The following is a 288,358-nucleotide window of genomic DNA, read 5'->3' on the forward strand; positions in this document are numbered from 1 at the left end:
AATTTTCTCCAGCATCCTCATTCATCTTCAACAGATGGACAAAACCCTTGGATGGTGATGTGCCAACTCCTCCTTTTGCCAAAATTGTTGGTCACAAAATTCCTGGCCCAGTCTTCTGCCCACTTTGCCACCAAAGAATAGTTTACCTGAATCTGAATGTGCATTTACGAATTGAACGTAGTAAATGGTATGATGATAAGACCTTACACACATTGTATCAGACACTATTGTTTAGTTTGAGAATGGCTATCTCCAATATAGGATGCTCTGTGTTTAGGTGATAGTACTCACAAATTCTAAAAGAACATATAGGACAAGAAGCCTAATACTGGAATCACCTTTTTGTCTCTTCTCTTCATAGCCTTCAGCAATTTTTGAGTAGGTACTATGGGATTTTTTTTTAATGTTGATCTGGATGACACCCTACTATGGTAGAGTAGTCTCTTACTAACGTTTTGAAGAGTTTACATGACTGTCTGCAGTTGAATAACAGCCATTGGACATGGAGAAATGTTGCAAACATCTTTGCTCCACCCTGGTAAGATTTCAAATCAGAATACCTCATTCCGTAGTGACCTGCCAAAACACCAGCGATGCTCTCCTTGCCCTGCTCAGGTTACAGCAGGTGAGAACATCCTACCCGGAACACACAAATGATTAGTCATATTGAGGAAGTTTCCAGTGAACACCCTGTTTAGTTTTGGCTTCCTGCTGCAAGGTCTTCTCTGCCCTTTTCTTCACCCTTACCCACTCGAAACCACCCTTACACACTCGAAACCACCCTTACCCACTCGAAACTACCCTTACACACTCGAAACCACCCTTACCCACTCAAAACCACCCTTACCCACTCAAAATCACCCTTACCCAAAGGACACAAATATAAAGAAAGACATGTATGGATTGTAATGTAATTCAATTTGGGAAGAGTACAATTAAAGCAAAATAATTATTTTTAATTATTTTAAATGACTAAATAAACAATTGCAATTGAAGATACTACAATTGTCCTGGTCGACATCGCTAGTACAGCATCTTTTCCCAAGTTATTCTGCCTTTCCAGCAATGAAAAGGTGATGTTTCAACACGTGTAGAGGAGCTGCATCCATTATACCTCGGATGTGACTGATCTGGAACTCTGCAAGTTGATACACTACCACAAGAGGGCAGAATAACTTTGGCGATAGGAACGCTGAATTTCCATGTCATGATATCATGTTCTTTCGTATACTACAGGAACATATTTCACCAGAAGTACAATCACTGTGTAAGCATCATCTGGCGCTGCACTTAGGTCAAAATTGCATCTTACAAGGCAATTTTGTACATTTTCAAATAGTCTTTGCATTATAACTCTAAATAGTTTTTGTTAAATTAGACTCTGCTATATTTGTTGCATTAAACTAGTTGGCCATCCACACCTCCGAAGCCCCAGGGCCTGGCTGTCAACGTGATTTCCAGGTAAAACAACAGGTCAGAACCAAGCCACTGCTAAACCTGTGCCTGTTTAATTACCTCATAAAAGGGCCGAGATGGCCTGTTTCCGTGCTGTAATTGTTATATGGTTATATGGTTATATGGTTATATAAAAATGGAAAGATGCGTTAACATCAAGATCTACCAAGGAATCCACTTTTCTCTTATCTAGAATGCAATAAATCCAACTGTTTTAAGCATCAGTCCCACCTGTTTGTATCTCTGAACAATGAACGCATTGAAAGAGGCCCTTCAGTCCAACTTGCCCACACCGGCGAACATGCCACATCTACACTAGTCCTACCTGCTACATTTGGCCCATATCCCTCTAAACCTATCCTATGCATGTACCTGTCCAAATGTTTTTCTAAGGACAAAGACATTTTCTTCAGATGATAGTGGATAATTGCACAAATGTATTTAATTATTAATAACTTCACAACACCTGTCTTCTCCCTGCAAGGAGCTGCACCTAGACACACTTCCCACAGGTGTAGTCACCAAGGATACCAGCGCTTTCCCTGTCTACCTACATCCTGTAGGAGGAGCATCCCACCATTCTATCTGCCATCTCTACTACATAAACCGGGGATCATGACAGAAGTCTCCTCGTGGCGATCCCTAAAAACGGCGACAAGATGCACTCTGCGACGCATTGGGCGACCAATTCGGTCAACATGTTGGACGACGACGGAAGCCAACAGCGAGCTATGCGTCATCTGACACGCGAGCGAATGAACTACAAAAACCAAAGGGAAAAATAAAGCACAACAATCACACGCAAGAAATTGAAGAATGGACCTTTACCTCCTGTCACCTTCTGTTCAGCCTCCTTGCTGAAGGCTCTTGAGCCAAAGCCTCACACTTACTCTCAACACAGAACTTGCACCTCAACACGGCCTCTCTGCCTACACAGACCAATCTGCTACACCTTTTCTTCTTTTTATTGGCAGCATTATTATACAATTTATTAGCCACCTCAATCGATAAATCTAATGGCTACGTTTTGAAATCTCCCGCTGCTGCTCCGATATTGAAATACATTCAGTTTGCCAATCTAACGGCTACCTTTTGCATAGTAAGGACTATAAAGATTGTGGCTTATAGTTATTTGGCTATGGTAAAGGAGCAATGCATAGCATAGTTGATGAGTTATACAATTGAAAAATATCTATTTCTGAAGAATGATCAGTTACACTAGAAACTTAGGAAAGTCCAAGGGCAATATTAAGATTTATGGTCTCAGTAATGAGTTTGTATATTGTATATTGTACATATTAATCACAAAACATAGAAAGCTACTGAGTATAGTGCACAACTGAGGTAATTATGGAAAACATTAGGCAAAACACAGTACTTCCATTGTTACTCCGCCCACACAGAAATTAAAAGGAGAAACTAAATATTCAAAGAATACCTCAAGGCATACTTCATTCTTTATAATTAACTAGATAAAGCAGGACCTGCCCCCCCAACGCAACCCATTCTCCAACGCAAGGGGAGGGTGTGGGGAAGGGTGTGTGTGGGGGAAGGGGGTTGGGGGGGGGGGTTGTGGGGGAGATGGTGGTGTGGGGGGGGTGGTGGTGTGGGGGAGGGGGTAGTGTGGGGGAGGGGATAGTGTGGGGGAGGGGGGTGGGGTATGGGGGAGGGGAAGGAGAGGTATGGGGGAGAGTGGGGTTGGGGAGAAGTGGGGGATGTGGGTGGGTGGTGTGTGGGCTCAGCGGCTCCGGCTCCGACCGCACTCACTGGCTGCTGGTCCCGGCTCCAGACTCAATCATCGGCTCCAAGACCTGTCGCACTCGGTGGCTCCCAGCCCCAGCTGCACTCATCGGCACCTGGCTCCTCGTAGTGGTCACCGCCCCCGCCCGCGAACACAGCAGCCCACGAACACAGCAGCCCCCGCCCGCGAACACAGCAGCCCCCGCCCGCGAACACAGCAGCCCACGAACACAGCAGCCCCCGCCCACGAACATAGCAGCCCCCGCCCGCGAACACAGCAGCCCACGAACACAGTAGCCCCCGCCCACGAACATAGCAGCCCCCGCCCGCGAACACAGCAGCCCGCGAACACAGCAGCCCACGAACACAGCAGCCCCCTCCGGAGAAAATAGCAGCCCGCTAACACAGGGGAGGGTATGGGAAGGGGGGGGGGTGTTGGTCGCAGCAGACACAGCTCACCCCGCACCTTCAGCTTTCGGCCTCACGCACAGCTCCCGGTCCCACTCCAACTTCACTCAGAGGCTTCTGGTTCAACCTGCTCTCTGCCCGCATGCAACTCACAGACTCAGTCCCGCCTCCGAGACTTTATTCTCCGCGGGTGCCGGAAGGGGCGTTACCTTCATGGTGACTGACAGGTGAGAAGACCAATCTGCTGATCTCACGATTTTTTAAACATTCATAACTTTTTTATTATTTCACCGATCAGAAAAAACCTTAGGGCAATTGGAGGAGAGGAGGACAGTGATTATGATGGCGGGGGGGAAATAGCGATTTAGGGTAGCGTTTTTTCTAAAATTTATTTACAACATAGACAGGAAGTGGTCAAGGTGAGACTTTTAGTAATAGTATAGATAGATATTCTTTTCTCTGCTTTCATTTTCTTGAGGTTCTCCCAGATAAACGTAAAGATTGAAACAATTCCTTCTGCACCAGCACATGTTTTGTTTCCTCATGGTCCTATGAACAAGCTAGCGCAGCATGGTGGTGTATCGGTCGAGCTACTGCCTACAGTGTCAGAGACCTGGGTTTGATCCTGACTACGGGTGCTTATCTGTACAGAGTTTGTACGTTCTCCCTGTGAACTGTGTGTGCGTTCCCCAAGTTTTTCAGTTCCCTCCCACGCACCAAAGAAGTACAGGTTTGTAGGTTAATTGCTTTGTTATAATTGTAAATTTTCCCTGCCTCAACTACCTGCTCTGGCAGCTTGTTCCATATATTCACCATCCTTTGTGTGAAAAAGATACCCCTCAGATTCCTGTTAAATCTTTTCCCCTTCACCTTAAACTTATATCCTCTGGTTCTCGATTCACCTACTCTGGGCAAGAGACTTTGTACATCTACCTGATCTATTCCTCTCATGGTCTTATACACCTGTATAAGATCACTCCTCATCCTCCTGCGCTCCAAGAGCTTGAGTCCCAGCCTATTCAACCTATGCCCATAGCTCAGACCCTCTAGTACTGGCAACATCCTCGTAAATCATCTCCGTACCATTTCCAGCTTGACAACATCATTCCCAACACCCAGAACTGAACACAATACTCCAAATGCAGTCTCACCAATATCTTATGCAACTGCAACATAACCTCCCAACTTCAATACGCCATACTCTGGCAGAAGGCCAATGTGCCAAAAACCTTTTTGACCACCCGATCTTATTGACCACTATGACTCCACCTTCAGGAAACCTGCACTTCTAGATCCCTCTGCTTTACAAGCCCTACCATTCACTGTGTATGTTCTGCCCATGTTAGACTTCCCAAAATGCAGCACATCACATTTTTTCTGCAATAAATTCCATCAACTGTTCCTCAGCCCACTTGACCAATCAATCAAGATCCTGCTGCAATTTTTCACAATCATCTTCACTATCTGCAAAATCACCCACTTTTGTATCATTTGCAAACCTGCTAATCTTGCCGTGCATGTTCTCATCCGAATCATTAATATAGATGGCAAACAGTAACGGGCCCAGTACCCAACCTTGAGGCACACCACTAGTCACAGGCCTCCAGTCTGAGAAGCAACCTTCCACCATCATCCTCTGCTTCCTTCCATGAAGCCAAAGTCACACACTTAACTTTTTTTTCTCATTTATTATATTGTTTACAGTATACTATGTTTACATATTCTATTGTGCTGCTGCAAGTAAGGATTTCATTGTTCTATCTGGGACAATATGACAATAAAACGTTCTTGACTCTCTCTTGACTTGTCTCTTTCTGCTAGCTGCCTCCTCTCTACTCGTTTTGAGGAAGGGTTCCAACCCAATGCATCGTCTGTCCATTTCTCTCCACAGATGCTGCCTGACCTGCTGAATACTTCCAGCAGTTTATTTTTTGCTCAAGAACACAGCATAAGCGGGCGGTCTCTCGTGTCTCTAAATAAGCAGAGATTTAGATAAAAGAATTGTGCGTAACTGATATATAAACCTTAATCTGGGGGTGTTTCTGTTAAATGTGATAAGGACTTTTGGTTTTGTAATTATCTGAGGAAATGCTGCAGAACTGAGAAAATATGCAAGTACCTTGTGTTAAAATTCTGTGCCTTCTGTGCAGTAACTGTTCATGCAATTAATTGCCTCTTTGTTGGCAAGCCAGACCAAACCTGTATGGTCATTCTTTTGGCAGAGATCAAGAGTCACGATGTCAGAAGTAAGCAGGAAAGACTGGTTCTGAATATAAGAATTAAAAAAAGTAAACATACTAATTTGGAATAAGAGCAGGCCACTCAACCCTTAAAGCTGCACAACCATTTAATAAAATCATAGCTGCTTGTGACTGGAAACCTTGTACCTTGTACCTTCCGAAGAGTCTACCAAGGACTATACTGGAAGTTGGACAGTTTTTACATTTATCAAGCCAATTAACCTAAAAACCTGTATGACTGGAATGTGGGAGGAAACCGAAGATCTTGGAGAAAACCCATGCAGGTCACGGGGAGAACGTACAAACTCCGTACAGACAGTGCCCGTAGTCTGGATCAAACCCGGGTCACTGGTGCTGCAGTTCTACTGCTGTGTCACTGTGACTGATTGAACAGAGACAGGGACTAATAAACTAAAGTAATTGTGATCTACACAAAATGCTGGAGTAACACAGCGGGACAGGCAGCATCTCTGGAGAGAAGGAATGGATGACGTTTTGGGTCGAGACCCTTCTTCAGACTAGTCAGGGGAAAAGGAAACAAGAGATATAGAACAAATGAATGAAAGATATGCAAAAAGTAATTCACAAAGTAATTGTGAATTGAAATTGAAATTTGAGGCATTTCTGAACACATTTAAGAAAATTGATTCTTCTTCTTATCGATCCACACACAAACTTAGAAGTTGTTCAGCCAGATCTGAACACACTTCTCGGCATCTGCATACAATGGTGTCTGTCTTGTCGCTTCTTGTGCTTCTTGTGCCTGGTGGTGGAAAGATTGGTGGAAACAGGGCTACGACGTGAACGCTCTTTCCTTGACCCCAGGATAATTGATAACAGACATGAAAGGCCGCAAGATCAGATGGAAGCTTTGTTCTCAAGAAGATCAGGAGCAGTGATTCCCTTGCCAAACTTAATTGATTACATTGTGCATTTGTTAAGTATTTTCTTTGTACTTGAAGAACATAATAAAGCTCACCTTAATGTGAAACTTGAGTCTGTAACTTTAAGACAACAAGAACCCACATGTTCACAGATATCCCTGAGATATTAGAAGTGATCCACATTTTCGTGCCTTCTTATTGTTGTAAGGAATGGCAGAGGGCATTTGGCTTGTAGATGAAATGGAATGCTTTATTGTCACATGTGAAAAGGCACAGTGAAATTCTTTGCTTGCATACCCAATGTATACAAGTAGCGGCAACCTATGGCGCTGACAAAGTTACAAAGCACGCCATCCTCTCCATTTGTTCTTCCCCCACCCCAGCGGTTTCCCCACGTCAGATCCCCATTGTCCTTTGTTCTCTCCCCTCCCCGTTGTTCTTTCCCCCCCCCCCCCCTCACAGAGGTCCCCCCATGCTGGGTCCTCCATTGTTCTTCCCCTCCCCCTCCTCACGGCGGTCCTCTACGCTCTCATCGACTGTCGACCATGGGTCGACCCGCAAGGCATCGCTTCCGCAGCGAGGATCATTCTGATCTGTGTGTATACAAATTCAAGTATCATTGCATTGCATGTTGCCACAACTGCAGAGATGTGGCTAATCTTGACTCTGGTATGTAGACAAAAATGCTGGAGAAACTCAGCGGGTGTGGCAGCATCTGTGGAGCGAAGGAAATAGGCAACATTTCGGGTCGAGACTTCTTCTTCAGGTCTCACCACTCTGCTCACCCCGCACCTTCAGCTATCGGCCTCACGCAGCAGATCCCGGTCCCACTCCGGCTTCACTCAGAAGCTTCCGGCTCAACTCAGCAGCTGGTTGTGCTGGTCTCCGCAGAAGCAGCCCGCAGGCTGCACACTCTCCGCGAGCTGCTCAACACACTCTGCTCCTTCAGCTTTTCATTCTCCTCGCCGCGTAATTGACAGCGGGTTCCAGAAGGGGCGTTTTTTTCCGATTTTTAAACCTTCATAACTTTTGTACTATTTCATCGATCGGAACAAAACTTATTTGACGCAGCAGAGGAGAATGGTGAGTAAGGTGGCGAAAAATCGTAGCGCTATGGGGGATAGTTTTTGCGCAAATTTAAAAACAACGCAGTGGTCAAGATGAGAATTTTAGTAATAGTATAGATGTCCCAGATAGAACAATGAAATTCTTACTTGCAGCAGCACAACAGAATATGTAAATATAGTACACTGTGAACAACATTATAAATGAGAAAGAAAAGTTCAGTATGTGTATATATACACATACTGTGTATATGTGTGTATATATACACATACTCACGAACGTACACATACATACACACAAAAATAAGTTCAAAACTTATTTGAGGTTGTATGTTTAATAGCCGAATGGCTGTAGGGGAGAAGCTGTTACTGAACCTGGACGTTAGTTTTCAGGCTCCTGTGCCTTAAGCATGATCAACATGAACATGATCTCTAAAGAAAGAGCAGTCCAGGCACAAAACAATGGCTGAATGGATTTCCCATAGAATGCGTTACATATCTCAATTAAGACAATTTTGGAGAAACTGAACTGTGAATAGATTATATTGTTCATGGAGAAGCCCAGGTAGGATGCAGTAAGACTGTTGGAGGAGATCTTTGCTGACAGGAACATCTGTGCCTCGTGGTCAAGAACCCTAACTCACGCTGACTGGTCAGCCATGACCAAACAATGCCTCTGTTAACAGAATGCCACCAGCAGCAATATCACTGAAACCCCATTCAATACGTATTTCAGAACAAAAAACTGCTTTTATTCAGCATATATCCTGAGCTTTGGAAAGTGTTTGAGTGAACTGCTGTAATTTCTAAAGATCCCCAATCAGATTTCCCAATGCCAGTGGAATGTCCCTTTAAATGACATGAAAAAAATAGGACAATGTGTTTTTTGTTCCACCGGGATTGTTCTACAAGAGGTCACAGTAGGAATGTTCTGCTCAAATCTACACTGTAATGGGGAGAAATGTACATTACTTGAATAATGATGCCATTTGGTGCCTGGAACACATCAGGCCTGGGAACATGATTGCCATGAACAAGTGCCCAGCCCAATTTTGTTTCTGCAAATGATCTCCAGTACAATCTACTCTGGTAAAGTTGAAGCAGGGTTTTGTAATGCTCAAAAACAAAGCAGGAACTATGCAATCACATTTTTGGGGTTATATTTCTTGCTTAATCTGCCATAGAATCGCACAGCATAGAAGCAGGCTTTTCATCTCATCATGTCTATGCCCAGCACCATGCCTCTCTGTATGAATCCCAGTTGCTTCCATCTTCCTCTATGCTCTTTTTGAAATCTGGTCTTAAATGTTAGGTATGCACCATTAGTGCTATCCACATTGATGACTAAATTAGAACTAATAGATCTACGAGTAAGATATGTGGACTACAAAACTTCACGAGTTGCACTTAAATAGATCATGCAGGTAAATATTTCAGACATTCCCAGCTAATGATAATTTGTGCCAAGACACCATATGATAGAAAGTGAGCTTCAATTACACACTGTCCTCCATAATCTTTGGGACAAAGACCCATTAATTTATTTGCCTCTGTACTCCACAATTTGAGATATGTAATAGAAAAAAAATCACATGTGGGTAAAGTGCACATTGTCAGATTTTATAAAAGGCCATTTTTATATATTTTGGTTTCACCATGTAGAAATTACAGCTGTATTTCTACATAGTCCCCACATTTCAGGGCACCATAATGTTTGGGACACATGGCTTCACGGGCGTTTGTAATTGCTCCGTTGTGTTTAATTGCCTCCTTAATGTAGGTACAGGAGAGATCTCAGCACCTAGTCTTTCCTCCAGTCTCTCCATCACATTTGGAAACTTTTATTGCTGTTTATCAACGTGAGGACCAAAGTTGTGACAATAAAAGTCAAAGAAGCCATTATGAGACTGAGAAACAAGAATAAAACTGTTAGAGACCAGTCAACCATTAGGCTTACCAAAATCAACTTTTTGGAACATCATTAAGAAGAAAGAGAGCACTGTTGAGCTTACTAATCTCAAAGGGACTGGCAAGCCAAGGAAGACCTCCACAGCTGATTACAGAAGAATTATCTCTATAATAAAGAAAAACACTTGTCCGACAGATCAGGAACACTCTTCAGGTGTGGATTTGTCAATTGCCACTGTCCGCTGAAGACTTAATGAACAGAACAGAGGCTACACTGCAAGATGCAAACCACTGGTTAGCTGCAAAAATAGGATGGCCAGGTTATAGTTTGCCAAGAAGTACTTAAAAGAGCAACCACAATTCTGGAAAAAAAGGTCTTGTGGACAGATGAGACGAAGGTTAACTTATATCAGAGTGATGGGAAGAGCAAAGTATGGAGAAAAGAAGGACCTGCCCAAGATCCAAAGCATATCACCTCATCTGTGAAACACGGTGGTGGGGGTGTTATGGCCTGGGTATGTATGGCTGCTGAAGGTACTGGCTCACATATCTTCATTGATGATACAACTGCTGATGGTAATAGCATAAATAATTCTGAAGTGTATAGACACATCCTATCTGCTCAAGTTCAAACAAATGCCTCAAAACGCATTGGCCAATGATTCATTCTACAGCAAGACAATGATCCCAAACATACTGCTAAAGCAACAGAGGAGTTTTTCAAAGCTAACAAATGGTCAATTCTTGAGTGGCCAAGTCAATCATCTGATCTGAACCCAATTGAGCATGCCTTTTATATGTTGAAGAGAAAACTGAAGGGGACTAGACCCCAAAACAAGTATACGCTAAAGATGGCTGCAATACAGGCCTGGCAGAGCATCACCAGAGAAGACACCCAGCAACTGGTGATGTCCATGAATCGCAGACTACAAGCAGTCATTGCATGCAAAGGATATGCAACAAAATACCAAACATGACTACTTTCATTTACATGACATTGTTGTGTCCCAAACATATTGGTGCCCTGAAATGGGTGGACTATGTATAAACACAGCTGTAATTTCTACATGGTGAAACCAAAATGTGTAAAAATGGTCTTTATTAAAATCTGACAATGTGCACTTTAACCACATGTGCTTTTTTTTCTATTACATATCTCAAATTGTGGAGTACAGAAGCAAATAAATAAATGATGGGTGTTCGTCCCAAACATTATGGAGGGCACTGCAGATTGCATGTTACACATAACTTTCTATATGGGTGGCATTACGTTTTACTGCTGGTGCTGTCCGTTTCAACATTATTAATGACGTAGTTGAACTGTGCATGCATACCTAATCCATACCATGAATTGATTAGTAACACAGGGAGTTAGTGTCTTGGGAAATTAAGCCTTGGTATGTGGCACACAGCCATATTTATTCTCAGTAGGGGAGAATTCATATTCTATCTAAATTGACTTCAGATCACAGTAGTAGCACAGTTAATTCAGTTTTAATTGATTTCATTCCTTGTTGAGTTATTGATATTCTTGCTGTTTATTTATTGTCTTAAGTATGTGCGGACCTTTTGCATAAGACCATGGGAATATTACTTACGATCTTACTAAAACTTCAAAATGATTTAGATGTATTTGAACTGCAGTAGCATAGATAACGCATCCACCTCACAACCCCTTCAAATCAAAGAATCTGAATTTTAAAAAGAAGTTTAAAGAACAAAAACCACAAAAATGCATGGGTGTAGACATTAAAGATCTTGCAAATTTACATTCACTTTGTGTTGTCTGTTTTATGATCACATTTATGGCATCATATTTAAGCTACTTGGGCTAAAGTGTAGAACAGAAAATAAGAACAGAAGTAAAGAATCAAAAACAAGTTCAACAGCTAAAAAAACCTGCAGATAGGGACATGAGGGAAAACAATCCAAATCATCAGTCCGAAGCTGCAAACTGAAAATATTTTTAAAAAATGAGAGAAATTTATCTGGTACATTTCTGTCTGATATTTTTTTAAAGAATAATTAAAAGTCCATTGTCCATAATAAGATTTTAAATAAAATAAATGAAGACATTATGAGAGAATGAGATGGATAGCCAGACACAATTTACCCATTTAATTGTTCTGTCTTCTATATTTTAACACATTAATGAGAACAATGGGCCTGGCTGTCCCATTTCAGGGCACCATAATGTTTGGGATACAACAATGTCATGTAAATTATAGTAGTCATGTTTAAACTTTTTTAGGTGACTGCAGGAGACTGCAGTCGCCACACGGTCGCCACATGTTCGCGGGTGCTTGCAGGGGAGTCGCCTTCATGGTCGTGAGGAGTTCCCGCATTCTGGGAACTAGTCGCGGCCTCATTATGGTCGCCGTGAATTTTTCAACATGTTGAAAAATTAGCAGCGACTAGAATGAAGCCGCCATGGAGAGTAGCGAGAATTCTCGAGCCGTAGGTGGGTCGCCAGGAGGTCCTAATGGGTTGCCAGGAGGTCGAAGGTTCTCGGAGGTTCTCGTAGGTTGTAGCCGGTGCTGACCAACGAATTTCATTGGCTTATGGCAGAAAAAAAAGGTAAGCAGTAGTTTTCAGAACCAAGGATAACCGACCGGAAATGTTAAATGTCCGCTGTACATCTCTGCCTTCTTAAAAGTTGTCTCCCCTCCTTCTCCCCCCTCTTTTAAAGTACACTGTGCTTTAGCCATCTTTTTCCAGCGCCAACCTTCCTGTTCATCGTTGGCTTTCCACCGTGTGAAATTTTTAGACAGCGCTCCCCCCCGCTTGCCCTGTCCCCGCCTGCATAATGGGTTAGTGAAGGAAGCGATGAGCGTGTGTTCCACTCTGACACTCGTCGTTCCAGTTGCCGTTTTTTCAGGCGACTGCCGGCAACTTGACAGTCGCCTGCAGTCCGCTGAAAAATTGCATAAGTGGGACAGGCCCGTAAAACTCTCCTTTAAAAGCCTATGCTTACATTTTTTATATTTCTGCTTTGAGCTGCAACTTGGTCACCAAAATGCACTCTGAACAAACATATGGAGTGTGTTTAAGTTCTCAAGATGCAGGCAAACCATGCAGCTATCTCAAGTAACGGAATGCTGCCACTTTGCTAGCACAAATATATACGTGAATGGTTTTTCAGTAACACTTCAAAGCATTTATTTAGATAAAGGTTATCTGAAGCACTATTCAAAAAATAAATAGATGAAGGGGTCAGTGTTTACTTTGGATGTCAGCATTCCCCCATCTCCCCCTCCCTGCAAACCAAAGTGATATTGTATTACATATCAAGCCCAAAGCATCACATGCAATTGCATCAGCCTTACACACTCTTGGGGGAACAGATCTATTGGAAAATGATTAGTGTTTCTATCAGTTGTTGGTTTTACAGGTCACACATGCACAGAAACACGTGTGAGTCATGTCAAAACAGTGTTGAATTTCACTTGGCATCACTCTACTCATTTTGCTGCAGAAAGTATATTAACATGAGAGTGGCCACCATTTCCTACTTTAACCTGTGACCATTATAATTTGTAATGAATAGAGGAAAGAATAAGCACCTGTATAGAATCCAATCACAAAATATAGAATTTGTTCTTTATCACTAAAGTTTCCAAACTAGCGCTATAGAAACATAGAAAATAGGTGCAGGAGTAGGCCATTCGGCCCTTCGAGCCTGCACCGCCATTCAATATGATCATGGCTGATCATCTAACTCAGTATCCTGTACCTGCCTTCTCTCCATACCCCCTGATCCCTTTAGCCACAAGGGCCACATCTATCTCCCTCTTAAATATAAATGACACCCAAGAATCGATTTAATGTAGGTGGACACAAAATTCTGGAGTAACAACAGGCAGCATCTCTGGAGAGAAGGGATGGGTGACGTTTCGGGTTGAGACCCTTCTTCAGACTTAATTGATTTAATGTGCTTGTCTCTAAAGCTTACCACATTTTTTGTTAATTTGTTTAGTGCTGTGCTTCAATCTGTCTAACTTTCACTGTGCCAAAACAGTAATTCATTATTTTTTGACGAACAAAGCAATCTTCCCTTTGTCTTCTTTGATGGAATATATTTACCACAGGTTTGTGGGGTGTAGCTTTTTTAAATTTGCTCACAGGAGATGGACATCACCCACAAGACTTTCATTTGTTCTTTCCCCATGAATTCCAAACTGATGCGATCGATCGGCTCGTTAGATCATTTGTGAGGGCAGGTACACATTAACCCATTGGTAGGTCTGAAGCGACAGCCAAATTTAGAACATAAAACAATGCAGAGCAAGAACACATCCTTCGACCCTCGACGTCCATGCTGAACATGATGCCAAGTTAAATTAATCTTCTCTGCCTGTACATGATCCATATCCCTCTATTCCTGCATGTCCACGTGCCTATCCAAAAACCCCGTATCATATCAGCCTTCACTACTACCAGTAGCAGCGTGCTGAAGAAACCCACTACTCCTTGTGCAAAAAATAACTTGCCCCGCACATCTCCTTTAAACTTTGTCCTCTCACATTCTTCTATCAGAACTCCCTCAACCACCGAAGCTCCAGAGAAACAAACCCATGTTTGGCCAGACTCATCTCAAAGCTTAAACCCTCTAACCAGGCAGTGTTCTGGTAAAGCTCCTCTGCACCCACTTCAAAGCCTCCACATCCTTCCTGTAATGAGACAACCAAAACTGCACAAATGCAGTGGCCTAAAGTCCTATAATTGGGACGACAGATGGCACAATGGGCTAAGTGTTCGGCTGGCAACCGGAAGGTAGCCGGTTCGAATCCCGCTTGGAGTGCATACTGTCGTTGTGTCCTTGGGCAAGACACTTCACCCACCTTTGCCTGTGTGTGAATGTGTGTGAATGTGTGTGAATGTGTGTGAGTGATTGGTGGTGGTCGGAGGGGCCGTAGGCGCAGATTGGCAGCCATGCTTCCGTCAGTCTGCCCCAGGGCAGCTGTGGCTACAGAAGTAGCTTACCACCACCGAGTGTGACTGAGGAGTGAATGAATAATGCGATGTAAAGCGCCTTGAGTATTAGAAAGGCGCTATATAAATCCCATCCATTATTATTATTATTATTATAAAGCTGCAACATGACTTCCTGACTTATTCTCAATGCACTGACCAATGAAGATAACCATACACCTTCTTTACCATTCTACCTACTTGCATCACCATTTTCAGAGACCTATGGACTCGGACGCTAAGATCCCACTGAACATCAAATCTGTTAAGTGTCGGCATTAACTGTGTACTTTCTCCTTACATGCAACCTACAAAATGCAATGTCTCAAACACCATCTGCCGCTTTTCCACCTACTTCTACAGCTGATCTATATCTGGCTGTATACTTTGAAAGCTTTCCTCACTGCCCACAATACCACCCATTTTGGTGTTGTCTGCAAACTGTGGCAATGGGGCCGATGCTGGGTTCAGCAGTGACCACACCAACACTCACAGTAGGGTGAAGTCACATGATTTATTATATTTACAGTAGTGAGAAAATCCAGGACTGCCCGGGGGGTGCTGACCATCGCTGTTGCATTCTCCCTGATTAGTAACTCAACACCTCCACCTCTTTCACCTCTGTCTCTATCAAGTCTGAAACATTGAAACCCAGCAACATTGAGCTGCCTGGCCTGTCTCTCTCTCAACCAAGTCTCTGTGATGGCCACAACATCATTGTTTCAAGTTTTGATCCAGGCTTTATCTGCTTTACTTATAATAGAAACATAGAAACATGGAAAATAGGTGCAGGAGTAGGCCATTCGGCCCTTCATGCCAGCTCCGCCATCAATATGATCATGGCTGATCATCCAAAATCAGTACTCCGTTCCTGCTTTTGCCCCATATCCCTTGATTTCGTTAGCTCTAAGAGCTATGTCTAATTCTCTCTTGAATACAGCAGTGAATCGGACTCCAGTGTCTTCTGTGGCAAAGAATTCCATAGATTCACAACTCTCGGAATAGAAACATGTTTCCTCATCTCAGTCTTAAATTACCTACCCTTTATTATTAAACTGTGACCCCTGGTTCCGGACTCCCCCAACATCCGGAACATTTTTCCTGCATCTAGCCTGTCCAATCCCTTAAGAATTTTATATGTTTCCATAAGATCCTCCTTGCATTGAAATAAACGCACTTCAGCCTGACAGTTCACTGCATTTGTTAACCTCATCCTGTCGGAAATTACTGATCAGTCAATCCATTTGCTGACTTTCTACCCTGTTTCCCACCCACCTGCCACTCTAGTTTAAACCTCCCTGCAAGGGTATTGGATCCCCCTCCAGTTCACGTGCAACCCGTCCCTTTGTACATATCACCTCTGCTCAGGAGTGGTCCAAAAATCTGAATCCCTGTTCCTTACACCAATACTTCAGCCACTCATTCATCATTCCTTTTCCTACCCCCACTTGCATGTGACACTGGGGGTGATCGGGAGATTACTCCACTCAAGATCCTGCATGTTAACCTGTTGCTAAACCCCTATATTCACTCTAGAAGATAACTGGAACTAACTAGATAAATATGGCAGTATTCCTTCCTTGGAGGATATGTTAAATTTATGAAGATTTATGCTAATTTGGACATCACGGTTACCAATGCTACCTTTTTATTCCAGATTAAAATTTGTTAGAAATTCTCTGGTGGTCACTTGACAAACTCAATATGCTGGGGGTCTATATGCTAATCAACTAATTCCACTAACAGGTGGAGCTAGATCCAAATTCTGATATTTCTCATCCCAGTAAAGTAGTTCTCAACCATTTGGCACTCTGGGCAAGTTCCCATGAAGGGCCCAGACCTCTTTGTAGATGCTGCCTGATCTGCGTATTTCAACACTTTGATTTGATTTTGGATTTCTACCAATTGCCTTTTATTTCTTGAATGCAGTCATTCTATCTTGCTCTTGATAATGTTTTGACAAATTTATTGTTTTATTCCCATATTTTGGTGAAAATGTCGCTAAATCTGCAGTCATCTTTATGAGGAAATCGATTGTAATGACCCTGAAATTGACTGGAAATTTTCTTCTTATAAGTAGGCATCTTATTGGATTCAACAGGGGAAGAAGACCTTTATACCATAGGAACTACTCGCTCCCTAGGTACCTTCCCCTGCAACTGCAGAAGTTGCAACACGTGTAGCTATACCTCCTCCCTCGACTCTGTCCAGGGAACCTGACAGTCCTTTCAGGTTAGGCAGAGGTTCACTTGCACCTCCTCCAACCTCATCTACTATATCCATAATTCAAGATGTGGACTCTTATACATCGGTGAGACCAAACGCAGATTGGGCGATCGTTTCGCGGAACACCTTCGCTCAGCCCGCCTGAACCAACCTGATCTCCCGGTTGCTGGACACTTTAATTCTCCTTCCCATTCCTACACAGACCTTTTTGTCCTCAGTCTCCTCCATTGTTAGAGTGAGGCTAAACACATATTGGAGGAACAGCATCTCGTATTTCACTTGGGCAGCTTTCAGCCCAGTGGTATGAATATTCATTTATCTCACTTAAGGGTGCCCTGGCATTCCCTCTCTCACTATCCCTCCCCCACCCAAGTCACACTAGCTTCTCATTTTCACCCTACAAACCAAAGATCTTAGGATCCTCTGCTATAGGATCTTTGCTACAAACAGCTTACAATAGCCTGTTTCCTTTATCATCATAGGTACACAATCCTTTATCATCGTCTTTCATTCATTGTTCTTTATCTCTCCACATAACCGTCTATATCTCTCGTTTCCCTTATCCCTAACCAGTCTGAAGAAGGGTCTCAACCCGAAACGTCACCCATTCCTTCTCTCCAGCAATGCTGCCTGTCCCGTTGAGTTACTCCAGCTTTTTGTGACTATCTATAGTTGTCTCTTTTGCTCAAATGAATGATTAAGAAATGGTGCCTTACCAGTGTAATCCAAGCCCAAATAAATTGTTAAACAACATTCCTTTATGGGTTGTGGGTGTCAGTGAATTGTTAGAATATGCTACCCATCCTCAGTTGCCCTTGAGGAAGAGGTGGGGAGCTTCCTTCAGCACCTTGTGACCAAGGTCCATTCCAGGTTCTTGACCCAGTTACGATGAATGAACATCAATGCATTCCCAAATAAGATGATGAATCATTGTGGGGGGAGGGTGGGAAAATTGTTGTTCCCATGAAAATGTGCAGGACAGAGCTATCTGCTAAGGAAAAGCAGATTTCCTTTTCAACCCAATAAACTTGAATGATTACCACATTAAAAAAGTCCTTATTAAGTTTAATGCGTTATGAAACTCGATGGTGACTGATGCTCTCTGGGTTTATTTTTAACCTGCCAACATTTTCTTATTCAGAGTAAAACAAGTGATAGAATGGAAAGTTCTGGTTATTCCAGAAAAATAACTATGCACACTGAGCAACAATGTGCTTGAGCTTTTGCCTACATTATGATGAGATCATACGAAAAGTATTTAGGAAAGGGAATACTGCCAGGGGAATAGGAGGCAGGAAATGTTACTCCCACATTCAAAAAAGGAGAGAGAATAATCCCAGAGAGCCACAAACCAGTTATCAATATAACTGACAATAGAATCCTCACCAAAAGATGGGATTAGATATTTGGAATTTGCAGATAAAAAGTAGTCGAACAGGGATGCCATAAGGTCATGCACGACCAAACTGTGGATTTTAATTATGCCGCAAATTGAATATTTTCAAAATGTTTCACCTATTTCATCCCTTTCATGCAGCAGGAGCTCTCCCAAAATGCTCACAAGGTGATATTGAACAAACAAAATTACACGATGACTGATTTGAAGAGATTAATGTAGAATAACCAAAATCTGCTCAGCCTTTATTTTGACAAATTACTTACTACAGTTGCCCTTCCTTCTCCCCCCCACCCCCCCCATCAGTCTGAAGAAGGGTTTCGGCCCGAAACGTCGCCTATTTCCTTCGCTCCATAGATGCTGCTGCACCCGCTGAGTTTCTCCAGCAATTTTGTGTACCTTCGATCTTCCAGCATCTGCAGTTCCTTCTTGAACACTTACTACAGGCACTCAGTTGATTTTCGAGTAATATCTCGAGGCAGGATGGACTGTGGGTTAAACCAAAGATTATAGAGCTCCGTTCTATGATCTTTGGGTTAAACTAGGTTTTAAAATGAAGATGTGTCATAGCTAAGTTAGTTATTCGCAAAAGATAATAAGTGTTGTTCTGAAGACTGCTCATTATTTATGTTACCACTTTAGACAACTCAGTTTCGGAACGAACATATTAAGCACTGAAAATATCTGCGATAAATTGGACAATTATTAACACATTTCTATCATTCACCAATGACAAACGAGGAGATAAAATCCCTGGCATCAATGGATGTCACAACTGGGATCCCTGGGGGGTTCTGGATGCCTCTCTCGCCTGTAATTAATTACCTCTTGAACCTTCACTACATCCTTTCGCTCGCTAGTCTTTCTTCTCACCCTTTAATCTCTGTGCGGCTTTTACTCGCTTCCTTCTTCTGCCAATTGCGAATACATAAAACAGAGCCTCAAAAGTCGGAGTTATTTTTGTTTTGAATTAAAGTAGTTTACTTCAGTATGGGACGTTTCCCACGGCTAGAAGTGCCCCCTTGCATGGGGAACACGGTGAGCGAGGCGGGAGGGAGGTGGTCTGGGGAGGGAGGGAGGGAGGGGCGGGTGTATGTCTGCGGGCGGGGTCTGCCTTCCCCTGGAGTCGGAGCGGCGTCGAGAGAGTAGAGGACAGCCGCGTCAACGCGTCCCGCGAATGAAGTGCGCTTCTTGCCATCGTTTATTACCTGAAGATTTATTCTAAAGTTTATCAGTTGCCGAGTGGGCAGTAATATGGCAATGTTGACCTTCGGGAGTTTAAGTGTTCTGGGTAAGTTTAATTTTTAGAGAATAAAAAATATTTCCTCTCCCCCAACAAATTTAACTGTTAATTTAAAGAGACATGGTCGAATTTTTTTTTTAAATAACACGGCAATTGCATGTTAATACATGCGAAATAAGTTTTTATTTAAAAAGCTAAACTGGAACAAATTTACAACTCTTTTATTCGTAGAAAACGCCCTCACAATTGATCTTAATTGAAAAGATTCCATGGTCCTGAACACTGATTCCCCCCCTCTCCCCCCTTCGCAGCACTAATGCTTTGTTGGAGATCCGTTAGTAATTACCTAGATTGCGGTTCGAACCCTTGACCTGACTTCACAAACTTGTCCGTAATGAAGGAGTTCGCTCCGGTTCTTGGAGTCTTGTTCAGAATCGCAGCAGTGTAATTCTAGCAAAACCAGCTGTAACATTCTGCTCTTCAAAGGGGTTCTCAACCCCAGTGCTGTTCTCAACCCCTAATTGCTCGCACACCTCAACATATTTACCTCACAGTCCGTAGGGTTAATTCAATAAGACGTTTATTAAACTGAAAGGGGTACACTTTAAATGTTGATTTATCACTTTTCTTTTTTTGGGGGGGAATCCGAATTTAAACAAAGCTGTGTGTTTGGCACTTTACAAGTTTACCAACTCAGCTTAAAACTTGCTTCATTGTTAATACCAGTATTTTAGTTTGTCTAAAATGCCCATAAGTGCATCAAGTCACGTTTGTCCTTCGGCACTGGAGGCAGATTGGTAATCTGATTCCCAGCTGAGTGAAAGGTTGCTTTACACAGAGTGGGCCTCGCACTCTACATGCCAACAGCAGCATGAATCAAAGCAAACTTCCCTTATTCCAGCCAAACAAATACAATTGGCAATGTTACCGCATTTCAAAGCTTGAAAGAATGCATGTGTACACGCATCTTGTCGGGTTAGAATAGTTTGGAAGAAGCCATCAATGAGTTTTGATAACCGTGAAATAAAGCATGAATCCTGTTTCCTGAATTTAATTTACTCTGACTCTTAACTTTTGATCTGTGTATAGATTCTAGTGTATTTTTATTAACAGATCTTCAGCAGAATCTTCCTGTGAGTGTTGAGCAAAATACTTCCTTGACAAATATCTTCTTTACATTTTATGCTTAAGAAAGGCACAAGATATTGCACTTGCTGGCTGGCATCTTGAGTAAAACAAAAAGTGTTGGGAGGAAATCAGCGAGTCAGGCTGCATCTAGGAAGGGAAAGGACAAGCGCTGTTTTGGGTGGGGATCACTCTTCAGACCATCCATCCATTCTATTCTATAGATATTATATTAGTTAAACTTTCATCTTGTTTGTACATTTGTTTCCATGTTTGTCGGTTTGTAGGTTGTACCTATATTTGTGCAAAAACGCTACCGGATAGCACTACAATTTTTGTCCCACCTTACTCACCATTGTCATGTGATGTAAATGAAACGCGTTCCGTTCAGATTGATGTTATATTTTACAAGTTATTGATATTTATCTTTACAAAAATCATTTTACAAAACCACTTTTCCACTTGTCCTGCCCCGTCATCCGCATTCAACGTCACAATGGGATCCCGAATTTCATTAACATAAAAAATCGCGATTTTTGTTATTCTATAAAAAAAAACTCAGTTAAAAGAAAATTGTTATTTTCACTGTGGGGGGGGTTCTTTTTTTTTTAACATCGCGATTTTCATTGTGGTGGGCTGAGATGGGGGGAGGTGGTCATTTTAAAAAAAACACAATTTTCATTGTGGGGGGTGGGAGAGGGGAGGTTTCATTAAAAAAAATACATCACAATTTTCATTGTGGGTGCGGGATAGGTGGAGGCTTCATTTTTTTTTAAAACATTGCAATTTTCATTATGTGGGGGCGGGATAGGGGGGAGATGAGGAGTGAGGGGAGCAGGTGAATAGAGGGGGAGAGAGGGAGGGGGCTAGAGGGGGAGGGGGGAATGGGGGAAATAGAGGGCAGCAGTGAAAAGGGGGATATAGGGAGGGGGGTAGGGAGTGGGGGTAGGGAGTGGGGGATGGAGAGGAGGGCAGTGGGGGAGGTGAGGAAGGAGAGTGGGGGTGGAATATGGTGGAGATGAGGAGTGGGGGAGCAAGCGGATAGAGGAAGAGGTGGGGGCTAAGGAGGGAGCGAGTGACTGAGGGGAGGGGAAAGAAGAGGGGGAATGGAGGAGCATAGGGGTAGGAATAGGGATGGCAAAGTAATGAGGGAGGAGGGGAGGGAGCGGGTGAGGGGAGGAAGCAGAGGAGGGTTGGTGGAGGGTGGGAGAGGGAGGATAATGGAGGAGGAGAATAAGGGACTGAAGAGTTATTGCCACATCAGCCGTGCCTGTGCAGTTGGGGGCTATGGGTGAGTGGTAGAATATTGTGTTGGGGAACGGGCCCAACAGGTCTGCACTTGGTCTAGTCTTATTTTAAATTAGATTTGTTTTTGAAAGAGAAAACAGCTTTACTTTGGGTAGGAAAAGCAAGGGAGTGGGTCTCACTGGATACTTTGAAACTGGTGGCAGGATGGGCAGAATGGTGTCTCGTGTTTCTTTGAAGCTGCTGTGTACTCTCATCTATGCTTTGTCTTCCAGTCACCCTTTGGCACAGTGCCCTCTCTCAAGAGCCAGAGTTCAGTTATGGTTGCGCTGAGGGGAGCTGTTATCCTGCCACAGGAGATCTATTGATTGGGCGAGCAGATAAGATTTCTGCCACTTCCACTTGTGGTTTGAACAAACCTGAGCCCTTCTGTATCGTCAGCCACCTCCAGGTATGATGCATGCTTCATTGAATGTGTGTGAAAAATGGAACCATACTTGAATGATCAATTCTGCAGTAAAGCCTGCCTTATTATTTGCTTTTGTGTCTAGATTAACTACCTGCTTCATTCACATAAACTGCTTAGTCCTTAGCTGCCTACTATGATGTCCTTTATGAGGGCGTGGCCTGAGTACCTCTACAAGATAGTTCAAGTATATCTTGATGGGAACTATTTAACTGTATCATGCAATTACAGTTAAAAAGCTCCCACTGTCACTAATCAGCAGAATAAACGCTATAAAAATGATAGCGCTACCACAAATAATATATTTATTCCAATCTACACCGATATATATACCAAAACACTTAAAAAAAAAATTAGACTCGAATATTTTTAATTTTATTTGGGATTATAAAGCACATAGAATTAAAATAAATCACTTGTGCAAACCCAAAGAGGTGGGATTTGCATTACCTAATTTTCTATACTATTATTGGGCAGTACATATTAAAAATATAATTTATTGGTTGGACAGTTCTGCTCAACAGTTGGAATGGATAAGAATGGAGAAAGAGGATTGCGCCCCCTACGATCTAGGAGCGATCATTTTTTCCCCAATAAAGCTGAATAATAAGAAGAATCCAATTATACAAAATACAATACGAATCTGGAAACAAATAAAATTAACTTTAAAATTAAGAAATTTATCAGTGTTAACACCAATAGTGAATAACCCAGTATTTAAACCATCTGGTATGGATAAAACATATAAACAATGGGAAAAAGTGGGAATTAAAAAGGTAGGTGATTTGTATGAATTGGGAAATTTATTATCATTTCAACATCTAAAATCAAAATTTAAATTGAATAACAATCAATATTTTAAATACCTACAGGTATGTGACTTTATGAAGAAATATATACCAAGATTCCAAAGTATAATTTTAGACCCACTGGAAGAAGTAATGAATATCAATGCGGAGTCAACAAAATTAATATCATACTTGTATAACAGTATTTTAAATATAGAATTACCATCAACAGAGGCAATTAGAGTAGACTGGGAAAAAGAATTAATGATAAAAATCTCAAAAGAAACATGGGAAAAATATTTGATACATATACATAAATGTTTGATCAATGCTAGACATAACTTAATTCAATTTAAAATATTACATAGATTATATTATTCCAAAACTAGGTTGAATAAATTTTATCCAAATATTTCTCCCATTTGTGATAAATGTCTTTCTCAAAATGCCAATATTACGCACTCATTTGTCTCTTGTTCAAAACTTTATAAATTTTGGTGTGATATAACCATATAATATAACCATATAACAATTACAGCACGGAAACAGGCCATCTCGACCCCTCTAGTCCGTGCCGAACACATAATCTCCCCTAGTCCCATATACCTGCGCTCAGACCATAACCCTCCATTCCTTTCCCGTCCATATAACTATCCAATTTATTTTTAAATGATAAAAACGAACCTGCCTCCACCACTTTCACTGGAAGCTCATTCCACACAGCTACCACTCGCTGAGTAAAGAAGTTCCCCCTCATGTTACCCCTAAACTTCAGTCCCTTAATTCTCAAGTCATGTCCCCTTGTTTGAATCTTCCCTACTCTCAGTGGGAAAAGCTTTTCCACGTCAACTCTGTCTATCCCTCTCATCATTTTAAAAACATCTATCAAGTCCCCCCTTAACCTTCTGCGCTCCAAAGAATAAAGCCCTAACTTGTTCAACCTTTCTCTGTAACTTAGTTGCTGAAACCCAGGCAACATTCTAGTAAATCTCCTCTGTACTCTCTCTATTTTGTTGACATCCTTCCTATAATTAGGCGACCAAAATTGTACACCATACTCCAGAATTGGCCTCACCAATGCCTTGTACAATTTTAACATTACATCCCAACTTCTATACTCAAATATATTTGATATATTCTCAAAGCTATTTAAGACAAAAATGGAACCTAACACTGAAATTATTATATTTGGAGTAAGTGGAGATGGGAACAAATTAAATACACACCAAAGCTCATTTTTCAATTATGGGTTAATAACAGCAAAAAAACTTATACTTAAATTTTGGAAAAATGCTAATATACCAACATTTAAAATGTGGATCAGTAATATGCTGGACACAGCACATTTGGAAGAAATGAGACTCCTCCTAATAGACAAACAAGACCTATTCTTAAGGAGTTGGTCCCCATTTATTGATTTATTGGATTCATGTGGTGACATAGTATCATGAAAACCAACAGTTTCAGGTATGGGTGAAAGATGATTTAGAATATTTAAAAAAAAAATCTCACAGTGGCGATTGAACAATCTCCCTCCTGCTTTCCTTCTTCACTTATTCCTTCTCTTTCACTTTTTCTTTATTGGTTTTTCACCCACGCTCACTAATCTATTCTTCACTTTTCACAACCTCTTTTTCTTCTCTCCTTTCTCACTTCTCTCTTTAAAAAAAAAGGGAAGTTGTACTGAGAATGTAATATGTTAACATCGTTTTTGTACCAATGCATTGTACTCACTTCTAATAAATAAAATATATTTTTTTAAAAAGCAGTTTTGCAAGATTCCCCAAGGCACCCAATGATGGTAACTGTTCCAATTCTACTGTGGGGCAAATTGCATTCATTAAAAAAGAAGTGTGCAGGCGTATACTTGCTCAAATTGAGTTTTTACGGTGGTGTTAAGTTGTACATATCATGTTAATGCCTGGCATTGTTGCAGTGCACATCTTCAGTTTAATTTGAAACACCAACACAACTTTTTAACATGTGATCAGAAGATTTATTTTTGTGTTTCTTTGTTTGTAATTGGGGAGGTTTGTCAAGACGAAGCCAAAAGGTTCCTTGGCTGAGTTGTTTGGAAGAGACGAATATTAGTGTCATGGCATTATTGATGATTTGTATATTGAGGTATTCATCATTGAAGGTACTTGTCCCAAGACAGATAATTGTTTTTTTCAAGCAACTCGTGAAATTACTGCATTACTATTCTGGGGTTAGTCAAACTTTCGATAGCAACACTTGGGTGTTCATAAGTCTGTTAGAGATCAATAACTCTTTGATTTATTTAAAGCATTTGCATCAACTGCAATCAAATTTGTATCACCCATGAAATTACAGCAAAAGAATCTTAATTTCTTCATGTTAATATGATTTTGGCCATATTATTACATTGTTGAGTAGAGGGCACAGGTATATTTGGATGATGTACTAAGCGTTGTGCAGGAGAGGAATACATGTAGTTGAATGATAGGGAAGCCAAGAGGGAAATTATGAGATATTAAACCATGATTTCATTGGGGAGTCAGAGTAGAGTCAGAGTTGAACAACATTTTGGAGATCAAAAGTGCTGCTGATGATAATAACAAATTTGATTTGATGAAGGGAGAACACAGCAGGTTTCAGAAGCTTTGAAGCCCAAGGATTCTACTATCACTGTTTGTTCTTAACTTTGTAGTTGCAATTTATAGGGCATTTGTTTCTGAGATTTACTACATCAAATGCCTTTGCATCATGAAAATGTAGCCAGTGGCAACATACATTCTCCCTGTCATTTGCACTGCTTTACATATATAGCCTGACTACCTGGATCTGATTGCAGAATAATTTCACAAAAATGTAAGCATGCACATTTTCCGACTGGTTAAAGTGACTGGTTCCTGCAAATCAAGGTGTTGAGTACCACAATCTAATTACAAAACGGTATGTGTGTTACTTCGTGCAGTGCAACTTGCAATTGGCAGTATGGTAAAGGGGAGAACAATAGATGGAAATTACACTCCCCTGACAGAAGCCAAAAATTGTAGTGTTTCATTCAGTCCAGATGCAGTTTGCTAGCTTATTTTGGCTCGGATGAAAATAGATAATTGATGAGATCAGCAAGTGGTTTTAACTTCGTCATGATACCTTGCAAAGGTGCCTCAGTAACTGAACCAGTAACAGTACCCATTATCAGCCAACACTCGGAAGTAAATCATTGTTCAAAGGTGGGGACTTAGAAATTAAAAAAAAAACTATTTGGTGTATTGTGTGCAGTTTTGGTTGCCCCATTACAGAAGGATGTGGAGGCTTTTGAAAGGGTGCAGAGGTTTACCACAATGATGCCTGGATTAGGTGGTATTAACTACAGGAAACAGTTGGATAGACTTGGATTGTTTTATCTGGAAAGCCAGAGTTTGCGGGGGATACCTGATAGAAGTATATAAAATTATGAGAGGCATTGATAGGATAAGCAGTCAGAACCTTTTTCCCATGATGAAAAAACAAATGCTTCAGGGCATAGATTTAATGTGAGAAAGGCACAGTTTAAAGGAAATGTGCAGAGCAAGTTTTTTTTTAATTAGATGGTGGTGAAATGTGCTGCTGTGTGTTATGGTTGAAGCAGATGTGTTGGTGGCATTTAAGAGACATGGATATGCAAGGAATGGAGGGATATGAGTTGCGTGCAGACAGATGAGATGGCCTTGGATCAAATAGAACAAGTGGTCCTACAACTTTAGGCTGTGCACGCCATACGCAAGAAGAAGATGCTGGTCTTGGCATCTTGTTCAGCACTGATATTGTGGGCCGAAGGGCTTGTTCTTGTGCTACACTGTTCTATGCTGTTGATTTTTAGCTATACTGATCAACAGTGTGACAGCTAAAGCTCAATCATCCAGTACATAATCTTTCTTTGCATGTGTCTAGTTGAGTTGAACAGTTTTTACCTATATTCTGCTTTTTTTGGTTCCAACAAAGTGAAAAAGATTGGAATATTTTCCCAATCCTAGCTCAAGTATGGATCAGCGGCAGCTAATTTGAGTGTTTTACATAAGGATTATGTTCAGTCTGCAATTTTACATTCGAAATGCTGAAATCGCTCATCAAAGTATTTTCATAATTTGAGGTTTTGTTTTGTTTTCTCAGGCAAGGTAATACTAAAAGAAGTATAATTAATATTTTAAAGTGAATAGCTGTCTGGAATAAATAAGTTACTTTAGCAGTTTTTTTTCACAGTCGCCTAGTAGAGCCATCCTTTAAATAGGCCTAATCAATTGGAGTCTGACAGCTGCTTTGTGAGATAATTGCCTGCAATCAGAAGTCCTGTTTTGTCTTCATTTTGCAAGCCATCCAACATTTTGGTTTGAGTGGTGCCACTACTTATCTAAACCATTTATTCAAGAATTTCTGCAAATACTGATACCTTGAAAGAATCAGGATAGTGTGACCTTCTCGGTAATTGATTGCATTTTGATGCTCCCTGTGAGCAAAATACCTCATCAGTAACTAATCCTTGCTATGCCATCTCTTATCTGTCACTGCAAATGAAGCCTTAAACTTCAGTTATAGATTATTGCTATACATTTTCTTTAGAAAATTATATATATTTCCAAATACAGGCCAACTGTTTGAAGTTACTGAGGATGGTATTTGTAAACATTTGAAAAGTATGATACTCCCTAATGTACAAAAGCTGTTTCCACTTTGGACTTTTTGCCAATAGTTATCAAATTTCATGGCCAACTGCTGTTAAATTGCTTTTTAAGGGTAGAAATTTTGTGTGAAGCTTCAAAATCCTTGGAAAATAAATGTGTGTAGAAGACAGCTTGCTGGGCACCCAGCTATAGGAAGGATGGTGTTAAGCTGTGAAGAGTGCAGAGAAGATTTAAGAGAATGTTGCCAGAACCTGAGGGCCTTGGCTATAGGGATAGGTTGGGCAGGGTAGAAATGTATTACTTGGAGTGCCAGAGGATGGGAGTGCTGTTATAATGCTGTATAAGATAATGACGGGAATAGATAGGGTAAATGTACAGCCTTGTACCAAGAATAGAAGAACAAGGAGAAGCTTAAAGTGAGAGGGGAAAGATTTAATAGGATCCTGGGGGCAACTTTTACATACAGAGGTTGATGGGTAAATGGCATGAGTTGTCAGTGGAGGTAGTTGAGGCAGGTACAATAACATTTTAAAGTAATTTGAAGAGGTACATAGATGGGAAAGGTTTGGAGGGATAATAGAAAAATGAAGGCATGTGAGACTAGTGTAGATGGTGAATCTTGGTCGGCATATTTCTGTGCTGTACGGCTCTTATGACAGCTGACACTGAACCTGTGCTGTAAGAGATACAGCGTGGAAACGGGCCCTTCACCAAATCCATACCGATCTTCGATCACCCATAGACTAGTTGTATGCAATCCCACTTTCGCATCCTTCACAGAAGTGGCAATTTACAGAGGTCAATTAACCATACAAACCTGCACGTCTTTGGAATTTGGGAGGAAACTGAAGCATCCGGAGAAAACCCAAGCCACCGTGCAGGGAGAACATGCAAGTTTTGCAGACAGCACCTCTGCTACCTAATTTATTAGGAAGCCCATGATGTAGTACTGAAAGTCATATTAGTTTGCCTGTTTTTGATAGTTTGGATGTTATTGCAAGTACAGGTGCACAACCTTTTATCCGAAAGCCTTGGGACCAGACACTTCTCGGATTTCGGAATTTTTCGGATTTCCGAACGCAAGATTTTTAGCGTAGATTAGGTAGGTAGCGCGTGCGGCTTGAAAAGTCTGTAGCGGCTGCCTCCTCCCCGGAGACCGGGGAATCATTGTAAATCATTGCTTAAATGTTAGTTTGGAGGGATTTTATGTGGTGGGGGGGGGGGGGGTGAAGGGGGAAACTTTAATTCTTAGTCCCCTACCTGGTCGGAGAGGCGGGGAGCGGGCAATGCCTTACCGGGTCGCCGTGCGGTAAGCTCCGGAGCGCTGTGGCCGCCGACTCCCAACATCGCGGAGCTGGGGCTGCGGGCGTCCGGCCGCGGGCGGCGCTGGATTTGGAGCGCCGCGCAGCCAGGGGCAGAGTTGCCGGGGTCGGAGCTACAACCGGCGCCGCCCGCGGCCGGACGCCCGCAGCCCCAGCTCCGCGATGTTGGGAGTCGGCGGCCACAGCGCTCCGGAGCTTATTGCACGGCAACCCGGTAAGGCATTGCCCGCTCCCCGCCTCTCCGACCAGGTAGGGGACTAAGAATTAAAGTTTCCCCCTTCACCCCCCCCCCCCCTTCACATAAAAGCCCTCCAAACTAACTGACTAACATTTAAGCAATGATTTACAGATGTTTAAGTGTCTCCCTGGTCTCCGGGGAGGAGGCAGCCGCTACAGTAGTACAGACCTGGGTTAACTGCGGGTCGTTTCGGGTCAAGTTTGGCGCCAAACGCGAGCTTTGGTGTGCAGACGACATCCTGGAAAAAATGTCCGGTTTTCGGAGCTTTTCGGTTTCCGGAACTCCGGATAAAAGGTTGTGCACCTGTAATAACAATCAAACTCACGAGCCAGTTACTTATAGCAGTAATCTATGATTTTCAAAAGTCCTTCATTTTATTTTGTAAAAGTGGTTGGAGAGGTTTTGTGGAAATGAGTAAGATGCAAGATTATCAGTCACTAAACATCTCATCATCACTGATCCAGATTACACTCAGAATTAGAAAAATAGAAAATATATAACATTTTACATTTGATCTTTCAGGAAGAAAAGAAATGCTTTTCATGCGAATCTCAGACTCCTTTTGCTGAAAATCCAAACAGTCACCGAATTGATAATGTGGTCACAACTTTTGCGCTCAACCGACTGAATACCTGGTGGCAGTCTGAAAATGGTATGTGTAGTTTCTGTGTGAATTGAATTCATCCATCGATCATTAAGAGATGATTGTACATGTATTCAGGAGATGGGAGACAGCAGATGCTAGAACCTTGAGCCAGAGACACAATGCTGGAAGAACGCGACAGGTCAGGCAGCATTTGTGGAGAGAAATGGTTGGATGACGTTTTGGGTCAGGTTCCTTCTTCAGACTGGAATGGAAGAAGAGGCACAACTCAAAATGAAGTCTGCCCATTCCCACCAGAGTTGTTAAGAAGGGTCTCAACCCGAAACATCACCCATTCCTTCTCTCCAGAGATGCTGCCTGTCCTGCTGAGTTACTCCAGCATTTTGTGTCTACCCTCCAGAGGTGTTGCCTGATTTGCTAAGTGCCTCCAGCAGGGTGCTTTTTGTATGGATATTTAAAATCTGATAGACTAACAAGCTTTCACTTCAAAGTGATCTCAAAAGCTCAACAAGGTTACATTAACTTAAGCCTATCAATGTAATGACTTGTTGATTTAAATGATACCTCATGGGCTTCTAAGACATGATAACCAGAATACTGATTTATATACAGTTCTGTTCATGGTTTATTCCCAGATGGTCCTTTTGTGTATTAATCAGCTTCGGCAGTTCTTTGTTTCTACAAGTTGTGCAATGATACCCTATTACTTAGTAATAATCCCTTATCTGTGGAATTCTCTGCCACAGAAAGTAGTTGAGGACAGTTCATTGGCTATATTTAAGAGGGAGTTAGATGTGGCCCTTGTGGCTAAAGGGATCAGGGGGTATGGAGAGAAGGCAGGTACAGGATACTGAGTTGGATGATCAGCCATGATCATATTGAATGGCGGTGCAGGCTCGAAGGGCCGAATGGCCTACTCCTGCACCTATTTTCTATGTTTCTATGTTTACTCGCTTATAGTGGACAAGCGGTAATAACGGACACCATTCTTTCTGCCCCATGGTCTGTTATAACGAGGGTTTACTGTACTAATTAAAGTGTGATGCATTGTCTGCTCAGTACAGAATCACAAGTTCCACACATTAGGCATCTTGCAAGAATTTCTGGTGATATAGATTGTTAAAGTCAGTATCTGCAAAAAAGTATGGGAAATTGCACATTCACAAATGGTGTTCCTTCTAGACTCTGCCCTTCGTTACAATACTTTGCTTCCCTTCTAGCACTACAAATTATGCACAATTGCTTTTTTTTTAGAATAATAATAATAATAATAATAATGGATGGGATTTATATAGCGCCTTTCTAATACTCAAGGCGCTTAACAACAAATGTAACAACAAATGTCGTGAGGTTGTTTGGGGTCCAGATATAGCAGGGATATGTTGTCTATATATGTTATTTTCATGTTTTGTCCATATAATCTATTGCCTATTATGTCTCTTATGCAAGTTTCATGCATTGAATCTGTTTAAACTATTCTATTTTTTTAAATCCATTTTATCTAATTTAACATTTTTCTTTCACTTTTTTAGGCATTGAAAATGTTTCTCTCCAGTTGGATCTGGAGGCTGAATTCCATTTTACCCACCTCATCATGACCTTCAAGGTAAAAAAATTACACACTGTTTTGAAGTCTCAATCTTGATGTAATTGAAGGGATACTTTGTAATGACCTTTCATTAATTATTTTTTTATTACAGGAAGTGAGGCTTGCTATGTAACTGACCTTTGAAAATGTGAGCTTCCAAATATTATTATCACCTGTGAATTCTTTATGTGCAGGTTATTGTCCCTTTTTCGGGTCACGGAGAAGTTTAAACATATGTATATAGGGCTTGTGAGTTTATTGTGGGTTTATCAGACTCTAGAACTTGCTTTCAGTCACATTTCCTGAGGACACTTTAGTTGCCATCAAAGGTTGAAAAGTTTTTTTAGCTTTAATAAAACTAGCACATTTACGAATATGATGTGCAAACGTTGTCGTACATCCTGCCCATCTGTAAAGGCCTTCCTGTATTTGAAAGACCTCTGCCAATGAAGTCTGTTTTATGAAGAGCCACTGTAAAGAACCTTGGATGTTTTTATGAGTTCAGATGTAATTTGTGTGATACATACTAAAATGAAGTGTTTCCTTGAGAGTAGAGTGTTAGTGGTTTTGGACAAAGTTGCAGCTTCATGGCCCCATATTTTCACATTTTTACATAATAATATTCCCATTCTCAAGCTACTTTGTAGGAGGGTGATCTCTTGGTCATGAGCAGAGTAACATTGTAAGCTGGCTCTACTACACCTTGTGAAGCTGTGGAGCATTGTGACGTATACACTTTGAACGTCTGACAGTAGTCAGCCAGTCGGGTTTTTTTGCTGAAGCTATAAAGGCCTGTCCCACTTGAGCGTCATTTGCACGTAATTTACGCGTCACGACGCACGCGTTGTGCCGCACATATGATGCATATGCGTGGTGACGTAGGCAGTGACGCGCGATTGCGCACGACGCCCCAGGATTTTGGTATGTACAAAATCTTTGCGCGCCATCTGCGTGACGCGTAAATGACGCCCAAGTGGGACAGGCCCTATATACACAAAAAATAAAACACATGCTGGTGAAATGGTTGCTTTCAATCTTTTTTTGATTTGTTTTGGTCTTGTTTGAATGGAGTCTGTTTTTACGCATATGACTAACGAAACGTTGTGAAGACTTACTTGTTCACCACTAAGTCAAAGATTCTTTCTTTTGTGCTCAGACATTTCGTCCAGCTGCTATGATGATTGAACGATCTTCAGATTCTGGAAAGACCTGGCAGGTGTATCGATATTACGCTTATGACTGTGAATCATCCTTTCCTGGCGTTTCAACAGGATCATTGAAAAAAGTGGATGACATCAGCTGCGATTCTCGATATTCTGATATTGAACCTTCGACAGAAGGAGAGGTTTGTGACAAATGCCTAATTTCTGCTTTGCTCAAAACTTGGTGCAAATCTAAGAACTCATAAATTTAAGGAACTTGTCAGAAGTCGAGTGTTTTCTTTTGTCACATACACCAGAATGGAATTGCTTGCTGCAGCTTTCCATTAGATGCAACAACTACAAAAATAAATATCAATAAATTATCAGTTATTCTAAGTAAGCAGGATCATAATAGTGCAAAAACCAAAGAACCATAGTGGCGCAAAGAGTGAAGTGGTTCAGTCAAGCTGAGGAAATAGAGACATTTGGTGAGCTTTCTTCTTGGATTGCCCCAATATGCTGGGCCCAGGACATCCATGGATGTTACTTGTGAATTAAGAAAACTTATATGACTTGCACATGTTGTCTTTTATGTAAAAAAATAACTTCCTCTTTGCCTTTAGGTTATCTATCGTGTGTTGGACCCAGCGTTTAAAATCGAAGATCCATACAGCCGAAGAATACAAAGTAATTGTTATATTTGGGCTTGTAATTTGGGCTATTTGCTGGCAGTACTAGCCTGGAACACTTAATACGTTGTCATTGTTTTTCTGATTCTTTCTTGTATTGACACTGTAGCAATTACTCAAATGGATTTGAGATAGACCTAGTTTCCCATGTGGCCTGCATACTTCCTGTTGACTAAAACTTGTTTGCTGTTAATAAGTGTAGAGTGTTCCTTTTTTCAGGATGTATTTTTTGGCAGAGAATTGGAAAATGTAGACATTTTTAAATAGATCTTAACTTCCAGCCTTTGTTCAATTTTGCCTGTTAATGTTACGTTCCTGATGAAATAAGTCACATTCTGTTTGGTTGAAGGGAAATGGGGAATAAGGAAGAGGGAGAGGGGCAGAATTTTCCTTTGCCACTAAAACATCTTTCTATTAACTGATATTAATAACATTTGAGGTTGTTATATGTTTTAAAAACAATGGGCAAAGGTACGATCCAGATTTGCATTTAAATTTACGCTGACAATTTCCAATGAACAAGAGATCAAGGGACAGTAACACTTGGGGTCATTAGGAAACTGGCATAAAAGATCTACATCTGCCTCCAAGGAGTTATTTTTTTTATTATGGCACCAGTTTCCCCATCTTCTTTATCTGCATGTTAAATCTCTTCAGTTTATTTCTGTTGGCTCGTGTCATTGCAGTGGAGCTACATTAAAGTTCCTCTTTCGGGAAAAATGAACTCTTGCAGATGAAACACATCTAGAAATGTTGATTATTTGTAAAATGGATGTAGAGCTAAACTTTGGTAATTTTGTATTCTCAATTTACTCTAAGGACAGTGAAGTATTTTGACTCTAATCTTATTTCAAGAAATGTTGCAACTTTAATAGGAGTATCTTTGCAAAAAAAAATCCTCCATTTGTAATAGTCATTTAATTCTATGAGCAGCTATTTTTATTAACTTCTCTCAACTCTTTTGGGAAACATTTTAGCTGAAAAAAAATGAAGCTGAATGTTTTTACTACTTTAGTGGAATTGACAATTAATATTAATGGAAACTACATTTGAGGAAAAACATCCTAATTTTCTGAATTACTATAACAAATTCTAATTCACTTGTGTATTTTGTTTTGAAGATATGCTGAAGATCACAAACCTGAGGATAAGGTTTACTAAACTCCATACTCTGGGTGACAATTTACTGGACTCGCGAGTAGAAATCAAAGAAAAATATTACTATGCCATCTATGACATGGTGGTTCGGGGCAATTGTTTCTGCTATGGACATGCTAGTGAGTGTGCTCCTGTTCATGAATCTAACAATCAGAATGTAGAAGGGAAGGTAAGTGGTATATTAAAAAAAATGTTTTGCCTCGAATAATGTTCAATGTCTTTCATTGCCTTTGTCCCATGTTAACCATGAAAGCAAAAAGTACTTCTGCAGTATTGGACTTAATCTGGCTACAAACTATGTGGTCACAAAGTTTGTTTTCTCTCCAGTCGTGAGTTGAAATGTGGCTGACTCACAATGAAGTTTGCTTTGGAGCTTAATTGAACCCAGACAAAACTTTCCCTGACCTGGCTTTGCCATTTCCTGTTTTAGGTCTTAAAACAAAACTTGACTTCACAAATTCCCAGCGACTGTTGTAGACTTTCAGCTTCCTGTTGCAGTGGTCAGACTGCAGTCTGAAAATACTTGATTCTCAAGCAGTTATTTTCTTAACACTTTTTAAATTCTACCTTTTCTGTTTGCTGGGTTGCACCCCAGCTGTAAGATAAGAATGGCAATTGTGTTGTGTTGTATTAATATTCTGAACTATCTGAAAGATGCACGAAAGAATGACTGAGGCAATAATTCCTTGTTTCCCTCTTGGTGCCTCTGATTCCAGATTCCCAGCTGTTTTGTGCCTGTGGTCAATAATTAATTTGTTTTAACTGAAAGTGGGAATCTTGTGATCCTATGCTGATGTATTACTTTAATAGTTGCGTCTATCTTTATTCTTTTGAGAATCATTTCAAAATGAAAGGCAACACTGGAGAAATTGGAGGAATACTTGTGAAAGCTTAATCTTAAATCTTCAATTTGAGAAATTGTATTTTCCTTCCTGTCCACCCCTCATCATTTTTTTGTTTAGCACTTACCCTTTCGTTACAGTAGAAAACAAATTGTATTCAATAAAAAGAGAACATTTCTAGATAAAGCAGCATCTGTGGAAGGAGAAATTGTGTTAATGTTGCAGGTTGGAGACCCTTTGTCAGAACTGATGTTATACACTCTAGTGTTTAAGAAGGAACTGCAGATGCTGGAAAATCGAAGGTACACGAAAATGCTAGAGAAACTCAGCGGGTGCAGCAGCATCTATGGAGCGAAGGAAATAGGCAATGTTTCAGGCCGAAACCCTTCAAGGGTTTCGGCCCGAAACATTGCCTATTTCCTTCGCTCCATAGATGCTGCTGCACCCGCTGAGTTTCTCCAGCATTTTTATACACTCTAGTAATTGGTGCAGGGATAAAAATGTCAAAATTGCAACCTCATCTGTAAGATCTCCTGCGAATCAACTTCATTATTGATTATATACACATTCTTATCTATTTCTGTTTGTATTTTGTGTTAATTGAGAAAGTAATTTTGTACCAGGAAGAATGAAGCCTAAGTGCATGCGCAGGAATTCAGAAATTTTGATTTTTGGTGTAATTGGAGTAAGTAGTTTAGTACTTACAATCTTGGATAGTTGCTAGAAAATTCAAGTCTGTCACCACTCCAATTATTCTTGTGCCTATTTAATTTGGAAAAATACTAAATGATAATGAATGTTGAAATCAAGGCTAAACAGACCAATATTGACCAGTTTTCTTGGGTGTAGAGAACTTGCAGATGTAGTCCTTCGGGCAATGAAATGATTTTGACGCATTGTTTTCCAGGTACACGGTCGATGTGTGTGCCGGCACAACACGAAAGGTCTAAACTGTGAGCTGTGTCAAGAGTTCCACCAGGATGTGCCTTGGAAACCAGCTGAAGGACGCAACAGCAATGCTTGCAAAAGTGGGTTTTGGGTTAAAACATTTTGCTCTTGATAATGAATATCTTCATTTCAGGTTGTATCTGTATGCAGGCAATATAAATAGCTTTAAAACACAAAACAAGCAGGATTCCAGGCTGACATTCATCCCTGGACCATTGACAAAAGCAACCTTTTGTGTTCCAACCTGTGCTCAGTTATTTGTTCTCAGTTGAAGTAATAGTAAGAATGATTGTAAATTCCAATTCCAAATCGAAGGAAGAATCAAACCATTTTCAATGTCTTCCATTTTAACAGGAAACATTGGATTGTTTCATAACTTAATTGCTTGCATAGTAATAAAACAATTGCTATTTTGTTACTGATTTTTTTTTTTAATCAATAAATTATAGTCTGCTTGAACTTTGTGAAATGTTCGAACCTATGGCCTCTTGTGATGTTTTGACTGATACTTCAATGAATACTTTTGCATAAACTTGTAGAATGAAAAATAGCGAAATCATAGCGATATTTGTCCACGCAAGTAGACTTTACCCCAAATAAAGCAATACTCTGCTAAATCAGAAGCTAGCAGATAAGTTTTTGCTTTTATTATGTTTCTTTTAAAATGAGAGATTTTGTAGCAGAATGGTGCAATGTATTATATTTAATTCCTGCTCCCTTTTCTTAACCAATGCACCATTGGTGAAAATACATTTGTAAAAACGCCAGTGCCATGTCTCCTTTGCTGCTATATATCTTGCTGGCATGTTTTGTTGTGGATGAACATGGATGGATACTAAATGCTTGGGTAATGTGCCAGCGTAAAGTAGTGCCTTAGTACCTAACTAAGAAAATGCTAATAAAAGCCACTATGAACAATATTTTGTGGGATGCAAGAATATTTATTTATTTTTATATTGGTGAAGTTTGCAAATAGATTTAATAATGATTCATTCAATCCTTTTTGATTCCACCCTTAGTCTTCCCTTTGCATCATTTATCTGATTAAATATATTGTACTAAATCTTGGTATGGTGCTACATTTAGAGACTTCTTATAATTATCCAAGGAATTTCAAAGAAAGTTCTTTCAGATAAAACTAAGATCTCCTAAACTTACAGATGCTAGAAGGTGAGGTATAACTGCTATGTAAGGTTCTTCTCTGTAGGGCCAAAAGCCAACACTGGGTGGATGAGACCATTTATCATTTGTGTCCGTTGAATGTTTTGTATTTCAATGTTAAAATCCTAATGTGTATTTTGAACTTCTCATATATATAACTATATAAAATTAGGCTTTCTCTGCTTTAAATTTCAGGGTGTAACTGCAATGGACATGCTCATAAATGTCACTTTGACATGGCTGTGTATTTAGCCTCTGGTAATGTCAGTGGTGGTGTGTGTGATGGCTGTCAGAATAATACAATGGGGCAGCACTGTGAACAATGCAAACCTTTCTACTACCAGCATCCAGAACGAGGTATTCGTGCCACTGACATCTGTGAGCGTAAGTACTGCCATTTGATACACCATGACCAAGAAGTAAATGACACTGATCCACTTGAATTATTTTTGTTGGTGGGTTGCGTCAAGAGTTTTAAAGAGAATGTTTGCCTTAAGGTATCCGGATACCTTTTTTTATGCACACTGATTATCCAGTGTTTTAAAAGTTATTCAGAAATGTTAAACTACATATTTAATTTTTGAAGATGAAGTTTTGATATGTGGGATATGTTCTGATTTCTTAACTGTAAGCCTAAAGGGTTTGTTATTTCACAATTTGAACTGCAAAACTGGTGTATTACATTTTGTGAAAGCGGCTTAAAAAAGTTGGAGCTAAATTTAGATGAATAATCCAACGCAATTTGTTACAATGCTTGTGTAATATTGCTCTAATCTTTTTATTGCAGCTTGTAACTGTGACCCGGCTGGATCATTGAATGGTGGGATTTGTGATAGTTACACCGATTTGACAGCTAATCTCATAGCGGGGCAATGCCGTTGTAAGATGAATGTTGAGGGTGAGCGCTGCGATCTGTGCAAAGAGGGTTTCTTTGGACTAAGTGAAAATGATCCACTAGGTTGCCAACGTAAGTATTTGCTTGTTCTTGAAAATTATGCAAAGTTCATTTTTCATATTTTAATTTTGCATCGTACCTTTTGATTCCAGAATTTCAGAAGACTATAGTTAAACATGGTCATGTTCAGGATTGTACTCATTTGAAAATCTACAATTCTACAAATTTTTCAAAAATTGGCATAATCAGGTCTAATTAAACTTTTCTACTGGCATATTTCAAACTTGGTTTCAGTAGGCACTGGACTGCTTTAGAGGGATGTTCCTTTTGTGCAGATGTGAGTAAAAGTGAGAGTTCTGTTGTAAATCTTGTAACTGTCATAAAAAAGGTTTTTAGGAGCTCCAATTCTACAATGCTGAATCTTGTGGGAGGAAATATTAGCTCCACTTAGCATCTCTAAGTCATTGATATGCCCAAAATTATACATTTTAGTTAATTTGAAGGAAATAAATCTGAATTTGTGTCCAATATGTAATTATTCCACATCAAAAAGAACTGCAAAATGAATATTTTTTGATTACACATGAAGTAAACTATCATCTTTTCTGTATTGTGTTAATAACTTCTTCCAGATCCACTGATTCGGAACGTCCTCACATTTTTCAGATACTGGTTTCCTTTCCTTGGTACATTGCTTTAATTTGGTGTGATGGCTGCTTGGTAAAACATAGAATTATGAATGCAGTTAAAAAGAGCAAAACAGAACAAATTATAATGGAGAATGATTCAGTGACATTTATTTTTTTTTAATTTGTAAAATAAGTTTCTTTAAAATTAGGTTGATGTGTCTGCTGTTGCTGGCCAAGCCTATTATTTGCAAATACTTGAACTGCATGAGCTTGATTTGAGTATCAGTGGTGAGCTTAATCATTTGGGAAAAGTTCTGTAACTGCTCACATGTTTGGCCCTTCTGTGTCAATCCAACTGGCAGGTGGTGCAGCAAAGTGGGTGGCCAGAGGCGGTGGTGGGGATGGGTGAGGAGGGGCAACGGAGGGCAGGTGGGTTGGGATGACAGTCAGGAGAAATGGAGGGTGTAAAGAATCTCACTTAATATAATAATAATAATAATAATAATAATTTTGTTTATAGGGACAGTGCATATTAATGAACATTTGCGTGTAAATATGCGAGATTGTAGCCAATCAGTAGCTAATTTCCGTCTCTAGTCTGTGGGTTTACTTCTGGAAAGACCTCTTGTCACTTTAGTGTTGGACTGCTCCACTAGTGTGATGGAGTGTACATCACAATCAGAGGCCTACAATTAGACAGAGTGATAAATGGCATGTTTATTTGAGCCTCCGCTTTGTTTGCATGTGAATAGAAACTGTCCAGAAGTTGAAAAAGGTAAGGAATTGATGTTCGTTGTGTCCAAGATGTTTTCTTTCCTCAGTCATGTATGAGATGAATCCAGCTGGGAGGTGGAATTTTTGCCTCTGCCTCAGTAATCAGTTTACACCTAATTGTAATTGCTGATATTTGTTTGAAAAGTGAGCTTATTGCTTTGTTTGGTCATTTAGCCTGCGCCTGTAACCATTTGGGAACTCATCCAGGAGGATCTCCATGTGATGATGTAACAGGAAACTGCTTCTGTAAACGTCTGGTGGTGGGCAGGAACTGTGATCAGTGTCTGGTAAGTGAATTGTTAAAGCAGCAGTGGAAAACCACTAAACAAAACACGAAAATGTGTTAAATTTCAAAACCCCTCAGAATTGCTGCTGAAAATTTAAAAGGTGGACTCAAAAGTTTTCAGCTTGGTTTAATATTGTAAAATGTTTAGAAAACAGATTTGGGGGTTTCCCCCCTTTTTATGCTGTATATTTTCAGGATGCACCCATTCTTAAATGAGAGCATGGGCATCAAACCGTATATCCAGTTCCCTGAAATGTAGCTCATAATGCCATGATATTTAAAAACTTTCCACATCATGTTAACTTTCACTTTTACCCTTTGTTTTTGCCAGAAAATTTAAGCTGTTCAACAAAGATATGCCATTCACATGGTTTACATTTGGGGGTTATTGTTTTGCAGTCTCAACACTGGGGGCTAAGCAATGATCTAGACGGATGTCGCCCTTGTGATTGTGATCTTGGGGGTGCCTACAATAATGAGTAAGACTGGCTTCTCAACTTCCTACACTAAATTTGTTTTCACAGCTAATTAGTAAATATTGCAGTAGTTTGTACAAGAAGCAGGCATCTCAAACTGCTGAAGTATTATCTCATGTTATTTGCTTTTCATAGTTGAACAGTAACTGCGTAATTCTAATTTGTTTTCTAAATCCAATAATTGTGATATGTGCCACACAGGTTAAAGCTTAATTTAGTTTCACAAACCATTTAAGCAAATAAATAAATTATATCACTCCTAACATTTTTTTGGAAGTGACTTGCTCCTGTTGAAATTTATTGAAGTATCATCTGTGTTTTCCAATCCATAATTGTGCCCCAGTGGAGATAGTATCATAATACTCTGATACAGTGTTCAAATGAGCATTTCATACCTAATTAGGTTAGTTTAGAGAAATAGTGCGGAAGCAGGCCCTTCAGCCCACCAAGTCTACGCCGACCAGCAATCCCTGTACACTAGCACTATCCTACACATTAGGGACAATTTAAAATCTTTACCAAAGCCAATTAACCTACAAATCTGTACACCTTTGGAGTATGTAAGGAAACTGGAGCCCCCAGGGAAAATCCTCGCAGTCATGGAGAGAACGTACAAATTCCGTACAGACAGCACCCATAGCCAGGATCGAACTCAGGTCTCTGATGCTGTAAGGCAGCAACTCTACTGCTGCGCCACCGTGCTGCCCACAATCTTTAAAAGTGAATTGCATTTACTAATTGTTTAATAGCAAATTAAGTGAATGCTTAAGATTTGACAAAATATGTCTGTTTTGGTGTTAATGCTGTTGAAGGAATGTTGAATTTCAGTAAATTCAGTATCAAATACATAGTTCTGCTATAACACGTCTTCCATAATGCAAATTAGATATAATACCATCAATTGATCTGGGAACACCTTTTTTAATTACGCTGGCCTAATTTGTTATATGATTTCAGGTAGGAACTTGGAGAGCCACTTAAAAATTATTTTGGAAATTTGCAAGGAGGAAAAAAGCTGTCTTGCACACGAGGTTTCTTATGGGCCTGTCCCACTTAGGTGACTTTTTAGGTGACTGCAGGAGACTATGCAGTCGCCACATGTTCGCAGGTGGTTGCCGGGTAGCCACCTTCATGGTCGTGAGGAGTTCCCGCATTCTGGGAACTAGTCGCGGCCTCATTATGGTTGCCGCAAATTTTTCAACATGTTGAAAAATTTGTGGCGATCAGAATGAAGCCGCCATGGAGAATAGCGAGAATTCTCGTGCCGTAGGTGGGTCGCCAGGAGATCCTAGTGGGTCACCAGGAGTCGAAGGTGCTGACCGGTGAATTTCATTGGCTCATTGGGGGGAACAAAAACGTAAGCAGTAGTTTTCAGAACCAAGGATAACCGACCTGTAATGTTAATGTCTGCCGAGCTTCACAGCCGTGTATCTCTGGCTTTTTAAAAGTTGTCTCCACTCCTTCTCCCCCCCCCCCCCCTCTTTTAAAGGATTTACGTGACCCTTTCCGTACACTGTGCTATCACCGTCTTAATTACAGCGCCAACCTTCCTGTTCATCGCTGTGTGTGTCTGTATCACATTGGCTTTGCACCATGTGAATTTCACTAAGACAGCGCTCCCCCTGCTTGCACTGTACCCTGCCTGCATAACGGGCTGGTGAAGGAAGTGATGTGTGTGTGTTCCACTCTGACAGTCGCCGTTCCAGTCGCCGGTTTTTCAGGCGACTGCCGGTAACTTAACAGTCGCCTGAAAAATCGCCTGTGGGACAGGCCCATTAGGAGCACAACTATCGTATTATAGCAGAACCACCTGTGCAGACAAACTATTTTACACTTTGCAAAGATCTCTCTGTTACAGCTGGTGGAAACATGCACAGCATTTTATTTGCAAATTAACTTAGTTTAAAAATGAGGTGTTCATGTAGCATGTTAACTAGATGATTTGATCTCTTGCACAAAGATTTGGTTATAAAAAGTAAATAGTATTTGTTTTCTTTCCCCTTTGCAGCTGTTCGGCAGAGACAGGCCAGTGTCAATGCAAAGAGCATATGGTTGCACGTCGCTGCAACGAGGTTGAGTCTGGATTTTACTTTATTGCACTGGACCATTACACACACGAAGCAGAGGAAGCTGACCTGGGTCCTGTAAGTTTGGTTTGGGACGGAGGCAAGATGTTAAATTATGATCATTACTTTAGATTAATGCCATGACTTTCATTCTTTGCAGGGAGTTATGATTATCCAACGACAATATCCACAGGATCGTTCCCCAACCTGGACAGGAATTGGATTTGGACGTGTTCCTCAAGGAGCATATCTAGAATTCCATATAAATGCTATTCCACATTCCATGGAATACAACATATTGATACGGTATGAACCACAGGTCAGTAATCTTCATTTAACAAGATGCATCCTTTAATAGCTTTAAAAAAAAAAAATATGCATGAATTGAATGTGACTCTTTTTGTTCAGCTGCCAAAGAACTGGGAAGTGGCAAAAATAACGGTGTTGCGACCTGGTGAAATTCATACTGGCAGTCGATGTGTGAATACTATTCCTGATGATGATAACCAAGTGTTCTCTCTACCATCAGGATCAAGGTTGGGATAGATAAAATATATTTTCTTGTTCATTGTTTTGATTTCATATATTCTTTGAGTTGAGGTGATAACAACGGATTTGGAAAGTGACTAATTTGATGTGTACATTTATAAGAGAAGATTTGTAATTTATGGGTTGGGCTAACTATATGCATTGGTATTAATGTTCTAGGTATGTGGTTCTACCTCGACCTGTATGCTTTGAAAAAGGACTAAACTACACCATTCGGCTAGAATTAACAAAATACGCCTCTGGTGATGAAATGGAGACTCCTTATATTTTAATTGATTCGGTACGTATAACTAAGATTGCAACATTGGAAACAATCCATTCAATAGAGTGCAAGTCTAATTAATATAATTCTTCAATGTTTGGGTCTCACTATCTTTGGAAGTGAGCCACAAATTACAAACACAATTTTATGTAATTATTGAGTGTTCACTGATGTGGATATTACTGAAATGAATAGATTTTTTATCATTTGTATGCCCATATTCTACTTTTTCATTTTAAACATCATTACATGGAGACTAATGTTACTTTAGCTTCTAACTGCAAAAAGTAGAAGTTTTTTTTTTTTGCTTTGTAGTTTAAAAAAAAACAGATTTTGGGAGCTAAGGTGTGAATTAGGAGAAGGTTACTCAGCCCAAGAACTTGCTGTGCCATTGGTAGGGCACTGGCTGATAGTAACTTTAACTCCACATTTCTGCCTTCACCCACTGTCCTTAAATCTAGAATCTATATTGCATTATAAACTGTTCAAAATACTTTTTTTTCCCACTTTTTTGAAAAAATTGCCTCTGCTTTTTTCAATGTGACCTCATTTTTCAAGGTTTCAAGGTCAGTTTATTGTCACATGTACCAATTAAGGTACAATGAAATTTGAGTTACCATACAGCCATACTAAGTGAAAAGTAACAAGCCACACAGCCACATAAAATAAAATGTAACATAACATAACTAGCGATTCAGTTCTAGATTCTCCTGGTGGAGAAAAAATGTCCTCGCTTCCTCCCAAGTCAAGACCCATGAGAATTTTGTGTTTTAGACTATCCTTTCACTCAAAACCTCCAGCATATGGAAGATTGGGCAGGATAGGCTTCTGTTATAAAACATGCTGCTAATTCCAAGTGTCAGACGAAAAAAACATATGAAATACTTAAATAAGGAGACCAATACAATACATAGTATTCAAGAGGAGGTCTCACAGTTGCCTCATGTAATTGTAGCATAAGTTTTTTCTCATTAAATTATAGATTTTTTTTTAGCTTTTATAATTGCTGCAGATTACTGTTACAATTACTGTTGCCTCTATATCATGCACCAAGGCACGCAGATCTCTGCGTCTCAAGAGTCCTGTACATATTATTTTAGATAATATGCACCTTTGATGCTTCCTGCAAAGGTGGATGAATTCATGTTTTCTCACCAACTGACAATGTTTTTCTCCCCAGCTCGTACTCATGCCCCACTGCAGGTCTTTGGATATATTCTCTACAGGAGAATCGGGCGTGATTATCACAAATAGCATATGGGATACCTTCCAGCGGTACCGCTGCTTGGAGAACAGTCAAAGTGTTACCAAGACTCCAATGACTGATGTCTGCAGAGGCATTCTTTCCAGCATTTCTTCTATAATCCATGAAGGAGCTTTGCGTAAGCCTATTTAAACTTCATGAGGGATCTGGTGGACTGCTCGTATAAAAATATCATCTGAACAGTGTTGGAACATCGCTTACATTTGGGGTGGTGGGGATAGCCATACGAATTATCCAATGTGGTTAAATTGCAGCTAGAGCACTGAATGAAGTTTGGGCAATGCTGTCATAGAAAGGATGCTTGGACGTTGAAAATATATCTCTGATATCTAATTTAACATAGGATGCGTTAATAGTGTAAAATTAACCTGTACAAATCTCTGTGGAGATTAGAGCAGATGTAACTAAGACTTGAAAATTGTTTAAAGGTGAGAAAGAGCAAGTAATGTAAGATTTATTTCAGTTGGTCACTGAATCTGAGGTCAGACGATTAAGTTATGTTGTTGGTACTGGAAATGAAAAGGGGGATCTAGGGTTACAACATTGTGAAATGCATCACTGCAGATTGCTGGTCAGTGCTTGTATAAAGAAGAAAATGGGGTCAATGTTTGAAGATGTTTAAGGTCGGCAGAAAAGGCCACCCCATCCCTTTGTGAAAATTCCATTATTCTGTAAAAGTATTTTACAAATTCTTACCAATGTGTCCAAAGAATTTTGTAGCAGAATTTTATTCTGTGATGATGCAGAATAAACAAATTTTTTCATTGTGTTTATTTTTTTATGTCAGTGCTATTGGGGGGGCATTTTGAATTCTAAAAAGATTTTGTCAGCATGGTTGTTAGTTTTGTGTCATTTCTTAAATTGAAAGTTGTCAATGATTTGTGTAGTTAACAAGAAGTTAAACTTGAGTTGAGGACGTGGCTAGATACCCTGACATCATTAGTGAGGAAATATTCAGATGTTTTAATGGGATGCTTTATCAGTGTTCAATGAAAGAGCACAGTTTAAATGTTATGGGTCATGACTCTTGAGGAATGCTTTGAGGAGGTATGTAAATTTGGTCTGTAAAGGTTTTTGTTTAAATACTTAGCTCTTCAAGTAGCACTTCAAATTCCATGCCTGAGGCCAAGTAAAATTTGATTGAAATAATGGGAAGGGAAAGAGAAAAGTGATACATTTCCTCAGAAGCCCATAAAGTCTCCACTGTTCTGTGCTGCTGTAAAGCTGCCGAGTGCAAGGCTCATCATCTGGGTTCTAAGGGAATCCTTTGTTTCCTTCTGGGTTTTGAATTGGTTTGGAGGTTATTAACTTGGGATCAGGACACAGTGGTATAGATTGGAGCTGCTCCTTTTCAAACAGTGTGTTTAATTGAGGATTTGGATTTGATGTGATAATTTCCTTATGCTATCAGATTCTAATGTTTGTTGTCTCCTCAGCATGCAATTGTGACCCTCAAGGCTCTCTCAGTTCTATCTGTAATTCAAATGGTGGACAATGCCAGTGTCGTTCCAATGTAGTCGGCCGAAACTGTGATCGATGTGCTCCTGCCACTTATGGGTTTGGCCCTAGTGGCTGCAGACGTAAGTAGGGCTTATCAAGGTGGTACATTTGGTATTTAATTCTTCTGCACTTTAATATTTTCTTGTATGTTTGGAAAAATATTACTTTTGGCTTTTATTCACATTTTGCTGCCTTTTTGCTCTTGCTGTGAAGAAAAATGGTACTTTCCAAAATTTCTGGAAACTGTTTTAGTGACCATTCTGGCATTACATGTTGATTCAAATGATTTGATACTTTATTCTTGTCAGTGTCTACAGACCTCCATGCTTTTGGTCCATGGGATGAAGGCAAGGTAGGGCTTGCAGGAGGTCCACCATCAAAAGTTTATTTAAAGCAAAGAATCTCTAAAAATACATTCAAAGAGTTACAAGCAAAACCCATGATCAAAATACAGCAAATATTTCAAAGGTTAGTTGATTACTTCATTAAAAGACAGTGAAGGATAGTTATACATTATAAACCGAGTGAATAAAAGAAGTTCCAGGCATTTGCTGTGCCTTCTTAGTTTAAGGAAGTTGAGGGAGTGTATTTTTGTTATGTTAATTAAGTTTGTTACTGGCTCCCGTGTATTTAATGCATAAATAAGAATAAGCAGAGTATTTTTTAATCAGAGAAATTTTATATTATAGATGTTTCTAGGGATCTAGGTCTGCTTGTACACGTCACAAAAGTCCACAGTGCTGATGCAGTAAGTGGTGAGAAAGTAAATGGTGCTTTAGCCTATGTGGTAACAAGATTTAAATGAGGTAACAAGATTTCTAGTTTAATGAGAGGTTGACTTGATAGGCCTCTTTAGTTGTTTTAAAATGAACATCCGAGATTTCAATTAAACTTTAAAAATCCTGGACACCAGGCTGAGGTGTCTCAGTCACGAATCTGGAGAGACCAATTGGAGATGAGGAAAAAATTCCTCACAGTGTGGAAATCCATGTACCTGTCTAATTGTTTCTTAATCATTGCAATAGTCCCTTTCTCAGCTACCTCATCTGGCAGTTGTTCTATAAACCCACCACACTTTGGGTGAAAAAGTTACCCCTCTGATTCCTATTCCTATTTCTACATCCTCTGGTCAATTAGTTAATTTCAAATAGATTTCTGGATAGAAACATAGAAAAAGAGGTGCAGGAGTAGGCCATTCTTAATCAACTTAATTCTAATCCCTGTAAAAATTAGAAAATGTTAAAATGGAGATCTATATCTAAAATAAACTGCCTGAACATTAATATTTGCACCATTTGCAACTAATTTATGTATGCATAAATGCATAATGGAGAAAGCAATTTGGCAATGAGACCATGTAGAAGTGAATTCACCAATGGAAAGCTGCATATTCTTCCTTGTGCGAATTATTTCAAAGATGAGCTATTTATCTTTTTTCTCAAAATGTTGGAATCAAAGACGTCTTTACAATGTGAGAATTCTGTTCCTGCTGCCAACCAGCATTTTATCTGTTCAGTTTCCAGAAAATTGGAAATCCAGTGTGGATTAAAGTTGGATATTAAAAAAAAAAAACGTTTTTTTTCCTTTTGTTCCACAAGCCAAGCTTTGTATTTGATCCTAGCTTTTTTCTAACGTTAACTTGAAGAATATAATAGAAAAAGGCATTGGCTAAGTCTAATACCATGATTGTTTATGATCACCTATTCACCAATATCAGGTTGATAGTGATTAAACAACTGGGCAAGTAGGCCAGATGTCTGGACTGGAGCATGTTCAGATTCGCCGCTGGTGTATTGCTAATTGAATGCAATTTTGGAAAAAAAACTACTATCAGCAGTGAGGCAATGAAACTGTCAGGTGAATTCTTCTAGTAAATTGTTGCCTTTACAGAAAGATAATTCTGCTCTAGAGCCAGGTATGTGACCCCAGACTCTCGCCAATGTTGTCAATTCTTAATACAAACAATGCTGGAAGTGCTGAGACGTGGAGCAGTGTCAGTCAGCCACACGGAACTGATGTTTTAAAATTGTTTTCTATCTACTGATGCTGCCTGAACTGCTGAACACTTCCAATATGCTTAAGAAGGAACTGCAGATGCTGGAAAATTGAAGGTAGACAAAAATGCTGGAGAACCTCAGCGGGTGAGGCAGCATCTATGGAGCGAAGGAAATAGGCAAAGTTTTGGGTCGAACCCCTTCTTCATTCTTCCAATATGCTTTGTGTTTTGGATTTCTATCAACTGCTATTTTTTTTTAAATTTCAGCTGCTGATCAATTCTCAACTTTTATGTGTTCTGGCAAGCCATTTAGTTTAAGCAAAATTATTGATGGGTGCCCATGGCAGCAGTGGGCATAAATGCATATTTTATTGAATAAAAACCTATATAATTTTCCCCATTAAGAACATAAAATGTAGAACTGGACAGCACAGGAACGGGCCAGGATAAACTAATTGTAATTGTCTGCCATGTACCTTTCGAAATGCCTCTCAAATGCTGCTATCATATCTGATAGAATATTTGCCATCCAGTGACATATTTCCAAATTGGGTCCTTATTCATCTTTTACTGCTCTCTTGTCTAATTTGCATTACTCTGCCCTACAATGCCTCCAATTCTTATGCTAAAGTTTTGCCTTCCCTTTGAGCTATTTATCTCCCCAAGAAGTTTTCATTGTTCCAACATAGGAACTCATCCCTCCTACTCATCTTTATTGGCAGATGTTCTCTCAGACAGCTTTGTTGTGTAATTCTTCTCTAACTCCCCCTCTCTTTATAAAGTTAGAAACTTGTTCCTTTGACCACTATTTTAGTTACAGCTGCAATGTTCTAATTTGGCAGATAATCAATTTGTTTTATGCTTTGAAGCAAATATAAAGATTCTATTTAAGACCAAATATTTGATTTTTTTTTTCTCTTATTATTTCTGTTATCTTCACAATTTTGCCTTTACCTCCAACATTCCAAGGATTTAACCAGGTCTTTTTGAGACCATCCCCTGGAGAAGTGGATTAATGCCATGTAACAGTGGAAAAATATACTGCAACAGCTCACCCAAGTAGATGTGCCTGAGATTTCATACAGAGATTTCTATTATTACACTTTGCATTTCATTGTAAAATTTAGTTCATTAAAATGCATTTGCTGTTCAGTTCAAATTAACAGTCATCCATTTGTAATTGTACCTTTTTTTATTTTTAGCATGTGACTGTAATCCAGAAGGTTCTGTCAATGAATTTTGCCATCATGCCACTGGCCAGTGTGAGTGTAAGGAAGGAGTCTATGGTCGAAGATGTGACCAGTGTCAGCCTGGGTTTTGGGGATTTCCTATTTGCCACCCATGCCATTGCAATGGGCATGCAGATCATTGTGACTTGGAAACCGGTGAATGTCTGAACTGCAGAGATCATACCAATGGACAGAACTGTGAGAGGTATTGACAGTCTTGATTAGTTTTACTGGCCTTCATCACCTTGGGTAAAATTTCTTGCAGCTCATGTAACTGAACAGCTCTCGGTAAAATGTTGTTGTCTCTTACAGCTGTATGACAGGTTATTATGGGGACCCTGTACTTGGGTCAGGTGACCATTGCCGCCCATGCCCCTGCCCAGATGGACCAGATAGTCAACGGCAGTTTGCCACTGGCTGTTACCAGGATCCTTATGCCCTCAATATTGTTTGCCTTTGTCAAAATGGATACACAGGTATGTTTTTAATTTTTTAAAAGGTGATTGTTAGTTTATGTTGGTCATCCATTCTAATATGGATGTTGTATTAAGTCTAACCCATTGGATCTTAATATTTCAATATCCAAGTTTTTTAAAACATTGATAGCCACAAAAAGCTGGAGTAACTCAGCGGGACAGGCAGCATCTCTGGAGAGAAGGAATGGATGACGTTTAGGGTCGAGACCCTTCTTCAGACTGGTTAGGGATATGGCAAACAAGAGATGTAAACGGTGATGTGGAGAGATAAAGAGCAATGAATGAAAGAAATGCAAAAATGTAATGATGGTAAAGGAAACAGGCCATTGTGAGCTGTTTGTAGGGTGAAAATGAGAAGCTAGTGCGACATGGGTGGGAGAGGTATGTTAAGAGAAAAAGATTAGGAAAGACAAATGTGGGTCCCTTGAAGGCAGAAACAGGTGAACTTATTATGGGAAACAAGGAAATGTTGAACAGGTACTTTGTTTCTGTCTTCACTAAGGAAGACACAAACAATCTCCCAAATGTACTAGAGGACAGAGGGTCTAGGGAGACGGAGTAACTAGGAAATTTGCAGATGACATATAGCTGAATGGCAGTGTGAACTGCAAAGAGGATGCTAGGAGGTTGCAGGGTGACTTGGACAGGTTGAGTGGGTGGACAGATGCAGAATAATGTAGATAAATGTGAGGTTATCCACTTTGGCGGCAAGAACAAGGAGTCAGATTATCATCTCAATGGTATCAGATTAGGAAAAAGGGAAGTGCACCGAGATCTGGGTGTCCTTGTGCACCAGTCACTGAAAGTAAACATGCAGGTACAGCAGGCAGTGAAGAAAGCTAATGGCATGTTGGCCTTCATAATGAGAGGATTTGACTATAGGAGTAAAGAGGTCCTTCTGCAGTTGTACAGGGCCCTGGTGAGATCACATCTGGAGTATTATGTGCAGTTTTGGTCTCCTAATTTGAGGAAGGACATCCTTGCTATTGAGGGAGTGCGGCGTAGGTTCACGAGGTTAATCCCCGGGATTGTGGGACTGTCAGATGAGGAAAGATTGGAAAGACTGGGCTTGTATTCACTGGGGTTTAGGAGGATGAGAGGGATTCTTATAGAAACGTATAAAAGGACTGGACAAGCTAGATGCAGGAAAAATGTTCCCAATTTTGGAGGAGTTCAGAACCAGGGCCCACAGTCTAAGAATAAAGGGGAGGCCATTTAAAACTGAGATGAGAAAAAACTTTATTCACCCAGAGAGTTGTGAATTTGTGGAATTCTGTGCCACAGAAGGCAGGAGTGGCCAATTCACTGGATGAATTTAAAAAAGTTAGATAGAACTCTTGGGGCTAGCAGAATCAAGGCGTATGGGGTGAATGCAGGCACAGGTTACCGATTGTAGATGATCAGCCATGATCACAATGAATGGTGGCGCTGGCTCGAAGGGCCGAATGGCCTCCTGCACCTATTTTCTATGATTCTATGTTTAATACTGACTGCAGCTCCATTTTCTGGCAGGATATGCTAACAGTGTGGATTATATACTAATGCTGCTGGTGATCTTGGGGCATTTGTTAATTACGAGTAGCTCGTTATTGGGTAGGAAGGAACTGCAAATGCTGCTTTAAACTGAAGATTGACACAAAAAGCTGGAGTAACTCAGTGGGACATGCAGCATCTCTGGCAAGAAGGAATGGGTGACGTTTTGGGTTGAGACCCTTCTTCAGACTGGTTTGGGATAAGAGAAATGAGAGATATAGGCGATGATGTAGAGAGATAAAGAACAATGAATGAAAGATATGCAAAAATGTAACGATGGTGACGGAAACAGGCCATTGGTAGCTGTTTGTTAGGTGAAAACAAGAAGCTAGTGCGACTTGGGTGAGGGAGGGATAGAGAGAGAGGGAATGCCGGGGCTACCTGAAGTTAGAGAAATCAATATTCATACCACTGGGCTGTAAACTGCCCAAGCAAAATATGAGATGCTGTTCCTCCAATTTGTGTTTAGCCTCACTCGTACAATGGAGGAGACCTGGGACAGAAAGGTCTGTGTGGGAATGGGAAAGAGAATTAAAGTGTTTAGCAACCAGGAGATCAGGTAGATTCATGCAGATTGAGCGAAGGTGTTCAACGAAACAATCGCCCAGTCTATGTTTGGTCTCACCAATGTATAAGAGTCCACATCTGGAATAATGGATACAGTAGATGTGGTTGGAGGAGGTGCAAGTGATACTAGAACCTCTGCCTAACCTGAATGGACTGTTGGGTCCCTGGATAGAGACGAGGGAGGAGGCATCGGGACAGGTGTTGCATTTTCTGCAGTTGCAGAGGAAGGTACCTGGGGAAGGGGTGGTTTGGGTAGGAGGGGATGAGTTAACCAGGGAGTTGGGGAGGGAAAGGTTTCCGTGGAAGGTGGAAAGGGGTGGAGATGGGAAAATGTATCTACTGGTGGGATCCCATTGGAGGTGGCGGAAATTTCAGAGGATTATGTGCTGTATGCGACGGCTGATGGGGTGAAAGTTAAGGACTAGTGGGGCTCTGTCTCTGTTGCGACTAGGAGTGGGAGCAATGGCAGAGCTCTGGGGTACCGAGGAGACATATCTATGGGGCCTCATCTATGATGGGAGAGGGAAACCCCCGTTCCCTAAAGAATTAGGACATCTTGGATGTCTGGTTATTGTTCCAGGTTCTTGGATAAAGAACACAGATACATGACTAAATGCAAGAGATTTGGTTTAGAGAGCAGGAGTATTCTTTTTTCCCAGATGGTGATTTGAATACAATACAATATACAATACCGTTTATTTGTCATTTGAACCTCACATGAAGTTCAAAGGAAATGTGGTTTCTGCAGTCATACAAGAAAAGAACCAAGACACACACCAACACAATTTACACAAACATCCATCACAGTGAATCTCCTCCTCACTGTGATGGAAGGCAAAGTCTTGTCTCTCCCCTGCACTCCATTCCTCTCCCAAAGTCAAAGTTCCCGGCGGGCGCTAGCACGTCCCACGGCCACTTAGAGCCGCACCGGGCGATGTAAGGACTTGCTCCGGGTCCTGGTGTTGGAGCCCCCGGCGGGCGCTAGCAAGTCCGTGGCCATTTAAAGCCGCTCCGGGTGATGTAAGGCCCCGCTCCAGATCAATCTCAACCCCGCAATTCGAGTGGGAGAAGTCGCCGTTGCCGGTGCCCCGCAAAGCGGTCTCCCACCGGGGACCCGCGAGCTCCCGGTGTCACCATCCACCGGAGTCGGGTCGCAGCACCGCGCCACCGCAGCTCTCCACGCTCCGAAGCCGTCCAGCTCCACGATGGTAGGTCCGCAGCTCCGCAGGCTCCGTGACTTGAGCTGTCGTTCCAGTTGGAGGCCGCTCCACGGTGCTAGGCCCCAACGGTAACGGAGACCCGACAGGGAAAAGGTCGGGTCCCCGTACAGGGTAGAGATCTAAAAGTTTCCCCCACCCGACCCCGCCCCCCACACATACACAGTCAAAAACCCACCACAAACTATACCCTCGACAGGACAATAAAATAAAAAAAAGACAGACGGACTGCAGAGGCCGCTGCAACGTCGGTCGCGCCGCCAACCCACTAGGGTTAATAATGATTGTGGCAAGTATCACATCAAACTTCATGAAATGGTAGCAAAAGATGGGAACAGAATATGCTAAATTACAAATTGTACTGTGGAGGATTAACATCAGCTGTCTGTTTCCATGTAACTACAAGGCGTGTTTTTCCCTTGTTTTTACAATTTAATGCTTTTACCTTGACAGGTGCTAGATGTGATGAATGTGCATCTGGGTTTTATGGTAACCCTAATGAGACCAGAGGGTATTGTCAGGGGTGTCAATGCAACAACAACATCGATGTGACTGACCCCCAGTCCTGTGACAAGCGAACTGGAGAGTGTCTAAAATGTCTGTACCATACCGAGGGTGAACACTGCAACCTCTGCAAGCCTGGCTATTATGGGAATGCAGTGCAACAGAACTGCATAAGTAAGATACACAAAACATTTTGTAAACCACACAAAATTGATAATTATGGAATAGATTTTGCATTTTATCTCTTGTATATTTACACTACTTTTAAAGGCTCCAATATGTTCAAAAATAGAAAATGCTGGAAATGCTAGTCTCCACGGCATCTCTGATAGGAAAGAAGTTAGTTCAGGTTAATAGTTTATCGGTATTTGCAACATCCTTCTGTATTTATTTTGGCTCACAATATCTGTTTGTGGCAGTTCTGATCTTTTGTATGCCTTCTCATCCATTTAGGCATTATTCAACCCTTTATGTTGTGTCACCTGTTGGTATAATGCGTGGTTTCATTTGTGCTCACTTTGGTCTGTTTACACTTTGTGAAAGATTTAACAGCACCTGGAGCATATGTGGCAGATTAACATCAGTGTGGTTGTTTTAAATGTACATGCATGCTCTAATTTTGGATAAGATTAGAGGTTTGCTGCATTGGCAAAAAAAGCAGAAGTCAGTGACAATTTGGCAATCTTAGTATTAAAGGAAAAACAATCTGAAAATAATTGATTATTTCATCACTTGAGTTCAGGTTGTGGTTGGCTCGGAACTAAATAAGGTTTCCAATAATACTTCTCTTTTAGATGTTGATTTTCCTTCACGTTATGCTTCACAGCTATATCGATCTTTTGAAGGTGTTCACATACTCCCGTCCTGAGGCATAAGCACAAAAAAAAGTGCTGTGTTGAGAATGCAGCATTGTGAGATGTCTCGCCTTTCATTTAAGTTGGTAAATAGAGGTTTTCCCATTTACCCTCTGAGATGAAGATAAAATATCCCAAACTTCTCCTTTAGGGAATGTGTGAATTCTTTCAGTTAAACACCACTTAAAATCGAATTTCCATTTGATGATTACATTGCAGTGTTGGTTTGCTTGCTGCCTGCTGCCTTTCCTTGCCTACAATGCATATGAAGCATTCAGAGATTGAGAGAAACTCCTTTTAAATTCTAGTCTTTTTCTTTTGAGTGAAATGTAAGGTAACACCCAGTCTTGTGTTTTTGATATCCTGTCCTTTGTTCTGGATAATCTTCAACACAGCAGGTGTTAGAATAAATGGCATGGGGGGAATCGGCTCTCCTGATAGTTAACATTTAGTAGTTCATGCTGTTAAAATTGACAAGTAATAAGCCCACCCTCATTAATTAAACAAAAACTGTAGACATGGAGATGCTCCAAATATGTACCTCTTGTAGTTTTATCTTCATCTTTTCTTTATAATGGAGTTTTTAATTATCCCTGTTAAATTCATCTGAATTTCCCAATGGAATGAGGATAACTTTTCACCCCCGGGTCAGATTTACAGCATTCCTTTGATTTTTATCACCAGATCAATATGTTTGTTCCCTGTGGTTGCACATTCCTTGGCAAATGTTAACTTGGTTGACAATAAACACGAATGATTTTAAAACCTCAGTACAATGGTAAAATATTTGAAAGCATTCCTGGCCAGTGGCCCTCCTGCTGATCGTTCTGCAGCAATTGATTTGTTTTTGTTTAACTAATCAAAGGCAATTGAGGGATTCCTGGGCTTCCTTTGATTAAAGAACAAAGTAATTAAAATGAAAGCTGGAGTTACTGTTCACCAGCAGCAATTGAGATTTAGTCATTTTTCAGATTAAATTAATTTTAATTTGTGTATCCATTCTCTTTCCTTTAATGGTAAGAATCTGAATGATCTTCACAGAATTGCAATCTGTAATTCATAGCAGAGTGGCTATGTTCATACAGCTCTGTGACCATTGTGGGGAAAGGGCAAAGGGGACACATTGCACCAACTAAAACCCCCAGGATATAAACCAGGGAGTAGAGCGGAAGGTGGTTGTAACATTAGAATGAGATAAAACCACTCAAGCAAATGTTTTTTATGTGTCAATTTATTTAGCCTGCATAACAAATAGGTCGTAATTTGTTTTGGATTTTAAGGTGGATCAGTATTTTGTATTTATTTTTTTTTAAGTATCCGTGGGCTTTATAGCTCTGTATTAACCCTGACTTTCTCCACAGAATAATTAATGATTTCACTCCATTATGGGTCTTTGTTCTTTTCCCCAAATAATATCAGTTTACAAGATAGAATTTCACATTGTGTTAACTACTTTTGAAGTATGGTCGTTGCACAAAGGACTCTTCAGTTGAATAGTGTCACTTTGTTTTTGGTGATTATTGAATGATGGGTATTATTTATGCTCTACTGGAATATTGGGTGGCGCCGTCAGCAATGGCAGCCTCGCCAACTGTCTGTCTTTTTGTCTTTTTGGTTATTTTCAGTGTGTTTTTAAAGTATGTGTTAATGTTCTCTGGTTTGTTTTATGTGGGGGGGGGGGGGTTAGGGGAAACTTTTTAAAATCTCTTACCTTGCTGGAGATGCAATTGCGATTTGTTTTCCGGATCCTACCTCCGGTCGCTCTGCAGCCTAACATCATTGAGCTGGCGGCCTTGCTCGAGACTGACTTTGAGCCCCACCGCAGGGCAGTGGACTTAACATCGAAGCCTGCGATCCCTTGCCTGGGATCGACGCTCCAACCGTGGCCTGCGGATTTCACCATCGAGGAGCTTGCAGTCTCAGGTAGAGACTGATGTCGCAGGAGGTTCGTCCCGGCGCGGGGGAGCTGAGATCCCCCGACCCCCCCCGCCCCCCCGATGCGGGAGCTTGATCGCCCCCACATGGAGGCCCGACCGCCGGCTACGGGAGCCAAGATCGTCCCGTCAACGGAAGGCTCGACGACCCCGAATGCAGGAGGACAAAGAAGGGATGAGGTTTACATTTCTTTCGCCTTCCATCACAGTGAGGAATGTGGAGGAGTCACTGTGGTGGATGTTTATGTTAACATGCATTCTATATGTCTTGTTGCTTTTTATTGGTATGACTGTATGGCAAATCAAACTCCTTGTATGGTGCAGAACATACTTGGCTAATAAAGTATGATTCTGATTAGTACTGCCATTTAATATCTTTTGCGAATCTACGTGGAACATAAGTTTGTATTAGTTTATCAAATCTGGAATAGAACTTCAAAATGCAGATTTCTGTTGCCAAGTTGAATTTACTGCCACATTGTCAAAAACAACTTATCCAAAGTATGCTTTATTTTCATTGAGCTAGATTTATTTTTTATATTTATTCAGAATATTAACTCATTAGCATTGTTGTGTATAGTTTATATGACTTTAAGTAATAAGTGTGTGTCTCTTATTTAAATTTTAGAGTGTGTCTGTAATTACTTGGGCACAATACAGGCCCAGTGCCCATCAGCAGATGAATGCCATTGCAATCAAACCACTGGTCAATGTCCTTGCTTTTCCAATGTGGTTGGTTTAGCATGTGATCACTGCGCACCTAATACCTGGAAGCTGGCAAGTGGAACAGGCTGTGAACTCTGCAATTGCAATGAAGTCCACTCACGTGCAGCATCTTGCAATGAGGTGAGAGCATTTCTTTATTGAAAATTTTTTTTTTAGCTTATTATTGTCACATGTTCTGAGGTACTGAGAAAAGCTTTTGTTTGTGGGCTATCCAGTCAACAAAGACTATATATAATTACAAACAAGCCGCCCACAGTGTACAGATACAGGATAAAGGGTAAAACATTTGGAGTTGTATAAAGTCTGATTGAAGATAATTTAAAAGTCTCCAATTAGGTACATGGGAAGTAAAGATCATGCTCTAGCTGGTGAGATTTTAGTGACCTGATAACAGCTGGGAAGAAACTGGTGTGTGCTTACAAACCTCTGTACTTCTTGCCTGAAGGGAGAGGGAGTGACCAGGGTTAAGACTGGCCCTTGATTATGCTAGTGGCCTTACCAAGGCAGTGTGAAGTGTAGATAGATTCCATGGAAGGGAGGGTGATTTGCATGATGCCTCAGCTACATCCACAACTCTCTGCAATTTCTTGCATTCTTTGATGGAGCTATTCCCAAACCATGCAGTGATGTATCCTGATAAAATGCTTTCTCTGCCGAACTTTCTAACCATTATAATGGGCCACTCGATCACAATCTCCTTTGGGTCCTTAGAAAGCACTTTTTGAAAAAGGTCATTATTTGTCATTATCTTCCTCTTTAGGGGCCACAGAACAAATACACTTAAATGTCATGGATACTATTTTTTAACACAAATAGTAAATATTTGTCATTATCCGGAAGTGGCGGCGCTGGGAACGGCTGCGGCTCGCCTGCAGTCCGTTTGTCTTTTACTTTTTTGTGTTGTTTTTTTCGTTTTGTCTAGTTACGTTTTTGGTTTTTAGGTCGTGTTTATGTGGGGGGGGGGTGGGGGGTGAAACGGGGCTTGCTGTCTCTCCCTTCGGGGGAATACGACCTTTTTGTCGTATCCCCCTTCTCTGCCTCCGTCTACGCTGAGGCCTAATGGCGGAGCTGGCGACCTCGGGACTCTGGAGGCAGCTGACAGGACTCGCCCTGAGCTCCCGTGAGGGTGGCCCAGCCCGGGGCTGGAACTGCGCTCTCGTGAGAGCGGCCTGGCGAGGGGCTGAGAGACTTTCCCGTGAGGGGCTGTGGCCCGTCGGAGTGGCCCAGCCCGAGGGAGAACGGCACTCCCATCGGAGTGGCCCAGCCCGAGGGAGAACGGCACTCCCGTCGGAGTGGCCCAGCCCGAGGGAGAACGGCACTCCCGTCGGAGTGGCCCAGCCCGAGGGAGAACGGCACTCCCGTCGGAGTGGCCCAGCCCGAGGGTGCAACGGCACTCCCGTCGGAGTGGCCCAGCCCGAGGGAGAACGGCACTCCCGTCGGAGTGGCCCAGCCCGAGGGAGAACGGTACTCACGTGAGGGTGATCCGGCTCGGGGCTGGAACGGTGCTCCGGTGGCTGGGACGGCGTTCTGGCGGCGGTGACCTGAGTCCTGGGTTGAGCCGCGGGCCAGCGGCTGCGTGTGCTGGACTGGAGGGCGGCAGCTTCGACCACCCCCGGGCCGCGGTGTTTGAACCGGCCCGTTTGCGGGGTTCGATGAGCCGCGGGACTGTTGTGCCATCGCCCGGTGGGGAATCGCCTCAGCGCAGAGGGAGAAGAGGAGGGAACAGACAGTAACCCTAAGATTTTTGCCTCCACCACAGTGAGGAGGTGCTTGGAGGATACACTGTGGTGGTGTTAATTTGTGTTTATTGTTGTTTATTATTGTATGATTGTATGTATGACTGCAGGCACGAAATTTCGTTCAGACCGTAAGGTCTGAATGACAATAAAGGTATTCAATCAATTCAATTCAATTTAAAGTTAGGCCTTAAAGTATATCTTGCAAATCTTTTACGTGTGTATTTATTGAAAACTGACTTAAATTGGCTCTCGGGCACTTTGTGACATCCTGAAAGGGATGTGCAGGTCCCAAATAAATGCAAGTGTTTTTTTACTCCATGTATCTTGAAGAGGGGAGTTTGGGTCAATCACTGGCCAATCTATTCACATCCATGTGGCAGTTTAGTCGTGTTCCTTTGCATGGGAAACTCAAACCAGCAAGGGATTACTGTGCTAAGTTGTAAAATGTAAAATAAAGTAATTGGTCATTTATGGCACTGCCCAATGATTGGGAACAAGGATTGAAGAGAAGGAAAGCTTAAGAACTGATTGTAAAACTCCGGTTTATTGTAGAAAATTCATTGCTTTAATGGTCGTGGAATGTTTGTGACACAGAAGCACAAGATTCTGGCCATGACGTCCATACTCTCTTGATCCAAAATCAATCCAAGTAGTCACCACGCTTCAACGTTCTCCTCCCCATCGCTGCACATTCTTTGATTTCAGATACTTGATGAAATAGCATTTCAATGCTTCAGTTTAAGCCACCACCCATACCATCCAAGGCTTTAATCACTGTATTTATTTAGAAAGAAGTAATGTTGGTCCTATTGAAGGTAGACACAATACAGAGTAACTCAGCGGGTGAGGCAGCATCTATGGAGCGAAGGAATAGGTGACGTTTCGGGTCGAGACCCTTCTTCAGACTGATGTGGGGGTGGGGGGAGCGGGAAGAAGAAAAGAAGAGGCGGAGACCATGGGCTGTGGGAGAGCTGGGAAGGGGAGGGGAAAGAGGGAGAAAGCAAGGACTACCTGAAATTGGAGGTCAATGTTCATAACGTTGGGGTGTAAACTACCCAAGCAAAATATGAGGTGCTGCTCCTCCAATTTGCAGTGGGACTCACTCTGGCCATGGAGGAGGCCCAGGACAAAAAGGTCGTATTTGGAATGGGAGGGGGTGTTGAAGTGCTGAGCCATTGGGCGATCAGATTGGTTATTGCGAACTGAGCAGAGGTGTTGGGCGATCGCTAAGCCTACGCTTGGTCCTATCGATGTTACTTCCATTCTATGCCCCATTGTTCTTGACCCCTCTGTCAATTGTAACAGTTTCTCTTGGCTCACACCCTGTTTAAATACCTATTTTAGATCCCTTGTATAGCTGTCTCTGTTACAAATAGATAATTTATGTCTCCTCACTTAATCAAGAGGCCGATTTCCTGTTAAGTGTGAAAAATGTATTTCATTAAGTCTATTTAATGCTTCTGCCCCAAAAGCTCCCTCAATTAGAGAATTCCAAAGATTTGGAAGCCAGTCAGAAGAAATTCTTCTTTTCATTATTAAATGGCTGACCCCTTATTTTGTGAATATGTAAGCTAAAGGTCTTGTTTTTTCAGCAAGATTTGCTCCCAGGAATGTGCACACCATTGGAAGTGTATTTTGTTCATCTTAAGTGCTAGACAAAATCAAGGGGTCGTTTGCACAGTTTACATTTTGATCATCTTGTCTTCCAATAATTAAAAATAATGAATATGAATTGAATATAGTATATTTTCCCCAGTTTACAGGGCAGTGTCAATGCCTGGCTGGATTTGGAGGACGAACTTGCAGTGACTGCCAAGAATTCTTCTGGGGAGATCCCGACGTGGAATGTATGAGTAAGTAGCTGTGTATGGAATGTTGGCGGTTATCAATTGTCTCACAAGATTACAACTACAGTTGGTTCAGTATATATTGGTGATTTGAGCATCACAAAGAAAACCCTATTGATCTGAAGAAGGGTCTCGACCCAAAACGTCACCTACTCCTTTTCTCCATAGATGCTGTCTCACCCGCTGAGTTTCTCCAGCATTTTTTGTCTACTTTGGATTTTTCCAGCATCTGCAGTTCCTTTTTAAAGAAAACCTATTGAGCTGTTTTGGGTTTTGTGATGGTGCTAAAATATGGGTTAAATTTCATCGTTCACTTTTTAGAATATGCTAAAAACTTGAGCTTGATGTAATTGAGGTACTTGTAAGAATTTTTTTACATGAAATTTGTTTACATGGCAGCCCAGTGGCGCAGTGATAGAGTTGCTGTCTTACAGCGCCAGAGACCTGGGTTCAATCCAGACTACGGGTGCTTGTCTGTACGGAGTTTGTATGTTCTCTTTGTGACCTGCATGGGTTTTTCGCCAGGATCTCATGTTTCCTCCCACACACCAAAGACTTAAAGGTTTGGTGGTCTTGGTATAATTGTAAATTGTCCCTAGTGTGTGTAAGATAGTGTAAGTGTGTGGGGATCGCTGGTCAGTGCGGACTCGGTGGGACCTGTTTTTATATGCCCCATTCTAGTTAATATGTTCAAGAGAGTTTATTGCCATGTGTCCCAGATAGGACACTGAAATTCTTGCTCTGTTTCAGCACAACAGAATATAGAAGGCATGAATATAGAACAGATCAGTGGGTCTCTATACCATTGTATAAATATATACACACATTAATTAATAAAACAGATAAAGTGCAAATAAACAGATAATGGGCTATTAATGGTCAGAGTTTTGTTTGAGTTGCGTTCAATAGCCTGATGGCTGTGGGGAAGAGCTGTTTCTGAACCTGGACGTTGCAGTCTTCAGGCTCCTGTAACTTCTACCTGAAGGTAGCGGGGAGATGAGTGTGTGGCCAGGTGATGCTGCCAGCCTTTTTGAGACAGCAACTGCGATAGATCCCCTCGATGGTAGGGAGGTCAGAGCCTTGACATACCGACTCTCTGTAATCTTCTCAGGAAGTAGAGGCGCTGATGTGCTTTCTTTATAATAGCATTAGTGTTCTCGGACCAGGAGAGATCTTCAGAGATGTGCACGCCCAGGAATTTGAAGCTCTTGACCCTTTCCACCATGTTATAAACGGGACTGTGGGTCCCCATCCTACCCCTTCCAAAGTCCACAATCAGTTCCTTGGTTTTGCTGGTGTTGAGGGCTCTTATTTCAAGTTTTCAAATATAATCAAGGGAGAAATTAATGCAAAGTACATTTTGATTCTCCAAATGGTATTTCTTGGACATTACTGGAGGTATTTTTATTGAACTCTGACATTTATCGTATTTTGTTACTTTGTACAATATCAATGTAGATCACACACGTACAGTGCTGGTGGAATTCCTAGTTGGGGAATATGTTAGTACAACTTGGGAAATATGTGGAAAGATTCTGGCATAGAAGTATTCAGCAGAATGATGCCCAGGGTCTTAGCCCAAAATGTGGACACATCCCTTTTATCTCCACAGAAGCTGTTTGATCTACTTTCAGCACTTTTAAAAAAACTTACAGTAATGGCTGTTGTCCAGTCCTATAGCATTGCTATATTCATTGATGTTGACCGTTATGCTATGTGGAGTGAATCTGACTGCTTTCTGTGGTGGTCTTTGAAAATTTATGAATGATAATTTAAATAATGGGTTTATTATACCTTTCAAAATACCAAAGGATTAAGAACGTAACTTTAAGTAAATGGACATTTTTACCCTGTAATCCTCTATTTATGAATGTCATGAATCACCATGCTCCAGTAGACATTAACTATCCCTCCTGACCCTACATCAGCATTTATCAGCATTTAGCTATCAACTGTATCAAAACATCTTTTGTTAAGGAAATTTGTTTAATGTTCGTACTGTCATTTCACTGTCATGAGTTTCATGTTCTAATCATTTCAAGCACAAAGAATGCTCTTCGTGTAGCATTAATGCATTTATTTGTGCTTGTCTTATATTTATGTTCTTTCATTCTGGTCTTGAGAGGAGTCTGTCTGTGTGTAGTTTATAGATTCTCCCTGTGACACTGTTGGTTTCCTCCAGGTGCTTTGGTTTCCTTAAATCCCAAAGATTGGTTGGTGGATTAATTGGCCAGTAAATTGCCACAAGTTTGAGTGGTGGAATCTGAAAGGACCTGAAGAGAATGCGGGGAAATTTAAAGAAGCAATAATGTAGGATTACTGTAAAATGGGTGATTGAGGATCAGTGTTAACGATAAGCAAAAGGGATTGTTTAAATACACTAATAAATTAACCCAGAGAGTAAAGGCTTCAGCACAAAACCCATGGAACAAAATGAAATCTTCCTAAACACTTCTGAATCATGGACAACAAGTGCCTCTCAAATCGCAAGTGCCTCTCAAATCGCAAGAGTGATACTTCTACTGCTGTTGTGCACTGGAAGAATAATCAAAACATTGTTTCATACAAGGTACACAAAAATGCTGGAGAAACTCAGCGGGTGCAGCAGCATCTATGGAGCGAAGGAAATGGGCGACGTTTCGGGCCGAAACCCTTCTTCAGACAGTTGGCTCCAGTGAACAGGCCATTTCATTTCCATGCCAGATTCCCAAAACACAGATTACTAGTTGGACAGGATGTTCTCAAAGCCTTGAACAAATATAATATCCTCACTGACGTGATAATCTCTGGCCCTTGGAGGGGGAATGTTTGGGATAACATTGATGTTCATTCATTTGAATCGTGCATCATAAAGGCTGAAGAAGTGGTGCACCACCTTCGATAAACTATCCACTCTATTATAGATAACCTACCTTATTGAAGGCAGTTTCCAGTCCCATGCTGGTCTTATCAATCGCCCGGGAACCCATTGAACTGGAGTGAAACGGACTGTCCTTGATCCTGGAGGACAGTCGAGAGATAATTTGATCACAAATGGTTAAAATATGTGGACGGAAACTGGTAACTGCATCCCATCTGTGCAGGTTCATGGGGGTCATACCATGGAACAAATGATACTGAATATATGCTGTTGCCAAAGTTGAAATCCACTGAGTGGGATGCATAGTTTAACTTGATATGTTTAAGCTTCATAAACATCTGCCTGCATTCCTATTGCTAATCGCTGTTCTGCAATTTCCTGCTGGAAAGTATACGTTGGGACCGTTGGGTTTTATGGTGAACTCCAGCAGAGTCAGCACAGTGGCCAGAGCATTAGCAATATATAATGACTTTGTACTGCAGGGGAGGTCCTTTGGGAAAGGAAACGAGACATTAAGATCCAGATTATGAATTGACTGCACACATAGACACTTCCTGTTTATAATTTGCATTCCTTTTTTTCAAATGTATGAATTTTAAACTATATTAATATGCGGGTTTCCTTTGCCACCACTAAATTAATTAACATTATGTGCTGCATAATAAATTTTGTCACTTTTTTATACCATTAACTAACCATTAGTGTCTTTCTGAATAGTACATTTTATCACGTGCAATCAAACTACATTAATATTTTGATTTTTTTTGTACATGAAGTTGGGATGGTGCATTACAAGTTCATAAAGTTTAATTTAAAAAAATAGCATGAATTGCAACTTGATTTGTAGAGAATTAGTTGTAGAACTCGATGTTCAACTTTAAACTTTTTAATAAGGCTTTAAAATTAACTATTTTTTCAGTCCACTGCTTGGACTAAAGTTGTTGTGGGATTTCCTGTTGAAATTCGCAAAGTGAGATTCTGTTTCAAGACATAAGAAGTATTAAGTCCATGCATAATGTACACACTGTAGAACTAGACCATGATGCTAATTTGGAAAGTTTGTGGAATGTATCGGGGCAATGATGCTGCCTTGTTTAACATAGAATGGAATTTTAAGTCAATGATATTGGAGAAAATGAATTTGCAGTAAATTGATATGTTTTATTTAAATGCAATAATTTTTTGTGAATGAGTTGATATCATTCATATCAGCAAATATACCAAATGGTTAATTCCATCAGTTCATTGGTTGCTACACTGAAGCAGAAATGAAGAGCTTCATAAACAAAACCACAATCTCATTTTCCACATTGGAGGAGGATGATATGCCTGGAGCTCAGTTGCTGGGATCATAATAATTTCCAAGAAGGAAGGCTAGCCTAAGCTGGTAACGACAAAATGAGAACAAGGAAGTGGTGGTCTCTGCTGCCTGCTATTCAACTTCAAATGGTGCCAAGTATAGGTCTTCCACAATTATCTTTTCCCCGTGTAAATATTACGTCCATCCAGTGAAACAGTCGGCATGATCTTCACCACATACCATCTCCAAGGAAAACGAAACAACAACCAGTGCCCATGACCTTTTGTTGCTCACCAATAAAGGTTCTGATAATCTTGGAAATGAAATTTACTGGTAACTCCAAGTGTCAGCCAAGCCTTTGATTACTTAAAGAAAGCTGGATTTGAACATCAAGATCTTGGACCTGGGGCAAAATGTGTGGTGTACCAGTCAGTGGAGATTCCTGCAATATTTTGGTGTGAGAGCTGGGCTACATAGAGTGGGCACCAATGCAGTTTATAAATTTGAGGAATGGACAAGCCAGCATTGTTCTCCTTTCCAATGTCAACAACCACAGCATTGAATATCAAAATGTTGCAGATGCTAGAAATCTAAGACAAAAAAATCAAAATCTGAGATAAGAACAGGCTGGTCTGTATCTGTGGGAAGAGACAGAAATACAATATTACAGGTCATAGAATCCTCGTGAGCTCTGACAAAGGTCTCAAAATCTGAAATGCTTATCCATTTCTCTTCCCATAGCTGCAGCCTGACCACCTAGGTTTTCCCAGCATTCTCATTTTAGATCCCCAGCACAGAAGCTCTCATTACACTTGAGGACTTTGGACAGCTATCTCATTCACATGCCTAGCATGAGAGTCCCAAACCTGATACCATTCTCTGCTTTGGAAATAAATTACCAAGCAGATAGCTGAAAAGATTTAAGGATGTCAAGAATCATATTTAAGTGCTTAAGTACCGGTAATAGAACAATAAAATTCTGACTTGATGCAGCTTTAGAGTTTCATTAATGTGAAAACACAATATTCAAATATCTATAATAAATTAATAATCAGTACTGCTAGGTAATTGGCCCATAATAGTGCAAAATGTAAGTCTGCAATGCAAGCAAAACAAAGTCTATAGTAGATCATAGTTGCTGAGGTAAGATTGTGGTTAGTGTTGTCTATGTTCACGAGCCAGATGTTTGCTGGAAAGAAGCTGTTTTTGAAACTGGAGATTATAGTCTTCAGGCTTCTGTATCTTTTCCCTGATGTTATTGGCAAGATGAGAGCATGGCCAGGGTGATACGGGTCTATCCTTATAGTTGCCTTGTTGTGGCAACGTCACCTGCCTGCTTTTGTAGTCTTTGAGGTGGCTTTGATGGTGGGGAGATCAGTACCCATGATGGAGTAGACAATATCTACCATTTTCTGAAGCCGCCTTCATTCCTGGGCATTCAAGTTCCCAAACCAGGCAATAATGCAACCAGCCAGTGTGTTGTAGATCTGTCAAAGTTCAATGGCGTATTCCTTAACATACCAAATCTCCTCAATCTTCTATGGAAATTGAGTCATTGATGAGATTTATTTATCAATTCGTCAATGTGCTATGCCCAGGACAGATCTTCAGAGGTATGTATACCCAGGAACTTGAAGCTGTTGACTCTCCACCATCGTCCCCTTGATGAAGACTGGTTCATGGATCCTCAGTTTTCCCTTCCCGAAGTAAATAATTATCTCCTTTGTTCTGCTAATGTTGGGAGCATAATTGAATAAGATTATAAATGCTCCTCCTGTATTCTGCCTAATCATTACCCATTATTCCTACAACTATGTTGGTATTGTCTGTAAATTTATAAATTGGCTTGGAGCTGTGTCTGGCATTAGCCATGGGTATAGATAGATAGAGAGAGAGAGAGAGAGAGAGATGTATTTGGCTCTTTGAAAAATGAAGTATCCACACTGATCTTAGAAATGGTCACACAAAGTGGAGAGCATAATATTTAGAACCCCGAGTCCATGTGTCAAACACACACAAGCCCTGCCTATGTTGGCAGCAACTCTCAAACCACCCACTCACCTGCTTCATCTCTGGAAGTATCTGCAGTAGCCACATTGGTCTCGATAGCCAACTCGGAAGCTACAGAATCAGAGCGGTAGTAAATTGTCCTTAATCCCAAGAGACTGCCTCAGAAGAACTATAGCAACTTCTAAATCTAGAAATGGAATTGAACAATAACTGTTAAAGAGAAAGGTGATGGTTCATGGGTTGTTAAATTCATGTAATCATTGACAAAAGTGAAAATTGCTCGTAAAGTGGATTAATGGGCAAACTGTACTTTTAAGGTGGAGATGTCTTTTATCCGTGACAGAAACACAGCTGGACTGTGTTACACTGCAGAATCATGCGATCATCATGTGCAACTAATGGCTGCAGTATTTGGTCTCAAACTTGTTGAATCTTGTGACTTTTGAGCAGGGAACTGAACTGCTTAATAAACTCTTCCCCCCCCCCACCCCCCCCCCCCCCCCCCCCCCCCCCGGCTATGAACAACCTTACATATTTACGTTTCAATCGCAGAAATAGTGAAATATTCAATTGAAAATTAAAGATACTGCTACTATTTTATACTGACATGGGGCCAAACGCCATCTAGCATTTCTGGTTTATGACAGTACTGTTTTAGAAATTATAATTACGGGAGCGAACTGTTTGGGTACTTTAGAATTCAGGGGAATGTTAGGTGGATATGAAAGTGTTAAATGAAATTCAATTTGAAGAAATTAGTTATTGCATTTTGTGGAATGACAGACAAGGCAAAGGAATGCATGATAAAATACGAGGGTGCTGAATATGTAGAGGACCAGAACTCTTAAAGTGCAGGTTCATAGACTCCTGAAGATAGCAAAACCGGTGTAGATTGACAGATAAACTTAAAATTTATAATGAGACACATGCATATATAGATTCTGGCATGGAATATTAGAGTAAGCAGATAATGCTGAAAGTGTAAAATTTAAACCATATGTATAGTTCCGGGTGCATGGTTTTGATCACATCACTGGAAGGATCACTGAAAGAGGAGATGCATGACGATGTTGCTGAAGAATTAGTAATAAGCAATTTCTTGACTGGGTTATTTATTTATTTGGGTCACTGAGGTTTACAAGTTAAAGTCTTTGGGTAAACGTATTTACTTTCTCAAACCATCCATATATTGTAATATATCTCTGAATGCCGTTACCGATGAAAAATTATTCTATGGCCAAACATTGAATATCTGGCTTTCAAACTACCTTGAAGTTTGCACTCAAACATGTCACAATTTTGAAAGTAAACTATCGTCAGTATCTGTTGTAGAAGTTAATAAGCAACAGTAGTTTAACTCTGTCAATGAATGTTTAACTAGCAAAAAAACTTTCAATGTATAATTAATGTTGGCTATATTTTGGAAATAATGTTGCTTAATATTTTATAATTAAACTATATTTGTAATTTTTATCACCTCTTTAATATTTTGACATTATATGTATTGCCTACTTTGGAGCACCAATCAGTTTTGCTAAAGCATCATTGATTGCAACTCATTCTCAAGGAGTGAGCAAGTTTGATAACTGGTAGTTAATGTACTATGTAATATCAGGTTCCACTTCATATCATAGCATGAGCACTTAAAAAGGCTCTGTGTGTAGGAGCTTTCATAAAGTTTGTTAAATTGATGGCCTGTCACAGTCAGATGTGATATCCTGCAGCTACCTTTGATCTGTTGAACTCCGAGGGTCTGTTCTATCAAACACAATGTCACAACATGATGATAATGATCTGTGTAAATTTGGTTAACTGTGTGAACTTCCAGACTGTATTTCTTCCTTTGTTTATCGGATTGCTTTCCATTGTTAAAACATCTGTCTTTTGAGGTCAGTAATTTCCTGTTTTAGTTGCATCCACTGCGGCTCATTTCTAGATCAACTGACTGATTCACATCAAACAACTTTTTAAATTAGATTTGAGGACTTTTTCCAAACAGCCATACTACTTTCTTTATACAACTATCTTGTATGTGATTGAACTGGTCAGCAGTAATTCATAATTCGGGGAAACATAACTTGATTATGTTGCTCGACCCAAAACGTCACCCATTCCTTCTATCCAGAGATGCTGCCTGTCCCACTGAGTTACTCCAGCATTTTGTGTCCATCTTTGGTTTGAACCAGCATCTGCAGTTCCTTCCTACACATTTGGTTCTTTTGCTTTTTCTTTCATCCCTTCATCTTTCAAAACCCCATGCACTGCCCAGAAAGTGTTCTTTTTTTTCAAGCGTTTATGGAATATTTCATAGCAAGTTTCAAAAATAATGATGCATTTATTTCAAATAATAGCCTTATAGGAAATTCAAGCAAATTATTGAATTGGTGTAAATATTTGCGGTTTGGCTGAGGATTTTTGTGGGGGGTTGTCGTGGCGGGTAGACAAAAGAACTGAATGGATACAAGTCATCTCTGACCCACAGGGAAAGTCCAGGAGGAGAAATAATATATTCTTGTTCATAGTGGTAGAATTATTGGTGGATGTATCCGTATTAAGGCAGTAACTGTTATTGTGCAAAATTCAATGGTTCGAAGGGAAGAAATATGAACATTCAGAGTTGAGCTGTGTAATCCAATTGAAATTCCATGATGGATAAATAAGACAAAGGCTGTATTTCATTTTTTAAAATCTGATTTCAGTAAAATGAAGTCAATTGAAATTTATACTCTTAACTTTCTGGATTGCTGTCTGAAGATTCTTCTGTTTTAATGGTGAGTCTGTCTGTTTTAATCATTGTTAATGGATGCCAGTGTACTTATAATTAGCACTAGTCGGTTTTTATTAGGAAAACAAGATCTGAAGCATTTTGATGCCGGCATTTATAGTTTACTAGCGAATGCAATTTGTTTGCTGTTTACAAAGTCCAAGTTTTTGCAGATTGTTGAGCCTTATTGCATAAATGTTGAAGCACTCAATTCTCACAGTATGGTCTAAGGAGTTCAGAATAAAAAATATGAGAATTTTTCATGACATTTTGAGTCTCAAATGTACCAATTACAAGAGGAATGTGGTGGTTTTGGAGAGTATGCAGAAAATATTTACCAGAATGCTGGCTGGATTTGCGGGTATTGGCTATAAGGAGCGGATGTCAAACTTGGATTGTTTTTTGTTAAGAGTGTCGGAGGTTGAGGGGAGACCTGACAGAAATATGTAAAATTGGGAGATATACATGGGGTAGACAGGGTGGAAATGCCTAAGACCAGGGGGCATAGCTTTAAGGTCAGAGGGGGAAAGTTTCAAGATGTACAGAGCAAGTTTTTTTTACAGTGTGGTGGGTGCTTAGAATTTGCTGGAAGCAAATGTTATACTGATGTTTAAGAGGCTTTTAGATGGGCACAGGGATATGGAGGAATATTGATCACGTGCAGGCAGAGGAGATTAGTTTAACGGAATCATGTACACATTGGTGTATGTTGTCAGTCCGAGACTTTCTCTTACTAGAATGTGTGGAAATGTTGTGTTTTTTAGATCAAATAACAGTGAAAGTTGATAGAAATTGTGAGCCTGCCTGCACAGAATATTGTTATATGGGAGTGCAAAAATGAGACTTTAATTGAATGGTTTCTGAAAAGTGTTGTCTCAACATGGTTATTGCCACAGAAAAATGTCTAGTGCTTTAGTTCAAAGGTTGTCACAGTCTAAACTTTAAATTGTACAGATCTCCAAATTTAGGATTAGGAATCAGAAATTGGTGAGAATTTCTATATTATATTGAAAGTCCTGTTATAACATTGTTATGACCAGTTCCTGCTTTAATCAAAAGTAGCTGTTCTCACTTTTCATCTATGTTTGGAAAAATTACAATCTCTCTGGAGATGGCAGGAAATGGTGCCAGACAGTTTACATTTATAGAGAAGTGCACAGACTTGCATTTAAGAGCAATCTGAACCAAATGGGTAGGAATGGCTTTTATGCTGTTGCTGTTATGAAGAAGCTATCATGTTGAGCTACATCGGAAAAATGTTTTTGCTTTCAGGAAAAGGGCATGTATCCTTGGCAAACAAATCCAAAGCTGCTGTAGTTATTCTAGGAATTGTAATTAACTTTTTTCAGAGGAAAGTCTTCATTCAGAGGAAGGAAACTGCAGATGCTGGCTTAACACAAACAAAGACAAAGTGCTGTAGTAACTCAGTGGGTCAGGCATCATCTCTAGAGAAAATGGATAGGTGACATTTTTGGTTGGGACTTCAGGAATTCTGTACTATATGGTTCATTAGAACAAAGGAGAATTACAATTGCAGAAAATAGATTGACTTCAAGACTAAATCAGGGTCCACTGGTCAATACATAATCTTGAGTATTTGTGGGGCAGGAGATCAATCAATTATGGGCAAGCGTTGATAACAAAAAGTGTGGCCAAATTAATATATGAAGAATAGAACAAATTTCAAAAGATATTTATGACGTTTTGTACCACCATCATCTATTACGACAAGTGATGGCTTCCACTGATTGTCGCCGGAAGCTTGCGTCCTTTTCAGGACAGACGATGACAGCGAGCTCAACATTTGTAACAAGATGGACACGAAGAAGAAGAAGATGAAGAAGAAGACTTAGACCAGAAGTTTAGTGAGTCACAGTGGGCAAAGAGAACTACCAATGGTTGTGATTGTTTATATTAAGACTAATATTAGGTAAACAATCTCGAGGGAAATTGAAGCTATACTGCATTTAGCATGAATGTTTCAAACTTGTACTTTGGCATACTATTAGGAAAGTATACAGAAAGGTTCCATAGTACCTGAGTATTAAAATTCTCAGTACCTGTTCATATCAAACACATCAAATCGGATGCAAAAGCAAACATTACAAGCCTTTCTGGAAAGAAGGGATGGGTGACGTTTTGGGTCAAGACCCTTCTTCAGACTTCAGAAACAGAGATGCTGCCTGTCCCACTGAGTTACTCCAGTGTTTTATGTGTATCTTTAGTGTAAACCAGCATCTACAGTTCCTTCCTACACATTACAAGCCTTTACCTGGTCCATGTGCATCAACAGCCAGGTGAAGGAAGAGTTGGATAAATTAAAATAAAGTTAAGTTCTGGTGAAGATTGAACCCAAGTGATTGAGCATTGGTTGTGTCTAAAGTGAACAAAACTGTTGGAGATGTCTGATTGCAAGATGACCTTATACCAGGCTGCTGGGGAAGTGCATCCAATGCGTGTTGATACTGTGATGTGTGCAGAGTTAAAAGGAGATGGACTATATCAGGCATGTGCTTATGTGCAGTTGAAAGTGGATAAGAACTCTGCAATGCACACAATTCTCATCTGCTCGTTTACCACATGTGGATTCACTTATTGAGTTTGGGAACATGTGGGGGCTGGGGGTGATTTGGATTGAGGGGGGTCAGGTCATGCATATGGTAGGGGCCAGGGTTAGAGCCCAGAGTGCGTCAGGTGGGTGGCTAGGACCGGAATCATTGGAAACTTTGCACACAAGCTGAAATTGAAGCTTGTTGCATCCATGACACTTGTTTTTTGTATGTACTTGCCAAATGCCTTGGTGGTTACTCACATTTCTATTTGTTATCCACGAGAATCCATGAGCCTTTCAATCACAAATAATTAGGACATTGTATTTTGTGAGATGATGCTTGTTTGAGTTTTTACTAAATGCCTTACAGATGTGAGCTAATCACTAAAGATCTCTCAATCTACAATGGACCAGTTAGTTTATAGTATCGAAGATAGACACAAAAAGCTGGAGTAACTCAGTGGGACAGGCAGCATCTCTGGAGAGAAGGAGTGGGTGATGTTTTGGGTCAAGACTCTTCTTCAGACAAAGTATAGATCTTTGCCATTGGATTGCAATCTTGAATTTAGAGTAGAGCATTGCCTCTGTAGAGAAACAATTTATACATTTCTATTGGATAAACCTTTTATTTTGTTCAGACATCACAAACATTTTATTAGTGATTTGTGGTTCTAAATCTGACAATTATGCAATGATGGCCCCAGTCTTTTACCTCAATGTGATTACATAATCGAAATGCAGAAGTGTTGAAATAATTTTCAACTTCAGATGCATTGCAAAAAGCAGAGAATGCACAACAGCAATGGAGTTGGCGAAGATAGTAGATATATTGGGAGAAAATGGATTTGCTTATTGGCAGAGAGTAGATGAGTGGCCTGCCTGTAAGGATTGCTGGCGAAGACTGCATGAGTGGAAATGGCCATTCAGTATTGTGAACAGAAAAAAAATCAAACTGCATGATAGCTGCTGTTCGTAGAAGCATTCAAGGAAATCTGACTCTTGGAAAAAGAATGTTGGAATGTTGGCTGAAATATGCAAAGGGTATCTTGTGAAAATGGGAGATAAGATAACTCTAATCTCAATATTTTCCAGAAAGATACAAGAAAATACATTTAATCTTGTGACTGAGTGCATCTCAGAAGTTGATCCAGCCAGGACTGGAAGAAGGGATGCAAGATGTCACGGCATTGAATGAAGAAACATCACCCTAATGAAGTCAATATGTGGATATAATGCTGCCAATAATACACATTGCTTTTAGAACATCAAAGCTTTGGGTGGTTGGGTGGGACATGACTAAACTAAATCTGTAAATGATCTTTTCAAGAAAAGGAAAGCAAAATTCTGTAATTTAATTTTGCTTTGTTGTTTGACTTTAATCCCACTTGCATTCAAATCATGTGATTAGCATTGATATACCTTCTGTGAAAGCTGGGCGTCCTCTCGTATTGTTCTTGTGTTACTGGCGCTGCCAGTTTGCCAGTACTGGGGCCTTCCACTAAGTATGGAGTCTTGCTCTTCCAAGGCTTTCAAAGAAAATTTATTTGCCTAGAAAACAATTGTCATCTTGACTCCCAGTTATGCAAGGACCTCTGAGCTATTTATATTATAAGATTTGAGATCTGTTGCCACAATGTGGGTGCCAAACAGTAAAAGATGTTCGAGCCAGGAGGAGGCGGTGTGGACAAAAAACGTTTGTTCTTGTACATCAGATGTTTGGACCAATCCCTTCAGTTTTACCATATGGAAAGTGCATCAAAAAATTGTGTTTTATTTTTCATGAAATGAATGTGCTTGTTCAATTTTGTTTTACTTTAAGAATGTGACTGCAACGAACTTGGCATCGAGACACAGCAATGTAACCAGACAAATGGACGCTGTGTCTGTCGAAAAGGAATTGCAGGTGAACGGTGTGATAGATGTGCCCGAGGCTACTTTGGAACATTCCCTCATTGTGAACAATGCCACGCATGCTTCAATCTCTGGGATAAAATAATTGACGAGCTGACCACTCAAAGTAGACAACTTGTAGAGCAAGCTGATACAGTCAAAGCCAATGGAGTTATTGGTCCTTACCAAGAAACTGTTAATGCCGTGCAGGAAAAGATTAATGAGATACAATCTCTGCTCGCTGCAAATCCTGCAACACAACCACTTGACAATATTGAAGATCTTTTGGAAGAAGCCAAGTAAGTAGGCTCAGTTCATGCCAACGTTCTCACCATTCTATGTATGCATGAAGAAAACTGCAGAGACAGTACGGGTTGTCATTGAATGAAACATTGGCCGTACCTGAAAAGAAAGAGAAAACAGGAATTATATTAATATAGACTTTTGCATCCATTTCAAAATTTCCCAAAGCCCCATAATCAATGAAGTGTAGTTTCTATTTTAGAGTTTGAGTTGGACAGTAATGAAATTGGCCCTTCTATCCATTTGAAATTGACCCTTCTGCCCTATGTGGTGTATCTTATGCTTACCAGGACCCGTCTAAATGCCTGTTGAATGTAGTGATTATATCTGATTCCAGCATCACCTCTGGTAGTGCATTCCAGAATATCAATCCCTTCAAAACCTCTAAAACTCCTCCTTCTTGTCTTGTTTTAGATACGTCTACAATGGAAAAAATATTTGTCTAGCTACCTTATTTGTCTCGCCTCTAGTATTTCTATCTACCTCTATCAGATCACTCCTCAGCCTCCATCACACCAGGGAAATGTACCTGGCCTATTCAATCTCGCCCCATAACTTTCTCCAACCCTGGCAACATCTTGAAGAATTTTCTCTGCACTCTAAGAGCAACTGCATTCTTCTAACGCAGTGACAAGAACTGCACAGAATATTCTAGGAATTGCCAAACCATAAAGTTGCAATGTGATGGCCCAATTCTCATATTCTGTGGCCTAACCCTTGACACAGCATGCCCTGTATACAGCCTTCATCTCCCATCTACGTGGATCACCACGTTCTAGGAGCCATGGATTTAAACCCCAAAGTCCCTTCCTTTCAACAATACACCCGAGTGCCCTACCATTTACTCTGCATGTCGTGCCCCCCCCCCCATTTGACTTTCCAAAATGCACCACCTTGCACTTATTAGGATTAAATTCCATCTTTAATGTTCTGCCCAACTTTTCAGTTAATCGATATGATGCTGTAATATGGACAACCTTCCTTGCTATCGACAACTCCACAAATTTTTTTGTCATCCTTAAACTTACTATATATTTCTCCTATGTGTACATTTAAGTAATTAGTATTCACAAATAAAAAGGTCCCAGCACCAATCTCTGTAGTACACATTTTAGACTTCCGATCAGAAAAACATCTCTTCACCAATATCCTCTGTCCTATCGCTCAACCTAATTTGGATGTAATTAGTCAGATGGTCTTGGGTGCCATGCACCCTAACGTTCTGGGTAGCTGACCATGTGAGACCTTGCCAGATGTCTTAAAGTCCATATAGACAACATCTACTGTCCTGCCTTCTTAGTAAAATTAGTGAAGCGTGGTTTCCCCACACAAAGTTTTGCTGACTACCACTGATGTATATAAAACCTATCCTTTAGAGTTTTCTTGAATAATTTCCTAACTGCTGACACAAGGCTCTACCTGTCTTATTCCTGCTGCCTTTCTTAAATGAAGGGACAATGTGAGCCAACCTAAGGGGGTCATCTCCTCCCTTCTCATAGCACACTGGAGTAGACTTCATCTAGTCCTGGGGGTTTATCCACTCGTGCATACCAAGACATCTAACACCACCACCTTCTTTGTACTGGCAAGATCCAGCCTATCAGTGCACCTTTCCCTGAACACAGTCTTTCGCAGGTACAAATGAGATGTTGTTGACTTGTACAAGTTTTTTCCTGATACTATAGTGTATTTATTGTTTGAACTTTTTTCTCTACAATGTGGAGTGGGTCCAATGTCAGTAAGTTTGCTATGAGTAGGAAGGAACATGTTTGGGACCATTTAGCATCAATTAACGTGAAACTAAAATGTAATTAACTGAAGAATCCAAACACCCATGGATTTATTCTAAAATCACTATATTGTACATTAAAAAAACTGTAATGGAGATTATTTTTCTGGCCATTGTACTATTTGTTTTTGTACTGTATGCTCCTAAGAGAAGATGATTTAAAGGTTGTCTTGGGAATCGCTTGGATTAAACAAAACATGAGCCAGCCAACATTTTTTATTTCGAAATCTTGGTTGATACACAGCCCTCTTTCTGTTGGTTTCATTATGTTAGTCTTAGCTTGTTCTACTAGTGGTCTGGCAGCATGTTTGTTCAATCTGGAAATGTTTATTGAAAGAAACCATCTGCAACGCAGCTGTAAAATAATTTTCATGCTCTACAAACATTTTTAGGCTCGGTTTAACAATCGAGGCTCATGTTTGGAGTTGCTCCAGGATTTCTTTAAAATCGCAGAACATCTCTTAAGTTCCTCGGGTTATTTCCACCCGGAGTTGAAAAAAATAATAGGTCAAAGGAAGAATATTGGGTATTTTACACCACCTAGCCAACCCAACTCTTTTAAATGTAGTCTAACCTTCAACCCCTGGTAATCTGATTCGTTCTAGATAGTTGAAATTGAATGGAATTGTAAAATACTTTCTTTTATACCCTGAACAATTCACCATCCTAGACGGTTGCTCAGACCCATAGGCATGCAGCACAAAAACAAGCCCAGCCCGTTTGTCCAGCACATCCGTACCTCTGGTAGACGAAAAATGCTGGCGAAACACCGCGGGTGAGGCAGCATCTATGGAGAGAAGGAATTGGCGACGTTTCGGGTCCGAAACATCGCCAATTCCTTCTCTCCATAGATGCTGCCTCACCCGCGGATGTTCTCCAGCATTTTGTCTTCCTTCGATTATTCCAGCATCTGCAGTTCTTTCTTAAACATCCATACCTCTCTCTTTTTGTGAATGGTCATGTACAAGGGTGTTCAAATTCCTATGAACACCAGTTAAAAGTGTTGAATTAAGGGCTTTCACAAATGCCATTCTTAAATGAAATAATGGTACTAAGCTCTCAAACTCTTGATATTTCAGGAAGAAAGTAGCTGATCTTGCAAAAAAGGTGAATTCAATAGAATCAGATCTTGCAGCAACAGAAGACCAAAATAATGTGACTGCCATAGAACTAAATGATCTTCAGAGTGACACTGAGGGTTTGAAAGCTATTGTAACTGAGCTAGCAGAGCGACTGGAATACATTAAGAACTCTGATATCCACGGCAAGTATAGATTTCTATTTAATGAAGTTGTAATATAACTTCAAATGAAAAGTAACCTGCCCTGCACATCTGTGGTTGGTTTGCCCTGAATTTCAAATGGTGCAAGTATAATTTAGAAATGCCAAGCACATTGCAACATTCTAAAGAATGTTTAGATATTCAGATTATTTCAAAAATGTAACTGCTTTTATAAACATATTGTTAAAAATTGCAGCAGGATCTTGATCAGTTGGGCAAGTGGGCTGAGAAATGGTTGATGGAATTTAATACAGAGAAATGTGAGGTGTTGTAGTTTGGGAACACTGACATGGGCAGAACCTAAACAGTGAATGGTAGTGCTCTGGGGAGTGTTGTAGATCAGAGGGATCTAGGAGTACAGATACATATTTTATTGAAAGTGGCATCACAGGTAGATAGGGTGGTCAAAAAGGCTTTTGGTACATTGGTCTTCATCAATCAGAGCATTGAGTATAGAAGTTAGGTCGTGTTGCAGTTGTATAAGGCATTGCTGAGGCTGCATTTAGAGTATTGTGTTCAGTTTTGGGCACCATTTTATAGGAAAGATGTTGTCAAGCTGGAAAGGGTGCAGAGAAGATTCACGAGCATGTTGACAGGGCTCGAGGGCCTGAGCTATGGAGAGATGTTGAGCAGGTTAGGATCCTATTCCTTGGAGCACAGGAGGATGAGTACAAAATCATGAGACAAATAGATTGGGTAGAAGCAGTCTCTTGCCCAGAGTAGGAGACTAGTTTCTTGCCCACAGTAAGGAAATCGAGAACCAGAAGACATAGTTTTAAGGTGGGGGGGGATAATTTAATAGGAACCCGAGCCATAACTTTTTCACACAAACGGTGGGGTGTGTATGGAACGGGCTGCTATTGTTGAGGCAGGTACTATCGTTGAGGCAGTTAGTTGAGACAGGTACTATCACAACATTTATGAAATATTTAAACAGGTACATGGATAGGACAGGTTTATAGGGATATGGGCCAAACACGGGCAGGTGGGACCAGTGTACATGGGACATGTTGACCAGTGGGAGTAAGTTGGGCCAAAGGGCCTGTTGCCATGCTGTAAGATTCCATGACTATTATATCTAAACAATTCTCCATGTTGTCGATGTAAAAGCCATAATTTGTTCTAAGTATTTCAGTTTCACGGTGTTGATTTCTATATTGGGTCACACTGCTATAGTTGACTTTACCAGTGCAAAAAGTTTATTTTCCATGGTCCTAAATCATTAAGGTTAGATATATCATTTATAAACAGTAGACCATATTTTCTGTTCTGCAGAATTCATTTTTATAGTACTAAAGACAAAGTATGATTTGGTATTTTCTAATCTTTACAATTATAGGCGCCTTGGACAGTGTGCAGAAATACTATAAGCAATCTGTAGAGGCTGAGGAAAAAGTTAATGCTTCCACCACCGATCCTGACAATACACTGCTGGAATCTTCCACCATTCGAGAAAAGGTGGATGAAATGATTACAGAGAGAGAGGGTCAGTTTGGGGAACAGCAAAAGGAACATTCACAGAGCCTGGAAGAATTGGCGGATAAATTGGAGAGCCTGGACCTTTCACCATTAAGTGAAAAGGTACAGTATTTACACTCTCGATCCTAATTTTATAAATCTTCCTTTAAATCACTCCAACCTTTCTTGATTAAAGGAAAATGCGTTGTGCAAAACCTAATTTGTTTAAACGACACTTGTGTGCTTGTCCAGGTTTGCGGGAGTCCTGCGGGAGTACCTTGTGATGAGGCAAAGTGCGGAGGTCCAAATTGTCGAGCTGATGACAAAACTAGGAAGTGTGGAGGACCAGGCTGTGATGGACTCGTAACTTTAGCACACAACGCATGGCAGAATTCTATGGATTTTGATACAGATATCCTTAACGCTCTGGCAGAAGTGGATCAGCTCTCCAAAATGGTATGTTCCTTTTCAGAGACATAGTTGAAAGAAATAAAATGAATTTTTAAAGTAAGTTGTAGCTTTGTTTTGCCACTCCAAAAACACAAACCCTTTTGACTGCAAATCCTGCCACAGCAGTCAGTAAGATAGCATTTGCTAACACGCTAGTTGGTACTGATTCCAAAATCAAGGCCACCAACACCATTCTGCAGAAAGTTTGGAATAAGATAATACTTAATTTGTGCATCACGTACAAAAACATGAATCTCTTGCAGTTATCTGCATTATACAACATAAACTTTCTGTGAGATTTGACCAAGAGGAGTAATAATTAATTTGCCTTTGGTATAAATAACTGGATTGTTTTGATTCATTTTTGTATGAACTCCCATTATTGTGCAATTCAATTTTAATACAATGACAAACTTTATATATGAAAACTTTCAGTAATTCGGGAACTCACTGTCTCTATGATGGGTGATGTTTTTAATACAGAAGCAATGCAATACAGATCCAAGAGATTTGAAATTAAAAAATTCAAATGTTAGAAATACTCAGAGGGGTGGGGAGTCCTGCAAATTTGGTGGGAAGATCCAGTCACTATTTCAGACAACTGACCTTTCAATAGAATCTGATAAAAGATAATAAGCTTCTCAATTCCCACAGATGGCCAGAACAGAAGTACTATTTATACTGCATTAAACATCTGAGTGCTTTGGGCAGGTTTAGCTCGACAACTCATTCCAGTGGGATTACCTCTGCAATGCAGTGGGATTTAGGGGTGACACAGTAGTAGAGTTGCTGCCTCAAGAGCACCAGAGACCTGAGTTTGATCCTGACTATGGGTGCAGTCTATATGGAGTTTGTACATTCTCCCTGTGAATGCATGGGTTTCCTCCGGGCGCTCCAGTTATCTCCCACATTCCACAGATGTGTAGGTTAATTGGCTTATGTAAATTATCTCTAGAGTGTAGAATAGAACTAGTGTATGGGTGATTGTTGGTTGGCACGGACTCGGTTGACTGAAGGGTCCGTTCCCACGCTGTATCTCTAAAATCTAAAGCTACCTCAACAACAACAATCTCTGACATGTAAAATATCTGTATGTATTTCAAAGGCTTTAGCAAACAAAATTTGATGCCGAGATACAAAGATGTTGGGAATCAAAAACTAAAAATTGTTCAATGGGATTGCTAAGGAGTTTCAGCCTTAAAATGGGGAAAGGCAGACTTTTGAAGGGTAACTTTAGAACACAAGCCAGAGAGAAATACAAGCTCACAAATGGTTGACATAAAAAAACTGCGAATGTGTAGGAAGCCAGATTTGGAGAAGCTTAAAAATTTGAATGTTTCAGCTGAAGATGGGGAGAGTTTGAAAGCAATGGTATAAATTTTAAAATTGACTGAACCAGAAATCTGTGTTTATCATTAAGCAAAGGATGAACGATAGCAAAGCTGGTCCACGGGGCCAGGATAGGAAGCAAGGACAATTAGTACATTGAGTTTATGCATCCATTGGTGAGAGGGTGTGGCTATAACTGATCTTTCCACTCATCAGTTAGTATCTGTGGCAAACAATAATCTGCCCAGTGAGTCAAAGGATGCCAGGTATTAGACCCACCTGAGATTTGAGCAGCAAAATCTCGGCTGATATTCCAGTCCTTTTTGACTGGAATGCAGCACTGTCAGAGAGATTACATATTGGATGAGACATTAATCAAAGCCCCTTTCTGTACTTCCACCCTGCATAAAAGCATTCCATATTACTAGTTCAGAGAAAAGCAGAGGAGTTGCTCCTAGCATTCAGATATGGGTTGATTCTTGAAGCAAGTGTCTAAAACATTTTAGTGCCATTGGTATTGGCGGGAGCTGTTGGTGGAAATCTAAAACATTTTAGCGCAATTGCTGTTTGTTGCATGCAAATTAGGTTTTGCGTTTTCTTCTGGTACTGTTTCAAAAGTACTTTGGCTGAAATGTGCTGCTGGATATGACAGCGGACATTGTTTGGAAGCCATTTCCTTCAAATGCATTGAAAATTATAGGAAACATAAGAAATTAAAGAGAACAAAGTCGGCAAACAGTTAGCTGCAGTACTTGGCAATAAGAGCACATGCTGATTAAGGTGGAATAGGTCTACACAGAGACTAAGGGATGATGCAGTTTCTAATTGCATTCTTTGCTGGAATTAAACAGCCTTTTTGTCATGTTAGAAGTAATCCAAGTACATTTTGTTGTCATTTTTATAAAATAATACAAAGTTTAGATACTGGTCAATTGCCAAGGAAAGTATTTTTTGTTGTTATCCACTTATAAGTTGCAAGAGTGTCACCATTTTTGTGTGGCTGCAATTTAACAGGTTTCATTAACTGTTTACGGATAATACGTGGAGCATTAATAGGTGGTAATTTTATATCCCTGCAGGTCACTGATGCAAAAGTGAAAGCAGATGAGGCTAAGCTAAATGCACAAAAAGTACTGTTAAAAACAAATGCAACAAAAGAAAAAGTGGATAAGAGCAATGAAGATTTGAGAAATCTAATCAAACAAATCAGAGAATTTCTTACACGTAAGTATTGAAATGAATCCGTTTTTAATGTTATCTTGCATTTATCTAGGCATGATTATTTAAAGTCGGTGTCCTCATAACCAGATAAGGAATGAGCCAAATGATCATGGGGTCCCAAATGCTCTGAGTTTGATGTTAAATTTGTATTGCTGTCCTGAAAACAACACCAGTCTGTTATAGATGCTTATTTGCATAATCTCAGAGCACTCCATATAAATCAAAATTGTAATGTCTTTATTCTATTGAGACACTTTGCATCGATCACCATTGCCTTGTACAATTTGTTTGTAGACTGCCCCGTCTACATCACCTGCTGCTGTATTGCCACTGCTCCAGAAGGGTCAATCCAGCAGTACACTTTGTAAGCCAGCATCTGCAGTTCCATGTGTCCACAACACACCCATTTCATCAAGTTCATTTCAATGTTCATAAGTGTATTTTTCATGTTCATAAATGATTGGAGGAGCTGAATTAGTCCATTCGGCTAATCAAGTCTACTCCGCCATTCAATCATGGCTGATCTATCTTTCCCTTTTAACCCCATTCTCCTGCCTTCTCTCCATAACCCCAGACACCCATACTAATCAAGAATCTATCTCTGCCGTAAAAATATCCATTTACTTGACCTCCACAGCTTTCTGCAGAAATGAATTCCACAGATTCACCACCCTCTGACTGAAGAAATTCCTCATCTCCTTCCTAAAAAATGTCCTTTAATTCTGAGGCTATGTCCTCTGGTCCTAGACTCTCCCACTGGTGGAAATATCTTCTCCGCATCCACTCAATCCAGGTCTTTAACTGTTCAGTAGGTTTCAATGAGGATCCCTCTCATCCTTCTAAACTCCAACGAGTAGTCGCCCAGTGCCATCAAACGCTCATCATTTTTATAGTATAAAGCCAGCCTGAACCGCTGCTGCTCTTGTTCTCTTTTTGCTAACTTGTCTATTGCATGTTCTGACACCCAAGAGACCGAACAAGAAAAACTTTCAATTTGAGCTGATGATCTATAATATAGTTGAATCAACTATATTTCTTGAGTTAGTCTTCTCTTATCAAAGATTTGTTTTTAAATTAATGGATTGTATTTTCCCATATTTCCTTATGACACAGGCAGGCATTTCTGCATATTGAGTCTATGACATTTCACAGAGCAGACCCATTTCCCCATTAATTTCCCCCGGAACATCTTGCATTCTACCTCCAATTACCCAAGCCCTCCTCTCCCAGTTCCTAGATCTTACTAGGGACAAATCACACTGATCATTAATCTACAAGCCTGTTTATCTTGAGAAAACTGGCATCGACACAGGAGAATATGCAATGCTGTGGTGATGCTGTTATTTAGTTGTACTAACACAGCATGTTGGAAACGGACTGTAACCACTTGGGTATTTCTGACACATTCATATAGTGTTTCTTCTGTGGCCATTAGACAGAAACAGTCAACATTCAAGCTGAATTCTTAGTTAGTAAGATAATAGAACAAGATTTGGACTAATAACTTTATATATTTAGAAAATCGATCATGAAATCCGAGTACAGATGAGAACTCCAAGAGAGATGCATACAGATTCAGATTCAAACTTTATTGTCATTGTGCAGTGTACAGTACAGAGACAATGAAATGCAGTTAGCATCTCCCTAGAAGAGCGACATAGAATATGAGCAATAAATAAATATATTTACGTGAAAGTTTACAATACGAAACTCTTTGTGGCAAATTCCTTTGCAGCATTTTCAATCAAACTTCTATTTAGTGTAGTAATTCTGTTGAAATCAAACAAGTAGATTTACTTTTCACAATACAGATCAATTGCAGTTTACTCAAAATCAGCCACAAAAAGCAGTATTTTGGTCTTTTCTCAGTGATGTCCTGTGTGATCAATTTGGAATTATCTATTATATTTTGGGTTATTTTATTTTTCTGTGGCTGTGCATCACACACCATTTTACGTTGGAACATTAATCACTTAATCTGAAAGTATTTCAACAGCTTTATTTTGCTTCTCATGTAGAGGATGGTGCTGACTTGGAGAGCATTGAAGCAGTTGCCAATGAAGTATTGAAACTAGAAATGCCAACTACTCCTGAGCAGCTGCAGAATCTGACCAATGACATTCGTGTCCGGGTAGAGAGTCTGTCAGATGTGGAGATAATCCTAAACCAGAGTGCAGCAGACATTGAACGAGCAGAAATGCTACTGGATGAGGCCAGGAAATCCAGGTAATGTCCTGCTTCATCTACCAGCTATGTCTCTGAAGATTTACTTAAAATTAATATTTTCTGCCTGTTCGCTCATTTTAAGTATGTTAATTATACTCAAAGGCAATAAAGTTTTCTAAATGCAGATTAATATTGTAATATATCAATTCTAATTTTTATTGTTGCTGCCACCTGTCATTTAAAACTCAGTTTCTAGTAATATTCATAATATCCACACTATAAACTCCTGGTAGCCTGGCATGTTGTTTGACGTTCCCCATTTTAATGGCTCAAACCTACAAGAGCTAATCCAGATGCATTATACACTCTACAATAGAAGCTGATTTATGTTTTAAACATGATGTCTCCCTAAACCTTGCCCCTTGCAGAATTCATGCAACAGATCTTAAAGTCACAGCTGATCGTGTAAAGGTGGCTTTGAATGAAGCTGAAAGGGCACAAAATTCAGCAACAAAAGCCATCAAACAAGCCAATGAAGACATTGAGGGAACACAGAACCTGCTGACTTCAGTAAGTTACTATTTAGGCAATAGACCCATAGTTAAATTGCAATCATTATTAGTTGTATAGCTTCTGATATCCTTGAAACATTAAATCAGATCTCAACTCTACTGCATTCTAAATGTTCATTCATCATCCTAAGTGTCTTCAGGCATCTGCTCTTGTCACCTTATTAATATTTTCATTTTGCTGTGCACCTAAATAATATATATAATTAGTGAATGATCTCTGTGAAATGTAACATTTGACCTTTCCTCTCGTCCACGTTGCACTGCTACTTATTGGCTTGTTGGGTCAAACCGTACACTGTTTTATTGTTCCCTCTTTGGAGGATATTGGTGCTAATCTGCAAAAAAAAATGAATACTGTGTAGTAATTCAGCCATTCCACTCCTTCAACATTCCAAAAAGTTGTATTCCTCTTGGTTGTACTGTTCTCTTGATACAATAATTGATAATATCATTTAGATCTTTTTGCCACAGATATAGATTTAGTGGTGCCAATTAGTTGTTTGGATGTCCCAGCTGAGTTTGGACTAATCTGATTCAGCAATCTTGATAGATTTAGGTTCAGTTCATGTCATGGGCACGAAGTACAGTGAAAAGCTTTGTTTCACTTACTGTCCAAAAAGAAATCTGGTAATCCAAACATAAATACATTTAAGTCAAACTCAAGCACAATAGGTAGACCAAAGGGGAAGATACAGAGTGCAAAATAATGTTCTTAGCAATGTGGTGCATCAGTTCCGCAGACAATGTCCATTGTCCATAATGACGTAGAGATGAATTTGACAGTACTCTGGCTTATGAAAGAATCATTCAAAAGCTGATAACAAAATGGAAGAAGCTGTTCCTCACTCTGGGGGTGAATGCTTTAAGCTTCTGTATTGTCTGCCAGATGGGAGCAGGGAGAAGGAGAAATGACTGGGGTCATTTAGAACCAGGAAGATGATGTCTGCTGCGGACACTTTGTGACTGTAAGTAAACTGCGGGTTGATCAAGGCAGGTTGGGAGGCTGGGGTTAATGTGCACCATCACTTTGAAACTAAATAATGGTGGATATCAAAGCCATTGTATGGTAGTCATTCAGACACGCTACCTCACTTTTCTTTGCTACTGGAATGATAGTGGTCTTCTTGAAGCAGGTTGGCACCTCTGAATGGAGCAGTGAGAGGTTAAAGATGTCTGTGAATACCTCTGCCAGTTGATCCACACAGGTCATGAGGCCAGGGTCAGGGACTCCAGCCGGGCCCACGGATTAACTCGGGAAGGCCAACCTCGCATCTGCCACGGGTAACTGTTGGTACGGGTGCACCCGAGGCTGGCAGGGTGGGTGACGTCCTCCCCCATCAGCCTTCTGTTGAAAGCGAGAGTAGATGCATTGAGTTCATTGGGAGCAATCGGTTGTCGCCAATGATGCTCGCTGTTAACCTGTCACAATCTGTGGGTGTCTATATCATTGCTTTGGGACTCCAGGTTGGCCCACAATTCCCCCTCTGCATCCTTAATAGGTGTGTTAAGGTTGTTATGGATTTCTTGTACTGCTCGGGATTGTTTGACTTGAATGCTGCAGACTTCGACTTCACCTGGGAGTGTAACTTGTGGTTCATTCATCGTTTCCAGTTGGGGAACATGTATTGTCGTCTTTGGTACACGGTCCTTTACACACTTGTTGATGAAGTCTGTGACAGCAGGTTCATTCATCCTGCTCAGCTGCCGAGTCCTTGAATAAGGATCAGTCCTCCGACTCGTGGCAGTCACAAAGTATCTCATCTGTTTCCTCGGACCAAAACTGTACGACTTTCTGAATCGGATTCTCCCGCTTCAGTTACTGTTTGTAAGGAGGGAGTAAAAGTGCAGGCCAGTGATCACATTTACCAAAGTGGGATTGCAGCAGCATGTGTTCCTGATGGTTGTGTAACGGTGGACGAGGATGTTTAGGTCTCTGATTGAGCAGGAGACGTGCTGATATTATTTTGGCAGGACATACCCGAGGTTGGCCTGATTTGAATCCCTGGTTATTATGACCGGGGCCTCAGGGCACTTGATTTCAAGGTTATTGGCGATGGTGTGTAGTACCTCAAGTGCAAGCTTAGCATCAGCCTGGAGTGGAATATGGACTGTTGTCAGGATAGCCCAAGGGCATTCCCATGGCAGGTGGTAGGGAAAACAACACCACTAACATATTCCAATTCTGGGAAGCAGGAGCTCGTCAGGACCAACACGTCTGAGCATCATGTGGAGTTAATTATAAAGTACCCTAACCTTACCCGAAGATGCTCTGCAGTCCATCTGGTGTAGCGAGAAGCCCTCTGATTGAATGGCACTGTTAGGTGAGGAAGAGTGAGCACAGAGCATACAGCAGTCCCTCTAAGGTGGATAAGTCTAGCTTTAAACACAAAAGCTGGAGTAACTCAGCGGGCGGGACAGGCAGCATCTCTGGAGAGAAGGAATGGGTGACGTTTCGGGTTGAGAGCCTTCTTCAGTCTCGACCTGAAACATTACCCATTCCATCTCTCCAGAGATGCTGCCTGTCCCGCTGAGTTACTCCTGTTTTTTGTGTCTATCTTTGGTTTAAACCAGCATCTGCAGTTCCTTCTTACACAAGTCTAGCTTTAAGTCCATCCAGTTTGTTCGAGGTAGCCTGTACATTTACCAGCAGAATGCTGGAGAGGGAGCACTTGAAACCTCATTGTTTCAGTCTCACCTGTAATCCAGCTCGTCTCCCATGTTTCCTCTGAGGATGGCTGCTCCTGGTCAGAACATGGAGCATGTAGTTAGCTGCTCCATCAGGTACATGAACCTTGTGCAACAATGATCAGGATCAATAATCAGTCCAGGATTTACTGTTGTCATCCATATTCCAGACATGTTAAGGGTATTTGCAGTGCCCCAGCTGAACTGGCAACTCCGCACATACCAGGAATCTGAGACTTTCATTTCCTGGACAGCATGACACAAGGTGCTGTACCGACCCATCAAACCATGGGAAGCATTGAGGAATTCATTCTTTGAGCTGACTGAAATGTTTATCAAATAACAACTCTTCCCTGTCAGAATGAATTAAGTTTGTCATATAGCCAAGCTTAAAAAAAAATTAGATTCTTGTTAATTTACAGCTAACCCCAGAGCAGTAAAACATCTGGGTGCTAATGTTGTAGTCTGAAGAGTCTTTGAACTGCCCTTTGAGGGTTCATGTTTCCGGATAAAATACCAGCATTTCATCCATTGCCTGCAGCTGCATTGCCATTTGTATCAACAGAATAGTCCATGCTCAGTCTCTGTAACTCCTGTGATTAGATCAAAGAACAAGAGCAAAGTTAACTATTACGGGCTCCTAAGTGCATATTTGTTTGACAGCAAATGCACAGCGTAATCTATTCCAATTAAAACAGTCTTTTATCTCTGTCTCATCTTCAGTTGTAGCATGTGGCTTTTGTCTGTTTCAATAATCGATTCAGCCTTGCAGACAGGCACCTGTTTGTTTAAACTTCTTATCTAAGCGAAATGTAAAGTAAATCTAACTGATGACAAAGAAAATAGCAAAGTATTGAAAAGTCATGGGTATTGCACTGACACCTTGCATACATAAGAAATCATAATATGTTACAGGGTTAATAGAATTTTGTTACACTTGGGTTAGCTACATTAAAGAAGATTGATTAACCACATATTGTTCATACTGAATGCAGTCCAATATATATTCAATCTCTGATTTGCCCAATATTTGTATTTACTTGACGTTACTAATTTGTCTGTATCTTTATATATTCTAGTAGTTACTTTCTTCTTTCATACAACATTAAAAGCATCACACTCGGATGTTCAATCTGCCTAATCTCTATGATTGCCTGGGAACTGTGGTGCCATTATGTACACATAGATGTACAGGTTGAAATGGTGTGTTCCTTGGTTTGGAACTCATAGCCACAGTGACATTTTGGATCATAATACATTGTCATTATTGGAGTAGCATCCATAGTCTTGTGGAGAGTTGTATATTATCTTTGGAAGAGAGTAACACCAGGAACCTCTTACTTTAGTGACAAGATATTTATTTGCTGTATTGGGTGTGTCCCACAGTTCGTTTCCACCTGGGGTAATGGGTTTGTGCCTGTGGCAATTGGATAGGACTTGAGGGTTCCAGTCACTGTTGTATAGTGACTGGAACCCCCTTTAATATCTGCATAGTAAAATTCAACTATATTTTCACACACCTGAAGTATAATCTGAATGAAATTATGTTGATTATGTGTAGTATCTCTCGTGTTGAACTGTTGCTTCGATGTTCCAACTGCAGAGAGTGAATTGTACCTGCATTGTCTTTGTTCGGCAGTGTAAAATGTTGCCCTTTTTTGAATACATTTTAGATTGTATCTGAAACTGTAGCATCAGAACAAAGTCTCAACAATGCAACGGTGCGCTTAGCACAGATTGAAAAAGATATTGATGAACTAAAGCAAAAGACTACAGATAATACAAATGCGGCAGAAAACATTGAAGAAACAGCAGAAAGAGTGAAGCAGGCTGCAACCGAGGCTAAACAGGTAGGCACTGATTTGCGCAATGAAAACGTTCTTCTTTTATAGCACAGCAAGATATCCCAAATTCCTTTGTAACCAAAAACAAGAGCCAATTTTTGTCTAGAGTATTCATTAATTGAGAGGAGATTGACCAGGAAATTGAATTACCTTCTCTAATCCAATATTATTACCAATTGTTTTCCGTTTGCTTATCAAGATCTAGTCTTGAATCTTATGAAATACCTTAATTAACATACCATGAGTGTTTTCATTAAATTAGATTCAACATTTAAACTAGAAAATACTTTCCTGCCCTGTGCATTTTTGGTGCTGTACTGTTTTTAATTATTTGCTAGTTATGGCAAACGATATAAAACAGTGTTACTGACTCTGCATAATGCTTTTCTAATTCTAGGGTTGAGTTGTTAGTGTTTCAGAACAAATATTTGCATGCTATATCTATTTGTTGCCTAATTTTCTTCCTGAAATTAGAATTTTATCTAAATACTAATTTAAAACTAAAGTATCAAATTTGCGATTGTAGACTAAACAGTCTACTCCGTTTTTCTTGGAATACATTTACATTCCCTTTAACTCTCTACATTAAATTGTTGTAGACTGGCTTCTTCCTAAAGGGCTTGACCCACTTACCCGACTTGTGACGCCTGTTTGGTCGTGAGTAGTCGTCCAAAGAGTCGTACCTTTTTCTGGTCGCCGCTGGATTTTCAACATTGTGAACATTTTCAGTAACCTGCTGTGAATGACGGATGCCGGCAAGTCGGTGAAAAAAATTGCATAAGTGGGACAGGCCCTTAAAGCATTCATCTCCTAAAGTGAAATGTTTTACAGCTACAATGGTGCATTATAGTGTCTTTCAGTTTGGTTGATCTTTCTGGTATCTATCTGCCTGGATATTACTACCAAAGCGCTCTTAGTGAAACAAATGTACATTCAAGTCCAAACCCTTAGCACCAAACATGTGTTTTAGTCAGATTTGATGCCGAAATTACATACATTACGAGACTGGAGGCGCTAGAATATTGAACAATAAACAAAGTGCTGGAGGAACTCAGTTGGTCAGGCAGCTTCTGTGAAGGGAACGAACAAGTGATGTTTTGGATCGGGACTCTTCTTCAGACTATTCAGTCTCTACACATGCTGTCTGTACCACTGAGTTCCTCCGTCACTTATTAAAATTCTAATCATGTACCTCATTGTGGATATTTACTCTGAAGAAAAGATGTTGTTCTCAAAGAAATCAGAGGCAGAGTTGGGCATGCTAAGTAGTACACAGGACCAAGTCATTATTTTTACTACATTTTTTATAGTTTCATCGATTAAGATAAAACTAGTGATCACTAATGTGATAAGTATTATTTAATAGTTAAATAAGATTCTGTCCTATTTGAATCTATCTATCTTCTATCTATCTATCTATCTATCTATCTATCTATCTATTTTTATTTTTATATATCTATAAAACTCTGGTGCTATCCGTCCGGCAGCCGTCCGGCTCCCTTTCTGCCTTTTGATTCGTTCTGGTGCTATCCGTCCGGCTGCCGTCCGGCTCCCTTTCTGCCTTTTGATTCGTGCCCGATACTCGCAGATGTCCAATCGGAATGGCCGATGCTCGCAGATGTCCAATCGGAATGGATCCATTTACATGTACGGCTGCCGGCTGCATTTCTTCCTTTGATTCATTGCCACGCCCAATCCAGACGCTCAATCTCCGAGATCTTTTCCATTTCGGTAGAGATTTCGCTTTTCTTTCTAAGTATCCGCTCCTCATTACATTTCGTCGTGTTGAAGTACACGTTTTTAATCAAATCCTTCTCCCCCCCCCACCCCCCAGTATTTCAAAAATAAACTGGCTTCTCCATTTACATGTCAGCTTCCAACACACTTCGAAACAAAGTTGCAAGACAGGAACACTCTGAACTTTTCACTGCTGCAGCAGGCAGGGGAGGTGCAATTTGATTTTTTTTTAAATCCACTGCCGAGGGAGGCAGGGGAGTGCTGGAATCTTACTTTGGGAACGGCTTCAGTTCCATTGGAGGAGACGGGTGCATGGTGGAATATTGGGTTGGGGGATCACACCATTGGGGGAGCAGACCCAACGGGTCTGCACTTGGTCTAGTTAATATATAAAACTGTGTGCCTGTTGCCTGCCGTCCGGCTGCCGGCTGCCTTTCTTCCTTTTGATTCGTTCCATCGTGTGATGTCACAATGCCCAATACTCGCAGATGTCCAATCGGAATTTATCCATTTACATGGACGGCTGCTGGCCGCCTTTCTTCCTTTGATTCACTGCAACTCCGAAACCAGACGCAGAATTCCCTCTTCTCACCCCTCTCCCTCTCCCACCCATCCCTCTCTCCCCCACCCCCCTTCACTCTCTACCCTATCCCCTTCCCTCTCTCCCCCCGCCCCCTTCCCCCTACCCCTCTGTCCCTCTTCCACCACTCCCCCTACCCCTCCCTCCCCACTCTTCCACTTCTCTCCCTCACTCCACCCCTTTCCCTCCCCACCCCTCTCTCTCCCCCCCCTTCCCCCTCCCTCCCCTCTCCACCCCCACCCCTTCCCCCTACCCCTCTGACTCTCCCCACTCTTTCCCCCCTCTCCCCCCACCTCTCTCCCCCTCCCCCCACCTCTCTCCCCCTCCCCCCACACTCTACCCCCTCCCTCCACACTCTTACCCCTCCCTCCACACTCTTACCCCTCCCTCCACACTTTTACCCCTCCCTCCTCCTCTCCGTCCCCATCCCTCCCCATCTCCTCCCTCTCCTCCACTTCACTTCTCTCCCCCCTTCCTCCTCCACTCTCCCTCCCCACTCTTTCCCCTCTCTCCACCCACACCTCTCCCCACCCACACCTCTCCCCTTCCCTCCCTCCTCCCCTCCCTCCCCATCCCCCCCCCCTCACCCACATCTCTCTCCCCATCCCCCTCTCTCACCCCCTACCCCGCTCTCCTTTCCCTCCCAAATCAGTCCCATTTCCTCCTCCTCCTCTCCCCTCCCTCCCCTCTTCTCACCCCCCCTCCCCCCACCTGTGTGTTTGGGGGGTGGTTAATGTGAGTTTGATGCCGCAGCCCCCCTCCCCGCCCCCCGCAAACGCCGTTGGGGAAACAGACCCAACAGGTCTGCACTTGGTCTAGTTAATATATAAAACTGTGTGCCTGTCGCCTGCCGTCCGACCGGCTGCCTGTCTGCCTTTTGATTCGTTTCCATCGTGTGATGTCACAATGCCCAATGCTCGCAGATGTCCAATCGGAATGGAACCATTTACATGTACGGCTGCCGGCTGCATTTCTTCCTTTGATTCACTGCAACTCCGAAACCAGACGCAGAATCGCCGACATCTTTTCCATTTCGGTAGAGATTTCACTTTTCTTTCTAAGTATCCACTCCTCATTACATTTCGTCGTGTTTAAGTACACGTTTTTAATCAAATCCTTCCCCCCCCCCCCCCCCCCCCCCAATATTTAAAAAATAAACTGGCTTCTCACCCATAGAAGCAGCACCAGCCCCTGGTGAACGTTCCATCGTGTGATGTCACAATGCCCGATGCTCACAGATGTCCAATTGGAATGGATTCATTTACATATGCCTTTGCAGGAGCCCCAGCCCATGGTGAACGTTCCATCGTGTGATGTCACAATGCCCAATCTTCACGCATGTCCAATCGGAACTTAAGAGGGAGTTAGATGTGGCCCTTGTGGCTAAAGGGATCAGGGGGTATGCAGAGAAGGCAGGTACAGGATACTGAGTTGGATGATCAGCCATGATCATATTGAACGGTGGTGCAGGCTCAAAGGGCCGAATGGCCTACTCCTGCACTTAATTTCTATGTTTCTATGTTTCCCTCTCCTCACCCCTCTCCCTCTCCCACCCATCCTTCTCTCCCCCACCCCCCTTCCCTCTCTACCCCACCCCCTTCCCTCTCTCCCCCGCCCCCTTCCCCTACCCTTCTGTCCCTCTTCCACCACTCCCCCTACCCCTCCCTCCCCACTCTTCCACTTCTCTCCCCTTACCACTCCCCTCTCCCTCCCCCACCCCTCTCTTCCCCTCCCTTTCCTTCTCTCCCCCACCCCTTCCTCTTACCCCTCTTTTCCTCTTCCACCACTCCCCCGTCCCTCTTCCACCACTCCCGCTACCCCTCTACCCCTCCCTCCCTCCCCACTCTTCCACTTCTCTCCTCCCCCCTCCCTCTCCTCACCCCTCTCACTCTCCCATCCCTCTCTCCCCCTATCCCTCTGTCCGTCTTCCATCACTCCCCCTACTCCTCTCCTCCTCCCTCCCCACTCTTCCACTTCTCTCCCCCCACCCCCTCCACTCTCCCTCCCCACTCTTTCCCCTCTCTCCCCCCACCCCTCTATCCCTCCCTCCCTCCTCCCCTCCCTCCCCATCCCCCCCTCCCCCACATCTCTCTCCCCATCCCCCTCTCTCACCCCCTACCCCGCTCTCCTTTCTCTCCCAAATCTGTCCCGTTTCCTCCTCCTCCTCTCCCCTCCCTCCCCTCTTCTCACCCCCCCTCCCCCACCTGTGTGTTTGGGGGGTGGTTAATGTGAGTGTGATGCCGCAGCCCCCCCCCCCAATATTTCAAAAAGTACTGGCTTCTCACCCATAGAAGCAGCCCCAGCCCCTGGTGAACGTTCCATCGTGTGATGTCACAATGCCCAATGCTCAAAGACATTCTTGCCATAGAGGGAGTACAGAGAAGGTTCACCAGACTGATTCCTGAGATGTCAGGATTTTCATATGAAGAAAGACTGGATAGACTCGGCTTGTACTCGCTAGATTTTAGAAGATTGAGGGGGCATCTTATAGAAACCGATGTTGGGGAAGTCCAGAACAAGGGGTCACAGTTTAAGGATAAGGGGGAAATCTTCTAGGACCGAGATGAGAAAAACATTTTTCACATAGAGAGTGGTGAATCTCTGGAATTCACTGCCACAGAAGGTAGTTGAGGCCTGTTCATTGGCTATATTTAAGTTAGATGTGGCCCTTGTGGCTAAAGGGATCAGGGGGTGTGGAGAGAAGGCAGGTACAGGATACTGAGTTGGATGATCAGCCATGATCATATTGACTGGAGGTGCAGGCTCGAAGGGCCGAATGGCCTACTCCTGCACCTAATTTCTATATTTCTAAGTTTCCCTCGTCTCACCCCTCTCCCTCTCCCACCCATCCCTCTCTCCCCCACCCATCTTCACTCTCTACCCTATCCCCTTCCCTCTCTCCCCCCGCCCCCTTCCCCCTACCTCTCTGTCCCTCTTCCACACTCCCCCTCCCTCCCCACTCTTCCACTTCTCTCCCTCAACCCACCCCTTTCCCTCCCCACCCCTCTCTCACCCCACCCCTTTCCCTCCCCCACCCCTCTCTCTCCCCCTCCCTTCCCCCTCCCTCCCCTCTCCCCCCCACCCCTTCCCCCTACCCCTCTGACCCTCCCCACTCTTCCACCTCTCCTCCCTCCCACTATCCCTCCCCACTCTTTTCCCCCCTCTCCCCCCCACCTCTCTCCCCCTCCCTCCACACTCTTCCCCCTCCCTCCACACTCTTACCCCTCCCTCCTCCTCTCCGTCCCCATCTCTCCTCCCCACATCTCTCTCCCCTCCCCATCCCTCTCTCCTCCCTCTCTTCCACTTCACTCCCCCCCTTCCCCCTCCACTCTCCCTCCCCACTCTTTCCCCTCTCTCCACCCACCCCTCTCCCCTTCCCTCCCTCCTCCCCACCCCCCCTCACCCACATCTCTCTCCCCATCCCCCTCTCTCACCGCCTACCACGCTCTCCTTTCCCTCCCAATGTCCCGTTTCCTCCTCCTCCTCTCCCCTCCCTCCCCTCTTATCAGCCCCCCTCCCCCCACCTGTGTGTTTGGGGGGGGGGTTAATGTGAGTTTGATGCCACAGCCCCCCCTCCCCGCCCCCCGCAAACGCCGTTGGGGAAACAGACCCAACGGGTCTGCACTTGGTCTAGTATATTACTAAAAGTCTGTTCTTGACCGGCTTTGGCCATCTGTGCTGCGATTACCGAGAGAACGCCGCCACCTACGGCCGTCATTTTTGGCCACCTCGCTCAGAGCCCCCCTCCGCCGTATGTGTGCCGAGGATTTTTCCCGTCGATGAAATATGACAGAGATATTAATGATTTTACAAAATTCCCCATTCTCTCTGCTGCCCCTGCTGGCGGCAGGGGGGAGGGACTATAAAACCAGGAAGTGGTGTGCCTCAATTAGTGTCTGCAAGCTGGAGGAAGGCAGAGGGTCACGTTTCTCGGAGCTGTGAATAACACTGAACACGTCTACTCAAATGTAAGTGTCCTTAGTGGTTCTAAAACGCTTACAGAATGTGTCTATTGGTTCTAAAATGTGTGCAAAAAGTGTTTATTGGTTCTAAAATGTTTGCAAAAGGTGTCTCTTTTGGTTCTACAAGGCTTGCAGAATGTGTCTTTTTTGGTTCTAAAATGTTTTTTTTAGGTTCCCCCCTTTCCTCTCCCCCCCCCCTTCCACCCCTTTCCTCTCCCCCCCCCCCTCTCTCCCCCACCCTCTCTCCACCCCCCTCTCTCCCCCCCCCTCGTCCCGCCGCCCCCCCCCTCTCCTTCCCCCCGTCTCCTCCCCCCCTCTTTCTTCCTCTCCCCGCCCTCTTTCTCCTCCCTCCCCCCCTCCCCTCCTCTCCCCCCCTTCCTCCCACCCCCCTCCTCTCCCCCCCTCTCCTCGCCCACCCTCTCCTCGCCCCCCCTCTCCTCTCCTCTCTTTCACCCCCCCCTCCCCCACCATTCCTCCCCTAAACCCCCTCCCCTCCACACCCCCTACCCTCTTCCCTCCACCCTCCCTCCCCCTCCCTGCTCCCCACCTCACCCCCCTCTCAGCACCCCCTCTCTCTCCCCCTCACTCTCTCCTCCCCTCCCCCCCCCACCTTTACCCCCTCACCCACCCTCCCTCTTATCCTCCTCTCCACCCCCTATACCTCTTGCCCCTCTCTCTGTGTCTCTGTCTCTCTCTCTGTCTCTGCCCCTTCTCTCTCTGCCCTCACTCTCTATTCCCCCCCCCCCCCCCCTTCCCCTCTCTCTAGATGTGACTGCAAGTTGGGGGCTATGCGTCAGTAGATAGGGTGGTTATGGGGTAAAAGGAGCAAATTAATAATATTAATATAATATCAAGGGGGTAATTAGCTTGAGTGCGGGGGGGTGGGGAATAGTTAGTGTGTGTGACGCTGCGTGCCGCCTCCCCCCCCCCCCCCCCCACACAACCGCATGTTGGGGGAACAGACCCAACGGGTCTGCACTTGGTCTAGTATCTATTAAAACTGAGCGTGTGTGTGTCATTTTGCATGTGAAACATACCTCTTCGAAACTTTTAAAAAGTATACTTTTACAACTCCGTGTGTGTGGGTGTACGGCATTTTGCCTATGAAACGTATCTCCTCGAAAACCAGACGCAAAAACGCAGTGATTTTTACAATTTCGGCAGGGATTTACCTTATGAGTTCAGAAATCCACTCCTTGGTCAATTATTTCCCCAGACTTTGAATGAAATTGCTCACAAAACTCACTTTAAAAAAAATAAAATCGGCACTTGAGCTGCTGACGTCACAATGCCCACATGCTCACCAATCGAAGCCCACCTGCTCCCCCCCCCCCCATACAGATGCTCAGAAAGAACGAAGAAGGAACGAGCGTTCTGCAGGCCGGGAGGTCACCGGAGGCCACCGGCTTGCTTCTGAATCCTTTCCGTATCCCCCCGCCCGATGGTAGAACATGGCGGCCATTATCGTCGCGCAGGGCACGCGATGAGAAGTCGGACCTGGCGGCCATTACTCCGTCTGGGAAACTCGGCAAACCCAACGCGCTGCCAGTCACGCCTTTGTCATGCCAGTCAAGTCCTTTGATAAAAACATTGTGACCCCCCCTTCTCTCTCTCTCCCCCTCTCTCTCTCTCCCCCATCTCTCCCCCTCTCTCTCTCTCTCCCCCTTCCTCTATCTCTCTCTCTCTCCTCCAACTCTCCCTCTCTCTCCCCCTTCTAGCTCTCTCCCTCTCCCTCTCCCTCTCTCTCCTACCTCTCTCGCCTCTCTTCCAACCATCCTCATCTCTCCTCTCGCATCCACTCTCCTCTCGCCTCGCCTCTTCCTCTCCTCTCCCTCCCCTCTACCTCTCCTCGCCTCTCCCTCCCCTCTCCTCTCCGTCGTCTATCTCTCCCTCCCTCCTCTCCTCCTCGTAGCCCCCTCTCCCTTCCATCTCCCTCTCCCCTCTCCTCTTCTCCCCTCTCATCTCTCCCACCTCTCTCTGCTCTCTCTCCCCACTCTCTCTCTACTCTCTCCTCTCTACCACCTCTCTCTCTCTCCACCCTCTCTCTCTCTCTCTCCCCACCATCTCTCGCTCTCTCCTCCATCTCTCTCTCCTCTCTCCACCTCTTCTCCTCTCTCCTCCTCGCTCTCTCACGGCTCCTCTCTCTCTCCTCGCTCTCCCCGGCCTCTCCTCTCTCTCTCTCTCTCTCATCTCTCTCTGCGTCTCCCTCAAGTCTCTTCGGATGCTTACCTCGCTCTCTCTCTCCGTGGTCTGTGCCCGTCCCTGTCCTCCCGCCTCCTCCCTATTCATCTCTCTCGGGTCTCGTCTCTCGTCACCCCACTTCGATGTCGCATCTCTCTCCTCTCTCCGTCTTTCTCTCATCTCTCGCATCATCCCCCCCTCTTTCTTCTCTCGTCTCTTCCCAGCCCTCTTTCTGCTCTCTCTCTCCTCTACGCCGCCCCGCCCTCTCTCTCTCTCCTCTCTCTCTCCCTCTCCCCCCCACCTCTCTCGCCCTCACTCTCCCCCCTCTCTCTCCCCCACCTCTCTCTTCCTCTCTCTTCCTCTCTCTCCACCCCCACCCTCTATCCCCCCCCCCTCTCACCACCCCCTCCCCGCCCTCTCCCCCCCTTCCCCCCTCCCTGTTCCCCTCTCTTGTTCCCCCCACCCCCTGTTCCCCTCCCTCCCCCCTCCCCTCCCCCCTGCTTTCGCTGCCCTCACTCTCCTACCCCCCCCCCCCTCTCTAGATGCGCCTGCGAGTTAGGGACTATGCGTCAGTAGATAGGGTGGTTATGGGGTAAAAGGAGTAAATAAATAATATTAATATATTGACAAGGGGGGTAGTTGTGTGCGGGGGTGGGTAGTTAGTGTGTGTGTGGAGGTGGTTAATGTGTTTGACGCCGCATGCCACCTCCCCCCCCCCCCCTGCAACCGCACGTTGGGGGAACAGGGAACTTGGTCTAGTCTATCTATCTATTATATATCTATCTATTCTATTATTATATAAAAGTCTGTGGCTGCCGGCGTCCATCCGACGTCCGGCGTCCGTCCGGCTGCCTGACTGCCTTTTGATTCGTTTCCATCATGTGATGTCACAATGCCCAATGCTCACATGTGTCCAATCGGGATGGATCCATTTACATATGCCTTTGCACCAGCCCCAGCCAGATTCCCACCCCGCAACCGTGCTTTGGAGGAACAGACCCAGGTGGTTAGTGTGACGCCTCACCCCCCCCCCCCCCCCCCCCCCCCCCCCCACCCCCAAACACGCGTTGGGGAAACAGACCCAACGGGTCTGCACTTGGTCTAGTGTACTATTAAAACTCTCTGTGTGTGTGTGTGTATAGGTGTATGTCAGATTCAGCCTTTGATTCCTTGGTCCGCCAGCACCACATGCTGAAACTCCGTCATTTTTTCCATTTCGCTAGAGATTTCTCTTTTACATTCACTCAGCACTCCTCAAAACATTTGGACATTTTTATGTACATATTTTTAAATTAAATCTCCCCCCCCGGCTCACTCATTTTCATATGCCTTTGCACCAGCCCCAGCCAGATTCCCACCCCGCAACCGTGCTTTGGAGGAACAGACCCAGGTGGTTAGTGTGACGCCTCACCCCCCCCCCCCCCCCCCCCCCCCCCCCCCCCCCAAACACGCGTTGGGGAAACAGACCCAACGGGTCTGCACTTGGTCTAGTGTACTATTAAAACTCTGTGTGTGTGTGTGTGTATAGGTGTATGTCAGATTCAGCCTTTGATTCCTTGGTCCGCCAGCACCACATGCTGAAACTCCGTCATTTTTTCCATTTCGCTAGAGATTTCTCTTTTACATTCACTCAGCACTCCTCAAAACATTTGGACATTTTTATGTACATATTTTTAAATTAAATCTCCCCCCCCGGCTCACTCATTTTGTCGCCTCCTGCTGGCCAGCCACCATAACGGCTGCTGACGCCCGGCTCTGCTCGAAAAACGCCGACATTTTTCCCTACCACTGGTGTACGGTCCCACTCTGGCACGCTGGCTCAAGCCAAATATCGGATGTTCAACCGCTGCTTTACGAGCGACGGGGGAACAGCCAGCGTGACAGAGCCGGCGTGTCAGAAGTGCCGGGGATGCGAGGCCTCACATTCTCTGATGGGGCCGCTTTCACTGACTACCGTCAGCGGCACGGACAACCTCGGATCTGGCAGCAGAGTGGCTCCGTTAATGCATTCATTCCACAGTGAGTTCAGTTCGGTAACAACACCGCCCCTCCCCTTCCCCCCTCCCCCCTCTCTCCTCTATAAATTTGGTCAATTATTTCCCGAGGTATTTACTAAATATTTGTATGCCTTGTATTAATGTCTTATGTACATGGTCTTTCACCTTTTCCAGTTGTATTTGTATGCCTTATATTAATGTATATTTGTTGCAAATTGTGAATTATTTATTTTATAGGACACTTGACAGACAATGGTTAGCATTTAACATAATTTCCCAAACTGCCCCTGATCAGCAATGGCCAATTATGTTGTCTGATGTAGACCGTTATTTACAAGATTTTTCTTTTAACAAAACCTAGGTCCTTGACACTGTCCTTAAAGAAAAGTACAATATAGTAGAAGACACCATTGAGAAAAAATCAGATATGGCTTCTGATGCTCAAAAGAAAGCAAAGATGTTACAAAGTGAAGCTGAATCTTTGTTATTAGATGCAAGCCGGAAGCTGGAATTATTGAAGAGTAAGTATTGTACTGAATGTGATTTGTGAGAGTAACACAGACCAAAACTAAAAGTTACACACATATATTTCTCATTTAAATTTAGTTTGGAATTATATTCATTCCTGATATTGTAAACTGTTTGAGCAGAATGGAATGCAGTCCAGCTGCTTAATTAGGGACTAAAACTGTGGTAATTCCTGGGAGAAAAAGCACAAGTTACACAGCCAAAATCTCAGCTTGACAAAATACTTGTGTTTTTTTTCATAGTGATCCTTAAAAAGGAATTATGCTTATCCAAATTGAATATTTCAGTCACTGCTGAGTGCCAATTGTGGACAGAGGAGAAGGGGGAAGCATGCTGTATGGAGCTTGTTGGCTCCAACACAAGTTCCTTGTGGAGTATTGAAATAAAACTCAATGGTGCTTTGTATATCATATCTGCAATTGCACAGTGACATTTTTACAAATATTACACATGCATGTTTTGGTGCATTTTCCGCGTCTGCATGCTTGATGTTTTGGAGCAGTTCCTGCGAACCAACGTCCCTCTCCTTGTCCGGCCATCTTTGTGTCTCGGGGATGCCTCCTGCAACTGACCTTGAAGGTGCTGGAGGCATTGTCCCGGTTCACCCTCCTACTGGCCCTTGCGTCCAATGTCAGCACCCTCACGGGTCCAGAAGGCCTCTGGGCGGGTTCCCAATCCTGCTGTCCGCTGGGCCATAATCCAGCACCCTCAGGACATGGTGCCAGACAAGCAGATCTTTGGGACTATTGAGTGTTATTTCTGTTAATACTCCAACACACTTAATTTTATTTTTCAGATGTTGCAGATTTAAATAATACTTGCTGGGTTAATTGGAACATATTGGTAGGGGGCATGAAGGAAGCTGGTCCTGGTGAACAGGCACCAAACTATCAGTAACCCAGAATAATTAGATAACAGATTATTAGAAATCTACCCTGTTCCCATGCAAATTTACAATGACGGTTCATGAAACAATACACCAGGAAAGATTTTTTATTATGTTTGGATAATAATTACAATTTAAACATCTTTGTCCTGCTTTCATGGAATCATTAAACTTTAATCTTCACTAACAACCGATAAGCTAATCAGCTATTTGACCATTTGCAAATCCTGAGGGTTTGGCAACTGGCTTCCTCCTGTTTAGTCAGGATCCCAGATTAGAGGCTCTCTATAAACTTGGTTCACTGGAAAGTTTCAAGTTAATATCTGTAAAAGTGAATTTTCAAAATGTGTTAATGTGTAAGGCTGAACCACATTCATGAATTCAGAAAATCTGCTGGATCCAGTACCACCAGTCGATATTCAGTTTTTTTAACTTTTGTTCTTAAATTGTGCTGTATCTATACTGATAAAAGGTATTATTAGGTGATGGTGATTAAAATTTGTACACCTTGCATAAGATCTTTTCTGGAAACGATTTATTTGCTTGCAACAATTTGTTTTTGAAATATTCAAGATGAATATTGAACAGAGCTGGACAAAATTGAATGTCAGTCTTGTAAAAATAAATAATACGCAAAACAAGTTCTTTGGACTGTAGATTAACTGTGGCTGGAGTTTCTATTAGACTTTTCTGGTTTATGCTGCAAGCTGCATAGATCTTAGCAATGATGGTAGCTGTTGACTTTAGTGACCATATCTGATTTACTATAGCTGAACAATACACAGGATTTCACGTCCATTTTGAGAAGCACAAACGTAAACCTTTATTTAGAAGAATGTCCATGTGGTGCAACCTTTTGGCAGAAAGGGCCAGATTGCTGATTTAGATCTCTCTGGAGAGCTTCCTGCATGCACGTAGTGGTCGAAGCTTCCCGAGATGTCACTGCAGATGTCATTTTGGCCACATTACAATGTTTGAATAGTCATAGATCGACACAAAAAGCTGGCGTAACAGGCAGCCATCTCTGGAGAGAAGGAATGGGTGACTTTTTTTAAAATTACCGTATTTCCCGGCAATGAAGACGCACCCCCAATTTAAGTTGCTATATTTTGAAAAAAGGATGGCGGGACAGGATCAAGGGTTTGGTTTAGTCCAGGGGTCGGCAACATGATGGGTATTCCTTCTCTCTCTCTGTCTTCTTCCCCCCCCCCCCCCCCCCCCCCCCCCCCCCCCCCCCTATTACAGCCACTTCCCATCAGCTGCCAGCAATGAGGGATAGACTTGGCTATATCTCAGTACAGCAACATAGTTCTTGATGCTGCTGTACTGAGGAATAGCCAAGTCTATCTTTCTTGGCTAACAACCTAACCTTCGGCCTCCAAGACGCAGGTAAATTTTCGTGCCTTATTTTTGGGTAAAAAATAGCGTCTTCATTGCTGGGAAATACGGTAAATGGATTTCACTACTTTACGGATATGAATTTAAGTTGATTATTTTTCAATTGGAATGTCAACATTTTGATTTAGCAGTGGGGTGGTGTTTCTATGAGTTTCTTTACTTTTCAGCAGGTAAATCCTGCACTGTGCAGGGCTTCACCATTTCTCCCACATTTGTGCTGATGCGTGGTTCAAGGAGAGGTATTAGTGAACAGCTCTCTGCTTGGAGTTGACTGCACCAAACCTTTTACAGACCTGCTGATGTGCACCAATTTTATTTGAGGAACCCCTCCAAACCTGTCATTTTTAATGTCCACCTGACTTTCATTCTCTCCTCTCCACCCATTAATAGTCCCCCCCCCCCCCCCCCCCCCCCGTTGGAGCAGGTGCATTGGGGAGGGGGGGGGACTATTAATCTTCTACTTTCTAAGTTTTATGTTTCTTGTTGCAGTTCATTGTTCCCTATGAACTACATTTTGAGCACTTTACATCCAAAATGCTTATTTGAAGACGCTGGGGAATTTTGTGGTTGCAATAACTACTGTTTGCGAGAGACTTAATGCAAATGGTTTATGTTTAAGGTTGAACTTGATCGATTTTCGGAATTGAAATCCCATCTTGTTTATCTAAATGTTTAAAATAAATAGAAAATAGTGGTTTTAATGATTGTACTACAGTTACTATCTAATAGAAAATACAATACTATATATATATATATATATATAGCAGATGTGTGACAAGACTGATGTCCCTAAATTATCAAACTATCCAAGATTTGTAATTTTCAACTAACTTGTCTTCAACAGAACTGGAGAAAAACTATGAAGAAAACCAGAAGGCCTTGGAGGAAAAAGCACAACAGTTAGTAAAACTGGAAGAAGATGTACGCACATTGCTACAGACAATCAGCCAGAAAGTTGCTATCTATAGTACTTGTTTATAATGAGGATCGTTTCGCTGGCATCTGGAAACATAAAACAGTGCTCTACTAATGCTGAAGAACAATCAACACAAAGCCTAATTCTTTTTTAATAAATTGAATGAATTAATAAAAAGTGCAGCTTTTATTTAATGCACTTCAGTTTAATATTTCCAGTAGAAGACAATGTTTAAAATATAAAATCCAATCTAAACTCAGTATTTTTGTATTATCGTTCAGACTATTCAATGAAGTTTAAAAACAAATCTCTGGAGGTGTAGCAGATTTTTGTAGCAAATGTTTAACCCACTTATCGCAATCACACTAAACCTGACATGGATTTGGTAACCATTTATACAGCAATAAATGCTTTGTTTAAAAAAAAATAGTTTGTGTAGGAATTAACTCACTGACAGATTCATTGATATCCACTAGCAAAAACACACATTGTCATGAGAGAAGCAAGTTTTCTGAAAGTATTTTTCAATGGAGCTGCACCTTTCACTAGTAATAGGACATGGGCTATATTGGTGTGGTACTGAAACTGTCCTATATTAACTATCACTGCAGTAAATCTAAGCAAGCCCTCAGGCCAGTGTTGGGGCAAAATTACTTTACAAACTAATTATCTCAGAGGTCTTATGTTTGGGAACAAATCGTTGCCAGGCAGATTGGGAAATACCAAGAATATTGAAGAATAGCTTTACCCTTACTTATTTACATACCAGGAAATAGTATTTTTTAAGAGTAGGTGGATTCTGTAAAATATCTATACCAATCCACCTTAAATTAGGAGTATTTATGCTACTCTATACAAGAAAAAACACTGCATCTCCAGGTACCTACATACAGACATGTGAAATCTCAGCATGTTCTCCAGAGTAATAGTCAGTGTGTTAATTAAATTTACAGATCAGTTCCAATTGAGATCTGCCTGAGATTTACTGTTCTCAGAGGCAAGCTGCCTTGCGAAGTTTTGGTTAATAGCATTTAGCACAGTCAGTTAAGATCACCAAAGAATTAACCCTTCCTAATTATTGAACAAAAACATTAGCTGTTTGTGTGTTGTTGCGTGCATGTACAAACACAGACATGCACTATGATCACTCATTCACTACAAGCACAGGCACACGCTTTCACACCTTTTCCCTTGGCCCCCCTCATCCCTCTATAAATGTATATTTTCTCCAAAATGCCTCTATAGTCTTGGTTCCCCACTTTACTTGCTTTCCCAGGCAGCCCATTCTCTTTCCTGCCCCTTGTTCTACTACAGCTGCCTTAAGCTCCAGCTTTTTTATGCCCTGGCCTATCTACTGTTTGCATCTTTGACACCATCTGCTGGAAAGATTGAAGTAATAGAGGACTTGCCAGATGTTGACAACTTTTTACTGTTCTAGTATCAGCTTGACTCCAATTTAATTACAATCCAGCAGGCTGATAAACAAAATATAAGGTGCTGTTCCTCCAGTTTGCATGTGGTGCCTCTTTGGCAATGGAGGAGGTCCAAAATGGAAAGGGAAGTTAAAATGGTTGGCAACCAGGAGATCCAGCAGGCCACCTGATTTCATCAATGACCTCATCTGAAACACCAAATGCAGTAAGCGGTGTTTTGAAGAGGTGTTTGTGAACCTGTCTCACCTGGAAGGGCTGCAGGGTTCCCTGGATGTAGATGGAGGAGATACAGGGACATGCGTTACATCTCCTGAGGTTGCAGGTAAGAGTAGCCTGTGAGGGGCAGGTTGGGTAGAAAGGGACGAGTGAACAAAGAGTCGTGGAAGGTGTAATCTCTGCAGAAAGCGGAGGGACGAAAAGATATAAATAGCTCGTGATCACAATGAGATAGTGCGAATGTCAGGTAATGATGTTTTGGATGTGGAGCCTGATGTGAGGCAAGGACCAGCAAATCTCTATCCTTGTTCCATTAGGGGACGTGGTGTAAAAACAGAACTGCAGGGCACAGGAGACACAGGTAAAAGATCCATCCACAACAGCAGGGGGGAAACAGTTTTTACACAGTTCCATGTCTCAAATTGAGTCATGCTGAAATTTTGCAAGAAATTTGATTGTATTTGGCAGAGTTGTCTAAAATAGATGTGTTAGCTATTCTCTAAACTACAACAAAGTTGGTGCATTATGAGGGAAGTACATTGGGTGATTGATGGAAATTAACCAATCAGTTCAAAGTGTGATTCAATTACACCAAAGATGCAGTTCTCAAGAATTTATGTAGTCAAATAAACCAAACAATTATTCTGTCAGATGTCAAAAAGCTTAACTTATTCAATCCCAATTACAAATATTGGATCATATTCCAGGAAAAAAATAATCACAATTATGGTACTCTTAAAAAATAGTGAGAACTCTGACCAATGCAAAAATAAAAGTACACAAAATCTCATTTACATTTTTAAATGTAGCCAAGTTTAATAGAAGCCAAATTTTAAAAAGCAGCAAAAATTGCTTTTAGAAACATAGAAAATGAGTGCAGTAGGCCATTCGGCCCTGAGCCAGCACCACCATAAACCCACTGACTCCCATGGCTATCTAGACTACACTTCTTCCCTCCCTACTTCCTGCAAGGACTCCATCCCCTACTCCCAATTCCTCAGTCTACGCTGCATCTGCTCCCAGGATGAGGTGTCCAACACCAGGGCATCGGAAATGTCCTAATTCTTCAGGGAACAGGGGTTCCCCTCCGCTACTATAGATGAGGCTCTCACCAGGGTCTCTTTAATACCCCGCAACACTGCTCTCTCTCCCCATCCCCCTCACCTTCCACCGCACTAGCCGCCACATACAACAAATAGTCCTCCGTCATTTTTGCCACCTCCAACGTGACCCCACCACTCGCCACATCTTCCCATCTCCCCCCCGGCTGCTTTCCGCAAAGACCGCTCCCTCTGTAACTCCCTGGTCAATTCTTCCCTTCCCACCCGCACCACCCCCTCCCCGGGCACTTTCCCTTGCAACCGCAGGAGATGCTACACTTGTCGCTTTACCTCCCCCCTCGACTCCATTCAAGGACCCAAGCAGTCGTTCCAGGTGCGACAGAGGTTCACCTGCACCTCCTCCAACCTTATCTTTTGCATCCGCTGCTCTAGATGTCAGCTGATCTACATCGGTGAGACTAAGCGTAGGCTTGGCAATCGCTTTGCCCAACACCTCCGCTCGGTCCGCATTAACCAACCTGATCTCCCTGTGGCTCAGCACTTCAACACCCCTTCCCATTCTTAATCTGACCTTTCTTTCCTGGGCCTCCTCCATGGTCAGAGTGAGCACCACTGGAAATTGGAGGAGCAGCACCTCATATTCCGCTTGGGCAGTCTGCACCCCAGCGGCTTGAACATTGACTTCTCCAATTTCCAGTAGCCCTCGCTGTCTCCTCCAGCCCTCTGGCTCCACTTCTTCCTTTCTTCTTCCCCCCCCCCCCCTCTCCCCCCGCATCAGTCTGAAGAAGGGTTTTGACCCAAAACTTTGCCTATTTCCTTAGCTCCATAGATGCTGCCGGACCCACTGAGTTTCTCCAGCACTTTTGACTACCCACCATTCAATATGATCATGATCATCCAAAATCAGTATCCCGTTCCTGATTTGTCCCCATATCCCTTGATTGCTTTAGCCCTAAAAGCTAAAACTAACTTGAAAACATCCAGGGAATTGACCTCTGCTGCCTTCCACAGGGAGAGAATTCCACAGATTCACAACTCTCTGGGTGAAAACGTTTTTCCTCATCTTAAGTCCTAAATGGCCTACCCCTTCTTCTTAAACAGTGACCCCTGGTTCTGGACTCCCCCAACGCCAGGAACATTTTTCCTGCATCTAGCCTGTCCTATCCTTTAAGAATTTTATGTTTCTATAAGATACCCTCTCATCCTTCTAAATTCCAGTGAATACAAGCCCAGTCGACCCATTCTTTCATCATACGTCAGTCCCGCCATCCCGGGAATTAACCTGGTGAACATACTCTGCGCTCCCTCCATAGCAATAATGTCCTTCCACAAATTAGGAGATCAAAACTGCACAATACTCCAGGTGCAGTCTCGCCAGGGCCCTGCAGTAAGATCTCCTAACTCAAATCCTCTCGCAATGAAGGCTAACATGCCATTAGTTTTCTCGGCTGCCTGCTGTATCTGCATGCTTACTTTCAGTGGCTGATGTACAAGGACACACAGGTCTCTTTGCACCTCCCCTTTTCCTAATTTGACACCATTCAGATACTAATCCTTCCTATTCTTGCCACCAAAGTGGATAACGTTACATTTATCCACATTATACTGCACCTACCATGTATCTGCCCACACACCCAACCTATCCAAGTCACCCTGCAGCTTCATAGCATCCTCCTCGCAGCTCACATTGCCACCCAGCTTTGTGCCGTTCACAAACTTGGAGATGTTACATTTAATTCCCTCATCTAAATGGTTAATATATATTGTAAATAACGGGTCCCAGCACTGAGCCTTGCGGTACCCCACTAGTCTGAAAGGGATCCGTTAATTCCTACTCTTTGCTTCCTTTCTGCCAACCATAGTGCTCTATCCATGTCAATACCCTACCCCCATTACCACGTGCTCTCATTTTGCACACTAATCTCCTGTGTGGGACCTTGTAAAATGCTTTTTGAAAGCCCAGATACACCACATCCACTGGCTCTCCCTTATCCATTCTACTTGTTACATCTTCAAAAAATTCCAGATTAGTCGAGCATGATTTTCCCTTCATTAATCCAAGTTGACTTTAACTGATCCTATTACTGCTTTCTAAATGCACTGCTATTACATCTTTAGTAATCGACTCCAGCATCTTCCCCACTACCGATGTAAGGCTAACTGGTCTATAATTCCCTGTTTTCTCTCTCCTTCCTTTCTTAAAAAATGGGGTTACACTAGCTACCCTCCAGGCCACAGGAACTAATCCAGTCTATAGAACATTGGAAATGATCACCAATGCATCCACGATTTCTACGGCCACCGCCTTGAATATTCTGGGATGCAGACCATCAGGCCCTGGGGATTTATCTGCCTTCAGTCCCAACAGTTTACCTAACTAATGTGGATTCCCTTCAGTTCCTCTCACTAGATCCTCGGTTCCCTAGTACTTTTTATAATAACATTTTTAGTTTTCAAATTTAACATTCTTGTGTTCATCACTGATATTTTAAGAATAAAGCAGTGATAATCTGTTTCAAACATGTTTAGAAAATTATTTTTTACACTGAAAACCAACAAAGCAATTTAGGAAACACTGGCGCTCATAGTTCCTTTACTGCACACATCAGTCATTTGAACGATAGCACAGTTAACCCACAATTTGGGTTCCACTTTCAAGTATTTAATAGCGGACCACACAAGAGCTATCAATAGTTCTATGATAAGCCCAAAAAGGTGGGTTTAATTGGTTTACACAGAGTAGATATGATGGCACAATTAGAAAGCTATCAATACCATAGTTTCACAAATACCTTTGTGTACATTGAGGACGATAGCATAATTGGGCTCCTACCTTTATAAACAGACAACTGAACGCAAGACTGTGAAAGTTGTTCTGCTAATTTCACATATAAATGATTCAGATCATTGCATACATTAAAATTATTTACATTGGAACTTAATACACAACTTGTTTCAGAATTATTTTTTCAATGAATGAAATATTATAACTCTATAACAGTTTGAACTATCGTGGTGAAGTTATCAGAATTTTCTGAATGTCTGTTCAAGATCCTTTATTCATGCTCTCAGAGGGGCCCAGGCTGAGTAAATTGCTGACCCACACCATTGACATTCTTCCACACAAGCCAGATCCTAACTGTGCCAAGTCCTGAATGGGAAACATCTGGGAATAATGCTCTTCACATATGTTTTGGAAAGAACAATTGAAGTACTGATATTCCTAAATCCCATGTAACCTGAAAAGTACCAGAGATATCAACATGGTAATTCATCTAAGTATTTTTTTTTGCTACCGATTGCTAACTTATTTTTATGGCATAATTTTAAGTTAACAGGACTATTGCACAGAATTATCGAGAGCCTCTGGTATTTGCAAGATTGGAGTTTGAATATTAACTTTGTGAAATCCTCTCGTCCACAAAAACATAAATGCTCACCTTTATCTCCAGTGTTTTGGAACAATTTGAAAGATTAATTTTGCTTAACTGATATGCTAGACACATGTGGCCTCTGAGGTTCAAAGTAACATTGATTTTTACTTTCAATCATTACAAATGTTTTCATGCTGAAACTCTTGATACTCTGCAAATTAGATAAACTTTCCCCAACCACTCCTTCAGACTATCTTGTTTAAGAAAGAACTGCAGATGCTGGAAAAATCAAAGGTAGACAAAAATGCTGGAGAAACTCAGCGGGTGAGGTAGCATCTATGGAGCGAAGGAATAGGTGACGTTTCGGGTCGAGAGCCTTCTTCAGACTGATCGAAGGGTCTCGACTTGAAACATCACCTATTCCATCGCTTCATAGATGCTGCCTCACCCGCTGAGTTTCTCCAGCATTTTTTTCTACCTTCAGACTATCTTTGTCAATTTAAGAAATACTGCCATCTGCTGGTCTTCTTTAGATCTTATTTAGGGACTTGCACCAAATAAGACTCTAATTTATAGATGGACTTGAATTTATACAGGATCATGACCTCTGAACATCCTGAAGTAATCTGCATTCATGTAATATTGTCAGTCATAAGAAATACTACAGTCAAACAATCATCCGCAAACAAAGCAGTTAATGACAATCTGATATTTTATTGTGTCATGAATCTCAGATGATGCCCAGAACACAACTCTCCTGTTCTTTCAAAATAGTGCCTTCACATTTTTAACTCCTGCATGAGAGAACAGACATCTCATCTGAAAGAGAGCAGTTCCAATAATACAGCAATCAAATTGCTTAGATCATAGAATTTTAAATTCAAATTTGCAGAGATGTTAACACAAAATCAACTTGAGAGAAAAGTTAAGCAAATTCACAAACACTGAACCCAGACTTCTGTCTACTTTTAAAGAAAATTCCAGCTCCATCAGGTTTATATTCATTTTTTGAAGTGTACATTTTTTAATATAAATATATAAAGATCTACAGGTTAAAGTGAGACTATTAACTCCTTTGTAGATGAACTTCCACTTTCCTAATTGTGAGTCTGACCAGAATTGCCTGTCTAATGACGACTCTAAGGTAAAATTGTCAGAAAATATGCTCCTTACAGTTTTATACATCTGAACCGAATTGCTACTATTTTAAGAAAGGCATTGTTCCCTGTATGTTAAAGTAGAAAATAAAATGAACTGGCACAAATCCATTGACTACATAGAATTAAGAACAGAAACAGGCATTTCAGCCTAGTTCATTGGGAAACTAACAAGGAGAGTTGATCAGGACACAATGTTCAACATATACATGGATCATTGATCAAGCCTTTTAACCAAAGATACTAGAGCAAGAGCAAGAGCAAGATGGTCCACTCGGCGAAAAAGCCGTAGTAGGTCATGGGTAATTTTTTTACCCCATCTTGGGAACTGGCTTCACGATTACCGTCATGCTCTGGTATCTTTGCCTGCAAGTACAGAGTATGCAGCGCCACGTTAGTCATGCCAGCGTCATGCATTAATGTAATTATACTAAGGCACATTAATGGGGGCCCCCCATTATAATCATTTTTGTTTATACACAAATCTGCAGCCGTGATTAAGCGATTCGAGTCAGCTTGCACCATAGCAACAGCGTTCCTAGTTCCGTGTACTTACCGCGTTATCTCCGAGGAAGTAATTTCTCCTACGTTTGGACCATGCAATTAATTTAATTCATTGTGCAAAACTTTTTTGAATGGGATTGCAGTGAAAAATGCATGCACTCTGGGAGCGAAAATGTGGGAAGTTTCCCCAAACTGTCCTTGGGTGCTTGTATTCACTCATTAACTTTTATTCAGAGCTGTAACCAGAAGAACTGTGGACCTGGTGCTGGAAGGGAATATATTTGGAATTATTTCTGACTGGCTGATAGGGTGTTGTCTGGATATCTGAGGAGGTCTGTGGACTGTGTAATGGATATTGGTTATTGAACTATCCGCGGAATTAGAAATTAAAATGAGATAGGAAAAGCCAGGGACAGATCAGCAGGGTGGAATGTGGCATCAAAACTGAAGACAGCAGGCAGCAGCATCAATACAGTCAACAAATACCAGAGAAAGGCGAGGGGCACTCTCATGTAGGTCTGAAATATGCTAGACTAACTTTGTCTAGCTCTGATCAAATGTTCATCAGAATTCATTCAATTTCCTTCTTGAATGCTGTCTGAATTCCAGCATTCTCAATACGTTTATCAGATTTACAGTACATACAAATTTTGCTTTTTCATAACAAACACAGACTGCCTCAAATAAAGCCATGGGAAATGGGCTGCTTCATCAATAATGCAGGGTTTCTCACCACCACTATGGCAGTTATTAGATTTATTATCAAACAGTTCACAACAACTGCACCGATAAATAAAATACTTTCTTCCATTCGAAGAGTGACATTACCACGTCTGTAGGATCTTGATTGTTTTCTTTAAAGTAATAATTTCTCTCATTTCAACAGTTTTTGGCATCAGATGTCAAATTTGTCTTCACAGATGCAATGCCCATTTTCTTCATAATCATCTCTGGTAACCACCATGTCCATGAAATCATCATTTTCAGAAAGCAGCTTTCCTCCTTCCCACGGATACGTAATAGGACTGAAACAAAAAGAAACCAACATTACTCCTTCATTAAAGATCTGAATTACATGAGAAAGGCAAAATAAATTCTGTAAAAGATGTCCATTATTTCACACCAAGCCTGGCACGGAGGATCTCCATCTACCAAAATCCAAGTTGACTAATTTCAGTACTGGAAGGACATTAGACTCTTCACCACATAAATGCACAAAATGTTCTGATGGAACAAAGCATGTCTGGAATGTACCAATGTCCTTTCCTCTGCTTCCATGTATGTGTTTCCCATCTCTGTTCCAGATCCCCAAGCTGCTATTTTCCTATCTTCCTCTGCACTTACCTCATCAGGGGGTGAGATACTCCAGTAACCACCTCAAGAAAAAAAAACATCTGCCAGGCTCTCTTGTTAATAGTACAACATTGTAAGGAAGCTTCAACAGAGGTTAAAAAAAAGTTGCAACAGCAAATCGCAGACATATATATATATATATCACACTATAGGATGAATGAGAAGATTGTGCAGAGATGCAGGGGAAACTGTTCGAACAGATCAAAGATTATTGCTAAATTGATGGATTGGAGAAGTAGCAATTGTGCTTCTTTGAACAAGAAAAATCTAAGGAGACTGAAAAAGGATTTTTTAAATCCCGAAGAGTAAGCAAACAGAAAACCTGTTTCCTCTGGATGAAGGATCTAAGATAAAATAAAACAGATTTAAAGTGACGCAGAAAATCCAGAGGCAACAGCAGGGAAAAGTATTTTAGTGATTTGGAATTTGTTGTTTTGTAGGGCAATACTGTTTCATAAGCAGTTATCAATTAGCACTTTTTATAAATATTCAAAGTTGAAAAGAAAGCTCTGTGAAAAAGATGGGGGTGGGGCAATTGGAACTGACTGGGCAGGTTTTTGCAATGATCACCTTTGGGCCTTTTGATGGAATAGCATCCTCTGCCACACTGTTCCTTCAGGCTATTAAAATAGAATGAACATTTAAAATGACAAGCAAGAGTTCATGCTGGGAGCATTTCAGATAAGTTGCTGGCAGGCACAGCAGGAAATCCTGGGGTTATCTGCTCATCCTCCACCTGCATTGCAGAATGCATAGGTTGAGACTGCAAATATAAGGAAATAATATATTCCAAAATAAAGTTTGATAAAGTTCATCAAACACATTTTGAAGTGAAGTGTGAACAGACTTACTTCTCAGGTAACGTAACCGACACATCATATTCACTTGGGGTAAGAGATCGGACTTCAGCATAAACACGATCTCTAAACCCTGGCAAGAGCGAGTTACCACCAGTCAGGACAATGTTCTTATAGAAATGTGGGTGCATCTCTAGTTAAAACAAATATATATATATATTAGGTTTAAATAACTTCAAAGAATGAGCACATTGTAAGACTGTCTTGATTTGAGGCAGGGAATTGTGGATGTAGCTCAATCAATCACACAGACCAGACCTCTCACAACTGATACCCTCCATATTTCACAATGCCTCTGGAAAGCAGCCAGCAAAAAGCAAGAATCTTTTCCACTCGTCATTTCCACTCCTGCACTTGTCAGGCAGAAGATATAAAAGCTTGAAAGCACATACCACCAGAGTCAGGAACAGCTTCTTCCCTTCTGTTATCAGACTTCTGAACAGTTCTCCTATCAGCCAGGGTACAGTACCAATTTTTCAACTTACCTCAGCACAGACATGGGACTTTTTATCTGGAACTGTTACATTAGAATGCTGAAAACTATATTTTGGTATAAATAACTGATATGTTTCTCTTTGCTCTACCTGTTGAGCTTATATATGGCGTGATAGGATACATGTATAGTATTATCTGAATTAAACGAATAGCATGCAAACAAAAACTTTTCACTGTATCTTGGTACACATAATAAACCAATACCAATATTAAAATTATCATTTTTTTCCATAACCTCCCATACCTTTACAGCTCCCTTTCCCCAGCTCCCAGCCCCACAGCCATACCAAGAATTCTATACTTCAAATTCCAGCCTCTTGCACAGCCTCTATTTTCATCATTTGATCTTTAGCAGCAGAGCAATATGACTATGATTTCAATGCTGGATCTCCCTCCCTAAAGTCTTCTGCTACATTCACCTTTCACTTATTCTTAAAACCATCTAATTGACACCTATCAGAATACCTCCTAAGATGCTCAGTGTTGACATTCTTTTGATGATAATCTTGTGGAATGCATGGAACATTTTCCAACAGTAAAGCTGGTATATAAATTTCATGCAATAGGTGTTTGCTGAATGCAGGTGATAATAATTTAGGCACATGGAAATGCAGATACAGATTTACCAAAAAGGGCACAAAAGACACTTCATAAATAACGTATATTCACAAAGATAGACACAAAAAGCTGGAATAACTCAGCTGGACAGGCAGCATCTCTGGAGAGAAGGAATGGGTGATGTTTCGGGTCGAGACCTTTCTTCAGACTGAAGTAGCTTTTTGTGTCTATCTTCGGTTTAAACCAGCATCTGCAGTTCCTTCTTACGTATATTCACAAAGAACTGTTTGAAAAATGGATTCCACTCTGCAGCTCCTCACCTTCAGGTAAACTTTGCACAGAATGAACAATTGCTTCTGGTATTCCCATCTCCTGAATGCCAATGTCAGAAGGATGAAAGAGGATTTCAGGAACGGCAAATCTCTCATTAGCTAGCCGAAGAATCTGTTCACTTGTCTTGTATTTTCCACTAAAAACCATTTCCTCTTGAGGCTAAATTAGAAAAGATCAGCAAAACAAACCCAATTGAGAGATTCCCCAAAAAAACAGGCACAACAAGGCAGATGACAGCATAATCTCCCTTCCCAATGAAGCCCCACATTACACATTACCATTGCAATCAATGGTATGAGCAATACATCTATATTGCAATAAAAAATAGTCTTCAGATGAAAAGCTACTGTTCAGTGCTTATATAACGTAACAATTAAAACAAGAACATTTCCAGGTGATTTACCTTACAAAAACCCTTCTTAATGGTGCTGAAGTCTGGAAGGACATAATCTCTCATTAGAGTGTTTGCTTCTCCTTTCAGCCTGCAGAAAGTGGAAAAATGTTGTAAACCCCCAAATGTTATAAAGTAGAATGGATAACTATGGATTTAGATCTGCTGATTTTACTTTTTCAGTCATTAGCTGTTTTCTTACAGGTAAATTGAGTCAGTTCATGTGTTGGTGAAGAGATATATGTGATCTAATTGATGCTTTAGCCCTCCAATTTTTTAATGATCTATCTTGCAGTATTTTTTAATGATCTATCTTGCAGTAAGTTACAATAAACCTGAATGTAGAATCTTAGACCATAATTATCAATGGCTTTACCATTCAGAGGATGAGATCACTATTATTGTAGCATCCCTATGGAATCTATGTTACCTGCTCTCTGCTATTCTCAGGTAGATTCCTTTCTTTCTCCCTCCAAGAAACTTAAAACTAATCAAAGTATATAAACATGAAACCCAATTCAAATTGAATTAAATACTTTATTGTCACTTGTGACATGTCACAGTAAAATTCTTTACATGCATATCCAAGGTATGCAATTGATCGTCATGTAAAGGGCACTGACAAAGTTACAAAGTATCTTGTACACACACTCATCTCCCTGCTACCTTCAGGTAGAAGGTACAGGAGCCTGAAGACTGCAACAACCAGGTTCAGGAATAGTTACTTCCCCTCAGCCATCAGGCTATTAAACCTGGCTCGGACAAAACTCTGACTATTACCAACCACTTTCTGTTATTTGCACTATCAGTTTATTTATTCATGTGTGTATATATTTATATCATGGTATATGGACACATTTATCTGTTTTGTAGTAAATGCCTACTATTTTCTGTGTGCTTAAGCAAAGCAAGAATTTCATTGTCCTATACAGGGACACATGACAATAAACTCACTTGAACACTTGAACTTGAAGTATCCCTTGCCAAGACCTCCTTTGGTGTTCTTCCCCACCTCCCTCTCACAGCGGTTCCTCTTCACTCCAGATCCACCTTTGTCTCCCCCTTTCTCCCTCCCTCACAGCGGTCCTTTGTTCTTCCCCCTTTCAAATTCAAAAACTAATCTAATGATGAGAAATTCGATAGATCTCAATTCAATTTTACAGACCCAGTCATGTGTTCTGAGGTAGTGGTGTCTATTATTGGAAACTAAAACACCTACTCATAAAGCCAAAGTAGAAATCAAGCCGGGTTCCCCTAAAAAACTGATACCGGTAAACAAAGCCTCCCTCGGGTACACAAGAAAAAGGGTTACATATGAGGGACTATCTCATTCCACATGGACACTCATCAAGCCTGTTTCTGACTTCCCCCATATACTTTCTTAGATGGAAAATGCAGTAATCCAGGAAAGATATAGAGATAACATCAAGAGACATATTAAATTATTGCTGCAAGAAATGTACCCAAGGAATATGGAGCTAGTCTTTCACTAATCTCCATCTCCCAAATAGTCAAACTTACATCAATAGCAATCCCAACTGTGAAGGTTAAAAGGAAGTCAATTGAAAGTTCCAACCAAGTATTTACTTACTGTGCTATTTCCATGTCTTTGTAGAAGTCTTGTGATACATAACATACATCTTCCTTCACTTGATTCATGACATGAGTCTCATCCATGACATGTAATTGTCTGAAAGAGATGGAGATTGCAATCAGTATCCTGAGAATATGCTCACGCATTCTAGTTTGAATCAAATAAAAAATGTGAATAAAAACATTTAATCCAAAATATTCATAAAGTGTGCTGATAAAATGATTGAAATAATATGCCAAATCACTCCAATACCAATGTCAGATGGGCCTAAACATGCTGAGTGAGATTCTGCAACTGTGGAGATATTAGTAATTTATTGGTTTTAATAGTTAATCTTTAGTAATCCTCTCAACGGTTTGACATCCATCTTGGATATGTAGTTTAGTTATTAAGTGACTGGGCAAGGATCTAGAAGTCTAGACCATTGATCAATTTCACTCCAGCAGCTGGTGAATTTGAATTCGAGTAACCGAATAAACCTGGAATTATAAAGCTAACATCAAAAACATCAGCAAATCCCAAACAGTCATAAGAAAATCCACCTGGCTTGCAAAAGTCCGTCAGGGGAGGGAATCAGTAATCTGCCATCCTTATATGATCTGACTCCCAACCACCTAATTGGTGACTCTTAATTGTCCCACTTCAGGGGATAAAAGAGATGAACAATAAATACTAGGCTCACTAATAAAGTCCACTAATTTCCACTAATAGATCAAAAAGATTTTAAATCATGTCATTATGTTAGTTTTTCCCCCATTAATTTTCTTCTATTAATTCCTTAGTGTGCACTGATTGTGTTTTGCAGTGTTTTCTACAAAATCACCGAAAATTCCTAGATTTTTAAAAAATCTATCATTGACTAATTTAAAAAAAATCTAAACTAAACTGAATCTTTAAAAAAAATCATGTATTTTAATACTGCCTGCTTATCATTGAAATTTGTGTTGTTACATAACAACATAATGTTGTTATACAACTGGGATATTTGTCTGCAATTTGTCAGTGGTAGTGCTAAAGGACCTTGGTTTTGTCAACTGTCTTTTCAACCTGTACAGTTAAAATGTATATGTTGCAGTTAATTGCTTTCCAAATTGTATTGTGTTTCATCAAACTTTGCTTTAAAAGCACAGAATGAATTATCTTAAAAAATGGAATGGAACTACCTCTAGTTGCTCCAGTCAATCTAATATCTGCCCCCCTGTTTCTACCCACCCCATCCTCCCCCTTGTACTTTCTATTGGCAAGATTACTACAAAAAGTTCTTTAGAAAACATTTATTTAAATGCTCAAGTATCGATACAGGCAAATAAATTGATAGAATATAGGTAAATAGTGAGAAGAGGGAAGAACAGTCTCAAGAAGTAGCAGCAGGGAGGGAGAAGGAGGCATCATCGAGCCATGGGATTGTCCAAGCTTTAGGTTTGTAGAAAACAGCTTACATACAATGCCCTCCATAATGTTTGGGACAAAGACTCATCATTTATTTATTTGCCTCTGTACTCCGCTATTTGAGATTTGTAATAGAAAAAAAAACATTTGGTTAAAGTGCACATTGTCAGATTTTATTAAAGTGCATTTTTACACATTTTAGTTTCACCATGTAGAAATTACAGCTGCGTTTATACATAGTCCTCCCATTTCAGGGCACCATAATGTTTGGAACACATGGCTTCACAGGCGTTTGTAATTGCTCAGGTGTGTTTAATTGCCTCCTTAATGCAGGTATAAGAGAGCTCTCAGCACCTAGTCTTTCCATCACCTTTGGAAACTTTTATTGCTGTTTATCAACATGAGGACCAACGTTGTGCCAATGAAAGTCAAAGAAGCCATGATGAGACTGAGAAACAAGAATAAAACTGTTAGAGACATCAGCCAAACTTCAGGCTTACCAAAATCAACTGTTTGGAACATCATTAAGACGAAAGAGAGCACTGGTCAGCTTACTAATCGCAAAGGGACTGGCAGGCCAAGGAAGACCTCCACAACTGATGACCGAAGAATTCTCTCTATAATAAAGAAAAATCCCCAAACACCTGTCTGACAGATCAGAAACATTCCTCAGGAGTCAGGTGTGGATTTGTCAATGACCACTGTCCACAGAAGACTTCATGAATAGAAATACAGAGGCTACACTGCAAGATGCAAGCCACTGGTTAGCCACAAAAGTAGGATGGCCAGGTTACAGTTTGCCAAGAAGTACTTAAAAGAGCAACCACAGTTCTCGAAAAAGGTCTTCTGGACAGATGAGACAAGATTAACTTATATTAGAGTGATGGCAAGAGCAATGTATGGAGGAGAGAAGGAACTGCCCAAGATCCAAAGCATACCACCTCATCTGTGAAACACAGTGGTGGGGGTGTTATGGCTTGTGCATGTATGGCTGCTGAAGGTACTGGCTCACTTATCTTCATTGATGGACACATCCTATCTGCTCATGTTCAAGCAAAAGCCTCAAAACTCATTGGCCGTCGGTTCATTCTACAGCAAGACAATGATCCCAAACATACTGCTAAAGCAACAGAGGAGTTTTCCAAAGCTAAAAAATGGTCAATTGTTGAGTGGCCAAGTCAATCACCTGATCTGAACCAAATTGAGCTTGCCTTTTATAGGTTGTAGAGAATACTGAAGGTGACTGGCCCCCGAAACAAGCAAAAGCTAAAGATGGCTACAATACAGGCCTGGCAGAGCATCACCAGAGATGACTCAGCAACTGGTGATGTCCATGATTCGCAGACTTCAAGCAGTCATTACATGCAAAGGATATGCAACAAAATACTAAACACGACTGCTTTCATTTACATGACATTGCTCTGTCCCAAACATTATGGTGCCCTATAATGGGGGGGGGGGGGCTATGTATAAACATTCTACATGGTGAAACCAAAATGTATAAAAATACCCTTTATTAAAATCTGACAATGTGCACTTTAACCACATGTGATTTGTTCTATTACAAATCTCAAATTGTGGATGACAAAAGCAAATAAATAAATGATGGGTCTTTGTCCCAAACATTATGGAGGGCACTGTAACTTCTTAGGGGCAAAGATCAGCAATGAATTCATGCAAGACTGGCCTGCCCAGCTTGACGATTAATAATGCACCTCGTACAATGCATTATTTCAAAAGAATGGTATGGGATGATCTTCTGATCCCTTCAAGAGACATAGTTCATGTTCTTGTTTTTAATTGGTAGCTACACCTTCACTAAAATCTAATAGAAAGGTTCTTTGTAAAGGAGTTGATAATAAGTTGATAAAATAAGGTTTGCTTGCGTATGTTCTTCTTCTTCAGCATAAAGTTGTAGGACAACTTCTTGTGTATGTTGGTTTACTGTGAAACAAATTCTCATAAATCACCTCCTGGTTTGAAATGTAAAGCAGTAAATGTGTCCCTTTTAAGGCCAGTCAATTAGGACAATGGGTCCACCACTTCCCATTTATCAACAGTGCTAACAGCCTATCCATAACTAAGTGCAAGCTCATGATTTTAACATTCTTGTGTAAGAAGGAACTGCAGATGCTGGTCTAAACGAAGATAGACACAAAAAGCTGGAGTAACTCAGCGGGCCAGGCAGCATCTCTGGAGTGAAGGAATGGATGACATTTCAACTCGAGACCCTTCTTCAAAGCTGTCCCGCTGAGTTACTTATTCAATCGGAATGAGGAAACATATTTCCTGAGTGTCAATTATTGTAAAATAGAAGCCTGTATTAAAGCTACAGGTTTTCCTTTTTATACAACATAAGCATTACCCTTTTGGCACCTGGACCCTGTCAGAAGTTAACCAGCTGACTTCAGAGTTTAACTTTTTTGAAAATTGAATTATTAAACAGAAACAGAAAACGTTTCTATCCTCTGCTTTTTAAACTTTTTAAAACTGCAATGTGCACAAAAATAAAATTACAACTGAATTCCACAAATGCACTTTTAGTTTAAAATGTAAAATAAACATTTTCACTGCCAAGACTTTTGACATTCGCACCATTGTATACAAGATCAACATGATGAATTGCAGGGCCGGCCTTAGGCAGTGCGGGGCCCAATTGGGAACACTTTTGGTGAGCCCCAGGTTCCCAGCCAAGGTCTTTCAGCCCTGTTATTTAGTATATAATATGAAATTGTACTCTAAGTTGCTATGGATTATACACTGTCTTACTCTCCCCTGCTCTCGTCTGACTGTCAGTATCTCCACTGGCCTCCAATCTTTACCGTAGCTGCTAATTACCATTAAATTGCATTAATCCACGCGTTATTTAATGAAGGTTTACTAATATTCTGTATGGGCTCTGCGGTTGCAACCAGCTCCTTGCAATCAATGTTTCAGTCTGTGGTCAGGGAGAATGTCGTCCCTGTACAGCTCCCTCCCGATGTGTGGGATTGAAGGGCGGGAATCGGAAGGCTCCGAGGTTGATGGGAGGGAGCGGGGAATGTGACCTGCTGTCACTGCCGTCACGCTTTCGCCGCACGACTGCTCCCGGCAGCACCTCAAGCTTCAGCCTTGTGAAGCTGATATTGACCACTTTTTTTCTGACACACTTGTACCATGTACCAATTTTTTCTGACACACTTGTACCATGTACCAATCGCAGCCGTGGCTTACCACTGGGTCCTGTATTATGCACACACACGTTTTGTGTGCGAATGGGGGGGAAGAAGGGGACATGATGTTTCTGTTGATACGATGGCTACAACAGGCCTTTGGGACCGTGAAATGGTGCCAACACCTGGCGATATTGCTTATAGACTCAGTACCTGTTTATGTGCATTATGTGCTAGTGTTATTGGGTACAGCAATAATCACACTGATCTCTATGCAAAATAATATCACTGTACCTTGGTGGACGTGACAATGAAGGAACTATTGTGTCCACACATTTATGCATGCGAGTGTGTGGCATAAATCAAACGCTATTCCATTTGGTAACTGCTGCTTTTGGGAGCGGATGGCGCTGTTTGCTTTAGATGCACCTTGACTGATTAATTCCAGATAAGAGTCAGCTGTCCGGTCAGTGACTATCCTGGTAACATCAGGCGTGTGTACACATCTGCTGGCGGGCTCACTGTAACTGTCTGAAGTAAAGTTGTAGTAACTGGTCCCCCGTGACCCGGGTGTAAAATACTGGTACGTGTGGGCGCAGAAAGGGATATGGGAATAGTATCCCGGAAAGTGGTGACAGTATTGAGAGTTAACCGCAGGGCTGTGTTATTGTCGGTGAGGAATTTCACCCACTGGGGTCGCTGCTGAGGGGACAGAGTGTGTTGCCCAACAGCCTAGCGCGGGGCCCAATTGGGAGCAATTGGTCCAATTGGCTTAAGGCTGGCACTGATGAATTGTGCTTAGGATCACAACTAGCACAAATTAGAAATGTGGCTATACAGTACGTCTGTGAACTGTGTAGGCCAAAATGACTTTTGAACAACCAAGAAAGATCAAAAAGTATGAATCTATATGGTTTTAGGCACACTTCAGTTTTTTTTTTTAAAATCCAAGATGCTCTGTGCAACTTCAGTTAATTGTGTTGTGGTTATGGGAAACAACAAAGGAGAAAGTGGAGTTACAAGTGCAGTTACCGAAAAAAAAATGCATTTGTAAAAAATGACTTCAATTCAGAAAATTCTTAGTAGGTGTTGCAGCATTTGTAGGAAAGGAGACAGGAAAAGTTTCAAGTAAGAACTCGAAAAAAGAGAAGCATGTTAACGGAAGTTAACAAAAGAAAACAACAACAAAAAACAACAAAAAAAGTTGGGTAGAACAAATGGAATATCTCTGAAAGCATGCCACCAAATTATCTAATGTACTGAAGAGAGATTTTGTCTGTGTACTGTTGCTAAGGCTAATGAACATGCCCAGCAAGCCATAATATACAATAAAAAATAAAATAATTGTTTCCAGCATGTTCCAGATTTTTTATTTTAGATTTCGAACATTTGTATGTTTTTTTTTAAATTGTTGTAAAATCATTGAAAACACCATAATGCCTTGGAGTGTGATTTAAGACACTAGATAAGGATATGAACAAAAAGGAATTGAAGGATATGCTGATAAAGTGGGCTAAGAAAAATATGAAGCAAATTACTGCAATCCATTCCCACAGGTTTAGACCAAATGACCTGCTCTGTACTTTAATTCTGTACCCGATAGAACCTTCCAAACTCAAATTAAAATATAGTTATTAGAGAATTGTGCATGGCATTAGTTAGCATTGTTACTATCAGTTTAAAAAGCAGGATTAATGCATCAAATATCATGATCATTATTGGTGAGTCAGTTTGTAAACTGAAAGCATTGACAGTTATTAAAGGTTATTATTAATCGCTATACAAAGGCATTGCATTTTACATCAGGCTACTTGTTGAACATTAATATATTTGATTTTGATTGAACTGTTTCATTTTACATATTGAAATCTGTGCGTCATTCAAAATAATATCTATTATATTCAATTTGTCTCAATAAACCACACACTTTAGATTATCCTATGAATATTCTAAAATAGTTTTGCCTGTAATTTGATCAACTAATTTGTTCCCTTTAAAATCAGTGCATTTGTTTACATATAGAATCTATAGTGGGTCAAGTACATTTAGTAAGCAAATTGTTGGTATACCTAAATGTAGTATTGCTTTGGTGAATAATAGATTTAGTATGGTGTAAAGAAAACAATAATTTTGTTAATTATCTATAATAAGTACAATAACTGATTATTTAAAACCATCCAATCCCCAGCAAAAATAATTTGTGACAATTATTGATACAAATCCCTTGCTAAATCAAAGAATCCCCCATAACACATCGTCAGCTACAAATAGTTCCTGATCGGCTAAATCACTGGAAGGTTTACCTGTAGGATATGAGTTCCTTAAGATGGTTTGTAAGCAGCTTCCCTCCAACATTAATCCTGAAGGGAAAGGGCATATAATTATTTTGTGCTTCTCTTGTAGAACAGCCAATAAATGCCAGAACCTAAATAATGTGAATGTCAAATGAACTGAAGTTCAATTTGGCTTAAAGAGAACATGCAAACTATCCGAGCAGATATTTAGATGAGATACCGATAAAGTACAGTACAGCAGTGAATCAAGTTCAAGTGTACAAAGGGATAATGTTGGAATTTAACAAACCAAAAATATACATCTCAGTAATAAAACCAATCTTTAAATTTGCAAGAGTCATCATCCAAGCAGGCAAAGTCTAGCTGCTGGACATTCTCATGTGATTGCAAAATAATCCTAGTCCAGAGTGATATATCTTGGACAATATAGTGATCAATTGATCTACAATAGTACAGTGGAATCTGTTAATACCCCAGATTAAAGTTGTAATTGCAAGAATGTTTTACAATCAAAGCTTTAATAGTTGACTGCAATCAAAACAGATTTGTTAGAATTAATGAAATAGATAATTTTAAAACTTGATGTAATATTTAGCAATATTGAAGAACATGTGGAAACATATTATAATTTACCTGCAAATACCTTCACTCATCTTTTTCTCCTTACAGTAAGGAACAATGTGTGTAAAAGAGTAGCCACTGTCAACCACAAGACAGCTGAGTTCTGAACCATTTTCTTGAAAGTACTTGAAAGCACTCAATGAACCAGCTGAAAAATACATTTAAAATATCTAAATCATTTTCCTGGTTGTAAAAGTTCATCAAATAATCTGTAATTGCAGTTGGCCGACTTCATTTGAAACAAAGTTAAGTGTGTTCAGTCACCATTTGTCCTGTAGACTGCTTGAAATTGATATTCTTCAAATAAGATTTCATTCATTGATTCTTGGATGGAGTTAAAATTGAAATACGGTTCAGTGATGATTATATTGGTTTCAGGGAAATCCACCTAAATGCAAATTTTTAAACAGTTAAGATACATTTTGATAAGATTCTATTATTTTTCCTGTCTATCAAGTAAGTACTTAGCTAACATTTAGATGGTTTGAATGTATAACCATTATGGTAGGAGAGGAAGGTTACTGATGCACTAAGGAACCATTATAAAACCATTTATAGTAATTTTGGAAAATCTACAGGAAGCAATATAACAAATAAATCAGGATTAAGCTAAATAGAATAGGATCTTGCAACTCAAAATGAGGAAGTTTCAGCTAACAGAAACAGAAATCATAACCTCATGGTTTGTATCATCCTTCATCATTTTAACGTCAATATGGGTAGCCACATCTAATTCAGCAAGAGATGTTAAGGAGAGTGCCAAAAGCAACACTAGATAAGATGATAAGATCATAAGTGATCAGAGTAGAATTAGGTTATTTGGCCCATCAAGTCTGCTCTGCCATTCTATCATGGCTGATCTATCTCTCCCTCCTACCCCCATTCTCCTGCCTTCTCCCCATAACCTCTGACACCCATACTAATCAAGAATCTATCTATCTCAGCCTTAAATATATCCACTGACTAAGCCTCCACAGACTTCTGTGGCAAAGAATTCCAGATTCACCATCCTCTGACTAAACAAGTTCCTCCTCATCTCCTTCCTAAAAGAACGTACTTTAATTCTGAGGCTACGACCTTTAGTCCTAGAATCTCCCACTAGTTGGAACATCCTCTCCACATCCACCCTATCCAAGTCTTTAACCACAAATGAGCCATCAACCTAGTGAAGTTAAAAGATTGGTCTACTTTCAAGTCAAATTTCTTCAATAAAACAATTGTACAACAGTTTTACAACAAATGGATTAGATCCAGTTCTGTATGTCTATCAGGCCCAGGGACACTGGAGAAAAATTAAACTGCAATCAGACTGCTTCTTACAAAATGCCCAACCCTAGCAGTGCTTGACCCAGCATGAGAGCATAAAAGCCCCATGTTGCTGTGACCATCTTCTGCTGGAATTGCCCAATGGGTGATTAATCTCAGCCTCCTTCTGAGGTTCCCACCATCACAAAAGCTTGACTTCAGCCAACATGAATCACACAACATAATTTAAAGAAAGTTGTGCACGCTGCTTTCAGCAAAATTGATGGGTCCCTATACCATCAGACCTATTGCGCTGAAAATCAGTGCTCCAGAACTATTCCAGCACAATTACAAAATTTGGATTTACCTAACAATGGAGCAAAATGCCAATTGTTGTCAAAATAACAAAACCAAATTGCTCAATTATCACCCTATCCATCTACTAGTTATGAAAATGCAGGGGAAAGTCAGTAACAGTGCTTTCAAACAACAATCACTCAGCATAATGTACTAACATAAACTCAGCAACACAACAGGAATAGGTATTTGACTTCTCATATTTGCTCTGCTATTTAATAAGGACATGGATGGTTTGACTCTAGCCTCAATTCTGCAATCCTTTATACCTGCAGTCGCCTTTCACTGCCTTACTTATCAATATTCTATTAGTAAGCAGCTTTACCCAGAGTTTGGTTAGAAGATATACCAGTTGAGTATATGATAAGGTGCATATTTGCATTTAATAAAAATCTAGATTGCTGTTAAAGGTATTAGAAACATGTTGATAGATTAGATAAAGAAGACGTGATGAGGTTCAGTTGAAATTTAAATGCAAGGATTGACCTCAAATTAAGTGCTTTGTTTCAATGCTGAAAATCGTAATAGTACTCGAGGCATCATATCTATCAACCAAAATAACTTTGGGTCTATATCAAATCAATCCACATTTGTTACTTGGTGCACAATTAGCAACAAATACACCTATTTAAAGTTTTATGTTTGAGCTTTTCTGCCTTGCAAATACCATTAATCAGAAGATACCACATCAAAACAAACCAGAAATATTATAATGCACTGAATATCCTTAAGTAGATTGGACCCAATTCAGTTAGCATTCAGATTGAATCTTATTCATGCAAGGAAAGTAAAATTCTGTAATGCTTCATCGTGCCTCCCATAGATATATCAAATTATATTAAGTTACTCTACACTAAGTTACTCCAGCATTCTGTTTTGTTCAAGATTCCAATTCTGCAGTTCCTTGTAACAACACCTCCATGAGAGACCTCCCCAACAATGTAGCACTATTGCAATGAAGTTTCAGCTCCTGGGGAAGCAAAAATGATCACCTCCTGATTCAGAGACAGCTGTGCTATCAACAAAACACCGCAGTTAGTGGAAAGGAATTTTAAAGTTTCAAGAACAAATTCACAACTACTAAATAGCTTTGTGGAGTGGCTCCATCAAAGTTAAACTTTTTAAGGTTGCTACATTTATTTATACTTTTTTCCTGATACTTTTTCCATTAACAGTTTCCATAACTGCTGTTTACTCCAAATCTAGAATATATGTTGCAAATTAGCATTACAAATGATCTAGAACTTTAATAGTTTAGATTTGATGTGCTTCTTCTGGAATGATGGATCACAAAAATTAAAAGTTTGCTTTCACACTGATAAAAACTAAACACCTTTACATGCAGAACAATAGAGCTTACCTTATACTTTTCTTTCCCAAACAGGTGATCCCATACTTGCCGCTGAACATCCCAGTTAACCAAATATCCCTAAAATAAGAAATTGTATTCAGCATAATATAACCACATTTAAAGAAATAAAAAAACTGTTAAATAGAGTTTTAAACAGACTTTTCCATACTGAGTGTAACAAAATCAAATACGAGTTGCTAGTGTGAAATAGTAAGATTAAACGAGAACTTACCAGTTCGAAGTTTGATCGTTATTTTATGAGGAGTACGTTGAGGGAATATGTGAAGAACCCCGCCAGGACGCATGCGTGTCATTCTTCAAAGCAGCGGTGTGAAATCACAGATAACTGTAATGACTGAACATAGTAAGATTAGAGAAGAAAATACCAGTTGAGTATATGATCAAGGGTGGGAGCGGAGGGCACGTATTCCCTCAACGTACTCCTCATAAAATAACGATCAAACTTCGAACTGGTAAGTTCTCGTTTAATCTTACTATTTTACTTCGGAGTCACATGAGTAACTACGTGAAGATTTCAAAGCTTTGTGATTTCATGCCGTGGAAACGAGTCCATGCATCACATCTGCCTTAATTGACTGTGGGAGGAATTGTGTTAACATGTTTAGACATGAATCCAACATTGAAATCCATGATAAATTGTTAACAACAAATTATAGCCCCTATTTATGGGGTGAAATTATATTACAGAACTTAAAATTGGCTCTGCAAAGTTCCAGTTTAACTACTGGTTTGTGGTAAAATAGTTGGAACATTTTCCCCTGATCCATCCTGCTGTCTCGAGGATTTGGTTCATTGGTACATCCAACTCAATAGCTGCCGATGTAGTTGCAGCCCTGGCGGAATAAGATTTGAATATGTTAGTATCCACCCCAGCTGTTGTTAAAATCTGTTTCAGCCATCTGGAAATAGTTTGAACCGACACTTTTTTGTGGGTTTGTTTGTGGCTGATTAGTAGTGCCATCTCATAGCCTCAGATGTTTTTGGTGTTCTCCATATAGAACAATAATTGTCTTATTATACAGAGACGATATCTGTAGGGTAATCCCTAAATTCTATTTTGAGGCCTGATGATCCCGGTCTGTTCTGTTTGACTAATTCGTAATATGAAACGTTATATTCCTGTTGAAGAAGTCATAGTCCAGCCTTAACTTATGTACGACTGTACCCTTAGTGCCGTGACCAAAGCGTCAGTCTTTGCAGGGACAGAGCTGTTGCTGGAGACCAATTCCTTAGCAACGTTAGGGCAATACTCATATCCCATTTAGAGAGTACCTGGTTCTTGGGGGCTAGATATTAAAAAATTCCCCTCATAAGTTTGGTTACCAGGGGTGAGTCCCAACAGAATTACGCTCTGATCCTCACCATAGATATGTTGATAGGGCACTTCTGGCGCAGTTAATGGCACTGTAACTGAGCCCCTCATCATAATGGAGGCCTGCCAGGAATTCGAGAACAGACGTTATGTTCATCAAACTGTAGGTGATTTTGTTTCTGTGACAATATATCTCCCATTTCCTGATGTATACCAGATATAGTTTTTGGTGGACTGTCTGTGGCCCGCTGAGATAATGTTCAATGTTCGGTCCGCCAGTCCCAGTTGCAGTAGAGGTTTCTTTAGACTCTACAAATTGATAGGTTTGTTGTTTTTGACATGGATGGGTTCCCCTGTTATGGGATGAACCAATAATCTGGTTGTTTCAGGATGGTGATGCATGGTTAAAACCCATGTTGAGTATCACAGGGAACCATGGTTAAGTAGGCCAATCGGCACTACCAATTAACAGACGCTGAGTCTTGTTGTATTTTTCGTAATACCCGACTGATGATGCAGAAAAGGAGAGAATGCATAGATAAACAATTGCCCCCTCAATGCAGTGAAAAGCATCTGTCCCTGCTGTCCCAGGTCTGGTTCCCAAGAAACACAGTTTGGTAACTGGTGATTAAGTCTTATTTTATTGAATTTGCGTGACCTGATGTCTGTCACTGAATTTTGGGTTACCTGGTAGGTAAGTAGCTGATATTCCAATATTTCTCTGGATACACCATTATCAAATTGTATTAGTCAGATTGTCACTCTGTAGTCTAACACGCTGGTGATTTATCCCAGAGCAGTATGACTTTAGGCCATAGAACGCACCCCACATTTCCAGGTAGTTTATGCCCAGTGTCTGTGATAATGATGCCTCCTGTGCCTTTCATCTACCTCCACAGATGGAGATGGAAATTGGTAGTACCCCAACCAAGCACACTGGCATCAGTTTGTAGTACCACTAAGGGTTTGCTGATAACGATAGGGTTGGAACAATGCCGAATGTTATCCCTCCACCATTTTAATTCCATAAGCTTTGATTGGTGGCTTATTGGTCTGTCGAAATGACCAGTATTAACTTTGAGTATTTGTATTTTGCCCTTTGTAGATTTTTGGTAATACAAAGGTCCAAATTGTGTGGCTGGAAAGGCAGACACTATATGCCAATTATACTTGCTACCAATCTGATAGACGGTTCACTGATGTCAGTGGGGTTGTTGCAGGCCTCAGTTAAGACTGTAGCCTTGTCCTTTGGTAAAGTCACCGACATGTGAGCTGTCAATAGTGGACCCCAAATAATCCATTATGTTGGTAGGCGTTAGTTTAGATTTAACTGGATGGATGATAACCCCAGTTTTCACCCAATTGTATGGTGGCTGTTACAGCTAGTTAGGCCAACTCCAAAGTTATGCCCACAATTAGTATGATCATATGATTATGTATTTGGTAGAGCTCTATACTGCCAGAGCTGTCCCATCCAGTTGAATTTTTTTAAATAACGTTTGTGATCAGTCCGTGTAGGCACTGAATAGTAAGCATCTTTTAGGTCGATGCTAGCCATGGAGTAGCCTTTGGAAATCAGTCCTTTAGCAGTTACCAGTTCCCATTTTGTACTGAATATATAGTACAATGTAATCCAGCCAATCGTGTTGGGTTTACGCATTACCCCTTTTGCACAATTCAATGGTATATCCCTCGATACTGCTTAGGATATAAGTGTCTGTAGTTAATATACACCATGTATCCAAAAGAGTGTAATCTCCCACCAATGTGTGTATTATCCACTCTTCCTATAATTTGTAAGGGACCAGACCCACCTACCTCCATTGTTACCAGTGGAAGTTTGCTTCTTCTGTGTGGTCTTCGTGGAGGTTGAGGCGCCGGTGTCTAGGTTTGTTTTTGGGTTGGGGATTTGCACATCTTCCAGAAAGGCCGGTCTGGGCTATGGTCTAAAAGACCGCTGTCCTGTATGCCCGGCCTTTGAGCTATCACCAGCTTCTCTTGTTCTGCTGGTGGGTGCATAAGGGTGCTGTCTTTGGCTGTAGGAGATCCTTAATGTTGTCGCCTTTATGAGCCCCAGGGCTTTCCTAAGTCCTGCTCCGACATATTTCCAGATGCTATTTCCATGACTGGAACATTCAGGGATGCGCAGTTTCCTGGTCCCAAGTATTTTTGCAGTGGTGCCCATCGTGGTCTGGCTGTATGTATTTTGACACCATGACCAATAGATTTTGCCTTCCTGCACCCCCTGCACACTTGTAGTTTTGTTCGTCAAAACCCCTCTTCAGGGTCAGCCCAGAACTGACCCCCCAGTACTCCCCTCTGACGAGGGAGATGCACTGTTCAGCCCTACAAGAGGTGCTGCTGTGGGTTTTACATAGTGCCCACAGTGACTAGACTCCATCTCCCGGAGCCTGTCATGTTGGAGCTCGGCTCCATAAGCCGCTCCAACCGGCTCCAGCGCTCACGGTCGCTGGCCGCCCAAAGTCGGACTCATCAGTCCTCGACTCTTTTGGATTTCTTCTTGCCTTCCCGCCCAGACGCAGTGTTTAATCTGGCCGGTGCGGGGGCGAAGTCGGGCACAGCTGTTCCCTTACGGGTGATTCCTGTGCCGCCGGCCGCTGCTGGCGTCCGCAACTCCGCGGTCTTCCCCCGCCAGCTCTGGTCGACTTCTTTGCCTTGTGCATGTTTCCCCCCACCTGTAGAACAGTATGGGAACAATAAAGACCGCAGTATCACTTGCCTGCAGGTCCAGGCTTAAAACTTGCCGTTAAGGGGGAACGTCTTCCACCCCTCCTCCTGCCGTTTTGACTTGTCAAAGCCAACGGCTCCGTTCTGTATAGTCTCCCGCCCAGCCATGGTGTTTAATCTGGCCGGTGCGGGAGCGAAGTCGGGCACAGCTGTTCCCTTACGGGTGATTCCTGTGCCGCCTGCCGTTGTTTGCACAGCTCTCCATGTTTCCCCACCTGTGAAACAGTATGGGGAGAATAAAGACCGCAGTTTCACTTACCTGCAAGTCCAGGTTTAAACTGTCGCTATGGGGGAACGTCGTTCCACCCCGCCTCCTGCCGTTTTGACTTGTCAAAGTCGACGGCCCCATTCTGAATAGTCTCCCGCCCGGCCGTGGTGTTCTGGCCGGCGCTGGACCAAAAGTCGGCACAGCTGATCCCTTACGGGGCTTGTGCCTTCAGCTGCTGCTGGCTCCCGCAACTTCGCGGTCCTCCCCATCCAGCTTCACTCGCAGCACTTGTGGACACTATTTTGTCCAGCTTCCCCCCCGTGTAAAAACAGCGCGGGGACAAACACTACCGCAGAGTAAATCACTTACCTGCAGGTCGCGGTTTCAAACTTACCGCTGCGGGGGAACGCTCCACCCCGCCTGTCGTTTCGCAAGCGTGAAAGCGATATGACACGCATGCGTCCTGGCGGGGTTCTTCACGTAGTCACTCACGTGACTCCGAAGTAAAATTAGAAGTTTACTCAAAATAAGGATGTGAATTAACAACCCATAGAACATACTGCCTCATCTCCACCTTCTATTTTTCCCCACAATAATTTCAATGAGGTTATCATTTAATAACTAGAGCAAACCCACATTAGATTAAATCTGCCATGTCCTTATTAATTTGGAAATATAATTCTCTCGGCCTAACTGTTGATACAAATTGCAAATAACCCAAACACTGACCCTTAGATTCAGATTCAATTTTAATTGTCATTGTCAGTGTACAGTACAGAGACAACGAAATGCATTATGATGACCCACCAACGCCTCTAACCCAAGAAGAATCAATTTATAGCCACTCTAACTTTTCTGTTCAGTAACTATTTCTGAAATGCACATATTTATAAATGTAGCTGAATAGACACGAATACTGAAGCATATATTCAATAATATGCCACAGGACAGATTAAATGTATGAGGTAAAAAACTGTAAAGTTAGTGAAGTAGCAGGATGCAGTCAGTGAGTTTTGAGTTGCTCTTCTGAGCAGAAGGTGAAATATCGGTTCCAGCAAGAGCAGGATCTCTGTTGTCCATTACTTATGTTAATTATTTGGAAAACAAAATCAAAACAGAATTACTTAATTTACACTTGTAGATTACAGTACTTGAAAAATACATTTCAACATAAGTGTACACTTTGACAATAAATGAAGTCACATATTACCAGGAAGATAGGAACCTAACTGGAGTAAAGAAGTAAAGGAATCTTGGAGTACAAATACGCAGGAGTACACAAAATTAAGCTGCTGGAGGAATTCAACGGTTTGAACAGCAGTGGTGAGGGAATGTAATTGTCGACATTTTGAATCGGCACATTGACAATTTGCCATCTCCCAGCCCTTCATTCATCCCTGGATCATCAGGATAACAAGGACACCTACGTCAGACTCCTATTTATTGACTATATTTCAATCTTCAACAACATAATCTCAACCAAACTCATCTTCAAACTCCTGGAACTAGGAGTAGGCTCTGCAATTGTATCCTCTAGCTACTGACCCATAGACACCCATCAGTAGAGGTAGGCAACAAAACATCCTCCATGTTAATTCTCCATACACATGAGTTCTCAGCCTCTTGCTATAATATCTATGTATGGCCAAATTCTGTTCTAACTAGGGCGGTCACAGTGGCGCAGCGGTAGAGTTGCTGCCTTACAGCGCTTGTAGCACCGGAGATCCGGTTTCGATTCCGACTACGGGTGCTGTCTGTACAGGGTTTGTACGTTATCCCCGTGACCTGCATGGGTTTTCTCCGAGATCTTCGGTTTCCTCCCACACTCCAAAGCTTTGTAGGTTAATTGACTTGGTAAATGTTAAAAAAAATGTTCCTGGTGGGTGTAGGATAGTGTTAATGTACAGGGACATTTACAAGTTTGTAGATGACACCACTATAGTGGGCCAGATCCCAAATAACATTGAGATGGAGTACAAGGAGATAGAGAGCTTAGTAACATGGTGTCAAGACAACAACCACTCTCTCAGTGTCAGAAAGACAAAGGAGTTAGTCATTATATAGTCATTAATACTCAAGCGCCTTGAGTATTAGAAAGGCGCTATATAAATCCCATCCATTATTATTATTATTATGACAGGAGGAAATAAGGTGGTGTCACACCCTGGTTGGCATCGATGGTGTTAAAGTGGAGATGGTCGAGTGTTTCAAGTTCCTGTGCATAAATATCACCTATAATTTGTCCAGATCCAATCACATCAATGTTATAGTAAAGAAAGCACATCAATGTCTCAACTTATTCAGAAGACTACGAAAAGTTCTCATGTCTCCAACGACGCTTACCAATTTCTATAAGAAGCACTATAGAAAAATCCCATTGGAATACATTACAGCTCTTGGTTTAGCAATTGTTCTGCCCAAGACCACAAGAAACTGCAGAGTTGTAGATGGAGCCCAGTCTATTACCCCTAACCATGACTCCATCTGCAACTCACGCTGCCTCAGAACAGCAGCCGTTCTCTCTTCTCTCCTCTCCCATATTGCAGAAGATACAAAACCTTGAAAGCACATACCACTAGATTCAGAAATAACTTCTCCTCTTAACGCTACTTAATGTAGCAGCTAATTTTCATATCTTTCAGGTAATTAGCACCCAAGCTGCTATTTGGATGAGAATGGTTGAAGGGGGTGTCTTCTAAATGCATGCAAGCTCACTCACAGAGACCTTCAGAGCTTCTTCCCAGATATGGCTTTAAAACAGTCTTTTGATGAATAAATGCTTTATTGTTGATAGAAAACAGTAAGATACATCCAAATTTCTTCCGACTCGTTACTGCAATCTTCTTCGAACTCCAGCTTATTACTTTAGACATTAGAAAACTTTGTGTGTCTCCGCAACACTGGCATGATCCCGCATGTGGCTCCCCGTCGGGGAATTGAACCCCGGAATCCCGCGTGACAGGCGGGGATACTCGTGAGATTAACAGATCTCACGAGTCTGAAGAAGGGTCTCGACCCAAAACGTCACCCACCCACCCATCAAATTGGATGTATCTTACTGTTTTCTATCAACAATAAAGCATTTATCCATCTACAACTCTGCAGTTTCTTGTGGTCTTGGGCAGAACAATTGCTAAACCAAGCCTGGCCCACCTGGTTACTCCAGCTTTTTGTGTCTATCTTCACATAAACTAAAGATGCAGTTCCAATCTCTTAACCTATCTCATTGTGGCCATTGCATGTTTTCTTTTGTTTCAAAATCTTGGCCAGTACAACCCATGGCCGCCGGGCACAAGAGCAGAGGGGTCAGGGCAGGCACCCACCTTCTGGAAGGGAAGGATGAAATACAGGCCAGAGGGATCCTTGATCTCATCGATCTGGTTGGCGGTGAAGGTTTTGAGGCGAGCAGTCCTGGATCGGAACTGGCAGTTGGGCAAAATGCTGTAAGGGGGAAGAATTGCATTAGTCGGAGCTGGAGGAGGGAGGTGTGTAGACGGCAGCGGCCGCTTGCACTGTGACAGGACAGGACAGGACAGGACGCACCTCACGCCCTCCTCGCTGAAGCCCATCTTAGCCGTGCTCGCGCCGTTGTCCAGCACCAGGGTCGCCATGTCCACCGTCACCTGGCGACCGACCTGTCCGCCCGCACCGCCGTCCCCCGGCATTCAATCCCCAGCACAAAGTTCCGCACTTCAGAAACGTCGAGCACAGGGTTTGTCATTTAAAGCGAGAGAGAGAGAGTGAGACGGGTGGTAAAGCTGGCTTAACGACTTTTAAAACAAACCAAAAAACACATGCACATAAAGGTAGGTCACGATTGTAGAACGAGAAGTGCCTTTAAAGTGTAATTAGTAACTTATTTGGCAGGTTACTTAAAAATAGTTTCTGTAAACACGGAGTAGGAATGTCAATCCTCCAGAATTAACTTGGAGTATTCATCAATTCGTAGTCACAGAATCATTGTGTCACCCAGCACAGAAACAGGCCCTTCGGCCCACCATGTCCATACCGACCAACTATACTAAATGAGAAACTTAATCTCAAGGACATTGTGATGAGCTAGATTCGAACAACAACAACAAAAATCACAGGAGAGACTTGTGTTGTCATGTTCTTTGAGCACCAGTTTATTAATTATATAAAACATTAGTGAGGAGGATACATCCTGCTTGTATGACAGAGATGAATCATCTACTCAAGCATAAGTGAATGAAGAGTTTTCCACATCCAGATTGTTTTGGGAATGTCCATGCGGATGGTCATATGTGGAGTTCAGTAGTGGCAGAAGGCATTTGAAGGGAAGATACGATCTCCAGGAATATGTTCAAGATGGTGAACCTGTCCTAAACAATCAGAAAGAATTACAGCCCTGGAGGAAGCTGTTTGGCACATCATATTCAAGAAACAATTTTTGTGATGGCTCTTCAGGTGTCAACCAGGTGCTATTGAGGAAGCATGATGAACGAGATTAAAACAAATTATATGAATTAACAATTTAAAGTGAATATAAGATAATGATATCTACAAATGCTGCTGAATATAGGCAAATTGGAAGTCAAATTGGATAAAGTTGTTGATGAGAACTCGAGAATTAAAAGCAGCTCAAGTCCGTACAACCTTTTGAGCCTATTTGCCATACAATAAGATTGTGACTGATCCTCTATTTTTAGTCAAAGAGCACAGGCCCTTCATCCCATCTCATTCATGCTGTTCAAGATGCCTATCAAAACTAGTCTCACTTGCCTGCATTTAACTCATATCCTCACAAACCTGTCCTATCAATGTATGCCATTTAAAAAAATATTTTATTATTGTACCTGCCTCCATCACTTCCCCAAGCAGCTTATTTTATATACATACAACCTTCTGTGTGAAAGAGTTGCCCTTCAACTTCCTATTAAATCTTTCCCCTCTCACCTTAAACCTGTGCATCTAGTTATTGATTATCCTATGTTTTTCTGGAACATCGGAAGGTGAGGGTTGACTCGATAGAAGTATTTAAAATTATGAGAGGCATCAATAGACGGAATCTTTTTCTCAGGATGGTAATGTCCAACACTAGAGGGCATAGCTATAAAGCGAGGGGGAAAATTTAATGGAGGTGTGCAAGGCAAGTTTTTTTGCCTGGAATGGTGGTGCAAGCAGATATGATAGTGACGTTTAAGAGACTTTTAGATAGCCACATGGAACAGCAGGGAATAGTGATATGGATAATGTAGGCTGAACATTTAGTGCTTTACTTGTGCTGTATTGTTCTAGATTCTATATACCTTGGGGAAATGATTCTGTCCATTCACCCTATTTATTTCCTTCATGATTTTGTACACCTTTGCAAAATTAACCATTAGCCTCGTACACCCCAAGGAATAAAGCCCAAACTCTTCCAATAGCTCAGTCCATAAAGTCCTGGCAACATCCTCGTAAATCTTTTCTGCATTACTTCCAGCTTAATGGCAACTTTCCTCTGGCAAGGTGACCAAAAATGAACACAATACTTCAAGTGCGGCCTCACCAATGTCTTAGAAAACTGCAACATTAAAGATGTCTGTACTCATGTACAGATGAAGGCCAGCATGCCAAAAGATTTCTTCGCCACCCTGTCAACCAGTGGCACTCTTTCAACTATGTACTGGTACTCCAAAGCTCTCTGCCTATCAGTATTCCCAGGGCCCTAACATTCACTGTGAAAGTCCTACCTTGATTTGACTTTCCAAAATGCAACACCTTGAACTAAGCTGAATTAAAACCCATTTGCCATTCCTCAGCCTACTTGCCTTACAGATCAAGATCACACTGTAATTCTTGATAATCTTATTCACTGATCCTTAGCTACTTCTTTCAGTGTTGTCTGCAAACTTACTAACCAAGCCTTGTACATTCTCATCCACATCTTCGATACAGATGATAATGGGCCCAGTACCAACCCCTGAGGCACACCATTAAACAAGAGCCTCCAGTTCATTACATAACCTCCCACTCTCATCCTCTGCTTCCTAATAGCAAGCCAATTATATATACAATTAGCTAGCTCTCTGGATCCCATGTGATTTAACCTTCCAGAGCACCCTACTTTGTGGAACCTCATCAAAGGCTGTGCTGGTCCATGCAGACTATGTCTACCGTCCTGCTCTCACCAACCTTCTTGGTTACATTTTTTGAAAAAACAATCATGTTTTTGAGATATTCTCTCCCATAAAGCCATGCTGCCTATCCCTAATCAACCCCATGTCTTTCCAAGGATATGTACATCTTATCCCTCAGAATCCCCTTCAGTAACTTGCCTACCACAGACGTTATGCTCATTGGTCTATAGTTTCGGGGCTTTTTTGCAGCCCTTCTTAAATCTTAAACATTCTTCATCCTCCTGTATCCGCCATTCCACTCATGGCTAGTGATTATGCATATATCTCAGCCATGTCTCCCACAATTCCTTCAGTAACTTCCCACAACATTCTTGGACATACCTGATCAAACCCCAGATAATTATTTATTTGTATATGTTTTAAGATGTCCAGCACTTGTTCTTCTGTATTGCGGACTTACCCCGTTAACTTTCCCAAGCTTCCTAGTTTTCTTAGTCTGAAGAAGGGTTTCGGCCCGAAACGTTGCCTATTTCCTTCGTTCCATAGATGCTGCTGCACCCGCTGAGTTTCTCCAGCATTTTTGTGTACCTTCCTAGTTTTCATGTCTTTCTCCACAGTAAAATAGAGGGGAAATATTAATTGAGGACCTCGCCAATCTCCTGCGACACCACACATAGATGTCCACTTTGTTTGAGGGCCCCTGTCCTCTCCATAGTTACTCTTTTTTCCTTAATATACTGATAAAATCTCTTTGGATTTTTCATAATCTATTCCACCAAAGTTATCTCATGCTCACTTTTTGCCTCTTTCTCCCTCTTTCCCCTCCCCTTCCCAGCTCTCCCACAGCCCACTGTCTCCGCCTCTTCCTTTCTTCTTGCCGCCCCCACTACTCCCACATCTGTCTGAAAAGGGTCTTGACCCAAAACGCCACCTATTCCTTCGCTCCATAGATGCTGCCTCACCCGCTGAGCTTCTCCAGCATTTTTATCTACCTTCGATTTTTCCAGCATCTGCAGTTCTTCAACATAGTCATGGCTGATCTGTCCCAGATCTCATTTCCCTGGTCTCACAGCCCTCAATTCCCTGGTCTTTCAAAAATTCACCTCCCTCTGCTTTAACTACATAATGATCCACTCTGGGATAGGGAATTCCAGAGATTCACTGCCCCCTGCAAGATGACATTTCTATACATCACATTTTTAAATGACTGGCACCTTATATTTAATCCAGACTCCTTCATTTGAGACACTCCCCCTCAAGAAAATAATGTTGACATACAGACTGTGATGCTTTTGTGGTAGGCAAGATCTGGCGAGGATTCTGAGGGATAAGGTATATATGCTTTTGGATATACAGTGGCTGAATAGGTATGGTCAGCAAGGTTTTGTACAAATAATGTTGATGCTGGTGAAGCCACACTTGGGGTATTGTGTCTGTTTTGTGCACCCTGTCTTCTTCTTTCGTGTCCATCTTCTATTTTTCAAATATTGACATCACTGTCATCGTCCATCCTGAAAAGGACGCTAGCTTCCAGCGACAATCAGTGGGAGCCATCACTTGTTGCAATAGACGATGGTGGTAGCTCAGGATACTTCCAGTTTCCAGCCCCGCGACGTGGACACCTGCTATGGAGCCTGTGCACCCCGGTATAGCAAAGGTGCCATTGAACTGGAAATAATGTAGAGAAGATTTACGAAGATTTTGTCAGGACTCGAGATTATGAACTATAGGAAGAGGTTGGGTAGGCTAGGATTGTATTTCTTTGAACAAAGGAGGCTGAGGGTGATATTTTAGAGGTGCATAAAATCATGAGGGGAACAGATTGGGTGAATGCACACTCTTTTTCCCAGGATAGGAGAATCAAGAACTAGCGGGCATAGGTTTAAGGTGAGGGGGGGAATTTAATAAGAACTTGAGAGGCAAACTTTTCACACAAGAGTGGGTATAAGATGTGAGTTGCCCAAGGAAGTAGTTGAGGCAAGTACAATAACAACATTTAAAAGATATTGTTTAAAACATTTAAAAGTTAACCATATCAGATACATGGATAGGAAAAGTTTAGGAGCTATGGGCCAAATATGAGTAAATAAGACTAGCTTAGATGGGGCATCTTAGCGGCTTGGACAAGTTGGGCTGAAGCATCTGTTTTCATGTTGTATGACTCTAAAACACATAGATATGGTGGGTAATCAGAATGATTTTTGTCCATCATCGGGCATCTAAAAACAAGAGGGCATAGATATAAGTTTAAAGGAATTGGTTCTCAAGGGGATTTGGAGGGAAAGTATTTTGCATAGAGCATGATTGATATCTGGAATTTGCTGCCAAAATGAGATTGTACAATCAGATACAATTACTATGTTTATTAGACAGGCACTTGAAAAGGCAAGGAATAGGAAGATGTACAGATTGTAGACAAATAGTCAATGGTCAATCCCCAAATAGGATTAGAGTGGATGGTCAAAAGGATGTATTAAGCCAAAGGGCCTATTTCTGCACTAAGCATCTTTATTACTCTATAACTATCACACCTTTTACAATTAGTAATCAAAAATGTTTGAATAAAATGACAATAACACAAATTTTGAAACCCTTGTGACTTTTCTCATTAGTTTCTTGCAATTACCATGATTTTTATCGGGGCAAGGATGAAGAATCAGCAAATTAGGTGGCTACATTGAAACAATTCTAATGTGTTGTCCACCTGGCTCATTTGCACTGATGTTGCCTGCCTAAAACACCCCCAACTCCTCCTCTAATGCTTCTCTTGCTGATCAATGATTTAGAATGTTATTCTAACACTGCCATTATTGTGTAATCAGTGATGCAAAATGGAAGCAGGTAATTCTATAAGACAATCAGCAAATCAAGAAGCAATTAACCAAGTTACCGCAGATGAAGGTTTAGCGTGACTTGCTGCAATCACAGAACACCAATACCAAACTGGAAGCGAGGGAATCCGAATCAGAAACATTACGAGGCAGGAGCTTTGGAATTCATTCTAAATGTGGTCCACATTCGGATATGTAATATAAGAAGAGAGGAAGAGTTCAAGGCTGGTAGGATATCCGAACAGAGCCAGGATTGCGCCTTCAGAATGCTATTCTCCATTATTGAATGCAGGACTCCTGGCCGTAACTGAGGAATAATAATCAATTAATTATTATGTCCATCAACCGGAGGGATGAGAACTGAAGATATAAGGTGATTAGTAAAAGGGATAATATGTATAAATATCATCAAGTGGGCATGCTATGGAATTCATTGCCATAAAGCTTTTGGTGTAAGCAGATTCAAAGGGGAATCAGATAGATATTTGAGGGAGGAAAAATTGCAGAACAGTGAGGAAAGAACTAGAGAATAAACCTGTGTTTCTATACATGACGCTACTTTTTCCCTAATATATCCATCATGATATCCATCTTCACTGCATACGACACCACCTATTTTAGTGTCATCTGCATACTTACCAATAATTCTCATTCTCATCCACATCGTTATTACAGATGACAAACAGCAATGGGATCAGCACCTATCCCTAATGCACATCACGCACAAGGCCTCCAGTCCAAGAAACAGCATTCTATCACCACCCTGAAGCCAATTGTGCATCTGGTTAGTTATCCTATGCAATCTAACCACCCAGGGCAGATGCTTATCAAAGGCCTTCATGTAGTCCATATAGACTACATCTTAGGTGAAATGGTAGAGTTGCTGTCTTACAACACCAGAGATCTGGGTTTGATATTGACCATGGGTGCTGTTTTGGACGGATTTTATACATTCTCCCTGTGACCATGTGGGTTTCCTCTGGGTGCTCCGATTTCCTCCCATACTCCAAAGACGTATAAGTTTGAGGGTTAATTAGCTTCGGTAAAAATTGTGAATTTTCCCTGGTATGTAGGATAGTGCTAGTGTAACAGGTGATCGCTGGTCGACGCGGACTTGGTGGGCGTGTTTCTACCATGTATATCTGAAGTCCTAAAGTCCTTAGGCCCTGCCCTTACCAACCTTCTTGGTTAACTCTTCAAAAACCTTAAACAAATTCTGGAGACATGACCTCCAATGCACAAAACGTGCATTGGTTCAACCCCTAATCAATCCCTGGTCTTTCAAAAGCATGTATACCTTATCCCTTAGAATCCTCTCCAGTAACTTTCATGCTACAGATGTTAGGCTTACTGATCTATAGTTTACAGCCCTGGCTGCCCACGCCACCCTCCACCACCTTATAAATAAATTATCCTTTAGTGGACTGGCCAGCAGTAACTAACAGGATACCTCAGGGATCAGTGCTTGTGGCTAAATATAAATTGATGATTTGGAAGAGGGAGCTAAATGTAATATTTCAAAATTTGCTGGGTAGGATTGTGAATTGTGAGGAAGATGTAAAGAAACTTCAAGGTGATGTTGACAGAATGCGCAAGTGAGCAAAAAAATTGACAGATGCAGTTTAATAGAATAGAATAGAATGCAATTTATTGTCATTCAAACCTAGGTTTGAACGAAATATCATTTCTACAGTTTACACACAATCCAAGACCCACACTTAACACAGTTTACATAAACATCCATCACAGTGAGTCTCCAACATCTCCTCACTGTGATGGAAGGCAAAGTCTTTATCTCTTCCCTTTGTTCCTTCTCCCGTGGTCCAGCAGTCCAACTGCAGTGTCGAGGCAAACTGGGGCTCCGATGTTAAATCCCCCGGCGGGCGATGGTAAGTCCTGAGGCCGTTTAAGCCACGCCGGGCGATGTTAGGCCCCGGCTCCATGTCCTTAAACCCGCGGTTCCAGCGGGAGAAGTCGCCGTTGCGGAGCTCGGAAAAGCGGTCTCCCACCAGGGTCCTGCGAGCTCCCGATGTTCCCGTCCACCGGGTCTGCGGCCGGTGCCTCCGAACTCCAAAGTCGGGTCGCAGCTGCACGCCACCACAGCTCTTCCCGTGGATAATGTGGATAAATGTTAAGTTATTGACTCTGGTGGGGTGGGAGATTGCAACCTTCACGTGGTCCGCCCTGTTTCGACAAATACAATCAACCTGGTATGCACAATCAAATAAGATCAAATTGAATAAATTGTCCTACAACTTTAGGCTGTGCACGCCATATGCAAGAATAAGTTTCATTCTGGTAGGAAAAACAGAAAGAGTTTGCATTATCTAACATTGTTAGATTGTGCAGTGTTGATGTACAACGAGACTTAGGTATTAATGTACACTACCGAAAACAAATATGAAGATAAAGCAAACAGTTAAGAATATAAATGGCCATTCATTGCATGAATTTGAGTAGGAGCAAGGATGTCGTACTACAATTACACATAACCTTGGTGAGACCCAGCCAGCAGCTGTCTGTCTTTTCATCGTTTTATATTTATTTTTAGTTAGTTTTGTTTTGTTTGGAGGTCTAGACTTTTTTTATGTGGGGGGTGGGGCGGCGGGAAGGGGGAAACTACCTTTCAGGGTCCCTACCTAGTCGGAGAGGCAGCTTTTCTCCGGGCTGCAGCTTCGACCCGTCCTCGCGGCCTACCAGCGGGCCTGGAGCGGCGTTTCCTGTTGGGGACCGCCCAGAACCTCGGCTTCGGCGGCGGCACAGCGCTGGAGCGCTATCGTGGAGCAGAGCGGGCGATGCCTTGTCCGGGTGGCCGCGCTGGAGCTGCGGTGAGCTGGGACCACCGGGAACAACATCGTGGAGCTGCGGGACTGTGGAGCGACCAGCTGCGGGCGGCGGCGCCGAACTTTACACCGGGAGCCTGGGATCTCGCGACGAGATCACCAGTAGTGGAGCTCCAACCGGCGCGGCCTTGTCGTTTTCGGAAGCCGCGGCCTCCAGTACGGAGGCGGCCGTTCCAGGGTTCCCATGCCGCTGTGAGGACTATTCCGACGCCGGAGCATCACCCGGCGAGAACGGCCAGGAACATCGGGCCTCCGTAGAGGCAACTGTGGAGGCCTCAATAGGCCCGACTATGGGTGAACTGGGGTTGGGGACTGGACTTTGTGCCTTCCCTCATGGTGGGAGCCATTGTGGGGGGATGTTCTTTGTGTTTAAGACTCTCATTGGTGTTATGTCTGTATTCTTTTTTTGTGTGCTGCAAAATGGCAAAAAGCATTTTGATACCTTTGATACCTTTGAGCATTATGAGCAATTTTAATCATTATCTAAAATAAGGATTTATGTGCTTGCTTTAAAGAAAGCACAGTGAAAGATGATCAGACATTTCTAGAATAGCAGAACTGCCATATGGGGAGAGATAGGTCGCCTGGGTTTCTATTTACTAGAGGTTAGAAGAATAAGATAGAATCTAATTGAAACCCATTGAATTCGAATGGGCCTAATGATAGGAGGGTGTTTTCCCGTGGTGGTTGTACTGAACAAGAGATCTAAAGACAAGGAGGAAAATATTTAGGACTGTACTGAGGAGATGTATCTTCACTCATAACCTATAGATTTTGGAACTGCAAAGGGATTTAGAGATAAAGCCATTAAATATATATTAAGGAGAAAAATACTTTTCAAGATCAAAAAACATATCAAAGGTCTAGGGAGAGAGTGGGAATATGGTTATTAGATGACTATGGTAGAGCAGGATCAAAGAGTCTAATGGTCTACTCCTGCTCCTATGTGTTGGTCTTTTTATGTTGTAACTGTGTAGCAGCAGTTATGCACATTCCATTTGGATGTTTTTCCCCAAGCAATGTCACATTCCCAATAAGGAAGCATTTGTACCTTTAGAAATTTTAAAAAATAAAGTGCCAGAGAAAAGGACAGAATGTTTTAACACTCTCATATGGAAACAAAATAATTTCTAGGCCTCTTTGTTCGCATTCCTTCAAACAGAATTCCCTCATGACAAAATAATAAAAACCTATTGTAGAAATCACAAACAAGATCCCTAGGGCCGATCATGAAGGTAAAAAGTCCTTCATTATCATTCTCAACCTTTCACGACCAGCCAGACCATCCTCTTACAATGCTTCACTGTGTGAAATCAAACCTATCTGATTGTAGACTTGTTCATCAAATTGCAGCCGGAGGGTCAAATTTGTGATATATTCCATGACATTAAAGGAAGAATACTTGTGAATGGAACACAAAGGATTGACAAGCTGGATCAGTAATTATTTGGGAAGGTTAATTAAATGCTGACCTTGCAAAGGATATATTATGTTTTGATGCAACACTGGTATATCTATACATAACTAAAGCTCTGATCTTGTTATCTTATGGTTGCGCGGTCATTCTATTTGCGCAAAAACGTTACGCGAGAGTTCTACGATTTTTCGTCAGCTTACTCACCGTTCTCCTGCGCTGCGATTGCACAAAGTTTCATTCCGATCGGCGGTCTAATGTAAACTTTAGCGAGGTTTAAAAATCTTAAAAACTGCGCGTGCGCAGATCGATCTCCTCTCCTGCCGTTCAGCGCCGCGTGGATTGGTCTTTTCTCCTATCACTCCGCGGGACGGTCCGCCCCTTCCTGCGCCATCACATCTTTACTGGAGCGGTGGATGACCGGCGGAGGTTTCCAACCAGACACAATTTCCGGAGGGACTGGAAACGGCCCGGCCCGGGAAATGTCGCTAAACGGAAAGCGGAGAATCTGATCTCAGCGGAGGAGAGCGACCAGCGGTCCAGCAATCAGCGACCGCTGTGAGTCCGCTCCAGCCCCTACCCCTCTGGTCTGCCTCGCTGGCTCCTGCCCGCCTCCCTGTGATACCCCCCACAACCCCCGTATTTTCTCCGAGCTCTCTCCCCCCACCCTCACAAACCCCCCCGCCCACACCCCCCCTCCCCACCCACACCCCCTCCCCCCCACATCCCCCTCCCCCACCCACACCCCCCTCCCTCTCCTGCCCACAACCCCCTCTCCCCCGTCCACACCCCGCCGCCTACACAACCCCCCCCCGCCCACACAACCCCAACCCACCCACTACGCCCACACCCCTCTTTCCCCACACACACCCCCTCCCCGCATCCCCCCTCCCCAACACAGCCCTCCTCCCCCACATCACCCCACACACACCCCCTCCCGCACACATACACCCCTCCCCCACACATACCACCCTCCCCCCCACACACAGCCCCGACCACACATCCCCTCCCACACCGGTGTGGGCCGAAGGGACTGGTTTCCAGAGGGCTAGTATGGACATTGTGGGCTGAATGGGTTCTTGGGCTGGCAGCTCAGTCACTCTGGCCTGGTGGGCTGGCAGCACAGAAACTGCCAGAAATTCTGCCCAAAACAGGTGAGAGACTGTGAGAGAGAAGGGGGAGAGGGTGGAGAATCAATTTTAGACATTTTTCATCATTTTCTGCAGATCACAGCAATGAAGGAGGAAAGTCTATCCTGGCCTGGATCTCACAGGGAGCCAATGAAGGGAGGGAGAAAAATACTGGGGTGAGGTTTAATACTTGCAGGGGGAATACTTACTGATGGGCCGAAGGGGTTCTTTTTTTTTTGTTTTGTTTTTTTTTGTTTATTTTATTAGAAGTTAATACACTACAAAACAATACAGTGGCACCTAATTTTAGGTGCCAACTATGTCATACCGTAATCCATTCTATGTACAACCTCTAGTTTTATGTTATGAGAAGGAAGTAAGCAAGACAAGAAAAAGAAAACAATAAGAAAGGGGAAAGAGTGGAAAATAGATGGTAGAGAGTAGAAAAATGTGAAGTGTGGATATAAAAAATAAAAATAAAAAAATAAAATAAAAAAGAAAAGGTGGAAAGTAGAAATAGAAGAGAAGGCCCCTTAAAAGAGAATTTTTCAAATCTATATTCGGAGATGTAGATCTATCCACGTCATGAACTGAAATCAGCAATCCTTATGGTACCGCTGCATCACATGATTCCAAAAAGTCGATGAAAGCAGACCAACTCCTTAAGAATTGGTCATATTTATCTATTAGTCGGAGTCTCATTTCTTTAAGGCGTGCTATGTCCATCATATTCCTAATCCACATTTTAACAGTTGGTATGGTTGTATTTTTCCAAAATTTAAGTATCAATTTCTTTCCAATTATTAACCCATAATTAAAAAAAACATTTTGGTCTTTATTTAAATTGGTATCTTCTCCTATTATTCCAAATATAATCCATTCCATTTTGGGTTCTATTCTTGACTTGAAGAGCTTTGTAAATATATCAAATATATCACTCCAAAATTTATTCAACTTTGTACATCTTACAAATGAATGTGTTATATTAGCGTTTTGAAACAAACATTTATCGCATCTGGGAGAGACGTTTGGATAAAATGTATTCAACCTCGTTTTTGAATAATATAGTCTATGTAATAATTTGAATTGAATTAAATTATGTCTTGTATTAATAGAACAGTTATGTGTATTCATCAAATACTTTTCCCATCTATCCTTCGAGATCTTTATCATTAGCTCATGTTCCCAATCTTCCCTTAGTGCTTCTGTTGAGGGTGATTCTCTATATAATATATTATTATAAAAGTATGATATTAATTTTTGTGAATCAGCCTTAATATTCATTGCTTCTTCTAAAGGGTCTAAAAATATAGTTTGAAATCTATGTGTATATTTCTTCATAAAGTCACATACCTGTATATATTTAAAATATTGATTATCCTTCAATTTAAATTTTAATTTTAATTGTTGAAATGATAACAGTTTACCCAATTCATACATATCCCCTACTTTCCTAATCCCCAGTCTATCCCATTGTTGATATGTGCTGTCGATGAGAGAAGGTTTGAATGCGGGGTTGTTCAATAGTGGGGTTAGTACTGATAAATTATTTAATTTCAAGGATACTTTTATTTGTTTCCAAATTCTTATTATATTGTGAATAATTGGGTTCTTCTTATATATTATACTATTCAATGTGTGGGCGGCACACCCCGCCGCCCACACAACCCCCCCCCCCCTCCCGCCCACACAACCCCAACCCACCCACCACGCCCACACCCCCCTTTCCCCACACACACCGCATCCCCCCTCCCCAACACAGCCCTCCTCCCCCACATCACCCCACACACACCCCCTCCCGCACACATACACCCCTCCCCCACACATACCACCCTCCCCCCCACACACAGCCCCGCCCACACATCCCCTCCCACACCGGTGTGGGCCGAGGGGACTGGTTTCCAGAGGGCTAGTATGGACATTGTGGGCTGAATGGGTTCTTGGGCTGGCAGCTCAGTCACTCTGGCCTGGTGGGCTGGCAGCACAGAAACTGCCAGAAATTCTGCCCAAAACAGGTGAGAGACTGTGAGAGAGAAGGGGGAGAGGGTGGAGAATCAATTTTAGACATTTTTCATCATTTTCTGCAGATCACAGCAATGAAGGAGGAAAGTCTATCCTGGCCTGGATCTCACAGGGAGCCAGTGAAGGGAGGGAGAAAAATACTGGGGTGAGGTTTAATACTTGCAGGGGGAATACTTACTGATGGGCCGAAGGGGCTCTTTAAAAACAAATCTGAGTGAAATCTCAGTGAAAGGCACTTTTTCTAGACTTGTCCTGGTCTGGCACAGGGCCAAAATGCTCCTCCTGGGCTAATATGGGCATTTGGGGCAAAAGGAACGTTTCTCGTCTAATAGGGGCCTTGTGGGCCGAAATTAGTGGTTTCAGGCAGGCCAAACAACTCATTTCATTTCATTTCCAATTGCATTGCATTCGCCAAGCCAAACAGCTGATTGCATTTTCACTTCATTTCCATTGCCACTGCACTTTCAAAGCACAGGGCAGGTTCAAGCCAAATAGCTGATTGCATTTTCACTTCATTTCCATTGCCATTGCAGTTTCAAGCACATGGCAGGGTCAAGCCAAACAGCTCATTGCATTTTCACTTCATTTCCATTGCCATTGCAGTTTCAAGCACAGGGCAGACCAAACAACTCATTTCATTTTCATTAAGGGCTAACAAATAATATGTTCAAGTACATTGCATACTTCAGTATTCTGTAGTTTCCCAGCTCAGACAGAGAGTCGTGACCTCTCCATTGCCATCTTGCAGACAGACTGAGCCACGCCCACACTTCCGGGTTTCATAGCCCCCCCCCTCCCACTGGAAGGGGCGTGGCCTTCATGGCGGTGATTGACAGGATAGAGAATCTCAAGATTTTTTAAACACTAATAAGTCTTTTATTTTTCATCGATGGGAAAAATCCTCAGGGCCTGCGCAGCGGAGGAGGACTCTGAGAAAGATGGCCAAAAAATTACAGCCATATGTGGTAGCGTTTTTTCTAAAATCAAAGCACAGTGCAAACAGGAAGTGGTCAAGATGAGACCTTTAATTATATAGATTTCTTACCTAAGGCTGTGCAGAGAAATTCACCAGATTGATTTTTATAATATTAATGAAGTTATGTGTGAAAAGAGATTGATAGGTTGGGTCTATATTCACTGGAGTTCAGAAGAATCACTGAGCTTAATGAAATATATAGGATTCTGAGTGCATTTGACAGAGTGGATGCTGAGAGGGTGTTATGCCAGTGATGTTATCTACAATAAGAGGACATATTAGTCCTTCAAATTAATGACTCAATTTAAATCAGAGATTAGGAAGTGGTGTTTCCTTTTCCCAGAAGGGTCATGATTCTTTGGATTCTTTATTTCCGGGAGTTGTAGAGTCAGAGTCATTGAAAATTTTCAATGAGGGATGTGGATTGACAGATATTTAAAACTACCGGGTAGTCACGTGGAGAGAAGGCAGGTTGGTGGTGTTGAAGCTAAGACTGGATCAGCCAAGATCTATTGAAGTCACTGACTCCTATATGTAATCCTACTTGATTTCAATTGTCGAGACCCCAAGCTCTAGAAATGTACGTCCCAGCAGTCTTCATCATATAGAATGCTTCTATATCTAAACGTCTGGTAACTTGCCATATTTCCTTATTATCAAATTTGCTTTGGTTGTGCAGTGAAGTATCTTATTGTAGTCTACTAATGAAATGCACATTCTGCTGTTGGCTGCAGAGTTGTTTCAGACAATAGACAATAGGTGCAGGAGTAGGCCATTTTGCCCTTCGAGCCAGCACCGCCATTCAATGTGATCATGGCTGATCATCCACAATCAGTACCCCATTCCTGCCTTCTCCCCATATCTCCCGACTCTGCTATCTTTAAGAGCCCTATCAAGCTCTTGGTTCTTGGTTTCTTGGTCCTCCAAAATATTCCAAATGGAATTTAAACTGGAGGTGGTGAAGGGAGGGCTTAAGCCAGAAAGGGTTATTGGGAAGAAAGAACTACTTTAAATTTAGTTGCATCTGGTTGGGTGACTATAGTAGGGTGGAGATGAATTTAAACTGGAGGTGGTGAAGGGAGGGCTTAAGCCAGAAAGGGTTATTGGGAAGAAAGAACTACTTTAAATTTAGTTGCATCTGGTTGGGTAACTATAGTAGGGTGGAGATTATTCCATGCTTTAATTGTGCGGGGGAAGAATGAATTGCTGTACACATCTGACTTTGTAGCTGGGATCACAAATTGCATCGAATGCCCTCGTCTGCTCCTAATTGGTTTGGGTTTGGTGTAGGTCTTGTAATCTATGTCGAGCTGACCATTTAACATTTTGTAAAAACAGGTCAAACGGTGAGCTTCACGTCTCTTCTTGGAGAGGGTTCCACCCCAGAGAATTCAGAAGTTTGGTGACACTTGCTTCTTTCTCATAGGTGTTAGTAACAAATCGAGCTGCCTGTCTTTGGACACGTTCGATGGAAGAAATGTTTTTATTTGTGTATGGGTCCCATGCTGCAACTGCGTAGTCCAAATGAGGTCTAACGAGGGTGAAGTATAGCTTCTCCTTGACAGAAGTTGAACAATGATGAAAGTTGCACCTCAGAAAGTTTAGGACACCTGTTGCTTTCACCGTTGCATGATGAGTCTGACCATTCCAACGCAGATCATTCTGCAATTTGATGCCAAGATACTTGGTTTGTTTGGATTCTTCAAGGGTGGCACCAAGTATATTGTAAGATGTTTCGCCTGGATTCCTCTTTCTGGTGACACGCATGGTGTCTCTTGAAAGTATCCAGAGAACTGGCCTCCACCGCCCTGAGGCAGAGAAGTTGGACAGAAATTGCACCCACAAGTCTTACTCATGATAGCATGAAAACTACTAGATTGTTGTAAAAACTCATCAGGGTCACTTCTGTCCTTCAGGAATTGAAATCTGCTATGCTGACTCTGCTGAGTTCATTTGGCCTACCAGACCCTCGCCATGTGATTGGCTGTTGAATGCCCTCTGAAATGGAATACCAAACCGTAGATATGCCATTTCAAGGGGATGGTCCTTGCACTCATTGTCCACATGACCAAGATTCGAGTGGCTACTGGAAATGCCCTGAAGCCAATATTTTTCCAAAGAAACCACCATGCTGCGATTGGCTTAGTGCCATCGCAAAAATAATGACATGAAAATGTCGCAAACATGTAAGAAAAAGTACTGAATCTCTGCAGACGGAAGCGTTATTTTTAGTTAAACTGTGGATGTATTGTGTGGCTTTGGTATCCCAGTGCCTTCAATACACAATACACAATACAATTTATTTGTCACTTGAACCTCATAGAGGCTCGAATGAAATGTTGTTTCTGCAGTCATACACACATGAAAAAAAAGACCCAAGACACAACACAGTTTACACAGACATCCATCACAGCGCATCTCCTCCTCGCTGTGATGGAAGACAAAAACACTTATCTCTCCCCTGCACGCCCCATTCCCCTCCCGATGTCAGAGTCAAAGCCCCCGGCAGGCGATGGCAATCAAATGGTGGAGTGCAGTATGTTTCACCAGAATAAGCATTTGAAATAATTAAAAATAGACGTGTGTTCGAATTGAACGAATGGTGTTGCTCAGGATACAGTGAAAACAACTAGAATACTTCCTTAGCGAAGGAGTACACATTATAGGGTTCCGTCGATGAGTATGTATATTTTGCATATTTATCACGAACTCGTTTCTGGACTAATACAATTATGACATTTAAACGAAGGGTTTACTGAAGGGTTGTACACGATGTCGCGCTCAAAACGGGGAGTGGGCAATAATCGTTGGTGAAACATCAGAATGACAAACGTTTGGTACAGCATCATAGCATGGATTCGACTGTTTGGAAGCGTCGGTGGGCGGAGAGGAGAATTGCAAAGCAGCATGGACGCTTTTCTATGCACTAGACGCTGGCAAGCGTGGCTGCCTGCTGGTTGCTAGCCTCTTTTCTGTTCAAAAATAATTGGACAATACTGCAAGAGTTTGGTGGTTACTATGGAGCCGCCGCCGCCAGCCTCTCCCGTCATGTGACAATGTAACGTTTTAACAGCGCGTCATGTCCGTAAACAAACAGGCAGAGCTCACAACCTCTTGTACCGCGGGAGAGGGGGGGAAATTGCTGCACAACAACTGCTCTGTCCGGAAAGAAGACGGTGTTCGCGGGAATGATGCATCGGTTTACGCAATGTAAAACCAATACAAGTGACCGACGGACCTTCTAGCCGCGTGGTGACATTGAACATGCGGAGACGGAATACGGAATGACTGGCAGCCTCCCTGCGAGCGGGGTGGACACGTCGGCTCCCGGGCTGTTGATAAATAGCAGTGCGGCCGCTGCCCCTCCAGCTGCTGGCGGAGCCCTTTAACTGTGTGTGACAGCCGCAGCTCAAGCCTGCTGGTGTACAAACCCGCTGCATCCAACCCAGCATCGGCCCGGCGCTGCTGAACTCCGACAACAACATTATTCTCCCGCTACCTCCAGACTCTGTAGCCTCGAAGGGTCTATGCATGGGCTGCCCTTTTTGGATTGCTCGAAAAATAAAAAATAAACATTCGGGCCAGGAGCTAGCTCATAAGGTGGGTCTGTTTTGGAAGGAGGAAGTCATTCACATTACCCCCTTCTCCCCTGTGAAGTTCACAGGTTGATTTGTGCTCCCTGGGCTGCTTGCACAGTTGTATTTTTCCACGGGGGGCTTGGAGGTCATGTTTTGATCGCTCTGATCACATGTGTGCTTGCGTGACGTGTTCGGGAGCTTAAAGCTGAACATCAACTCTCCGGAGCGACCCATCTATGGCGGTCATACACTGAGTGCAAGAATAGCTTGCTTAGTACTGGTTTATAGGGAGTTCACTAACTTCTATACGGAATATTCTGATGCTGTTTATACTTCCGGCTTGGGAGTTATCGCCACAATTCCAAGTTGGCTTCTCGATAATAAACTCCTTGAGGCAGTTTGTCGGCGCTCAAGTATTCGGCGAGTTACAGTTGACTGAAGTTGTGTTTTTAAAGCGTTAACTATAAATGTTATGCATGATCCTGTAAAACCAATCCTATTGCCTGACATAGAGGGTGGTGTAATTCAGTGTGAAGTGCATTTACTGTGTCACACACTACGTACAATTACTCTCATCAGAGTTAAAATCGGAAGGTTTTATTAGGGTTATTAAGATTTCGGTAAAATGTAATGACAGTTGCGATCAAGTGTCGAATAACCCCCCCCCCCCCCCCCCCCCCCATGGTTATGATCGGCGGGGAGGGATAATCCGATCAGGGTGCTGAAATATATTCACGTTCCCGTGTTAAAGTTATACGTTATTTATATTTTTATATTATAAATAATATTCTATAAGCGTGCAATTACACTCTTCTACCAATGCCGATACCACAGCACTGTAACAAGGAGGAAATACGCGAGGTCACAATTGTCATAAGCAGTAACACGTGCCTCATAATTCATTTTTAATTCTTATGTTGATGAGAGGAAGCGCCAGTAAATGCTTAATTTGCCATCCCTAATTCACTTTTTGTTCCGTCGAATCTTACTGTTTAACTCAATTGCCTTCAAAGACATGTAATTTAAACGAATAAGGATGAAATGTGAAAACATTTCACCCTGGGAAAACTTTCCATAACTGTTTGGGATATTAATGGGAAGTTTAAACCAAAAATCGCCACTCCAGTAACTTACAATTGTAAGATTCAAATGATAAACTATTGATCTAGTTTTAACAATGGGTTAATAATTTTCATCATGACCTGATGAAAGCCTATTGCCTAAAGCATTGTGGCTATTTGATTGAGTTATGAGATGGTCTTTTAAAAGATAGGCAAAAAGTCAGTAGGTAGCCTAAAAAGCCATAACATTCAATGTCTGCTTGCTGATATCCCTACTATTTATCCTATCAAGTTCAGTTGCAATGTACTCCATGCCTGTGAGCGTGGCAGAGAAAGATATGGCAGGGTCCATTTCTGATTGCTGTTCATTGATCCTTTTTGCATATGCAGATTTTGATCAAACACACAATGGCATACAATCATGGTGACAAAATGGTTTAATTGAGAATACAGTCTGATTTGTTTTGATCCTTTTAGGATCATTGTTTAGTGATAATGTTTGTGTGTGACTGATGCTTGATGAACTATACATGGTAGATGAAATTTGAAGAAAATTTAATATTGTCACGAGTCAAGAGTTTTATTGGCATATGTCCCAGATAGAACAATGAAATTCTTACTATTGAGATTTGAATACATGAAATGCACTGTCATCTAGTAAGAAATTGTTTCCACAATGCTTTAAAGGGTGGCAAATCTGGTTTATGTCTGGAAAAGGGAAGATACTGTGTGCAGAATATAGTTCTCAGCATTGTAGTGCATCAGTACCATAGACAAAGTCCAGTGTCCACAATGGGGTAGATAGAGGTGAATCAGACATCCCGACTGATTCTGCCTGATATGGTGCATGTGTAGAAGTTTTTAAGAGTCACTGAAGATGAACTAAATTTCCTCATTATCCTCAGGACGGTGTTGGTATGCCGCCTTGGTTGTTGCTTCAATGTGGTTGGGCCATTACAGATCATTGGTATTATTAATGCCAAGGAACCACCTGAAGCTCTCAACCATTTCCACTTCCACACCCTTGCTGCTGATTGGGGCATGTACTGCGCCCTGCTCCCTGAAGTCGATAACCAAATCCTTCATCTTGCTAACATTGGGCGAGAGGTTATTCCTGACACCATGTCATGAAGTTGTCTATCTCCTTCCTGTAATCTTTCTTGTCATCATTTGTGATTCAGCGCAGTGTGTCACCTGCAAACGAGAAGTTTATGCAACAAGTCTTGAGGGTGAGGGGAGGGGGTGGGGGTTGGCAATGGACAAAACAAGGAATAGGATGAACATGAAGGGGACAGACTTCTGACCGACATACACTACAAACCAACTGACTCACATGGCTATCTGGACTACACGTCTTCCCACCCTGCCCCCTGTAAAGACTCCATCCCCTACTCCCAATTCCTCCGCCTACACCGCATCTGCTCCCAGGATGAGACGTTCCACACCAGGGCATCGGAAATGTCCTCGTTCTTCAGGGAACGGGGATTCCCCTCCGCCACCATAGATGAGGCTCGCACCAGGGTCTCATCCATACCCCGCAACACTGCTCTCTCTCCCCATCCCCGCACTCGCAACAAGGGCAGAGTCCCCCTAGTCCTCAACTTTCACCCCACCAGCCGGCAAATACAACAAATAATCCTCCGCCATTTCCGCCACCTCCAACGTGACCCCACCACTCGCCACATCTTCCCATCTCCCCCTATGTCTGCCTTCCGCAAAGACCGCTCCCTCCGCAACTCCCTTGTCAATTCTTCCCTTCCCTCCCATACCACCCCCTCCCCGGGCACTTTCCGTTGCAACCGCAAGAAATGCAACACCTGTCCCTTCACCTCCCCCCTCGACTCCATTCAAGGACCCAAGCAGTCGTTCCAGGTGCGACAAAGGTTCACCTGTATCTCCTCCAACCTCATCTACTGCATCCGCTGCTCTAGATGTCAGCTGATTTACATCGGGGAGACTAAGCGGAGGTTGGGCGATCGTTTCGCCGAACACCTCCGCTCAGTCCGCAATAACCTACCTGAACTCCCGGTGGCTCAGCACTTCAACTCCCCCTCCCATTCCCAATCCGACCTCTCTGTCCTGGGTCTCCTCCATTGCCAGAGTGAGCAACACCGGAAATTGGAGGAACAGCACCTCATATTCCGCCTGGGTTGCTTGCGTCCGGATGGCATGAACGTTGAATACTCCCAGTTTTGTTAGCCCTGGCTGTCTCCTCCCCTTCCTTAACCCTCGAGCTGTCTCCCCCCATCCCCCCCGCCCTCAGGCCCCTCTTCCTCTTTTTTTCCTTCCTTCTCCCCCCCATCCCCCATCAGTCTGAAGAAGGGTTTCGGCCCGAAACGTCGCCTATTTCCTTCGCTCCATAGATGCTGCTGCACCCGCTGAGTTTCTCCAGCATTTTTGTGTACCTAGGATGAATATGAATATTGGCAGATAAGGTGGCAGTGAGAATGCTACAATAAGAGTTTCCGATACTACACCTCTATTTTTCCATATGAGCACCACCTTAGGAATTTAATTAGTTTGTCAAAGAAAGTATTGTTTTGCTTTTTTAGTATTCTTTGATTTTTCATTGCAATTCTCCACAATTTCTTCCTTACGCTCTACCCCTATTTACTCAGTTCAAGTTGTGTTTTTGATTTTTGTTTTTGGACTGAATTCTGTTTTTAATTTGTGTTTCTGTGATGTCTTTATTATTTATTTTATTCTGATTATATGTTTATATTCCTGTTAACCTATGAAAGGTGTCCTTGAGATGTCTGAAAGGCGCCCAATAAATAAAATAAAATAAAATAAAATTAAAATAAATAAATTAAAAGTTTTAATGCTTTTGGATTTATTGCCCTAATTTCCTAAAATGAGCATTATTTCTGGTTGAGCAGTGTACAATTAACCGCTGGCATTTGTCTCTTCCGTGTCGCTTGTCTATATGGTCATTTAATTTGAATGATGGAATGTTTGTGCTCACAAAATCCTATTCAAACAGGAAAAGATGATTCCAAAAATCATATGATCTGTTTGGTGGAAAATAGATTTCCATGTTGGCACATTTTGTTTTCACAGAGAGAAGATGCCTTTCAGTAATGAGAAACATTCCTTGAATGATGAATCATTGAACAGTGATGCTGAATCTTGTGAGCGGTCAGATAGTGTCAATTCTTCCAGTGACTATGAAAATGCTCGACAAAGCTTCAGCAGTGATTCTTCCAGCAAGCCAAGCTCACCAGCCTGTAGGTTTTTTTACATTTTCAAATGTAATCTGTGATGGACAATAACGTTTCTGAAGTCAACATCCTTCACATTTCTGGGTTTAAAGTATATTTGCTGTGCATGACAAGCTTAAAACGTGTTTCATTATGTTTATGTCTGAACAGTGTTGTCAAGTACAAGAGATCAGTCGAGTGTCTGCAAAAGTCACCAAAATAATCAATTGGCATGTTCTTATGTTCCCACTGTTGGGCAGGGCTCTGTTATTTTGATCAACACAATTAGATTTGAGGGTTTAGATTGTAACAAATCCAGGAGCAGGGTATTTGAGTTTTAACTCATATAGAGATACTGGGACTAAAGAAATAATGTAATAATTTTGGGTTGTTTTGAGATCTGTATTCTTCTGCCATGTCCATTCTTCAGTGTTCAGTTGACTGAGTGGATGATGCTCAGCATTATTGATGGGATGTTATCATTGCACTGTTGGTAATTTAACCTTCCTTCAATGTTTGTTTAAAATTATTTGATTCTCCATCGCTTCTTAAATTGTAAGGTGAATAGTCTTTATCAAAGGCCTATGGCTAATGACATCATTACAGAGTTGATATGAATACTTAACAGAAATTACTATAATTCTTTCAATATAAACTACTGTGTTTATTGTTCTGAGGATGCTATACATCAAATTAGGAACTTCTTATTACAAGTAAAGACTTTATTAACAGAGATATGTCACACTTTACCAGAGGTTCCAGAGACCAGCATTGCTATCACAATTTCACGTTCACCTTCCATGTCAAATGAAATATTCAAGGGAATGACAGAGCAATGTTCAAGTCCATACTATCAGGATCAATGGTTTTCCACCAATTATAAAAATATTTAGGTTTTTTTCTTATTCATTTATCCTATCTCATAATTACCAATCATTAATGCTGGAAGAATGCAGTTACATTTCACAAAATTAATAACTGTCCAGTACATAGAAACATAGAAACATAGAAATTAGGTGCAGGAGTAGGCCATTCGGCCCTTCGAGCCTGCACCGCCATTCAATATGATCATGGCTGATCATCCAACTCAGTATCCCGTACCTGCCTTCTCTCCATACCCTCTGATCCCCTTAGCCACAAGGGCCACATCTAACTCCCTCTTAAATATAGCCAATGAACTGGACTCGACTACCCTCTGTGGCAGAGAGTTCCAGAGATTCACCACTCTCTGTGTGAAAAAAGTTCTTCTCATCTCGGTTTTAAAGGATTTCCCCCTTATCCTTAAGCTGTGACCCCTTGTCCTGGACTTCCCCAACATCGGGAGCAATCTTCCTGCATCTAGCCTGTCCAACCCCTTAAGAATTTTGTAAGTTTCTATAAGATCCCCTCTCAATCTCCTAAATTCTAGAGAGTATAAACCAAGTCTATCCAGTCTTTCTTCATAAGACAGTCCTGACATCCCAGGAATCAGAAGTACCAGCTGTACTTCTGCACTGTGTATTTGAAAGTCAGTGCGCAGATATGCTCTTAAACAAAATTGAAACATTTGAAATTGTCAATAAGCTTTCAACCATTTTACACATTTTAAAGATAATTGAAGAGTTCAGATGCAGAATCAATATAGATGGAGGAAAGAAGACCAACAATTTGGACTATTTCTGTTGCCCATTATTCTCAAGTTTAATATACTAACTCTTCATTTTTTAAGGCTATTTCCATCATACCTTCTTAAATTTGAGTCCAAGGTGATACCTGAACAATTGAGTCAATTTTCCTTCTGCTTTTGAACCATGGCTTCAAAAGAGCATCTTGTCTAGGACATTTGTTTCTTCTTGTGTGTGTGCTTGCCTCACTAAATAGAATTATTAATCTTGTGAAATATAACAGCATTTTTCCAACATTAATGATTCGTAATTATGTGATAGGTTGAATTGTCTTTATTCATTTATCCAAGATTTCTTTATAATTGGTGGGAAACCATTGATCTTGCCAGTATGGGCGAACTTTGCTCCCTCATTCCCTTGATTACTCCATTTTGCAGCGAAGGTGAACATTCAATAATAATATTTACTGTTTCCTGAGTGGTGATCCAGTTTTGTGCTACATGTAAAGAATAAAGATCTGTGCATTTATGAATGTAATCTTGTATATATTATCAGATGGCAGTAAAATGTTATTTATTTATGTGAGGGGGTTCAAGAACAATCCCGATTTGTATTGTGGGTAGGTACATGTGTGGTTTGAATCATGCGTGTTCGTCTTCAGTCTTTAACTGGATGTTAAATTTATATTGAATCGATGGTGTGAGAAAACTATTCCCACACAGAATTATAATTAAGAAGTTGTGTGCTTATACTGAAAAATGGCCTGTGTACAGACAGTTTTTTTTTGTTTATTCCCGCAGCAAGCCCTCCTAAAATGGTTTCTTTTGATGATCTAATAGAAACTGCAAATGGATTGTCAAAATTGACTCTCGCTCATGAAATAGTTATGAACAGCAACTTTCAAATGAAATCAATTGATCTTCCTCCACAAAGGTAAGATAAGTTTCTAAGATATGATAATAAAGTATCATTCATTTATTGTTAGATTGGTGAATGTATAAACATAGGACTGACATGTCGCACCTAAGATATAGATTATCTTTGTTCAAAGTGATTTATTTTAATAAACATCTGCCACTTTTGCCTACATTGATACATTTTTTCAGATGCAAAAGAACTTTTGAGAGTCAGCGCAGCTCGATGACTTCTTAATCATACTGCGTCCATTCCTTTGTTCTGAATTCAGTTTAACAAAAATCATGTATGGTTTTAGAATGTCATGATTTTTAAAAAAGCTTCCGTAAAAATATGCCATGAATTTCAGTTTGCAATGTCACTGATCGTGATCTCAAATGTTGCTAAGTATTTAACAGTTGAGAAAGAAATAGTGAACTTTTCTGTTGTTCCAAGACAGATAGTTTTCTTCACTCAAGATCAGAAATATATTTGTGCTGCATTTGCTTTATAACTAGATTGCTGTATTATCGACAGATCAATTGATGGTACATTGGATTCCCTGTGAACTAGGCAAGAATCACATTTTAGTTTTCATGGTTAAATATTTCTTTAAGTGCACCTATCCCCTAAATAATACATAATACTTTCAAAAACTTAAAAGGTGTGAAGTAATATTTCTAGACTAAAATGAGTTGACAGTTAATTATTGTATCCCTCATGATAAGATCATTTGGAAATAGATTGAAGGCTATTGCCAGAAATGTGCTCGCTGGCGTTCATGATCCAAGAGGCTACAATATGCTAAGATCACTTGATATTTGAGTTTGGGATGGCATATTAGGTTTGCATTTAGCTAGCAGTTTGGCTGTATAAGACCACAGCTTGCAGAAATAGCACTTTGAATATATGCATAAAAAAACTATCGTTCATTTTTTTAAATTAAAATAAATTTTAACTTCATTTTGAACTGTAATCTTTGCTGGAGCTAAATACTATTTCACATAAGAGAATTAAACCTGTTTCATTTTATTCACCATTATTTTTTTTAAAGAATAGAATATAAATCTAAAGCATTCTAGAAAATCATTTTTTTATTTAGATTTCCCTATGATGCACCTCAGCTGGTTTAAAAATTAAACATTAAAAGATGGCACTCTTTTCTCTCTAAAATCTCAAAATAATGGCCACATTATGATTTGACTCCCTATTCTGAATATGGACGGTGAGAAATGATTTTCCCTATCTTTATATTACTAAAAGTCTGATCTTGACTACTTCCTGTTCTGTATATTGATTTTAGAAAAAACGCTGCCACTTACGGCTGTGATTATTGGCCATCTTACTCAGAGTCCCCCTCCGCTGCGCAGGTCATGAGGATTTTTCCCATCGATGAAAACTAAAAGAGTTATTGGTGTTTAAAAAATGTTGAAATTCTCTCTCCTGAAGGGTACGCCCCTTCCGGAGGGACTATAAAACCCGGAAGTGTTGAGTGCCTCAGTCAGTCTCTGCAAAATGGGGGAGCGAGAGGGTCACGTCTCTCAGTCTAAGCTGTGAATAACACTGAACACATGTCTACTAAACTGTGAGTGGTTTTACTGACCTGTCAGTGCCCTTAATATAGTTTGGAAATGCTAAAGCTGTGTTGCCTTTAGTTTGGTAATGGTAAAGCTGTGCTTCCTTTGGTTTGGAAATGCTAAAACTGTGTTGCCTTTGGTTTCGAAATGGTAAAGCTGTGTTGCCTTTGGTTTGGAAATGGTAAAGCTGTGTTGCCTTTGGTTTGGAAATGGTAAAGCTGTGTTGCCTTTGGTTTGGAAATAGTAAAGCTGTGTTGCCTTTGGTTTGGAAATGCTAAAGCTGTGTTGCCTAATTAAAGTTGCCTTGCCTAATTAAAGTTGCCTTCTATACAATTAAAAGTTTAATCTTGACCACTTCCTGTTTGTGCTTTACATTGATTTTAGAAAAATTGCTACCACATACGGCTGTGATGTTTGGTCATCTTACTCAGAGTCCCCCTCCGCTCATCAGGTGCTGAAGATTTTTCCCATCGCTGAAAAATAAAAGAGTTATTAGTGATTTTAAAATGTTGAGATTCTCTCTCCTGTCAATCATGCCATGAAGGCCATGCCCCTTCTGGTGGGAGGGACTATAAAACCCAGAAGTGTGGGTATGGCTCAGTCTCTGCAAGATGGAGGATGGAGAGGTCACGACTCGCTGTCTTTAGTGGCCTTGTACCCAGCTTGAAATTGTATGAAACTGCACTTGAATTTGGTGGCCTTGCACCCTGCTTGAAGTGGTAAGAAACTGCACTTGCCAGCACAACAGGCTTGAGTGACTGAGCCGCCAGCCCAATAATCCATTCGGCCCACAATGTCCATACTAGCCTTCTGGAAACCAGTCCCTTCAGCCCACAACACCCATGATAGTGCTCCAGAAAGCCCCCCCCCCCCACCCACTGGCCACCAATATTGGAATTGGTGGAGAGGTGGAATATTGCGTTGGGGGACCAGCCATGTGATGCTGGGACGCAACGGGTCCCACTTAGTCTAGTACAGTATTAAAATTAAGACAAGTTAGGAAGAGGATGCATATCTCATCCTCTGAACACCCAAGAACTCATTCCTGTTAGTTAAAAGCATGATTAAATGCACCCCAATCATATACATGTGTGATGTGTAAGATCAGAAGATATCTTTCATCCTGACACTGTTTGGAAGAAAATAGTTCACTGATTGGTGTTGAAGACTTAAAAGCTACCTCCGGTCAGCAGGGCACGGGTTACGATGTCTGCTGTCCACAAGATGCAAAGGGCTAGATCAATAGGCTGGTATTTAAAAAAATCTCCCCATCAGCACCTTAAACAACCAGTAAGGACAAACTCATCTTGTATGATCATTGGGACAACAGTATCTCTAACATCCCTTGATTCCTTCAATACTTCTTCCAAAAAGACACAACGAAGTTTAGATTGATCATGAGAAATAAAGTTGGAATAGATGCCAATTAGTGACACGTTGCTTTGGACGTTGTTAATGTGAAGCCCGGAGACTTCCTGGAATCCAGAGTTTATGGTGAGAATTGCTGTAAATGTGTAGAAGCTTGGTTATTTTTTGTATGGCCCGAGATTATTCGGCAGTTTTAAGGCATTTGCTAACTGCTGTAGTAGGGATTTGGAGTTGTGAGCTCCTGTTTGTTAATCTAATACCTGCTACACTATCCTATCAGTGGTCTCTTAATTTAGACCATTAAAAAGAGAGTTGACTGTATTTATAGTATATCATTCCTTTTTATAGAAGCTTACGTAAATAAGTTTTACTTGGTACAAAGCCAGCAGATGCTGAGGATTAAATATCTCCTCTTTCTGATGACCTTTTTGGGCTTGGCCATTGGGTAAACATGATACAGTCTCTGCAACATTCTTCTGGTAGGTAGCAGGGTGTCCACAAAGTTAAAATAATTAGAGTTAGATGAATAAATATAGGGCTATTCTCAAGGGATTATGACCAGCATCAATCTATCTATTTCTTTAGGTTGGAATACCACTGATAAAATTATTGGAAATGTTGCTGAGATGATTAGACCTAATCACAGGAATTGGTTACATTGCAGGAGTTGAAACATCCCGAGATTGATTTATTATTTTAACTGTCCACTTTCTCATGTGATGCTGTTGCTTCTTCTTGCATTTGCGCACTTTCACTCCTGGGGTGTATTTCAAGAGTCTTGCATTAATAAACTGCTCTTTCATTACATTTCACTTTGTTTTCAGCTAATAAACACAATATCACAGGAAACAGACTTTATTATTAATAGGACTGCCAATTATTCCTTTCAGGCTTGACCAACTTTTTATAAATCTAGAAAGAGAATAAGCACTGTGTGTATACCTATTGGCAAAATAGCTGTAAACAGGATGCACAATTAACATTGCCCATCAAGTAATGTCAGACCTGCTTACCATTTTGAGTATCTTCTGATTTTATAAAGCAATCAAGATTTGTTTCATTTATTTGAAGTAACATTTGTTTCTGGTACCTTTTTATTCTGCAATATTTTAATGTGTCAAATGGTGTCAAAATGTACTGTGAAATTGAAACTTTTTAAAACAAAACTTCTTGCAATAAAGAAAAAACACAATCTTACTTACAGATGGCACACTAACCCTGAAAGTTAATTGTTTACATGCCAAGATCTTGTTTTACACCAGGGGTCGGCAACCTTGTTCTGCATAGGGGCCAGGATGAATGTCTGTGAGCGGATGGCGGGCCACATCTATCACGTGTACACATGGATCCCGCTCCGGATGGCAGGCATTAAATCACGTGTTTGCATAGATCCTGCCCCTTCGAGGACGCCACACGAAGCACTGGCCCCTAGTTACGGGCGCTCACGAACATGGCGCACCTACGGACCATTGCCTTGGCTCTATCCTGAAGGCGATGGCTTAAATATCACACTCATTCATCCCCGTCCAATTGACAACCCTGATCCTGACAGTGAAGCCCAGACACAGAAGGTGCGCGGCCATGCCGGCGGCTTTGCACAGGATGCGGTACAGCCAGAGCACGGCGCTCGTCGGCGACTGGTCGCGCTCACTGGCTCCACATTGCGGCCGCCAGCGCAGGTTTCCTTGCGTCTTTGCGTCACTGTGCCTGGGCTCCACGGCCTCGAGCCCGGGTAGAGGAGCTGGCCTCACGCAGGACGATGGGCAGCAGGATTGAATGCGTCTTTTTCACAGTGTTTCACCCGACCCTCGGTCCGAAAATTACCTTCCAGGTACTGGAGATGACGGATGTCTGTGGGCCGTATGATTATGGAAAAAAAAAACACGCCTGCGGGCCAGATGATTTTGGGTTACGGGCCACATTCGGCCCGTGGGCTGTAGGTTACTGACCACTGTTTTACACCAACGTATTAGAAACATAGAAACATAGAATATAGGTGCAGGAGTAGGCCATTCGGCCCTTCGAGCCTGCACCGCCATTCAATATGATCATGGCTGATCATCCAACTCAGTTTCTTGCCATTTAATAACATTTATGTTTCTTTTCTTATATTCAAATTTTATACATTATAATATATAAATCACCAACTTGACAATTTTGTTTTTTTACTCCACCTCCTAAGAACTTACTTTTACACTTAGCTTTATATCATCAACAAGCATGGATGTGCTATGCTTCTGCAATTCCTTAAGTCTTTAAGATGTTTTTATTATTACTTAATGAAAGGATATGGGTTTTGTAGATTGAGCCAGCAATTAATTGCCCACCCCTAATTGGGTTTGAGAAGGTGACTGTGAGCTGCCTTCTTCAGATGTGGCTACACTTGCAATGCTGGTGGGGAGGGAGCTTCAGAATTTTGATCCAATCACAGTGAAAGAACAGCGATATTTTCAATTCTGAAAGCGACATTAAGTTAGAAGTGCTCTTGTCCTCCTACCTGGTAGAACATGTCTGTTTGGAAGATAGTGTTTGAGGATTGTTGGTGAGTTACTGCAGTACTTGTTCCAAATGGTACAATCCGCTGCTTCTGTGCTGAAGTGAGTGAAATATTGTATTGGGGAGCTGCCTTGTATGGTGTTGATCTTCTCGAATGTTGTTGAAACTGCACTCATCCAGGCAAGTAGATTGTACTCTATTTTCCATCATGCTTGTGACTTGAGCCTTGCAGATGATGTACATTTCTGAGGAATTAAGAGATGAGTTACTGACAGTAGAATTCCTATCCTCCCAGTGTAACAACTTATTCCAATTCAGTTTCTGGATATTGATACATAATCAGTATTGGTAATGGCATTGTATGTGAGGGAATAATAGCTGGATTTTGTCTTGTTGGATATTATCGTTGCCCAGCACTTGTGTGATAAGAATGTTACTTGCCACTGATCAGCTTGCGTCTGGATGTAGCCCAGATTTTGCTGCATTTGGACGTGGACTGCTTCATTATCTGAGGAGCCAAGAATGGTGTTGAACATTGTGCAATCAACAGCAAACATCTCATGATGATTGTGAGTAGATTAATGGGGCGGCAATTGGCCTATTTGGATTTGTCATGCTTGTGGATAGGACAGATCAGGGCAATTTTCCAGATTGCCGAGTAGATGCCAGTGTTGTAATTGTAATGGAACAGCTCGGCTAAGGTTGTGGCAAGTTCTGGAGCACCAATCCGCAGGCACTATTGCTGAAATATTGTCAAGGTCTATTGCCTTTGTTGTATCCAACGCCTTTAGCATAAAGAGACAAAAGGTCCATATTGATGCTTATAGCATCCGATTAGCAATACTAGCCAACTTGGAAAATACACATTTATCCCAATCTGTTTTCAGCCCTTAAATCTTTTTTTTAATCTACATTAGTATTTACCCTCCTTTTTGTGTGACATGAATAATGTGCAAACTCCACACAGCCAATACACAAGGCCACGCTTCTGGCACTGTGAGGCAATACATCACTGTACCAGTCAAGGGTTTTGCAATTTTCCAATGATCAGTGTGTGAATAACTAGACTGTAGTTCATGTCTCTCTTTTTGAATAGCAGTGTTATAGTTATTAGTTTAATACATCTTGGGACTGTTCCAGGATCTAGACAATTTCAAAACATTAATACTAATGAACTCATCAGCTGCACATTAATTTATATTAGAAGCCTTTGGATGCAGGTTATAAAATCCAATGGGTTCTTTACTTTATTAATTTCCTTAAGTTCTCTGTTGCTTTGTCTTTTACATTATTGTGCCTTATGCAGTTAGGATGGAAAAAAATAGTTGTTTGATGCCTCAGCTGTTTATTTTCTTTTTTGTAAAAGGTTCAATTTTATTTCTGCTTTTTTCATTTCACATAATAGTAGAAGCTCTCAGAAAAATATAGAAGTACAGCACAGGAACAACATCTTTGGCCCACTATATTTACACTGACCATAATGCCAAATTAAATCAATGTTATTTGCCTGTAAATAATTAATGTCCATCAATTCCCTGCTTGGTCATACATTTAATTTCCTCCTAAACATTGCTCTTGCTGTCATTGTTTTCATATTCTTGATAGCTAAATGTTGCATACCTTCTTTATGATATTTTTTTTGTTCTTGGTTCCTAATGTAGCCTGTCCCACTTGGGCAACCTAATCTACGAGTTCTGGCGAGTTGGCCCTCGACTCATACTCGCAGCATGGTCTACATAAGGTCATAGGAGGTCTTCGTAACTCTCCTTCATGCTCGAGAGTGGTCTCCGCCTACTCGAGGCCTCAGCTAGGTCGCGGCGTTTTTTTCAATATGTTTAAAAATGCCCGCGAGTTTAAAAAAAGGTTGCCATGGAAAAAATCTATACTTTTTTTACTCGTAGGTTTAATCGTAGTAGGTCGGCATGTTAGTCGTAGGCAATCGAGGGTAGTCGAAGGTAGTCATAGATAGCCTTCATCATAGTCGAAGGGAGGTCGAAGGAGGTCGTCTTCACTCTCCACTATTCGGTGTCCAATTTTCCCGAAGTTAGTCGTAGCTAGTCGAAGCTGGTCTTCAACATAGTCGAAGGAGGAGCGTAAGGAGGTCTTCTACATAGTCGATGGAGGTCTTCTACATAGTCGATGGAGGTCTTCAACATGTAATTTTTTCAAACTCTTCTAAACTCACCAATTACGTTGTCCATGTGGGACAGCCCTTTAAAACCCAATCCCAAAGATGAATACTGTGCTTGACAACATTATAATAAAATCAATATCATATGGAACACATATGGCTTGCCACGAATGTGGATGAATGGCTCTGCAAAGATTTTATTTCTCATTAGAATGTAAATACACTGAGAATTCAGATATCTCTCTTTAAAATATTTTTCTTTGCCATGTCCATAGGCAAGTTTTGCATGGAATTTTAATTGTCCTTTTTAATCTTGTATGGTTTGACACCTTGTATTTTGATCCTGAGTTTCTGCAGAAAATTGTGAAGAGCAGCAGATGATCATGCTTCATTGTAAGTCACTATACAATTAAAGAAATGAAATAAGTGGTCTATCTTCCATGGGAACTGATACCAATTCAGTATTGACTATATAAACCTATCAAATTCTGAGCTGTATAAATGTTTTTAAGAGGCTAATGCTCAGTTGAGTCTTAATGAAGAAAACTCCAAATATTAGTGAGTAGATTTGTCTGATAATTGAATACAGTTGTGCATTATACCAGAATATTAAATTGATGTTTCATGGTGACATTCAGATGCCTTAGAGCCTCCAAGATGAACTTTACTTAAAAAAACCCCAATTATGGTATAGGATCTTATTAAATTGATTATTGGGTAATAATTCCTTGCCAGAATGTGAATTTATTTTGTCTTTCAATGCCTCCTGTAATAGCATTCTGTTTGTTTTGTTTTAAAGAGAAAGCATCTCTGGCATGATTAGTGGCATGTTACATCACATGATAGATGAAAACTTATAATTTTGTGCTTGACAAAGAGGAAGGATATGAACTCGTCATTTTAGTTATTTTCAATATAGCACTAATTATATTTCTGTGCTTTTGAAAACATTTTTGTTGGTTTCATATTTCAAACATATTTCGTATTCATATGTTTCATATTTCAAACATATTGGTTTCAATGTCTGCTTCTGGAAAGCATCTGCTTCCTCTTCAATTCAATATTACGTAAAAGCAGTTGAGAATGGGAAGTTAGAAAGCATATTGTTTGTTTTGTTTTTGTTTTTGTTTTTGCCTTTTGTTTTTACCTTGTTTGGGATGTGTTTACCTTGTGTGGGACTAAAGATGGAAATTAGCTACTGGCTACAATCTTGCATATTACATGCAAATGTTTATTAATATGCACTGTCCCTAATAAAAACAATTCAATTCAATGCTTGTACACAATCTCTCACTCACTCACTCACTCACTCACTCACTCACTCACTCACTCACTCACTCACTCACTCACTCACTCACTCACGCACTCACTCACGCACTCACTCACTCACTCACTCACTCTCTCTAAGCAATATGGACTGGAGCCAGATTGTCTTCTAATGTTATCTTATCCAATTTCTGAACCCACTTTTTTTAATCTTGTGTAGTTTTTACTATTAAAGCCTTAGTACTTTTACTGCACCCCCCCCCAAAATATTTGAAATATGATTGAATAATTAAACTGTAAGTTTTAACTAATTCACCCAGGACCATATTCTGTGTACAGTTTACAGAGGAGAGTAAAAGAAATAGTTCACAGAGCATTCTGGGATTGCTTGGAGGCTCAGCTGAACAAGGACCCCCCTGAATATGATCATGCCCTCTTGCTTTTGGGAGAAATTAAAGAGGTAAAGAAACATCTGTTTCATTTTCTTCAGATCATCAACCAAGTTATATTTTCTGACTATAATTGGTCTGGGGGATTGTCCTGTTTAAAGATGAGGAAAGTTTCAAAGAAGTGTGATTTTTAAATGTTTTTTCCTGTGCTTAATTTTGATATGAAAAATAACTCCTGCATAAATGAGTTGTTTACAATATGTTTGTCATTTAGTATTTTCATAATTTTAAATGTTTTTTTCACTTTTGCAAATTAAAAAAAAATTAATATGCAAGATGTTCTCGCAGCACTTCTGATAGCTACTGCCCTGGTCTAATTTTCTTCTGGTTCATTTTAGTGAGAAAAATATGTTGATTGTTTGAAAGATCAAGTATAATTAGTTATATGCAGTGACAAGGCATTGAGAAGAAAAATATTGATGGTAACTCAATTATTTGCTATCCATATGATGAATCGGTTTAATGCATTGCCCTGGATTTTCAGAATTCCCGTCTCTTTTTTTTAAAGCATTTCTTTAAATAGGCCGTCAACTCCATTTTACCGTTCGGTAACAATACCACCACACATCCTCTACTTCATCACCCATTTAATCTGCACATTGACCTGCTTTCATCTCGTTCCCCTGAACAGTTTAGAAATTTTTCATCGGGTACAATTTAAAACGTACTGTGGTAAACTAGTTTAGGATTATAAATACTATACTCCAAGTGAAGGGGAAAAATATTGTAAATGTTATTCTAATATTACTATTAAAATGTAACACTCCATTGAATACAATGTATGTATTCAGTTACTAAATGCAGGGTCATTAATTTACGTAACAATCTTTCTTGTTATTAGATACTACTATCATTTTTGATACCTGGCCAAAATAGACTTCGAAACCAGATCTCTGAGGTCCTTGATTTGGATCTAATTCAACAACAGGCTGAACACAATGCTATTGATATTCATAAACTGGCTGACTATATAATCACACTAATGGGCAAGTTTTGCGCCCCAGTTCGGGATGATGAAGTCAAAAAATTAAAATCACTTTCAGAAATAGTGCCACTGTTCAGGTAAATAAGTTTTCTTTGTTGAGGAGTGCTGCTCACAATTTGGACACAAACTTTAATCTTTATATTAGAAGATGATTTTAAAATGAATAACTCTTTATATCTTTGTTAACATACGTAACATTGATTTTTCTTGCATATTTCACTAGTAAATCTTTAATGAGGTTTGTATTTCTTCGTTAGAGAGATATTTCATGTCCTTGATTTGATGACTATGGATATGGTCAACTTCACCATTCAATATATTCGGCCGCACGTCCAACAATGTTCTGTAGACTATGAACGAAGCAAATTTCAGGATTTTCTCAACAAACAGCCCAGTAAGTTGATGGATATGTGATGACTAAGTGCATATTCAACATTTTTCTTTCCAACCTGTAAGTCGGAAGGCTTACAGTTTACCCCTTTGATCATTGCACATTGAATATAGAATTTATATTCCATTGCATGGGAGGCTAAGAAGTTTGTTTGACTGAGATTCTGATGCAGCTGGAGGCAATCCGCAAGGAAATATTTGATAGACCCCTCCAATGGAATGCAGTTCATTTCTTACGGCCATTTTGAGGAATGCAGAATTGTATCAAAAAATATGTGCAATAAAATGGTTTGGGTGCCACCGGGAGGTAGGGATGGAAAACAAGTTTGATTAATGAAGGTGTTGGAATCAAGAAAATTCGATGCTAATAATGGGGGTATTCGATGATATTAATTCTAACAATATGTAATGTAAGTGTTTTTTTGGAAATGGTTGTTCCTTATTGTGTACTTTTTGTGGATGCATTGCAGGACCTAAGTAAAGATGGTTGCATCCTTATCCCATTTTAATTCTTGGATAAACATGAATGTTTATGTTTGTAGATGCCCTTGATCACACAATTCAGTGGCTAAAGGAATCTATTGCCGAAGTTGCAGCATTGTGGCCCTCAGAGCCATCATCCTCTGGCACCAATGGAAGTTCCAGTCTTTCTCTGAGCCCATCTTCTGTATTAAACAATGGTTATTTGAAATTGTTGCAGTGGAACTACAACAGTAAGCCAGTACCTGAGGTAAATTTGTATATAGAGGAGATATTTTTCCAAGTCAACTAAACTAAAGTTGAAGAAATATGGGTATCTCTGACTTGTCCAATCTAAACATCTTTGGGTTCTATTGACTGAAATGTGGACAAGAGTTAAGGGATTATTTCTATAGAGCTGGGTGCATGGGAGAGAAAACTGGTTTATTTTGAATGTATCCTCAATGGACAAAATGTCTAGAATAGACATGCTTTTTTTCAAAGGAAAAAATGTGAGCATCTTCCATTATCAAATTATAATTCCCTTTCAGACTCTTTTGACTGATCAATCACGTCTCCAAAAACTCCAGCAAAGACTTAACGAGCAAAGACTTGTAGCGTATCTAATGCTGATCATCTGCAACATTGGGGGAGCAACTCTCTCAAGCCTACCAGACTTCTGTGACAAAGTAAAGCGAGTTATAATGGTCCTACTTGAAGGCATGAATGACAAGTGAGTTTGAATTTATTTCTGTCATACTAAAGTAGTAATAGTTTTGGGAATTTGAGATGCTAAAGTTAAGAGAGGGTACCACAGGTGATAAAAGGGAATGACTTTATCTCCATCAGAATATAGAACATTACTGCACAAAAACAGGTCCTTCAGCCTCCAATGTCTGTGCTGATCACAATGCCTATTTAAACAGCATATCTGCCTGCATGTAGTCTACACCCCTCCATGCTATGCCTGTAAATGTGTCTGCCTAAATTCCTCGTAAATTGTGCTCTCGATCTGTTTCCATCACTTTGGGCAGTGTGTTCCAGCACTCACCACACTGACTGTGGGGGGTGTGCCTGTCTTTGTGCTGATCTCTCATATTTGGCATTTCCAGGAGGTGAGAGGGGGAGGGGGGGGGGGGGGGCAGCGAGGAGGGGAGACTTAGACTATCTACCTTATTATCCACCTCATAATTATATTTTGATCAGTTTGCCCTGCAGCCTCCAATGTTCTATAGATAACAATCCAATTTTGTCCATCCTCTCCTTTGTAGCTAATACTATCTAATCTAGGCAATATCTTTGTGAATCTCTTCTGCGCCCTCTCCAAAGCCTCCACACCCTTCATGTAATATGGTGATCAGAACCGCATACAACACCTTAAAATATGCCCTAATGAAATTTTGTACAGCTGCAATGACTTCCTGACGTTTGTACTCAACAACTAGACCATTGCAGGCATGTGATGTACTCCTTGATTACTGTGTTATCTATTGCATTGCTATGGATTGCACCCCAAGATTCATCTGTACATGAGTGCTCCTGCCATTCACTGTATATTTTCCTCTTTCATTTGAATGGCTGCATGCCAATTTCTCTTTCTATTTTTTATGATCTATTATTAGACTGAATTATATTTGTTTATCCCCTCCTTTCAATAATTCTCTGGTCTTTATAAGTAATTTTCACTTGAAGTAATATTTTAATCTGACTTTCTGTTGGTTACACAATACAAAACCATTGGTAGACACAAAATGTTGGAGTAACTCAGCAGGACAGGCAGCATCTCTGGAGAGAAGGAATGAGTGACGTTTCGAGTCGAGACACTTCGAAGGGTCTCGACCCGAAACGTCACCCATTCCTTCTCTCCAGAGATGCTGCCTGTCCCGCTAAGTTACTCCAGTATTTTGTGCCTATCTTCGATTTTAAACCAGCATCCGCAATTCTTTTCTATACAAAATTATTGATTCATTTTCTTAACCAATGCACTGAGCCCTAATTTGACTGTTTTTTTCTTTATTAATAATACTATGAAGAAATTTCAACTTAGAAGAAACACTTAAAACCATAAGTGTAAAGGTCTGTTCTGAGATAAGCCAAGCCTTAGTTGAATGTGGTTACCCTGAGCTTAATAATGAAAATCAAGGGAACCTCACAGGACAAATTTGCAACATAAAGGAGGAGGGAAATCCTGTCCGCACCTTAATGAGTAAGTGGAAAATTTAGATTTGTTATGTCATTTATTATTTCTGCCTATTTATACAAAATAAGCAAAGATTTTTTATGAAATGTTTAAAATGGCCTTTTCCCTCCAAGCCAGCCTAAGTAGATTGTGTTCTAGAATTAATGAAAGTATAAAAGGTAGCAGATAAAACAAAAGCACATTTTGGGATTAGGGAAGATCAATTTCATTAACACATTTGACTTGAACTCATTGTTTAAAGTTAGCTGCTACTTTTGATCATTTTGAGTTTATATCTCTACCCGGTTAACTGAAGATAACGTTCCACAGTGCAATAACAGAGTGCACAATTAAAATTTGAAAACAACAGTTTAATTCATGGAAGTGTCAGCATGAAAAGTTATCTAATTCTCATTCCTTGGATCCAGAGTCATGCGATTTTCTTCCTTATCTGTTTATCTAGTTCTCTGAAGATTTGTTTTAAGTTCACTTCCATCATGCTAAATCACCGCGTTCCTGATAAAAACAGTTCCTATTTTAAACAACAAAATTCCACTGGCAGAAGATTCAGAAACCATGACTCCTTAATTGTCAATATCTTTAATGATTTTTAAACACTTTCTTTAATCACTCCTTAACCTTCGTACCTGCCTGAAAGAATTTGGTGGCAGACAAAAGTGCTGGAGAAACTCAGCGGGCGCAGCAGCATCCATGGAGCGAAGGAAACAGGCAATGTTTCGGGCCGAAACCCTTCTTCAGAAATAAAACAATTGCATGCACCTTACTACCTGCCTGGTTAACATTTGAAATCTTGTTCCTCTATTTGTTTATGGCTTTCGCAAGTCAATTGGGATATTAATGACTGCACAAGGGATGTCAATTAAAAATAAAATTATTTGACACAAGGTGTCGCGTTATAGGTGTCCAAAAAAATGTATGATGGAATCTGAAGGGCCATCTAAAAAGCCCCTGGTGTATGCCCATTCTCCTCGGGTACCTTTCTGGACATTAACAGTTTTAAGGTGCATTAATTAGCACAGCAAATAAGATGGAGACTGATTAAAAAATTAAGCATAGCAAGTTGCTTATACTTTATATGTAGATTTTTAAATTAGAACATTGCTTTAAAGCCATTTGGTATAGTTGGTGACAAAAAAATTGATGGATTGGGTTTTTAGCTATTTAATGTAAATGCTTTAATTTTCAGATAACCGGATTGAGCTATACATGAAAAACATGCTCAGTGTAGAGAATCAGCAGAAGTCTATACCTGTCCCGGGAGGTCTGGAACCCATTCAAGCTGAACTGGAAGAGATTGGATCCCAGTATGTCTGTATTGTTAAATACAACAGGCAGGTGTATGGGCCATTTTACTCAGGCATTCTGCGAAAATTACTGTTCAGTAATCTTACAACAACCGGCACAACGTCATCAGATTCTCCTTGAAAGGGGAAGGTTAATAAAAGGGAGCACGCCTGTTTGGTTTGTAGTGTTTTGTATTGCACCGTTGACTGTATTGAATGGTGTTATCGGCATATTACTTAAATATATTTGGCTAATTGCATATATATATATAACATTTAGTATTCTTTCTCAAAGTCACCAAATTATATAAATTTATATAATAAAATCACTTGAACCCTAAATTTATACATTTTGTTTGTAAGTCTGACCTTGTAGAGATTGTTTAAATTGGCATCACTTTTAACTCATACCCTGATCATCAAGCTGTTTAGTATTTTTCTATTAAGTATTTAAGATTCAAAACCTCTTTTTGGTAAGTACATTAATACTCGTGTGATGCCCATGGCAATATGGTGGTTGTAAAAACTGAAAATAAGCATCACTTTAGACAGTGACACGAAACAAATCGGATGGAATCGGTTTTAATTATGAGGATGAACCAGACTGGTTGCGACCTTAGTTTACACAAGAATAAGAGTAAATATATCTTAATTGTATTGATACTGAGAAGAATCTATGTTAAGATAACTTTGGAGTCTAAGAAAATTCTTAGAGTTGTTTTCTGCACTCACCTTCAAAATGTTTTACCATTTTTGTGATCCTCTGTAAATTGCTGATTCCATTTCAGGAAACCATGAAATCAAACGATTGAGAAATTATTGATATGCTTTTAAATAATATTTAGTCTATTCCTACAAGAACAGTAAAATGGATGTCTCCATTGTACTGTTTAACGTCCTTCAGTTAGATTCCTCTTTGATTACTATTGAAATGGCTCATATCAAAGTCATGTGATGACAACAATGCAAATTTATAAAGCAAGTTTACTATAATAAAATACACCAGGACTCTTGACAAAAAAAACCTATCAAATAAAATTTGACATTGATTGCATGGAAGATATTGGAAGGCTTTATCAAAGGTGTCTTTTATACTATGTTAAATGGAGAAGAATTTGAAAATGACAATTTTAAGAACTAAAGTGTGGCTTTATCAGAACCCATGGCAGGTCAGCAATCTCACGTGAGAAAGTTAATGTTAATCTCCCTCTTCCCTCGTCCTTACAAAACTACTTTGAGACACCCGTATACTACTACAACAGAAGTTCCTCATCAGACCTCGTCACCGATGTCTTTTTTTCCCCCTTTTGTGACATTCCATAATTTTTTTCCCCAAACATTTGATTACTGGCCTTAATATCTGTGAGTGATTTAGTATCATTCTTTTTCTGTTTTTTTAATTTTGGGTTTAATGTTATGTCATCAGCAGCTCACTTACCTGGGTTTTTTTGCAAGTATTTTATGACCATTTGAAACGTGAAAGTAGTTTCAACATAAAAAGTGGTGCTAATTGTTAGATGTAATTGGTTTGGGTTCATTGTATATACTTTTATTCTGCATAGAATGGTTTCTAGTTTAAACTTCATGGAAGAGGGAGGGTATGTAATCCAATTGCATGTATTTCATTTTCATAATTTCAGTAGGTTGGAGCATGGTTCTTTAATTTGTTAAACACGAGACCTAGAACTGTATTTTGTACATGTGTATCTTGACATTTACATTGTAGGCCTACTGACGTGTACTGGAGTCAAGTTTAATGTTAATTGACGAATAGTAATATTTAAATCAAAATAATTATTTTGTAATTTTAAAGTAGCAGGTTTGTAAGCCGGTAATTTTCTAGCTTTAGATATTGAAATATTGAATTGAACAAGATTTGGAAGAATACTTTTCTGCTATTCACCTGTGGCTTTTCTTGGGTAACTTTCCCAAAAAGTGCACAATGTGTGTGTGTGTGTGTGTGTGTGCTTTGCACCTCTACATACATGCCACTCAATTCATTGAATAAGTGTGCTTTACATGTGGAGAGAGTTTTGTGTTTTGCAAGTTAAAATCATTTTAGAAGTCATTTAAGTTTGTACTGGCCAGATTTTCAGCTCTACTGTTCAGAAATTAAGCAGTAACATTATGGAATATCTATCTATGCTATTTCTAACAGTCTCATCTTGACCACTTCCTGTCTACATTGTAAATAAATTTTAGAAAAAAACGCTACCCTATATCGCTATGATTTTTTCGCCATCTTACTCATTGTCCTCCTCTCCTTCGCGCCAAGGTGTTTTCCGATCGGTGAAATAATAAAAAGTTATGAATGTTTAAAAAATCATGAGATCAGCAGATTGGTCTTCTCGCCTGTCAGTCACCATGAAGGTAACGCCCCTTCTGGCACCCGTGGAGAATAAAGTCTCGGAGGCGGGGCTGAGTCTGAGCTGCGTGTGGGCAGAGAGCAAGTTGAACTGGAAGCCTCTGAGTGAAGTTGAAGTGCGACCGGGAGCTGTGCGTGAGGCCGAAAGCTGAAGGTGTGGGGTGAGCTGCGTCTGCTGCGACCACCCCCCAACCCAGCCCCGTGTTCGCGGGCTGCTGTTTTCCCAGGAGGGGGCTGCTGTGTTCGCGGGCGGGGACTGCAGTGTTCGCGGGCTGTTGTGTTCGCAGGTGGGGGCGGCGACCACCACGAGGAGCCAGGTGCCGATGAGTGCAGCTGGGGCTGGGAGCCACAGAGTGCGACAGACACAGGGTCTTGGAGCCGATGATTGAGACCAGAGCCGGGACCCGCAGCCAGTGAGTGCGGTCAGAGCCGGAGCCACTGAGCCCTCACACCACCCTCCCACATACCTCCCCTTCCTCTTGCCCCACAACCCCACTCCCCCACACCTAGTCTAGTAGACATTAAAATTAGGTTGCATGATTGCATGGCTGTAATGGAATAATTTAAATTAAATTATCTCATTATAGCAGTCAGACATATCCATCTATTTTTAATGCTCACCCTTTTGCCTGACGATTTACCCAAAACAACATTACTTTTTATTCTGATGAGTACTTGAGACTCTCCCTTAATAATTTAAATAGTGGGTTTGGGGGAGCCACAAATATGCTTTGTCCATTGTATCCCAGACTTTCTGTCCTTTTTGGAGACCAGTGCTCCTATGAGATGATGCATTATTGCTCATTTAAAGCTGAGAATATTTTGGTTGATTGTGATATCAAGTTGATTGGGTAAAGTGGATATTTGTAATGGTAATGCAATATGTGTTTAATCTAGAGGACACTGTGAATGGGGAAGAAAGTTACCATTGAACCTTGGCCAAATTGAGAACAAAAATACAACCAATTCTAAATCTGACTCTGAATGCAAGGGAGGAAAGTTTTTTTGTTTTTGTCATTCTAATTGCCATATTTCAATTCTCATTCAGATTCTGTATTTTTAAAAGTCCTGTTTCAAGTTTTGTAAAATAAAATACTGAATTAAGTCCTTGTTTTGTTTTAAATTTTAGCATCTTGAAAGTGACATTCTTGCCCACTTTTGAAATAGACGTAGCCTTGGAGATTTTGTTTTCTACGTTTAGTTTAGTTTGGAGATACAGCACGGAAACAGGCCCTTTGGCCCACCGGGTCCGCGCCGACCAGCGATCCTCCCCAAAACTCCCAGAATTTATCTCTGCTACTACTATTCGGTGGTAAAAATCACTAAGAATAAGTACGATTAGCACATAACAACAGTCCTTTCACAAATCCATCTCCTTTCAGATGATGGGATAATGAATATATACCAACTGTGCATAATCTGATCAAATTATGAATGTATAAATACTATTACATATAAAACACATTATTTTTAACTGGGTGCAAGAAGACCAAAGGCATTATTCATGAATAATAGAACATGCTCTGTATGGGAAGATTTAGACACTGTATTTTGAGTTGCTTTGTTTGTATTCTTTCTATCAAAAACAGTTCTATGGGCACCAAGATCTCAGTTCACATTTAAGTGCACCTCAATTCTGTTCAGCAATGGGGAGTGGAAACTTTTTTAACAGCTGTGTAAGAAGATCAATTTATGGTTGCTTAATGAAATTGTAGCTCAGCAAGTGGAACATCATTGGATTTTCTTCCTAGCAAATCAGTGTAAGCTGACTACAGGACTTTGTTCCACACTGTATGTCCTATTACCTTGATTATTAATCTGTTTAAGAAGATGCAGATGCTGGAAACATCAAAGGTAGATAAAAATGCTGCAGAAACCCAGCAGGTGAGGCAGCATCAATGGAGCGAAGGAATAGGTGACGTTTCGGGTCGACACCCTTCTTCAGATCATTAATCTGGTGCTGAGTTGTGGTGAAAGAAAATGTAATGCAATAAAATTGGAGATTCGTTTAAGAAGAGTCCCACAATTTCAAAATGCATGGGGGAAAAAAAGATAAGAAATTTCACATATGCCAAGAAGCTAGATAAATCAATGATTCCGTGGAAGGAATGGACAGACGATGTTTCTGATTGGGGTGGAGTGTGGGAGAGAAAGCTGGAAAAATGCAGTGTGGGTGGGCCAAAGTCTGGTGAGTGCTGGTGAGGGAGGTTTGATTGAAAATGGATGGAGTAAGAGACAAAGGTTAGAGGTGAAAAGAGGCTAAAGAGTGTTGGATACAGAAAGGAGGAGGAGGAAGAGGTGTGAAATGTAAAGCCAGAGAAGGGATCTGTGTGGAATGGGGAGGGGAAGCGGGATAAAAAGGAACTGTGGATCTTAGGGAATGCAGATAAGTGAATGAAGAAAGGGATAGAGCACGATTCATGGGGTGGTGGGAGAAATGTGTGTGCTGAGGGATTGGGGGGGGGGGGGGGGAGGAGATAAAGTGGGACCATCTACCAATCAAGGGATATGGGGAGAAAGCAGGAACGGGGTACTGATTTTGGATGATCAGCCGAATGGCCTACTCCTGCACCCATTTTCTATGTTTCAATCACACCCCCCCCAACCTGCATGCTCATATCACTTGCTTTGAACAGCCTCACCACTCTTTTCCAGCCTGTTCCCGTCTACGGTTGCTGTCTAACCCGCTGAGTTACTCCATTACTTTGTGTTTTGCTCAAGACTCCAACCTTTGCAGTTTCTTTAACAGTTTCACAACTGCTAAAAGTTCCCACTCCCCGTTGCTGACCAGAATTGAGCTGCACTTAAATGTGAATGGAGATCTTGGTCCCCATAGAACTGTTTTTGATTGAAAGACCACAAACAAAGCAACTCAAAATACAGTGGCTACTATTTATTTCATATAGTTCAGAAAATACTCGGGGGTGGGTATTGGTTTCATTTTTATCCACTTTTTTACCTGCTTGTTGAAGTTTCACAGAACCTTTGATGAATTGACTGTGTAAATATGATTACATATAAAACACATTACTTTAACAGGGCCCAGCAAGACCAAAAGTATTAATCATCAACAATAGAACATCCCCTGTATGGGAAGATTGAAATTATAGCCACTTCTTTTGTGACATCAGCATGGTTAGAAGGTGTAGAATTCTGTCCAAGATGACAGTAATGAATAGTCTTTTACAGAGAGATGGAGTTGGCATCCAAAGAAGAGAGGTTGTGATTGATACTGAAGAAGATTGTTTTGCTCTTCCAAATATTTATTCAGTAAAAATATGCTAATCCAATGCTGGATGTTGACAACCCCAACCTGACAATTGAGGGAAACTACAGTATAAGTGCAAAGAGAGTATCATCAGTACACTTTGTGAAAATTGAAGTTTATTTCTGGTTAATGTTGATGTGAGATAGTATCTAGAAGGGGAAATAGGGGGGCACAGTGGCACATCCACTAGACATTTAGGGGCCCAGATTTCAGGATTGAATCTGTGTGGAATTTGCACATTGTTCCTGTGACTACATAGGATTCCTCCTGTACTTTAGTCTTCACCCACATCCTACAGTTATGCTGGTAGACACATTGGACCTTATAGGTTGCCCCAAGTGTGTGGATGACTAGTGGTATCTTGGGGGAAATGGTAGTAGGGGGAAGATGGTGAAAATGTGTGGAGATTAGGTTACAGGGAAAATTAGTGTGTGGAATTGGTTTGCTCTGTGAACTAGTATGGGTTCAGTGGGCCAAAATGGCCTCCTAGATCATTAGGAAATAGATTGTTCATTGGTGGGGTGGTAGTGGAGAGAGTTAGCAGCTTCAAATTTTTTATCCATAATCTCTCAATTGTCCTGTCCTGGGCCCAACAGTAATCACAAAGAAGGTGCATCCATGCCTCTAATTTCTAAGAATAATGGAATTCAGCATGCCACCGAATACTCCAACAAATGAAAAATAAACTTTAAAAAACATCTGCAGATGTACTGTAGAAAATATCTTGACTGGTTGCATCATGGCTTGGTATGGCAATTCCATTACAGAAGAACGGATGAGGTTGCAAAGAATGGTGGATTCGGACCAGTCCATCACAGGCACCATATTTCCCACCATAAAAAATGTATGAGGTGTGCCTCAAGATGGGCGACACTGTGGTGCAGCAGTAGAGATGCTGCCTTACAGCACCAGAGACCCGGATTTGATCCCGACTATGGGTGCAGTCTGTACGGAGTTTGTACGGGGGGGGGGGGGGGGGGACGGGGGGACGGGGGACTGGGACTATTTTTAAGAAGCCAGACAACTTTTAATGTCAGAGATACACAGCTGTGACGTTCGGCAGACATTTAACATTACTGGTCGGTTATCCTTGGTTCTGAAAACTCCTGCTTACGTTTTTTTCCCCCAATGAAAATGACCAGTCAGCAAAGGCAATTAACAAACTACCTACGACTACCTATAACTACCTGGTGACCCCACTACAACAGCACATACGACTACAGGATTATCGATTTTTTCCATGGCGACCAATTTTTGGTCGCAGAAAATTTGTTGAAAAATTTGCGGCGACCATACTGAGGCCGCGACTAGTTCCCCAAATGTGGGAACTACTCGTGACCATGAAGGAGGCTCACCAGAGACCACCAGCGAACATGTGGTGACCATGTGCACTTGCCTTAAAAAGTTGCCTAAGTGGGACAGGCCCATTAGTGTGTGGGGATCACTAGTCGGTGCAGACTCGGCGGGCCGAAGGGCCTGTTTCTGTGCTGTATCTCTAAAACTAAAAGGTGGGATCTATCATCAAGGATTCCCATCGTCTGGGCTGTGCACGCTTCTCGCTTGCACTGACAGGAGGTTGAGAAGCCTTAAGTATCACACCACCAGGTTCAGGAGCACCTACTTTCCTGTAATCATCGGGTTCTGCACAACCTTGGCATCTGCCCACCTTTTGGTCCATTTAAGAAGGGTCTCAACCAGAAACATTGCCTATCTATGTTCTCCAGAGATGCTGCCATGCTGAGTTACTCCAGCACTTTGTGTTCTTTCTGCATCTGCAGTTCCTTGCACTGGTGTACGGTGAGAAACTTAAAGGGGATCTGAGCGTGTTTCTCCACACGAGGGTGGTGGGATTATAAAACGAGATGCCAGAGCAGGGAAGGGACAGTAGAGGGATAAGGGATTAATGTGGGCAATCGATAGAGACCAGGTGAGCCAAGGGGGGCGTTTCAGCGCTGTGCGATTTAAAGAAGTGCCTTGCTCCGGAGCCGGGAGTGGAGCTGGAAGGAGGAGGCTCAATGTGGAGGATACTGTGGAGCGCCTGGGCTGCGCCAACTGGGTCCAGGGTTTGCATTGACCGTGTCACGTGGTGTTCGGGGCGATGCGGACGCGGTGGGAACTGTCGCGCCCTCGCCGGGTTCCGTGTACCGCCGTCTCCTGGCAACCAGGCGTGTCGGCGCGCCGGGATCCTTCCGCCGTGCTGTGGACAATGGGGTGCGGAGGAGGATGTGCCCGGAGAGCGATGTGAGTAGGTGGAAGAAGTGCGGCGGGGGAGATGTGGACGAGGAGGGGATGTTGCTGCTCAACTCGCTGCAACCTGTGTGAATCTGGTGGAGGGACAGCAAGCTTGAAGCCAGGCAACCTTCTCTAGTCCGCCGTGTCGGAATTGGAAGGCTTGTTTTGAAATCGGAGCTAATGTTTCTCGTTTTATTGCTCAGGTGGGGAATTAATCAGCAACGTTGTGTGGCGTTTTTACTCATGACTTGTCAATGTTGATAATGAAGCCTGTGTATATTATTCACATCACTCGAGCCTCAATTGAGAAAGACACAATAGACTGCAGTTGCTGGAATGTGGAGCAAAACACAAGCTGCTGGAAGAACTCAGCTTGGAACACCACCTGTGGGAGGCAAGGGGATGCTCGACCTTTTGGGTGGAAACCTTGTATCAGGATTGAAAATGTCCTGGGAAAATAGCCAGGATATAGAAGTGAGAGGGCGGGCTGAGATCAATGCTGGTAGGTGATAGGCAGAACTGGATGCAGGATGTATAGAAACATAGAAAATAGGTGCAGGAGTAGGCTATTTGGCCCTTCGAGCCAGCACCTCCATTCAATATGATCATGGCTGATCATCCAAAATCAGTACCTGGTTCCTGCTTTCCCCCTATATCCCTTGATTCTGTTAGCCCTAAGACCTATATCTAACTCTCTCTTGAAAAGATAATGAGTGAACTAAGGTGTATGGGTGATGTGCCAGGTGGGGATGGTAAGGAGTCTTGTTATCAAGGTGAGAGGAATAGAAAAGTTGAACAACATGAGAGAATCTGGGTGAGCTTGTGAGAATGGGAAAAGAACATGGGGTGGGTTACCTGAAATCGGAAAGTTTAGTGATATTACTAATTTGCTTTAGATACCCAAGTGAATACGAGGTGTTGCTCTTGTAGTTTGCTTTTGTTCTAACTGTGACAGTGGAAAATGGCAGGCCAGGCTGGTTGGAATGGGAAGTGGAGCTGAAATAACATGTAACTGGAAGTTCAGGAATGCTGTTGCAGACAGTGCATGTGTATGATCGCTTAGTCTATGCTTGGTCTCACCAATGCAGAGGAGGCCTCAACATAAGCATCAAATGCAATAGACCAGGTTGGAGAAAGTACATATCAATCCCTGCCTCATTAGGAATGACTGTTTAAATAAATCAAAGACACACACAGCTGTCTTCTTCTGTAATGGAGTCATGTGTTGTACAGTGTGGAAACAGAGCATTTGACCCAAAATTGCCCAGCCAAACAGCTTGTCCCTTCTACACCAGTCCCACCTGCCTGAAGAAGGGCCCCAACACGGAACCTCACCTATCCTTTTTCTCCAGAGATACTGCTTGACCCGCTGAATTGCTCCAGCACTTTGTGTTCACCTGCCTCCATTCGGCCCATATCCCTCAAAATCTTTCCTTGTCATGTACCTGTCCAAATGTTTCATAAATGTTGCGATGATATCTGCCTCAACTACCTCCGCTGGTAGCCCATTCCATGTATCTACTGCCCTTTGTGAAAAAAAAGTCACCCACAGGTTCCTATTATATCTTTCCCCTGTCCTCTGGTTCTTGATTTCTCTATTCTGGGTAAAAGACTGCATTTACTCTATCTAATTCTCTCATTGTCTTGGACACCACTATAAGATTACCTCCTCATCCTCCTGCACTCCACGGAATAAGGTCTTAGCCTGCTCAACCTCTCCCTAAAGCTCAGGCCCTCGAGTTCTGGCAACATCCTCAAATCTTCTGTGTACCCTTTCCAATTTAAAAATATTTTAACCATAACAGGGTAACCAAAACTGAACACAACACCTTTCATCTCTGCCATCTCTTTCCTGTGCCCCGTCCACCCTGATGTGCACCCATTTCTCACACTATCCTGCCCTTTTCCTTCCACTCTCCTATCACCTTACCCCTTCCATCTGGACCATTGGGAGGAGAGGTAAGAACCATAATTTGGCATCTAACAGGTTAATTGATTGAAAGATAGAGGATGAAAACAAACGCTGCGGCCCACTGATTCCACCCTGAGCATTGATCATCTGCTCACGCTAGTTTTATGTTATCCTACTTTTGCATCCACTCCCTACACACTTAGGGCTAATTTGACAGACAAATTCATCTACAAACCTGCATGTTTTTTGGGATGTGGGAGGAAACTGCAACACCCAAAGGAAACCCAAGCAATTGCAGGGAGAACATACAAACTTCACACAGACAGCACCTGAGGTCAGGAGCGAACCTGGGTCTCTGCATTTGTGAGCTGCCTTTGTGCACCTTGATGCTTTGGTTATTTCTTGGTGCAAAGTAATTTGAACCATTATTTACTTGTAAAGTATCATATTTTTTAAATTGCTTATTTGTGGAATTTGTGCATATATGCGAAATGCACTTTTTGGTTATGTTTCCTCTCTGCAGTGATTTCCTACCATGATGACTAAAGGTTTTAACGTGGCAGTTATGGAAAATAAAAGCAGCGGACTACCAAATAGAAATTGTTTATGTTCTACGATGAGAAGTGCTGTAGTAGCTAAAGAACTGCACCAGCGATACAAAGATCTCCTTGATCCCATCAGTTTATTCACACCCAAAACCAAAGCTGTGAACATTTCAGGTACCTCCAAAAAATGTACTGTGCACAGTCGATAATGTTAATTCATAATTCAATTGCATCAAAATTATTTTAAAGTAATGTGTGTGTGATTGTGTTTGAAATATATTTTGGACGTATACGAAGTAAAACCTCATCCAGCAGGATGGAAGGAGACAGGAAATGAACAACTTTCATTTATTCCCTACCTTTCCTGATTTAGCGCTACCCCAAAGCATTATGTGGCCAACGAAAATCTTGTGTACTGTGGCCACTGTAATATTGTAAACATGTCAGCAATTCAGCAGTTGGAGACATGAGATTGAACGATGAAATGTCTAGGAAAATGTCCAATCAATGACTATCGTTAGCAATATTTAAAAAAAAAAGAATTGCAACCCAAGTATACTGAGGGTATGCATTCATCTCAGAACGCCATGATGTTTTTCCTTGTTCAAAGCAAATAATTTATTGGAAGGAGTACCTGGAACCACTGTGAATCAAGTTTTTGAAGATGTTAGAAAAGAACGAGTGTAAAGGGGTGTCAAAATTTAATTTGCATTCTTATATGTAAATTGGGTCCTATGCAGAGTTCTTCTCTTGAGTAAAACACAGTTTAGCAGTATAATATATTATCGTATAATATGGCTCGACGATCATTTCGCTGATCACCTCCGCTCAGTCCGCCTTAATCTATGTGATCTCCCGGTTGCTCAGCACTTTCAGTCCCCCTCCCAAACCCAATCTGACCTTTCTGTCCTGGGCCTCCTCCATTGTCAGAGTGAGGCCCAGCGCAAATTGGAGGAACAGGACCTTGTATTTTGCTTGGGCAGCTTACACCCCAGCAGTATGAACATTGTCTTCTCTAACTTCAAATAGCCCTTGCTTTCCCTCTTTCTCCATCCCCCTCCCCCTTTCCAGTTCTCCCACCAGTCTTACTGTCTCCGACTACATTCTATCTCTGTCCTCCCCACTCCCCTGACATCAGTCTGAAGGAGGGTCCCAACCCAAAATGGCATTCATTCCTTCTCTCCAGAGATGCTGCCTGTCCCGCTGAGTTACTCCAGCATTTAGTGACTACCTGCAGTATAATATGTTATTGTTTCATAGTACCTTCGATATAATAATGCGATATAATACAAGTATCTGAAATGGAAATGTAAGATATATCTAGAACATACATAAAGTGATTTGGTAATTGGGCTGAATGTATTATTAATTATGTTTGTAAGAGCTGCAGCTGGAGCGTCCAATAACCCCTATTGATCAGAACGTGAAGTTAGCCCCAACAACCATCTCAGACCTTTGTCAATTGATTCGGAGAAGAATTGCTGCCAGATCAGAAGTTAAAACCGTCTCTATAGCAGCCCAACAAGAACTGGTAGGTAAATTATTTTAAAGAGATGTTTTATTTAATTTGTGAAAAGGACCGATAATCAACAACACCTAATGTTTTTGGCTACTACTTTCATTAGAACCCTGAAGTAGGTTGAGAGCCTGACATGTGATGTCTAATGTCCTTGTGTGTGATGATGAACAAGTTGTACGTTTCCCATCCACAATGTTTGCGTTTCAGATTTTCAGTATTTTACATTTTCATGCAATCACACAGCATAGGAATGGATCCTTCAGCCCACCGTACATATGTCAACCTCTTGCCCATCTATACATCCTGCACATCTGTCTGTGTTGCCACTTTCATGAACTCATCTGCAAACTGAGTAAACATTCCTCGTGTGTTCCTATCCAACATATATCACAAACAATAAAAATCCCAGCACTGATCTCTGTGGTATAGCACTGGTCATAGACTTCCAAATGGAAAGCAATGTTCCATCAGTACCCTCAGCCTCCTATCAGCAAACCTTAATGTTTGATATTATGTAAGATTTTATCAGTGTGTTTTGGTTTTCTAACTTTAGTTCCTCACTTCTCTGACCTGATCAAAACAATACCATTGTTGCTTGAGGTAGTTCCAAGAATGTGTGTGTTGGCAGGCCTATGGACCACTTGAGAGCCTCAAGGCTGAATCCAAATTTAATGTAATCCAAAATGAATTCCTCATAACATTGTTTATGTTTCAGAGAAGAAAATTAATATTTTGTTTGAAAATCTGCCACTGCAGAAAATACAAAGCTGATTATGTGACTGAGATCTGTAAATAAATAAATGATTGACCAAGGAGAAAATGTTGGACCTGTCAGCACATCGCACCTAAAATTACCCACTGCTCTTTTGGAAAGGAACTACTTTTAATACAACTTAAAATAAAACCATTTGAATTGTGCACAGTATTATTTTGGAAAAATTGTTAATCTCGGTGTATACTAATTTTGAGCTGGAATTGCTATTTTTAGGGAGGAATCATTATAGCAGATGTTAAGTTGCTCTGGGAGGAGTTTAAACTCTATTCTCATGACAGAACTTTGACAAAAATGGAGAACAAAGAGCTCAGCCGACGAATGACTGCGTACATCATCACAGTGTGTGAACAGCTATTCCTTCACTATCTTTGTATGGTGGACAGAGTGAGACAGCGCTCTGTTTTCACCGATGAGGCAAACCTGAGTAGACTGAAGGCCCAGCTTACTCTTGACTGCATGAAATTGTAAGTTTTACAATATCCCTTTCTGCTTCTCAGTTTTCTTTCATGAAACTGTCTATGGAAACTTTGACAACATGGATTGATACAAAATAAGTGCATAATCAAGAATCTATCTATCTCTGCCTTAAAAATACCCACTGACTTGGCCTCCACAGCCTTCTGTGGCAAAGAATTCCATAGATTCACCATCCTCTGATTAAAGAAACCTCATCTCCTTCCCAAAAAAATGTCCTTTAATTCTTTGACCTATCATCCTAGACTCTGCCACTAGTGGAAGCATCCTCTCCACATCCACTGTATCCAAACCTTTCACTATTCTGTATGTTTCAATGAGGTACCCTCTCATTATCAGACAAACACTCATAGGTTAACCAACAAATTCCTGGGATCATTCTTGGAAACTTCCTCAGGACCCTCTCCAGACCCAGCACATCCTTCCTCAGATATGGTACGCAAAATTGCTCGCAATATTCCAAATGCGGCATTAACAGCGCCTTATAGAGCCTCAGCATTACATCCCTGTTTTTGTACACAAGCCCTCTTGAAATAAATGCTAGCATTGAGTTTGTTTTTTTTACTACTTATTTACTAAATCTTCCCACAATAAATCAAAAGCAGACCATAGGTGTTTTACTCAACTGATATATACAAGCTGAAACCTGTAATTCATTTATCCAATAACCATCGTGGGCAGATGACAGAGCACATATGCTGAAGAGCTTTAAAAAAATAAATTAAAAAAAAATACATTTCAGCTTATTTCACAGGCTCCTTATTATTGGCTTAATTAAAAGGACTGTTAAATATTGCTGGTTTTCACAGACCTGTGTTTGAAACACATCGCAAAATGCATTTATTTTTCTTTGTAGTGGTGAATAATATATTTGTTAAATAACAAATTGCATTGAATGAAATGCTTTTGTGTATTTGAAGTTCATTAGGGAATGTTCTGCGGGGATTGGTGCCATTGCTTTTGACATGTATTAGCATCACACATGTGAACCTGGTAGGAATTGTTAGTAAATTTGTGGATGACATAAAAATTGGTGGTGACATGGATACTGAGGAATGTAAGATAACAGCAGGATTGAGATCAGATAATGTTGACAGAAGGAATTTAATCCTGACGTGTGAGGCGATGCATTTTGGAATATCCAATAGGGATTGGATATATGTACCTAATGGTAGTGGACAAAGAAAAGTTGATGATGAATATAAGGATTTTGAGGTTTATCTCCGTGGCAACACAGGTAGGTAGGGTGCTGAAGGAAGCATATAACATGCTTGCTTCATAAATTAGGCCGCAGTGTAAAGAAGATGTGTCCTTTTGTGTATTAGTCAGCATCAGTAGTTCCTTGTTTCTACTAAGAAGATGCGTTGTTATGTTGCAGTTTTACAAAAAAATGGTTAGACATTACTTCAAGCATTCCGTGCCGTTTGGGTCACCATGCTACAGAAAGGATATGGTTGGACAGGTGAGAGTTTAAAAGAGATTCACCAGCGGATTGTCTGGATTGAAGGATTTAGATATTGGGAGAGAATGCTTCTAAGAGTGCTGTTATGATCTGTAGAACCAAAGAGGATAAATGTCTAAAATTTCCTGATTTTAAATTGTCTGACAATAATCTTAATGTCTATAATAAGGTAAAATATCTTGGGCATTTTATTACTGAACCAAGGACATTATGAGGATATTTATAGGCAAAGACGTATGCTGTATGTATAGGCGCATATTCTCTTGCGTAAGTTTGGTGCCTGTACAGATGTGGTGAAGATGTCTCTGTTTAGAGCATATTGCACACCACTCTATACTGTGGTCAAACTACAGAAAGACAAGTTTGCAGAGACTAAAGGTGGCCTATAATTATGCCATGAGAACACTGCTAAGGAAACCCAGATGGTGTAGTGCTAGTAACATGTTTGTGGCTGCAGGAGTCAGTACTTTAGAAGCTATCCTAAGAAATCATATGTATAAAGTCATTTGCAGGATAAATGACTAAAAATGTAATTATCGTGGCCTTGTCAAACATAAGGTTTAGCACTACACGCTACGAATCCGAGTTGTGGAGACACTGGTATCATTGTGTGTGACACTGATCTTTATTTTTTATTCTGGATTTTAAATCATGTATTGTGTTTTTTGTATATAATTTATGATGCTTTTATGTAATATTCTAAGATTTTATATGTATTTTATGGTGTTTTTATATGCAATTAATTTTATCTAATGTTGTCCCTTGTCTGGACCTTGAGTCCGAAATAAAGTTTAATAATAATAATGGATAGGAGCAAAGAATGCTAAGAGTGACTTGATAAAGATATCTAAAATTAAGAGGCATAATGGGATAGATAATTTAAACCTAGTTCCCATGGAAGGGACATCGAAGACAAATGAGGCATAGGTTTAAGAATAGAGAAAGTAGTTTAATTTCGAAGTTCAGCATGGAAGCAGGCTCTTCGGTCCCCTGAAAACATGCCGACCATCAATTGCCCATTCATATTCTATTTTATCCCACTTACTCAACCACTTCCTACACACTTGGGGCAATTAATATACAAACCTACACATCTGTGGGATGAAACCAGAGCACCCGGAGGAAACCCACGCGGTCACATGGATACCATGCAAACTCCACACAGGCAGTACCCAAGGACTCTGGCACTGAGAGGCATGTGTTGAAGAGAATTTGAGCGGATATTTTTATACAGAGTAGTAAATATCAGGCACTCACCTTCAGAGTAAGCAGTGGAATCAGATAGAATCAGTTCATTTATGAGACATTTGAACCAGCACTTGAATAGGCAAGGCATGGAAGGATAAGACCCTTATGGGCAAATGCAGTTTGTGTAGAGGGCAAAAAGGTCAGCATGGACCTCGAGAGTCAAAGGACCTGTTTTTGTGCTTTACAACTATAACTTTATAATGTGCCTTCTTCTATCTGGGCATCTTGCAGCATCTTGGGTTTAATAATGAATTCTCTGATTGTATATTCTTTCTTCTAATCTATATGAACCATTTTTCCCTGCTCTTTTTTTCTTTTCCTCTGTGTGTAATCTGACCTGTGGGAAAAGTCCCATTATGCCTGGACCATATTAGCAACCAATTACTTCGCCCTAACGTCATTCAGTCATATAATACGGAAACAGGCCCTTTGATCCAGCCCGTCCATTCTTGACTAAATACCTCACCTAATCTAGACCCATTTGCCTGTGTTTGGCCCATATCCCTCCAAAACGTTCCTATCCTCTACCTGTCCAATGTCTTTTAAATGTTGTTATTGTACCTGCCTCGATTACTTTCTCTGGCAGCAGTACTATATACCCACCACCCTCTGTAGGAAAAAATTGCCCTTCAGATTTCTATCTTTTCCCTCTCATCTTAAACCTCTGCCTCCTGGTTTGTAATTCCCCATCCCTGGGGGGAAATACCTCTATTCACCCTATCTATTTCACTCATAATGTTATAAACCTCTAAGATTACCCTGTCACATAAGGTCCTATGTGATAGGAGCAGAATTAAGCCATTCGGACCATCAAGTCAACTCTGCCATTCAATAGTGGCTGATCTATCTCTCCCTCCTAACCCCATTCTCCTGCCTACCCCCCCTAACCCCTGACATCAGTACTCATCAAGAATCTATCTATCTCTGCCTTAAAAATATCGATTGACGGTCTCCACAGCCTTCTGTGGCAAAGAATTCCACAGATTCACCACCCTCTGACTAACAAAATTCCTCCTAATCTCCTTCCTAAAGGAACATTCTTTAATTCTGAGGCTATGACCTCTAGTCCTAGACTCTCTCACTAGTGGAAACATCCCCTCCACATCCATTCTATCCAAGCCTTTCACTATTTGTTAAGTTTCAATGAGGTCCAACCTCATCCTTCTAAATTCCACCGAGAACAGGCCCAGTGCTGTCATACGCTCATCATATGTTAACCCTGATTCCTGTGATCAATCTTGTAAACCTTTCCAGAGCCAACACATTCTTTCTCAGATATGGTGCCCAAAATTGCTCACAATACTCCAAATATGGTCGGACCAGCACCTTATATAGGTGACAACCATTGAATACAATGCTCCAATGTCTTGAAGAACTGTCCCGATTTCCATACTTAATTCCCTGACTGATGAAGGTCAATAAGCCAACAGCCAACTTCATTACCCTATCTACTTTTGACGCTGTGTGTACTCCAGGGGCTTTCTATTCACTGTGAAGGTCCTGCCTTAGTTTGACTTCCCAAATGAAACACCTCACACTTATCTGAATTAAACACCATTTGCCACTCATTGGCCCACTGCCCAATGTTAACCTGATTCCACCATTCACATGACTTGGCTTCATTAGAAAAATACCCTTTGTTCCACCTGTCACATTCCCCACCTTTACCACTACCTAGACTAAGTTGTTTCTCTCTTTCTCAGGTCTGGTGTTAACTGGTTGTTTCTCCACACATACTGCTTGACCTGCTTAGATTTTCCATAATTTTTCATTTTCTGTTTTTATATCATGTTGTCTAGTTATTCTTATCTCACTCATGTTTGGCTGGCCAGACAGGTCCCACTATCATGAAACTGAATGTGCTGTAATGCCATCTTGACTTGAACTAGCACAGACATTCCCTTTGTTCTACACATCCCTCCCCCTCCTTTTCTTCTACTGAAAACTAACTTGTACCCCTCTCTTTCCAGTTCTGATGAAGGGTTGCAAACTGAAAAGATTGACTATTACTATTTCTCTTTCCACAGTTGCTGACTGTCATGCTGTGATTTTTTCCATACCTTGGTTTAACATGTATAAATTATGTAATCCATTTGTATCTTTTATATATCATCATAGTCAAACAAAATTTTACTTCAGGCTAAATTCTGGGGTGAAAGAATCCCATCTATGCCTCGGAAATAACGAAAACTTCATGTTTTGTCAGTGGGCCCTTAACTTGGGTAGTTTAGAAATAAGGACACAGAATCCTATGAGAAGAGGAATAGAAAAATGGATGTTAACTGAGAAATAATGAGGGAGTGGAAGAGGTGAATTAATTATCAGTGAATAGTTATGTATCAACTTTTTTTTGCTTTTTTAAAGTTTGAACATTCCAGCTCTAAAACGTCAAGTTTCTACCGATATTAAGGATTTACGCAAACCAGGAGAAACTGATTATAGAATTTCTGAGTTGGAAAATTTAGGCAAATATAAACCTATGGGCAGCAAATCAATGTGTCCTGCAGCTCCATTTACATTTAACCACTTCATCAACCTGAGCAGACCCAAGAAAGCACCAAAACCAATGATAAGAACAATAGGAAGTGATCTTCAAGAGGTTGGTCAAATATTAAAATGTGAACTGTAGTTTTGTTCTTTTGGAATGATGGGTGATTTTTTTGTTTCTCAAGCAATTGTGGAATGTTTCTTTGTAGATCAATGACAATATTCCACATCTGCATCTAGCACGACGTTTTAAGATGTTATTTCATGAAGATGAATCAGCTGGAGATGACAAACCAATGCAGAGTAAGATATTATTCTGCCTGCATATTTTATTAATTACATGCTTTAAGGCACATGATGCTGGAGAGTGAATATGCTCCAATAGCTATACCAATTGCCACTTCCTCCATGGTTGGAAAATAATGATCTACTTCTGCATTTTACTCTGTTTATGAAAGCTAAATTGAACCATTGTCATAAATCATTGTCTTGGGTCCAGATTTACTTGCAGTTTGCTAAAAATCCAAGGGCATCATCCTAAACCATAAAATGATTTTGAAAAACTCAACATTAATTTGCAGATCAGATTGCCAAACCTTTCAGCAAATTAAATGTCGATATCAGGCAGAAGAATAAGGATAGTCTTATACATTCAAATTTCAAAGGTCCAAGTTAAAGAAATCAACATCCAGAGGGAAATAATGGCATGAAAATTGACTATCATTTTGATTAGTATCTGACTGATAGAACTTCGCAGACTAAAAGAAAACATGATTTATAAATGGCTTTACAGGTATTTAATATTCTCTTTTGTCTTCAGTTATTGCAGTGCGAAATCTGAACGTTCAAGCACAACAAAATGAAGAAGTTGGCGTAAACAAACGGCAACAGTCGGAGCTCTCAGTAAGTATAAAGATAATGTTAATAATCATATTTACGATCCCTCTTAGTTAGAAATAGGAAAAATATAAGGAGTGTAAAGCTGAAATACTATACGTTTGTATTTCCATGCTGTGGATTTGACAAGCACTTTGATGGTTACTACAGTTGGGCTCGGGTGTGATCTTGATATTGTGTTTACTTGGTGTCTCATAGTGACAATCATCATGACTGCATGTTTGAACGTAAGCAGGGCAAAAATATTTCAATGGGTCTGCTGGAATTTGAATGATTAATGATGTTTTCTCCATTTCAGAAAAGCAAAAGTCAAATTTTGTGTGAGGAAACTCTTTTATTACAAAAGCAAACTAAGTATCCCTCTGCCGTGACTTCTAAATGGAAATCCTTGCTTGATTTGTACAAGGATCCAAAAGATGAAGAAAATAAACCTTATTCGCTTGCTGATGATCTCCAGATGTAAGCACCACAAAACTCACTAAAATGGTTTATAATAGAGCTATATGAAAACCCTGAACAAGATATGAAGTTTATAGTTTAAATTGATTAAAAAAAAATGTTGTGCAGTTGACATTTGGATTATTTAACCAATTAATTAACATGACTGGAACACAGATTTTGCTGTATGGGAGTAAAGCAAATGCAGGTCTGAGCTGAGAGTTCAATTCTAGATGGGATAGTGGTGAGGCACAAAATATTGTCTTAATAATTCTGCATCAGAAAAATGGTTAGACTTTCATTGCAAAATTGTGGGCGAGGACATCAAGAATATAGTCAATCATCCTGTGTAGTACAAGGTTAGATAATTCATTTTCACCACATACATCACCCTGCATCCATCTCTCTCCCCCCCCCCCCCCCCCCACACACACCACACACACACACACACACACACACACACACACACACACACACACACACACACACACACACAGCCATCATTTAGCAAGTTCAATGATCTGGAGATATATAATGTTAAGTGGTTGTGCAGTTTGAGGAGTAATACGTTTCCACTTGTATAAAGCAAAATGATCAGATGCTGCTTGTAGTAATTACTGCAGATTTTTCAATAATTGCCCAACTAGATTTATGTTTAAAAACAAAATAGCTTTCACAAATTAACATTATTAATGGTGTTGCAGGATTTGATCTGCAAAAACGCATGAAAGAGTGAGACTTCCACATTCATCAGTCTCCATTTTGCTTTGAATCTGGAAACGATATGTGTTAAGTCAGCCAAATGGACACTCACGAATGGACTGCAAGCACGTGCAGAGTGGTTTAGAAATACTCTGAGCTGCAAGATTATTTTAATGTGTTGAACATCATTCAGCAAGAATGATTAATCGAGAATATGTGACATAATTGGAAAGTATGGTGGAAACATTTGCGCATTGGGAGTATGGTGGAAACATTTACGCATTGCTCAGCTCAAATCTATCACATTGTCAAACTAAATATTGGGGTCATAGTATATCACTTTCAGGATTGGTCAGAAAGTGTTGTGGATGGGGGGGAAAGTTACCTTTCATACAGATAGAGTGCACTCAGAGTTATGGGGTTTTCTTGATCTTTGAAAACGCTGTCCCCAGCTAACCAGGCAAACTAATTCCTCAACTACAATAGGTAAGGTGGTGGAAGACTGGAGGGTTGCCAATGTTGTCCCTCTATTTAAAAAGGGCTGCAAAGAAAAACTTGGGAACTACAGACTAGTGAACCTAACACCTGTGGGAGCAAAGTTACAAGAGAGGATTCTGAGGGATAAGATACATATGCATTTGGAAAGATGGGAGATTGTCTCATGAATTTGAGTTTTTTTAAAGACATAACCAAGAGGGCCGATGAGGGCAGGGCCACAGGTGTTGGCTGCAAGGACTTAGAGGCCTGGGATAATGTTCCGTTTGGTTGGATGCTCTGTAATGTTAGATCGGGGAGAGATACAGTTTGCAAAACAGAACAGAACAGGTGCAGAATTGGATTCGAGGGTGGTGGTAAAAGGTTGTGGTTTGGACTGAAAATTGATGTGCCTGAGGGAACAGTGTTGGATCTTTGATCATCCATATCAACAAGTTGGATGAGAATATACAAGGCATGATTAGTAACTTTGCAGCTGATACCAAAATAGGTGGTTTTGTAGACAGTGAACATGGATATCAAGAATTACGGTGGAATTTTGATCATCCTGGCATGTAAGCAGTGGAAGGGCAAATGAGATTTAATTCAGATAAGTGTCGGTGTGGCATTTTGGGAAGATAAACAGGACAATTCACAGTGAATGGTAGGGCCCTGGAGAGTGTTGTAGACCAGAGTGTTCTAGAAGTACAGAGTTCCCTGAAATTGCCGCCACAGGTAGATAGAGAGGTGAAGAAAGCTTTTGACATGATGGCCTTCATTAACAATGGAGTTGAGTCTAAAAGTACATGTATGTACATGGATGAGAAAGATTTTGAGGGATATAGCCATCTAGGACTAGCTTAGATGAAACATCATGGACGAGTTGGGCCAAATGACCTGTTTCAATGCTACAAGAATAAAAACTAAGAAATACCACAAAATATTCAAAATCATTGTTATTATCGGTGAAAAATAAAGTTAAAAAAAATTAAATAAGAAATACTCAGTGTAGGAGAGAATTTTGTGTTTAACCTATACCCTGAGTCACAAAATAAAACATCACATAGAGCAGTGGTGAGCTTTTCGAACAAGTCAGTTTATTCAAGGCCTTAATAGTGTGCACTCGGAAACACTGAGAGAACCCAAAGTGTTTCAGAGAGTCACAGCACCCACAGCTTTTTTATATTCTCACGACACAATGGTTACATGTGGATTCTACATTTTAAAAATAATTCATCATTGATCAATGTCTTTGCAACAGTTCATCTTTGTCTTTCCCAAGTGTTATCTTCAACAATATGTTCCCTGTTATTTAGAAAACCACTCTCCCATTTGTCTAACAAATAGGCACTACTCCCTGGTTGGTTTTAATTGCCCTCGGCTAAGTTTACAATCTCCGATGTTCATTTTAACTAAATGTTGTGTAACCTAAATATCAAGATAAATCTATTTATTGTCTCACTAACAGCCTTGTGTTCCCTTTGCTGGCCATTTTTGCCATCATGTGTCCCCAGTATGCAAGGTCTTGGGTTAAACAGATTACAAACTACTCATCTTCCTTATAATTTTCAAAATTTCCTGCATCACTCTGAAAGGCAGTGATTTTTTTATTTATTTTTAGCTTGTTGCAAACCTCTACTGTTGATCAGGGGTACGATGCTGATCCTGAAGCTTCTCTTCCCCCCCTGATTGAAGCCATTACATACGATAGGAGCAGTGAAATAAAAAAACAGCAGCAAGAGAAAATGCTGAAGGTACATAATGTGAAGGAAATTAACGTTATTAGCTGTCCTTAATGAAAACTAATGAAACACTTTCATCGGCAATTACAAATGTATATTTTGTCTGGTACTTTCTTTGAATAAATACATGTCCAAATATCCTTTTGATAAGTTGTAGTAGAGCCAATTGCATTTACTGATGCTGCGTTAAAAAATAATCTTAATGCCTTCAATTCCACCGGCATTCGTATAGTTGAGATGATGCAAAAAAAAATCATATTTCATTATGGGAAAAAAAGCCCTTGTCCAATACAGGGTGTAAATACACCTGGTAAATCACATTCAGAGCACAGACCATTATATGACAAAGGGTAAAAAACTCCAAGGACAACAAGAAACATCATTCATTATTCTACCCTTTATCTACCACAACTAAAATCTTTATTCTCACCTTTGAATGGTTGAAGTATATTCCCATTCACTCATGAACCAGTCACTTTTCTAACCGACAGGTACCTGCTTAAAAAAAAAAGCAAGTTTAGTTCCTTCATTGTTTTAAATGCATCAATCAAATTTCTCAAAATGCGTGCACTTTTCAGAACAAAATGATTTGTTCTTACCCTATCAGAAATACTCACAATGCTCTATCCATACCTCTCCCACCTTCTCTACAACTGAAAATTAACTTGTTTTCTCACCTATCCATTTCTGATGAAGGGCCTTGGATTTAAACCTTACTGCTATTTCTCTTTGCCGGCTGACCTATTGAGTGTTTTCTGTTTTTATGTTAAATCTTCCACCATGTTGCAGAGTTGACCGATTTTCTTATTTGACTATTTAATTATGCCATGTCCATAATGAATAAATCTCATTAAGTTTGCTTGAAAAAAATCTGATCTGATTCAGTGGATAGTTTCTTCCATTGTTTGGGCAAACATGTTTATATAAATGGCCATTGAGCAGTGTTTGCTTCTCAACTAGACATATTTATCTTTATTTAGTCTACTTTTGTGCTTGAACCAATTTATTACAAATAATGAAATTAACTTTTAAATCATAACAGTGGTATTACTGTACCTTAATAAATGAACCATTACAATGAAGCATTTTATCACTTATGTTATCGTGTGCTAACATTGGTCTCCAATCTGGGGCCAGAGGGATAATTTTCCACTATTCTGATTCAGTGTAGCTTGATTCTTGTTTCAAAAGAATTGTTTGTTCTTTTTTTTTCATTTGTTTGTAATGGTCATCCCAATGTACATTAACAGTAAGTGGCAGGTTAGGAATTACATTTTGACATATACTTGTTGTCTGGAAATTGATGAGACCACCAACAGTCATGTTTAATTGGAAGAAGGATCTCGACCTGAAATGTCACCCATTCCTTTTCTCCAGAGATGCTGCCTGGTCTGCTGAGTTGCTCCTGCATTTTGTGCCTGTCTTTTGTTTAATTGGGCATTTGCAAGCATCAGTGTTTCATTCAACCAGTGCTGGTTGGAGTTGAACTGAAAATGGAGTGCTTAGAAAAATGAAATAAGCAAGGGAAGTGATAAGATCCTGTGTGCCACATTGCATGACATTTTGTGTCAATTTTTTACTTATTGTCAAAATGAGTTAATTGCACGACTGGCGTAATGGACACTGAGTGGTGCACGACTGGCGTAATGGACACTGAGTGGTGCACGACTGGCGTAATGGACACTGAGTGGTGCACGACTGGCGTAATGGACACTGAGTGGTGCACGACTGGCGTAATGGACACTGAGTGGTGCACGACTGGCGTAATGGACACTGAGTGGTGCAGTGAATTAAAGATGAGCATTTTGCCTCCTACAATTATGTTTCTAATAAGACAACTAGCATGTTTTTCTGGGCTATGTTTCTCGGGAAGGAGTCAATGATATAATAGTAGTATATCAGGGATGAGATGCAGTAGGTTGGCATGGAATGTAGAGGGTTTTACCTAGCTTTGTGCGTTTCACCTTGATATTGAATGATTAAAGTGTTCTGGTCCGCTGAATTAATAACCATCATCATTGAGAGAAGCCCTTTTCGCCAGCACACCCTAAGTACAATAAATTAAATTTAACTCTTCATTATGCAGTCCTTGTACCTTATCCACTTTTAAAGATGTTGGCATCAAATAATTATTGTGGTTTATACAATTTTCAATTGTCTGCCAACAAAATCAAATCAAACCATGTGCAAAATAACTGCAAAGCAGAGTTTTTTTAATCAGGCATCTTTATAGATGGATTCTCAGTCATCAAAGTGCTGTTTCAAATATTTCAAAATCAAGGTTTAAACTGAGAAAGGTTTTAATATTCTGTGTTTATATTTCCAATAAATTATCCTGCATCAAGCTTTCTAATACTTTGTTCATCAGCTGTTTGTTGGTTGCCCAGGAAATATTTGCACTTCTTAACTAAAACATATGCATAAATAACATGGATCAAATTAGAGTGAACAAACGCTAAACAAAACTGAACTGTGTGTTTTGTAATTTTCTAAGACTGATTTGCATCTCAAAAATGTACATAAATAATGTTTTTTTAGGAACTTGAGGAAGAAGAGGAAAAAGAGCTAAAGCATAGATTTCAACCAAAGAAGCCAGAACATGCACAGCCAGCTACAGTCTGCGTCAAATTGTCCCGACAGTTGATGGCACGAACAGCTGATGTTCGAGTTTCAGACAGACAATATTTTGACTGTGTCTCCCTTGAAATATACCCAGCTGTACATGACCTCCAAGAGGAAGAGGTATTGTAATATAGTCAGAATATTGTTGGTTTTATCCAAAGCATGGCGTGATCTTCCTGGGAACAAATATTAATGTGGTAACAATTCATGACATCATTAATGGCCAAATTATTTCACAATTTTTATCGATTGAAGAGATTAGTGTGAGATGTAAATTACCACAATGTGCTGGAAAATGCACAATATTGCAGATGCTGAAATTTGAAGGAAAAACAGAAAATGCTGGAAGAACTCAATCAATCAAGCAGTATCTGTGGAAGGAGAAGTATGACCTCAGTTCTGATGAAGGGTCTTCAACTTCAAACATCGACAACGTTTTCTTTTCACATATACTGCTGAGTTCTTCCAGCTTTTGTGTTTTTCTTCCATGATGTGCTGCTGCGTTTACACTGCTCTACTGTATGCACAAATAATAATTTGTCCTGGGCATCCTTAATATTTTTGAGAGCTTGCTGGATTTGCACAATAATTGCATGCTGTTTCCTACAGAGTTCATTTCTAGAATTGACCAGCAGAACTGCCTTACTGTGATGATTGTAAATGCAAAGTTAATCAAGCTGCCAGATCCAAATGAATAGTTGAAGCTCTTAAATCTTGTTCCTTCAAATTATGGAGAGACTTGAAACATGCTGTTTCAACATTATTTTTCCCTTTCCAATACCAATATTTATTTCCCTCTCTTTGTTTCTTCCACCTTTGCTGACTTGACTCTAATTCGCCATCTTCCTCAATGTACCTATGTTACTTTTTCATTTCTTAAATCATATTGTTTGAGGGGATTTGCTCTTGTTCCTATTAAGCACCAAGGTCCGACCTGTTGCTAATGATTTTTGAGCTGAAGGTTAAAGATGCGAGTCTAACCAATGGTCGTTGATGTCAGATCTCCTGCTCCAATAGCATCTAGTCTATGGCTTAAAATAATTTCCTATTTCGTGAATAAATAGTTGCATTTGTTTACAATACCTGCGTCCAAAGTACTTTATCACCAATTAACCATTTTTGAACTTTAGTCATTGTTGTAGAGAAAATATGTATTGTCCAATTTGCCCACTCCAAATTCCCACAAATGGCAACATGATAACGAACAAATAATTTTGGTGTGTTGGTGCAGAGATGACTATTAACAGGGACATGGGAAGAGTTTCTCTGCTTTTTCACATCCAGTCATAGTTAGAAGGTTCTTTGGATTAAAATATTTCATGAAAGACAGTATATTTGATAGCACAGTACACCTATACACACTATTATCAATCCAGGACTTTCTATTTCAGAGGCATGAATGCTCATTGGCATTGCATGCACATGTGTTATGTTAAGATAAATTTACGATATTAAAATAGTTTTACAACCATTTTACTTTATAATTTCAGCCAATAAAGTTTCCATACTGTTGTAGCATCACTTGAACTGTTACAAACATTTTTACCTTCCAACTCAACAAAATTGAAAGTCAGTGCATTGTCCCCTATTAACATAACTTGACTTTTGTGTTTAAAGCTGAAGGAATAGTAAAAATGAGTTAATTAACACAATTATATTTCTTGTAATTTGGTTAAAGGTTGACCAGGAAATGATACAAACAATGGATAAAAACCTATCCTTTGAAGAAGAGTTACACGAGATTTTCGAGCACCTTATGGAAACGATTCCAAGTAATCACCTGTTATTTGATGATGTAAGAAGCATTATTTCTTATATATGGAAACATTTTCAAATAGTTTAAAAAAATGAAGTTTCTAAGAAAATAAAACTGAAAGGCAACTTCATATTTACTAATTTATTAAAGTTGCTTTCTCAAACTTTTGCAGTTTTATACAGATACACATACTGCAATACAAAGCTCTTGTTAAAGAAATGAAGTTTGTTCCTTTTTTTCATGCATAAATTAGTAAAACGTAATAAGTAATTGTACAGAAAAGAATCTTGTGTTACCAGTTACAATTTGACAGGAAATGTACAGGTCTAATACTGCCTAGTTGGCAATTTGATAACGAATTAGCTTGCTATGATGTTTGTTCCAGAGGCTGAAGTTTTTTTCCCCTCAAAACTGATGATAAGCAAATCCCTAGCCTATCCCTTTCTAAGGATAAAAATGTACTGGAGACATCCAGAATGAGATACAAAATGTCACTGTCCAATTTCTGTTTTAACCCCATTTAAAAATTGCTAACATTTGGGATTTTTTGATTAGTTTAGAATAGATTACTGTAATATATTCATATATATTAATGTGTATGTTAATGAGTTGCTGTTCAATATAAGCAGGGAATGCTGGGTAATAAATCTCTCTCTCGTGATCCAGGCAACCAGTGTGTAAGTCATGTTCTTCATTCTTCCGTCCACAATATAACAAAATTGGCGACGAGGATGGGATAGAGTTTGTGAACTCATCCTTTAAATACAGTGCAGGATTGTTTTGCAACATTCAGTATTGTTTAACATTTTAAATGGCAAATACGGAGCTGTGTCACAGTTGTTTGCGAACTGGACACAAAAGGCCACAGATCCTTTTATGCAGGGGACTGTAGTTTAAAACAGCTTGACAAACTCTTGACGATTTGCACAGCTGTTATCTCTCTGTTGTGTCTACCTGGCAAGATGGTGTCCTTGGGATTGTATAGGATTGTAGACTGAGTTATTTTTTTGTCGAGTTCCTCAAGCTGTATAGCCTTTGTACAGCTAAGTTTTATGTGATTTGCTACACCAGAACAGACAGGAAATCTGGGTTTTTGAACGGACATAAAAAAAAAAAAGAGAACAACACGATGGCGGCGGTCACGGGCTACATCGGAAACCTTCGCACTTTCGACAAGAGTAGAGAGCCGTTCAGCTCCTATATGGAGAGAGCGAACATGTTTTTCACGGTAAACAACATAATGGAGATTAGCGGTGAAGGAGAGGTAGTGACTGAAACAAATAAGGCCGTTTGTGAACGCATGAAAGCGATACTGGACACGGAGATCGGTCCTGAAGTATACGGCACACTCGTGAATCTCCTTGCGCCCATAAAGGCAAAAGATGTGCCATTCAATGATATTATGAAGAAGTTGGAGGACTTCAACCCAAAGCCTCTGGAAATTGCAGAAAGCTATAAATTTGGCACTAGAAACCAGAAGCAGAATGAGACATAGTTGCCTTGAAAAATTTGGACACGCACTACGTGACAGATTGTTTGTGGTCTAGTGGATTAACGAATTCAGTCCAAACTCATGAGCACTCCAGATCTTACATTCGAGAAAGCATGCAAGATTGCTACTACAATGGAGATGAGTTCACGAGTTTTGTGCACCACAGACTGCAGTGGCTGTTTACAGTCACAAGGCATGGCTATGGCCAAACCAAGAGGCGCCAAACCAAAACCAGGGAGCCGAGTTCAGCCAGTTATCGTTGCAACGGTAATCACTCATCCCAATTTTGTCAGTTCAAAATGGCCAAGTGCTATAACTGCCAGAAGAAAGGCTATATCGCCTTAGCATGTTGGGCCAAGCTTAAAACAGGAAACCAACAACCTGCGGGAAACAAGTGACAACACCAGAAAGTAATTCACAACTTGGAGATGAACGAGATGTAAATGAACTTGGGTTGTACAGCAATTATGCAACCAACATCGATAAGCCGACAACCAGCCAAGCCAAGGACTTTCAAACTAAACTGTTGATTAATAAACAGTTAATCGATATGTGTATTGATACGGCAGCAGATTGTTCGGTCATGAGCAAAGACCTGTACGAAACAAAGTTCCCACAGACACCATTGTTTGAGAGTAAGGCCAAGCTGACAACCTACTCAGGCGAAGTTTTGGAGACATGCAGACAAATGAACTGTAAAATTCAGTATAATGGTCAGTCAGTAACTGCCCATCATAGTGGCCAGCTACAGAAATAAACCAACCCTCCTTGGAAAGGATTGGCTGAGTAGAATAGAGTTAGACTGGAAGAACATTTTCAGCATCGATTTGTCTAAATCACGTCTTGAAAAAGTCATAAGCAAACATGCAGATATTTTGCCAACAATTACATGGGAATAACAGGGTACTCTGCACACATTCAACTTAAGCAAGATGTGAAATCTGTGTATTGCCGACCAAGACCTGTACCAAATGCACTAAAGCAACAAGAGGAAGATGAACTCGACAGGCTGGAGCTGAATGGAGTATTCGTGAAGACAGATCAGACTAACTGGGTAACGGCAATTGTTGCCGTACCCAAGGTCGACAAAACTGTTCGACTATGCGGTGACTGCAAAGTCACATTCAACCATGCCATTGACGACGAACAATATCCATTATCAACTGTTTGTAAGTGATCCATTAGAAAGTCTGGAGTGAACCATCTATTTTATTACGATCATAAAGAGAGAACAGCTGTGTTCATCACATCAGCTTAGGTACTAACTGCCGTGTCAGAACGACAGGTTGACAAAAGTACAGTACTCCTGACGCCCAAAACCCGGACTGGATTATGTGATGGAATGTGTGACATGCATAATATGTGGTGGAGATTATATAGGCATGGATTAATATGGTTAATCTACATCCTTCCTCCTAAAGAAGCATGCATAATTAAAAAAAAAAAAACACTTGGTGGAATATATTGTAAAACACCAATATGGGGTGAGTACACTTTTCTTATTCATCGTGCTAGTGCGTAAAACAAAGCACGTCGTACACAGTTCAGACATAGCCGGTGAATTTTCCAATTTTTGGATTCAGCTTGCAAACATGTCCTGCATGTGTACGGTAGTATCCGTCTTCTTCCTTCACTGGAGATTGAGCAGGAGAAGGTACCGGTCTTGTTGGCGTTGTGGGCGAAAGCAGGGACTGTAGTGGTATTGCATCTCCAGTTCTCCAACTGGCTGAACTTCACCTCCACCGTATGGGTACAGCTTGGCATTGGTTTTCCTGATATATTCTTTGTTGTGAACATTTTTGAAGTGAGATAAGGAAAGGACATTGCAGTGAGCCCCAGTATCTATCTTCGCAACAACCTTGGCATTGTTGATACGGAGCGCTGTCATGGGATCCTTGTGTTTGCACAAATCTGTTAAGGAATGTATGTTATGGCTGCCTTCCTGCAGCTCAGGCGATGATGGCCCAGCTGGTGCCAAAATGCTCACTAGGGCTTTATGGGGAAAGTGTGGGATCAAGGGTATGGAGAGATTGTTGTGGCTAAACTCTATTCCCACGAGCGCGTCAGCACGGAATGAAGTGGTTCTTTTTCTTGTAATAATGGCAGGTCTTCCCGAAAGCGGTGCATTTGTCACAAATTCTCGTGTGTGAGGTGCCACAATTATTGCAGTTATGAATTATGTTGTCGGCAACCCTCCCTGGCACAGCCGGTGACTGGCGCGGAGAACCGTAGAATACATGAACATTGTAGGCAGAATGGGGTCCCGGCCCCAGGAATGTGGTATGGGTATCAGTTAGTTCTGCAACCCGACAGGCATGTTCAGCCTTTTCTAGGGTGAGCTTCTCATCCCGGAGCAGTTCATTTCTCACCTTGTCATTCAGGATGCCATACACGAGTCTGCCACGATTTAGATTGTCACGTAGGCCGCCAAATTGACATCTGCCAGCGATGTTCTTCAGGGCACCAATGTAAGATTTGACTGTCTCGTCCTCCTTTTGGCTGCGAGAAAATAATCTGTGGTGCTCCATAATCAAGTTGGTGTGCAATTGGCACTACTGCCGGAACTTTCGGAGGAGGCACTCGGGGTCATCAATAGACTCGGCCCGGGCCACGACAAGGCCCCCCTCATCATGTTGCTCTGGGGCGTAATGGAAGTCCTGTGTCCGCAGGGTGGCTTCGGTACCAACCACAAAGAGGAGAATGGAGTTTTTTACCTTGGTTGCATTAAAGTTGGCTGCACGAATGAAAACTCCAAATTTTACCTTAAAGATGCGCCAATGCTCCCCGAGGTTGCCATCAAATACCAAAGGATCGGGCTTGCGAAAGGACCCAGCCATGGCAAGAAACAGAATCTGTGGCACAAAAAAATAAACTAAAATAAACCCGGGCAAAGTGGTTCAAACACTCTGACACCATGTTTGTAATTGATCCATTACAAAGTCTGGAGTGAACCATAAGCATTTTATTAAGATCATAAAGAGAGAATGTTACACGCAGCTGTGCTCATCACACAAGCTCACATAATAACTGCCGTGGCATAACGACAGGCTGACAAAAGTATAGTAATCATGATGCTCAAAACCCAGACTGGATTATGTGATGGAATGTGTGACATACATAATATGTGTAGTGGAGATTATATAGGCATGGATTAATATTGTTAATCTACACCAATCTACTGGTCATGGCCATGTGGACCTTTTCAGAGAGTTAATGTAGATTTTTGTGAAAAGGGTAATTATCACTTTCTGGTACTTGTAGATAGTCATTCTAAATGGATCTGTACGCAGAATTTAGCGGAGCAAGAGTCTTCACTAAACTAGTTTTATCTCACACCTACTCCCAATTCAATGTCGACAAGGAAAGTCAGCGGTATTTGGCTATCAACACACATAAAGGCTTGTATTCATATACAAAGCTGCTCTATGGTGTGAAATCCTCCCGAAAATCTTCCAGTCTGTCATGGACAAAATGTTACAAGGCATTCCGCATTATGTGTGCAACCAGGATGACCTACTGATATTCACAGAGGGCATGGTAGAACATCTGGAAATCCTCGAGCAAGTTCCACATCATCTGCTATAAAAAAGATGTGAAATGGATGTGGGGAAAGGAACAGCAACGTGCATGTGATATCTGCAAGGAAAACTTGACGAGTGACAACTCCTTGTTCATTATGAAATGACATGCGAGATGAAACTTGTGATGCTTCAAGTTATGATGTAGATGCAGTGATCTGCCACGTAATGAATGATCGACAGGAAAAGCCTATTGCTTTTGCATCCCGCACCCTATCACCGAGTGAGCGCAATTATACACAGATAGAAAAGGAAGCACTCAGCATTGTGTTCAGAATCAAGAAATTCCATCAGTTTCTTCTCGGCAGACTATTCACCCTAGTGACTGATCACAAGCCACTACTTAGTGATACTTGGTCTCAAGTTAGCTATACCTTCCACGGCGGCATCAAGGATGCAGCGCTGGGCACTTCTGCTGTCCCAGTATGACTACAAGGTATTTACTACAAGGTTGAGTACAGAAGCTGTTGCAGATGCGTTGTCATTTGCTGAGAGAATGGAGCAGCTGGGCTTGTACACTCTGGAGTTTAGAAGGATGAGAGGGTATCTCGTTGAAACATATAAGATTGTTAAGGGCTTGGACACACTAGAGGCAGGAATCATGTTCCCGATGTTGGGGAAGTCCAGAACCAGGGGCCACAGTTTGAGAATAAGGAGTAGGCCATTTAGAACGGAGACGAGGAAACACTTTTTCTCATAGAGAGTGGTGAGTCTATGGAATTCTCTGCCTCAGAGTGCGGTGGAGGCAGGTTCTCTGGATGCTTTCAAGAGAGAGTTAGATAGGGCTCTTAAAGATAGCGGAGTCAGGGGATATAGGGAGAAGGCAGGAACGGGTTACTGATTGGTGATGATCAGCCATGATCACATTGAATGGTGGTACTGGCTCGAAGGGCTAAATGGCCTACTTCTGCACCTAATGTCTGTTGTCTATTGAAGTTGGAGATAGGATCAAAAGTGTTCATGTTGATCAAATGATTCCAGTCAAAGATAAACCAAAAACTGCAGTCCTAATCCCTGAATTTTTATCTGAAAGTGAGTTGGAAGAGTCCACTGTGATTGAAACACAAAGTTCAGTTAGTACAGACCAAAGATCTTATAGCAGAGCTCCGCTATAGGATCTTTGGTACAGACAAAGAAACTGATTCCTCTAATCAAAGTCATGGTACTAAAACAGAGCCAAACAAGCCTACAGTTGTGTCAACACCTAAACCTGTTACACCTGTACTGTTAGATGATCAGGCAGGATCCGTAAACCAGTAATCAGGTTAGGTTTATAAGTTAAGTAACTCACTGCCAAGTAAAACGCAAATGTGTAGATATGCAAAATATATTATGTTTATCATTTAAAATTTCATAAATATAGGATAAACAATACTGGTTTAAATCAAGTATCACAACAACAAAAATTGTAACCGAGTACTTAGATTTAATACTTTAAAAAAGGAGTAGTGTAATGTATTCATACATATTCATGTGTATGTTAATGAGTTGGTGTTCAATAGAAGCGGGGAATGCTTGGTAAAAAATCTCTCTCTCGTGATCCAGGCAACAAGTGTGTAAGTCTTGTTCTTCATTCTGCCGTCCGGAATATAACAATTACTTATTGAGTATTCATAAGCATCATTTTGTTGTGTTTGTTGACTTCTGTGAAATTATCTGTAAACGCATCAATGTTTCTGTTAATAGATTCTAATTTTGTGTTGCGAGTCACCTTTTGTAGTGCACATAATGCGGCATTTATGATACGATACGATAGAACTTTATTTATGCCAGGAGGGAAATTGATCTGCCAACAGTCATAAAATACAACAAAATACATGAAACATTAAATTAAAGTGACATTAAAGTGGGAAGACCAGGATTTGGGATGTGCAAAGATTGGGGTGAGGAGGAGGGAGAGTCAGTCTACCCCATGACAGAAGGTGGCATACTTGTACAGTTTGATAGCCACATGGAAAAGGGATCTCCTGTGGCGTTCTGTGCTGCATCTTGGTGGAACATCTGTTGCTGAAGGTGCTCCTCAGGTTGACCAGTGTATCATGGAGGGGGTGAGCTGTATTGTTCAAGATGCTCTGCAGTTTGAGGAGCATCCTCCCCTCCAAGCCCACCTCCCATGAATCCAACTCTACTCCCAGGACACAACCAGGTACATGGCCTAGGTATTTAATCTCATGGCTGAATAATACTTGTCTCAGACTAGTTTATATTAGTTTCATTTACAACCTGCACACTGGTTAAGGTCTCAGTTCATTTCAACCCTAAACATTTGTAGAAATTGGTACTGAGGTGATTGCATATTTAAAGTTTTGGGAATGAGCTAGATTATGAGTAGGTTGACCCATGAAGAGCGTTTGTCGGCACTGGGCCTGTACTTGCTGGAGTTTAGAAGAGTGAGGGGTGACCTCATTGAAATATACAGTATAGTGAAAGGCTTGAATAGTGTGGATGTGAAGAGGATGTTTCCATTGGCGGGAGAGTTTAGGACAAGAGGCCGTAGCCTGAGAATTAAAGGGGCATCTTTTAGGAAGATGAGGAGACATTTCTTTAGTCAGAGGGTGATGAATCATGGAATTCTTTGCCACGGAAGGCTGTGGAGGTCAAGTCAGTGGATATTTTTAAGGCAGAGATAGCAAGATTTCTGATTAGTATAGGTGTCAGAGGTTATGGAGAGCAGACAAGAGAATGGGGTTAGGAGGGAAATGTGATTGCTCAATACATTAAACGAGTCAGTCACCACTTCTTCAATCTGCTGATCACTGCCGCTATATCCTGCTCTCCTGCTCTGTCTGTTTCCCTTCCCAGTGTTCCACTCCGCAGTCTGGTATCGTTCTGCCACCTCTGTTCCACGTTATCACAATTCATTCCTTGGCTTCATTTCTTTGATTAACAAGAAATAAATCAGATCAGACCTTTCTATCACCTTGTCTCCATAATTATGGTGGTGCAGCGGTAGCGTTGCTGTCTTCGAGCGCCAGAGACCGATTTCAATCCTGATTGCGGGTGCTGTCTGCACGGAGTTCAAAGCCAAAGTGAATGTCAAATTTATTCGTCATCTGTTATCCGTTTGTACATTTTCCCCCGTGACCTGTGTGGGTTTTTTTCGGGGGCTCCGGTTTCCTCCCACATTCCAAAGACGTACAGTTTTGCGGGTTAATTGGCTTGGTATAGTTGGAAATTGTCCCTAGTGTGTGTAGGATAGTATTAGTGTGCGGGGATCGCTAAACTAAAATAGACGTGAATTAGAAGTAGAGGAAGAGGAAGAGAGACATTGGTGCAGAAGAAAGGAGTATTTCTCAAGCAGCCAGCTACAAACCACATGGAAATTTGTCTCGGGCTCCATTATACCACAAGGTTGTATCTTAGAATATTGGTTGAAAGGTAGAATCTCTCAGGAGCCATTTTTAGTCTCAGTAGTTTGTAAATATGGCTTAATGCTTGTTTTGTAAGAAGTCAACTGTTTTGAAGTTTGAAGTTTAAAAAATGGATTCAGGTAAAAAATACATAATGTTCTAACTGTTCGAACTCTTTTTTGTTAGGATCTAATAATAGCTCCACCAGCAATGAGTGTGGATCTTACTGGATGTTTTCCATCTGATACTTTGTCTCTGCGGTTAAGGCAACGTGTTATTAACCCTGATCTGAAATTATTGGAATCGAATTTTGGAACCCAAAGGTAAGCCATGGGTTGGCTTTGAAGACTGGCATGGGAATGATTTAATGAATGGACCTGAAGTTGCAAAGAAACTTGTCAACATTTATCCCCCAGAACTGTCAATAAGTTCAGAATGTTCGTGTGAACATGCAATTCCCAAATTTGCAAGCTTGGCGTTGCTAGCATGTTTTTCCATCCGTGCTCTCGTGTTAAACATCAGGTGCAGTGCAATAGTGCAGAACAAACCTAGTGCACCTGAGGACTCTACCTGATGAACACCATTACTGGGTCCAAAACACCCAAGCATGTCAGTTGCAAGTGCTATTGACCCATTCCTTGCAGCAAATTCTGGCCCACTGTTGTGTTCTTGATTGTAAGGTTGTTGGACAAAAGAATAATTTCAAATGAATATTCTTAAGGGGTGAGAATCCAGAAATTGGAAGTGCAAAAGGACTTGGGGATGCTGGTACGGGATTCCCAAAAAGTTAATCTGCAGATCGAATCGGTAATAAAGAAAGCAAACTCAATGCTAGCATTTATTTCAAGAGGGCTTGTATACAAAAACAGGGATGTAATGTTGATGCTTTATAAGGTGCTGGTCAAGCCATTTTGAAATATTGTGAACAATTTTGGGCACCATATCTGAGGAATGATGTGCTGGCTCTGGAGAGGGTCCCGAGGTGGTTTACAAGAATGATCCCAGGATTGAGTAGGTTAACCTATAATGAACATTTGTCAGCACTGGGCCTGTACTCGCTGGAGTTTAGAAGAATGAGGCGGGACCTCATTGAAACATACAGAATAGTGAAAGGCTTGGATAGAGTGGATGTGGATGTTTCCATTAGTGGGAGAGTCTAGAACTAGAGGTCATAGCCTCAGAATTAAAGGATGTTCATTTAGGAAGGATTTTTACGAGGATGTTACCAGGACTAGAGGGTGTGAGTTATAGGGAGAGGTTGAGCAGGCTGGGTCTCTATTCCATGGGGCATAGGAGGATGAGGGGAGATCTTGTGGAGGTATACAAAATCATGAGAGGAAAAGATCGGGTAGATGCACAGTCTTTTACCCAGAGTAAGGAAATCGAAGACCATAGGACATAGGTTCAACGTGAAGGGGAAAAGATTTAATAGGAATCCAAGGGGTAACTTTTTCACACAGAGGGTGGTGGGTGTATGGAACAAGCTGCCAGAGGAGATAGTTGAGGCTGGGACCATCCCATCGTTTAAGAAACAGTTGGACAGGTACATGGATCGGACAAGTTTGGATGGTTATGGACCAAGCGCAGGCAAGTGGGACTAGGGTAACTGGGACATTGTTGGCCGGTATGGGTGAGTTGGGCCGAAGAACCTGTTTCCACACTGTATTAATCTATGACTCCATGACTCCATGAGATGAGGAGAAATTTATTTAGTTAGAGGGTGGCGAATCTGTGAAATTCTTTGCCACAGAAGGCTGTAGAGGCCAAGTCAGTGGATATTTTTAAGGCAGAGATAGATAGATTCTTGATTAGCACAGGACTCAGAGGTTATGGGGAGAAGGCATGAGAATGGGTTTAGGAGGGAGAGATAGATCAGCCATGATTGAATGGCGGAGTACACTTGATGGGTCGAATGGCCTAATTTTACTGTTCCTTATAACATTAAAAACTTATATGTAGACTTTGTACAGTTGTCCTTACAAGCTTGAGTTGGTATAAAATTTACTAAGGATATGGATGCCTTATAGAGATCCATAGACCATTTACCAAAATAGCTACAGGAGTGAGCCATTTCTACTACCAGGTGAGATGAGGTAGTCTGGTTTTCTTAAAAAGAGAAATTTGGGAGGAGATTCAAACTATGACTGATTTAAATAGGGTAACTAGAGAGAAATTGTCGTGTGGGGGGTCAAGGATGAGGGACAATAGACAATAGGTGCAGGAGTAGGCCATTTGGCCCTTCGAGCCAGCACCGCCATTCAATGTGATCATGGCTGATCATCCCCAATCAGTACCCCGTTCCTGCCTTCTCCCCATATCCCCTCTCAGACGAAGTTGAAAGTGATTAGCGTAAAATCCAGAGATGATGCGAACAAAAATTTAATGTGTTAATAAATTATAGCCTAAAAATGCAGTCACATTTGAGAAAAATCGTACTTGAATATGATTTTCAATGTTTTGCAGATATATAGCGATGAAAAAAGAAAGTGAAGAAGTAAAATTTGAATCAAAGCATCGATTCCAAAATGATATTTCAAAACAGGATTCAAAAACAAATATAGATGATTATCTAGAATATGTCCTTGAGGAGGTGTGTTGCTGGAATGCTGATAGAGTTGTCAGAAGTCCTTAATGAAGCATTGAATGTTTTCATAGATCATTTTTGCTCTGTTTCCAAGCACTCCCAACATTTCAGTATTGCTATTTAAGTTGAATAGATATAATGAATGACATTGGCATTTCATCTTTATATGCAGCATTACAGCAAAGATGGTATGCATGGCACTTATTCATCTACCCAATGAGAATTAGGCAAAAGGTAAACTAATGCCAGGTGTTTGCTTTCAGTAATAGTCCTGTTCAGAATAATTTTCCTAGATTATATTTATTTATTCATCCCTATGGGACATATTACTGAAGAAAGATGCAGGACAATTTGTGCAGCATCTTTTAATTCTTCAGGAGAAGGCAATTAATTTCCTTTGCCCGCTCCCCCTCACCCTCTACTGCTGCCACCTTCTCATACTCCCCTGGAGTTGCCGACATACTGCACCTTGGGAGATGTTGGCGACTGTGGGAGAGAAGAAGGAGGAGGTGGTGCTGACAGTGGAGGAGAGAGTGGCAAAGCAACAGGAGGAGGAGGAGACAGTGGAGGGAGGAGCGGAAAAAGTGACGTAGAAACATCGAAAATAGGAGCAGGACTAGGCCATTCGGCCCTTCGAGCTAGCACCATTCAATATGATCATGACTGATCATCCAAAATCAGTACCCCGTTCTAGCTTTTCACCCCATATCCTTTGATTCCCTTTGCCCTAAAATTGAACTCTCTCTTGATAACATCCAGTGAATTGGCCTCCACTGCCTTCTGTGGCAGAGAATTCCACAGATTCACAACTCTCTGGGTGAAAAAGGTTTTCCTCATCTCGGTCCTAAATGGCCTACCCCTTAATCTTAAACTGTGACCCCTGGTTCTGGACGTTAACATCAGGAAATGTTTTCCTGCATCTACCCTGTCCGATCCTCTAAGTATTTTATGTCTCAAAAGATCTCCTCTCATCCTTCTAAATTCCAGCAAATACAAGCCCAGTCGACCCATTCTTTCATCATACGTCAGTCCCGCCATCCCTGGAATTAACCTGGTGATCCTACGCTGCACTCCCTCAATAGCAATAATGTCCTTCCTCAAAATAGGAGACCAAAATTGCACATGATACTCCAGGTGCGGTCTTACTACTCCAGTAGGACCTCCTTGCTCCTAAACTCAAATCCTCTCATAATGAAGGCCAATATGCCATGAATCTGCTTCACTGCCTGCTGTACCTGCATGCTTACTTTCAGTGACTGATGTACAAGCACATCCAGGTCTCGTTGCACCACCCCTTCTCCTAATATGACACCATTCAGATAATAATCTGCCTTCCTGTTCTTGCCACCAAAGTGGATAACTCACATTTATCCACATTATACTGCATCTGTCATGTTTCTGCCCACTCACCCAAGCTATCCAATTCACCCTGCGGCCTCATAGCATCCACATCGCAGCTCACACTGCCACCCAGCTTTGTGTCATCCGCAAACTTGGAGATGTTACATTTAATTCCCTCATCTAAATCGTTAATATATATTGAAAACAACTGGGGTCCCAGCCTTTCGGGACGACACTAGTCACTTCCTGCCATTCTGAAAAGGACCCGTTAATTCCTACTCTTTGCTTCCTGTCTGCCAACCAGCTCTCTATCCATATCAATACCTTACCTCCAATACCATGTGCTCTAATTTTGCACACTAATCTCTTGTGTGGTTCCTTGTCAAAGGCTTTTTGAAAGTCTAGATACACAACATTCACTGGATCTCCGTTATCCATTCTACTTGTTACATCCTCAAAAAATTCCAAAAGATTAGTCAAGCGTGATTGCCGCTTCATAAATCAATGCTGACTTTGACCGATTCTGTACACTGCTTTCCAAATGCGCTGCTATAACATCTTGAATAATCGACTCCAGCATCTTCCCCACAACCGATGTATGGCTAAGTGGTCTATAATTCGCTGTTTTCTATCTCCCTCTTTTCTTAAAAAGTGGAGTTACATTGGCTACCCTCCAGTCCACAAGAACTGATCCAGAGTCGAGAGAACATTGGAAAATGATCACCAATGCATCCACGATTTCCAAGGCTACCTCCTTGAGTATTCTAGGATGCAGACCATCAGGCGCTGGGGATTTGTTTGCCTTCAGTAATTTTCTGACTAATGTGGATTCCCTTCAGTTCCTCCCTGACTAATTTTCTGAATAATGTGGATTCCCTTCGGTTCCTCCCTCCCACTAGATCCTTGGTCCCCTAGTATTTCCGGGAGATTGTTTGTGTTTTCCTTAATGAAACAGAACCAAAGTACTTGTTTAACTGTCCTGCCATTTCCTTGTTTCCCATTATAAATTCACCTGTCTCTGATTGTAAGGGACCTGCATTTGTCTTCACTAATCTTTTCCTTTTTACATACCTAAAGAAACCTTTACAGTCAGTTTTTATATTCCCCGCAAGCTTTATTTCATGCTCCTTTCCGCCCCTCTTAATTAATCCCTTTGTCCTCCTCTGAGTTGTAAATTTCACCCAGTCCTCTGGTTTGCTGCGTCTTCTGGCCAATTTATTTGCTTCTTCCTTGGATTTAACACTATCCTTGACTTCCTTCATCTGCCACGGTTGAGCCGCCTTCCCAGTTTTTTGTTATTTTTTGCCAGACAGGGATGAACAATTTATGGAGTTCATCCATGCGGTCTTTAAATTTTTGCAATTGAATCTCCACTGTCAACCCTTTAAGTATAATTTGCCAGTCTATCCTAGCCAATTCCTGTCTCATACCTTCAAAGTCTCTTTTATTCAAGTTCATAGTCTCTGAATTAACTGTGGTACCCTGCATCCTAATGCAGAATTCCACCATATTATGGTCACTGTTGCCCAAGGGGCCTTGCACAACAAGATCGCTAACTAATCCTTCCTCACTACACAATACCCAGTCTAGGATGGCCTGCCCTCTAGTCGGTTCCTCTATATATTCGTTTAAAAACCCATCCCGTGTACATTCCAGGAAATCCTCCTCAGCACTGTTACCAATTTGGTTGGCTCAATCTATATGTAGATTAAAGTCACCCATGATAACCGCTATACCTTTGCTACACACATCCCTAATTTCCTGCTTGATGCTATCTCCAACCTTCCTACTGCTGTCTGGTGGTCTGTATACAACTCCAACAAGTATTTTCTGCCTTGGCTATTTCTCAGTTCTACCAATACCGATTCTACAGCATCCAAGCTAATGTCTCTCCTTGTCATTGCATTAATCTCCCTTTTAACCAGCAATGCCACCTTACCTCCTCTCCCTTTCTGTCTATCCTTCCTAAATATAGAAACATAGAAAATAGGTGCAGGAGTAGGCCATTCGGCCCTTCGAGCCTGCAACGCCATTCAATATGATCATGGCTGATCATCCAACTCAGTATCCTGTACCTGCCTTCTCTCCATACCCCCTGATCCCTTTAGCCACAAGGACCACATCTAACTCCCTCTTAAATATAGCCAATGAACTGGCATCAACTACCTTCTGTGGCAGAGAGTTCCAGAGATTCACCACTCTCTGTGTGAAAAATGTTTTTCTCATCTCAGTCCTAAAAGATTTCCCCCTTATCCTTAAACTGTGACCCGTTGTCCTGGACTTCCCCAACATCGGGAACAATCTTCCTGCATCTAGCCTGTCCAACCCCTTAAGAATTTTGTACGTTTCTATAAGATCCCCCCTTATATCGAATACCCTTGCATGCTTAGCTCCCAGCCTTGGTCACTCTGGAGCCATGTCTCTGTAATTCCAACTATATCACTACTAACTGCGCATTCAATTCATCCACCTTGTTTCAAATGCTCCTCGCTTTAAGGCACAAAGCTTTCAGGTTAGTTTTCTTATCTCCCTTCTACCTTGTGCTTCTGTCCTCCTTTTATAGCCCTCTGTCTCATTGCATTGAGTCCCATCCCCCTGCCCTGTTAGTTTAAACATGACCTTTCCTACACTCTCTTTACCGTTAGCTGCACGGATACGCATCCACATTGTTGACTCCACCGCCACACTGTTTAGTTTGGGGTCGACAGGAAGAAGCAGCTGGTGAGAGGGGCGGGAACCCCACGGTGACTGATCGCTTCTGTTGGTGGCCTGAAGAAAACGCTGCCTGCCAGGGGCCACAACGTGAGCCACAACAACAACCACGTCAATCGGACTGTGCAGCAGCTGGTGCAGAAGGGCTCGCTGGTGCAGACCAGCGGCAAAGGTGCCCAGTTTTAATGCAAAATGATACAAAATTCTTGAGTGATTCAGCAGATTAATTCAGTCTGAAGAAGATTCCTGGTGCAAAACATCACCAACCATGTTGTTCAGAGATGGTGCCTGACCCGTTGAGTTACTCCAGCACTTTGTGTCCTTTTGTGCATTAACCAGCATCTGCAGTTCTTTGTTTCTGCTACATACAATGATAACCCATTACTCGGTTATAGCGGGCAATAACAGGCACCCCCCACCCCCCCCCCCCCCCCCTCCCCCTCCCCCCCCCCACCCTCTCCCCCTCCCCCCCCCCCCCCCCTCCCCCCCCCCCTCCCCCGATGGTCCATTATAACAAAGGTTTACTGTAATTGATTTTATTTAGGAATGAAAGGAATTATTTAGGAGCCCAAGAATTGCTGGAGCATCATTTTAGAAACTGATTTCATACTTTGCGAACCATCAAGATATTGGAAAATCAGAAACTGAAAAGATACCTGTTTACTCACCATCCCCAGCTAATTCGTAGTGTTCCTGGAGCATCGTGTTCAAACACATAGCCAAATAAATTCCCCCTCTGTCCCCCCCATTCCATTGCCAACCCACAGGCATGGAATCTCAAGGAAGAGGCAAATAAAATAGCAAAATATAAATGAAATATAACTGTTAAAAAAGCAGAACATTCTAGATGTTGGAAATCTAAAGTAACACCTGAAAATGATGAAAATAATCAGTGTTCATGCAGCAAATGTGGAGAAAGAAACATGTGGCATTTCAGACTGAAGATTTGAGAAAATAATAAATGCAGAGGCAGAAAAGGAGGGAGGTGCAGAAAGGAATGAAAAAGAAAGGCAAAGAAGGATAGAATGTAAGATCAGAAAGTGCAGCAAAGTCACAAATGAAGACAATAAACATGGATCAGTAGGAAATGCAAGGCCATTCACTGCATCAGTGCTTCAATACCTCAATTTTTTTTCCTTAAATAGAATCCCAAATTTCATGGAATTTGATGGTATTTCCAAAAATGCTTCCTGCGGGCTATTTGTCGTTATGTTTTTTTTTCGCGGGCACACGTTAACAACACAAAGAAGAACAAGGCAAAACAGATCTATGTAACTACACTGCATCTGCCTGCTTCTGTTACTCACCTGTACAGCGTTTCATTGCCTCCAACAGCTTTCGTTGTCTTCGTTTTTTTCAGCCTGCTCTCATGTGTCTCAGTCTCTGCTCTCCCACTCTCCCCCTCTCCCTCTCTCTCTCTCCCTCTTGGCCCCTTGAGCCCACCCACCGTTCTGTAAGGTCAAGGCCAATCCCAATGTAACCGCAATCCCAATGCCCACTGGTAACTTTTCACCACTAGGCGTATCCAAAATTCTACCACCGCCTGAAAAATAATCATAGGCTCAACTTCCAATGAGAAAGAGAATTCCAAAGACTCATTGTTATATGGGAATTTTCCAGAACAGTCTGTGACCCATAGCGTTGTGGCCATAGCACTATGTTTAAAGCACATAGTGCTGTAGCCAGTAGCGTTATATTTAGAACCCATAGCGCTGCAGCCCACAGCTCGTTTAAATTCCCACGCGTTAATGACAGCGCTCTGTTTAAACCTTTGAGCGCCAAACTGGCAGTGCTGGTGCTGGGTGTATCACCTTTACATCCCTTCACGGGCCAGATGCGGAAATTTCCCGAAATTATTCAATTTCCCTAAAATTATCCAAAGACAACCCGAATTTCCCGAATTTCGGGTAATTTCCTTCAAAGTGGAAACACTGCACTGAATCTAACTTCCTTCCTTCTGTTCATCCTTCTCCTTCCCATTTTCTTTGCCCCTGCATTTTAATAAAATGTGTTATATGGTCATTTTGTTGATACAGAAACTCTCTTTTCACAGGGGCTGCTGAACAAGCTAATTATTTCCAACATTTTCTATTGCTGATATTTCAGCATCTGCATAATTGTGCTTGTGTTACTGCATACTCTCTACTGATTTAATATGTCCTTCACCTGTAGCATTAGTTGTTACCTCTAGAGTTGACAATACTAAATTCACTGGTCAGTCTGCCTCATTCTACTCTGAATATGAGTAATGTCCAAATTGTACCAATTCCCATTCTCTTATTACCCAGAGACTGCTGAGGTATGACGACTCCTCATTAAGAAGCAGCTTTCATTTAAAATTCTCACTTTTGTCTTTAAAATACTCCATGATCTGAACCTCCCTGTCTCCAGCCGTACAATCCACAGACACACTTGTGCTCATCTGATTTTGTTCTGATGATTAGTTCTACGTTCAATTGCTCCACATTTGGCAGTTGTGCCAGTAGCTGTCGAAGCTCTAAACTGGAATTTCACATCTCACCACCACTTACTGTCCTCCTCTCTTTCCATTGTGAATATGCTCCTTAAAGCCCATTTCTATTCAATCTTTTGGTCATGTATCTTAATAACCCCAAATTAGTTTGTAATATTTAATTGTAGCACCTTGGCATACTTTGTTAAAAGAACTATATAAATCAAAGTTATTATTGTTCCACTATTGGGTCACAGATACCAAATCATCAACTTTGTTTTGTCTGCATAGGTGATGTTTGACCGGCTGAGCATTTTAAGAACTTTCCATTTTTGTAAAATATGGCACAGCTAAGATTCTGGAATTCAGGAATTGGTCAGAGCTTTCACTCTTGCTTTTGCGTCCGCAGGGATCTGACTACTTGGGAGTTCTTTATCATTTCTACGAGAGTGAGGATGAGAATGAAGAGGAAAGAAGAGAACTTGTTGCTCGAGAATTCGAACTGAAAGAGTAAACTTAGCTAGAAATTATTTTTTTTAAATTCTAGTTCAAATTATATTTTGTTTTTCCAATCAATAAAGATCTAATCTTACCATTTATTATCCGTGAATAGGAAAGAAGAACAGGAACATGCATATATGCACTCCATAAAAGAAGAATTTGTCGTTGGTTCTTGGAATATTAATACTATAATGCTTGGAGGCTTAGGAAAGGAACCTCTTTCAGAAGGTGATATTGCTATCTTTACAAAACATTTTATTTACTGTTTTTTTAAAATTACTTAAGGGTCTGTCCCACGAGCATGCGACTCCATGCGGCAAGCGTGACCTAAAGGGCCTGTCGCATGAGCATGCGACTCCATGCGGCAAGCGCAACCTAACGTGGTCGCTTGAGCCGTACGGCCTCGCGGGGCCGGTCCCACTTCGATCGCCGGAGCCGTATGGAGTTGTGCGGAGCTGGTCCCGACATCGCACGGGGCTCCGAAATACTGACCGTGTTCAAAAATTCCGCGCGGCAATGGCCTGCCGGCCCGCAGTCGCCTCGACGCCGTACGCAACGCCTCGACGCCGTACGTCACGCGCGAACTTCCCGCTGACTTCGCTCGAACTTCATGTCACTCACTCGACCTCCGCGCGGCCCCCGCTTCTGGTTTGGTCGCGCTTGCCGCATGCAATCGCATGCTCGTGGGACAGGCCCTTTAGGTCGCGCTTGCCGCATGGAGTCGCATGCTCGTGGGACAGGCCCTTAACACATCCTGAAAGTTATCTTCCCAGAAAAACATGAATAATTGAATACATGGGAATTGGAGTGTACTGTGTGCACTTTTCTCACATACCTCATTAATATCATTCATGGTCCTCATGAAGATAACATCATTTCTCTGTTGCTGATAAATCTAACATGAAGTCTCGGTTTCCAAAGAAAACTGATTAATACATATTAGAAAGTGATAGATGGACTGGGCAAGTCTGTACCATGCTCACAGTATAAAGTAACACATTTCCAACCACTCAGACCTATGCACGGAGCTTGGAAATCATTCCACCCAAATAATATTTCTGAGATATTTTGTTACTTTGCATTTGGTGTCAGTGTTCATTTTTGCAGTTTGGGTGTAGCATATTAATCTGAACAATATGAAGGCAATTAGATGATGTTAGAAGATACAGTAACTAGTGCAGAGTATGAGTATATTGGGAGAGGGAAATAAACTCAGTGAAGCATTCTACCATGGAGAGATTATCATTCACTAAAACTTTTCCTGCTCATTCTTTCTTTTTATGCTGCTGCTAAGCAAGAGATCGTATCCACTGAGAATCTTCTGGTTGCAGCTTTGCTATATGCAATGCAGTGACACACAATGTAAAACAACTTTGCTTCTCAAAGGATCTGCTCACTCAGACACAAAACAGGCATGAAGGTGATGCGGGGTAGAAATTTCTCTCGCACCTCTGAGTTGCTGCTGGGTACTTCATCAACAATATGTTTCAAAATGCAGAACATGTGTGTATTAGACAGTGAGCAAACACTTCAGAGTTCATAGAGTTAGGGTAAAGGGGAGGCCATTTAAGACTGAGGTGAGAAAAAACTTTTTCACCCAGAGAGTAGTGAATTTGTGGAATTCCCTGCCACAGAGGGCAGTAGAGGCCAAATCACTGGATGGATTTAAGAGAGAGTTAGATAGAGCTCTAGGGGCTAGTGGAATCAAGGGATATGGGGAGAAGGCAGGCACGGGTTATTGATTGAGGCCGATCAGCCAAGATCACAATGAATGGCGGTGCTGGTTCGAAGGACTGAATGGCCTCCTCCTGCATCTATGTCTATGTCTAAGACTAGATTCATCATACATGGAAATGAGCACCTGCCAATTGATCGCATGAGTGTGAATTCTTATAAATCTCAGGAATTTCCAGTGGTACAGGGAGCGTTCAATTGTGTGCGTGAAACTATATGCAGAAAACATTGATGGTCAATGCTTGATATCAGCAAAGCAGGTGGGTATCATTCATTCCATGATGATCCACTGTGCCTCTGAGCCACTGGTCCATATTAAGAAAATTAGCGACCAACCTGAATTAGTATGCTAATGGCGTGTGACTTCATCAGCGAGTTCATAGAGGACTGTTTGCCGAAGAAGACAATCCGAGTGTTCCCCAAATGGAAACCATGGATGAACTGTGAAGGCCAGGACTGTGTCCAAGTCAAACGATCCCGAGTGGTATAAGAAAGCTCGGAATCGCTAACTTCAAGCAGTCATTGCATGCAAAGGATATGCAACAAAATACTAAACATGGCTACTTTCATTTACATGCCATTGCTCTGTCCCAAACAATCTGGCAACGTGCACTTTAACTACAAGTGATTTTTTTCTATTACAAATCTCAAGTTGTGGAGTACAGAGGCAAATAAATAAATGATGGGTCTTTGTCCCAAACATTATGGAGGGTACTGTGTTATGATCTGTAAGTTTGGCAGTGGAGGGTGTCATTGGTTGATATTGATCAGACGAGAATGGAAATAATCTTTATTGCAATATTGCGTCTGTGTATTGGAAACGTACTTTCTCCGATTCACTTCAAATGCAATTTATTTCATGATTTCACTACCACGTGCCTGCTTCGGTAGTTTTCCCACTGTGGGTGGAGGATCTCTTTGATCTCGTCCAGAACTGTGCCAAAATATCAGTTTCCTGGCTCTCACCCGTGGTCTCCACACCTACAGTCAACCTGCAAATACCTCTGGTTTGAACCATACCACCAATCCCACCCATGATGTGCTTTCTCTTTAAATTCAGTCGGTAGGACAGGCAGATGCAGGACAGCGAGTGAGGAAGGTCTGATAGCCTAAACTACCTTCATTTATTGGAACATTTCTGATGGGGAAGGAAGATGAATTCAGGGCATGGGTAGAAACATAACAGAAACATGCTTGGATTTTTTTTCCAGACTTTCCTCTAGTTTGCATTATTGCCTGCTTTTATTAAGATGATTGTAATGTGCTGACTATCAAATTCAGTCATTTTTAAAACTTTTAATATGATTAACAGCTTATTTCTGGAGAGTATTTCTAAACTGCAGACAATTTTGGTACACATTCTGATACATCTGTTTCTTATTGCCATAATGTAATATTTAATAATGCTGTCATTTTTTAATTGGAATTTCACTATATTAACAATGTTGTACTCTTGTTTATATTTTGCAGCTGCTCAGGTAAGATGACTGATGAAAAGGTAATGAAGTAATATTTTGGGTTCTGTTATTACATCCGAGTACCTTGAAGTATATCTAGAAATGTATGCTATTGATATTGCAACCATCCTTTAGATGTTGATGCCTATATTACAATCAGAACAAACATGAAATATTAATTAGCTATCACATCTGAGGAACTGTTTCATACATGTACGGAAATAACATGGGATTGTTGCGATTGTTTCCATGATTACAATGTCATCGTTTGTATTGATCTGCGTGAAAATATTGGTTTGGTTTTTCAAACCCATTTACCAACAGGTCACTGGGTTGAGATGCATGCCAATTATTGAAAATCAATATTTGTAACTAGGTAGTTGAAATTGGTCCATCATTGAATCCCTTTGGAGCTTGAAATCTCCTGAGACTTATGTTACTGGAAAGTCTCCATTGGTGGGGAATCAGATGCCTGTGAAATGTTTTGTGCACCTGGACTGTTGAATGGCAGAAGTTTAGGCTGAATGAAAGCTCCAAGCTCCAAGCTCCAAGCTCAAAAGCATTCTCTAATTTAGGCTGGCATTTCTGGGGAGGCAGGATCATTAACGTTTGTGATCAGTTAATGGAAAATCCAAGCAGAACAAACAAATGTGTAGGTAGATACAAAATGCTGAAGTCTCAGCAGGACAGGCAGCATCTCTGGAGAGAAGGAATGAGACCCTTCTTCAGACTGATGTCAGGGGAGTGGGTGGGACAGAGATAAAATGTGGTCAGAGGCAGTAAGACTGGTGGGAGAACTGGAAAGGGGAGGGGATGGAGAGAGAGGGAAAGCAAAGGCTACTTGAAGTTAGAGAAGTCAATGTTCATACTGCTGGGGTGTAAGCTGCTCAAGCGAAATATGAGGTGCTGTTCCTCCAATTTGCACTGGGCCTCACTCTCACTATGGAGGAGGCTCAGGACAGAAAGGTCAGATTGGGAATTGGAGGGGTAGTTGATGTTCTGAGCAACCGGGAGATCAGGTAGGTTTAGGCCTCATTACAGTACCTCATCTACTGTATCCGCTGTTCCAGGTATCAATTCCTGTACATAGACGAGACCAAGCGCAGGCTCGACGATTGTTTCGCCGAACACCTCCGCTCAGTCCGCCTAAACCTGCCTGATCATTGAAACCTTTGAATGGGGTTGAGAAGGAAAGATAGATCAGCCATGAATGAATGGTGGAGTAGACTTGATGGGCCAAATGGTCTAATTTTCCTCCAATCTCTATACTTATAAAACTCTGATCTTTGTGTGTGTGTGTGTGTGTGTGTGTGTGTATGTGTGTGTGTTTGTTCGTATATAATCACATCTTCTCGAAAAATCTACGCGGCAACGATAAGATTTTTACATATTCCGGTAGATATTTTTTCCGTGGCGTCTGAAATTGCCGTATCTGAAAATTCCATGCTTTATTTCTCGAGTTATTACTGCAAATGTTCAAAAATCAGACAAAACTTTGAAATAATAATGACTGTCTTTTGCTGATGACGTCACAATGGATCTGCATGCCTGCTGTCTTGCTCGCGCTGTGAGTGACGTCACCCCCCCCCCCCCCCCCCCCCCCCCACCTCTCCCTCCTCCCCCCGTTATTCAAAAGACGCTGTTGGCCTCTTTCCCACTCCCCCGGGCCTCTCTCCCACTCGCCCGGGCCTCTCTCCCACTCGCCCGGGCCTCTCTCCCACTCGCCCGGGCCTCTCTCCCACTCGCCCGGGCCTCTCTCCCACTCGCCCGGGCCTCTCTCCCACTCGCCCGGGCCTCTCTCCCACCCATCGCCCTGCGCTCTCTCCCCACTCGCCCGTGCCTCTCCTCCCAACTCGCCGGTCCTCTCTCTGCCTCATCCCACTTTTTCTCCCGTGCCTCTCTCCCACCCTCGCCCCGTGCCTCTCTCCCACTCGCCCGGGCCCTCTCTCCACTCCCCGCCTCTCTCTCCCCAATCGCCCGGGGCCTCTCTCCCACTCTCCCGGCCTCTCTCCTCCCATCCCCTCCCCCACTCCGCGCCTGCCTCTCTCCCAATCCCCCCCCCCCCTTCTCTCTCTCTTCTCCCCCCCCCCTCTCTCTCCCCCCTTTCCACCCCCCTCTCTGTGCCCCTCTCTGTGCCCCTCTCTTCAGACTGAAGAAGGGTCTCAACCCGAAACATCACCTATTCTTTCGCTCCATAGATGCTGCCTCACCCGCTGAGTTTCTCCAGCATTTTTATCTACCGAAGAAAATCAAGCAGCGTGGAAGTATGAAAGAGAAGAAAAAATGATAGATTGGGGAAGGAGGGTTAAATGTAGATCTAGTCTATGCACCTTTTTAGGAAGTAATATATTTTAAATCTGTACAAAGCACATACAATATACATATGTTTTTGTTTATTCATTGCACAACACCGATATTAGGAAAAATTAAGGGTTCAGAAACAGCTTGGGAAAAGACTGGACTTGGAAGATATAGAGGAACTACAGCTAAGACTTAAACGTATTTGGATTATACTGCATGTCCCTGATAAAGAACGTCTTGATATGGCCATTAAGTACAGCTCGCAAAAACACTGGCGCCAAGTTTACATGGTATGTATATTAAATATGTGGCTTAATTCAACCAAGACTTTAAACATACTTTAGACATAAGAACCACACAGTACCAAGTATAATTTTGCTATTGAAGAATTTATCAGTCCATCTAAAATATTCCAACCCATTAAGAAATAACTACATTGGATTTGATTGCAGTTGCTAGCTCTAGCCATCTTGTGCTGCTGTTGAGCAGTTTAAATTTCCATGTTTGCTTTCTGTTAAATAACAGGTTAAACTATTTGTTGAAACAAGGAACTGCAATTGCTGGTTTACACAAAGTGCTGGAGTATCTCGTGGAGTCAGACAGCATCACTGGAGAACATAAATAGGTGACATTATGGAATGGGACCCTTTCTCCGACTGATTGTAAGGGAGTGGGGGGGAAAAAACTGGACGAGAGGAGAGGCAGGACAAAGCGCAGCAGTAATAGGTGGACACAGTTGAAGGGGGATATGATAGGCAGATGGGTGGAACTAAAGCCATAGATTAAAGCAATATGTGTGTAACAGACTGATTGAAGAGATGGAAATTGTGAAGCCAGAGGAAAGAATGTAGTGAGAGGGGGAAAGAGAGGAATAGGTGTGAGTCCAAGTGGGGCACAAAGGAGGAGGTGGGGATAAGGGACAGTGTGTGAAAGAAAAGGGAGGGAGTGAGGGGTTATAGCTTATCGAAATTTGGAGAATTCAATGTTCATACCATTGGGATGTAAGCTACCCAAGTCAAATTGAGGTGCTGTTCCTCTAATTTGCATGTCGTCTCACTCAGACAATGGAGGGGGCCCAGGTCAGTAATGTCAATATGGGAAGGGGAGTTAAATGTTTGGCCACCGAGAGATCCAGAAAGCCCTGGCAAACTCAGCACAAATGTTCTGTGACCAGGCTTGGTCTCGCCAATATACAGGAGACTATGCTTGGTCTCGCTTCTTGTACATTGGGAAGACCAAGCGTAGACTCAGCAACCGTTTCAACGCAACGTTATGAACGTCTGAAGAAGGGTCTTGACCCGAAACGTCACCTATTCCTTTTCTCCAGAGTTGCCGTCTGATCCAGTTACTCCAGCTTTTTGTGTCTATCTTCGGTATTAACATTGAATTCTACAATTTTACATAACCTGAAATAACCCCCACACATCCCATTTCTCCCCCCCTCCCGTTCCCCCTCCTACATTCCTTCCTCTGGCTTCACGATTTCCAATTCTTCAATCAGTCTGTCTCACACCTGCTCTCCTGGCCTTTGTTCCAACCATCTGTCTACCAACAACCCCCCCCCCCATTCCTGTGTCGACCTATTGCTTTCCACAACACGCGCGCGCGCATGTGGCGCACACACTCTCTCTCTGTGAAGGGCTTCAAACCAAATTGTGTTCTCCAGAGATACTGTTTCACCTGTTGATTTATTCCAGCATTCTGTAGAACTAATTGATCATTTGTAAATTGATTATTTTATGGTTTTGTTGCTTTATTTGGTTTCCTGGAGATTCCCTTTCATAAATCAAGCCTCTCTTCAGTCTTGCCCCTTGTAATTACAAGTCAAGCCAGGACCCTGATCAAGATGCCTTGTTTGACATCTCTCCCCACACCTGCCTAGAGTGGTGTGACTGGTCTCATCTCTTTATCCTTTTTTATTCGTAAGCGGGACAGGCCTGCCTCTCTAGTGCCCCTTTGCTGATTTATTGCAATCCATAGCTTTAACTTGTTTTTCCATAAATGACCTGACTTATTTTCCATTTCCAATCAGTTGCTGCATTCCACAAAGAGATCAACAACCTGTGGCCTCAGTATTGCTTTATCACATGATACTTCTGACTGTGCTCTCCCATCTAATTATGATTGCTAATCCTTCAGTTTCTTCATCCATCAGTCTCCAATTCCCTTCTTTTCCCTTTTCCCCTCTCAATCCCAGCCTCTATTTCTATGAAACTTTTCCTCTTCTATCAAACATTATAAATCATTATTACCATGCCAAGACGATGAAGAGGAATCCAGGGACAGACTTGATTATTATTGAGCTTCAGTAGGCCATTTGGAATAAGACCTTTAAAGTCCCATCACTGACAAGAGGGAATTAAATTAATAGTAGGAAATGGTAGAAGTTATTAGATTACCTTGGGATGAAGGTGATCTAATGTTTTTTTCCGCATTATAATTTTTTGACTACACACATACATTTATTGGTGCCATTATTGCCCAAACATTTTTTAGATCAAGTTCATTTGGAATGCTATAGTGAGAACAAATAATATTTCTGTTTTCCTCAGGCGCTGGATACGTGGGAAAATGCTGTCAGACTGATTCAAGAAAGAGAATGTGTTTTGTTCAAACTTGAAAATTTTGAAAGATTTGCATCCAACCCTAACCGGTTCTTTGAAAAAGGTAGGTGAGTGAGGGAGTCACTTGTTGACAACAAAGGCCTGTTGTGGAATTTTGAAGAAGGGTCTTGTATTATTTCTTGCCTGTATTTACACAGGTATTAAACAATCAGGACATCATGGAATCCCTTTTTATATCATTTTAGAGACATTTTGACAAAAACGACAGTGTGCGCAATAAATGATACCTTGCACCATGGGGGAACTCCCAGTCCAATTAAATCTACTCTTCCTGGCAAGAGTGAAATGAAGCTGAATTAATTTTTGATGAGCAAGTTGTGAGATGTTCCAATAATCCAACTTTCACCTGGAATTAGACAAATCTATAATCATTCCTTCAAAGTTGCATCATTCAAGTTCAAGTTTACATTTATTGTCACTTGCACCAATTGGTAAAGTGAAATTTAGGTTACCATACAGCCATACGAATAAAAAAAAGAACACAACACACGATAGAATTTACCATGAACATCCCACACAGCGGAAACAATGCTTCCTATTGTGAGGGAAGGCAATAACGTTCAGTTGTCTTCCTCTTTGTTGTTCACCCGTGGTCGGATCCTTTGGAGCCCTCCACAGTCGCCGCTACGGTGGCCCGATGTTCAGCTCCTCTCGCCGGGATGATTGGAACTCCGACGTCGGAACGGAAGAACATTCTCACCGGCTTGGAGCTTCTGATTCGGCCACTTCTTACCGGAGACCGCGGCTCCTGAAGTCGACAGGCCGAGCTGGACGGAGATTCAACACTGGAGGCCCTCGGCAAAGGAATCCCAGGACTCCGCGATGTTAAAGTCAGCGCCGCCCGCGGCTAGAAACTCCGCAACCACAGCTCCACAACGTCAAAGCAGCAGGCCCAACACTCCGGAGCTTCAACACGGCGATCCCCGGTAAGGCATTGCCAGCTCCTCGATGGTAAATCGGGCTACGCTGCTGCTGAGTCTCTGGTTGGTCTCCGGCAGGAAAGGCCGCGCCAATCCAAATGGTGGGGGGGGGGGGGGGGAGACACAACTCGGAGAATAGTCGCATCCTCGACCAGGAAGTGACTGAGAAACAGTTTCCCCCTTTACCATCCCCACCTCCCCCACATAAAAAGACTAAGAAACCTCCCAAACATACTTTTAAACAAACTAAAAATAACAAAAAAGCGAAAAAACAGACAGACTGTAGGCAGAGGCTGCCATACATACGATGGTCAAAAAGCGCACCTGGTGGTTCATTAGCTTTGAAGTCAGTGAGAAGTCCTTGAACATTCATTATTGGTGTTCTAATTCTTACAGCTAGAGTGGATCAAATACTTGTCAAATTATAATAATACGTAGAAAAAAGACCTTTTGCCTGCCATTTTGCCTGTGAGTGTGCGATGATTCCTTTAAATAGTGCTATTAGCAGATGATGTGAGTTGGGTAGCTTCTCTGGGGCTAAAAGTTATGTTTAGCTATGCAAAGCTAAGCCCTGAAAAGACAGGGCTGACATAAGGTCAGTATTGCATGCTGTGTGAGAGCTTGAATGCTTTTCGTCTTTGCTCCAGTTTCTGCTTTTAAATGACCAAATATTGTTTTGTGAATAATGGATGATGAATAATGGATCTCTGGAAGCATGACCTTTAGTCCGATTCATTCTATGTGTGTGCATTACGAACATCACTTTGAAGATCTTTGGTGCTTATAGGACATTAAAAATACGTGCAATAATGGCAATTTCTCACCATAAATACTTTTTACTAATTTCAGCGGCCTCTTCAGCTTGCTAACACAATCAATGGAACTGAAAATTGCATTATTTCTACATGGACAGTTTTTCCCTTAAGGGCAGCATGTTGAAAATTAGAACCTATATATGCTTAACAAAAATGGTTCTTCAGTCTCAGTAATTAACACGATTTTTGTTCGCTGGGACTTTCACAAAATAATGTTTTACCATTAATGGAACATCTATAAGATATGATAGATTATTTGGAATGTTTACTAAGGATATAAAAATGGGGACAAGAAAATAAAGGAGGTTCATTATACATAGGATTCATCCCACATGTGTGTATTACGAACACCGTTTTGAAGGATTCTTTGTTTCCGTGAAAAGCCCTTCAGAATTTGTTGCGTCTTTAATGTAATTAATTGGATACATTTTTGAAGCCTTGGAAGGAAGGCTCTGGCTGAGCTAGGCTTGGCAGAGGGTTGGTGGAGGAGGTAGTGACTAATTTTAAATTAATCTCACAGTGAACAGATTATACATGTTGGCTGACTGATCTTCCTACTGCTCTGGGAAAGTCCATGGATACGGTTTATGACATTAGGTCTTCCCTTGGATGTGGAATATTTTCTACTTTCCTGGATAAAACTGGTGGTGATCCTATATTTTGTATTTTGTTTCACAGGTTACAAGGGCACCTCAACACTGAGGTTAAAGGAGTCCAGAAGGAGGGATCGGTTTTATTCCGACTTAACAACAATTGAAAAGCAATTGTCTAAAATTTTAATGAAGATTAAAGTCAGTTTTAAGGATGTTGTTACTTTCAAGGTAAGGGTGTTCAATCGCAGATTGTTGTGGGAATGTGAGTATTTGTACTTGAAATGCCATAACCTTTTGTCAATATGGTTAGATATGTCTTTTAACATTTTATGTGTACTGATACTTTGTTTAATACTCAGGATGCTGAGAGCGCCAATGGAATCAGAACTAAGAGGGGTCATTTTAGCATTCTATAGTGAAAGATTCTCTACCTGAAGTGCTGCTGCACTGGGAACCTGTGGTAGACTCCTCCTCTTCTTGCTGCTGCACTGGGAACTGAGCACGTATCCCTCCTACGCTTTGTGACAACTGTATCAATCAATCACCCATGGCTCGGGGTAGTAGAAAGGCTACCTTGTAAGGCCTGGTATTGGTCAGACTGGGGAAAGTGGTGCAGTTGTTCAGCCCTGGGATGTGGGGGTCATAGATGCACCCCAGCTGTCCTTTCCACAATGGAAGCTGCTGAACCATTGTATTTGTGGGTACACACCTTTCTCCAACCTGAAGACTTTTCTACAGTGCAAAGGCCAGCAACCACCATTGAAATTGTTACTAGACTGATGTCTTAAGATCTGGGAAAGCTGAAGAGATGGCAGATTTCATCACCTCTTACAGGTACTGTAGGATATGCGTAGTCTGTCCACACACATGTTGCCAGTCCTCAACAACGACCCACAATCACTGTATACAGCAGGTGCAGCTCGGAGTCTCGAATCTCAGCATTAAGCAGCTGTACCATTCACCACGCCCAGCCCAGCATCAGCCCCCACACTTTATTGCTGTGCGTTTGCCCTGGAGGAGATTATGGTTTTGTGCAGTTTCCTGGAACAACCAAGAGGATGGTGGTTCCCATCATTGCAGTGTGTATCCAAAGCAAATGTCTTCATTAAAGTACAGTATAAGGGGGCTACATATCTGTGAGTGAAAGGATGCAAGGACCAAGAGCACCAGATCAAATTAGTGCTTTGCAGTGTATTACTAAGCAACTAATCAAGTTGATAAAATAGGGCAGGCAAATTATTTTCACTTAGTTTTTATTCAGTTTTATAGCTGACTGCTAATTTGTGTAGAGAGTGTACTTGCTTATGATTTGCAACCAAACAATGTAACATTTGCTTACAGGGCCGGCCGTATATAGAGAAAATGCAACGGGATAAAGTGGAAATGCTCTTCTGGCTGCAGCAGGAAAGACGGAAATGTATTCTGCAGAAAATCTCAGCTGATGAACCTATAACACCTAAAGGTTCTATCCTTCACTCCTGCTTCTTATCAGATATATGAAAAATAATCGGATGTTCGAGAAAAGTTATCCCCATCCACACCACCCTTCTGTTGATAGTTTATTAACGATGACAAAGTTTAAAAAGAAACTTGCATAAAGGTATAAAATGGAAATGCCGTGAAAACAGGGGAGAGCCAATCATTGCTACATTCTGTGTTTTCTTCCTAATCCTTGCAGTAAGCTGTGATTTGCTGAAGGGGACATTTTAAGATTTTGTAATGAAGGTTTATTTTTAGTAAACTTTGTTACCTTTTGAAGGAACCTTGATATCTACCTCTTGTGTTTTTGAGGTACAAATGTTAACCCACTTCAGCACATCTCTTCGTATGGATTGATAAATTAAATATGTATTTTAATTCCTCAAATACTTCTAAGTATGTTCATTTCTTTTAAGTTGTATTTTTTTTAAATATGATTTTCATGGTAAATGTGTTAAGGTTATTTTTTGTTTCTGTTTTTTGCTAAATTTTCTATAATCTTTCATTATTATTTTAGGCTGTAACTGAACCTTATTATAATTCCCTTCTTCATTGTGATATCAGACAAATATGTTGCTATTAACCATCCAGCATCAGCTTTGAATGGTATCTGAAATGTGCTTTCTGTTAAAATCCATTACTTTAGAAGAGTAATCACCTTTGGAAGGTTTTTGTGTGGCCTCTGCTTTTTCCAATGTTAGCAATGCGATATCTATGTCCCCCATAGCAGCCAAGTGAATGTACATGAGAAGAAAATTAATTGGTGCAATAAAATAATAGCTGGTGCACACAAATGTATAAAGTTTGTGGCCTGTGTCACAGAACATTTAACCCTAGTATACAGATATAAATGAATTGTAAATATCTAGGACATAACCAATTAAATTTGAACATATTGCATGACAACCATACTTTTGTTTAACTTGCACTGAATTAACACTCATCCTACATTAGATTTTACACTATTTATTGCTTCATGAGCTGGCATTGAATGAAAGATTTGAAAACATACCAGAAATATTTAGCTGTTTTGCTTTACTGAATTATTTTTTATTTCCCAGTCGCCACTAAATTGTCCTGATGCTGAGGAATACTGATCCTTGTTCTGTTTGGTGACTGTTCTGTGATCATTGCTTCACTGCATGACTTAATCAAATTATGCCTCCTACTTACATAGAAACATAGAAAATAGGTGCAGGAGTAGGCCATTCGGCCCTTTGAGCCTGCACCGCCATTCAATATGATCATGGCTGATCATCCAACTCAGTATCCTGTACCTGCCTTCTCTCCATACCCCTTGATCCCTTTAGTCACAAGGGCCACATCTAACTCCCTCTTAAATATAGCCGATGAACTGGCCTCAACTACCTTCTGTGGCAGAGAATTCCACAGATTCACCACTCTCTGTGTGAAAAAAGTTTTTCTCATCTTGGTCCTAAAAGATTCCCCCCTTATCCTTAAACTGTGACCCCTTGTTCTGGACTTCCCCAACCTCGGGAACAATCTTCCTGCATCTAGCCTGTCCAACCCCTTAAGAAATGTGTACGTTTCTATAAGATCCCCCCTCATTCTTCTAAATTCTAACTAGTACAAACCAAGTCTATCCAGTCTCTTTGTCCATAGGCATTGTTTATAGCAAGGTCTTCTGCTGTCACTGGCAGAAGCTCTTTCATTAGTTCATGATATTTTTCAAGTACAACCTTGACGTCAGAGTTTTTACTACTATTTCTTTGTTGCCTTCTTACACTCCAGCATGACTCCATTCTTCTGGTCTTTAGACATCACTGCTTGGCAATTATCCTGACGATTCAACAAGAATTTAAAAGATAAAGTTTTACCTGCACAGCCCAAAAGAGTCACTTCTGTGCTCATTCGACTTTCTGGGATATTTGCCTGTTGACCTACTTTCCATAATTTTTCTGATAAAATGATGGCTGTGACATATTTTATGATCATTCACATAATCATTCTTCAGAAAAGAACCGTTCAGATTCGCTGATATACCTTGGTGATTTATGAATTTTTTGATACTTCAATTGAAAGTTAAAAAGCAGTCTTCCTGCAGGCAATGCTCAGGAAAAAAAATGCATTACTTAAGTCTCTTGTCACAAAGAACAGAAGATAATTTGAAGTGTTCAGGAATAGACTAGTTCAGAAGAAATGTAACTTCAAATCAAAGTTATATACTTGAGTTGCCTAGAGTCATAAAGTTATGCAGCACAGAATTGGGCCCTCAACCCAATTTGTCAGTGCCAATCCTGATGCCCATCAATGTTAATCCTATTTGCCTACATTAGGTCAATATCGCTCTACTCCCATATTCAAATACTTATCCAAATGCCTTTTAAAGATAATGATTGTATCAACTTCCTCTAGCAGCTCATCCCATACAATCATCACCCTCTTTGTGAAAATATTGCCCCCAATACTGCCTTTAAATTTCAGTTTTAGGCTCCACCAGCCTAGGAAAAAGGCTCCAACTATTTACAATATGCATGCTGCTCATGCTTTTATAAATCTTGGTTAGGTCATCCCCAGCCTCCTATGTTCCAGTGTGAATTAACTCAGCCTATCGAATCTCTCCTTATAAAGTAAAGCCTACCATTCTGGGCAACATCCTGGTGAGTCTTTAATGCACTCTTTCTAATTGCTATCACTTCCTTCCTGTATTGTGGCAATCAGAAATGCATACTATAATCCAAGTGGGACCTGACCAATGCTTTGTACAGTTGAAATGAGACAACCTATATCTTTGATCGATGCAAAAAGCTGGGGTAACTCAGTGGGACAGGCAGCATCTCTGGAGAGAAGGAATGGGTGACGTTTCGAAAGAAGGGTCTCGACCCGAAACATCACTCATTCCTTCTCTCCAGAGATGCTGCCAGTCCCACTGAGTTATTCCAGCTTTTTGTATCTATCTTCGGTTTAAACCAGCATCTGCAGTTCTTTCTTACACACAAGGAGCTGACTAAAGGGCCTGTCCCACTAATACGACTTTTCAGCAACTGGCTTCGACCTTCAAGCTCGCGGACACTCGCCTGAAAAACCTCGAGCTGGATTGACCATCAGCGATGAAACCGCAAGCTGGATCGACCGTCAACACACACACACACAAACACATGGCAAAGGCGGGGTCCAGGGAAAGCAGGGGAGCACTGTCTGAAATTCACACCTGCGATGAACAGGAAGGTAAAAGATGGCTGCCATTGTGTACGGTAAATCCTTTAGAGAGCGCGGAGGGGGGAAGAGAAGGAGTGGAGACACTTTTAAGAAGCCAGACAAATTTTAATAAAGTTTAGTGGGCATTTAACATTACCGGTTGGCTTTCCTTGGTCCTGAAAACTTCAATGAGCCAATTAAAATGCCTGAACTTCCCTCGACAATGAAGGAGAGTTCCAGTGACCTCCTAGGACCACGTGTCGATCATGTTGCGAGTTTGAGTCGAGAGTAAACTCTTCTAAACTCGCAAATTAGGTCACCTCAGTGGGACAGGCCCTTAACCCTGCCCACCCACTAGCGCAACAACATCTCCTGCCGCCGCTGAGCTCTGCTGTGTGCAAACAACGTTTGAATCAGTCTGAAGAAGGGTCCCAACCTGAAACGTTCCCCCTCAAAGGCATTTGTGTCCTTTTCCGTATAAGCGAGTTCGGTATTCCGACTGCTTATGCCCAGCTCAAAGGTCACTATGCATAACATTGCTGGAAAGCAGCGAACCTTCATTTCTTCCGTTTTTTCTAGCTTTGATTCTTCTTGGTAAGAAAATACTGCATTCAAACTATGAAATAGTTGTATTTATTGTCCCTTTGTTAAAAGCTCATACACACAAAGCACTGCAGCAACTCAGCCTCCTCCCCGCACCAGCATCAAGCCCCCGGACAGGGACGAGACACCCAGGAGGGGACGGGGACGGCCCAGCAGCAACTCAACAGACCCGGACCAGACACCAACCACGGACGAGCACGATCTCACTCATTCACCAAAGCAAAATAAAGCAATAAAAACAACAAAACAATCTTAGTTTCAAACAATTTCATAGTTTGAATGCAGTATTTTCTTACCTAGAATAATCAAAGTTGGAAAAAACGGTATTAACCTTCAGGTCCACTGCTTTCCAGGGCTGTTTATGTACAGTGACCTATGACCGGGGCATGCGCAGTCGGAATTCCGAACTCGCTTATTAACCAGCTTCTGCAGTTCTTTGTTTCTGCGCTTGCAACCAAAGATACTGGAGCAGCTGCAACCGCGCACAGTTCCCTTCTCCTGTTGCCGTGGTTGTCCCACGCAAGCCAGTCTCGGTTACGCGCTCCCAACGCACCAGCACCGGGTCAGCGGGATGCGCGCCCCCGCTCGCCTACAGCCCGGTCTGTCACTGCGGGGACGCGCCCTGCCCCGTGCACGCGCGCGGAGGGACGGATGCACCAGGAAGTCAGTGCTGCCCGGCTCGGCTCGGCAACGGGCTGTGGGGGTGCGGCGTGAGACGGGCTGAAGCGGGCCGCTCCCGGCTGGCGGGGAGACTCCCACCGAGGGTGAGTCTTGCATTGCATCCCGAGCGAGGAGGGTCAGTGTGGGCCTGCGCTGCTCCCGGTAGGTAGGTAGGAACCTCCTCCACCTTCCTTATTCAAGGAAAACTTGTATTTCAACCAGCTGCTCCTTTAAATTGTAGCCTCTCGCGGGCATTTACAAACAACACTCGGAAAGTTTCTTTAGTGATGTCTCAGCTTGCAACAAAACATTGGGAGAAATACCTTTCATTCGTGCTTATGGGATCTTTTAAAGCCCATTCAGCAACAACAACTGTGGAGTCGGTTTAACATCTCAACTAAAACCACACGTCTAATGATACAACACTGTTTTGGTGCTGCAGTGTGGAGTGCCCGGAATTAGTATTTAAATGTTTGGAGTTGTGTGTGAACATAGAATAATATTGTAATACTACTACTGAATGAAGGGTGTGTGCTAGTGTTGTTCCTGGAAGACTCCAATGTGGCCAAGTCTATAAGTATAGCCCATGCTCACGACATTATTGACGGGCACAAACAGCGTGGAGAGCAGAGAGATCTGCAGTTACCTTGCCTTTGGATGTGTTATGATGTCAATATACCAATACAATACAAATTTATTTGTTGTCATTTGAACCCAGAGGTTCAAACGAAATTTGGTCCAAACGAAATTTGGTTTCTGCAGTCATACAAACAAGAAGAAGAACCAAGACACAACACAATTTACACGAACATCCATCACAGGGAATCTCCTCCTCACTGTGATGGAAGGCAAAGTCGTATCTCTCCCCTGCACTCCTCGTTCTCCTCCCGATGTCAAAGTCAAAGTCCCCAGCGGGCGATGGTAAATAAGTCCCGCGGCAATTATAAAGCCGCGCCGGGTGATGCAAGGCCCTGCTCCGGGTCTTGATGTTGGAGCCCCCGGCGTGCGCTGACAAGTCCCGCGGCCATTTAAAGCCGCACTTAAAAACTACCATTGTTATTGGCAGAGCACAAAATGTCACTACTAAAGCGTGTAGGAAGGAACTGCAGATGCTGGTTTACACTGAAGATATACACAAAAAGCTGGAATAACTCAGCAGGTTAGACAGTATCTCCGGAGAAAAGGAATAGGTGGCGTTTCAAGTCAAGACCCTTCTTCAGATTGTATCTATCTGTCACTTCTAAAGCAACCTCTTGGGTATTGGTTTGTTTTGGGTGACCTAGATCATTTTGGAATGGTGAATTTGGATGCAGATGTCATGCAGGAGTTGCGTTCCTGTTATTCTTCTGTAAACCTCCCCAACTGTACACTTTATTTAAAACTTACAAAACAGCATCGGCACCATTTCCAGTTTGGAGAAAAGACTTGGACTATTCCCCAATTTATGGCTCTCATAAACTTGTATACCCCTATCAAGCCTCCAATGCTCCAGAGAAAACAATCCACGTTTTTCTATTCTCTCCTTGTAGCTAATACGCTCCAATCAAGGCAACATCCCAGTAAACATCTTTTGCATCCTCTTAAAATCCCCTACATCCTTTATATAATGTGGTGACCACACAGTACTCCATATATAACTGAGTCAAAGTTTTATACAGCGGCAATATGAGTTCCCAACTTTTATACCGTCCACCTTTGTTACTTGTGTTTCCGCATTCGGACACCTTGCACTCATGATCCCTCTGGATTGCCCGATTCGAAGTGCCGCTGCACATTACATCCGACCGGGGACCTCAGTTCACATCTGAACTGTGGTCGGCCATGGCCTGCCTTCTCAGGGTTAACCTGCACCACACCACGGCGTATCATCCGCAGGCGAACGGCCTGGTGGAGCGTTTCCACCGCCAGCTCAAGGATGCCCTGAAGGCTCGGCTCACGGACCCGGACTGGGTCGACGCATTGCCGTGGGTTTTGCTGGGTGTCCGCACCGCGCCTAAAGAGGTCATGGCCACCTCAGCTGAGTTGGTGTATGGGGCCCCGCTGACAGTGAGCTTATCCCATCAGCACAGGGCCAGGCGGAGCAGCCATCAGCCGCCCTACAACGGCTTTGCAACACGGTGGGCAAGCTGGCACTGGTGCCGACGTCTCGCCATGGTTCGTTCAGGCCACACATTCCTTCCGCTTACTAGGACTGCCCGTTTGTTTTCCTGAGTCGGGACGCACACGGGACGCCCCTTCAGCGGCCGTACGAAGGACAATTCAAGGTCCTCGAGCATGGTCCTTCCACTTTTTTGGACATGGGTGGTCGTCATTAGATGGTCTCCGTTGCGCGGCTGAAGCCGGCACATGTAAACATCAGCCAGCCGATGCTACTTGCGTGGCCTCGCCCTCGGGGTCACCCTCCGTTGCGGCCTTTTCCCCAAGCGCCCGCGCCGCCACCTTAGCCTGGCAGTCTGTCTCCAGTTCCTGCGTCTGCCATGCTGCCCACACGGGCTGGTCATATCGTACGTCCACCTGTCCGTTTCCTGCCTCCGGTTCTTGGGGTTGGGGGGGGTCCTGTGGCGGTTTCTGAGGAGTAGGCTACTCCCTGGTTCATCCCCCTCGGCACTTGATGGACTGGTCCCGGGGAGGCTCCCAGCTACGAAGGTTAGAGCAAGGATTTCTGGCGCGAGACCAGTCTCCAATCTCTCACTGAAGCGGAGAGTAGTGTGCTGTGCTCATTAAAGCCTTTACAGAATTTGCCTGGCTCCTCGCCTTCATTCCGGGCTCTCTCACGCACCCGCTACAGTGGTGTCAAAAATGCAATGACTGTATACAATATATTTTCCGACTTTTTTAAATCAATAAAAAAAATTGGACAAAAATTGGTCATCAAAACTAAGAAACTAAGCCAATCTTCACTTTGGCAACACACTGTCTCTTGTTTACCTTTCGTATCGACCAAGTCGCCAACTTCATTCCTTCGTGTCAATTTCTGGAAGCTCCACGACAACTGTTACAGAGACATTTTACTTACTAAAAAATCATCCCAAATCAAACCTTCTGACGAATCATCGTCCATCGATATAGCTCAAAACCATAAGGTAATGTACGGTTTTGATCACATTGGTGAAAATGTTTGGTTTTCGCTAATAACGTAACGTTCATTTTCGGGGACACCAAACTTTTGAGTGTCCACCGCAACGTACATTTGTGTGTTTGATGTATAAAGCGCGTTGCGGTGTCCACTCAGATGGATGCAGTATTCTACTACATGAACAGGCGAATGAAGTAGAAACGGTGTTTGCAATTTTATTGTTCCATGTGGTATTCATAAACATAGAAAGGAATAAGAAATACGTGCACCTACTGTGCCAACCAGGTCAGTGGTGGACACCACGTGACAACCGTTACACAAAATGTATTTGTGTATTCTGATGCCATTTTCGGAAACTTGCCATCAATATGCTATTTTTACTTATTTTTTGTCCATACCATGTTAGTCATGCACCCAATAAAGTGCTTGTCAACCTTTTTTGAAGGAATTTGACATTTGACACCCTTTGTCACATTATTGTGTGCAGTATTGTAAAAAGACACCTAAGCAGTGAGGGATGTGGATCACATGCAGGCAGCGGAGATTAGTATAATCTGGCATCATTTTTGGCAATAGGGTTGCCAACTTTCTCATTCCCAAATGGGGACAAAAGGTCAAAATAAGAGACAAATTTCCGATGGCAATTTGTTGACCGACTCGGCCGTGGCTGGGTGAATGATGAGTTGGCCCGTGGTGCTGGACTGCCCCCAAAGCCCAGCCGGTAGGCTAGCTGAGGGGTTTTGGCCCAGGCCGCGCGACATCACGTGCAAAGTCCAGCACCCCATCCAACTCGTGAGCCGATGATCGGTCATGAGGAGGAGGGGTGGTGGTGTCGGCGGTAAGCGAAGGTTCGAAGGTTGGACAGCTGACCGGGCTGCCGACCAATGGCGCCACGTGCGAGGTGCTGCTGCATTCCATGGGCTGCACTACGTCGGGACGGATAAGGCGGGGCCGGACATGGCGCTCCGACCCGACTGTCCCCTCGACCCGAGTAGTAGCAGTCAAATACGGGACAAGAGCAGTCCCGTACAGGACAAACCAATTTAGCCCAATATACGGGATGTCCCGGCTAAGACGGGACAGTTGGCAACCCGATTTGGCACAGACATTGTGTGCCCTTTGGCTGTTCTGTGCTAAGTGTTCTATGATTATACAATGTCCTGAAGTTTTTTACATGATGAATGTGGACAGTATGTTTCACCTTGTTGGGGAATCTAGAACCAGGGGGTTGTTGTTTAGGAACAAGGAGTTATTCATTTAATTCAAACCTATGACAATCTTTTCCCTGCGAGTTTCACAAGGTTCTTTGGAACTTTCTTTCTCAAAGTGCAGGGGTGGCAGATTTAGTTTCTCGATAAGCAGGATGGTGAAAGATTGTTAGGCAGGAATGTGGTGTTGAAATTGCAGACAAATCAGCCATGTACTTAATCAATGTCGGAGGAGCTCAAGGGGCCTATTCCTATTCCCATCTTGTATCCTTAAATAGATTTAGTCTTTCTCAGGACTTATGGAACAGAATCCGGCCGTTTGGCCTTATGGTTTATGGGGATATTTCTGCTATTTAGCTTCTTCACTTGCTACTTCACCTATGCTGCCATTTACTTTGTCAGTAATTCCCTCTTTACATTTCTCCTTGTGCACTTGTATAGCTTCCCATTGACTACATTGTTAATATAAATGGACATCTGCATACAGTTGCTCTGTTCTAATGAGTGAGTAATTCAGTCTCTCCTGAATTGTTTATAGGATTAATTATGAGTTGCATCAAGGAGGTCATTGTGCTACATATCTCTGTTGTGGAACACTCAGACCACTGGGATACATTGGTTGTGGATCAGTTCAGTTATCTGTGGCAACTTTAATGGGGAAATTTCATGATAACTCCTGATGTAACTCAGTGCCCTTTCTTTCTACTTCCAAACGACTGATATTGCAACTCCCTTGTATTTCCAAGTTTTTCCATAATGTTAATTGGCTATTTTTCTCATTACATCAGTCACTGAAAGTAAGCATGCAGGTACAGCAGGCAGTGAAGAAAGCTAATGGCATGTTGGCCTTCATTGCGAGAGGATTTTAGTTTAGGAGGTCCTACTGCAGTTGGACAAGGAGGTCCTGGTTGGACAGGAGCCTGATGAGACCACACCTGGAATATTGTGTGCAGTTTTGGTCTCCTAATTTGACATTCTTGCTATTGAGGGAGTGCAGCGTAGGTTCACCAGGTTAATTCCCAGGATGGCGGGACTTTCCTCCATATGAGGAAAGAATGGGTTGAATGAGCTTGTATTCACTGGAATTTAGAAGGAATTTTCAAATACTAGGTGTGGCAATGAAGCCAAAAGGGTAAGATTTCAAAGGACATGTGTTATTTTACACAGTGAGTGGTGGGTGCCGAGAACGCACTGCAGGGGTGGTGGTGGTGGAAGCAGATACAATTGTGGCATTGAAAAGGCTTTTAGATAGACTTAGGAATATGCAGGAAATTGAGGGATATGGAGCACGTGCGGGCAGAAGGGATAGATTTAAGTAGACCTCATTTGTGGTACAGACATGACAGGCTGAAGGGTTTTTTCCTATGCTGTGTGTTCTCCATCCTATATAAAGTTACATTTTTTATGACAGTTGGCAATCACATTCAAACAAAGGTTAGAAGGTGCTAAAGTTTGTTACAGTTCAATTTTAAATGTAAAAATAAAAAAATAAAATCCAAGAATATTTCTGACTCTTAATGATTGTGTCATCGTTTTCAGGAAATAATCTTCAAACGTGAAGCATGAAAAATACTAATTAAATAGTTCAATCTTGTTCGCAGATAACACATTATTACATTTGCCAAGTTTCATTTTAATATTGAAGATTTCAGCTTTTCTAGTTTAATATTCATGATTTCATTAAATCTGTTCCAGACAGCAAGCATGGAGGAACGGACCCGAAGTTGTTTGTTGAGAAATCGCTCTGCACTTGAGCAAGATATCAAGACCTCGTACATTATGGACCACCTAATAAGTGAAGAGGTTCTGAATCTTGAAGATGAACAGAACGTTAAAGTTCAGGTGATTGCCTGTACGCTGATGTATTCAACAATGGGCGCGATGTGTTCGCCATGAAAAGACGCAGAGTGCTGGAGTAACTCAGTGGGTCAGGCAGCATCTCTGGAAAACACGGGTTGGTGAAGTATTGGTTCGGGAAGCCTCTTCAAACTGATTTTAGCAGGGGTGAGAAAGCTGGAGTGAAATGGGGGTGGGGCAAAGCCTGGCAAGTGATCGGTGAATACAGCAAAGGGGGGAGGAAGTGGGGGGGGGGGGGGTTCATAGCAGATGGTTGGGCAAAGGCTAGAGATGAAAAGACAAAAATGCTCTGGTATTTTATTTCATTCTTCACATTTGATTTGAGTATAGGAGCAGGGATGTTCTACTGCAGTTGTACAGGGTATTGGTGAGACCACACCTGGAGTACTGTGTACAGTTTTGGTCTCCAAATCTGAGGAAAGACATTCGTGCCATAGAGGGAGTACAGAGAAGGTTCACCAGACTGATTCCTGGGATGTCAGGACTTTCATATGAAGAAAGACTGGATAGACTCGGCTTGTACTCGCTAGAATTTAGAAGATTGAGGGGGGATCTTATAGGGAGGTTTCACGGCAGTCGGGTCACGACCCATGACCCGTACTGTTGCTACGCTATTCCAAATGGAGTACACGCGATGAACTGCAGGTAGGCACTTACCATTGTTTCCAACGTAGCGGGCCCGTTAACACCCGCTGAAATTGTCAATTTTTGCGCTGTAAATAATTATGGAAATCGGGATAAGCATGAGAGACATTTAGCATACTTTAGAATTCCAAAAGTGAGGAGAAATGACGGTAGATAGAAACGAGAGCTGAAGGGACAACAACAGACAGAGTGCTTAGCGAACATTGGCCGTTTGCTCACTGCATTTCATCAACTAAGGCATTATTTGTGATTTTTCTTGATTCCTTTGGCATCTAAAAAGTTTCAGAAGTGATAAACCTGGCTATAATTTTTTTAAATCGCCCATGGTTCCCAAGTGGGTTTTTACATACAAAATGAAAACACATTTGAAGAAAAATTTACAGCCAGATTTATCACTTCTGAGAATTTTTAGATACCAAAGGAATCAAGAAAAAACACAAATAATGCCTTACTGTTGATGAAATGCAGTGAGCAAACGCGATAATTCCCAATATTTTCAACTCCGATATCTGCACGGCCAATGTTTACCAAGCACTTTAGCTGCTGTAGTCCCTTCAGTTCTCGCTTCTCTATACCTTCATTTCGCTTCACTTTTGGAATTTTGGTACATGTCTCTCACACTTACCCCGACTCCCACTATTTTTTTCAGCGCAAAAATTCAACATTTTGGCGGTTTTTAACAGGTAGGAAAGTACGCGTTTCTTGCATTAATAACATATACCGGAAGTGACGGATGTCCTCCAGATGGATTGAGCGGCTCCTTGCATCAAGCCCTATGACCCAGTGACTTTACGTGCAACCCCCCTATAGAAACTTACAAAATTCTTAAGGGGTTGGACAGGCTAGATGCAGGAAGATTGTTCCTGATGTTGGGGAAGTCCAGGACAAGGGGTCACAGTTTAAGAATAAAGGGGAAATCCTTTCGGACCGAAATGAGAAAAATATTTTTCACACAGAGAGTGGTGAATCTCTGGAACTCTCTGCCACAGACGGTAGTTGAGGCCAGTTCATTGGCCATATTTAAGAGGGAGTTGGATGTGGCCCTTGTGGCTAAAGGGATCAGGGGGTATGGAGAGAAGGCAGGTACAGGATACTGAGTTGGATGATCAGCCATGATCATATTGAATGGCGGTGCAGGCTCGAAGGGCCGAATGGCCTACTCCTGCACCTAGTTTCTATGTTTCTATGTTTAAGTTAGAATGTTTGATTTTTAATTGTCTACTGTATATCGTGTTGTTACTTGCGAGCAAAGCACCAAGGAAAATTCCTTGTATGTGTACATACTTGGCTAATAAAAATTTTCAATTCAATTCTATGATGGAGACAGAGAGACCGAGAGAGGGGTCAGACATAGGTCAAGTAAATTTGAGGGCAGGTTGGAAGTTAGTGGTAAAAATAATGAAATCAATGAGTTCCTCATGGGTGCAGGAGGCAGCTCAGATGCAGTTGTTGATGTAGCGGAGAAAGAGTTGGGGCTTTGTGCCACTGTACAAATAGAATAAGGACGGGGCCCTTGTGACTGCCCATGGCTATACCTTTAATTTGAAGAAAGTGAGAGGAGTTAAAAGAAAAGTCGTTGAAGGATTAGCCCACTGGTGTGTCCAAAGTTTGATTATTGCACTGCAGTTTAGAAGAACGAGAAGGATCTCATAGAAAGCTATAAAATTCTAATAGAACTGGAAAGACCTGCTACAGGGAAGATGTTCCCAATGGTCGGAAAGTCCAGAATTAGGGACCATAGCTGCAGGAATCGGGTGTGCCATTTAGAATCCAGTTCAGGAGAAATTTCATAAACCTGTGAAATACTGTACCACAGAAGGCTGTGGAGACCAAATCATTGAATAACTTCAAGAACACAGATATACTTCATGATACCAAAAAGAAAGAAGGGATATGCAGAGCAGGTGAGAACATGGCAGTCACATGGTTGATCTGCTATGTTTGTGTTGAATTGGAGAGCAGGACTACTGCTCTTATGCATTTCTGTTTCTATGGAATACGATCACCTTCGGGTTTCTGCTACCTCAGCTCGGGCATCTATCATTATTCTATGATAGATGCATAGTCAAGATCCTGGAATACTTTAGCTAACAACTTGCAGGAGCAGATTGCCCACATGGACTAAAGTTGAAGTACAGTTCCCACCACCATCTCAGGTGACTCTGTGTGGGCAATAAATATGTGTCCTATCAATGTTGCACTAATACTGAGATGTAAATTAAAGCTTCTCTTTGACCATGGAAAATGTTTTGATGGAGTATCAATTCTTAGTTATGATTTTCACTTTTTTCTTTTAGGCCACACGGAAAGAACGGGCTGCTTTACTTATTGACCTGATACTTCAGAAGGATAATTATGCTGTCATATCTTTCTACAATGCATTGCTGAATGAAGGTTATAAGGAACTTGCTGTTCTTCTTCAAGATGGCCTTCCAATCATATCAACCTCAATTAAAAGTTCCATAGACGGTTTGACTCCTTATGGTTAGCATGTTTTTTGTAAAAGTTTGTGTCTTTAATAGTTATGTACACAGGTGACCCCTACGTCACAAGGAGTGGGGGTGGGGGGGTGAGAGTGAATTATATGCCATATCTCAAATGATGAGTAGTGGACGGTGAATTTTGTACGGTTAAATTTCCGTTACCTGAGGAGTTGCAACGTGGGGGTTGCCTGTATTATTCTTTTATTGTGGTGCTGTTACATCAAAAAATTGTGTTTGCTTCGCTACGCCACAAAATTATCTCTGGAAACCACCTTGTAGTTTCTCAATCCTTTCAAGGGGGTGAGGTAACACAATTTATTTGGAGGATGATTAATATTCAGTGCTACGTTGAAGGGTGGCTATGTAATTCTCAGTGCATTTGCTAATGATTGCAGTTGCTAAATAGATCTGAAGTAATCACTAAAGTGGCATCCCTTGGAGGATATAGTTGCAGTGTTGCAGTCATTGTGGGTTTTGTTCCAGCATTGCTTAATACTTAATTTCATTTTCTGCACTCCATGAAAATGACACCCTGCCGGGTTGGTAGGTGGACATCAATTACGGAGAAAATTAAATAACATTTGACCAGTGGTCACTTTACACATTAGTCCACATTTTGTTAGGCTATTCAAACATAATTTCTTTGACTGGTCTTTTTATTTACATTAAGAGACAGTTAGTCGCAAGAAAACAGGAAATAATGAGCAATGGATTTTGAGTCAGAGACAAAAGGAAAAACAAGTCGAGAAACTGCATGTAAAAGAAAGGAAAAATGTGAAATGTAATTGGGGCATTGTATTACTTTTAAATTTGGACCTGCAACAAGTAGTTTTATTACATTAGGGTGCTAACCTTGCATCATGGAAAATACCAATCGGTTAGTATCCATAGATTTTAAGTGATATGTAGGTGGATTAGAAAGTTGTTGAAAATCTTTTTCTTGCTGGGTAGTGGAAGCAGAAATCTGCAGTGTGTTGCTTTAGTCTTGGATTTGCATTAAGTGCTGAAACGAACATGGTTCACAGTCTATCTGTATTACTTATTATCCTCGAGATTCCTTCATTGTACTTGGGTGGAGTATGTCTGATATGTCGGGGCCTCTCATTTTTTGGTTAATTCCATTGTCTTGTGCAACACTTACAGAATTGACTGTTAAGGGGCCCTTTTTTGCCTTGTTTTGACATTTCTTTATCTTTGGTCATTCCAGGTGGCTAAGAATGGTGTACTTTTAACTAGTATCTTAAAGATGGAATATGTTACAAAATCATTGAAAATAGAGGGTTACTTTTATGTCTAATAACCATGAATAATTTGTATGTGGATGTAGGAGGCATATTCAGTAAGTTCGCAGATGAAACTAGGATCGGTAGCATTAGTGTGAAGAGTAGATTACATAATGCAGTTTAATTGGGATAAATATGAGGTGATAGTTTTTTAGGAGCACTAATAAGGCAAGAAAAAAGCATAATGGAGGGATTGTAAGGAATATTGAGAATTGGGGGGTTCTTTGGTGTATGTCCAAAGATCCTTGAAGATGACAGCATAGTATGTAGCATATGGAACGCTGGTCTTCGTATGTCTGGGCATTGCTTACAAGGGTAGGGAGGTTATGCTCCAATGTTATAAAACCTTCCTGAGACTTCAGTTGGAATACTATGTGTAGCTCTAGTCACTACACCAGAGAAAAGATGTGATGACGCTGGATAGGGTGCAGAGGGGGTTCACCAGGATGTTTCCTGGGATGCAGCATTTCAATTATGAGGAGAGGCTGGGCCCTTTTCCCGTAGAGTGAAGGAGTTGAGAGGGGACTAGATTGAGGTACACAAAACTCAGGGGTGTAGATAGGTTCACAGCAGGAAACCATTCCCCAAATCAGAGCTGGATAAAACTAGTGCACATGGATTTTGGATAAGGGCTAAGAAATTTGGAGAAGATTGGAGCGGAACCTTTTTCACCCAGACGGTGTGAGCACTTGTAATACTTGGTAGTACTTGGGAGAAGCAGAATGCTGACAGCATTGAAGATGAGCACATGCCCAGGCATAGAATGCAAAGTGCCAATTACTGGAAGACAGGATTAATATAGTTGGGTACACACGCTGGTCTACATGGGCATGAAGGGCTGACTGGCCCATTCCATTGCTCTATGCAGTTATGACTTAATCTGTTGACACAGCCAGCTCTTCTGTGCTTTGTTTCATGTGCAGGCTTCCATGTAGAAACCGTGATTATCAGCGACAATGTTAGAATCAGTGAACTGATCTGTCCTCGGGTGATCTTCAGTGGGAGTCATGCTTTTGAATCTGTAGTAACTGCAAAGCTTTTCCATTTCTGCCTAAAGGCTGAGAGGATTTAGAGAAAAGTACAACTGCAGTGCTCCCACAGTTAGAATGGTAGAAATTATTTAATTCTCTATACACCGAGGATTGAACCCAGTACATTACTTGTCTGCATGCCTCAGAAACCATTGCCTCCGAGGAGTCTTGGAAATATAAATGTAATGAAGGAAAATATTCTGACGTGAAAGTGTTTTATCTGTCAATATTGGGTAATCTTAGCCTTTTTTTGGCTGTGGGCACTCTCTGCTTATATTGTTGGTGTCTTTTTAAGAAACAATATGTACATTGAACATCATGATAAATAATGACAGTGTCACTTTGCTACTTTAAGGTTTCACTTGCATTTATTTTTCATTCACCTTTTCTTCGCTGTCAGTTAACCTTTAATAAATTGTACCTTGAATCAGTATCCCTCTCGGAAATGATTTGTTACACAATCCCATATAAAGCTTTTGAAATTTTATTTTAGAACTTTCAGCATAATACTTTTTATATTGGGTTTAGAAGTAACCATCCTGATTTTCTATTTCTCTTGTTCAAGTAATTTATGAACTAACCAGATTTGTGTTATGAATCTGAACTATCCACATAACTATGAGGTTAATTTTGCATACTCTATCCAATGCTAAAAGTGAAAACAATGGATTGAATTGAATTGAACAGCTAATTTTTGTTCATTAGTATTTTGTGCAAAATGTTTAATTGTCTTGTACTTTTCTTTTCCCACAGTTCAAACAGTACTTTGTGAAGGTGGTGTACCCCAGCGTCCTGTTGTGTTTGTTGACCGTCCAGAGCTTCTGCAAACTATCAGAAGTGAATTGTTTAACTTGGAAACGGAGCCTGGCTGGATCACCTTATGTGGCATGGCAGGTTGTGGCAAGTCAGTTTTAGCAGCTGAAGCTTTACGCAATCACAGAGTTATATCTGGTCAGTATCATTGTTGCTGAGAACTTTCATACTCTTTGTTTTCCACTCTCTTCTGTTGGTTAATCTTACATTCAAAATTGTGAGCATCCTTTGTGAGTCTCCTTTACGTTATGTATGCATCAAATCTTAGATCATTGTGTCCTTGTGTATTGGCCGAACACATGCAGTGCCCTCCATAATGTTTGGGACAAACACCCATCATTTATTTATTTGCCTCTGTACTCCACAATTTGAGATTTGTAATAGAAAAAATAACATGTGGTTAAAGTGCACATTGTCACATTTTATTAAAGGCAATTTTTATACATTTTGGCTCACCATGCAGAAATTACAGCTGTGTTTATACATAGTTCCCCCATTTCAGGGCACGATTGGGACACATGGCTTCATAGACGTTTGTAATTGCTCAGGCATGTTTAATCACCTCCTTAATGCAGGTATAAGAGAGCTCTCAGCACCTAGTCTCTCCTCCAGTCTTTCCATCACCTTTGGAAACTTTTATTGCTGTTTATCAAAATGAGGACTAAAGTTGTGCCAATGAAAGTCAAAGAAACCATTATGATACTGAGAAACAAGAATAAAACTGTTAGAGACATCAGCCAAACTTTAGGCGTACCAAAATCAACTGTTTGGAACATCATTAAGATGAAAGAGTGCACTGGTGAGCTTACTAATTGCAAAGGGACTGGCAGGCCAAGGAAGACCTCCACAGTTGATGACAGAAGAATTCTCTATAATATAGAAAAATCTCCAAACACCTGTCCGACAGATCAGAAACACTCTTCAGGTGTGGATTTGTCAATGATCACTGTCTGCAGAAGACTTCATGAACAGAAATACAGAGGCTACACTGCAAGATGCAAACCACTGTTTAGCCGCAAAAATAGGATGGCAGGTTACAGTTTGCCAAGAAGTACTTAAAAGAACAACCACATTTCTGGAAAAAGGTCTCGTGGACAGATGAGACGAAGATTAACTTGGATCAGAATGATGGCAAGAGCAAAGTATGGAGGAGAGAAGGAACTGCCCAAGATCCAAAGCATACCACCTCATCTGTGAAACACGTTGGTGGGGGTGTTATGGCGAGGGCATTTATGGCTGCTGAAGGTACTGGCTCACTTATCTTCATTGATGATACAACTGCTGTTGGTAGTAGCATAATGAATTCTGAAACGTATAGACACATCCTATCTGCTCAAATTCAAACAAATGCCTCAAAACTCATTGGCCAGCAGTTCATTCTACAGCAAGACAATGATCCCAAACATACTGCTAAAGCAACAAAGGAGTTTTTTCAAAACTAAAATATGGTAAATTCTTGAGTGGCCCAGTCAATCACCCGATCCGAACCCAATTAGGCATGCCTTTTATATGCTGAAGAGAAAACTGAAGGGGACTAGCCCCCAAAAGAAGCATAAGCAAAAGATGGCTGCATTAAAGGCCTGGCAGAGCATCACCAGAGAAGGCACTCAGCAACTGGTGATGTCCATGAATCGCAGACTTCAAGCAGTCATTGCATGCAAAGGGTATGCAAAAAAATACTAAACATGACTACTTTCATTTCCATGACATTGCTGGTGTCCCAAACATCATGGTGCCCTGAAATGGGGGGGACTATGTATAAACACTGCTGTAATTTCTGCATGGTGAAACAAAAATTTATAAAAATGGCCTTTATTAAAATCTGGCAACGTGCACTTTAACCACATGTATTTTTTTTCTATTAAAAATCTCAAATTGTGGAGTACAGAGGTGAATAAATGATGGGTCTTTGTCCCAAACATTATGGAGGACACTATTATTGAGTGGTTGAAAATGCAGTTCTTTCTACCCGCACAAGTAGTAAAGAGCTTAGAAATGGAAGTTCAATTCTTTGCTTTGACATTGGTTCATTGGTACAAGATTGATTTTAATGTATTGACACTAATACACAAATTTGTTCTGTACAAGCTGATGCACGATAATGACAATTTTAATTTGTCACTCAAAGTCTTTAGACCACGAAAATGAGGGACTGCATGGAAGCCTCATTTACATATTTCATACTTTTGACAATGGAAGATCTCAAATTAAAAGGTGTTCATTGTTCTAATACTATGAACCTCTTAAGGACTGGATAAGAAGTATTCAAAATGTTCTCTGAATTATATTTAGAAGGTTATTGCTGTATAGGCAAATAACCAGTTCTTTTTTTGATTAAAGTAACTCAATTCATCTCCTTTAACCATGTTGTCAAGCAGGTAGTTGATAGAGTTGTAAGTTTTTCAAGTTTACATATGCATGTGGTAATAACAAGCCAAATTTATATACATGCTGTTTAATTAATCCAAAGGGATTTTATTTCTTGAATATTCCAGTATATTAAAACAGCAGACTGTTTATATGGTTGTGTTAATGCCAGGTATGTGGAAATTACCTTGATTTATATTACGGTATGTATTTTAATGTTAAAGGTTATTCATTGCTCCCCATCTCTTGACACTAATGAACCAGAGAACACTCAAGGGGGGTTTCTGTTCATTTATGTGAAGGAATCAATGAAGTAAAGAAGACGATTGAAATGCCGATTCTGGTGTCTAGATATCTCTGCTCGATTAACTCTATGTTTCTTCCACAATTTTTTGTTAATTGAGAAAGAGATATAGCAGGTGGTGAAGTGATTGAGCCAGAGGCTAAAGACACAGGGAGGATGCAGTTGTATCAGCAGGCCACTGCAAAAAAAGATCTGCTCACTACTTGTAGACATTTGTTTATGTGGTACATGGTGCCCACAGGTGTATCTGTTCCTTTGTTTGACTCTAAAGCTGTGTCCTTCAGGTTTATAACTACCAAAACATATTCATAATTTTATAAATAATTTTATTATCAGTTTATTGTACAGGGATGAAAAATATACAGATTAATGGATTCTGACAAGTATATAAGGTTCTGGTATATAATACAAAAAATATCACCTTGGCAGTTACCCCAGGGAAATTTCTATCTCTGCTTTTATCATGTTTTACACTTTTAAGTCACTTTTAAGATACAAGTTTCTCAAATTTGATGGCGCCTGATATGAACATTCAGGAGGCTGCATTTTTGCACCTTAAACACCTGATTCTCCTCACCTGCTCTCACCCCTCCTGGCATCTGAATGAAATTAGCACAAAATGTTCACTTGTGGTTTTGTCTACTCACTGTCCTGTTAACCCAGTGAGATTATCAGGGTACAGAAAGCTGCATTGTGTAGTGTATATTTCAGCTATCTGAAACAATGACTGCGGTATCTTCTAAACATTTTGAGTTACTACTGTGGGTAATTTGGACTTTGGCTCTATCTTTATCTCAATGTGGTCTTCCAAGTTCTGAATGTCAGTAAATGTGACAGAAGCTGCCTTGAATGTTGGATGTTTGTAGTCTGGAGCTATCATTTGCTGGGATGAGAAGTTTGTTCCATAGTCTGCTCAAGTATTATTTACTTTTACAAAGGTTTGGTTGACTTTTCAGGTCAAGACCCTGCATCCGGTCTGACATCATCTGTAGTGTCTGTGTCTCTGTTTGATTCATTCGTTCTGGATTGTATTTTGACAGAATGTTTTCCCGGAGGAGTACACTGGGTAGCAGTTGGAAAGCAAGATCGCGCTGGTATTCTGGTTATACTACAGAATCTTTGCAGTCGATTTAATCAAGGATCCCAGACTTACCTAAATCCACCTCTAAACATTGAAGAAGCCAGGGACCGACTCCGTTTCTTCATGGCACGTAAATATCCTCGGTAATCAAAGTAAAAGTTTTTATTCTCAGTGTGAAAACATGTTCAAATCTGATGTATTTTGTTCAAAATAACTTTATACGTTTGACTCAAGAAGATTGTGCAAGAAACTGAAGGGAAAGATTATCACGGTGAAAGTAACGATGCAGGTGGCATAATGTAATCTTAATTTGTGTTTATTTAATTCAGATAATCTGATTAAATTGTTTTGTACATGAAATTCTCACTGTTTAGAATAATGTTCACATGCCTTGTGCAAACAGATATCAGGTTGTCACAATCAGATTGGAGAAGAGTTTGATGCAGTAGTTGCTTAGCTCACCTTATTTTAATGGGAGATAGACACAAAATGCTGGAGTAGCTCAGCGGAACAGGCAGCATCTCTGGAGAGAAGGAATCGGTGACGTTTCGGGTCGAATAAAAACCCATGAGATGAAAGTGGGCAAGCTGATTTGTGAATGAACGTTTTGACTTTGGGTCGTCATACATACAACCGCTAACTCATAATTGGAGCTTAATACTCTGACCTAGAAAATTACCATATGAAAAGTAAACATGTCTCTGTGGTTTGGTTGGGAGGCCTTTTCTTGGTTTAGTATATTGAATTTTTGTTGCATGTGATTTTTGGGGGGGGCATTGGGTAGCCTTAGCCTATTTCAATATGTAGAACAGTTTCATACTGATATTAAATATAAACCAAGGTGCAACATGCTGGAGTAACTCAGCAAGTCAGGCAGCATCCCTCGAGCACATGGATGGGTGATGTTTTGGGTGGGGACCCTTCTTTCGTCCGATGGGTCAGTCTGAAGAAGGGTCATGACCCGAAGTGTCACCTCCAGGGATGCTGCCTGGCTCCGTGAGTCACTCTAGCACTTTGTCTCTTTTTTTGTAAACCAGCATCTGCAGTTCTTTGTTTCTACTACAGAAGCTAGACGTCAATGTACATTAGTTAAAACTCTTTTCATATTGTAATTAATAATTGACATATCTTCAAGAAATGAATTGGCTATGAATCACTTTACGTGCCCTAAAGTTTTCCATTTCTATTCTAATTCAGGTCACTTTTGATCCTTGATGATGTTTGGGACAACTGGGTACTAAAGTGTTTTGATGTTCAATGTCGTGTTCTGATCACCAGCAGAGATAAGACCATATCTGAAGCAGTAGCAGGTAATGAGATTTTACTCCTAACGTAGGTAGACAAAAATGCTGGAGAAACTCAGCGGGTGAGGCAGCATCTATGGAGCGAAGGAACAGGTAACTGAATTATCATTTAATTAATCAATCAATCAATTAATTAATTGATTATCCTGACATAATTGTTTTTGTATCCTATAATTTCCAGCATTTCCAAACTGGAACCTTTAAGAAAAAAAATCAAAAAAAATCAATGTTTCACTTTTTCTTCTGACTTGGCCACACCAAACTTCCAACTATTAAAGATAATGTTTAAACAAAGAAAATGTTGAAATTATGATTAAGGGATTATAGGTGCAGTTCCTTCCACTTCACTGGTCTGCAATACATGGATCACCACAAAAGAGTAAACCACGTGAATCTGGTGCTGTATTATTTAAAGCTTCTGCCAGATGGGAGTAGAGAGAAGAAGGAATGATCAGTTTGGGACGTCTGTCATTATGTTGGCTGCTTTTCCGAGGGAGCGTGAGTGAAATGCCGATGGTGTCGTTGATGGGAAATCTGATGTGTTTGATGGACTGGGCTACATCTACAACCCTCTGCAATTTATTGCGGGATTGGGAAGAGTTATTCCCAACCCAAGCTGTAATCCAACCAAACAGAATATCCTTTTATGGCGCATCTGTAGAAGCTTGTAAGAGTCACTGAAGACATGCCGGATTTATTTGGTCTCCTCAGGAAGTTGAGGCATTGGTGTGCCATCTTGGCTTTGCTTCAGTGTGGTTGATTAACAGTTGATGGGGATAGAAGAGTGAACTAGGCAGGCGTAATGGAAACAGTGCGCCAGGAATGCTGAGGGGATGATATGTTTAGTTTGGAGGAACAGCACCTCATATTTCGCTTGGGAATCTTACAACCCACCGTCAGATTATTGATTTCTCTAACTTCACGTAGCCCTTGCAACCTCTCTCTCTCCATCCTTCCAAGTTGTTGTACCAGCTTCAAAGCCGTCTTGTTGAGTCTCATTGTCTCTAACTTCTTTTCACCCATGCTACAGCTAACAATGGCCTGTTCCCTTTATCATCGTTACTTTTTTTTGCATATCGTTTAATAATTTGTTCTATATCTCTTTATATCACCATCTAAATCTCTATTTACCTTTACCCTGACTCTTCGTCTGAAGTAGAGTCTCACCTATTCGTTTTCTCCAGAGATGCTGCCTGACCCGCTGAGTTAATCCAGCTTTTTGTGTCTATCTTCGGTTTAAACCAGCATCTGCAGTTCCTTCGTACACATATTGTTAGTTTAGTTTGGAGATATAACGTGGAAACAGGCCCTTCAGCCCATCAAATCCGTGCCGAATAGCGATCACCAGTACACTAGTTCTATTTCACACACTTGGAGCAGTTTACAGAAGCCATTTAACCTACCAACTTGCACGTCTTTGGAATGTGGGCGGAAATCGGAGCACCCGGAGAAAACCCACATGCTCGCAGGGAGAATGTACAAACTCCACAAAGTTAGTTCCCGTAGTCAGGATCGAACATGGGTCACTGGCGCTGTGAGGCAGCAACTCTACTGCTGTGGCACCGTGCTGCCCTGGTGGGGGAATCTAGGTAGAAATGGCAAAGAACGGTCCATGTGTTGTAGAGGCTGGTGGAGTGGAAGGGGAAAAAGCGGAACTCTGACTTTGCTCTGTCCAGAAGGAGTGAGGATGAGAGCAGATTCTAATCATTCTCCACTGCCCTCCCCACCTACTCTACAACTTGCATTGAGCTTGCTTTTATCTATCTCGCAGTTCTGATGAAGGGTAATTGACCTGAAGTGACAATTTTCTTATTTTCATTCCCTGGATGCTGCCTGACCTGCTGATGGTTTCCATCGGTTTATGTTTCTAAGTTCATGATTTCTAGTGTCTAGTCTTTTTTTTTTAAATGTGAATTGCACAGGGATGTTCAAGAAAATATGTATTGGTGGTGAATTTCAATCTGAAATCATCCAAAAAAGGAATGTGCAAGAGGGAATTGCAGATGCTGCTTTAAACCGAAGATAGACACAAAAAGCTGGAATAGCTGAGTAACTCAGACCCGAAACGTCACTTTATCTCCAGAGATGCTGTATGACCCGCTATTACACCAGCTAATACACCAGCTATTTGTGTCCAAAAAAGGAATGGAAGGTTGGATTCAGAGAGAGTAAAAGACAGTAACTAAAAATATTTTTTAGAAGTCTCCAGCAGTTAAATCCTGATCAATGAGACTCAACATTTCTAAGAATTTTCAGTGCTGTAATTTATTATTTGTTTAAACTACTTAAGGGGAGAAAATCTGAAGACCTCCATTGGTCTAGCTTCTCCCTTCAAAAGTCAAAAAAGTCAAAGTAGCCTTTATTGTCATTCAGACCTTGCGGTCTGAACGAAATTTCGTTGCCTTGCAGTCCTACATATAGTAAAAAATGACAAAAACACACAAAAAACACAAATTAACATCCACCACAGTGAGTTGAATACTCCCCACTGTGATGGAAGGCAAAAGTCTTAAGTCTTTGTCTCTTCCCTTCTTATTCTCCCTCTGCGCCGAGGCGATCCAGGCTTCGGATGTTGTGACCCCGCCGGGTGATGGTAAGTAATGTCAGTCCCGCGGCTGAATCCAAGCTCCGCGAACGGGCCGGTTCAACCTCGCGGCCCGGGGTGGTCGAACCCGCCGAAGCTGCGGCCCTCCAGTCCAGAGGACGCAGCTGTTATCGTGGGAGCACCGGAGAACAGGTCACCAACCTGGGACCTGCGAGCTCCCGATCGCTGCTGCCGCTGCCGCTCCGAGGTTTGGTGGCTGCCTTTCGCTGCTGCCATTAGGTACCTTTCCCCCACCCCACTTCTGCCATCAGTCTGAAGAAGGGTCCCAACCCAAAACATCTATCCATGTTTTCCAGGCATGCTGCTTCACCTGTTGTGCTACTCCAGCATTTAGCGACATTTTATTGTACCAAATAAAACGTGCATCTTAATAAAGTCTGGATTTTAAATTTTACCAAAATGAGTTGCCCTCAAATTTATAAATACTGTTAGTGTCATGTATTTTAGCAATATGTTCGGAGCCATTAAGACTAACAATTTAGAATTTATTAGTGATCAAACTCCATTTGAGATACCATATTCAGATATTCAGTATGTGGCACCAAACCACTAGGAGGTAATGCAGCACAGAATTATGATCATGAGAGAGAAATAAGTACTCCAAAAGCAGTCTGGCCAGTACCTTAAAATGCCTCAGCATTACATGTCTGCTTTTATATTTTAGCATTCATTTCAAAAGGACTAGAAAATAAAAGCAGGGATGTAATGTTGAGGCTTTATAGGGTACTGATCTGACCACGTTTGCTGTATTGCGAATAGTGTTGGCCCGCATATCTGAGGAGGGATATGCTGGCATTGGAGAGGGTCCAGAGAAGGTTTACGAGAATTATCCCGGGGATGATTGGGTTAACGCTTGACGGCTTTGGCACTGTACTTGCTGGAGTTTAGAAGGATGAGGGAGGAATTTCATTGAAATTCACTGAATAATGAAAAGCTTAGATAAAGTGGATGTGCAGAGGTGTTTCCACTAGTGGGAGAGTATAGGACCAGAAGACACAGATGTTTATGCCGGGTCCCACAACAGGTACAAATGAAATAAGCAGGTGGATAATTTGTGCAGGAATTTCAAGTTAATTTATAATTGGCAAATAAAAGATGCAATTAACCTGCAGGAATGTGAAATTAGAGTTACAATCTTCTGCTACCATGGGCGTATTTGGGGAATTGATTTATTATTTCTATTTTTCTGTAAGATTTTCTGTTGAGGACTAGAGTCCATTCGAAGATCAAATCTGGCTGAGCATTAGGTACCTTTCCCGCCTGATGAAATGAGAATCAAGCAGAGAATTACCATTTGACTGACATAGGAAAGGCAGGTTCCTGTTTATCTCTGAAAATCTCAAATCATCCTGGTCGTTATTGAATCTTGATTCTAATTAGTCTTACGAATTACATTATTAAATCCTACAGATAAACACTCATTAAACTCAAATGTTTTGCAGGGAATAAATTCCTCATTTTGGTGCAAAGTGGCCTGAGCAATGATAAAGGATTGGAAATACTAGCACGTTTTGTTAATTTGAAGGTCTCCTGTTTGCCAGATGAAGCACACATCATCGTGCAGGAGTGCAAAGGTAAGTCATCTAAAGTGTATGGAAACTAAATGGATTGCTTTGCAAGTAAGAAACCACACTGGATAGAATTGGAGAGAAGCTATAACAAAAAAGAGATTATGCCCGTGTTTCTTTAGATACAAGAGTAGCTAAATGGGAGTGGTTATTTGCATTGTGTAGGAAGGAACTTCAGGTGCTGGTTTACATCGAAGATGGACACAAAATGCTGGAGTAACTCAGCAGGACAGGCAGCATGTCTAGAGAAAAGAAATAGGTGATGTTTCAGGTGCAGTCTGAAGAAGGGTCTCGACCCGAAAAGTCACCCATTCCTTCTCTCCAGAGATGCTGCCTGTCCCGCTGATTTACCCCAGCATTTTATGTCTATCTTCAGTTACTGGCATTGATGTGTTGTATTGCATTGGTGCTGTAGTATTTAGTTTTACCACTGAATGGCAGTGTAACACATAATTTCAGTTTTGAAGCTTGTTTCTTTTAATAAAGCTATACCTAATTATGGTAATGTGGGATTTTGTTGTATTGTAAAGTGATTATTTCCTGCATCTGAAGATCAGTAAAATATATATAGATTAATATGGAAACTACTGTGTGTCACAAGACAGAGTTGCATGATTTAAATCACTCGTATGATGAGTTTTGAAATACCTGCCAATCAAAACTTAATTTTAGCATTAACTTATATCATTCTTAATTTCATTATAACTTTGGCAAATTATATTGCCAGTTTAATGGATATTGAGATCCAATGATATAACTTCAGCTGTATTATTTGAATGCATTTTGCAGGAGAATGTAGTTTCATGTATTTTTCTAAGGAATACATCTCCATTCCATTTTGTTTATAATATAAGTGCCTAATACTTAAGCAATAAATTGTTAAACTCAGAATACTACCTTTGGAGTGTCAGTTGATTCATACTTCAAATATTACAACCATTTTATGTGGAGCAGACACTTCCTATGTGTTGAATGCTTCAAGGCGGGCTTAATCGATCTCTGCTGCTCACATTTACTGGAGCTGAATCATTCCAACTTCTTAATTGAACACTCTATAAACAAATACATTTGGTTTTGTGGGTTTGAAAGGAAGCAATCGCTAAAGTAAGTTGGGGGAAAAAAAGATACTGGCCTGTAATTTGTGGAGTAACACTGGAAAATGTTTGCCTACAGTTTTCATTGAGAGCAACATCTGTGCAGTTAAAGCTGGAATCCAGCAAATGCTGTCAGTGATACCCATCTCTTCCATCAGCTGCACCGTTTCACTATTTAAAAAAAAAGAAAAATGTTAAGCTTTACTCAATTATGAATTATGGAGCTTTTAGTGACTTACTAAATCCAAATGCTGCTAAGCAACTTACTAGTCTTTAAAAAAAAAACCTACTGCTGAAGTGATGACTCGATCTCTCAAACGATTTTAAAAGTTGGTTGACTGAATTTTTCAAAGCTTGTGGTATTTCAGTTTCTCACTTAATCCTATACGAATTTCCAATCTTTGGATTTCTGCAAATGCTAATAGTATGAATTATAATCCTCACCTTTTACCTGCTGCATTGCTGTCGATGATAAATGTTCAATATGGTTGACTGATACACCTGCCTCCTGCCTCTCCCAGTACAAGATGCAACACATATCCTATAAATAGTTCCAAATTCAAAGTGACATTGTATTTGAGGAAATCTATGCTCTGGAGTCTGCTAAAACATTTTGCATTGCTTTAATTGAGGTCCATGGTGAGTAACTTTCTATCTGTAATAAAAACTGGGCCAATATGTTTTATGTCAAGTCATGTTCTTGTCTTTGTAAATTTGTGTAGAATTAACTAGTGTACAACTTTATGCTAATCAACACTGACCTGGATTTCTGGTATATATAAAATATTAATTCCACATATTCTGTCAGTCACACTTCAAGCAGACAAACTCAAATTTTTCCATGTTACAATTAAAAAGAAGTAATATGAAAACCATAAGTATGAAGATGAAATAGAATGCAGATGTTGGAATCTGGACTAAAAATGAGATCCTGGAAGAATGCAGTGGGTTAAGCAGCATCTCTCGAGGCTAAGGATATAAATCAATTTTTAGGCCAAGACCCTGCCTCGGGTCTGAGGAGGAAGGAGAACGATTGCTAATATACTAGATGGAGTGGTGTGTGGGAGATTGTTGGATGATTGGTGAAATTAGACAGAGGGGTGTTGGACAGATGAAATCCAGTGGAGGGAGGGAATGTGATAGGTGAACAAGAAAAGGTGGACAAGTGAGTGTGTTAGGGAGCAGAAGACTGGTGCGGGTTACTTCAAATTGGTAAATTCAATATTCATTCCATTGGGCTGCAAGCTACCCAAGTGGATGTTGTTCTTCCAATTTGCATTTAGCCTCTTTGTAGCAATGGAGAAGGCTGAGGACAGACTGATTGGTATGGGAGTGGGATGGAGAGTTAAAAGCTCAAGATGGCTGTGGCAGACAGTGCTTCTTCTTCTTGCGTATGGCGTGCACAGCCTAAAGTTGTAGGGCAACTTGTTCTGTTTGATCTTATTTGATTGTGCACGCCAGGTTGAAAGAGGGCGGACCACGTGAAGGTTGCAATCTCCCACCCTGCAGACAGCGCTCTACAATGTGGTTGCTTAGTCTATACTTGGTTTCTCCAATGTTGGAAAGCCGCATTATAAGCACTGAACGCAGTAGACCAGGTTGGAAGTGATGGGGTTATCAAACATAATCCCACCATTGTTTACACTTGCCCTTTCTCCCACTTTCTGCTTTTCACTTCATGACCCCCTGGTAAGCTCATCCCTCCCCAACCACCGCTGCTTATCATCTGGCATTTATCCCAGTTATTGTAGTAGATGCAACACCCATCCCATCACTTCTTCATGGTGAATTACATACGTAGTTGCGATGTTGCCACTTCTACATTGGTGAAACCAAGTGTAGACTGAGTGACTCTTTTGCAAAGTGCCTGGACTCCTTCAGCAGTGGCCATCTTGAGCCATCGATCACATGTTATGTTAACTCTCTTTCCCACTCCGACACCATGCTGCCTATCCTCGGCCCTCACCATTGTTACTGAGAAGCTAAATGTAAATTGGAAGAACAACATCTCACATTCCACTTGCCGAATGGTATGAACATTGAATTTTCCAATCTCACATAACCCATAGCCCTGGCATTCTCCCAAACACACTCACCTGTCCACCTTATTTTCTTCTGTAGTTGTTTATCTTTCCCATCCCCTCCCCCAATTGGATTCTATCAGCTTATTGTCCCCTCAGCTACCAGCCTACACACACACATATCCCCGTGCTATAAATCTTTCATCTTCTCACTGCAGTCCTGATTTAGAGATTTCAATCTAAAATGCTGACAATAGACAATGGGTGCAGGAGTAGGCCATTTGGCGCTTCGAGCCAGCACGGCCATTCACTGTGATCATGGCTGATCATCCACAATCAATATCCCGTTCCTGCCTTCTTCCCATATCCCTTGACTCCGCTATCTTTAAAAGCTCTATCTAACTCTCTCTTGAAAGCTTCCAGAGAATTGGCCTCCACTGCCTTCTGAAGCAGAGAATTCCACAAATTTGCATCTCATTCCTCATCTCCGTTCTAAATGAAGAAAGTGAAGTGGAATGAAAGTGAAGAAAGCTAATGGAATGTTGGCCTTCAAAACAAGAGGATTGCAATATAGCAGTAAAGCGGTTCTTCTGCAGTTGTACAGGGCTCTGGTAAGACCACATCTGGAGTATTGCAGGTCTCCTAATTTGAGGAAGGACATCCTTGTGATTGAGGCAGTGCAGTGCAGTTCATGAGATTGATCCTTGGGATGGCGGGACTGTCATATGAGGAAAGATTGAAAAGACTAGGCTTGTATTCACTGGAGTTTAGAAGGATGAGGGGTTATCTTATAGAAACATATAAAATTATAAAAGGACTGGACAAGCTAGATGCAGGAAAAATGTTCCCAATGTCCAGAACCAGGGGTCACAGCCTTAGAATCAAGGGGAGGCCATTTAAGACTGAGGTGAGAAAACTTTTTCACCCAGAGAGTTGTGAATTTGTGGAATTCCCTGCCACAGAGGGCAGTGGAGGCAAAATCACTGGATGGATTTAAGAGAGAGTTAGATAGAGCTCTAGGGGCTAGTGGAGTCAAGGGATATGGAGAGAAGGCAGGCACGGGTTATTGATAGGGGACGATCAGCCATGATCGCAATGAATGGCCTCCTCCTACACCTATTTTCTATGTTTCTAAATGGTCCACCCCTTATTCTTAAACTGTGGCCCCTGGTTCTGGACTCCCCCAACATCGGGAACATGTTTCCTGCCTCTAGCTTGTCCAATCCCTCAATAACCTTATATGGTTCAATAAGATCCCCTCTTATGCTTCTAAATGCCAGTGTATACACCTTTTGTCTGCACAGATGCTAACTGATCTGTGGAGTACATTCACTTTGTTGTACATATATCTGCTCCACCTTTTCTCCTACTGAAAACTAACTTGCATCTCCCTTTCCCAACTTGTGACAAGAGATTGCTGATCTGGAACATTGACTATTCTTTTTTCCACAGATGCTGCCTGACCTGCTGGGATTTCCAGCATTTTCTGTTTTTATTTCAGCCTGTTCGTCATCTGAAATTCTTTTTAATTTTCATTCCATTTTGAAGCTTTACCCTAAGTAGCAGGAAGTAGCTTTATAATGGTTGCTGAATCAGTCCCAGTATTTCTAACTGTTCTCGCCTGAGCAAGTAAACTATTGTTTCATCGTATGTACTGATTTATTCAAATTTGGCAAATTATTTTATCTTTAAATATTGCAGTAATAGGATTTGAATTGGTATTGGAATTGTTTATTCCATTGAGTACTATATTTTCTCTCCTATTTTATATAATTGGAATTAATTGGCATTGTTTGAATATAGGTCAAAGGACCAGGAAAATACAAGAACTCGCCAAAGTCTTGCTCTAGGCCATGTAATGTCATTCTTATTTTCACTTACACATGGGGAACAAATAGCAGTTCATTGAACTGAAAACAGAACCAAACAGAGCCAGAGCAATTTCACTTTCTCGTTTGTTATTTATTTGATAGCTATTTTGTTTAAAAACAACGAAAATAACGGGTTGACAACACTTTCATAATTTGTCCATTTGACTTTTCTCAAACAACTATAAAGTGGAGCAATGAGATTCTACTGCACCAGTTTTCTAGCCTTTTGTGACAGATGGTGCTGCAGGAACTTAGCATGATGTATATGCAGAGAACATAGCAATGCTTCATAGCAATGTTTAATGGTGAACTGCAAAACAAAGTGCCTCTCTCTTGTAGATGATTAGAAAGTTGTGATATAAACTTGAGGACAGTGGTGGTCTTTATTGTCAGTAGTAAGGCAAAAAAAATATTGAAGGTACACAAAAATTCTGGAGAAACTCAGCGGGTGCAGCAGCATCTATGGAGCGAAGGAAATAGGCAACGTTTCGAGCCGAAACGTTGCCTATTTCCTTCACTCCATAGATGCTGCTGCACCCGCTGAGTTTCTCCAGCATTTTTGTGCAGCTTCGATTTTCCAGCATCTGCAGTTCCTTCTTAAATAAAAATATTGAATTTGTTTTGTGGACTATGATACATATCTAAGACAATGTGTTTGAAATCTTTCACTGACAAGTGAAACTGCTTGGAGTAAAATACATTTTGATGAAGTGCTACAGAGTTTCAATCAATAATTTAATTTGACTTTTGTGACACCTTTGTTAGCTGCCTTTTTTCCTTGAGGTCCAGCTATGAAGAAATTTGGCACTTCTTTGGATTGGGTCCTATGCCACCTCAGATTATTGAACGCCAATGTTTGGCCGTCATAGTTTTTACTCTATATGAATATAATCATTTTCACCTTGAGAAGATTATGTTACGATTTGTTCATATTCCAGTTCTTTAAATAGTAACACGCTTCTGGACAAATGGTAAAAGTGCTCAGCTAACAATATTAAATTGTGGAGCTGAGTTTGATTATTCACATTTGTTCATTTCAATTTTTTGTTTTGTTAATTCCAGGAAATTCTCTGCTTCCTGGAGCATCCATCTTTAAGCTTTAAGCCTAATGGGGCTTCCCACTTAGGCGATTTTTCAGCGGTCTGCCGGGGACTCAAGTTGCCGGCAGTCGCCTGAAAAACCACGAACTGGAATGGCGATCATCAAGGAACAAAAGTGATATGAATTAGAACACACGCACACACAATGCAGGCGGGTGACAGGGCAAGCGGGGGGAGCGCTCTCTAAAAAATTCACATGGTGCAAAGCCAAGGTGACATAGACACACACCGCGATGAACAGGAAGGTTGGCGCAGTAAAAAAGATGGCTAAAGCACAGTGGACAGTAAGTCCTTTAAAAGGGGGGGGGGGGGGGGGTAGGAGTGGAGACAACTTTTAAGAAGCCAGAGATACATGGCTGTGACATTTAACATTACCGTTCGGTTATCCTTGGTTCTGAAAACTGCTGCTTACCTTTTTTTCCCCCAATGAGCCAATGAAATTTCACCTGTCAGCACTGGCTCCAACCTACGAGAACCTTCGACCTCCTGGCAACCCACTAGGAACTCCTGGCGATCCACCTGCGGCTTGAGAATTCTCGCTGCTCTCCATGGCGGCTTCATTCTAGTCGCTGCTAATTTTTCAACATGTTGAAAAATTCACATCGGCCATAATTAGGCTGCAACTAGTTCCCAGAATGCGGGAACTCCTCAGGACCATGAAGGCGACTCCCCGGCAACCACCCGCCAACATGTGGTTACCATGCGGCGACTGCATAGTCTCCTGCAGTCGCCTAAAAAGTAGCCTAAGTGGGACAGGCCCATAAGATGTCACAAATTATTTTCTTCCTTTAACATTGGAATGCTTACAAATATACAATTTAAAAAAAAACATGTGCAATAACACACTAATATCAACTAGCCTTAATTTGGCTATCATTCGCCTATAACAAAAATCAGATTGTTGCAAAGAAGTACGATTCACGTTATTTTCCCACACTCTTTTCCAATTTTCTCTTGTTCCCTCTCCTTGTTCCTATCGACAATGACCCTTTCCTGAAATACAGTTCAGGTGCTGAAGACTCAAATACTGAAATTCGATTGTGGCAGACACTCTCACTTTAAAAATGAGTTGAGTCGAGATAACATTGGGAGATAAATGCAAGGTAAAGTTCACTAATAAAGGATTTGAATTAGAAGCATGTGTGACATGACCACCTATGCAAATTACAGTAAAACTCCAATAAGACAGCACCTAACAATTTTAATGGTACTGGATGGGCAGATTTTCCAGACTACAGAATGTTATTCTTAGTAAAATCCCAACACACTTTTAATTCACTTTTTGATAATGCACGATAATACAATACATTTTCCAGTGAGCCAATTGACGTTAAATGGAATACGGTATACAGAACCTGTATATTTTAATGGGATCAAGGAAAATGGAGTTTAAAGGAAGACTGCTAATTGGATCCCAGATAACAGATGCTGAACCATTGGGAATTCAGAACAATCTTTGACAGATTATCAGAGTTTTACTGTAGTCTTGAATGCTCTTATATAGTTATAAAGAGAAGTATCTGCCTGTACCAGGTGCACAACCTTTTATCCGAAAGCTTTGGGACCAGACACTTTTCGTAATTCCGAATTTTTCGGCTTTCGGAATGGAAGATTTTTAGCGTAGATTTTAACGGCTGGCTCAGTGGTAGAGTGCTCGGCTCATATCTGCAAGGTTGCGAGTTTGCGCCTCGATCCCAGCAGTTACTTGATCGCGAGTTTGAGTCTTCAATGTAGTTTTTTCATGCAGAATAGGAGAGAATAGGGAGGGTTAGGCTGGGATCATTCTCTGCGAGATTATCTTAGTGTGGGAGACAAGTGTAGGAGAGGTGTACTGACTGTGTGGGCAGAACTTTGGAAGTGATTGCCCACCATTCTCAAAAGCCGCTGTGTCTCCCTGTCCCTGGGATAGCAGGGGGCGATCAAACAGCACAATACCTCCCTCCCCTCCAACTCCAGAGGAATCCGCTCCCCGATGGGCCGCTACGGCGACAAGTGGCAGTTCGCCCACAGCCCGAGCTGCGCAACCCCAAGAACAAGATGTACCTTGCACACCATCAGCTTCTGCCCCTACGGGGAGCGTGTTCCTCTGGAGTTGGAGCGGGGCTGGGCTGGAGTTGCTGATCTGGGATCTCCGTGCTTGCAGTGGGCCTGGGGGTCGGTGTCCCGATGAGGGGGCGCAGCTCGGGCTGTGGGAGAACTGCCACTTGTCGCCGTAGCGGCCCATCGGGGAGCGGCTTCTGGTGGTCCTGACCAGTTTGCAGTTTTCCTCTGGAGTTGAAACGGGGCTGGGCTGCTGCTGGCTGTGGGTCTGCGGGGATCTCCGTGCTTGCAGTGGGCCTGGGGGTCTGTGTCCCGTTGGTCCTGACGTCTCCGGTGACTGGCACTGACCTGCTGGCATCGCCGACGTGAAGACAGTGCAAAGCCCCCACGCCGGTGCAATGGGCGGGGAGCTGGAGAGGGGAGGGATGGGGTCACACACATGGCCGGGAAGCAGAGGGGTGTAGGTGGGGTGAAACTGAAGGGAGCGACAATCTGCTGCTGCCTGCCCGCTGAGTTAAAAAGTTGCCACGCAAGACTCACGATACACTGTGTATCGGTAGTCTACCGTGGGAACTTTTTAACTCAGCGGGCAGGCAGCAGCAGATTGTCAATTATTAACCCTCCCGCGCAATATACCCTCACCTTCTCTTTTATGAATGGGGATTTAGTTCCCCTTTCTTCGAGGACCGACCGGAGGTTCCGCTGTCACCTCTGCGGGCCACCCTCGGTGAACGTCTTCAAGGACCGAAAAAATGTCCGCTATTCGGAGCTTTTCGTTATTTGGAATTTCGGATAAAAGGTTGTGCACCTATACTACTCTTTTTACACATTGCAGCCCCAGTGCTAATCTCTTCTGCAGGCAACAGGATCATTCAAAAATAATAATTTCTTCCTACTATAAATGTAAAGCTTCTTTCATAGTGGTGGTCTATATTATGATTGTAATCAAATTATTACATCTTCTTGGCATCTTGAGGTTTGTGGATGAGGTTCAAGTATTGGAGATGAGGTAAGGTGGAGAGAATTTCAGACAATGGACACAGTAAATCAAAATCACGGAGCTCTGAATGGTTTGGGCAGGCAAATTAATGAACAGCAGCTGTTTCTGTTACGTGGCAAATAGGGAAAGAATGGCTTTGAACTGCAGGCATAATATTAAATTTGAGGCTTTAGCAGCTCAGTACAGGTAACAGCGTGGCCTCAAGAAAGGGAATTATGTTAAATCTCTATTCTTGTTTAGTAAGGGTGTGGGTAAGACTTTATCTGGTGTATCTGGTAATGGTTCAAGGTAAGTTAACTTGGCTGACATCTTGTCAAAGGGTCTTGGATTGGTTGGAGAGATGAAGTGCCAGAGTCTGTATTCACTTATTCAGAAATCGAAATGAACCAGATTCTGATCTGATTGAGATTATCACCATGTTTAAACAGAGATTAGAGAACAAATTGGGATTTTAATTATTTTACTTCTGGGCTATTATGTTTATTGAATGGATTGTTTGGAGAAGCAGAGGATGCAGATAATGTGGAAAGGGATAGGCTATTAAGGGAATGAATGATTGAATGGCCTTAATTTTTTGAAGCTGGTTTGTGGTTTTTCCTGGAACTGTATTTTACATTATTAAAGTTCAAGGTGGTTAAATTGTCTTTTCCAGATATAGTGATTAAGATCTAGTAGTCATTTCATTCCAAATGCCCACCATCTGAAATTAGAAAACATAATGCTAAAGGTCAGCGTACAAAAATAGACACAAAGTGCTGTTGTAAATGGTGGGTAACCCTGTGGGAGATTTCTGCTTTGAGTTGCTCTTGCATTTCTGTTCTTTGTGGAATCCTTAGTTAGCTGCAAGCACAGCTTGGGCTGTGCCAAATTATTGTGCCAAACTGGCTTAGGAAATTTGGAGTAGAGGCCTTGCAAGATTCTGTTTGGTTTGATAATCATGGGGAAAATCATTTAATTGATCGGAGCTTGTTTAAAAATTAGCTTTAATCATAATGTGATGCATTGTTTGCCAACATAATAATTGACCTTTTCTGGCTCTGACTTTATAAAGTAACATTACATTTTGTTCTCTGTTTATTTTCCATTTTGAACTACCTATTATTATTTGCCCGGATGGCACATATAACATGATTTTTCACAGTATCTTGATGCACGTGGCAATAATAAATCAATACCAATAATCTCGCTATTTTTCTGAAATACTTTAATTGGAAACATGTATTAATATTTTTCAGGTTCCCCTCTGGTTGTCTCCCTTATTGGTGCTCTGTTGAGAGAATTTCCAAATCGTTGGGCTTATTACCTCAAACAGCTACAGGGTAAACAGTTCAAAAGAATTCGTAAGTCATCCTCCTATGATTATGAGGCACTCGATGAGGCTATGGCAATTAGCATTGAGGTATTGGAGCACGACCATAGAGAATACTACAAGGACCTCTCTATACTTAAAAAAGATGTGAAAGTACCAACTAAGGTAAGTTGTACTAATAATATGTGAATTTGCATTTAAAAGTTTGATACCTGTGATTTTTCATTAGTAGGTGGTAATATGTGGAGAAGTTACTAAACACTGTAGTAAAAAGTAGTAAACACTGCCCAGTCCATCGGCTCTGACCTTCCTTCCATCGAGGGGATTTATCGCAGTCGCTGCCTCAAAAAGGCTGGCAGTATCATCAAAGACCCACACCATCCTGGCCACACACTCATCTCCCTGCTACCTTCAGGTAGAAGGTACAGGAGCCTGAAGACTGCAACAACCAGGTTCAGGAATAGCTACTTCCCCACAGCCTTCAGGCTATTAAACCTGGCTCGGACAAAACTCTGATTATTAATAACCACTTTCTGTTATTTGCACTTTATCAGTTTATTTATTCATGTGTGTATATATTTATATCATGGTATATGGACACACTTATCTGTTTTGTAGTAAATGCCTATTATGTTCTGTGTGCTGAAGCAAAGCAAGAATTTCATTGTCCTATACAGGGACACATAACAATAAACTCACTTGAACTTGAGTTTACATTGAGTTGACGTATTTATATCGATCATGGGATAATTTGCTAGTTGTAAGCAATTCTTGGTCTTTACCAAATTATTGGGCCAAAGTGCCTCAGGAAACTTGCCGTAGAGGCCTTTATCGTTCCCTGATCTATCTAAGTATTTCTAAAGCTGTCTAAAGAAAATTCTAGTCTCAGTTCGTGGAGTCTTCTCACGGTATAATTCACAGAGAGAGTGCACAGATTGCAAATGAACATTCAAGGCACTTATAGTGGCTTACAATTTTGGATGGCACACTAGTTAGCACCAATGCCTCACAGCTCCAGAGTTCAATCCTGACCCCTTTGCTATTGTTCAGACTCTGCATTTTCTCTTCCATGTCCCAAAAGTTAATTGGCTGCTACAAATTATCCCGTAATATGGATTAATGTCAAAGGAAAAAAGGTGAGTTGATGAGCATGTGAGAGAGAGAACAAGTCATAAGGAAATAAAGTGGAAGAATAGGACTGATGATTGCTTCTTTGGAAGCCGGCATTGGTTGAATGGCATCTTGTGTTATTAGTACAAAATAAGATAATGCATCTTCTTGGTCCACTATATTCAGAGCAAGTGGGAGAATATAATTGACATTTTAATATACGTTTACAGGCAATTGTATGTTATGCCATTTTGCCGTTGGCACATGAAAAGGAGACGGGTGGTGATGCAGCCAAACATGTCTTCTTGGTGGTTTTCAGCTACTGGAAAATTGGCAGATGCTGCTGGAAAACTAGACCCTCTACTTCCATGGATAGCTATCACTTTTGGACAAGGTGTAAACATGTGAATAAGTTGGCTGATTTCTATTATGTGACCTGGAGGGCACTTTCTCATATTAAGTTTATTTCAAACTCTGAGTAAATAGTAAACTCTGTATTGCTCTTTACAGATGGCGGTATGAGGTGACTGAAAAGACGCACTGAAAAGTGAATTGTAATTTCATTTGCTGCATTGTGGAATGAGCAGAATTATCTGTAGAATAGTTCCCGCTCATATATATTCAAACTTACCACTTCTGACGTGAGCCATTTTGAAACTTACCTTTAGTGAGCAGTGGAGTTTGATTATATCAATCCTTTTGACAGCCTTTCAAAAATAGCTAATTGTGGATAGTTCAAAGAAAACTGGTTCTTAAACATATTGAAAATGAATTATTCTGAAGAAAACAGTGGAATTGCGTGTAATATGATTCATTTTATACATTGATAAAACATCACCAATAAATCTGTCAGGATGATGTGGAGATACCTTTGGCCACCTTATGATAGTAATCTAACTGAACTGAAGTAATTGTCTCCTGGATGGATCAAAACGTTTCACATATCAACATTTTCAATCAAAATAAGAGCAGAGAACACAAAATAAATTTTGCTTGCATTTTTGTGGACTTGGGTGAATGCAAATTTGCTGTCTTTTGTTAAAAATCTTTCAGTATGATTCATCCATTATCTTTGTTGGAGTGAGGTCTGCCTTTTTATTTGTTTTTTAAATAACGAGAACCATCCCTGCAAGCATACTAATCAAATGCCAAAGAGTTCACATATTTTGCTTTAAAATACATATTTCCATATGTTTTCAAAGAAGTTTTGAATTTTGGTGTACCAATCTGGGATATTTAAACACTTAGAACAGATAAAATTTATATGGGTCTTGATCAAAGGAAGTGGGGCATATATATTGATTGATACTTGCAATTAATTTTCTTTAGAGGAATAAAAAATTAGAAATGTCTTGTGATATTTATTATTGTGATCTTTCATATCTTGAACAGGTTCTGTGTATTCTGTGGGAAATGGATGTGGAAGAAGTGGAAGATATTTTACAAGTGTTTGTCAACAAATCTTTACTATTCTGTGACCGAAACAAGAGATCGTTTCGGTATTACCTGCATGATTTACAATTGGACTTTCTAACTGAACAAAATCATGATCAACTGATGGTAGAACTTATTTCTATAAACATCTTTTACTTCATTTTGCATACTTGACTTCTTGTATACATTAGTTTTACTTTAATTAACTAACTGGGTGGAACTGTGGTACGGCTGTTATAGTTGCTGCCTCAGCACCAGAGAACCAGGTTCGATCGTGACCTCGGGTGCTGTGGAGTTTGCCTGTTCTCCCTGTGATCTCATGGGTTTCCTCCAGATGTTATGGTATTCATCCACATCCCATAGACATGCAGATGTGTAGGTTAATTGGCCTCCATAAATTGTTCCCAGTGTGTAAAGTGGGATAACATAGAACTAGTTTGAAGGGGTTAGCGATGGTTGGCGTGGAGTCAGTGGGCCTAAGGCCTGTTTGCATGCTGCATCTCTAAACCATTAGAAAGCATGTGCACAGAAATATGCATTTCCAAGAGGTGCCAAATATTTTGGATATTACAACATTTTTACAATGTGATTTGAGATTATAATCATTTTTGTTTGATGGACAAGAGGCAGTAAGGGTGGAAAATAATAAAAACAGACTGTGCCATCTATACCGAGCATGTACTGGTCAGAGTGCTCTTGGTGTGAGCCTTGGTTGCTAACAATTATTGTTGTAAAGTCTGGAATACAATAGTGTGTGTGGTATTGTGGAATGGCTATAATGGCCGTTATCTGAAGTTGCTTTATACTCTTCAATCCCTGCGTCCGCTGAACACTCCAAATTAATTATCATCTTCAGTGGTATTTTGGCCTATCTGTGCAGGCTCATAGATGAATCCTATTCTCACAATAATTCTTCCTGCATTCTATTCTCCACAAATCCCCCATCAATTTTCCTTTGATTTCACCGCTCACCTTCACTGAAGGCAATTTGTAATGGATTATTTATCTATCAATCCCTATCTCTTTAGGATGTGGGAATAGACCAATACACCTGGAGGTAACCCACAAAATAAATGTACAAACTCCCCACAGCCACACAAGATCGGGATTGAAGCTCGTTACAGGAGCTGATGCAAAGCTCAGATAGCTGTACCTTTGTGCCACCCATCTGTGGATCCCCACAATGTACAAACCAATGGTCAGAATATGTATAATGAATGTACTGCCATTTTCAAAATTGTAGTTGAGACCTACAATTGGAGCAGGTTCCCAATTTTCATTTTTAAACTGTGTATTAGTGAAAAATAAAATGAGTACAAGACTATCCAATGTATGCACATTATTTATTATTAGAACACTTGAAGAGTATTTAATGGATTACTATATTTTTTTTATTTAGGATTTACATGTCAAAATGGTTCATCAGTATCAGAAGACATATAAAAATGGATTTCCATCTCCTTCTGATGAGGATTATATTTATTGGTACAGTTTTCTGGCAGACCATATGGCCAAAGCTAATTTGAAGAAGGTCAGTGCTCATTTTGTAAACACAAAAGTAAAACCTACCTTAAAGATGCCGGTTGCCATTGCTGAAATAACTATATCGAGATAGAAAATGTACTTGTACCATAATAAATGTAAATATGGGTATTTGTACCATATAGAACATGTACTTATACAGGTCACAGAACCCTGTCATGATCTGGTCATAGCTTTTCCATTTATTGTTGCCAAGACCACAGTGCAAGAAAACAGTTGTGTAACACTCAAGGTTATCATGGCTTCTTGCAATTGGGCTAATAACCTTATCTGTGGCTATAAATGTTCATTTCTTCCTTGTTTTTATGAACTATTTTGTGTTTAAAATGTCATTTTTAAAAACTGTTTATATTTAGTTAGTTTTCAAGCAGCCATAAATGTAACCAAAGAAGAAACAATTAAGATTTTTTTTGTGTGCTATTATTAGGACTGATTTTTTAAGCTGCAATGAAGATAAATTAATGTCTCCTTATGTGCTTTGTTTAATTCATTATATACATTTGAAAGGTTGAATATCCTGATGATATTTATTTTACCTGATTGCATTAGAAACTTTATTTGACAAGCAGATAGCTTTAACTCTGAGGGAGGTTAGGTCTTGTCATGAAACAGTTATAGCATTATAACGTGACTCTTACTATTCAAATTACCAATTGTTATTCTTGCTTTTCAATGTTTTTGCTTTAGTTGCCATTTGCTTGACAAAATCATCTGGAATTTATTAAATGGTAGATTCATGAGTTAGTTCCAGACATATTTCAGTGGCATCACTTTAAAAATTGCATGACTTTGTGCACACTTGCTGTTAGTATCATGGAAAATTATTTTTTGGTTCTATTTGGGCATATTTAAAAGGATGATATTGGTTTTGTGTAATATATTTGTATTTTTAATTTGTAGCACAATAAAATAGATTTTTTTAAATTAATTTAACTGTAGTGATTAGTTAATTTGAGGTGGTGGTCCATGAATGCAGATAGCTTTGAATTAATGCACCTGAGATACCTCTGAATTTAATCTGAAGAATTGTTTTAAAGTTAACTGAGGAAGGTTAAAGCTGTTGCTTTTTATTTTTCCATTCACACGTTCCAATCCATTTTATTGCAAAGATATTTGAATGTTGTACAATTAATGGATGTGCGTTACAGTTGTAATTATGCAAAATTCAGTTTAGCTTAAAAACAACCATGAATAGACATTTCATTTTCGCTGCATTTGTGGAGAATATGGAAACCAGCTGACCTTTGCAGATCTCTGGCTGGTTACAAATAAAGATACAAAGTAATAGTTGGGATTTAAATCTTCCACTCATTCATAGGCAATTGTTATGCTTTCCTGTAGAGATATAATCAAATAATGAAGCGTTGCCAAGCAATATTTTACACATTCCGAAGTAACATTTTCATTCCCTTTCTCTCATGGCCAGAGTGTCTTGGCGCAGAGAGAATAAAATATTTCTTTTGAAGAATAAGTAATTTAATCAGGGGGTGAGATCTTTAATCGAGTTACGTTCTATACATAATTAATCTTTTTAAATTCTATTTCCTAATGGAATAGTTAATCTGCATGCTTCACATAGGAATAGTAATGAGTATTACACCACAAAATAATTTTTGTAAGAAAATTGTTGGAAATTGAGTTTGTACTTCATATAAATTAGTGTATTACATTTCTTATTTTATAGATTAATAAATTAGTTTTTTCATTATCAGGAATTTAATAATGTGGTTTTTTTTAAACAAAAGAGTTGAGTCCATAATGACTAGCGTTGTAAATATTTCATTATTTCCCATAACTCTTAAAATGTAATACATGCAGTTGAACCATTGTAATTTTACCCAAGTAACCATAACTGAAATAATTAAGAATATAATCTGGCTGAGAGTCTTTTGAAATTGAGTAAGAATGAAGAATGTTACTAACATTTTTTATGTTCACCAGAGTTAGTTTAATTAATTTATATAATAACATATGTATTTTTACTAGGGCGTTTAAATAGCAAGTTATGAGTGAATAGTATACAATCTTGGTGTGGCGCCTTTTGTTTCATTCTTTGTTGTTCATTTGTCATCACATGTAACTCTCTAACTGTTTGCATGTAGTCACTTGGACTATGACCTGCAATATGACTGAAGTCAGTGGCATTCTGAGATTGTTGTAATATGCCAAGCTAAGATTGGGTAAGCCTGTCAGTAATCTCTGCTTTTACCTCCCCGAAGATGAAACAGGCAGCCATATGCTCAATTAATTGCATAAATGTGCTGCTTGGGCGGCAATTATGTATCAAATTCCTTCTAACCCTTTCTAGTCAAGAGCACACTTACTTTCTGGATAGTTTCAATAGCAACAGGTGGCTAATGTGTTATATTCTTGTGAAGGAATGATATTGCTTATCTTGTAATTTCCAGAGTATGGATTCCAATTTAACTTTTAGTTTTATGGACAGGTTACATTTTATATTTATTCTTTCAACAATTCAATTCAAAATTCAGCACTGAACATAGAAATTATTTTTCATAGGAACTCTACTCACTGATGTTTTCAATGGATTGGATAAAGGCCAAGACTGAAGTGATGGGTCCCGCCCAGTTAATAAATGACTTTGTGGAACATAGGCATGTGCTGGATGAGGAGGTATGTCTCACAATGACATAAAAAGATCACCTCTATGTTTGAGCATTTGCTTGGAAGATGGGAACACTTTTCAAATATGGCACACATTAAATCTCAAATGGTTGAGACTTAATGTGTGCCATATTTGTAAAGTTTGTGTTTATGGAATAAATTATGAAATCTTTATTTTATAAACTGTTGTCACAAAAGATCGGTTTTATAACAGGGGTTTTATTGAACACATTTGGAAAGTTTGAACTAAAACATTCTTAAATATTTTTACTTCATTCGAGTTCTACTTTAGAGATGTAAGTATATATGTACACTGATACCACAGGAATGTTGCACAGTCAAGTACCACATTTCAAATGAAGCAGTAAATTAAAGCCCTGCTGTAACATAAAAGCTCCCAATACATAAGGAATAGCACTGCAATTATTTCGGAATGCTGGCTAATACTGGCCCTTCAACCGATTACCTCATTGATACTTGCGGAACCGTGAAGTGTACAAATTAGACGTTGCATTTAAAACCATGAATACATTTCAAAATTGTTTCAGTATTTTTGAAAAACTTTGGAAAGTTTTGGGGTTGTAAAGGACAGACATGAAAGTGCAAGTTTTTTTTAAACAAAATCTTTGAAAAGAGATACAGGGGGAGAAATTTAAGTTAAATAACATCTGAAAGAAACTCTGCATCAGTACAGGTGTAATGGCCTTTGTTTTCAGTATTTCCATAAGTTGTAAATTTGGTTTTAAAGTGTTTCATATAAAAACCAAATAAAGTGTAGAGGCACCAAACGTCATGAATAAACGGTTTCTTTATTCAGGCATTATAGGTTAGATATACATGCACGTTTAGTCTTCTAACAAAGTAATTGTTGCTGCTGCGAGGCTGTTGTCTCGTGGGCTCGAGCTGGGCTCCTGCTGGGGTGGTAGGACACTCACGCAAAGGAAGAGGAAGAGAGAGGGAAGGTTGACCCGGGGATAGTTATATATACTAGGACACACCCCTATACCCCGTGACAATTCCTCCCCGCCATTGCCCAGCCACGTGACCCTATCCCCGACTGCCAAGGGTTCACATAGCAAGTGGCCCCACCATCGGGTGCCGCCACAAAAGCTTTGATTGTAATTAAGGGGTTTGTATAAGTACAATTTGGACCGCTTGCTTTTTCTACATCAATTATATGTTTCAAGTGGAAGCTACTGGCAATTGTAGTAAATAAAATTGCCATGGCACTAAGGCTTATGGCTGTAGTTACAACAACAGCCATAAGCTATATTAGTGGTCAGGTAAATGTTAACCATTTAGGTGGAATGCGATGTAAATCTAAATCAGAGCTATTCACATGGCCGCACATCGACCCTGCACAGACATATTTGCACTTTAGACTGTTTTAATGTTTCACTGTCCTTTTTTATAAATCATGTTTCTCGGGGTATCTAAATTTTATTAGTTTTTTAAGTTGTGACATTGGATGGAAGCTGCATACCAAATCTCATTGCACCTATGTGCAATGACAATAAAATATATTATTATTATTATTATTATGATACAAAAGATGGGAAGGACGTTATCATGACTATTACTGGTACACTGAAAGTGAACATTCATTTAATAAGAGATTTTTGATTATAAAACAAATTATGTGTATTTGTATTATGCCATGTAGAATTCAATAACTGAGGAATTGACAGACTCGATGAGCCATCTCCTGAGCTGAAATTTCTAGGATTTATATCTTTTATCATTGGATTGTGAACTTTTACTCTGAGCTACTTCTGATGTTCCACTATGCAATTTTGACTTTAGAGTGTAACCATGACATCTTAACTACTAGGTTTTAATGGTTGGTTAGCAGCTGAATGACTCCAGGAATTATATCAAAATTATTTGTCAATGAGAAATAGAATAAATATGTTTCACTTTCTTGAAATTTATGAGGAATTGACTAATGAAGTTACAAAAAGGTAATTGACTTGCAGTGCAAGAACAGAACTGGGGACATGGAAGATGCACTTCCTGCCCGTCTCGTGAAGGATAATGTTGGATGTAGATCATGGCTAAAGCATTGGATGAGTTATTTAGGGGAAGTTTAAAAAAAAATCAGTTTGTGTTAAAATTATGGTGGTATCCCTGGGGTTCATTTGTGGGTGCTGATCTTTTATTATGGTGTATGTTAATAATTTTGATGCAGGTCGGATAGGTGACGTTTTGGTTCAGGACTTCCTCTCGAGTCTGAACAATGGCCCAAAATGTCGTCTATCTATGTTTTCCAGAGATGCTGCCTGAAGTGCTGAATTGCTCCAGTTGTCATATAGCTTGAGCACAGTGGTGGAGCAGTAGAGTTGCTGCCGTACAGCGAATGCAGCACCGGAGACCTGGGTACGAACCTGACTACGGGTGCTGTCTGTACGGAGTTTGTATATTCTCCCTGTGATCTTCATGGGTTTCTCCGAGATCTTCAGTTTCCTCCCCCACTCCAAAGACGTACAGGTTTGTAGGTTAATTGGCTTGGTAAATGTAAAATTAAAAAAATTGTCCCTAGTGGGTGTAGGATAGTGTTAATGTGCGGGGATCGCTGGTCGGCGTGGACCCGTTGGGTCGAAGGGCCTGTTTCCACGCTGTGTCTCTAAACTAAACTAAACTAAAATATGAGAAATGCCAAGGTGATGGCAAGTCATTGTTTTAATAGTCACAAGAGAATCGGAGATGAATCAGAGTGTGATTGAGACGATGTGTACATTTGTGGTAAATGAAAAGGCAGAACATCATAAAATTTGCTGATATGAGTAACATTTAAATTCAAGGGTTAATGGAGGGAATAGAAATTGTTATAATATTCCAAATTCATTTGATTAGATAGTTGAAGAATAGATGGCATTAAAATGGTTACTGTGATTTGATCACGCCAATGCAGACTGGCAGGGTAGAATGGCCTGTTTCCTTGCTCTTTCTGACGGGCATAGTACCACCCTAAAAGACATGTAGTATATGCAGTGGTTTCTGGTTTCAGTCAGACTTTTGCTGAATGAGTCTGGATGCACTCATGTTCCATGGCATTGGTCCATGGCAAATTATTACAAATGGTTGATAATGTGTTGCAATAAAAAAGGAGACACGGCAGAGCTCGCAAAGCGAATTGCCACAGTGCAGACTCACAAGTGTGTTCACATAGGGAACGACTCTACATTCATTTGAATGACTTGAGCTTAATTACATGATATTCTCTGAAAAAAATGTGGCGTGGTCGGGGTGCTGTTTAATTCTAAGCGTGTTAAGTAGTTTTATATAATTAATGTAATTATTGCACAAAGTTATGAATCTTTCTGACTCATTACTATATTCCCTACACAGTATTCCCCAATTAGCATTATTTGCATTGTTACAGGTTTCTTAGTAATGTTGTGATATTGCATGAATTTTGAGATTTGCCTGGGCATTTGTGAATATGTATTTTTTCACTTGGTTACAATGGTAAGAGAGAAGCAGTTGAGTTTTTTAGCCTTCGTCACGGCATTGTTTTGGACAATTACTCCATACCGCTATTTTGTTGTTGACTTAACAAGCCTGAGAATAGAGTAAGGTAGACAAAAATGCTGGAGAAACTCAGTGGGTGAGGCAACATCTATGGAGTGAAGGAAATAGGCGACATTTCGGGTTGAGACCCTTCTTCACTAAAGGTTGTTAAACTGTCTTTGGAGAGAGGAGGAAGTTGTTTTACACTTTCATAGGCAGTGTTTGACATGTAATTATTCCTTGTTGCTGTGAGGCCCATCTCATGCTTCATTTGGAAGAATTTAAGCAACATTGCTGGTATAAAAACATCGCAGGATGCAGTTGCTTTTCTTGATTTGCAAAGATCAATGTGCCCAGAAATATCTCACAGTTTTGGACACAGCAGTTGCCAATCCAAGTTGTGATGTATCTGTGGTGCATCTGTAGAAATTTGTAAGTCATTTGAGATATGCCAAATTTCTTTATTCTTCTGAGGAAGTAGAGGCCAGTGTGCTTTCTTGGCTGTAGCTTCAATATATTTGGACCAGCACAAACCGTTGGTTAATTTACACTTATGAACTTCACTGTCTTGACCATCTTCACTTCGGCACCATTGATGCAGATTAGGGCATGTGCCCCACCCCACTTCCTGAAGTCAATGACTCCCTCCTTCATTTTGCTAACATTCAGGGAGAAGATGTCGTCTTGACACCGTTACTAAGTTCACTATCTCCTTCCTGTGCTCCATTTTGTCATTGTTCAAGATACTGCTCACTATGGTGGTGTTAACTGCAAACTTACACGTGGAGTTAGAGCAGAATTTGGCTGCACAGTTATGAGTGTAGAGAGAGTATAATAAATGGCTGACACGCATCCTTGCAGGGAACTGGTGTTAGCAACTATCCTTACTCACTGTGGTCTATTGGTTAGGAAGTGGAGGATCCAGTTCCAGATGGGGTGCACTATTATACATTCTCAAATATAATTGGTGTGTTTGGGAGTAATTTTATTATTTTGTGATATTTAAGTAGCTTTATTATACAATTAATGTAATTATTATACAGAACGATATGAATCTTCCTGATTTATTGGATTTTCTCCAATTTGTTTTACTTGTACTATTATGTTTCCTTTTAAAAATAGCAATTTGAAAGGCATAGGGAAAGTAATCTTCGAAGGGTTAAAGTAGTTTCATCATCCTCTGTTTACAGAATTAAAATGCCTTGTTGAATTTCAGCCGGATTTAATGAGTGACGTTCTCCTGTCAGATTCTGGTTTATTTTAAACCGGGTACCCAGGGAACAGCATGTTCAATACAGTAACATGGCACCAAGATAATGCGCAAAATAAAATGCAGATTTTTTTTTTCATTGCATTTGAGAAGCGATTATCTCATTTGACAGTTCATTTAGAAAATATGTTTGTTGGGATGAAATGCACATCATTCTGGGAGACCAAACCTATTTAAACATTTAACGAAGTGGTCCTTTAGCAGGATTGCTGTCCATATTGGTCCTTGCCAGTTGTCCTATTCCTAATTTGTATTGTTTTCTAGACTGCGGGTTTTGGTGTGGATAAGGTTATTTATTTATCTACCTATCTATCTATTTATTTATTTATTTATTTAATTCTTTATTTCGAACAGAATAAAAGAATAAAAAGCAAGTGTGAAAGCATGTAAAAAACAAAACAAGAATATTTATAAAGTGTCATAAACAATATCTATAAATAAATGAAATCGTATGTGTCCGAAAAGGAGCAGGAAGAAGCCAAAGCTTATTAATTCCCACCCCTTATTCAACTGCTTATAATTATCTTATACAAATTTAGCAGCTATATGTACACCATATGTACACCAGCAGCTGTATGTACACCAAATTATTTACATTTATACACTAATCAAATATTTACAAAGCCATACAAAAAAGAGAGAAAAAAAGAAAAGAAAAAACCCTCATATACTATACAGTATCTCTTAGTCATATATACAACCCATCACCCTATATTCACCCTTCCCAATACAATCAGTATAACAAATATCCCACTCACAATCACCTATCCTCATAAGGTTGAACTAGTTGCCAAGAGCAGAACCTAAATTTATTGTATTTTCAATGTATCTGTAATGAAACATTAATTCACATTGAGCTCTCTGCCAGAGGGTTTTCATCATAGGTTCATTGTGTGTGTGACTTCATCCTCTTGCAGTTTTTAACATTAGCTTTAACTGTGCACTGTGGACGGCTTGATTGTAATCATGTACAGTCTTTTATTTGACTGGATAGCATGCAAGCAAAAGCTTTTCACTTTACCTCAGTACACTTGACAATAATAGACTAAACAAAAACAATTGGTAAGGGTTCTCAGAAATGTTTGGCCCATTGTGGAGGATGAGGTCTCTTAACATTGACCAAATTTAAGATCAAGGCCAAAGTATGAATACCAGGGCATTTATTATGGGTGTATGATCTATGCATTAAAGATTGTAGAATTTGCACGGATGCTAATATAATCTACAATAGATTCTAAAGGTTAGTTTCTTGTGCGTCTTATTTATTGATCGTGGGCTCTGCAGGTTTTCTTTGTCACAAATTTAAATGTGGACAGAATGGAGAATTATCTGAGACAAACAAGTAGAAATAAAACTTGAATTACATTACTGGAGTAGTTTTTGGTGGTGGGTGGAATAATGAAGTCCTGTGCGTAAGCAGTTTGAGAATATTAGGAGAAGCCTGGGGAAGTTTATTTTCAGTAAACATGCACAAATCTTTTTATAAAATAAAACATGTAGATCATTGTATCAGTTTTGTTATAATCAGTCAACAGTTTAACAAATGAGTAAATGCTCAGCCATAATCCCATATTTGCACTTGATGGCAGGTTACAGCTTGCACGTTGGTGGTGAAGGACAGTGGCTCGCAGTTATTACTCGCAGTTATTACTCGCAGTTATTACTCGCAGTTATTACTCGCAGTTATTACTCGCAGTTATTACTCGCAGTTATTACTTTGCAAAGTTCTCTCGATTCAGCCACTGTTTCCATGTGATATTTGTGTGGGTCGTCTGCAATTTAAGAAAGTTGAGAGAGGAATCAGGGAAATGCAGGCCAGTTAGTTTAATGACTGGCAATATATGGCAAATACTCCAATCCATAATTAATGATGCAATGATTGAAGAAAACACCTTGAAACATTTTCAGTTTTGCGAATAATTTTCTGAAGTGAGGGTCAGGCCAGACATTCCTGATTGATTTTTTTCAAAGAGGTAACGAATGAGGGAGACAGAATGTTCCAGGATGTTCATCAAATGGATTTCCAAGTAAAATATTTAATAACATTTTTTACAAAAGATTATTTGTCAAGTTTGAGAGTTGAAGGTTTATTATTGTCCTGGCTCAGAAATTAAATGAGAGGGAAGGGCCAAAGAATAGGGATAATTGATAGATAAATAAACTGGCAGGTGGTGTCCTGCAAAGATTTGTATGGTTGCATCTAATTATCTCCCATTATAATTAGCCTGGATAATGGAATAGAAGGCCATGTTCCAAGTCTGTTGATGATAAAAGTTAGGTGATATTGTAAGGAATGTAGATGGAAGCACAAACTTACAAAGATATTAGTAGGTTAAGCAATTGGCTAAAACAGTGACTAGTGCTTTATGATTTGAAGTAATCTATATTGGAACTTTCTAAATGTTGAAAACGTAGAACCAGTGAATATCCACAGGTATGTCGGAGTCTTCTTGCATGGTTTATTAAAATGTTATGATTATGTACTGAATGGAGTCCTTTTTTTGTCTCCAGTACAGGCACTAGAAGTAATGCTGAAGAGCGGTGGGGGCTTGAGTCGGGCACGGGGCTTGTTCACGCGGAGACCCAGGACCGTTGGAGGCAGCGGTGGAGGGTCGGAGCGGTGGGGGCTTGAGTCGGGCACGGGGCTTGTTCACGCGGAGACCCAGGACCGTTGGAGGCAGCGGTGGAGGGTCGGAGCGGTGGGGGCTTGAGTCGGGCACGGGGCTTGTTCACGCGGAGACCCAGGACCGTTGGAGGCAGCGGTGGAGGGTCGGAGCGGTGGGGGCTTGAGTCGGGCACGGGGCTTGTTCACGCGGAGACCCAGGACCGTTGGAGGCAGCGGTGGAGGGTCGGAGCGGTGGGGGCTTGAGTCGGGCACGGGGCTTGTTCACGCGGAGACCCAGGACCGTTGGAGGCAGCGGTGGAGGGTCGGAGCGGTGGGGGCTTGAGTCGGGCACGGGGCTTGTTCACGCGGAGACCCAGGACCGTTGGAGGCAGCGGTGGAGGGTCGGAGCTTACCAAATCCCGTAACGTTCCACACTCCATAGGGAGGGTTTCTGGGGAAGCCGCTGATTGGTGGGAGCAGACTAGAGGAAGCAGCTGATTGGGTGCAACCTCAGGTTAGCATTTCTGCTTTTTGGTTAAAGGTACAGTGATTTAGTAAGGGTACAGTGAGCTAAGGGAGGCTAGGGAATACTGTGTACAGTTCTGGGGTCCATACTTAAGAAAGGATGTACTAGCCCTGGAGGCAGTGCAGCGAAGGTTTACAAGATTAATTCCTGCAATGAGGGGATTGACATATGAGGAAAGGTTGAGTAAGCTGGGACTCTACTCTTTGGAGTTTAGAAGAATGAGAGGCGATCTCATTGAAACGTATAAGATCGTGAGGGGCCTTGATCGGGTGGATGCACCGAGGATGTTCCCAATGATCGGGGAGGCTAGAACTAGGGGACATAGTTGCAGAGTGAGGGGGGGCTCTTTTAAAACTGAGATGAGGAAGAACTTCTTCACCCAGAGGGTGGTTAGTTTGTGGAATTCACTGCCCCAGGGAGCAGTGGAAGCAGAAACGTTAAATTTATTTAAGTCAAAAATAGATGGTTTTTTAGCTGCCAAGGGGATAAGGGGCTACGGGGAGAGGGCAGGGATATGGACCTAGGTATGGTTAGTATAGTAGACCTGAGTGATCTCCTGGACAAGTGTCGATCGCCTGGATTGGGGTCGGAGAGGAATTTCCCGGATTTTTTTCCCGAATTGGACCTGGGTTTTTATCCGGTTTTTTGCCTCCCCCAGGAGATCACGCGGTTCTTGGGTGGAGAGGGGTGATAGCGGTATAGAGGGGAGGGTAGTGTCTTGTGTTCTGTGTCTTGTGTCTACTGTTTGTGGGTAAGTGTGTCTGTTTAGTGTTCAGCCATGAGTGAATGGCGGTGCGGGCTCGACGGACCTGATGGTCTACTCTCGCACCTACTTTCTATGATTCTATGAATACAAAACCTTTTGTTAGATAGCACCTAGGAAACTGTCCTCACAATATACTGTAAGGAAGACATGAATATTAGCCATTGTGAATTTAGAATGTAAAAGGCTAATTTGATGTTGACTTTCCACTTTCCACAGTGGCGCAATGGTAGAGTTGCTGCCTTACAGCGCCAGAGACTCTGGTTCGATCCTGACTATGGGTGCTGTCTGTACAGAGTTTGTACATTCTCCCTGTGACCGTGTGGGTTTTCTCCGGATGCTCTGGTTTCAAAAGACGTACAGGGTTGTAGGCTAATTGGCTTCTGAAAATTGTCCCGAGTGTGTAGGATAGAACTAGTGTACGTTAGATCGATGGTCGGCATGGAGACGGCGGGCCAAAGGGCTTGTTTCCACACTGAATCTCTAAAGCTAAAACTAAACAAATTAAAAATACACGTGAGAAATTAGGATAAATATTGAGAAATTATTTTTGCTGATTATAGAATCTAGTACTTCAGGCCACAATCTAAACATTAGTGTCAGGCCACCCAGGAGGTATTAGGAAATACTTAAGAATGGGAGAATGGTGGAAGTTTAGGAATTGATGGCATGTTAGTTGCAAATTTTAAAATTTAATGGACAAAGTTATTTCCCAATTTGAGGGAAGGGAAACTTTGTAGAGTCAGATCACATAACCACCATTAGAAACCTAGAAAAATAGGTGCAGGAGTAGGCCATTTGGCCCTTTGAGCCAGCACCGCCTTTCAATATGATCATGGCGGATCATCTAAAATCAGTACCACGTTCCTGCTTTTTCTCCATATCCCTTGATTCCTTCAGCCCTAAGAGCTAAATCTAACTCATTATCCCACTGAATGACTGTGCTGATCCGGGGGGCCATTATGTACACTATTGTCCCTGTGTTTTTGTGATTCTTGGACGTTAGATAGCTGCTTATTGACTTATTTTCTTGAAAGAATTGACAAAAAGTCATTTTTTTAAGGAACAGACCATAGCAAAGTCTGTGGCAGAGTAATCAGTGTGACTTTGCAGTGCTTGGGGCAGACTGACTGGGAGAGTGGGGATTGCAATTGATATTTAATACAGTAAATGCATTCAACCAAAAAAGGAAGGATTGACACATGTGCAGTGTGGAATTTGGGGATTGTCAAAGTTTAAATTTAGGAACAACAACATTCTTTGTGAATTGTTAATGAAGTCAGTGATGCCTTCCTTTCTGGACCTAATTCGATTGACTAATAAGACTTTGTGTTCTCTAAATGTCGTGGTAATTTGAAACTTGTTGAACTACCAAGTGGCCATAACTTTGACAGGTGCTTGAATCTCCATATTGGGGTTAAATTTGGAGTTGCCTCAGGATGGCCATTTGATCTTAAGATTTCTGTGTTTCTCAGGCATGGTGAACTAGTCTAAAATCCCATCAGAAATAACGTTACGTTGTTAATCGATAGCAGCAAAGATTGAATAATGTATTTGTTGCATAACCAACCTTCTTAGAGTTTTGGTACTTATCTTTCATCTTCCTTTTGCCTGTTAGCAGTTTTCCTTGCAACAATTGATACAGTAACTAGAGGGAACAGACAAAAATGTTGTTGTCAGTGGAAAGAAACCCTGGGGCTATGTTGTAATGAAACTTGCCCTTGTATAATGTTAAACTGTAAATTATATCACAGAATGTGGGATAATAATTACCTGAACATTCAGTAAGAAGTCTCTAATATTAGGCAGCTAAATATTTCAACCACAGATTTGATTCAACTGTGGTGTAATGTTCAAGGCATTTACTGCTTAAATTCAGAGTTAGCAATAAGAGTAACTTGATCTTAGTGGCAAATTAATTAAAAATGGGGAAAACTACTGCGCTGGTGAGGTGCAATGTGTGTGCTTTTGGTCACAGCTTATTGTTCTATATACAGATAAATAGTTTGCTGAGGGAGCAACAATGTATTTGATTCCTTTAATGGAACAAACATATCATGAGCATTATTTTAAAGTTAAAAAGATCTTAAACTTAGGATGCGGATATTTCCTTATGATCTTTATATCACTAAAATATTCATGTTACTAATATGCCTTTCACAGGTATAAATCTGAACCTGAATACATTGCCATATTCTTCTATTTTAATAACCATACAAAACAGCATAAATCTTCTAATAAAATATGTGTTATAATAATCAAGTTCCTGCATTGCAATATGTGATCCACACATAATTGGTTACATGGTAATTTTTCAGGGATGTCTGGATTTCTATATTAGATTGTCAATATTGACAATTTGGGTGTAATCCAACACACCAAGCCTATTCATACCTCTCCAGACTAAGCATAGACGTGAACATTGAGAGAGAATAAGAAAGGTTAGTAGGTAATTTGGTCCTTCACATCTGCTCTGCTACTCAATTACATATTTTATCGTTTATCTCCTGCCATTTTTCTCTACTTGATACTGGGTTAGTAGAGGAATATAATATCCAAAAATCTGTCAATTTTTGTCATGAATATTCTGAATGTTTAAACCTCCCACAGTTCTCTCTTGATGGGGAATTCAAATCAATTGTGCATACTGTGAATAGCTGGGGCCCAAACATTTGATTCCTCTGACATCCAAATCATTACAGCTTCCTAAAACAAAACACAAAATGCTGGAAATATTCAACAGTCAGAGAAGTTTAATTCTGGTGGTTTCTGACCTGAAATGTTTCTTGTCCCAGTCTGAACTGTTACGTTTCCATCAATATCTGGTTTATTTTCAGGTACCCAGTACCTGCAGTTTTTTTTTAATTTTAATTTTGCAAACTTCTGTTACTCTATTTTATGTCTATTAACCTGTCCTCGCTAGGAATAACACTCAATTCCATATATTTTAATTTTACTTGATGACTTCTTCTATGGCATTCAGCCTGGAACATTCTGTTTGTGACAACTTCAAAAATTCTAATGGATTTATCAAACAATATCTCTCTTTTATAAACCCATGATAGTTGTACCCAAACGAGTCATTATTTTCCAAGTGTCCAGCTATATGCTAGCATTTTCCATGTTACTGATGTCAAGCTAATGGGTGGTTAGTTTCTTTACTTTTCTCGCTCCTTCTCTTAATAGTGAGGGTATATTTGCTAACTTTAATCTGTGGTATTTTGGAGGATGACAAAGTGTGTATTCATTGGCTCCATTGCCAGCTGTTTCAAACACCGTGGGGTCTGGTTCATCGGGACCTGGGTTTTTATTGGCTTTCAGTTAATTTAGTGTAGTCCTTGAGGGCAATTCTCAGCAGCAGAAGATAGAGGACATGGAACATTTTTCTTATTTCAGGATGTGTATGGCACTGATGACAACATATTTATTGTCCAAGCAGTAAAGGCAAAATAACCCACTTTGGTAGACTCCTTCAGTAAGAACATTAATGAGCCTTGCAGTGTGGACTATGGCCATTTGTAGATCAATTGAGGGCGATGACTTCCCTTTCCCAAAGGATAAAGTGGCTGCATTTTTCTTATTTTATTGGTACTAACTCACATGTAATTGGTTTTATTTTGACCGTCTTTCATAGTGGGGTTTGAAATTCTGACTATATCTCACCTAAGCAAGATAGCATTTGAGGTTGCTGTAAAGATCTAAGCTGATTATTTTCTTACAAAACAACTAGTCCTGCATTTCTTATATTAATATAGAAGAGAACTTTGAATAAAAACATAAAATTATGCAATACAGAAGGACAGGCAGTGTCTGGAACCACTATTTAGGCCAAGCTGTCTCTCAGCTTGATTACTCCATTGTTCTCCAGACCAATCTTTTACCTTTACCCTCAAACCTATTATTTGTTTATTGACTGAGATATGCTGGCAAAGTGGCCATTTGATGCCTATCATTTATTGTCCTTGATAATATGGTGGTGAGCCAACCGAATGAACTGCCAAAGCCCTCCTGGAGAAGGTATTTCTACAATCCATGGTATTAAATTCCATGATTTTGCCTCATGAGGATTAAGGAATAGTGATATAGTTCTAAATAATAAGAGTGTGTTTGGCGATGAAATTACACTTGTATTTCCATGCATTTCATTGGCTTAAGAGGTGTTATTGAAGAACTTGAATGACTCCATCCTCAACCTTAACCTTGTGGGACAATGTTGTCCTCCGACAACAAAGTTTCCCGATATGACCCTGGCAAATGTGGACCATTCCCCTGCATCAGGAGTCATCTTTAAACAGAGATGGACATTGGTGATGAAATTTATGATGACCTTCAGTGTATTAGCACAGCCTTTGGCCAACTAAGGGAATCGATAGAAACGTAGAAAATAGGTGCAGGAGTAGGCCATTCGACCCTTCGAGCCTGCACTGCCATTCGATATGATCATGGCTGATCATCCAACTCAGTATCCCATCCCTGCCTTCTCTCCATACCCCCTGATCCCTTTAGCCACAAGGGCCACATCTAACTCCCTCTTAAATATAGCCAATGAACTGGCCTCAACTACCTTCTGTGGCAGAGAATTCCACAGATTCACCACTCTCTGTGTAAAAAATGATTGTCTCATCTCGGTCCTAAAAGACTTCCCTCTTATCCTTAAACTGTGACCCCTAGTTCTGGACTTCCCCAACATCGGGAATAATCTTCCTGCATCTAGCCTGTCCAACCCCTTAAGAATTTTGTAAGTTTCTATAAGATCCCCCCTCAATCTTCTAAATTCTAGCGTGTACAAGCCGACTAAATTCTAGCGTGTACAATACCCCCGAACACAATGAAGTACAATACCGACACTACACTGTCGGCTCTCAATAACCCCTTTCCCTGACTCCTTCCTTGGTAGAACGCTGATAGAGTTTCCCTACTCTTCATCTTTCATCCCACTACTCACCATATCCATTTTGCCACTTCCACCAATTGCATCTCGCTCCCTTCTCTACTTTCTACAGGACCCATTTCATCCATGATTTCAGGGTGGGTTCACCTGTTCTAGCACACCCCTCCTTGTTCCTGGCACTTTCCTATGCAACTGTAGGAGGTGACACTTTTCCCAATACCACCTCCCTCATCACTATCCGGGGATCGAAACATCTCTTCCATTTGAGTCAAATTCATGTGCATCTCTTCCAGCCTTGTCTATTGTATTTGGTGCTCATAGTATGATCTTCTCTACATTGGCGAGCACCCCCTTGTATTCAGCTTAGGTAGTTTATAGCCCAAAGGCACGAACCTGCTCCTGCCAATCCACCCAGAGTCTCTCTCCCTCACACACATTGTTTATCTTTTCCATTCTTCCTCGCCTCCCCATCTGCTTTCACCTTCACATGTCTAAAAGTAAGTGTGTGTGTGTGTGTGTGTGTGTGTGTGGGGGGGGGGGTGTGGGGGTGTGTGGGTGGGGGTGTGGGGGTGTGTGGGTGGGGGTGTGGGGGTCTCTCTCTCTCTCTTCAGCTCACGCTCTCTCCCGCCTGACTATTGAACATGACCCCCCACATCTAGGTTCCACCTGTCATCTACCAGCCTCTGCCTCACCTTTCCTTCTCACTTCTATATACTGGTTGTCTTCTCTCTACACTCTCACAACTGATTCTTGTCTTGACCCAGAGCATCAACCAACATTGTACCTCCACAGATGCTGTTTTAACCCACTGAGTTTGTCCAGTTTGTCCTTTCTATTTTGTTTCTTTTGTTCCCTATGGATAGAGGATGTTTGATGATCAAGACTTTAGACCTGGCACAAATCTTATGGTGTTGCATGGTTTAGTGTTACACGCAGCAGTAATAACTGTCTTCCAACATGCTTCTGAGACGGATGACTTATTGTAGACACCTCAAGCCTCTGGGAAAACACCATCAGTACTATC

The 288,358-nt window shown here is 41.1% G+C and overlaps 5 protein-coding genes across 14 annotated transcripts in view; 4 read left to right on the forward strand and 1 right to left on the reverse strand.

Moving 5' to 3' along the window:
- The first annotated feature begins 19,401 nt into the window (after positions 1-19,401).
- Positions 19,402-103,888, forward strand: lamb1 (laminin subunit beta 1). Its single transcript, XM_033039669.1, has 33 exons — positions 19,402-19,583; positions 22,181-22,356; positions 29,870-29,999; positions 31,484-31,557; positions 32,696-32,884; positions 33,305-33,368; positions 34,492-34,697; positions 36,278-36,398; positions 37,675-37,863; positions 38,267-38,446; positions 39,952-40,064; positions 40,463-40,542; positions 42,548-42,683; positions 42,766-42,924; positions 43,014-43,141; positions 43,314-43,434; positions 44,597-44,798; positions 46,117-46,260; positions 49,379-49,610; positions 49,718-49,881; positions 53,652-53,876; positions 57,119-57,336; positions 60,712-60,808; positions 74,107-74,476; positions 77,349-77,533; positions 78,891-79,132; positions 79,262-79,465; positions 81,868-82,012; positions 84,028-84,235; positions 84,604-84,745; positions 89,106-89,282; positions 100,095-100,254; positions 103,390-103,888. Exons 1-33 carry the CDS (start codon positions 19,547-19,549, stop codon positions 103,524-103,526), a joined length of 5,355 nt encoding a protein of 1,784 aa, XP_032895560.1. The 5' UTR covers positions 19,402-19,546; the 3' UTR covers positions 103,527-103,888.
- Positions 103,889-110,239: 6,351 nt separating this feature from the next.
- actr6 (actin related protein 6) lies at positions 110,240-135,158 on the reverse strand. The gene is made up of 11 exons (XM_033039676.1): positions 135,029-135,158; positions 134,809-134,926; positions 127,206-127,274; positions 124,508-124,631; positions 124,256-124,391; positions 123,632-123,688; positions 116,785-116,883; positions 115,206-115,284; positions 114,790-114,961; positions 113,411-113,549; positions 110,240-112,231 (listed from the first exon to the last, which is right to left on the reverse strand). Exons 1-11 carry the CDS (start codon positions 135,148-135,150, stop codon positions 112,102-112,104), a joined length of 1,245 nt encoding a protein of 414 aa, XP_032895567.1. The 5' UTR covers positions 135,151-135,158; the 3' UTR covers positions 110,240-112,101.
- A 21-nt stretch (positions 135,159-135,179) lies between these two features.
- Positions 135,180-175,940, forward strand: tcp11l2 (t-complex 11 like 2). Of its 5 annotated transcripts, none has more exons than XM_033039673.1 (10): positions 135,180-135,291; positions 156,484-156,650; positions 159,028-159,160; positions 168,299-168,419; positions 169,250-169,470; positions 169,651-169,787; positions 170,326-170,513; positions 170,794-170,975; positions 172,276-172,448; positions 173,629-175,936. In XM_033039673.1, the coding sequence occupies exons 2-10, from the start codon at positions 156,491-156,493 to the stop codon at positions 173,865-173,867; spliced, it is 1,554 nt and encodes a 517-aa protein (XP_032895564.1). In that variant the 5' UTR covers positions 135,180-135,291; positions 156,484-156,490; the 3' UTR covers positions 173,868-175,936. The 5 variants fall into 5 exon arrangements, with proteins under 5 accessions (XP_032895564.1, XP_032895562.1, XP_032895565.1 ...); XM_033039671.1 differs by lacking the exon at positions 135,180-135,291 and adding an exon at positions 151,840-152,384 and having other exon boundaries at positions 173,629-175,940; XM_033039674.1 differs by lacking the exon at positions 135,180-135,291 and adding an exon at positions 152,517-152,802 and having other exon boundaries at positions 173,629-175,940.
- A 5,634-nt stretch (positions 175,941-181,574) lies between these two features.
- ccdc87 (coiled-coil domain containing 87) lies at positions 181,575-231,370 on the forward strand. Of its 3 annotated transcripts, none has more exons than XM_033039678.1 (20): positions 181,575-181,793; positions 184,026-184,221; positions 185,430-185,578; positions 186,555-186,805; positions 191,890-192,124; positions 192,222-192,315; positions 192,833-192,915; positions 193,208-193,368; positions 196,145-196,277; positions 198,804-199,007; positions 200,566-200,682; positions 209,250-209,386; positions 211,527-211,653; positions 218,562-218,662; positions 218,766-218,881; positions 221,858-221,865; positions 224,265-224,435; positions 226,698-226,812; positions 229,183-229,325; positions 230,439-231,370. In XM_033039678.1, exons 2-20 carry the CDS (start codon positions 184,038-184,040, stop codon positions 230,595-230,597), a joined length of 2,688 nt encoding a protein of 895 aa, XP_032895569.1. In that variant the 5' UTR covers positions 181,575-181,793; positions 184,026-184,037; the 3' UTR covers positions 230,598-231,370. The 3 variants fall into 3 exon arrangements, with proteins under 3 accessions (XP_032895569.1, XP_032895568.1, XP_032895572.1); XM_033039677.1 differs by having other exon boundaries at positions 181,593-181,748; XM_033039681.1 differs by lacking the exons at positions 181,575-181,793; positions 184,026-184,221 and having other exon boundaries at positions 185,487-185,578; positions 186,620-186,805.
- A 3,582-nt stretch (positions 231,371-234,952) lies between these two features.
- The window catches only part of apaf1 (apoptotic peptidase activating factor 1), a 188,013-nt gene continuing 134,607 nt past the window's right edge, over positions 234,953-288,358 (forward strand). Inside the window, exons 1-11 of one of the 4 annotated variants that reach the window (XM_033039685.1) lie at positions 234,953-235,102; positions 240,978-241,124; positions 244,082-244,268; positions 247,335-247,532; positions 251,106-251,289; positions 252,344-252,456; positions 256,498-256,629; positions 266,985-267,223; positions 269,561-269,728; positions 271,002-271,133; positions 273,665-273,778. In XM_033039685.1, coding sequence (XP_032895576.1) covers positions 240,987-241,124; positions 244,082-244,268; positions 247,335-247,532; positions 251,106-251,289; positions 252,344-252,456; positions 256,498-256,629; positions 266,985-267,223; positions 269,561-269,728; positions 271,002-271,133; positions 273,665-273,778 — 1,605 coding nt within the window. In that variant the 5' untranslated portion in view covers positions 234,953-235,102; positions 240,978-240,986. Of the gene's footprint in view, positions 235,169-240,966; positions 241,125-244,081; positions 244,269-247,334; positions 247,533-251,105; positions 251,290-252,343; positions 252,457-256,497; positions 256,630-266,984; positions 267,224-269,560; positions 269,729-271,001; positions 271,134-273,664; positions 273,779-288,358 lie in introns of all 4 variants that reach the window. The other 3 variants (XM_033039684.1, XM_033039683.1, XM_033039682.1) reach the window with 3 other exon arrangements.

This window comes from Amblyraja radiata, chromosome 21 (assembly GCF_010909765.2).
Source record: "Amblyraja radiata isolate CabotCenter1 chromosome 21, sAmbRad1.1.pri, whole genome shotgun sequence".
Taxonomy (NCBI): domain Eukaryota; kingdom Metazoa; phylum Chordata; class Chondrichthyes; order Rajiformes; family Rajidae; genus Amblyraja; species Amblyraja radiata.

What these genes read in the sequence shown, in the direction of transcription:
- lamb1 (XM_033039669.1), top strand. Translation starts at nt 19,547, where the DNA reads ATGGCAATGTTGACCTTCGGGAGTTTAAGTGTTCTGG. An exon ending in CGGGAGTTTAAGTGTTCTGG is followed by an intron (nt 19,584 to 22,180) that starts GTAAGTTTAATT and finishes TTTGTCTTCCAG; the next exon opens with TCACCCTTTGGCACAGTGCC. An exon ending in TCCCGACGTGGAATGTATGA is followed by an intron (nt 60,809 to 74,106) that starts GTAAGTAGCTGT and finishes TTTTACTTTAAG; the next exon opens with AATGTGACTGCAACGAACTT.
- actr6 (XM_033039676.1), bottom strand. Translation starts at nt 135,150, where the DNA reads ATGCCGGGGGACGGCGGTGCGGGCGGACAGGTCGGTCGCCAGGTGACG. An exon ending in TCATCCTTCCCTTCCAGAAG is followed by an intron (nt 127,275 to 134,808) that starts GTGGGTGCCTGC and finishes TTCTTATTTTAG; the next exon opens with GGATATTTGGTTAACTGGGA. An exon ending in AAGGAACTCATATCCTACAG is followed by an intron (nt 116,884 to 123,631) that starts GTAAACCTTCCA and finishes CATCTCTTTCAG; the next exon opens with ACAATTACATGTCATGGATG.
- tcp11l2 (XM_033039673.1), top strand. Translation starts at nt 156,491, where the DNA reads ATGCCTTTCAGTAATGAGAAACATTCCTTGAATGATGAATCATTGAAC. An exon ending in ATTGATCTTCCTCCACAAAG is followed by an intron (nt 159,161 to 168,298) that starts GTAAGATAAGTT and finishes TTCTGTGTACAG; the next exon opens with TTTACAGAGGAGAGTAAAAG. An exon ending in TCCTGTCCGCACCTTAATGA is followed by an intron (nt 172,449 to 173,628) that starts GTAAGTGGAAAA and finishes TTTAATTTTCAG; the next exon opens with ATAACCGGATTGAGCTATAC.
- ccdc87 (XM_033039678.1), top strand. Translation starts at nt 184,038, where the DNA reads ATGATGACTAAAGGTTTTAACGTGGCAGTTATGGAAAATAAAAGCAGC. An exon ending in ACTCTTGACTGCATGAAATT is followed by an intron (nt 186,806 to 191,889) that starts GTAAGTTTTACA and finishes GCTTTTTTAAAG; the next exon opens with TTTGAACATTCCAGCTCTAA. An exon ending in ATGACCTCCAAGAGGAAGAG is followed by an intron (nt 199,008 to 200,565) that starts GTATTGTAATAT and finishes ATTTGGTTAAAG; the next exon opens with GTTGACCAGGAAATGATACA.